The sequence below is a fragment of the Xiphophorus hellerii genome, chromosome 4 (assembly GCF_003331165.1).
Source record: "Xiphophorus hellerii strain 12219 chromosome 4, Xiphophorus_hellerii-4.1, whole genome shotgun sequence".
In the NCBI taxonomy this organism is placed as follows: Eukaryota; Metazoa; Chordata; class Actinopteri; order Cyprinodontiformes; family Poeciliidae; genus Xiphophorus; species Xiphophorus hellerii.
In genome coordinates, this window is record NC_045675.1 from 12,638,269 (window position 1) to 12,926,626 (window position 288,358).

General features: G+C 37.5%; 15 protein-coding genes and 2 long non-coding RNA genes across 19 annotated transcripts; 10 read left to right on the top strand and 7 right to left on the bottom strand.

Moving 5' to 3' along the window:
• The first annotated feature begins 9,501 nt into the window (after positions 1-9,501).
• LOC116718682 (potassium channel subfamily K member 2-like) lies at positions 9,502-21,728 on the top strand. The gene is made up of 9 exons (XM_032560874.1): positions 9,502-9,550; positions 11,646-11,752; positions 11,846-11,958; positions 13,013-13,103; positions 15,921-16,038; positions 16,592-16,752; positions 18,093-18,279; positions 18,368-18,507; positions 21,169-21,728. Exons 1-9 carry the CDS (start codon positions 9,502-9,504, stop codon positions 21,502-21,504), a joined length of 1,302 nt encoding a protein of 433 aa, XP_032416765.1. The 3' UTR covers positions 21,505-21,728.
• A 6,429-nt stretch (positions 21,729-28,157) lies between these two features.
• Positions 28,158-57,644, bottom strand: cenpf (centromere protein F). Its single transcript, XM_032560924.1, is given in 40 exon segments — positions 28,158-28,881; positions 29,797-29,906; positions 30,022-30,711; positions 31,117-31,246; positions 31,645-32,445; positions 32,447-32,542; positions 34,202-34,243; positions 34,653-34,750; positions 34,845-34,956; positions 34,958-35,035; positions 35,869-36,012; positions 36,160-36,378; positions 37,389-37,594; positions 38,273-38,381; positions 38,464-38,693; positions 39,992-40,088; positions 40,176-40,278; positions 40,361-40,484; positions 40,560-40,771; positions 41,648-42,552; positions 43,759-43,890; positions 44,707-45,294; positions 45,862-46,140; positions 46,457-46,586; positions 47,342-47,550; positions 49,517-49,723; positions 49,793-50,072; positions 50,643-50,772; positions 50,848-50,983; positions 51,071-51,193; positions 51,288-51,416; positions 52,607-52,732; positions 52,807-53,009; positions 53,106-53,373; positions 54,069-54,160; positions 54,236-54,372; positions 54,457-54,527; positions 54,723-54,848; positions 54,926-55,097; positions 57,603-57,644. Coding segments are annotated over 39 exon segments (8,217 nt in total). The 5' UTR covers positions 55,088-55,097; positions 57,603-57,644; the 3' UTR covers positions 28,158-28,698.
• Positions 57,645-58,401: 757 nt separating this feature from the next.
• smyd2a (SET and MYND domain containing 2a) lies at positions 58,402-72,290 on the bottom strand. Its single transcript, XM_032560956.1, has 12 exons — positions 72,008-72,290; positions 70,089-70,152; positions 69,248-69,358; positions 68,747-68,807; positions 67,018-67,145; positions 65,710-65,777; positions 64,858-64,960; positions 64,665-64,775; positions 63,173-63,293; positions 62,902-63,076; positions 62,134-62,242; positions 58,402-61,233 (listed from the first exon to the last, which is right to left on the bottom strand). The coding sequence occupies exons 1-12, from the start codon at positions 72,178-72,180 to the stop codon at positions 61,150-61,152; spliced, it is 1,308 nt and encodes a 435-aa protein (XP_032416847.1). The 5' UTR covers positions 72,181-72,290; the 3' UTR covers positions 58,402-61,149.
• Positions 72,291-78,374: 6,084 nt separating this feature from the next.
• galnt2 (UDP-N-acetyl-alpha-D-galactosamine:polypeptide N-acetylgalactosaminyltransferase 2) lies at positions 78,375-152,228 on the bottom strand. The gene is made up of 16 exons (XM_032560950.1): positions 151,753-152,228; positions 113,257-113,344; positions 102,306-102,459; positions 95,566-95,664; positions 95,416-95,483; positions 95,263-95,328; positions 95,048-95,169; positions 90,850-90,937; positions 90,671-90,758; positions 90,474-90,577; positions 87,599-87,725; positions 84,198-84,290; positions 81,927-82,010; positions 80,782-80,908; positions 79,957-80,076; positions 78,375-79,440 (listed from the first exon to the last, which is right to left on the bottom strand). Exons 1-16 carry the CDS (start codon positions 151,846-151,848, stop codon positions 79,285-79,287), a joined length of 1,680 nt encoding a protein of 559 aa, XP_032416841.1. The 5' UTR covers positions 151,849-152,228; the 3' UTR covers positions 78,375-79,284.
• A 3,833-nt stretch (positions 152,229-156,061) lies between these two features.
• urb2 (URB2 ribosome biogenesis homolog) lies at positions 156,062-186,634 on the bottom strand. The gene is given in 15 exon segments (XM_032561009.1): positions 156,062-156,466; positions 156,468-156,641; positions 162,651-162,784; positions 164,845-164,941; positions 168,690-168,932; positions 174,262-174,263; positions 174,577-174,685; positions 175,678-175,838; positions 177,063-179,373; positions 180,438-180,576; positions 182,162-182,925; positions 182,927-183,199; positions 184,395-184,571; positions 186,072-186,199; positions 186,538-186,634. Coding segments are annotated over 14 exon segments (4,734 nt in total). The 5' UTR covers positions 186,198-186,199; positions 186,538-186,634; the 3' UTR covers positions 156,062-156,442.
• Positions 163,072-176,772, top strand: LOC116718793 (uncharacterized). Its single transcript, XR_004338990.1, has 3 exons — positions 163,072-164,348; positions 173,477-173,482; positions 176,515-176,772. It is a non-coding gene; the product is annotated as an uncharacterized LOC116718793 (long non-coding RNA).
• Positions 186,635-187,235: 601 nt separating the features above from the next.
• Positions 187,236-201,060, top strand: abcb10 (ATP-binding cassette, sub-family B (MDR/TAP), member 10). Its single transcript, XM_032560939.1, is given in 16 exon segments — positions 187,236-188,252; positions 189,343-189,549; positions 190,880-191,082; positions 192,982-193,116; positions 193,358-193,477; positions 193,480-193,506; positions 194,506-194,641; positions 194,717-194,812; positions 196,791-196,891; positions 196,893-197,001; positions 198,113-198,192; positions 198,296-198,476; positions 199,449-199,492; positions 199,735-199,769; positions 199,898-199,956; positions 200,511-201,060. Coding segments are annotated over 16 exon segments (2,175 nt in total). The 5' UTR covers positions 187,236-187,858; the 3' UTR covers positions 200,759-201,060.
• A 6,598-nt stretch (positions 201,061-207,658) lies between these two features.
• On the top strand, positions 207,659-211,474 carry acta1b (actin alpha 1, skeletal muscle b). The gene is made up of 7 exons (XM_032560960.1): positions 207,659-207,791; positions 208,549-208,685; positions 209,023-209,347; positions 210,186-210,347; positions 210,435-210,626; positions 210,712-210,893; positions 210,993-211,474. The coding sequence occupies exons 2-7, from the start codon at positions 208,557-208,559 to the stop codon at positions 211,134-211,136; spliced, it is 1,134 nt and encodes a 377-aa protein (XP_032416851.1). The 5' UTR covers positions 207,659-207,791; positions 208,549-208,556; the 3' UTR covers positions 211,137-211,474.
• A 2,417-nt stretch (positions 211,475-213,891) lies between these two features.
• On the top strand, positions 213,892-220,792 carry ccsapb (centriole, cilia and spindle-associated protein b). Of its 3 annotated transcripts, none has more exons than XM_032560965.1 (5): positions 213,892-213,990; positions 216,248-216,615; positions 216,697-216,780; positions 219,182-219,396; positions 219,464-220,792. In XM_032560965.1, the coding sequence occupies exons 2-5, from the start codon at positions 216,264-216,266 to the stop codon at positions 219,644-219,646; spliced, it is 834 nt and encodes a 277-aa protein (XP_032416856.1). In that variant the 5' UTR covers positions 213,892-213,990; positions 216,248-216,263; the 3' UTR covers positions 219,647-220,792. The 3 variants fall into 3 exon arrangements, with proteins under 3 accessions (XP_032416856.1, XP_032416857.1, XP_032416855.1); XM_032560966.1 differs by lacking the exon at positions 213,892-213,990 and adding an exon at positions 214,068-214,171; XM_032560964.1 differs by lacking the exon at positions 213,892-213,990 and adding an exon at positions 215,897-216,154.
• A 488-nt stretch (positions 220,793-221,280) lies between these two features.
• LOC116718786 (uncharacterized) lies at positions 221,281-224,806 on the top strand. Its single transcript, XR_004338982.1, has 2 exons — positions 221,281-221,585; positions 223,147-224,806. It is a non-coding gene; the product is annotated as an uncharacterized LOC116718786 (long non-coding RNA).
• Positions 224,807-225,665: 859 nt separating this feature from the next.
• On the bottom strand, positions 225,666-233,227 carry rab4a (RAB4a, member RAS oncogene family). The gene is made up of 8 exons (XM_032561000.1): positions 233,054-233,227; positions 231,651-231,731; positions 231,368-231,482; positions 229,815-229,877; positions 229,585-229,739; positions 228,648-228,743; positions 227,764-227,907; positions 225,666-226,706 (listed from the first exon to the last, which is right to left on the bottom strand). Exons 1-7 carry the CDS (start codon positions 233,067-233,069, stop codon positions 227,792-227,794), a joined length of 642 nt encoding a protein of 213 aa, XP_032416891.1. The 5' UTR covers positions 233,070-233,227; the 3' UTR covers positions 225,666-226,706; positions 227,764-227,791.
• Positions 233,228-235,016: 1,789 nt separating this feature from the next.
• phf10 (PHD finger protein 10) lies at positions 235,017-250,308 on the top strand. Its single transcript, XM_032560953.1, has 12 exons — positions 235,017-235,173; positions 236,011-236,120; positions 236,245-236,375; positions 237,188-237,271; positions 237,348-237,472; positions 237,570-237,719; positions 239,068-239,177; positions 239,323-239,470; positions 240,425-240,565; positions 246,606-246,714; positions 247,845-248,033; positions 249,395-250,308. Exons 1-12 carry the CDS (start codon positions 235,102-235,104, stop codon positions 249,487-249,489), a joined length of 1,464 nt encoding a protein of 487 aa, XP_032416844.1. The 5' UTR covers positions 235,017-235,101; the 3' UTR covers positions 249,490-250,308.
• A 1,236-nt stretch (positions 250,309-251,544) lies between these two features.
• On the top strand, positions 251,545-254,742 carry psmb1 (proteasome 20S subunit beta 1). The gene is made up of 6 exons (XM_032560980.1): positions 251,545-251,753; positions 252,078-252,185; positions 252,598-252,679; positions 253,057-253,186; positions 254,069-254,175; positions 254,257-254,742. Exons 1-6 carry the CDS (start codon positions 251,653-251,655, stop codon positions 254,440-254,442), a joined length of 714 nt encoding a protein of 237 aa, XP_032416871.1. The 5' UTR covers positions 251,545-251,652; the 3' UTR covers positions 254,443-254,742.
• A 930-nt stretch (positions 254,743-255,672) lies between these two features.
• On the bottom strand, positions 255,673-258,709 carry psmc3 (proteasome 26S subunit, ATPase 3). Its single transcript, XM_032560958.1, is given in 3 exon segments — positions 255,673-256,115; positions 257,725-258,444; positions 258,447-258,709. Coding segments are annotated over 3 exon segments (1,284 nt in total). The 5' UTR covers positions 258,672-258,709; the 3' UTR covers positions 255,673-255,776.
• A 2-nt stretch (positions 258,710-258,711) lies between these two features.
• Positions 258,712-264,513, top strand: tbp (TATA box binding protein). The gene is made up of 9 exons (XM_032560963.1): positions 258,712-258,822; positions 259,194-259,394; positions 260,076-260,229; positions 260,986-261,163; positions 261,352-261,439; positions 261,615-261,706; positions 261,824-261,991; positions 262,077-262,171; positions 263,322-264,513. Exons 2-9 carry the CDS (start codon positions 259,344-259,346, stop codon positions 263,399-263,401), a joined length of 906 nt encoding a protein of 301 aa, XP_032416854.1. The 5' UTR covers positions 258,712-258,822; positions 259,194-259,343; the 3' UTR covers positions 263,402-264,513.
• A 206-nt stretch (positions 264,514-264,719) lies between these two features.
• pdcd2 (programmed cell death 2) lies at positions 264,720-271,012 on the bottom strand. The gene is made up of 8 exons (XM_032560961.1): positions 270,599-271,012; positions 269,820-269,928; positions 269,605-269,661; positions 268,374-268,562; positions 268,142-268,291; positions 266,644-266,744; positions 266,453-266,566; positions 264,720-265,482 (listed from the first exon to the last, which is right to left on the bottom strand). The coding sequence occupies exons 1-8, from the start codon at positions 270,776-270,778 to the stop codon at positions 265,303-265,305; spliced, it is 1,080 nt and encodes a 359-aa protein (XP_032416852.1). The 5' UTR covers positions 270,779-271,012; the 3' UTR covers positions 264,720-265,302.
• A 1,937-nt stretch (positions 271,013-272,949) lies between these two features.
• rhoua (ras homolog family member Ua) lies at positions 272,950-279,621 on the top strand. The gene is made up of 4 exons (XM_032560969.1): positions 272,950-273,502; positions 274,267-274,325; positions 276,608-276,796; positions 278,120-279,621. The coding sequence occupies exons 1-4, from the start codon at positions 273,247-273,249 to the stop codon at positions 278,402-278,404; spliced, it is 789 nt and encodes a 262-aa protein (XP_032416860.1). The 5' UTR covers positions 272,950-273,246; the 3' UTR covers positions 278,405-279,621.
• The last annotated feature ends 8,737 nt before the right edge of the window (positions 279,622-288,358 follow it).

A 288,358-nucleotide genomic window follows, 5' to 3' on the forward strand; every position in this document is an offset into this window, starting at 1 on the left:
ACTGTTTAGTGACATTGACCTTTCTGCACAGTGTCACACAACTGCACGTCTTTGTTTTCTTAAGCGTGCTCACACAGCCGTGACGCTCACACATGTCCCAAACTGAGGACATCCCTCCATTACATAACAGGGATTAGGCTCCTCTGTTTGGTGGCCCCTAACAGTGAAAACTGTGTGAGTCTATTTTTGACCTCTCGACCTCGGTGTCATTTCAGTGTATGCTCACTGCAGTAATTGGTACATGCCGTCCCAATCTGCATTCAGTGTGTGGGCCTCAAACTCTTCGAACGGACGCAACTCAAAGATCTGGCTGTCTGAAAACGGTCTTCGTGATTATTCTTCTTACAAAATGTAATAGTTTAGATTTATGTGAAATGGGTTTAGGAGCAGGTTTGGTGATCAGTTGGTAAAATGCAAACTGCAAAAATACAAAATTGGTTGAGTTTCTAATAAAATATACAAACATCACTATTTAATATATTTGTCAAACTCATCAGTTAAATAGTTAATAATTTAATTTCCTTGATGCTTCTGCACTGCAAAAATACAAAATCTCACCAAGCATTTCTGTCTATTTTCTAGTGAAAATAACTTAGTACATTTGAAATTAGACAAAACTAACTTAGAAGTAACTTTTCAGCAACATACAGGAGCTTGTTTTAGTCAATAATTCCTTAATTTTGATGAAAACGTACTTGCTCTATTGGCAGGTAAATTAATCTACCAATAATCTAGCATTTTTTTCATCCATATTAAGGAATTGTTTACTTAATTTACAAGCTGTTATATCTTGCTGCAAAGTCACTTCTGAGGTAGTTTTGTCTGATTTCAAGTGTACTAAGTTATTTGCACTAGAAACTAGACCAAAATATTTTTGTATTTTTTCAGTGCAGAAACAGCAAGAAGGTTAAATTAAATGATGAGTTTGAAAAATATGATGTGATGACATTTGCATATTTTATTTTGTCTTTAAAATATGAACCTGCATTTTATATCTGACTATTGTGTTGTGTAGTAATTTGCAAAATGTGTAAAACATTCCACATGTGAAACGTTTTCTTATGTGAAAATCCTGTTATAAAACGCGAAGGTGTGTTTTACTTTTGTAGGAAATCTTTCCTACGTGTCACATGTAGAAATTGTACTCAATTCTTGGTGAGATTCACACAAGGAGGATATTTTTCTGTACATACTAGTCTAAACACACTCAGGTCTAAACACAGACAGAGGGCAGTTTTACGTCATCAGCGCCTAATTGGAGACTTGTGTCAGAAAATGTTCTCAGGACATGCAGGGTTCAAACAGTCAGGGCAAATTAACTGGAAGATTTCTTAATTGCAGCCACACATGAACATGACTTTTACGTGCGTAAATGACGTGTGGACTAAATGTTTTGAACTGGATAAAAAGTTCTGTTTCCATGAAGTCAGTGGGCAGCTGTAAACTGCAACATAGTCACATTCCCATACATAAACGTATGGAAAGGTCAACTAGAAAGATTTGCACAAAAATACCGACATGGTCACATGCTTGTAAAATATGCTTCAGACAGTCTGGAAGTAATTTAGCGGCTTACAAGCCTATATGGGGCTACAAAAGTGTCAAAAAGTTTTCATGCGTGTTATTAAATATATACAGGTAGGAAGAGATTTCTTCCTACCTGGAATTGATCAAGTTTAAAAAACACATATGATCTTTTGTTTTGGAAATCCCATTTGTTTTAGGAAATAACAGCTGCTTTTTGGCAGGAATGTAACCCGAATGTATGTCTGGATCCCCATGTGTTTATTTTGACTCCTAAATGTAAAACTCTGACAGTTTCAAATAAATACGACTCAGCTTCCATGTATAGTGCATGTCTAGACATTTGCAAATAATTTTGGCACATTTAATGTATGTGCTATGACATTCAAAAAGAGCCTAAAATTAGCCTTGTAAAGAAAATGTTAATTTTCCCAAACCTTTGAGCATTTCTAAAAGGAAAGTCCTTATGTTCTTAAAGGGGTTCTTTTTATTTATCTATTTGGGTCTGAACTGCTTCTAAAAACAAACCAAGCATTTTTTTTAAAAAACTACTCAGATGTTTTTTGCCAATAAATAATTTTGTTTTGGTATCTGGAAAATGAGCTGTTTCAAAAACCTCCAGAAAGTAAAGTCACGATCAACGAGTACTGGGCCGTTACTTGGCAACCACAGCAAAATTCCAGCACATTTGGTCAGCTGGTTTTACTGCTGTTTCCGCTGTACAATGGCTGCTGGAAGAGACAAATGTCATGTTGACTTTCCATCCAGAAACTATTCTAGCTGGTTGGGCAGGAGGTTCTACTTCTGCTTTTCAAAGATGTGTGGTTGTATAACTGTGCATCTGTTTCTGCATCAATTTTCATGTTTTCAAACTGCACATTAGGATGAAGCAGCAAGAATCTGGCACCTTTGAAAATATAACTGAAAATAGTAAATATTTAATGACGTTAGTAATTTTCATAGGGAGTGTAGTATTCAAAGGTACTTTTATCGCCATTGATAATTACATCCAAAAATGTTAACTCGTATATAGAATGCATGTATGCACACATGCACATATTTTTGGCACATTTAGCACCCCATATATTTTTTATATTTTACATAAAATGCAAAATGTGTGATGTTCTTAATCTCTTACTGCATATTTATTTCTGTTCACTTTTTCATAATTCCAAAAATACTAAAAAACACAGTAATGTATTTTTTATTATTGATTTTTTTTTAAATTCTCACAGTTTGTATCTGAACACAGGGATATTTTTTTATTGTTGTTAATCTCTGACAGAACAATGATCTGTAAATTATTCCAGAGAACTAAAGGAGAATCTCAGCACATCTGTCTGTGAACTGAACCACAAAACAAAGTGAGTCAAGCAGCAAGACAACAAGCTGATAACACAAAGCATCCTAACGCAAAATGAGTAAAGAAGAATCAACTTAACGTTTTGGAAAGGAATAGTCAAAGTCTTGACCTTAATCCAGCATACATGTTGTGGAGAGAAAGCGAGACGTTTGGGTGATAAAACCAGCAAACAAAATGCAGAACAAAATGTTCTGTACTCACCATTAAAGTCTGAAAATATTTATATCCATATACAGCTTTGGAAAAAATGAAGAGTCCACTGCACTGAATCCCATTGAAAACCTCCTGGTTATTCCACCAAATATTGATTTCTGTTCTCTTCCTGAGTTAAAACATTAGTATTGTTGTTTCTAAATGAATATCAACTTGTTTTATTTGCATAATTTGAGGTCTGAAAGCTCTGCGTCGTTTTGTTATTCTGACCATTTCTCATTTCTGCAAATAAATACTAAATTTTTGCTTCTAATTTCAGAGACACGTCGTCAATTTTTCATAGAATAAAAGAATAATATTCATTTTATTCAAATATATACATATAAACACTAAAACCAGAGAAACTGATCATCTTAAGTGGTCTATTAATTTTTTCCAGAGCAATGCCAAAAAAAACTCTTACTGGAAACTAATTTAGTAGAACATTTGGCTTCAGTTTAATTTTAGAATAGCTGGGAAAAGAGCTTCAATTTGGTACAAACTTGACAAAAATGTTTGATGAATGAACATAAATAAAGCTGCACATGATTAAAAATTGTGTGCTTTTGGTTTTTCTATTAACATTATAATTAAAAGTTCCTTTATTAGCTCAGATTCTGTGACTTACAAATTGCTAAGCTAACAAACGCCCCATATAGTGGAGACATTCAGAAGCACTTCTATAGTGGAGACACTTCATTGAATAGCAGGAAAATATTTGCTCCGTGTATTTTTTTTACCCTTCAGACAGACTACCTATCACTGATAACAAATTGCAGAAAAACAAGTTAAATGAGAGTTCTATCTTTAGTACCTGCAGCATAAATTGACCATAACTAAGAATCAGCATCACTGATTATTGCTCTGCAGACAAACTGCGGTCATTAAGCAGCCCGTTTGTAAAGGATGTGCTGCAGCTCACAGATATGCAGACACACAGGCATGTTAATCCCAACTGCAATAACATTTCTTCAGACTGGTCAACAGTTCTCAGAAAAAGAAACACTGGAAACATTTCCATGGTGCATTTGTTAAAGAGCTCGCAAAATTGTTTTTAATGAATCCAAGAAATAATTTAAATGTGATTGGTTAGAGATTAAGTGCGAATGATGTGGAGCTGAATCAATGGAACAGCAACACAAAGAGAGAAAGAAACGGAGGGTAAGAAATGGACATCATAAATAAAACCGTAAAGGAATAAATGGATCAGCAGAAGCATGGTGGGGGTGACGAGTGTTTCCTGTGTAAACATGGAGGCTAATAAATGAACTAAACAAAGCTCAGCAGACTGAGAGATCAGGGGCAGAAACGCATCACAGACAGAGGATTTATGAGGCAGAAACACAAACTAATGATTATGTAAGATCAATCTGGCCTTTCTGTTATGAATTTATAAGTTTTGAGACATTTTAAGAAATACAGTTTTTTAAAACTGCCATGTTACGCTCTGTATTTTATGATGACTTCCTGTCATGGACTAAGAAAAAGTAGTGAGCAAAAGAAAATGATAAAAGGCTTTCACACTGAAAAGTGTGGTGGGCATTTATGTTCCGCCCATTATGATCCACATAAACTGCATTTCACATCGCACCAGTTTTTATACAGCACAAAAACTGGAACGGTTTCTTAATGGTTGCGTCTATAAGCAGGAACGGAGCAGACTGGGTAAGCTAAGATCCTTCAAGGTTTGCAGTAAGATGATGCAGTTAAATATAAGAACTTATAAGTATAAGTCTGTTGTTGAGAGTGTCGTCTCTTCTCCCCTTATCTGTTGGGCAGCAGCATCAGAACCAGAACCAGAACCAGGAACCCAAAAAGGCTCAACCTGATAATTTGATTCATTTTATTGATTCATTCAAGAAATGTCTCAATCATTGTGTCGAACAAATATACACCTGGATGAATGCATTCATACATGTAAACACTCACCCAAAACAGAGCGTCTTCAGTCAGAGGCTTCTTCAGATTCGCTGTAATACAGACTGCTACAGGAGGTCTTTCCTGCCAACAGCCATCACCATCTTCAATAACTCTGAAGAATTTGAATTAATGAGCTACAACCTTTAATTTTCCTTTGGGATCAATAAAGTATTTTTGAGATTTGAATTAATTATCTTTAGAAGGAACCTAAAAAGAGTGTAATTTAATTTAGGTATAGATCAGATCCTCTGAAGGCCTCAGTGAACAAATCTCATGAATACCTAGAAATGGACACTTTAGGGGGAAAGTTAAGTTCAAAGTTTGTTTGGGGTTTAAATCATCATCCCAAACTTTGATAGTTTGATTATATATATATATATTAAATGGAAAAATTACCCCTGCAAATTGGTGTTTGCTAATGTACATTCAACAAATTGATCAAATTAACATTTGAGCTGAAACATGAATTAGGCTCATTCCACAAACTGCATGTTTATTTACAGCTTGCATTCAGATCTGTAAGTCAGAATGGATGTTACAGCGAGCGAGCGAGCCAGGAATCCACACATTTAAAGTCACACAGGCAGCTTCTATGTTTAGCAAAAGGAGTGGGCACATAATTAACCTTTAATTGTCAGGGTTCTGAGGTGGAAACACCAACAATTAAGCAGCTATTAATTTCTCATTTGGATCTGGGAGAAGAAGGAGGAGGAGTGAGAGAAGAAGAAAGATGGAAAAACAAATGGGGCCAGAGGCATGAATGTTTAAGTCTTTGGAGGCTGAGGAACATTTTGAACATGGATGTTTTAAGGATGAACCACAAACAGCACCAGAAAATACTTAATACTTTAAGTAACAGCACATTTAAAACACAGTTTTCAGCCCTTTTCAGTGTCAATTAGCTTGTGAAGTAAAGCCTAACCTGTGCAATCAACCTAAGAAAAGTTTCAGATTTGACTGCAGACTTATGCAGAGCAGCAAGGAAGGTTTTCCATTAAAATATGGTCAATCAACATATTCCTTACAGTTTTTCACTCACATTCCTCATATTAGGGATGCAAGTTATCAATTAAACAGTTCATTTAAAGTTGACTGATCTTATCGATCGACAGACGCTGCGATTTTCTTAAAAACATTAATCTTGTACCTAGAAAACTGACTGTTTTTCTATAACATGAAGGGCTACATTTTTCAGAATATAGTAAATATATTTAAATTTTAACAAATTTTGTGCTAGCTGTATTGAATACTGACTGAATACACAGAAAGGTGTGGTTTTCTCACATTGGTAAACTTAAGACATGTAAAATATAACAGGAACCTCTTAGGTGAACAGAAAAATAAAAGATGGAAAGAATAAAATATGTGAAACACTTGATCAGAGGGGTGATGTACAGTAGTACTGTTTGTGCTCTTGAAGGAGTTTAATTAAAAATTTGCTCTATGAAGCACTTTAACTCACGACATCTCCCAAAATAAATCCAAAATAAATAAATAGTTTTCCCAAAATAAATAGTTTTTGCATTTTTTTTCCTCCGTTATCCTTCGCTTTACTGTCATCTCATCATGTAGCATTAGCTCATCAGTCATTTTTGGTTGGTCATTTTTAAAGCGATAACTACTCCCTTAATTATCGTGAAGATACGGAGTTTGTCCAGTGTTTAAATATCTAAACAGAACCGAATAAAGTGCATTTTGTATCCCACACCGGTCTGTATTTTGACCGTTACTCTTCCGTTCAAAGATGGCCGACAGTTCTGGCCGGCCATCTTTGCTTCTGTGTCAACGGCTCTACGGTCACCGTGAAGCGGACGGCTCCGCTTCAGGATGACCAGCGGCGCCCTCTGCTGGTTGGCGGCCAAACTACAACACTGAACGCAGATCTAAGAGGATGTTGAATGTTAATCTGCTGGAATTAAGTTTAATTTAATAAACAATTAATTGACAATTAATCAAAAGTGTGCTGTAAACTAGTGAAGAATTTCTTTCGTTTCTCTTCTCCCATCATTCATGAGAAGTCTGTAAAGAAAGTCAGGACTGACAGTGTGACCATAGTGATATGAGTAAATATCCTGAAGCAAATAGGATGTGTCAGGTTGAGTGTGATAATAACGTAGCTGTGCTTTCACCAGCAGCTGGTTTACTGCACCTGCTCTGGTTAAACATGAGAGACTCTAACCTCTGCTGTCCCTATGTACATTAAATACACTCTTGTTTTGATGTTGACAAATTATATCTGATGTTTAAAATAAACTAAACTTTACCAGACTCAGACACACACCTGCAGTTTTTGTTAAAGTTTTATATTGAAAGAAATTAATTTGAAAAACAATTATTTTTGCCTGATTTTATTTTTTCTTACTTATATAACTTATTGTCATTTTTATCCTTAAAATTCCGAAATTTCCACTTAATTTTATATTTTGGTCTGTCTGATTATGTATTTTATAAATATTAAATGATTGATCATTTGATCAGTTACTGAGTACTTGGGTACTTTTTTTACTTGAGTAATTTCTTGGATGGCTACTTGAGTAAAAATGTGTTGAAGTAGTGCTACTCTTGAGTACAATATTTGGTTACTCTACCCACCTCTGATTACAGCCCTAGTCCTAGCCCTCTGGCACAAACAGAAATCATTTTGGCGCCCCCTCTAAGGCGGCGCCCCTATAGTTCATACACACTTTTTGCTCCACGGTCGGAAACTAATGGGTGTTGAGGGCCTGTCCACGTTTGGGGACCACCTCTCCATACCGCGGACCTCCTCTCCTCTTCCTCCTCCTCTCGGTAACAAGTCACCGGTGCGCTCAAAACCCTGAGCGCACACGGAGCGCATCTCCAACTGGAGAGCTGGCAGAAACCACAAGAGACAGAGAGACCCGAGAAACTGTCTACTGAAAAATACCCCAAACAGCACCGACCAGTGTCCGATCAGCGCTGACAGCCACGAAGGGCAGCAGAGGGAAGACGGAGCGCCGGTCCGTCCGCCCTCCTCAGCACCGCGCAGAGGAGACACGCAGCGGAGGAAAGATTCCCCGCAACGCATTGAAAGCTTCTGGTGAGGAGAAGAGGAGAGCGGAGGGCATCGGATAGCCAACCACGACAAGTGAGTGGGGATTTTATTTTATCCTGACTGAGGGTTTGAGCTCCAGGAAACATTTTATATTGACGTGAAGTGATGCGTTCAGTTAGAAACGTTGTTTCACCTCAAAACGCTCACCTGAAACTTTACTTAAACATTTTTAGAGGATAACTTAGTGCTGCGGGTTTCTTTAACAATTTAAGTATAGAAAAAATATATTTCAGTCATTTATTTCCTAAGTCAGGTAAGTTTTTAAATGTGATTTGTTTATTAGCATAAAAAAGTCAAAAGTAATACATTTCAGCAAATACAATATTTTATCTTTTTTTAACCAAATTAATGTGGAAGGTATCAGTTTGTTATATATTTTTTTTACGTGATCACAAATGCAAAAACTTTAAAGGGTTTTCCCAGAATATAAAAGTGTCTTTAAATTTTGTTCTAAAGAAGCTCAAATACCTGTTATATTTTATACCATGTTCATACTAAATGTTACGATTAATCCAGTGCATTTAGGTTTATTTAGCATATTAAAATGCACAAAAGGACAAAAAATGGCTGATAGGTTAAAGTGATGAAGTAGACAGCTCAAACGGTAAATACATTGCATCCAATTGAGAGTAAATGTAATTGTAGTAAATGGCAGTTATAAAGACAAAGTTCTGAAATGTATCTCAATGTTACACCAAGTTTAGAAAACATTGTTTTATATGTCAATAACCCAAAAATTATTGAAAAGCAGTTTCAGCTCAGAGATTAGATAATCGTTTGGTAAAATTCCTCAAATGAATAATTCTTACCTGCAACCTACAGCATAAAATTCTTCTCTACTTGTGAGAAACTGCTTTAAAAAACTTATGAGTTGCATAAGAACTATTTCTTTCTTTTGCTCATATAAGTTCATGTTGAAACGACCTTGACCTTTGAAATAGATGCAGAAAGTGTTTCTGAAGAACTAAAAGTTTATGAAGAGCTGAAAGAAAAGTGCAAGTCCAAACCAGATCACAATGTGAACAAGGATAAACTAAACTAATTCATAAAACAAAGTTAAGACAAGAAGGTTTTTAGTAACAAGAGAATGATACTCCTCTTATAATAGTAAAATATATATATATATATAAATTTATTGCTAATAAAAATGTATTTTCTCCAGCTCAGATTCTCATCAGCAATAAAAACTCCTGAAGTTCCACCTAAATCAGTGAAATGCTAAGATAAATCTCTGGAGTGTAACTTTTCCCACTGAAGATAATAAAACTGGATTTTTTTCATATTTAGTAAAAATATGTTCAGTTTAAACCATGATAAGCTGTGCAAGTTCACACACTCTAAATCAATGCAATCGTATTGATTAAATAGTAACATGACAGACCTAAGAGCATAAAGAAATTATTTTTTAATGAATATATATTTCTCAACCATGTTGGTGTGCTCTCGCAGGAAAGTGTTTGTAAATTTACCAATGAACAGTAAGTAGTCCTAGCATGGATCCCTGTAGAATCCCAAAGTAGAAAGTAATACTCTGCCTTTAGCTTTGATTACAGCATGCCAGTAATTTCACCTTTGACCTTTCTTAAACAGACTGACATCTTTTCCAGGACCACAGGATGTGACTGTCGCCAAGGTTGTTTTAGAAATGAGACTCATTGCATCAGTTAAATGGGTTAAATATCTTGTTAGCAGCTGAAAGATTGTCGCCCATTTAGTAATTATCCAATAGGAAGCTTCTGTTAGCTTGGCTAAAACAGGAAACGCTTCATGTGATCGGCTGCAAGTCAAATAGCCAAGAAACTTGATAGTTTTGTTATTAAGTTCTCTATTAGTGATAACCAAGAAAGATTACCTGGTGGTAAATATGTACAAAAGTAATCAGAGGTGGATAGAGTATCTAATAATTGTACTCCAGTAAGAGTCGCACTACTTCAGTTTATTTTTACTCAAGTAAAAGTAAAAATAAATTACTCAAATAAGAGTACAAAAAATTAAAAAGGTGATTCAAGTTCTGAGTAACTGATTAAAACATCAATTATTTAATATTTAAAATTACATCATCAGATGGATAAAATGTAAAGTTGTGTGGAAATTTTGGCATTTTAAAGACCAAAACGAAAATAATTCTTATAAATAACTTGACTGCAATATGACAAAAGCAGGCAAAATAAAAAAAAATTCCAAATTAATTTCTTTCAATCTGAAACATATAAAACTTTAAGAAAACCTGCTAGTGTGTGACTGTGTCTGGTGAATTTCTGGTTAAAACAAAACGTTCTTCATTCAGTGGGCAGAAAATCCAGAGATTTTATTCAAGTAAGAGTAAAAATACTTCTTAATAAAGTTACTGAAGCAAAAGTAACAAGCATAACATAGTGAAAAATACTCCTAAAATGACATTTTTACCAAAACGTTACTCAAGTAAATGTAACTAGTTACTACTGAACTCTGGGAGTAATAACATAAAAGGCATAACATTTAAATGAAAGTGTTTTGCTTCAGTCTTTTTTTTTTCTTCAAATATGCAACTTTGGATTTTCCTAAATCGCATCCTCTCTCTTCATGTTGGTGGACGTTAACAGGACATTTTTTAGCATTAACTTACTGCCACAAAAACAGCTGTGTGTTTTTAAACTGTTGAGATTTTGAACCTGAATGTGTGAATTTGTGAAAGATAAACTTACAGCAGTAAGTTGTGTTAACTTTATATTAAGAGTTGAATAAATTAGAGTTTTTAGGTTAACACTTCAAAAAACTGAAAGAAGAAAAAGACAGGAGTGGGAACTATTTCCCAGAATGCTTAGCGGCATGGTTTTGTATCCTGAGATTATTATTTATTTATTAAGATAAATGTTTGTTTTAAAGTTTGAGGATAATGTCTTGTTCACACTAAATGTTTCTGAACATAATTCATTCTGATGTTTAATAAAATTAATTATCAGAGCAGAAATTTTGTTCATGCAATTTGAAACAAGAATTTAAATTATTCTTAAGTAAAATAACTAGTTATTTTATCTTGATATTGTGAGTAAAATAATAGAGAAATGTGGCTCTTTAACCAGGTGAAGGCAGTTTTTTTCTTGCATATTGTGAAATAATTTGGTTTAAATTGCAGCATTAAGTTAAAAGTCACAATTCAATATTAATGAACGTATAAAACAATGTTCAGACAACTTGTCTCTTGCTTTTAAATCAACTTCATGAACTTTAATTTCTGAGTTAAAACCAAAACAATTTTCTTGCTGACTTTAGTTACATTGTCAAGGCAGCAGGTGGACTTTCAGTTTCAAGTTAAAACGTTCAGTTTAACTTGAAACTTCACTGTTTTACAGTGTAGTGAAACTACTGACTTTTCCTGAACTCCAATCTTTATATTTTTAATCAACAACTTTCCTTCCTGGACGCATTTATTCACATAACAATTAGACAATGTCAACTCAATACGGTCGATATCTATAAATGAATTTTATCAAGGCAAATAAACCAATATTTGTGAGTAAGAGAGGAAATGGATGGTGTAAACTGAGGGGGAAAATGTAAAGAATTTAAATAATAATCCAGTTTTTTCCACAGTGGCAGCTCCAGACTTATTGGACCCAAAATCAGCCACTCACAACACGAAGCCCCGCCTCTCCTTCTCCACCAAGCCAATCACACTGACTCCTCGGGAGGAAAGTGAGGTGAGAAATCAACCGAAAGAAAGCAAAAACAATCCAGATTGAAGTCATTTTAACGAGTTGCTGAGGTCTGACTGACCAGCCGAAGTGTTGCAGGTTGTGGCCACAGTGATGAAGTGGAAGACGGTGACTGCCATCTTTCTTTTGGTGGTTCTGTACCTGGTGATAGGAGCCGCCGTCTTCAGATGGCTGGAGCAGCCCCATGAGAGGTGGGCGTCTGTTTTCATTTCACTACTACTTCATTATTTTATCGCTGAGCCTGAAAAACTCAGGACCGCTTCAAATCAAGAACCCTCACCACTTCTATGATTTAGTTTTGTTCTACTAGCTTTGGGAGTCTAGGGAGGGAATTCTTCACAACCTCAAATATTTTGCAGCGTCTAACAGGTTTTTAGCTTCCTCCATTTTATATGGAAGGAAAGCATTCCCACAGCATAATGCTGCCAGCACCATGTTTCCCTGAACTCCAAAGTGACCGAATGCCGATTGGCTGTTTCTCAGATAATTGGCTTCAATAAGAATAAAAAACACACAGGTGGACTTTACTTAGCCATAAAGTGACTTGTTTTTACTTATTTATTCTTATTTCGTGGTACCAGAGGGACGGGAGATGAAGGCAAATGTGTGACACACTTTTCAGATTTTTAATTGTGAAATATTTCATTTCATTTTTTTAAATTTAGTTATTTATTTCAAATAGAAAACAACCAAACAGTAGAATAAGATGAAACACATGGATACATAAACAAGAACAACATAATTTACAACTACTGTTCTGTGAATACTTATTTAATTCAGCACCTTATCTCAGTTTGACTAAATATACTACATATTAACTCAATAACTATCAGAAATTTATAACTAAAGCCATTTTATGGTATTCACATGCATGTTCAGTATTCTGTGCTAAAGAACATACAAATAAATTATATAAGCAAAATTATTTCAAGATAAGAAAATCTACAGATTTGTAATAATAATAATAATAATAATAATAGCAGCATTTAAAGCCTGTGTCATTTTGTTTCCACTTCACTACTTTTTGTCCTTCAATCACATCACATGGCTATGAAATGGTTTGAACTTTATGGTTTTATGATGTTTTAAAAGTCGTCAAGGTGTTGCATTGTAATTGCGATTCTCTCTTGAGCTAAATCTGGCTTTGGTCCATCTAACAAAGACTTGGTTATTCATTCATTTTCCGACAGAACAGGGTCTTCTTTCCAAAACAGGAAGAACAAACTCCGTCTCTCCCTCTTTCAGTGCCCAGCGTTTGGCCATCCTGTCCCAGAAGCTGGACTTCCTGTCCCAGCACTCCTGCGTCAACCAGAGCCAGCTGGAGGAGCTGGTCCAGGTGAGTCGTCACTGAGCCAAAACACACAAACACACACCTGAAATCCTGTCATGACACCATGATTTAGTGATCCATGATGACTATGACCTCATACCAAGATATTAAAGAATTTAATTGTTTATGTTTTCCAGATTTTAAATTGATTTTACCATTTTATAAGGTCACTGAGCTATTTTTGTTGGAATTAGAAAAACTCATTTGGTTTAAAGATGATATGCTTCTTTGAGCAGGTTAGGAGAGGTTAAACAAACATGTTCATCACATGTTTTGCACAAAATCAATCATAGATAAGATTTTTAGTCTGATCAGTTTCGCCTGTTTTGAGCTGCTTTAGGGTCTCTGTCACTTTAAATCCATATAAGCTGCTGCTGGCCACACCCCCAACTCAACGTTTTCACTCACATATGAAAATGGCTGCAAACAGATGTGAAAATACACAACCGTTTATCTTAGAAAAGCAGAAGTTGAGCCTCCTGCAGAATCAACAAGAATGCAGCAAGTGATTTCTGAATAGTAAGTCAACAACAAAACACTTGTCTTTTCCAGCGGCCATTGTACAGCGAATAGAGCACCTAATTCAGCTTCATCTCATAAATTATTTACACACAGATTTTTTTTTTTGATATACATATCTATAGCATATAAATTATTTTATTTATTTAATTTGTGTATTAAATTTCTTAATCTGAGTCCAAATTTTGTCCGACAAACAAGAAAAGGCGGTATGACAGAAATCTTTGAATCCTTGAAAACCAGCTGGAAAAATGTGCTTGAGCTATGCATGGGTTGCCAGGTAACGGGCTGGGCTTCCATGGTTACTAGGTAACGGCCAGCTCCTGCTGATTTGTGACGTTTTGAAATGGCAAATTTTCCAGACACCGAAACACATTAAATCAGCTGGGTGTTTTTTTTTTCTTAAGCACTTTGGCTGTTTATAAAAGCAGTAGAGACCCAAATGGAAGTACAAAAATGTGAAATTTGCATGAAAAGTCACCTTTAAAAAAGATACATGAAGATACAAAAAAGTTAACTACCATGAAGTAGGAACATTTCCTCCAACTGCGACTAATTTCTGTGTTTTTCTGACTTCTTCAATAGTGAATTTACTGACTTTTCTAGATCTCCAGCCTGTCTGTTTATAATCTACAACTTTCCTTCCTGAATTCATTCATTCACGCAACAATCAGACTCAAATGTTGATCTTTTGTGTTCAGTTGGACTGGAGTCTCTGTTTGATTGTGTTCCCTTGATTTGGATCGATTTCACTGACGGACTCATCTGGAGTTATGACATGAATAATAATCCTCCTGCTTCAAAGAGCAATTTTATTACATTAGTGACACACACATGGCAGACTAGCAACATAATCGAATGAACCGATGCTGTTATCAATCCTCCACCAAGTGTCAAACCTTAAGCTGCTTTTAGCTGAATGAAAAAAAAAACTCCTCTGGCTTCCTGAGACACTTTTAGAAGAAATCCAATGCATTTGTTCACACTTTGATATTTTTAATCTGATGCAACCAAAACTCAACATTATGTTTCCACAGGAACAATTGATTTAAAGGACGTGATATGATTTGCAATAATATTCACAAACTGTTAACGTTCCCCTCATTTTTTAAAAGGAGAAATTGGGATTTTTGCTCTAGATCAATGCAAATATAGTGACTAAGCATGAAGTTATACCAAAAAATAAGCATGATTCTTCTGTATGGGCTCAGCAAAAAATACTGATTTTTCAGTGCTAAATTTGACTTCTGAATTTAATAGATTTATTTTCTTCAAAAAATTGCAAATGGCAGAAAATATTTTTAAAAGTTGGCTTTTACTTCCATCATTTATTCTGAGTTGACCTGAATTCAAAATCAAAATAAATAGAAGAATAAAACATGGGTGTCAATTCAATTAAATTCAAATTAAAAAATACTTTACTGATTTAAAATAAAGATGGCAGCTATTTGGTGGGTTAGCATCACTCTGGAAACCCAAGAAGTGCTTTGGTAGAAAAAGAAAATCCAGATTTACCAAAAATTAAATCTCTAAAAGAGAAAATGTGTTTAATCAGTTAAATAAATTAATCACCCAGCTCTAGATTATTCTAACTTTTCATCAAAGAAATGCATGCAGAAACACTTTTTCCTACAAATACTGCAACAAGTTGTTTGGAGTCTCCAGAAGCTTTGATTATTTAGGGAATAAACCAGATGCATGCCACACTTTTCAGATTTTCAGCTGTGAGCCTTTTTGAAAATGCCTTTTTTCTCCCACTACACAATTATGGTATATGGTATATCATAATCACAATGGTCCTAATGTTGGGACTCACCATGTTGTGGTTTTCTGTGTTCATGAATTTAGGGGCAGATTTTAGTAGATTACTAAGCTGAAATATGAAAAATGATCAGAATGTGACATGTTGTTCTAGATTAAACATAATTTGGTCATTAAATCAGGGTATAAAAGCAGACTTTAGTTGAACTGATCCATATATTTTGAAGATTTGACATGCAGAGTTAAAGCGCTTTCAGGACCAGGGACAGCTCCAGACCCAGACATGGAGAAACAAAAACTGAGTCAAAGAAAGCGTCTCTGTTATCATCTCTACCTCGGCTGTGGATCCCAAACCATTTGTTTTCACGATCAGTCCCAGTTTCTGTCTCATGTCAAACTTCATTCTCAGTGTTTCCAATATTTTATGATTATGAACAGACAGACACAACCACAGCTTCTGTACACAAACATCAAATTATTTACACCAGAATAAAAGGTGCAAAGTTTATTTTTGGAGTCTGATGAAGCCTTTTTCCTCCCCAGCAAGTTGTGTCTGCTGTCCGATCCGGGGTGAATCCTGCAGGAACTTACACCAACCACAGCAGCCTGTGGGACCTGAGCTCCGCTTTCTTCTTTGCTGGAACTGTCATCACCACCATCGGTAGGAAATTAAACTTATTGATCATCGACGACGCCTTGTTAAAGTTTATATATCCTAACTTTTCCACATTTTCTAGAATGGTTATAGTCACAAATAAAGTATCTTATTGTGTGTTTATGTGAGTTACCAATGTAAAATGTATAAGTGCATTTATTGACACATTCAGAAATCTGAAAAGTGTGGCGTGTATTTGCATTCAATCTCTAAATTCTGACATATAAAAACAAATGGAGTCCACCTGTGTCGTTATTTCACATCTGATATGTAGCAAACTTAGAGGTTTGTTGTCGACCATACATGATCAAACACAACAATTAAGACAAAGGAACGCAGCAGACAGATCAGGATTCATGTTGTAGAAAAGTGTGATTTTTTAAAAAAAAGCTAAAACTCTAAAGGAGCTGCAGGATTATGACACCAGTGACTAAAGTTTCATATAAAAAGCCGCAAAGCAGTCGAATCTTGCGTTTAAGTCACAGCTTATGCATATAAGATGTTTGAAACTGAACCTGTGATGCCAGACTGGGACAGTTTCTGATTGTGCTCTCTGCAGGATTTGGGAACATCTCTCCCCACACCGAAGGAGGGAGAATATTCTGTATCATCTACGCTCTGCTGGGAATACCGTTGTTTGGTTTCCTCTTGGCAGGTGTGGGTGATCAGCTTGGCACCATCTTCGGGAAGGGAATCGCCAGGGTGGAGAAAATGTTTGTGGTGAGTCTGCAAACAGATGGGGACAGATCTTAAATCATATTTCCAAAACATATTGTTAAAAGTTCAAAACTGTATCAAACAATGTGCTATAAATCTATGAATAAGGTTTTATCACTGCCTCTGGATAACTGATGGGAAAAGCATCGATGGCCGCTAGCTGAGAAGTTAATGATTGTTTAAAAGGACAGAAATCCCTGCAGACTGAGCCTCGTTGTAGATCACGACATAGTTTATAACTCTCTAAAGACACAGCAGTAAATTTAGCATCTAGGCTGAATGTGAAGAAATGTATGTTTTAATCTTGTATCTCTACGGTCATTAACTACAGATGCTGTTAATTTGATTTGTGAGTTAATTGCTGGGTAAAAATTGTTTCTAAGAAGAGACAGAAATTCTGTTGCTCAGTTTGATTTACTGAAAGAACCGATCCTGGATCTCCAGAGGTTATCACACTGCAAAAACACAAAATCTTACCAAGTATTTTTGTCTAGTTTCTAGCAGAAATTTCTTATAACACTTGAAATAAGACAAAACTAACTCTGAAGTAACTTTTTAGCAAGATATGAGATTGTTTTAATATTGAGTAAAAAAAGAAATCCGTCTGTGGTCTAGTACCACCACCCATTTTATAAGTGAGATAATTTACCAGTGGAACTAGTACGTTTTTTTAATCAATATGAAGGAATTATTGACTTAAAACAAGTACTTATAGCTAACTAAAAAGTTACTTGTAAGTGAATTTTTTTTTTTACCCCTCCAGGGGGTCTTTTGTGGGCTCTAGTGTCCCTTATATGAAAGTAGGCTGACAGGAAAGGGGGAAGGAGAGGGGCAAATATCGTCGGGTCCAGGAGTCGAACTGGCCGCGTCGAGGACTCAAGGCCTAAAAACATGGGTCACGCTATCCGCCACGCGGAACTGCTAAAATCTGACGCTACTCCATTTTGTTTACTTTTGATAAAGAAGGAAGTTGCACTCATGTCTTCCTAGGTGAACAGATTTTTCAAAAGGTTTGTATCATTTGACACAGTGTGGAGTGAAAACGAACCGCACTAGCTGAAAATATAAGAAATGTTGCAACTTTGGTTCTTAATCAAAACGAGTCTACCGGACTAGATTATCAGGTATGAAAACACCCAACAAAAATGATCAAGTTTGGTTGACTAACCATCAAAGAAAAATCAAACACAGAGACAAAACAAGGGCAGAACTAAATATCCTTACCGAACAAACATGGATGTATTTTTTTAACAACTTCCCTCCTTATGACTGGTGATGTGACAGATCTCAGCCTGTAAATAATGAGAAGCTAAATAAGCCTCTGTGGTTCATTTCCCCTGCAGCACTGGGCCATCAGCCAGACCAAGATCCGAGTCATATCCACGCTGCTGTTTGTACTGTTCGGCTGCCTGCTGCTTGTGGCGCTGCCGGCGGCCATCTTTAAACACATCGAGGGCTGGTCTGCACTGGAGTCCCTCTACTTTGTGGTCATCACCTTGACCACCATCGGGTTTGGGGACTTTGTGGCAGGTGAATCAGACAAACTCTCTGTAAACTTGTTGGGGTTTTTTTCTCTGGGTCATGACAGCAGGTTTGATCGGTGTCTCTTTGTGTCCAGGTGGGTCAGACATAGAGTACCTGGACTATTACAAACCGCTGGTTTGGTTCTGGATTCTGGTGGGACTCGCCTACTTCGCTGCTATCCTCAGCATGATAGGAGACTGGCTCCGAGCCATCTCCAGGAGGACAAAAGAAGAGGTATTCAACTCTTATGTAAATACGCTTGCAAAAGCATTCAAACCCCATAAACCTTAATTTCCCCATTTTGTGACATTACAGACACAATATTCAGTGGATTTAATTACTATTTTAGGTGACAGACTAACACAAAGAAGGGCATCACAGTGGAACTATAATGATGCATGTTTTTAAAACATCTTTTACAAATTAAAAAGTGGCCTGCACATGTAAATATCCTCCTTTTCTCTAATTTTACTGAACAAAATTCAATACGAATGATCGTCTTTGGAGGCTACATGATTAGTAAACAGTGTGCCTGTGTCTGAACACTCTGAAACATTTGAAGGTGGTTTAACTTGGAAATGAAAATCCACCTGCTGCCTTGAAAGTGTAACTTAAGTCAACAAGAAAATTGTTTTGGTTTTGACTCAGAAATTAAAGTTCATAAAGTTGATTTAACAACAAGAAACAAGTTTTATAAACATTGTTTTTTAAGTTCATTAATATTGAATTGTGAGTTTGAATTTAATGCAATTTAAAGTGCAATTTAAACCAAATGCGAGAAAAACACTGTCCTCACCTGGTTAAAGAGCCACATTTCTATATTATTTTACTCACAATATGAAGTTAAAATAACTATTTATTTTACTTTAAAATAACTGAAATTCTTGTTTCAATTTGCATGAACAAAATTTCAGATCTGATAATTAATTTTATTAAACATCAGAATGAATTCTGCTCAAAAACATTTAGTGTGAACACAACATTATCCTCACGCTTTAAAGTAAACAGTTGTCTTAATGTAACGCACTTCCATCTCAGGATACAAAAACAAGCCGCTAAGCATTCTGGGAAATAGTTCCCACTCCTGTCTTTTTCTTCTTTCAGTTTTCTTAAGTGCTAATCTAAAAACTCAAGTTTATTAACTCTTAATGTAAAAGTTAACACAACTTACTGCTGTAAGTTTATCTTTCACAAACTCACACATTTGGTTCAAAATCTGAAACTTGCTAAATTTATTTGATTTAAAGAGCAGAAGACAGTAGACACACTTAAAAGTGGCTCAAATGTTTTACAGTGAGGTTGCAACATGATAAAATATGAATAAGTTTCGGGAGTATTAATACTTTTTTGGGCAACTGTGTCTGTTTACCTCCTGCTCTGCAGTGACAGATGAACTATAAAAGTGTCTGTGTTACAGTGCCATATCCCCACATCAACTTTTGCCCTCTGCTTAATTTCGTTTAAATGATGCGACTCTTTTCAAATCTAATCTGCTGTCTGCCAGCCAAATGCATGAACACAGATGATGGTAAGATCCTCTCCACAGGGACAGATGCACAATTTGGGTGTAATTTAGCAATGTTCCTGTTTAAGAAACTATTATAGAACTGCTTCAATGCTAAATATAGCAAATCTTATGGAAATCAATTTGACTTATGCGTGAAGAAACATCTGGAAGGTTTTAGCTCTTCATTAGCAAAACCCTGAGGTCCCTCTTGAGAAACATGGCGCTGTTCCCATTTAATAATTAGATTTCACTCCTGAGCATAAATGAAGATTGAGGGAAGCCTTTCACCTGCTCCTCACCAGACAAACATCTTCTGAAGAGTCAAGGCAGACGAGCACAGTGACTCGACCCACCGTTCCTGTTAGCTACAGGGGACCCATTAAGTAAAATTCACATTTTGGATGTTTTTATATTTCCATTTGGGTCTCTACTGCTTCTAAAATCAGTCCAAGCGCTGCAAAAAGACCCAGACGTTTTTTTGGCTATAAGTTGATGTCGTTTGGTGTCTGGAGAATGAGCCGTTTCAAAGACCCTCCCAATTGTTAAGTCACAATCCACAGGCACTGCGGTGTCAACCTAGCAACCCAAGCTAAGCCCTGCTTGTCACCTAGGAACCCAAGCAGAGCTCCAGCATGCGCTGCATAATGGCTGCTGGAAGAGACAAGTGTTTTGTAGTGGACTTACCATTCAGAAACCACTTGCTGCATTCTTGTTGGTTGAGCAGGAGGCTCCACTTGCGCTTTTCAAAGATGTACAGTTCTATAATTGTGGATCTGTGTGCAGCCAAACATTGAGTTGGGAGGCGAGGCCAGCAGCAGCTCATTTGGATTTAAAATGACAGAATGACTCTTAACACAACTCATTCTGAAAGGAGCTCACAATAGGCAGAACTGACCAGAATAAAAACTCATTATCTAAGAATAATTTTGTGCAAATAAAGTAATGAATATATTTTGTATATCCTAACCTGTTTGTGAATATACTTGACTGGCTAAATGAGTTTCATAGGATTTCCTCTGCAGCTGAGGTGATGTTTACTCCTGCTCCTAATGATCTTCCATGCTGAAGTCCTGCTGTGAGAAACATATTTCCTGTAGCTTCTAAATGTGCGTTTGCTCTCCTGCTTTAGTCAGAGTGAACATAGAGTTGTGCACGGGGTTTTTATTTGTGCAGATGATGTGGCAGCACTGAGTGAATGCATGGATAAACAGAAGACCTTTTTTGTAAAACAGTACAGAAAGGTTGTAAATGGGAGGACATATTTTCATATTGGAAATCTATAAAATCAATAAAAATATTTACAAAACAACAACCCCCCCTGAAAAACAGATCTCGTTGAGTTGAAACCTGTGAATCTCACTGTCCTGTCTCGGTCCGTCTCCACGCAGGTCGGAGAGATCCGAGCGCATGCTGCAGAGTGGACCGCCAACGTTTCTGCGGAGTTCAAAGAAACCCGTCGCCGCGTGAGCGTCGAGATCTACGACAAGTTCCAGCGAGCCGCATCCATCAAACGCAAACTGTCCACGGAGCTGGGATTCAGCTCGGCGCCTGAACTCACTCTTCCACGTCGGGCCACGTCAATCAATTTCAACGACGAAAGGGAGAGGAACGACAAGGAGGCCGGGCTAAAGGGTCTGACCACGCCGCTGACTAGAAACGGCTCTCTGGTGAACGGGCTGGACCTGGAGAGAGGAGACGTCTCGATTATCGAACACCTCAAGTAGAAGAGGATTCTTCCAGGGTTAAGAGTTTTGGCAACTTAGTCAAACAAAGAGCTGAGAGAACAAACAGAAGATGAGCTCATAGTAAACATTTCACTTCAGACAAATCTCTATTTTCTCCTGTTAAAAAAAGGTAGCTGCTGATTTGGGTTCAGTCATTTATGAGGTGCCGTTTGTAAAGTTACTAAGTAATAAATCAAAATAAAATGTATAATATTTATAATATAAATATTAAATTTATTTATTTAAAAAAATGTGGCATATTTATAAATGTTATGTTATATCATATTTTATAATAATGAATATTGATATATCAATATTTGGTTTATTTAGCCTATTAAAGAGAAAAATGGGTGTTTATTTATTAAAGTAATATTTTCACCATGTGATTCATACATTTTTAAATACCATAGTTCCAAATTAAATATTTAATCAGCAAGTTAGTTAAATAGCTTGCTGTTTAAAGCTAACTATTACAAGCTAGTATAGCTTGCAAATTAAACATTTATCTCAAATTTTGATAGTTTTAATAGTTTAACTAAATATTTAGGGTTGACTCTAAATTAATTATTTAGTTAAATATTTAGTTTTGAAATTAAATGTTTACAAAAGTAAATACTTAGTTTCCAAACCAAATATTTAGCTTCCTGGCTAAATTTTTATTCAAAAGCTAAATCTTTAGTTTGTAAACATTAATTAAATATTTAGTTTGGAACTGTGACATTTATAAATGTATGAATAACATATTGACTTTGACAAATGATCATCTATTTTTTTCCTCTGACAGGCAAAATAAACCAAATACTACTGTTTACTTTATCGTGTAACTTTTCAAACCTCACCTGATAGCCATTATCCACTGTTGAGGCCTACAGTCAATGTTTAACATTTGGAAATACTTGAATTTGTCACACAGTGCCTTTCTGTGACTGAAACACGTTACTTTGTATTTTTAGAAAACAAAAACGTCATGTGAGCTTTAACTTGAAGAACTAGCTTTTTGCACGGCGCCTCAAATGCCTCTTAGGACTGTAGATTTAGTCAAAGCAAGCTCATATCTCCACACACAATCTATCTTTGTCAAGTATTCTAACAATTAATTATGTTAAATACACAGTTTTACAACTTTGAATTGAGCTCCTGATACTATTTGCAGTTTTAAGCAAAAGACTTACAACTTCAGGCCTGCACAACATCAAATATAAAACTGAACTGCTTGATCTTAATTTTTTTTACCAAAATGTTTTAATAATTCAGCATGCATGTATAACACAGTAGCTCCTATAAATGTCTTATCTTAATGGCCAACTCTGATTCTGCACATGTTCTCTTCTGCATATTGCATTGGAGTTGTTATAGTTTATTATTACCACAAAAAACCTTTGTGATAATTAAAATCTGTTTTCTTATTTGACTGTTTTTATTGACTGAATGGTATGTTGTCGTTGTTTGATCTTTATCCTCACCGTTACTTTATCATGACGTAGAGCAACAAACACTTTACCGACTGCAAGTCTGTCAAATCAGCAGCTGGTCAGACACTGACAATAGAGATGAACTAAAGTCGTGTATTCTGAGGCAACGTTTCAGCCAACCATGATGCTTCTCCCTTTGTGCTGCTTTACAGTTAGTATGAGTTCTGCTGTCCAGATATTTCCGTATTAGACTCGTGTCTAAAACACGATATTACAGAACTACAGATCTACATTCACTCTGGCGAACTTTAGTCTTTTCTGTTTTATTTTAGCACAGGTTTCCTACCATGAAAGTTAAATTTGTATATTGTTTTTTCTGCCTGTAGAAGTGTAGGTTTTTACATCGGCAGTAGCAAAACCCTGCTGTAGATCCCATGATAACATTTAAGAGTTTTTGGACACATCTTACAGGCTGAACTTGCCATGTTGTCAGTTGTGTCAAACGTCCTCCACTCATCAGTGGACAGGCCTCGATTCTTTCATGCATGTTTGAGAAATACTTGAATCTCCCATGGCAACCATTCAGCTGTGAGAAACGCCCAAGTGTACTTGGCGCCGCTTCCAAGGTTTTCACTTCACAGAGCTGTCCACCCCTATGATTCCCCCACTCTGCTCCTTCAGACTAGCCAGCAGCAAATAGCAAACATCTGGTGGAACTGGGCATCCACTGAGCTCATTATATAAACTACTTCTCAGTTCAACACTAGTAAAAATGTTGTTAAAGGGTTAATAGAGGAGTGATGTTATAGTGACTTCCTGAAGGCAGAGTTTCAGAGCAGGAGTTTTTAAAGAGACAGATACCCAATTTCAAGGCGTTAAATTAGAAAGTAAAATTTATTTTTTATTAAAATTTATTAAAGATCTGCTGTTGTCATAGCAACCTTCCAGACCTCTCAGGTCTTCTGGTTCTGGTCTGCTCTGCATTCCCAGAACCAGAACCAAACATGGAGAAGCAGCATTCAGCATCTATGCACCATAAATCTGGAACAAACTACCTGAAAACCTCAAAACAGCTGAAACACTGACTTCCTTTAACTCTAGGCTAAAAACTCAGCTGTTCAGAGTTGCTGTTGATCAATGATAAATGAAACATTGATATTGGACGTGTTTTGATGATTTTGATGATGGCACTTGACAAAATGTAATGTTTGTTACTGGCTTCTTTATTGGTGACTATATGTTGTTTTTATGACTTTTTATTTTTGTTTTGATGATATAAAGCACTTTGAACTGTCTTGTTGCAGTAATGTGCTATTAAAATTAACTTAATTTATTGACTGACAGTTTCTGATATGCTTAATTTTGTATTAAGCAATCAATTGACTGAATTCTGACCTAAAAGTGAACCAAAAACTTTTGTTAAACTAACTGAGGTCCCTTTACAAAAGGTAAAGCTTTAGTTTCAATTTGAAATCAAGGTCCCAGAGAAACCTAGAGGAAGTGTGCAGAGCTTGAATGAACTGAATTATTAAAATAAAATAAGTTCTCAATGATATTCTAATTTATGGAGGTGCGGCTGACCTTTCTGTGTCACAGAGTTCACAGCCGCTGTTCCACTGAGAAACCATTAATGTTCAAACTTCCTGGGTGATGGACCAGTCCCATGGGTGGGACGGGACTGTAGCTAAAGGTCTTATGATGCGTGACAAAAAGTTATAAAAGCAGAAAGTACAGAACAGAATAAACACAGCTACGCAGATACAGTATGATGGATTACGAACATATTTCTGAACTGAAGCGGCCACGCAAGGTCAAGAGACCTGAGTGTGTTAATCCAATTAAACTTTTCCCAAAGTTTAATGAGTAAATTTAAGCACACTGGTTTTTAACTCACTACTCCCCCAACTCTCAGTAGGACTGTGTACATTTACATTTAATAAATGAAATTAAATAAATATCAATAAAAATTATTACTTCAACGAAGCGATATTAAAATGTCACAAACTAAAGTCAGAAAATAAATCTCTGGACATCACAGACAAGACGAAGAAAAGTTGAAGAATTTAAGTCTTTTAAAAAGACATTCTACTTCAAAAATGGATCAAAAGTTTTTCCATCCCTATTAACTTCAATTCAGAGACACCACTGGTTGTCAAGGCAACCTTTATTTGTTGTCATTTTGATGGCTTACAGATAATGAAAAGCCAAAACAAAGCATAATCAGACAATTGGAATATTGAGAAAAAGTTAAATATTTTAAAGTCATGATGTTCCACTAATCAGCTAAAAATAAATAGTGGTTAATTTATTCAGTAGGAAAGGTTGAAACTCTCCTACCAGCCCTCCTTGGTTTTAGGATTGGGAGAAGGGTTGCTAGGTAACGAGCAGTGTGACTCAACAATCAGGAAGTTTTTGAAACTGCTCATTTTCCAGACACCAAAAAAGTTCTTTGTGTTTCTTATAAGCACTTTGGTTGTGTTTAGAAGCAGCTGAGACCCAAATGGAAGCATAAAAAGTGGAAAATTTAGATTTCACATAAAAAACTGTTAACTTAAAAAAACACTCCTGAAACATGACAAACACTATATATATATTTAAAAACTACTCTAATCCTCACCTTAACTAGCCTGGTTAAAAACCAGCCCCTTCGCTACGCTTGGCTTCCTACAGAGTGTCTATTGAGAAACAATTGCTTCCTGGAAGCCTGGACTCTGTTGAAGTTTGAAACCTTACCCTATCGCCAACGTTTGGACATGACATATGTTATGCGCCAATTAGACAAGCTTAAGCTTAAGGGAAATTGCCTGTGCTGTAAATAAAACCATCCACTGCAAAGAGAGAAGTGCAGATTTCAATAAGATGGCTGTTAATGGTACTTAGCAGCTTCATTCACTTCTTCCGCTGCCATTGCTAAAATACAGACAAGTAAATTGTAAAAATTGGCTAGAAAATCGGCATCCTCCTTCACGGCTTCTCCTGCTGTTTTCTCTGATTGGTAGAAAATGTACTGATAGAATCCATGTGGATGGGAGAAATCCCAGACTGTGCTGTACGTGAGATTTGAATCAAGTGGATAGAAAGTAGGCTAACTAAATGTTTCCACCATCTTTCTTTCCCTCTGTCCTCTTCGTGGCCATCAGTGGGCACTTCCTGCCTGGTGGCTGTGTGAGCTGCTGCTTACACAGTGTTGCTGGGTAAAGAATGGGATAAATCATGCATACTGCAGGGGGATCGACAGTCAGTCGGTCTGTCAGGTCTACAGAAGGACGGACACACACATGGATAGACAAACACACACTCTTGAGCCAGAGTGCTAGTGAAAACACAGCTCAGCAGTCCCATCTCTTTATTTCCCGTGTCGCAGGCCAGAGTTGGTTCTGGCACTGCAGCTTCCGCTAGCAGCTCCGGCCAGAGACATCAGAACATGACTGTGTCCGTCCAGAGGTGTGTGGGACTGTGTCCACCCCTGGTCTGTTCCCATAACCTCACCGTGCCCCGCTGTCCCACACACAGGAGAAAATTACAACAGGTGAGTTTTTAAAGCAGCCTCCTCAGAGACGCTAATATTCAACAAGAAATGCAAAGATTCTTACTCTTCCTGTCGAAATCAGGTGGATCAGAAGAAGGCAGATATTTAAATAAAACCGAACAGACTCCCATAGAACAGCTTGGACTCATGTATCACATCATAATAATTACTTAATATTATTTAATAATTATTCTGAAGTATTTCTATTCTTACTTTAGTAACATTTCTGGATTTTCTACCCACTGAATTCAAAACAAACATGTTTTAACCAAAGATTCACCGGACACACACCTGCAGCGTTTGTTAAAGTTTCGTAGGTTTTTCAAAAATAGAAATAAACTAATTTGGAAAGATTTTCTTTTGCCTGATTTTATTTTTTCTTACTTATACAAATTGTCATTTTTGTCCTTAAAACACCAGCATTTTCACTTAACTTTATATTTTGTCCTGTCTGATTATGTAACTTTTAATTATTAAACGACTGACAATTTGATCAGTTACTCAGTACTTTTTAAGAAAAACTTTTTTACTTAGTAATTTCTGGGATGGCTACTTTTTACTTTAATGCGAGTAAAAATATTATGAATATGTTGAATTGGTGCTACTCTGACTTGAGTACAAGTTTTGGGTCATCTACACGTCCCTCATGCTAATATATGTAAATCAATAAAACTGTCTGGTTGCTTTATGATTAAAACACTGATATTAAAATAAGAATGATAAAATAATTGTAATAAGAAAATTCAAAATGTATAAAATTATGTATTATTTTTACACTATGTGTTTTCATTTGCTTTAAGTTAAGAAACTCCCATTTCTTCTTCTTTGGTATTATTCGTTTCCAAAGATGAAGCCATTTTTGTGTTTTATAGTTTTTGCTGTGCTGTGAAGTTTCACATTTCAGTAAAAGGGAAGATTAGTCCACTGATTCATACAAGCTAGAGTGAAATTAAAAGTGCATTTCAAACACAGGTATGAAACTGTAAAGAGTAAAAAGTCATTTGACACCCCTCAGTTTCTTTTATTAAATTTGATTAACTCAAATTGCAGTTCTCTAGATCTCCATAGGAGTGACTATTATCTACTGCTTAACTCTTTAGCCTTTTGTTGAGACCTAAAACAATCAAACATCAAGACCTAAGCACAATATATAATTACTTTATGACTTATTTTTTGAGGAATTAAATTTGAATTAACAATTATCCCTTTGAATTAAAGCGTTTGTTGACAGATTTGACACGTAGAGAATTTCTTGTGTCAGTGTAACATCCATAACTAAGGCCTTCCAACCAGTGCCAACATGGCTGCCACCACCAAGATGGCCGAGGTAGATTCACTTCTTCATCCACACCTAGTGGCCCCGCAAGCTGTGTTGGTGATAGATTGGTTACCCTGATCAAATAATGTCAGCATTTTAAATATTTATCGTCTCAAAGTTCATAATTTTCCATAATGTGATTTACTAAGCTCCTCTAAAAGGAGTTCCTCATAGCTCCATGTTTGGATCACTGCTCTTCAATCTCTATACATAAATTATCTTTAATCATAATTTACCAAATGCAGAATTCATTTTCATGCAGATGAAAATTATCCCTAATTTCTTTTAGTACGGTAATTGAAACTCCTGAATGTCTCTAATCTGCCTTTGAAGTCAGTTAAATTTAGCACAACTTAAGTAGCTACTCAAATTGTCAAAAAAAGAGTTGACAAAACCTGGTAAATTGCATATTTAATTAAACAAGTATACAAGTTGTTAAAATGGGTTTATTAAAAAACGCTAGACATCAATATAAAGCAGAAAAAGACGGAAATGTAAGAAAAGTCAGCTGCCGTCATTTACAGAAAACAAAATTAGCTAAAATGTATTTCTTACAGCAAGAGAGCGATAGTAAAATAAAGGCAGAAAAATGACAAACTACAGCAATTCATCTGGCTAATTTAGAGACACATAAAAGTGTTTTAAAAAATGTAGTAAAAAAAATATAGTAAAAAAATTAAACAACTGAACAAATAGCAATGCTAGGAAGAAAAAAAACATATATCTATTTCATTCTGATGACGCTGAGCTATATACAGAATAAACAGAACAGGTAATGCTTCTGTTTAAATCCAGGGGAAAAAATATAGAAGTGTTTTCTCCTCAAATAAAAAAAGTGAACATTTTAGGCCCTACATACCATTAGGTGAAATTTTAAACCACCTCGTGATCAAGCGAACATTTGTGCCTTGGTGAGTTTCTCTGTGTGACGTGATCTACTGAACATGACAGTTTTCTCCTTGTTTTGTTTTCTCCACTAAAACCTGTTTCTCTCTCTGCTCTGCTTCCTGATGGACATTCAGCGAAGGTTCCTGTTCGCCACTCAGAGGCTGGCGCGTCCTGTCGGAGCCGTCCGATGATGAACCAGAGGGACTCTGCAGATGGACGGACCCCAAAACCTGGGGGGCAGAAAGGTCAAAGGTCAGTTGTGTAGAAACTGAAAAAGAACATTAGATTTTTTTTTTCTTCTGTCCACTTTTAGAGCAAAATCATTACTTTTGATGATAATTTAGGGAGTTTAACCTCTTTATTGCATACTGGCTAAAGTACAGTGACTGTGAGGAATACAGAAGTTTTTTAATGTTTTTTTCAGAGTTGTCTCTAGTAAGGATGTACTTCAAGTTGGGCCATAAAAAAACAGTTTTAGACACTCTGCAGGTTTTATTACAAATCACAAACAGCATGGTGCCATGCACTGAAAGCAGCAGAGTCCGACCTACGGGCCACAAACGAGTCAGAAAAGAAATACTTAGTTTAACTGTTGAATTTTCTCTGAGGTTTGACAAGTTGTGTGTAAAGTTTCGAGGTTTTCCTCTCATATTTGATTAACAGCTAGGGTTGACATGCAAAAGCACAAACTAATTTTACTTCATCCTGTTTTAATTACATTTAATTTTGTAGATAAATTTAACATCTAAATGAGTTGTTAAACATTAATGAATGCTTTATTTACAAAACTGTCTATTTTACAAAACGTGTGTAATAGATTTTCCTTCTTTGAGCGAAGACCTTTTTTTTTTTCAGTTCAGTTTCCTCATGTCTGACATCCTGATATTTTTTGTTTGTCAATACATAAAATAAAAGTTTGATTTTCATATATTTTGTCATAAACATGAAAAGTATAAAACAATGTTTACATTTTACTTTGTTGGATGCAAAACAAAGAAGTTTTCTAAATAAATAAAATAGTTGCTTTTTTATTGAAGAAGAATCATTATTTATGAGAATCAGTTCTCACAGGGTTGAAACACTGCGATCTGATTGGCTCTGAGAGGAAAACAGCGCTGTGTGGGTGAGGAAGAGGAGCTGCTCACCTTGACGTCAGGCTTAGTCTGCCTTGCAGCCAGGCGAGGACTGCAGCGCCTCCCGGTGGTCCTCCGGATGATGTACGGACTGGCCTCCCCCAGTGGGATATCAGCGAACCCTGAGAGAAAAAGTTTAAAACAATGAAATAAAATATAAAAAGATGGACCTTTGCTGCATCCTGTGTAATGATCTACTGGTTTTTTCCCAGTAATCCACCAGATCCCCTCACTGACCTTTCTGCACCAGGTCAGGCAGGCCCTCTGGTCTGAACTCTTCGTCATCCTGTTCTCCTCTTCCTCTGGGCGTCGCGGTGTTGGCTTTTAGTTTCTTCGTCAGGTTGTGCAGAGCCTCCTGGGCGCTGTCTCTGTCACTGATTTCTTTATGACCCCGTTTCCCCGGAGACCCTCCCTGTGGAGAGCTCGGTGTTGTCGTGGGAACCAGATTCTCTGTGTTTTCACTCATTTTTTCTTCCTGGTGTTTGGAGGAAGACTTCCTCGCTGAACGCCGGCGGGTTTCAGGAGGGACCTTGGCTTCATTCACAGGCTGGCTGGCAGTGAGATGCTCCAGTCGGGTCTTCAGCGCGTCATTGCTCTCCTCCAGCTTGTGGACTTTGACCAGCAGGCTGCAGTATTTCTCTATGCTCTCATCGGCCTCGGTGCTTTTCTCCTCCAGAAGAACGTTAACCTCATCCAGTTCCTTCCTGATCTCCTCCAGCTCCCTTTCCTTCTCCGCTCTCACTCCCTCCAGAGCAGCCGCTCGCTCCTTCACCTCTTCCTCCTTTTGCCTCAATTCTTGTCGTCTTTCCTCAGCCTCTGTCGTTTTTTTCTCCAGGGCGGTTTTCAGTTCTTGCACTTCTTTCTTCCTGACCTCTGCCTGCGCCCTCAGCTGGGCCGCTTCAGCCTGAAACTCCTCACTGCTTCTTCCTTCTCCGAAACAAGAGATGGCAACATTTACACACAATGCATGAGACAAGTTTACATTAACTTCATTTTTAGCTGCTTTTCATTAAATTAGGGTTTCATTTAATAAGTTTCATTTAATGCAAAAAGTTAAACTTGTATAGATTGAGATGCTTAATGTGTATTTCAGTTCATTTTGATGTTGTGGCTTATAGCTGATGAAAACACAACATTCAGTTTTAGATTCACTGGAAAAATACTAAATCTTACCAAGTATTTTTTTTGTCCAGTTTCTAGCACAAATATCTTGAAAGAAGACAAAAATAACTTGCAACAAACTTTTAAGCAAGAAATATGAATTTGTTTTAAGTCAATAATTCTTTAATAAATTCTAGTTACAATTTGTAATAATCTGCCAGTGGATCATACCTGAGCTGTTTAGGATGTTCTGCTTCTCCTGCTCCAGCTGTTTGCAGGTCTTCATCCAAAGGTTCATTTTGCTCAGAGCAGAGTCTCTCTCTTTTGTCAGACGAGCTAAACTGGATGTTAATTCAGAAACCTGGATGGAGGGATACAGAGAAGAGAATATTGCTTATGAAGCACCATGTCGAGGTTTTTATTAGCATGTTATAGCAGAGTCTCTGTAGGTTTCACCTACTCACATGTAAGACTTTTTAAGGTCTTTATAAATAGAATTTAAGACCTATGAAAGAACTTTGTGCGAGTGCAACTCAAAATGTTGCCTTATGGAAAAGTTTCTCAAGACAAAAACATACATAGAATATATAAGATTAAATAGAACTGTCAAAACAAATAGACCTATGATTAACATATCGAAGGCAACTTAATTTAAAAAAATTAATGTAAGATATTTTGAGGCATTCATTTTAGACAGGTTTAGGACTTTAAAGATGTATAAATACAGGCCACTTGTTTCGGCCTGATGTTCCAGCATACCTGCTCACTGAGCTGGGTCATGGATCGTTTGTGTGTCTCCAGTTCTTCTTCCATGGAGGCGACTGTTTTCTGGAGAGCCTCATGTTCCAGTGTGAGCCTCTCTTTCTCCTCTGTTGCCTGCTGCTTCTCTTCTTCCAGCAGAGAAAGAGCTGAAGACAGGTTGTTCTTCTCCTCTTCCATCATCAACAGTGAAGACTGCAACTCCTCAGTTTCGGCCTCTGACCTCAGCTTTTCCTGCTCCAACAAGGAGACGGTTTGTTGGAGGTTCTGTTTCTCCGTTTCTACCAACGAGATCTTGGACTGAAGCTTTACTCTCCCTTCATCTAACTCTGTTTTCTCCTGATCTGCCTTTGCTTTCTCTTGGTTCACAGACACCAGAGCAGACTGAAGGTCGTCTCTCTCCTTTTCCAGCTGTTCATTTCTTTCCTCTAATCGTTTCTTCTCTGCTACGATTAATGAGATGGATTCTGCCTTATTCTCTTTGTCCTTCTCCAAAGCGAGGATTTCTTCCTCTTTAGCTTGAGCAAGTGTTTTAAGATCCTTTATTTCTTCTCCTAAAGACTCAATAGTTGTCCTAAGGTCGTTGTTTTCCCTTTCCGACTCCGTCAGCTGGCCCTGAAGGTCTCCGACTCGCACACTTTGTCTCTCTGCTTCCTCTCTCGTCCATTTCTCCAGCTCCTCTAGTCTTTGTCTCTGTCCGTCTTCTTCTTCTCTTCTGTCCACCTCTGCTTTCTCCAAACCCTGTTCCAGTTTGTCCTTAGCTGCCTTCAGCTCCTCTATCTCTACATTTTTCATGTCCAGCTTCTCTCTCTAAATGAGCTTTCTCAGATGTCAGAGTGTGCAGAGTGGCGGACAGCTCAGTCAGTTTCTCATTCAGCTCTTTCTTCTCTTCTTCCACCTAAAATAATAAACAGAGTGGAAAAACAACCAGGAGAAACGGTCACATTGTATAAACGTGTCTTAAATATTCTTTACAAGAAATCCAGACTGTATCATCACCGTCATATAATTCTTTAAACTTTGAAAATTAGATATTTTATGCAAACATTTGTTTAGTTTCTTTTTTTACATATTTGTTGAAACTGTCACCATGTCATGACAGTATGGAATGAGACAGATAACCCGTGGGAAAGAAAAAAAAAACAAAAAGAGCTCCACTGTCTTCTCCCAGTGCAATCTGAAAGCAACCAGAGCCAGGAGGAGGGTCTTAGCGCTGTCAATCATCCCCCCCATGTGGCGCTGCTACCACAGCCTGTCAAGTTGATTTATCTGCCAATAGAACAAGTACTGTTCATGAAAGCTCATGCTAGTTAGCATGGTCACCGATGATGGCGTTTAATTCATAAAATACTTTATTGATCCTAAAGGGAAATTAAACTGTAGCTCATATAATCCAAATTCTTCGAAGAGTTATTGTAGTTGGCGATTTCTAAAACAGCTTTCAGTTGTTTCTCCACCATTAGCAAATTTAGCACCAAATACATGAGATGATTGACAGCACTAAGACCAGATGACAGGTTCTGATTGGTTGTTTCTGGTCAATAGTAGATTTTTTCACAGATCATCTGTCTCATAAACTGTTACAACGTGGTGAAAGTTTTAACAAATATGTAAAAAAAGAAACATTTATTTTTATAAAAGTTACGTACTGCAGCTTTACGTTTCGTCTCTGTGATCAGAACCTCCAGAAGCGAGTGAAGCGTCCCAAAATGTAGGACTGGTTTTAATAAAACTGCCTTCTCCTTTGTCACAACAAATCATTGGAACATTTTGCTACACAGAAAAAATACAAACTCTTACTAAATTATTTTAGTTTTTAGTACAAATATCTTAGCAAACCTGAAATAAGACAAAACTAACTTGCAAGTAACTTCTTAGTAAGCTCTGGAGACTTGCTTTAAGTAAATAATTTTTAATATTGATGAAAAAGTACATGATTCACTGGCAGATTATTTAACTTATAACAAGACATTTTCCCAGTCAATTTAATAGAACAAGAACTGTTTCATCAAAACTAAGAAATTACTTAAAACAAGCATCTATAGCTCGATGGAAAGTTACTTTTAATTTAATTTTGTCTTATTTCAAGTTTGCTAAGATATTTGCACTAGAAACTGGAAAAAAAACACTTTTGATTTTGTATTTTTGCAGTACAAATGAGATTATAACATGTTCCAGTTAAAATAGGCTCTAAAATAAGTTTATTTGTACTCAGTAATGATGAAGCCTAAGAAATGGTTTTATGAACTGCCTGCTGGTTTGAATGGTTTTAATGAGATCTGAGTAATAAATCATCACACATGGATGTAATTCATTCTTATCCTGGCCTTTCTTCATTTAACAATTTCCTAAATCAAACTTTATTACATCAACCTGTCCAGGTGAAAATTAGCTTCTTTTTTTAATCTAACTTGGTGCCATGGATTTCTCCTTTTAGAAAGATAATGAAATGTACCGTTTCTGTTTCTGTGTAAACAAACAGCAAACAGTAAAAACAACAGCAGCTGTGATTCAACATTAGAGGGAAAAAACAAACGTGTTGGAGTGTTTCTGTTACCTTAGTCCTCTCCTCTTCCAGCTCAGCTTTTGCTACTTCAGCCTGTGAGAGACGATAAAGTTCAGCTTTTTAACAACGTCCACATTCTGTCACGTTTCAACCTCAAACTGAAATGGACTTCATTATGACTTGATGCGACAAACCAACACAAAAAGGGTGAAAAATAAACACATGGAAGGAAAATAATGTAACATTGTTAAATAAAAATCTGAAAAGTGTGGATTAGTGATTAGTTTATCAGATGCATGTTGATACTTAAATATTGACTAAATCTAATGAACACGAAAAAGAAAAAAAAAATTAAAACTATGCATCCTTTCCTTTTAGCTCTGATAAATTCCAGATAAAACACATTGAAGTTTGTGGTTTTTTTATGACAAAACAGAAACAAATGAATAAATATTCAACATAAATAGCTTTCAAGGCACTACATATTCGCCGTCATATGCACCTGCAGCACGGCCTCCTCTAGATTTTGCTCAAATTCGTCTTTCTCTCGCTCCAGCGCATCGATGCGATCCTGCAGCGAGTCAGACTTCCTCTGAGCAGCTGCAGACACACAAAGACACATTTAGACCAAAAACTCACATAAAAACAGCAGCTGGTCTTTTTCTTTTTTTTTTGCAAACACACTAATCGGTACCTTTGAGCAGCTCTCCCATCTTCTTCTTCTTCCTCTCGTCTGACTCGATGCGGACCTGCAGCTTCTCGATGCCCGTCCTCATCTGCCGGACTTCATCCTGAGTGGAGTTCAGGCCGAGACGCGATTTCTCCTTTCTCCAGCAGCGACGACTCCAGAGACTGGGAGAGGCGACACACTTCTCCCTCTAAAGCCTAAACAACAAACAAATCAGTAAGTTTGGACACTTTCCCCACAGTAAAGTTCAAGCAAGCGTTTTTAAGGTAAGTATTTTAACTTTTCCAGCACATTTTAGAGATAAAAACTATTCAAATAAATGTAAAAAATACAGTTTCAATTGATTATTATGTGATATTATTAATTACTGTTATTAATGTCTTAATAGATTCAACAGAAGGGATAAGGTAAATTAAAATATACAATTTTATGTTTTGAAATGTCTCTCTCACACGCCTTATACACCGGACTGAACAAAACACTAACTCACAAAAAAATCCCAAATTTTAATAATGATGTTTAACATATAAAATATAAGCTAACATTTATTTTAATTTACACAGATCAATAAGTCATTAGCAATAATAAATATTCATCACATTGAAACATTCCAACAAATCATCTGATGCTCAAATAAAATGTTTAAACACAATATGCAAAGTTACAAGAAAAACAGTTGGTGTTTTTTTGCATTTGTCAAATAGAAATAATTTTGGTAATTCTAATTGACCTAAAATAAGGTAAGTTAGTCTGATTTAACTCCAGACAGTGAGAAAAAAATAGTCTTTTTCTTAGATATGTGAAAATATCTGGTTTCAAATGTAAATAACAGTTTTCCATGTTTAAGATTTTAATCAAACATTAAAACCTGAACATTGAACTTTATTCAATATAATGTGCATTTTGAATATCAAGCATTTCAACAATTTTATACAGAAATCAAACACTTTCCGCACCTTGAAAACACCTGCAAAGCATGAATGTCAGATTTTCTCCCCACTGACGGAAAGGTTTGCTTTGAACTCCTCACCTGGATTTTGCCGGCCATGGACTCGGTGTTTTGGTTGGTAGACGTGTGATCTTCTTCCATCTCATGGAGGTGGTTGAGCAGCCCCTCCTTCTCCCTGTTATGTTTAGAAATGGCCTCTTCCAGAACCACAACCTGCTGCAAAAACTTGGCAAAAAAAGAGACAAAAATCAGATATAATAACTAAAGATACAAACAGTTCATTAAATTTTTAAAATTGAATAAACATCTCTATTTAATCACGATTTTAACATGGATCTTTAGAGAAATTGGATCCTAAAATGTGTTCATTACCTGCTCCCTCTCTGCCTTCACTCTCTCCATGCCGCTTTGCAGACCTTCGTACTCCTTCCTTCCGACCCGGATGTCTTCCTCCAGGATGGAGATTAAATTTCTGGTTTCCAGGTTTGTCTTCTCCAAACCGTGAACTTTGTCTCTCCACTGACCTAAAGACTGACTCAACTCATCTCGGTCTTCAGAGCACGACACGAGTTCAGCTCTCAGCTGGGTCGTCTGGAGAAAAACAAACACTGGGAACGATTAACCGCAGGAAACCTGATCAGGACGCTCACAACTCAAGAAGGGCTGAAACGATTAATTGGACTAAACGTGATTAATCGATTGGTGAAATAATAATCAACTAATTTAGTAATCGATTAATCGTTAACTGGATTACAGACTTTGAAGAAAAAAACTCTTCTTTTGTAAATGTGATTTATCCAGAACTCAAGTGGCATTTATAGCTTCACCTGGTTTATATTCTGTAAAAACAAACTCTCATATTAAACACATTTTGCTTTCCAACAATTAATCCCTTAATCAAAATAATAACCCCCACCCTGTATTGATGGTAAGCCAAGTTAGGCATCTGTTAAGTCAAGCTGCAGATGCTTCATTTGCTACAAATTATTAATATACACTAAATGAATGCTATGTTGTTGCATATCAAGCAGTAAATTGTTTCTTTTCTTATTTAAAAAGGATTTAATTATTTGCTTATTTGTATCTTTTAATATTGTATATAAAAAGACGTTAAAATTTTGCAGAATCTGCTCATTTTTGTCCTGGCAGAATAAATAATTACTAAAATAATTGTTATTTGCAGCTCTAAATTGATACCAGCCAACCTGCACTGCTAATAATTAGCAACACAAGGCTCCATCATCAGTGATGTTCCTGGGATCGATGGGTGTTTCCAGCTGACAAATGGATTAAAATGAAAATTATAAATAGATGGATGAGAGCATGGAGAAAATGGATGGCGAATAAATGGACAACTAGAAAATTTATGGAAAAAAAAGATGATCAGAGAAATGAAAAGTGGATGGATAATGAGAAGACGTTGGACAAAGAGAAAATATGAACGATGGACTAATGGATGATAAAATTAGAAAGAAATCTGGAGATAAAAACATTTTTCATTACATTTTTTTCTCTGTGGTTGTCCAGACCTGGAAGGACACCAGACTACTGAAACATCTGTTGATGCAGACTGGTGCATTTATTTAAATCAGGGCGCTGACCTCCGTAAGGAGAGTTTCTATCTGTTGTTCCCGTCCTGAACAAGTCTTCCTCTGGATCTCCAGCTCCTCCGTAAGCCTGGAGGTTTCTGCTTGCATGCTCTCCAGTTCAGACTCCATTCCCAGGATGTGCTGCTCCAGGTTAGCCTTTTCAGAGCGGACCCTCTTCAACTCACTCTCCTGCTGAAGGAACTTCTCATCCAACCCGCCTGCAGAACCAGAACAAACGTCTCCTCAATGCCATGAACGCATCGTCTAACCCGCTTCCTTGAACAGGTTAGGACAGGCCTACAAAACATTTTCATTACATTTTTTGCATATAATCATTCTTAGATAATGAAATTATAGTCTGGTCAATTATTTTCAGAATGAGCCGTTTTAGGGCTTCTGTCCCTTTAAATCCAAATAAGTTACTGCTGGCCACGCCCCCACCTCAACGTTTTACACTCCTCCATGAAAATGGCTGCAAACAGACACATGATTATACAACCATACATCTTTGAAAAGCAGAAGTGGAGCCTTCTGCTCAGCCATCAGGAATTCAGCAAATGGTTTCAGGATGGTAAAGTCGACAACGAAACTCTTGTCTTTCCCAGCAGCCATTGTACAGAACATACAGCGGTAAAACCAGCTGACCAAACGTGCTGGAGCTCAGCTTGGGTTGCTAGGTAACGGGACTGGGCTCGGTTGGGGTTGCTAGGTAACAGCGCAGTGCCTGTCTAATGTGACTTATTACGAGGTTTTTGAAACGGCTAATTTCCCAGACACCAACAACCATTAACTTACTGCTGAAAAAAAAACCAGCCGGGTGTGAAAAAATGTGAATTTTGCATAATAGGTTCCCTTTTAATATTTTTTAAAGATTGCTAGAAAGACAAAACAAAAACCTTTGGCCATCTCAAGTCCTTCCAACATCTCCATGAAGTCAGTGAGTTGACATTTAGACGTTTCCAGCTGCAGACTAAGTGACTCCCTCTCCTCCAGCAGCTGGGTCACCTGAACAGCAGACCAGACATGATCTTTACCTCCATCCCTAAAGTCACAATCCAGTTTAAATTAGATCATTTCTTCCTCCTACCTGATCAGAAAGACTCTTCTTCTCCTCCAAAGCGGTGCTCAGCTGCTCCTCTGCAGCCTGAACTTTCTCCTCCAACTTCTGAACTTGGACTTCCAGCTCTGAGGTCAGCTCTGCTCTCAGCTGCAGCTCAGAGGTCAGCAGGTCAAACTCTGACCGCAGCGTCTTCAGTTCACTCTGCTGCTCTGACATCATTTCTGTATCGACGTCTTTCACCGGCCAAGACTCGTCTCCTGATGGACACACGTGGATGTTTTTTAAGAGCTCAAGTTCATTTAGACTGAAATCAGACAGTTTAACATTGGTTTTCAAGTCTTTGACTAGGCCAATCTAACCCAGTTATCATTGTCCATGTCAGAGAATTTTGCTTTTAATTTATTTTACTTTTAAATGTGACCAACACTTTATGCGGCCTTAAAAGCAGAATTTGATTTAGGGGCCCTCTTCTTCCTGTTACGATCATCAGCGTTTTAATTCAGATTCAGTGAAATCTGAATTAAATATTCGTGAAAAAGAACTCCTTCCTTTGGCAGATTATTTCACTCATAACATGGGAAAAATGTCTTGCAATCAGTGAAATAATCTGCCAGTGGAATAAGTAGTTTTTTGTCAGTATTGAGGAATTATTGACTTAAGCTGAAAAGTTACTTGTAATTTAGTTTTGTCTTATTTCAAGTGTACTAAGATATTTGTAGTGGAAACTGGACTGAAAATAAATGGTAAGATTTTGTGTTTTTGCAGTGTAGCTATGGTAACACAAATAAACAAAGATTTATTCTTTGCACTTTTACCAAGAAAACTTCTTAAATCTTAAAATTAAATGTAAAACAATTTAAGGCTTGTAATTTATTTATGCTGAAACCATTAAATCAGATTTAAAAACAGTGTCATTCTCAGTAAATAAATGTTTTAGACCTATGGTCGGGTTAAAATGTTAGCAATACATGTAGCTGCTTAGTTTGCTTATGCTTTGGGCCAGCTCTGAATATGACCAACAGTACACTGTGAGTTAAGATCCACTGGATGGTTCCTTAATTAGGATTTAACTGAATTTTTAACCATTTCTTGTGTGTGTTTGCTTTTTTAAGACCATATTTGTGTCTAAATATTGTCAACAATGTCTTTCAATAATATAATTATTATTATATTAATTATAATTATCTAGTCTCTACTGGCGCCACTGGACAGAGCAAGTTTCCTGAGTGAAACTCTGCGTCTTCATGCTGCTGTTTGTTCACTAATCTTCTCTAAACCTCTGGAGCTTTTATAGAACATCTATATTCGTATTCAGATTTTTAGGTTTTTTCAAATAGTACTCAAAGAGACATGCACCTTCCTCTAATCTGGAGTATTTTTATAACTACTTTTCCCTTCCTCTACACTTTTTATCCTCCATTTTGTCTTTTGCATCTATCTTTATGTGAGTCCCTTTGCTGCTGTTGCACAGACATTTTTGGGACAATAAAGGACATTTCTATTCTATTCTGGTGAACATTTAGAAAACACAATGTTATGACCTCTAATCACCCACCAGAGAATTTCATGCCTCTTATCTCATGTTGGGAGGAAGATGCATCATACTTCTCGTTTTCAAGATCTCCACTACTGCTGCAGTTCTCCTCAGAGACCTTTAAAAAAAAAACATAGAATTAAAACCTGAAGACTCACAGCTATAAAAAGGTTAAGCAATATTTATTATGCATTTGGTTTTCTACCTGCTGGTGAAGTTGGATTTCCTGAGCATCATGTTTATGAGCCTCCTCGTCATTGATCATGTCCTGATCAGAGGCGTCCTCCCGAACGATCACCTCTGCCTCACTGTCGGAGAAAAGAGACGTTTTCTCTTGTAAATACAGGGAAAGAAAACATTACACAGTGATGTTTGCTGGAAACTCTGTACCTCGCAGCCTGATCAGGGCTCTTTTCAGACGCCTCTTCCTGTTCATTCAGTGGATCTGACTCTGCACTGGTAACAACGTTCGCACCAAGTTCTGGGTTTGGTTTGGTCTGTTCAGCTGCCTCTGCTGGACGAACCACAGCAGGTAGTTAGGAATAAATACTTGAACATTTCACATTTAAATCAACCAGTCCACACTCACCACCATCCTCAGCGTCTTTGGGTTCGAGGCGCGGGATGTTTCCAGTTGGATTCTGGTATTTCTGTGATTCTGTGAGCTGCTGAATGATGCGTTGCTGCTGGTCCACTTGCTGCAGAAGCAGATCGTACTGCTGCTGCAGCACAGCCAGCTCCGTCTGGAGGACGGACAGCTTCTGATGAAGTGCAGTCTGCTCCGCCTCAAACTGCTGGTTCCTGTCACACAAACAATTTCCTCATTGATAAACAGGTTATATATACATAAGTTCCTGTTGGAATCAAAACTATAATCTCTATGAAAAACAAGGAAATAGGCATATATACATATGGCCTGAGTCTTTTAAGTAAAACAAAAATAACTAAACAACTTCTAAAAATAGGTATTGGCAGGTCAATATACCAAACCCAATTTCTGATTTTAATCCATTTTTTTCAGTATTTTACTTACAAATGTCAGAACATGCAGCTCTGGAAAAAATTAAGAGACCTCTTAAAATGATCAGTTTCTTTGATTTTACTCTTTATAGATAAATGAGTAAAATGAACATTGTGTTTTTATTCTATAAACAACTGACATGTCTATGAAATTCAAGCAAAAATTTAGTATTTATTTGCAGAAAATGAGAAATTGTCAAAATGCAGAGCTTTCAGACCTCAAATAATGCAAAGAAAACAAGTTTATATTCATTTAGAAGCAACAATACTAATGTTTTAACTCAGGAAGAGTTCAGAAATCAATATTTGGTGGAAAAACCAGGAGATTTTCAATGCAGTGCTCTCAATCTTAATTTTTTCCAGAGCTGTATTTTCAAAAACAAGCTTTTATTTCAATCATCTCTTCTCTGAGTTGACCTGAATTCAAACTCCAAACAAGTAGAAGCTGTAAAACACGCTTGTCAAACAAGACGGCAGCCAAGGGCAAAGTGATATTACTTGAGCAAAGGAGCACAATGGTAAGAAAACCCAGTTTTTCATTCAATTAAATCTTCAAAACTGAAAAGTTTGATCTATCGATAAAATCGATGCATCGCCCAGCTGTAGTCAGACCTGATTGGTGCGTCTCTGAGTCAAAGAAACATGAAACAGACGTACCGCGCTCTGCTCTCCGTGTGGTTGGTCTCGTCCCTTGTGTTGAGCTGCTGCTGCAGCGTCTGTCGCTCCTCCTCAGCGGACAGCAGCGAGCTCTGGACACGCTCGCTCTCCTCCCGCAGAGACGCCATCTCCTCCTGCAGCCTCTCTGCGCTGCTCTGCAGCTGCTGCTTCTCTGCAGTCAGACGGTTCATGTCCGACTGCTGCTTGACGTTTTCCTCAGCGATTTGACTAAACTTAGACTCCAGCTGGAGTTTCTCCTCCTCCACCTGCTTCACTTTGCAGACCAGCTCCCCGTTCTCAGAGGTTAAAGTAGAAATCCTCTCCTGCAGCTCAACTTTTTCCTCGCTGACTGAACTCAGAGCAACGTCCAGCTGGGCTTTCTCCTCTGAGATCCGACGGAGCACGGACTCTGTCTGTTGTGTTTCTGCAGCCATCTGGTCAATCGTTGCCTCCGCTTCCTGTTTCTGTTCAGATAACTCTCTAACATCAGCATGGAGTTGCTGAATCTCCTTCGACAGGTTGCTCATTCTCTCCTCCAGCTCCGCCTTCACCGCTTTTACCTGAGTGATTTCAGATTCAGCTCGTTTCTGCTCATCCACCGACTGCGTTAAGGAAGCCTGGAGGCTGTTTTTCTCCTCGTTTACCTGCTCCAAATGGCTCTCTTTCTCCTGAATGATCTGCCTCAGCTCCGTCTCTGCCTTTGAGTTTTCCTCAGTAATCTGACTCAGTTTGGCCTCCAAGGCAGAGACGTTCTCCTCCAGCTGCTGCCGTCTGACGGCGTCCTCCTCCAGACGGGTTATCTCGCAGCTCCGCTCCAGCAGCTCGTCCTTCGCCGTCACGTATTTTGTCTCCAGCAGAGAGTTTTGGTACTGGACCTCATCCAAACGGGTCTCCAAAACAGAAACCTGAGAGTAAACATGGGAAAGCATTAGTTAAATATACTGTTACATCTCAATAAAATCAGGACTGACTGTTAATTGGATAAAAATTAGCAACATCGTGCAGATTTTTCCTTTAAGCTTTTTTTATACAATATTAGAAATACATTAAAAGATGCAAATACACAATTAAATTTCTTTTTTGAATAAGAAAGCAAACATTTTATGGGGTGCTGTGGTGGCGCAGGGGCAAAGCATGACCCACGTTGAGGCCTTAGTCCTTGTAGCGGTGGTCGTAGGTTCGATTCCCGGCCTGGCGACATTTGCCGCATGTCTTCCCCCTCTCTGATTACCCTGTTTCCTGTCAAACTACTTTCAAATAAAGGCCACTAGAGCCAACAAAACCTTAAAAAAATAAAAAAAAATAAGAAAGCAAACATTTTATTGCCTAAAATGCAACAACATAACATTCCTTTAGCGTACGGTTGACCATTTGTAGGAAAAGATGCATCTGCAGCTTAAAAATACTTCAGACATCAACATTTGATTGACTGATTTTTTTTGGATTAACCAAATATGAATTTGATAGATAAATATGATAATTTGAACCAGGTGAGGCTAAAACTGCCTCTTCAGGAGTTCTGGGTGAAACATATTTACCAAACCTTTTTTATTTATCCTTAAATGCAAAATGCATACAGTTTTTCTTCATTTCTGCTCTGATTATGTGGGTATTTCAAAAAAATGACCCTATTGGAGTTTGTCCATGACACTTAATGACTAATCAAGTCCAAATTGATTATGATTAATTGTTTCAACCCTAAATAATTCATATGATTATGGAAAAGTTAATTTACTTCGGTAATTCTAAAATAATCTTCAATATGCATCCTTTACACTCAGAGGAATATATTTAAGCATGTTTTCTCATTATTAAACTTCTATGCCTTGCGGTTGTTAATCTCAAAATATAATTTAACATAAAATTCAAATATTAAACAACCTAAAGGGACACAAATCACAGACTGCTGACTTGACAGTCATCGACAATGATAATCTATAAAAAGGGTATTGCTAAAGAAGCTGGTAGAAAAGCATCTAACAACAAAGAAAAAAAGAGTTTGAGGGCGTTTCATACGGTGTCGACTGCAGCTGAAGTCAGTCCTTCCAGAACCTGGACTATTCACCTCGAGAAAACTGCTTAAGAGTAATAAAAACAAAACGTAAACCAACCTGGGCTTTGCTTTCCTCCAGAATGGCCTCCAGTGACGCTATGGTTCCCTTCAGCTCCTCCACCTGACTGTCCACAGAGGTCATGGCCAACTCGTTGTCCTCCAGGTCCATCTGCAGCATCTCCAGCTGCACCTTTATTCAATAGATACATACTTTGAAAGTAACTGTTTACATACAAACAAGCTAGTAAATGTAAATCATTAACAAACCATTAATCTTTGATTAACTATTAATCAATTAGTCACTGATTAATGGTTTATTACATTTAGATTAGTTCGAATCGATTAACTCAATGCTAGACCTTCTTTTAGTGTTGTAGTTCGGCCGCCGTCCAGCAGAGGGCGCCGCTGGCCATCATTAAGAGGAGCCAGTTTTGATACAGAAACAAAGATGGCAGCTGTCCCAGCATGAGAAAGAGACAACGACCCAAACAGTTCGGTGTGGGGGGCAAAAGGAACTTAATGCGATTCAGTTTTGAAATATAAACTCTCGACAAACTCCTTACATTACGTAATCACATTAACAGCGCTCATTCAGCCGAACTGTAAGGCGGAGCAACGTCAACTTCTCAACTTTTATTTTTCTATTCAGCGACCTAAGAGATTCCTGTTTTGTTATATTTTATAAATATGCGAGAAAACCATAAATTTCTGTTTATTCAGTCAGTATGTAATGCAGCTGGTATAAAATAATCCTCCATTAGGTTTTTTCTTTTTTTTAAATCGGAATTCTAAATTTAGCCTTTCGTCTTATGGAATGACCTTCAACCCCCTTGATACAAGAGAAAATGGCCACTAATCAATTAATCCACTTTATATTAACAACAAAAGAGGCAAGACACATTACCACACAACTATCACATTACACAATGCTACTTTAAAAAGTAAACATAAAGAACCAGGGCTTGTTTTTTACGCCATTCTGGATTTGAAGACCTTCATAACTAACCTTGATTTTGCTCATGGCCACCGTCTTCTCCTTCAGGAGCTCAGAGGCTTTGGCCTGCTCTGCCTCTGCTTTGTTCAGCTTCTCTTTCAGACTCTTTATCGTGTTGTCTCTTTCTTCCAGGCCGCGGGACGCTGCAGACAGAGTCGTCTTCATTTCTCGGATATCCTCCCGTCTAGAGCTGGACTCTTCTTTGGCTGCAGCTACTGATTTCCTAGTGGCTTCCAGCTGCTCTTTGAGGCTCCTCTCCTTATTGATGAAGTCCCCAACCTCTGAGCTGTGGCTCTCAGACTCTTCCCTCAGCTTCTCAGTGAGATTATTGATCTGATCCTCCAAAGCAGTGATAAGTTTCACTTTCTCAGACAGGGTGACCTCCAGATCAGCTTTTATTTCATTTGCACAGCTGAGGCTCTTTTCTGAAGCTTCAAGAGATTTGTTAAGGTGAGCAAGAGACTGGTTGACCACGTCCAGTTTGTTTTTCAGGACAGGAACCTCCTCTGCTTCTTCCTGGTTTGCAGCAACCTGCTTTTCCAGACATACGATCTGTTCCTGGAGAGCGTTTATCCTTTCAGTGTGACTGAACTGCAGGATCTGAACAAAGATGCATAATTTAAGTCTCAACAACAAGAAAAAAAACACACAAACTTTTACTCAAAAAGTTTGAGTAAAACGTTGAGTCTCACTCACAATAACTAATTGTGCTGGACGATAGATTGTCCTAGAATCATTGTGACAAACGATAATATTGTTGTTTTAAGACCATTTCCAAATATAATGGTGATTATATTTGGAACATTCTCACGTTCATCCAATAAACTTTAAATTCTGATGAACATTTAACACTGAAATTTTAAATATCCAAAATAATTAAGCAAAACAACAAATAAAATGGATACTGAAGTCTCTATGAATCAAAGTATCCTTCAAAATAAAGGGATTAGTTGAGACTAAAGCACCAGATTGAAGACTTTTGTCATCCAGTTTTTGTTGGATAAATCATATAAATAGAAATGATTTAGTTTGTTTTAATTTATTATGCGATTAAATGAATTTTTGCGTATTGCGACAAGCCGACTGTAATCTTAAAGAAAACAAAAACAAACCTGGAAACCATTAAAAAAAAGGATTATGCAGCTTTTTTTTTCTTTTTTTTTTTACCTCTGCTTCTTTCTTCATCTCTTGAAGTCGATTTTCCAGCTCAGCCTTTTGATTTTCCACGGAGTGGATCTGAGCTTCAGCCGCTCTGAGCTGCTGCTCCGTCTCCTCGGTGCGGCTCCGCTGGTCCTTCAGCTCCTCCTCCAAGCGTTTCAGCTCCTCTGATTTCTCCTCGCACGTCTTCGTGAGCTCCTCCTCCTTATCGGACGTCGTCTTAATTTGTTTCTGCAGCTCGGCTCCCAGCTGTTCCTGGACCTTCAGGATCTGCTCCATGGAGGTGATCTGAAAAGGAGGAAGAAAAAAAAATCTAGTTTAGAAGTTACTTTCACAGATTTTATTTGGGGTTTAGGTGATAGACCAGGACAAAAATATATATATATATCTATATTAAAAAAAGCAAAAGTCAGAGGGATTAATATTAATACATTTTAAGACACTGTGTGAACTACTAAAATAATAGTTTGTAACTTTACAAATCTAAAAATGTTGGACTAAAAAATAAAAGCATATTCAGAATTTATAAAGCAATATGCTTGTAATTTCTGCTTAGAAATATCTGGTGAGATGAAGGTTTTTTAATGAGCTCTAAATAAAATACTTTGTGTCTGGAGAGCAGCAGCTCCTGCTGGACTTCCTCTGCCTGCAGCTTGACGCGCTCCGTCTCCTCAGCCTGCGCCGAAACGCTCTCCTCACACCGCTTCAGCAGGACGGCCTTCTGCTTCACAAAGCTGGAAAAACCAAATGCATCTGAATGATGGATCAGCTCCAACCAGGGCTGCAGCTCATAATTACCAAAGTAACTGATAATTCTATTGATTGTTTTGACAAACACTAAAAAATGCTGCAGATTTTTTATTTAAGTTTTAGAGATTCAATGAAAAGGTGCAAATAAACAAATAATAAACTTTTTTTTTTTTTAGGAAAATGAACATCTTCCTGGCTAAAATGCAACAACGTAGCATTCCTTTAGTGAAGGCTTGATCGTTTGCATCCACAGCCAAAAAAACACAAAAAAACTTCTTACTTGTGAAAATCTCAGTCATCTCTGCTTGATTTAACATCAATATACTTTAGGTATTAACTAATTAATAACTGCAAAGAAAAAGGTGATTAATAAAAGATTTTTTTGTAAATTAGAACCACTTGAGGAATTTTGAGTTTAACATAGTTATTTACAAGGTTTGTTTTTAAATCTTAAATGTATCGAAATGTTTTTTTGTAGTTTTGGCTTAATTTCTGCTCTGTGTGTTTTGAGTTAATTGATCACTAAATTAGTTGATAAGTGCATTAATAATCGATTCATCACGACTAATCATTTCAATAAATGCCTCAGTGAGGACAGATAATTTATTCCTCAGCATATTTAACCTCCACCTCATTATAGCTATGGAGCTTTATCTGTGTTAATAAAAATTCAAACTCATTGAGTTTCAAGCATATAAAAAACGGAAGATTTTAAGTTTCCAGAGAGTCCGTGTCCAACCTGTCGCTCTGCGCCTCCTGCTGTGCGGCGGACTGAGCGAGGCTGTCCTTCAGCTGGCTGACCTCGGCCCGGCCCAGCTCCAGCAGCTGGTCTTTGGAGCGCAGCAGGTCGCACGCGGCCTGGTGCTCCTCCTGCAGCTCGCAGCTGGTCTTTTCGGCCAGCTCTGCTCGAGACGCCTCCCTCTGCAGCCGGGACTCCAGCTCTTTCACCTGTTTAAAAGAAACGAGGAAAACGTTTCCTGTCACCTCAACGCAACGAGCTTCAAGGAGAGTCACATCCGGTTCTCAGATCCTAAAGGTTTCTGCTGCTAAAATCTCTTCTTGCTTACATTGTAAACTTTCCGCACAGTAAAATTCAAACACTTTTCAAGCATCAATGTTAGGCCTGTCAGGATAACAAATTTTGCTGGACAATAAATTGTCCCCGAAATTATTGCGATAAATGATTGTATTATTGTATTATGTAGTTTTCAAGTAATATAATGAAATGGCTTAATAATACAAGAACCCATCCTCAAAGATAAATAAACTTTAAATTTAACACTGGAACTGGAAGACATTTTAAATATCCAAAACCAAACAAACAAAAACGACAGAAAAAATAATGAATGATAAAGTCCCTGAACACCAGACTGAATAATTTTGTCCTCCAGTTTCTGGTAGAAAAAGGAAAACGATTATGTAAATAGAAATGATTGAGTTTGCTTTAATTTATCAGGCAATTAATTGATTTATTGTGACCGACCTAATCAAAGTAAGTTTTCAAACTTTTCCAGCACCACTAAAAACAACACAAATTAACTGTGATGGCCAAATCCATGGCCACACTCTGATGTCGGTAACTCTTTTTTTAATACACAGTTTATTTTTTCATATAAACACAACACTTTAGTTCCAATAAAAACATTTATTAGTTGATTTGAGTGCATTTGTTCTATTTGTTAGCGCGCACATTTAGTTAGCATATGTATTTATATCAACTTAAAGTAAATTTTGTTTGCTTAAGATTAACTCTGTTTGTTTTCCTGCCGGTACTTACCTGCCTTGGAGTTGCCAGACAAAGGATGGGGCCAGAGCTCAGCAGGCTTAAATGCTGATTGGACCGAACCACTAGTTCCTGCTGGCAGGGGGAATTTGTAGCTTCCTTGTTTAGATAAGTTTTGTATTTAAGTAAATTAGTATTTAAAGTTTAATATTTTTGATTTTCATTTTTAGGTCTTTAGTTTAGCCACACTTAGCTGTACTGTTGTTTGTTTTTGTGTTATTTGTAATTGTATTCTGTTTAGTTACCCCTATTGTGTCTTAATTGGTCTGATCAGCCAGTATATAAACCCCTGTGTGTCATTTCTTTGTTAGGTCAGTTATGTTTGTTTGTGCAGTCAGTTTGTTTACATTTTTTGCCTGAGTTCAGTTTATCTTTTGTTATTTATAATCTTTGGGTTAAAATAAAAAACCCTATTTTTCTAATATGTCCTGTGACTCCTCCTGTTTTTAACTCGGTCCATCACATTAACTAAAGAAGAACGTTTAATTCCCTAATAACATTTATTACTGTTATTAATTATTGTGATAGTATTCTACAGCAGAAACAAGGTAAAATAAAATATAGCCTTTATTTTTATGTTTTTGAAATATCTCTCACACACCCTATGAACCTGACTGAGAACAAAACAGTTGCAATAACCTTTAATATATAAAATATAAGCCAACATTTATTGCAGTTACACAGATCATTAAGTTATTAGGAATAATAAATATTTACTAAAATGAAACAATCCAAACAAATCATGTTAAATTCCCTTCCTGATCAAATTAAATTATTAAACACAAAATACAAAGAAAATCTCTAAAAAATGTTCTTCATTGGTTTTCTGGTATTTAGTAAGTAGAAATAATTTCCCTAATTCTAACTGACCTAAAACAAGAAAAGTTTAGTTTGATTTGACTTCAGACAGCGATTAAAAAATATATCTCTGACTTTTTATCAGGTGTACAAAAATATCTGGTTTCAATTGAAAATAATGTTTTCTAAACTTGCGCTTTTAATTAGACGCTAGCTTGTTTTATAAACGTCTCAGGGTTCATGAAGTATTTTTAGCACCTTTATGAACCCTGTTACTCCTAAAGGAGGACAGACCGAAGGTTTTTTAAGGCGGAACCAGAGTGTTGGTCTCACCTGTCCTTGGAGCTGCGCCAGCTGCTTCCCGGCGTTCTCCAGGTCTTTGCCGTGTTTCTGTGCCGCTTCAGAGACGTGGAGCTGAAGCTGCTGGTACTGATGCTCCTTCTCCTCCAGCTCCGTGCTCCTCATGAGGAGTTCTCCCTTCAGGGCGTCGATGTGGGCGGACAGACTGGCTTTGTCTGCCTCCGTGGATGAGATCTTGTCCTGCAGTGTAAAGCATACACATTTAATTTCTTCCTGAAAAGCAGCAGGATGTATATTGGTGAAACTCACCTGGAGTTCATTGTTGGCCTCATGCATCCGGCTCGCTTTGCCCTCCAAAGTGATAATCTTGTCAGTGAGCTCCTGCTGCGCGGCCTCGGTTTGGTTTATCAAGTTCTCCTTGTTTTTCTTCCACTCCAGCAGAGCCTGGTGCTCCTGTTTCACAGCCTGGCACTCGTCCCGACTCTGACGGAGGTTTGATTTCAGCTCTTCGCTCTCCTGCTCTACGACCGTCAGCTTGTTGCTCAGCTTCTCACTCTCCTGCTTCTGCTTTTGAAGCTCATTCTGAGATCTGCAAAGAAACAAATCTGTTGTAATGGACTGAATGTAAAGGAAAAACTGCAACAGGACGGGCAAAAGGCTTGATTACAGTCAAAATATAATTTATAGTGATAAATTATCAACTGTAGAGTATAAAAACAACTAGTCCATTGGTTTCCAAAGCAGGTAAGTAATTTTAAAAGCACACTTAATTTTTAAAAATTAAGTGTAATTAATATTTTAGTCCAACAAAACTGAAGAACCAACAGCACTGTAATTGTCGGGGCAGCGTTAATAGAAGAGGAAGATGGCAGAAATGTTGATCTAAAGGAAAAACAGATGAGCTTCGTCTAAAACTGAGGCTCGTTTTGTTTTATTTTCTCCACCTGGTCGCCATTTTCCTCTGAATTTGAACGCTAACTCAGAACTGCCCTCTAGTGTTCGCTTTGCCAAACAACACGGCTAAATTAGCACAACGCTCATTTCTTCCTTCATGCCTCTTCTTTTTTTTTTTTTTTTTTACATTTCTCAATTTCTGACATAGAAAACCATAATCTATCATAAGCAAAAAAAAAAATGTTACGACTTGTAAGATGTTTACTTGTCATTCCTGGCCTCTGCGTCAGAAAGCGTCTTCTTCACGTTGTCCAGCTCTCTTGCTGCCATCTGAGTCTGTTGCTCAAGTTTTGACTGGAGTCTCTTCAGCTCCTCGGCCTGTCCTTCAGATTTCGCTGAAGTACGAGAAAGAAACCCGGTGAGAAGACACGAGTAGGACCCATTGATATTTATTCCTGCTGTTTCTGTACCTTTCAGGTCCTCCAGCATCCCCTGCGTGCGTTTCAGCGACTGCTCTGAGATCCTCTTCTCCTCTTCCAGCTGAGTCAGCGACCTGCTGCAGCGGTCCAACTGGATGGTCACGCCGTTCTTCTCTTTCTGCAGCTCCTGAGGGGAAGAGGACATTTTGAAAATAGGCAAATCATCTTGCCAAAACAGAAAGTTATAGACAGGAATCTATGAGTTTGTGTGTACCTCCATCTTTTTGCGGAGGTCTTGCTCTTTGGTCTGAGTAGCCTGCAGGCCTTGTTCGGACCGCAGCAGCTTCTGCTTCTGCTCCTCCATTTCTCTCTCCATCTGACTCTTCTGCAAGCGCGTCTAAAACGCAGCAAGTTTCCACAAAAACCCAGTGAAACAGTAGAAGTTGTACCAGTTTCACATCGCTCAATAAAACATAGAAGTGAGACGCTACCTTCTCCATGTCCGCTTGAAGAACATTGTGGTCTTTTTTGGCCTGTTGGATCTCCTGTGTCAGCTTGGTTCTGGTCTGGTTGAGCTGCTGATCCAAAGCCTGATGGGAACTCTGAAGCTGAGCCAACTCCTACCAACCGAAAAACAAAATATAATCTGAGTAATAAGTCAGAATTTAATGTTTATGCATTTTCCCCACCGTAACATTCAAGAACCTTTCAAGCATTTTCAAGGTGAGTTTTCAAACTTTTCCAGCACCAAACTTTGGAGATTAAAAACACAAATGAAAAAAAGACAGTTTCATTATATTATACATTTTATTACAGTTATTAATAATATCTTGTGATAGTATTCTACATTCTTTTGAAATATATCTCACACTCTTCTAAACCTGACGAATCCTAGAACAAAACACTAATTTAACGAGAAACCCCCCCACAAATTTCAATAATGTTGTTTAATGTTTAAAATATAAGATCAATAGGAATAATAAATATCAAATATTGAAACAATGCAGTCAAGGTGAATTGAATTAAAATTAAATCCTTAAACACAATATGTAAAGAAAGTTACAAAAAAATTTCTAAAAAATTTCTTGCCAAGTTTTCTGTCATTTAGCAAAGAGAAATAATTGTGGCAATTATAACTGACCTAAAACAAGAAAAGTGTAGTATGATTTTAAAAAAGTGTCTGTCTTTTTATTAGGTGCATGAAAATGTCGGGTTCCATTTCATCCCTACTGACGGTGCTCTATCAGATTATCATACGCTGTCAGAATAGGATACGTGCAGCGAGTACTCATGCCTGCTCATGCGCATTAAGAAGTCCGACCGTCAGAGGAGTTGTCAGTTCAGCGTACGTGGCAAGTTATGACGAAAATAAGTCATTAAATTGTTTTCAGTGATAACTAGATAGATATACATGCATTGTCGTAGTTTCAACGTGTATTTAAAGCAGGGTCTAGCTGCAGCTGCAGTCAACTACAACACACGCCGTGTGAAACTCGCCTCCCTGTTGCTTGGTGATGGTCTGACTAGTTAACCACTAAGTCAGGATGTCATACAGCTGATAATAAAGTGTATGAGGATCTACGTCATGATTCTATGTTGCTGATTAAATAAAATCATATGGTAATGACAGCGTACACGTGTCTGACGGATATAGCCGTGAGTTCATGCTAAGCATGACGATCTGACAGCGTATGCTGATCTGACGGAACGCCGGCCGGTGGCGGTGCTGAGAGCACTGAATGCTCCCTTCGCGCCGTTCAGCAGTAACATCAACAGAGTCACACCTGCCACATATGTGACGTTGTTTTACCTTCTGACTGTTTCTTTCTTGGTCTTTGAGTTTCTGCTCCAGAGCTCGTCTGCAGCTTTCAGCGTTGTGCCTCTGGCAGCTCATCTCCTCAGAGACCTGCTTCAGCTTCTGCTCCACCAAGGAGCACTAACACAACAGAGATCATTTAGCGCCTCTATCCCAGTAGATGATGTCACCAAACAGAAACAAACCCCTGGTACCTTTGCCTCCAGCTGCTGGTGGCGGTCTGCAGCCTGGCTCAGCTCATGGCCGGCCTTGGCCAGCTCTCTGTCCCGCTCCGCCAGCTCTTTGCGGGTTTGGTTCAAGTGAGTTTGGAGTTCTTGCAGCTTCGACGTTTGGTTACGAATTTCCTTTTCCTGAGCGGCCAGATTCCTCTCCAGCTCTGACACACGTCCACGCAGCTCTGATCGTGAAAAAAAAAAGAGCCCAAACAGGTTTACAGGGCATTTCTCATGTATAACATATCAATTAATTAACTATGAAATCCATGAAAGCCCACCCTGGTTGAGGCTCTTCAGCTGCTCCATCTGCTGGGTCGATCCACTGGGACTCTGGACGGTTCTGGACGAACTCATCCGCTGGTTGGGTTTGATCGGCGTTTCCTCATGGGCGTCCCACAGAGAAGCACCGCGTCTCTTTAGTGGCGTTTCCATCGCATCCTGGCCCCGCAGGCTGTGGACCTGATCCTGCTGTTGCCATGGGAATATGGATGACCCAGCTTGGCGGGCGGCGATGTCCTTGTGGCTGACGGTTGACTGATTCAGCAACTGAAGGAGAACAGACACGATGAAGGCGACTTGTTGTGGCCCCTTAAATAGATCTACTGGTTATACAAAACATGTTTGGTACATTTTTTACACAAAAGTTTGATTTTAGTTTTGGTCAGTTTGGAGCTGCTTTAGGGCAGCTTGTCACTTTAAATCCCAATAAGCTTCTGCTGGCCACAATCCCAACTCAACATTTATGCTCACACAGGAAAACGGCTGCAAACAGATGCACAATTATACAACCATACATCTTTGAAAAGCACAAGTGGAGCCTCCTGCACAACCAACATGAATGTAGTAAGTGGTTTCTGGCTGGTAAGTCATCGACAAAACACTTCTCTTTTCCGGCAGCCATTGTGCAGCGAATACAGCAGTAAAACCAGGTGACCAAACATGCTGGAATCCTACTTGAGTCGCTAGGTAACGGGCTGGACTTGGCGATAGTTGCTAAGAAACGACACAGTGCCCATAGAATGTGACTTAATAATCAAGAGGATTTTGAAATGGCTCATTTTCTAAACACCAAAAAACATTAACTTATAGCCAAAAATAGCTTTTTAAGTGTTGGAGTTGTTTTTAGAAGCAGTTAAGTCCCAAATGGAAATACAAAAACATGCAAAATACGAATTTTGCATAATTGGTCCCTGTTAAAACTACGATTAAAGAAATCAGACATCAGGAAAAGTAAAACTCACCTTGACCTGCAACATTTTGAGCTCACTTTCCAGCTTTCTTCTTTCTTCCACTTCATGGTTGTACTTTTCCTGAAGCTCGTCCAGTTTGCTGTCTGCAAAGACACACGAGTGAGACCTGCAAATATGACCGCCCAAACGAAACACAAAGAACCTGCAAGCCAGGGTACCTGGCTGTCTGTGTGCAGCGACAGGCGCTGGCGTAGCAAAAGTCTTCTGTGGCGTGCTGAACGTCTGCAGGTCAGAGGAAGAGGTGGACAGCAAGGAAGATCCGGCAGGTTGAGAGCGATCGAGCTCAGTTTTGTACCTGAAGGAGGACCGACACGTTTGCTAAAAATAAAACAAACAATAATGGTCCTAATGAGGCAACAGGAACCAAAAGCAAACCCACTTCTTGAGTTCTTGCTCCAGACGATCTATTGTCTTCCTGCAGGAGTTAAGTTGACCCTCCAGGTAGCTCACCTGAGTTCAGGGGGGGTAAATCAGTTACAACCACACATTTTTACCATTTTCAGCCACAAAGTTCAATGTATTTTATTAAGATTTTGCATGTTAAAGCAACACAAACTATGACTTATTTTTCATGACAATAAATACAACAAAATGTTGCTAGAGAACCACAGCCTACATTTCCTTGGTTTCATGTGAGAAACGGACCTGCTGCTCTTTGACTCCAAGGTCATGAACCACCTTCTGACGAGTTTTCTCCAAAGCGTCACATGACTCAATCATCGACTGGTTTTCTCTTTTCAAAGCAGAGATCTCGGTGCGTTCACTGTCCACCTGAAGAGCGGCGTGTTCAAGTTACTCACGCAAACGTGTCAAAGTCACAAACCCACTCACTCCGTGTGAAAACTGACCTTCTGCTTCTGTTTCTGCAGGGCAGCTTCCAGAGAGTCCAGCTGAAACTGCTTCTGTGTCCTTTCCTTCTTCAGTTTGTCCAGTTGGACCTCCATCTCCTGGATCTTCTGCAGGGCTTTCCCTGGAAGTCCATCCTTCCACTCCTCCACCGCCCAGCTCATGGCCTAAAACCTCAACCAGAGACACAATCATTTACTCACACACGTAAGAGACAGAACAAAGCCAAAAAGCCGGACAAGCAGCTGGTTGAGCCAACAAAACTAGTTTTGGTTTTACCTTTAAATTCTGAATTGACCCACCAATTCAAAATTGGAATCTAGAACAAATTCAATGTTCTAGAATCTAGAAAGTTACTTGTCAATTTCAACCCATAAGCCAGGTGAAGTCAGTTCCACCTCAAACTGCCATCAGGTGACATTCAAGACCAAAAACCAAGGAGATCACGGCCCTCTGGGTCTTAACTCACCAGTTCTTCCAGTTAAAGGGAAACAGACCCAGGAAGAGACAACAAAAAACTAAGAGTTATAAATCATTTCTTTTTAGGCATGTTTTCTTCTTTAGTGGACTGTAATACACAGACTTCTAATTTATGCTACTGTTTGATATTATTATAGGCTTTGTGCCATTTTCTTGTATTGGATATAATGTGTTTTAATTTGCCTTTTCAGAACATCGGTGCCGAATGAACAAAATTAAATTAGTGTTTGAATTTATGCTGTCATGGCTAACACCGTTTGATCGCATAATAAATTCAAATGAGCTTGATCACTTTTGTTCTGATTAATATTTATTGAAGGGCAACTTTGTTTACAGAGACATCATAATCCAATGATTTTGGTTCAAGTGGTTTTTATTTACATCTCATTTATTTCAGTTGGTTGTTATGTTTTATTTTGGATATTTAAAATGTTTCATTTAAGTGCTCTCTACAAAATTAAAGTTTCTTGGTCTTTGATAGGGCAAGTTTGCGTTATTATGCCACTATTTATAAATTACGTGAAAACAGCCACAAAACAAAGTCATTTATCGCAATAATTACTGGGACAATTTACTGTACAGAAAAATGCGTCACTGTGACAAGACTAGTCATGACAAAAATATGTGTTACAAAGGTTTAGTAGCATATCATAGATCCACCCTGACCTACTTGGAGAAACGTTTATTAATTTTTATATAAAACATTTGGGAAATATTGTTACGTCTACATCAGGTTTTAAAGTTAAAAAATCCCGTATGACTCTCTTGTCAAAATAACAAAGAGTTCCCTTAAATAACTTAGAATATTTAAAATTTTCTGTATTGCACATCATGATAACAACAATGTGTATTTTATTAGAGCTGAACTTTAAACACAACCAACTAAGCTAATTTGACAAAGTTCTTAAGATCCTGATTATTCAAATAATGAAAAGTATTTCAAACAGGATTTTTGGCAAATTAAGGCCTAAAGTTATCAGGAAAACGTGCAGCTGCGACGCCTCGGCTAAAAATTGTGACGATGATGATAATGATGGTGATGATGATGGTACAGCGCCTTCATCTCTGTGAACTTTGCATCTGAGCCACTAAAACTTCCATCAGGTGTGATCATTAAGGTTAGACTCAATCCAACTGAAAATTATATTATTGATACGCACAACCTGAATGAAAAACATTTCAAAAGAAAAATAATCTTACCAATAAACAATTATTTTAGTAATCGATTATTCCATTGAATTTTCAGACAATTCAGAAAACAAATGGGCACATTCTGCAGATTTTTCATTTAACCACCCGAGCCTTTAAGACATCGTTAAAAGATTGAGAAAAACAAATAATTCATTTCATTTTTTTATTACCTAAAATGCAATAGCACAGCTTTCCTTTAGTGAATTTCCACCAAGTTAAACTAAAACTGACAGTTTTGAGTAAAACATATTTCCAGAAAATGGTGTGTTTAATCTAAAATATTATAATTTGTACAGTTCTGGCCTAATTACTATCCAGCTACTGAAAAAAATAATTATAAAAAATATATATAGGAATACTGCAATATTTATAAGCAGAAAATGAGTCTGAGTTTGTATGGGTTAATAACTTTAATTACTTTAAATCAAATGTTTTTGTTTTGATCGTATCACAGCATGCAGATTTTGTGGAAAAGCTTATTAAAACGGATTATATTTGAATAAAACAACGACAGAAATAGCAAAAAAATATATTTTTTTGTTTAAATTATATGACCATAACCTACAGATATGACAGAAAACGGTAACAAAGCAATGTGTAATCAGTACGTCTGTTTGTACTGCAATGAGGTCGGAAATAAGCTAGCAGAATTAGCACCATTAATCGACATCAGTGCAAAAATAAATAAAAACTGCAAACATGAATAAAAAATATATTTGAAGGATTCTGGGCCAACAAGCACACATTTGAAACATGAGGAGTGAAAACACCGTTAAACGTAAAGAAAAGCATTAAAAACGTTCAGCTACAGTTTCTATTGTCGTTTATCTTTAGGTTGATCGTGTTGAATTGTTTCAACAAAAATATAAAACCTAACTTTAACTTAGATCTTGACCGATCCACGGCTTGAAGATGGACAACTCTAATAAATACGGACTCATATTGTCTAAATAACTTCAGAGATGATTTTAACATATAAAGATATAAAGGATAAACTTGCCTACTTACTTTGGGCGCGACGCTCCTTGCTCGACTTTAGAAAATTCAAACTGTAGTTAAGGAAGCGTTCGTTTCCTTACCTAAACGTCCATTGGCCCAATCAAATTGACGTCACGACTCATACCGCACCTGATTGGCTTACTTGTTACTGTTTCCACACTGCCCCCCTGCGGTGTCAGTATGTCAACACACACTACAAACAGAAATGTCCCGTCTGTACTAACAGAAATAAAGTAGCTTGGTATCATCAAGACCCAGTCAAACTCAAAAATCTAATTTAATCTCGATAAATTAGAATATCCTTAAAAATGAGAAATATATTAGCAATAGTTTGATCATATGGATGCTTACATTATGGATGCTTACATATGGATGATTCCAGAATTGCACCGACCATGGTAACAGCATGTTGGGAGTTCTGATTTGTTCTGTTTGTAGACTTTTGTTCATAATATTTTTGTTTGGAGAATTTTTCACCCTGGTTTTGGATGCTGTGTAGTGGGAATTAACGTTTTTTTTCTTACAGATATGATGTGTAACCTTGGAAACAAGGTATTGTTTTTACAACTAGGTGCAGCTGATTAGTATGTCATCATAATCAACCAATATTATACTACGTGGGTTTTTTTGTTTCTAAAAAAAAAAAACTTCCACAAGCAATAATTTTAAAGCAGAATGTTTCACTTTTTCTGCTATGGGGTATTGAACAGCACGATTTAAGAGAAAAAGAAAAAAACAACATGGAAGAAAATAAAGTGCTGTGATTCAAAACATTTTCAGTTAAAAAATTTGAATCGATAAGAGTACAAATAGTTTAATCATCATTTATTAGTTTTCATTTAAAACATAATGAAAAATTATAGACTTACATTTTTTTTGCATTCCAACAGAATAACATTCATGCTTGGTAATTTATTCCAGAAACATGCAGAAAGGATTACAAAGAATTACAAAACAACAGATTCGTTTGAACATCCGAGGGGGAAAAAAAAAGTCTTACTAAATGCTGCGCTTAAGTTTGGACAGACAGTCCAGACAGTGTTTGGCTTGTGCAAAGCCTCTGTATCTTGTTCTCTTGCAGAAATCTACAAAAAATGATTATGTGGGCTGTACTGAGCTGCTGAAATGGTGCTTTTCACATTACAGCTATAAGGCAGGCACCTTGCAGATGCATCGTTTTTTTAATAGAGTTGACAGTCACATAAGAAGGTGATGCTACAAATACAACCACAGAAAACTCCTCGCAAGGTCATTAATGTCAGTCTGTAGGCCACATTGTTGTGGTGATTTGAATTCACTGAACAGTAAACAAAAGAGAAGCTACTGGTTTCTGATGACAATCCACTGACACCAAAACTGTCCACTTCATGTACAAACCATGTTTAAGTTTGTCTTTTGACATCATTTAGTCACATTGAGAATATAAAAGAAGAGTGCAAGGAAAACCCTTAGATAAGGCCCAGGTGATCTTTGCTTCAAAGCTTTCATTGCCTGTCAAATTAAGAGCTAAAACATCAAAAAAAAAGGGGGGGGGAAAAAGTATTTCTCAATGGTTTTAGGAGATTTATACTGCAAAATCAAAAAATGCTACCAAGTATTTTTGGTCTAGATTCAAGTGTTAATATCTAAGTTAACACTTAAAATAAGAAAAAACTAACATACAAGTAACTTTTCAGCAAGAAGCAGTAGTTTGTTTTAAATCAGTGATTCCTAAATATTGACTAAAACGTACTAGTTTCACTAGCAGTTTATTTCACTAATAAGCTGCTAGTCATTTTATAAGTGAAATAATATGCCAGGGAAACCTGTAGTTAAAAAAAAACTATATTAATGAATTATTTACTCAAAACAAACTACTATATCTTGCTGAAAAGCTACTTATAAGTTAGTTTTGTCCCATTTCAAGAGTACTGAGATATTTTCACTACATACTAGGCCAAAAAATACAAGGTACATTTTTTTGCAGTTAGTCTACAAAAAAGCTATAATTTTACAATCGGCACCTGCCTCACACTTTAGAGTGAGGGTTTGTATCTGCCTGAAAGTTATAAAATAGACTTGTCTTGCTAGTATTTAATAATTTCTGCTGTAACGGTTTTTCACAGGTTGGATTTTTCTGATGCGCTGTGGTGCAAATTAAGCAAAAAGCATCAAGTTTATAATTCAAACATGACAGTAAGCACTGAGAAATGTGAAGCAGGAACATTTTTCAAAATTACATAAAGAAATATTTCTTATAGAATGTAGATATGTAACCTTGTTAGTGCATGTTAACGTCAAACCCAGACTGATGAGAATATGCTTTTCTAGAAAACTGCAAAAAACAAAACATAATAAAAGACAAAATACAGAGTTTCTGCTTTTATGACAGAACTAGAGGCTCCGGTTTTGGCCGGATCCTTGGCAGAACCTCTCAGAACATTTGGTCAAATCTCAGTCCGCCGTTCATTCCCAGGCCCCGAGTGTTTCGCTTTGGGTCGGTTACTGGTATCCTGATCTGCCAAGGTCATACAATCAGTCAACTGCCGGTCAGCTGGCTGAATAAAACCTACACTCTGCTCATTTATTTGTAATAAAGAAAAACATCTATTTGGAAATATTTCCAGTTGTGAAAAGCACAAACACTGATTATGTAGAAACTAAAGCAGCATCAACATCACCCTTATGCTACTTCGCTGCAAACTGGACGTCTGTAATGCAGCCGACTGCAGGCTTGCTACTCGAGCAGATTGTCCGACTAATCGGCTAAAACACAGAATGACAAAAAAAGTACAGAATACTGTACTGTAATAATGTATATGCAATCATTTTTTTAGCAGTAAATAAAAAAATATACAGTGTTGTTTTCAGCTTTGATGTGATATCTTTCTTATTCTCTTCTTTTTTGAAAAGAGAACAGCCAAGACATGAACTGATCACTTCATTTGACAAAAGACAAAGAGAAATATAAACAAATGCATAATAAGTCAAGCATGCAACACTTCCTTTCAACAAACCAAAACGCGCTGAGAGACCTCTCTGTTGCTACAGAGTGTTTGATGCATGGTCAGTCTTAGTGTTAAAATCACAGTTTCACTGAGAGCATGTGCGACCATAAACTGTGCTCTGGTGGTAAACAGACAGGCTGTGACTCAGTAACTAATCTGGAAGGACACATGCAGCTCGCGATGCTGCAAAAACACAAACAGTCTGGAGACGAACCCACAAGACACTGAGTGGAAAAGCAGGACGAAGGTGGAAGCTACCAGACGAAAGCTTGACTTTCTTCAGAAGGCAGCTTTAAAAGGCGGGACTATGAGTTTAGTTTGAGGATGAAAAACAAAATACTACAGGTGTTTTTAAATTAATTCAAAAAAGCAAATCTAGTTAAAGTCCAGTATTTGAAGAAATCAGGGAAAGATAAGAAATATAATCCAATCAGAAGGCATGTGCATAAAGTGAGGCAGGAAAATAAGAAAGGTGTAAAAACAGAGGTAAAAGATGCATGCCATGCTTTGAAGAAGTGTGTTTTGTTGCTTTTTAAGGAGGTCCCAAGTTTGATTTTCTTTCTCCTCGTTTATTTCTGATCCAGGATTTCCCGTTTGACCTCTGCTACATAATGGTGGTCTTTCCCATGAGCCACCTCCATGATGGCCAACGCCTGAGGAGAAATAAAGAGATTATTGACACACAGACTTCTCAGAACAGACACTCAGAAGGCATCCAGTCAATACATTGATTTTATGGATTAATCAAATTTTAATTTTTTTAGGATTAAATCTTTGGTAAATCTGGATTTTTTTTCCACCAATAAACTCCTTGGGTTTCCATAGTTTAGAGCCGCCATCTAGTTTGACAAGCATTTTTTACAGTTTATATTTATGTGGACTTTGAATTCAGGTCAAGTCTACAGCAGAATAACAGGGCCGGGCTACAATCTCTTAATTTCTTAATTATGAGAATAAAGTCATAGTACAATAATGCAGTCCTAGTAAAACAAGAAGTTGTACGACAATAAAGTCAAAAATAGTCCAAAGTTCTTGAGAAAAGTTTTAAAAGGGATAATGGAGGATCATTATTATGACAATTTGCTGAAGGCTGAATCTTGGAAAGAGGAGGAGCTTCTTAAAGAGACAGAGGCCTAATTTAAAGGCGTTTAATTGTAAAGTATAATTTTTTTTAAAGTTATGTTTGATATAAACATTTTTATAATAACTACGTGCCAGGAAAATACATAATGCCTCCTTTAAGTGATTTTTTAAAGCTTGAAACATTTGCTCAGCACCAACATCAGCTACACTGGGCTTGACGTCAGTGTTTTGAATAGAATGGTACAGGGAGTGTTTAAAAATAAAAAACATGAGCACAAATATCTTTAATTTGGTTTCATCAGACACAACATTGCAAATCAAAGTTTCTCTACAATCTGTTTTTAGAGAGAAGATGTTTCCTGCTGGCAACTCTGCCAAAGAAGCCATATTTTCAGCTTCTAAAATAAACGTACAAACTTTAAAATTTAATACCTTGTTGTAAAAAATACACGAATAAAGACAAAAATTACCTTTTTCAAAGCTTTGACACCTTGGGATTTCTTTTCAAGCCCCAAGTAGAGACGGCCCAGCTTCAGGTACATGGACGCCACATTCAGAGAGTAGGTCGGGTAGTGAACACTGCGGAGAAAACGGCAATGCACCAACCCAAGAAGAGGATAATCATGGAGTTACTGAGACAAACGGTTTTGTTTTGATGTTTCAATAATTAAAAACACAGCTGCCTTCAATAGTAACAAAAGGAAACTCTGGGTTTAAAAACCACAGAGGTCAGGCGGGTTGAACATGAATAACAAGAGAACATTTAATATAAAGCAGCAAGTGGTTTCTGAATGGCAAGCAACAAACGTGCTGGAGTTCCGCTTCAGTTGCTAGGTGACGGGCTGGGCCTGACTGGGGTTGCTAGGTAACGGTGCAGTGGAAATTCCAGACATCAAAAAAAAAAACCATCAACTTATTGCCTTGTTGGACGGTTTTTATAAAGCAGGTTTTATTGTATTTAGAAACAGTTGGGACCCAAATGGAAGGATAAAAATGTGAATTTTTATATATATATTTTAACATAAATAAAAGGAAATGGTGGGTTTTAAATCACAGAAGTCAGATGAGTTGAGCATGGAAAAAAAAGAGCTCATTTAATATAACTGCTGAGGTAAATAGTTTCATTAAGACTAACTGGAATACAAGTGTTACTTGAGTCAAAAACCAACTCTGCTCTCAAACGTCTCTTCAAACCTCTGAATGGACCTTCTGGTTTAGGACGCATCACATCTGCTCACCTGTACGGCTGAACGATTTTCTCCCCGTAGCTCATGGCGCCGTCCCAGTCCTGCATGTAGAGACACACGCCCATGGCCTGATACATCATGTGCAGCATGTAGACGTTGGTGTCTGCAAAAATAGCTCCCATCTTCTCCAGGCTGAGCTCACACATCTCCAGCAGCTCGCTGGGATGTGCAACAGAGTCAAGGAGTAACGGCAAACAGCAGGAGGCAGAAAGAGACGAGACAGGAAAGCATCATAGGGAACGCTCTAATGAGAACAGGATATTTTTGTAGTGCTTGGCTCTTCTGAACTCTTCAATGACATTTTTGGCATAATGGACCATAGACTGGATTTCCTTTGGTTCTGGTGGAGAGCTCAGCTTCCTGACTTCCGTTTTTGCTTTATCCTGCACAACGAGAAAAGCAGTAAATAGTCGTAAAGCTTCCAGACGGAAACTATAACACAGAAAACACTGGTATGCATGTATTTTTGTGTTGCTTTTAATAGTAGTAACATACAATGCCTTACAAAAGCATCTACTTTACCTTTTATGCAACTTAAATGTGAGAGATTTCATGCGATGAGCAAACCAATTAATTTGGTAACACTTTATTTGAAGGAATTTTCATAAGACTCATAAACAAGACATGACACCTGTCATAAACATTAATGCTTATGACTCGTGTCACAAAGTGTCATTCTGTAAATAATGACACTTTTAATGGAAAGTTGCCTCTTAATAGACTTTTAGTGTAAGTTTTAATGCAACTTTGCATAAAAGTGTCACTATTTTCGTTGAATGGTGACTGTTTTTCTGTTCATCCTTAAAATTAGTCTACAGATTAACTAGTGTTTATATTTTCATTTCTGATTAAAATTATTTTCATTAGCTTGACGCTTTAGTTAGCTTTATCTCTCAGTTTGCTATATTTTTGACAGAGTGCTACACAGAAGCTGCTTTTCCTTATAAGGCTGGTAAACCAACTCAGCGGGTTGAACCACCAGGAAGGAGGGAAATTTGGTTAATACTTTAGTTTAATTTGACTATTTTTTTTAGTGTTTCTTTGTTTGGTAGTTAGTTCAGTTCTAATAATATTTCTTTAATTTAATTTAATAAAATTATTTAGTATAGTCCTGACCAGTATTTGCTTGTTAGTTAAGCTTTTGTGTGTTTATTTAATTACTCTTGTGTTGCCTGCAGTGGTCTGATCAGCCTCTATTTAAGTTCCCCTCATGTTTTGTTTGCGAGGTCAGTTTGTGCTCCAGCTGCAGTTTGTTGTGTTGACCTCTGCTTTGGGCTCAAATCATCATTTTAGCACCATTTTTTGACCATTTTGTAATAAATTAAGAATATTTTTGGAAACCATTTGGTCTGTGTAGATGCCTCACTTTTTCCAAATAATGCTACGTTAACATTTTTAATGTACTTTTAATGCAATTTTGCATTAAAGTGTCATTATTTACCAAATGACACTTCATGACAACATTCATGAACAATAACATCTGTCCTTCATGTTCGTGACAGATGTTATATCATTTATTTTCTTTTTTTAGTTATCTGTTTTGACTGTTTATAAATGCCCTAATAACAGCTGTACTACTAATTTCGTTTTACAGTTTACTGTACAGTAACGATAAATCAAACCCAATCAATCTATCAAAATATCATTTATAACATGATATGTCAAGCTTACTCACACCCCTTAACTACGCTGTCCTATCCTCATTTTGCTTTGGATAAAAAGAGTTTGAGAACTTCAGCGGCGATCTCTCATACCTTAGACCTGGTGGTGCACTCTGTGCACTGACACATGAAGAAGTAGGACTCTAATAGCCTCTCTCTCCGGTCCTCTGTTGGATATAGCAGGTCTATGTAACTGTCAAAGATCTGCAAACATGAAATCAATAAAGGATAAAGAGGATGACATTTTTATTTACATTTTGGCAAAAACAGAAGCTTTGTCTTTTACCTCTTCCCCTGGGTTTATCTCTTGAACGGCTCTGACCTCCGCCACTGTGCCTTTATAGGTCACGATAACATTTGGACTACAGCTGTGGTTCATCAGCGCTACACTGCAAGGAGAAGGCATAATTTAAATTAATCACATCTAAAAAGGAGATAAAGATGGGAAAATACCTGCATAACAGAGGAGAAGGTTATGTGTAGGGCTGGAACAATTAATTGGATTAATCATCACTAATCATGATTTATTGGAGTATAAAGACTCAAAAAAGGCAAACTGCTGAAAGAACAACACACTGAAAGCAATGATTTAGCCAAAACTCTACAAAAAATGTAAACATTTTGCATTTAAGATGAAAATATGTTCAACCCAGGACTTCTCAAGGTGCAGTTTTAGCTTCACCTGGTTCAAATTCTGTAAATAAAAACCAAAAGTGTCTTTTGCTGTCCAATTCTTAATTGGTTAACCCAAAAAATAATCAACAGGTCTGTCCTACACTGTCTTGATTTTAAGTCAAGAAGAAAAGCCTGAGCTTTTCCCATGTTGATGTTAAAAGTATAAATGCTAAGTTAGTCTTTTATGTGATAAAATGTTTATTTTGTGATTTATAAAGAGAGCTGAATGACTGGTTTATTTACATTGTTAAGTACTTTTAATAGTGTATAAAAATATTTAGGTGGTTAAATAAATTTTTTTTTTTTTTTTTTAAATCGGCAAAATGTGGCAGTTTCTTTACCCAATTAATTGTCAGAATAATCAATACAATAATCAATTACAAAAACAATAATTAGTTGCAGCCCTGGTTATACAGAGAGTATTTAATTGAGAGTTTTTTGTGATGATTTGCAAAGTATTTACTCAGGAAAAACAGCTGATCCTAGATGGGAGAGCTCTTCGTCCTCTATGGTGAAACCATTACAGTTGACCTGCAAACAGAAAAAAAAAAACAATAAAGAAACCAGAGTTCAGGTATATGATGACAAAGCAAGCATCGCAGACTAAAGTGCTGTGAAACGTCCGATAGGGTGGAGGACATCTTGCAGCGGAGATTAAATGTAGCCTTGAGATAAGAGGCTAAAGAGGTTGTTTCCATTAGTGCAGTGTGAAAGCAAAGAGGCCGCGGCTCTGCCAGACGGATCAAATTAAAGAGATAAGAGCTGCAGACCGGATCCAGTCGGCCAGCGATGAATAGCCTACAGCAACCAACATGAGCTCTACTCCTGCTGCTGACCAATATAAATAGAAACACTTCCATTTCCCATTTGTTCGCCATTTTATTTGCTAAAGCTGGAGGAGCAGAGTTCAGATATAATTTGAATGGCAACATCCGACACTAAAAAAACTAACTTTGTCAAGTTACAATCACAAACTCTGGAAAACACAAATGAGCAAATAGTGTAAGCACTTTTTAGTAAATACTCTTATAAATGTGTTATTAACTGTATTCAGACCCTTAACTATGATGCCACAAAATAAAAACATTTAAAACTCTTTTAGCAACATTTGTCTGGAGCCACAAAAGCAACATGACCCATTAAAAACAAAGAGCTCATCGATTTTTAAAATGCCATTTTTGTTTGGTTTATGGTTCAATTAAAGAACCGCATTTATTAAAATATTTATGCACCATTATTGTTATTGTGTTGTAGAGATTCTAAACCGTAATTACATCAAGAAAAATCCAGAAAGCTTTTTCATTACTATTTTTATTTAGAAACATTGCAAGAAGCATTTTTTTTTTATTATTTCTATGGATTAAGAGTTGCAGATCACAATTAGTAAAAAGTGTCCTCATGTGTGTAATATCATCTGAGCATAAATCCAGCTGCTGCATAAGAAACTTACTAGAGCAGGGGTTTCATAACCTTTCCTTTACATAGCTGCACCATATTTTATTTAGGTATTTCAGGGTAAAGGTGGCGATTTAGATGCACTTCATTTCGGTAAAATATGATAAAGTTTGTGGAATGTGAAAAAGTTGATTGGTACAAATCCTTCTGCAAAGTACAACACTTAGTATATTCAAATATTTATTTTAGAGTCAATACCGATGCCGTTTAAGCCCTATAAAGGAATGGCCGGTGTAACTCAGTGACCAAAATGAACCATCAGCTTCATTTAGTTTATTTTGTTAATGTTTCTGATCAAAACGTTCTCAGATTTTACCTGTGCAAAGAGCTCAGTGAGAGCCTGGTCGTCAGGGAGGTCACTGATGTGTTTGGAGTAGAAATGGTGCAGAGCCGCAATGTCAGCCTGGTTTAACTCCTCCTTCTCACTGTCCATCTTATCCAGATCTGTACGAGGCAAAAAACAGGAAATCAATGAGAGACAGCACATGGAGGTAAAGAGTATTGAACATCGCAACAGAACATTACAGTATATAAAGAAGAAGAGACTAGAGAAGTGATTTTAGACAGAAGTTTCAAACACTCTTCATTGTGAAACCATACTGATTAGAAACAGTTAATCTATAATTAATGGCTTATTAAATTAAAATGCGTTTCAATTGAGCAACTACCAGTGTCGCAGTTTGGTCGCCATCCAGAAGAGGGCGCCACCGGTTAGCCAATACGGGAATAAAAAATGGCGGTTAAGACGAAACGGCAAAGAGTAACGGTCGAAACAGAGTCCGGCGTGGGGCGCAAAATTCACTTTATGTGGTTCTGTTTTGACATCTACCGTAGTCTACAATCTCCTTAAGTTTCACGTTAACATCGATCATCCAGCCGAACGTCATGACGCAACAATTATTCATGTGTTACGAAGGCGATAACGTAATGAGAGAAAAGCGGAGCACTAAGCATTTTAATATGAGGAAAACGATGCCAATAATCACGGTCGATTTTGAGTTAAAGCTCTTCATTTAGCGAAGTTTTAATATTCCTTTAAGAGCAACCATCGACAGTATTACTGTATGAACTCGCTCTGCTCATGCGTAGTTAAGCGTTTCACATATTTTATTATTTTCATCTTTTATATTTGGTATGCAGCAACCTGTGATGTTCCTGTTTAGCTATATTTTATAAATATGTTTAAGTTGAATCATGTGAGAAAAGCATAACTTTCTTTTTATTTAGTCAGTATTAAATACAGCTGATACAAAATAATGACCAAATTTAATGTTTTTACGTGTATTAGGCATGTTCTGAAAAATGTGTGCTTTTATATTGAGAAAGATGGTCGGCCATTTTGATACAGGAGATTTTTTTTTTTAAAAACGGCTAGTCGATCGATAAGATGAATCAACTTTAGATTAACTTTTTGTTGCATTTTTTGTATTGATGTTACTTTTATGTATCTATAGTTATTGTCATTTTGAACTATTGTTTATATTTTTTTGTTGTACTGCAGCCTTGCCCCTACTTCCTAGACAAATTTCTTCTATGGGGGACCAATAAATTATCTTATTAATAGATAACTTGCTTCCCCAGTATCGATGCATGTGCATCAGTATCAGGAACCGACACCAACATGAAGCAGTGCAGGCAGCAGCTGGTCATACGTTTGGCTTTGAGTTCAGAGAAAGAGTCATGAGTGTTAGCGCTGACGATCCTGTGGTGAAGCAGTGGTTTGTTTGCAAGTCTGTCCCAGTACGATCTCTGAGAAGGTGCCTCGCTGAAGAAAAAACAGTGGCAGCAGTTAATGGGAACACAGAAAGAGAATAAAATTACAGCACCCTGTAACTTGGGATTTAAGTCCCACAGCTCTGCAGTCATACTGAGTGAAAGAGACAGAATCAGGACTGGAGGCTACAGCGGAGAATATTAATAGATTCTGCTAAAACTACAGCGAGATCACACACAGATGAGCAAATTAACACACCGTGTAACTAAAAGTGCAGGAATATGTAACCAAACACTTGTGCTTTAATTCACAGGCTCGGATGATGACTCACGTGCTTCGAACTCTTTGAGCAGCAGCAGCCGTTCTGAGGGGGTCCGATCCGTCGTTACTCTCTAACAGAACAGTTCAGACACAGGAGGATAGTTTAATCACAGCACATAAATATGCAAAAGACATACAGAAAGCTTTAATCAGGACTCACATTTTAAGACATAAACTGGTTTTTCAGATAATTTATAACTGACAAAGCTTTGCTGAAAATTATAGATTGATCATAAGAGTTTCTATGAAGGGTTCACTTTCTGAGTTTAGGTTTGCACTTTGCAAAATAGTTCAAAAAAAACTATTTTAGAGCCATAACACGTAAAAAATATTTCAAGTATAAACCAATCTAAATCGGACAATTAACATTTAAAAAGAAGTCCACTAAATACAATATCCTCTTTTGTTATGGTTTCTATATGTATACTGGATTAAAATGGTTTAGATCATAGACTGCGATGCCTCATAAGCTTCACACCTGAAACATTCTCCTACATCTGGTGACTGTTACCTGCTTCATGATGATTCTGGCCACCAGTCTGACCGTCTCTGATGGACACCAGTTCTCCCCATATGCACACATGGCGACACACTCCAGCTTATGCATGGGCCAGTCGCCTCTCTGAGCAGAGAAGAAGCACAAAGGACTCCAATCATAAATAAGGAGACCAGTAAACGCACTTAACAGGGAAATAAATAAGCAACAAATAAAGAAAATAACTGATTTTGGTTTTATTATTTAATTTATTTGTGCGAATTAAAAAAAACCATTCTGTTTAATATCTAACCAACTAACATCATGCTGTTACTTATGGCAACTTTTAGCTAACAACATAACAAAAACTCATTAAATACACACTTTATTAACTATTTGTGGATAAGAACAAGATAACAAAATGGCTTCAGCAAAAACTTGCTAATAGTAATAATATTTCTTTAATTTAATGGAAGAAATAGTGACTTAATTCATCTGTAATCCAATATGGATTTTTTTTTTTTACATAGTTATGACTTTTTAAAAGCTCAAAATTGAGAGTAATTAAATTATAATCTACAAAGACCCTACAAAAATATTATTTTATGTAAAAATGGAAATCCTGTCTGGTGTTGGCATGATGTGAGGTCCAAAAACTATCCTCTGTCATCAAAGATGAAACTGTAAAAAGACTTTGGCTCCATTTATTTCCAGGAATAAATAAGCCTGCATGTAAAATAGCTTAAATCTGCAAGAGCCCCACACAATTTCAAAACAAATTTGAAAATCTCTCAGTTCCTCTGATTCATTTTGGAAAAGGGAAGAAGAAATCAAACATTTCCAAAAGAGGAAAAAAGGGAGAAAAGGCTGCTCTTACCTGACAGTCAACATTGCAGTAGTAGGCCTGCTTACATTTACCGCATTTAAAAAGATCTTCTCTCCTACAAAAGTAAAAAAATATGATTTCATGATTAGAGCTGAACGCATAGCTGGTGATCCAACTCTGAAATTCACTCCAAATACAAACTTTAACAAAATAATCTTACAGCAAGTAAAGTTAATAATCAACAGGTTCTAAACTAAGGATTGTAAAAAATAAATCACTTTGATTTGTTAAATCTGAATTTGATCATCCCAGATTAAACACAGGATTCTTATGTCAGCGTTTTTCAGCCATAATACTTTTTTCATCCTAAAAATAAAGTAAAATGCACAAGTGTCAATGCTAAACATCAAAACATCAACATGCACAGCATGAGGTGCAATTATTAACACTACTGTCCTGCAGAAGGAGGGTTCTGCATTCCAGCATGGAGATGATTGCATCTTCTGCCCATCATGGATGCATGTTGTGAGGAAAATCCACAAAGAAAGCTTTTTCTTAAAGTTTATCAAATCTAATAGTTCCTCGGTTTTTCATCAGATTCAAACCTACCTCCACTATCAAAAACCCTGGAGCACATAACTGTTTAGTTCGGTTGTCCAAATAAATTAAAATCAGAACATGTCAGCCTGTCACAATAACAAATTTTGCTGGACGATAAATTGACCCAGAATTTATTGCGATGAATGAAAATATTGTTGTTTTGAGACAATATTCAAGTACCTTAACGGTATTCATGTAGTAATGCAAGTACGCCCTCTCAAATATCAATAAACACGGGAACTGGAAGATATTTGACATATCACAAGTAAATAACCAAAACAACAAATAAAATGGATACTTAAGACTCTGTAAACAAAAATGTTCTTCAACAAACGGGCTAGTTGGGACCAAAGCACCAGACTGAAGCTTGTGGTCATCCAGTCTTTGGAGGAAAAAAATCAATCAATGCAAATGGAAATTATTGAGTTTGTTTTAATTCATTCTGAGATTAGTTGACTTACTAGACACAGTTATATAAGCTGGTCAGATCTAAAGAAAACCAAAAATTGGTTTAAAAAAAAAACAACCTAATCAGTGCAACTCTAATTAAAATTACAATAATATTGTGTGAAACTATGGAGAGCCCGATTATAACAAGACTATAGAAAGCCATGATCTGCTTACAAATTAAACTTATTTAATTTTAAGAAGGTTTCACATAATTAAATAGGACTGAAACGATTAATCGCCACGACACAATTTCTGAAATAATTGTAAACTAAGTGATCAATTTTGATGAATGTTATATTATTTTATTTTCAAACAGGAATTGAATTTTAGCTTATTTGAATCTTGTAATATATATATATATTATATAGCCGATTAATCGGTTAATCGTCAGAATATTTGATAGTTGCAGCCCTATAATTAAATATATGTGCTTGCATTAAACCGGGTCTTTAACCGAACCATGCGCCGTGGCCTTTTCCTGTCCTGAGACACATGGACAGCTATATTTAGCCCCATAACCTTTTGGTGGTGCAATGGCAGCCTGCGTGGGACACATGTAGCCAAGTGAAAAACTGCTGCTGCTTCCATTAAGCTAACTATTAAAAAATGCTACATGATGCACCAGATGTTGCGGTGAACAAGGTTGATTAAGTTTCTAAATTAATCTTCCTTTCTGTTTTAAAAACTGGTGTGGTTGCACATCACCACTAACCCCCTACTCTGTTGCCCGTGGCAGCCCAGGTAAGTAAATCTGCCTCTGCTACCTCCATGACTGCAGCAGGAACCAGGTGACCTGCCTCACTGACCCATTTATTGGCGGCTGCTGCAGCTTCCCACGAACTGAGCAGCTGAGTCAAGCTGACCTTTGAACCCGTCAGTGTTTAAAGGCGGAGGTTCGCGGAGCTGAGGAGCAGGCTTACCTGGTGAAGCAGTGCTCGCAGTGAGCCCCCCTCTCATTCACCGTCAGCACGTAGGAGTAGGCAGGACAGGCGAACACCAGCTCCCCCACCGCGAAGTGCCTCACCGCCCGGAGGCCTCGGCCTCGGTCCGGGCTCAGGAACCGCTCCGTCCCGTCTATGCCTTCGTTCTTCATGGTTTGCTCGGGTCGCTGTTCTCCTCAGAACCTACAGACATCCACAGTCTGCTGAGTCCGCTAATCCGCTTCTGTCTGAGCCGTTTTCTTCCTCTGCGATCCTCGGCAGGGAAGACTGCAGTCTGACATCGCTCCCTGCTGGACATGAGCCGGAACTGCACCGGGGCGCAGTACATAAACAGAACATGCGGATCCTTTCTGAATCTAAATGTATTTTATTGGTATTTAATGGAATAAATTAATGCAAAGTACATGAAGTAATCTTAAAGTGGAAGGAAAATAAGTATTTAACCTTTTACAAATAATATATATACAAATGTATATATTGCTCCCTTTTATAGGATCCCATTTCCCAATCCCATTTCTATCCTGGATCTTAATGTATTTTAAGATGCATGTAATATGGAATAAATGTATGTTAAATAATTTTAATGTGGACGGAAAATTATATAAGTATTATATATATATATATATATATATATATATATATATATATATATATATATATATATATTCACCACTGATGAAAAAAACAGCTCCAAAGTGTGTTAGTCCGTTTCCACTACTCTTGATTTTAAACAATCTCTATGACTTAAGCCATAATTATGAGATAGTATGTCATAACATTTTGTCTGCGTTTAGGACTGAGGTTTTTCAGTAATCTCCAGAACAGAACCAGCCCTCTTTATCAGGTTGCTGAGTTGTGCAAAAACCAAAAACATATTCAATGGTACATTTATAACCACACTGAACACCATTTAATTTATATATATAAATGCTTTTATTTAATTTAATCAGTTCTCCTCATTCAAAGGTGAATTTCTGCAGTGTCTATAAAACAGGGAACGGTTAGAAGCGCTGTACAGTCCAACAACAGAACTAGGAACTGCTGCTAAGTACACTGTGTATATATGTACATACTGTACACACACGGATGTGGTATATACAAAAATATACACTTTTACATGTGTGACCCCATGAGTCAAACGTTCCGCCTCCGTACTTTAACACCAGAATTAAAAAAGAACCACACTGTTCACACATTGCTGCTGATTCCTGGTAAATAAACCGTCAGCAGTGTTTTGTCTCATTCGCTGACTCACAAACACGGTTTTACCGACAGAAAATAAAAGCCAGTTGTGAGCTGAACGTCAAAGGTTTTTTTTTGGTTTTTTTACAACCTCTGGGGCTCAATTGTTAAACTTTAATTAAAGGTTTTGAAACTTAAACTTTTCACCCTTTTGAAAAGAAAAACTTCTTTAAAACAAAGTGGTGCTACTCTCTCCTGAAAGGCAAGAAGTAAAATGCTTGTCTGCGAGATTTCTTAGAGAGAAAAAAAATATTATTCAGCTCAGAGGATCTTCTGCAGATTTAGGGAGACAAACCAATTACATTTCAAATATTCACCCTCAAATTTGAAGTCTGATATTTTCTACTTTGCAGCTAACATCAGTCGACTAAAACCGGCGCAGAGCAAACCATCAAGCATCTACTAACACAAAAATCTAAAGAAGCTTTGGCACATTGTGCAAAAGATGTAAACATTTATTTATTTGATCAACTTCACTGTCATTTCTAATGTCCTCTTGGGAAAACATGATTACAAATAAAAAAGTATCAAGCATCTCATCCGGATGGAGAGAAAAGGCTTCACGTCACACGATGTTCCAGTCGATCAGATGTCCTAAACAAGCTGCAGCTTACAGCAGAGTGGCAACAGAGGACGCAATAAGCCATTAAAAATATTTGTACCTTTTAAAGTTCATTCTGTGTGAATAACAACAGGATTTACTGAAAAACAGCCGAGATGTGCAGGCGAAACTTCAGTTTAGGTTAGCGGAGAAAATGTGACTGAAAAGTCAGTAAATCCTGATCTTATCCAGGAAACAATATGCAATAATTACGTTTATTTGTGCTCAAAAGTAAAAAGATGAATTTTGTTTGTTAGAACAGGGCCGTTTTTTGTGTGTCCTAAAATAAAAAAAACAAAAAAGGTCCCAAAATGATAAATGTGATGTTTGTAGCAAACTTGATATAAAATTTGTTGCTTTTCTGCTCTTCTGATTTCAAACACAATCTTCAACCAAAGGAACCTTCATGCAGTGTATTTTTTGGAAATTAATATTATGTCCTAACCCTTTCATGTGCTTTTTAAAAGAATTAGAGCAACTTGAGTCCCTTTGGTAATTTTGTGCCACTGACGCACATTCAAAATGTGCTACTTCTTTAATCACACAATTTCTTGATTTATATTAATTTTCTGGCAGAAATCCTTTTAAAAAGTCACACTTAATTCTTTGACTGGACAAAAATCTTTTGTTTGTGTTCATTAAACCTACCAGTTTGAATGTTTGGGATAAAAAAGAAACTTTTTTGTGAGCGGTAAGTTGTTGCTGTGGCAGGGTCTGTTTTTGGATCCTCGCAAGCTTCAGAGAGGATCTCAAGCTAGAAAATTAACCGCTCTGAAAATTAAAGTTCACGACTAATTGCTAAAGATTTTAGAGATTTAAAGTTAGCAAAATGAAGAATTCATATAAAAAATGGGAGAATATGTTGATTTAAGATATTTCTATAGCAACCTTGAATAAAAGATTAAAAAAGTATTTCACCGTCTCAGGTGGGGAAATAAAACTGCTGCCAGTTTCCTCACTTCAAAGCTCAGCAATAAACCCCCTAAAAAAACACTAAAAATAATTTTTCTGCGCTTTTTCTTACAAATAGAAAGAAAAAATTTACATGATAGTATATATTTCTATGGGAATATTTAAAAGAGACCCAGGCGGAGTAAAAATGAAGGAACTTCTGAGGGTTAGGTAGAAAAAAAAATCAGCATTTTTCCATCAGATTTCCAAACTGTCCCCTATAAAGCACAAACCAACTAAAAACACATTAATGTACGTTTTAAAGTTTTGTCCTAAAAGGCCTCTAGCAGGTTTTATCCCATCTAATTTACCCATTGAATTATTTTTTTTAAATTTGTGATGCCACATCTGTATTCGGCGGCAGATCCTCCCGTCACACAAAGTTTAAACGGAAAGCCGAACACAACGCAGAGCGAAAACAAACACAAAAGGAGAGAGAAACAAAGATCAGGCGGGCACAGAGCAAAGTATCAGACAACACTCCAGATGTTGTCCTCGTCCGCTGGCTGCGTGGAACGGGAAATGTAAACAGGAACGTTTGATCAAAGTTGCAGAGAAAGAAATAATTTATGGTCTTAAGATCAGCGGTCAGGTCGAATTTCCAGTTTATCTCAGCCGAAGCCGAGCTGCTCGTTTTGAAAAGTGTCGAGTCATGAATAAATCGGACGGGGAAGACGACGGCATCATGAAGAAATCAGGGCTATGAAACAGTAAACAGGACTGACTGTCCACACACTACACACCATCTTCACAGTGAAACATGGTGGTGGCAGCATCATGCTGTGGGGATGCGTTTCTTCAGCAGGGATGGGAAAGCTGCTGATCGTTCCTCTCCATCTACGCTGACTGAAATTGGCACATTTTGCAAAAAAAAAAAAAAAAAAAAAAAAGGACATAAAAAAAGTTGGTTTCTAAATGTGCAAAGCTTCATTCATCTTCTCGTGACCTTTGACCCCTCACCCGGGCCATCCTGAAGTTAAACCTCCTCACAGCGTCATAATGCCGTCACCATTTCCCAGTGTCGAGTAGAACTCAACAGTGATCCAGAGACAATTAGAGCTTCAGATGTTTTAATAACACTGAAAAACACAAAACAAAGGATTCAGGTCCAATTTCTGGTGCAAATAATTTATATAAGAAAAAACTAACAAGCAACTTTTCAGCAAGATACAAGAGCTTGTTTTGAGTCAATAATTCATTAATACTGATTTTAAAAAGTACTAGATCCACTGGCAGAGTTTTTCACTTTTAACAAAACAATTTCCTATAAATGAAATAATCTCACATTGGATCCAGTAAAAAAAAAATTTAAATCAAAATTAGGAAATCATTTACTTAAAACAAGCTCCCATATCTAGCTGAAGTTTCTTGTTAGTTTTGTCTTAATTCAAGTGTACAAAGAAACTAGGCCAAAAATACTTGTTAGATTTTGTGTTTTTGCAGTGTAACCTAACCACTTTCATTTGTGAAATATTTGGAAAAAGCATGTACATTTCCTTTAAAACTTTTGCATTATCACATTAAATACTAAAACATGTTTTCAAATTTATGTAACTAAATGCATAAAAGTTCAAGGACTGCAAATACTTTTGCTTGATCCGATATAAGATGCAGTGAATTTCCAAATTAATGCGTCACTCCAAACGTATTCAGAGCTAATTCTCCCCAATCTGCATCACCAGTTTTTAAAAATATAGAACTGAAGAGAATAAACAACAAATATGATGCAATGAAGATGCTCAAAAAACACAGAGGGAGTCAGATTACTGATAGAAAGAGAAATGAACTAAAAATGGCTTCTGTAAAACTATCTAGTTGCTGCAGATGGGGGGGAAAAAACGCCACTGTGTTGATTTGTGACACCAAAATATTGTTGCTCTGGATCGTCTGTTGGAGTAAAATAAGAAGGGGCTTCCCATTTCAACCACGGTCAGCATGAACAGAGCAGCAATGCCTGAGTTATCAGAAAAATCTGCGAAGCTCACGCAGAAACTGAGAGGACAATCAGTAAAACCCTGTTAACTGCAAACGTATTACAGACGGTCCTTCTGACAGGCAGAAAACCAAAAGACTCAAACGACCCAGTGGTTCTGTGTGATGACAGGATGCTGATGGAGGCTACTCAGCGAAATGAACATCTCTGATGCTTTTGACAATAAGAAAGTAGAAAAACTGAAACTACACCTCAGTGATATTAGTGATCATCTGCCCTATCAGACTCAATGCTGACAGTAAACCTCAGAAACAGAAGCAGACATGGATCAGGAACTGAAAACAGAACCTGTGAGGAGGTTCTGTTTTCATAACTTAGTGTAGATTCTGAATCATTTAGGAAAGAGAAATCCACAGAGCTGAACTAAAACACATTAAAGGTGACCTACTATGCTTCTTTGCACAGGTTAGGACAGATTTATGGGCTTCACAAAACTTATCACATTTTTTTTTACATAAAATCATTCTTACATAATGAGATTTTATGTCTATTTTGAACTCCTTTCAGAATGAGCTGTTTTAGGGCGTCCTGTCACTTTAAATCCAAATAAGCTGCTGGCCACGCCCCCAAGTCAATGTTTACGCTCACAAATGAAAAGGGCTGCAAGCAGATGTGTCATTATACAACCGTACATCTTTGAAAGACATTAGTGGAGCATAAAGTGGGGAAACCAGTTGACCAGATGTGCCTGAGTTCTGCTTGGGTTGCTAGGTAATAGGGCTGTGCTCGGCTAGGGTTGCTAGGTAACGGCGCAGCTGCCCATTCCAGACACCAAAACACATTTACTACCTTTTATTTTTAAGCACTGGGATACTTTTAGAAGCAGTTGAGACCCAAATGGAGGTATAGAAACAGGCAGAATGTGAATTTTGCATCACAAGTCGCCTCTAACAGTGAAGCCTGAGTGATCAGAACTGAAGAAGAAGTGAAATGTATTCAAAAACAAAGGTTATGGGCTCAAAACTATTAGAACTAACATAAAATTGTCCCTGCTGCTTAAAGCTTTCCTTCAACGAGGCGTCAGAGAAAGTGCTAAACTGGAGAGTTTCAGATGTTCGCAGCGCTGCCTTCCCCTCACCTGTTGCTGCACACTGTTGGTCAGCTGGCTTAAGAAAAACAAAAAACAGATAGTTTCGAAACTTTCGTTTTTAACTTTCGCTTCTATCAAAGGGTAAATTCAGCTGTTTAAAAATACTTCCAGTAGTGAAAACCACCAGGCCGTCACAGAGCAAAAAAACTAAATACAAATATTCTGTATGTTTACTTGAAAGCTACAATTAAATTTACCAGGTGTCACCATTATTTTGTATTAAAATAAAATAAATATTTGTGAGTGCTAATTACTATTAAGTGTGTAATAATCATTGGATGTTATTTTATAAATAGAAATAATTTCTGCTCCTCTGTTTTTGGATAAAGCAGTGAAACAGTTTTAAATATTGTCAAAATATTTAGGATATAATTTAGTGAAGTTGATCATACCATCTCATATCTAAACCAGTAAATGTAAAGATGTGAAGACAGACCACCAGGAGCAGTCAGAGAACAGTCACAGTATGTAAGGAAAAACTGTTTTTAATTGCTCCTCTGGTCCTCCTGAAACTTAAAACAAACTTTTCTTTCAAATCTGGTGCCATATGTTGACAAGAGTAAACAAAACAAAGACTTATGATCTTTTTGTTTTTTTTCTGTGCAGTTTTTAAGAAACAACAAAGTGAAGAAGTAAGGATGCTGCAGCAGCCAGCGCTACATCCTGAAGACCTTAGAGACGGTCTTTCTGTTTCAGACACAACCCTCCTGTCAAGAAGTAAAGACGCTCCCAAGGACAACGGACTGGAATCAGACGCACAGAAAGTAAAATACAGAGTTCTCTTTTCTCCTCCTCCATCTTTTTTGTCAATTCTGTAAACTAGTGAGAGAACAAAAGAAGAACAGCTCGAAGAATCGAGTCCGTGTTCCTCCTCCCATCATCACTCGACACCCAAAACCCCCCATAGGAAACCTCCACCTGCCCCAACAAGAATCACTTAGGAACAGAACCAGCTCCAGCAGCTCTCAGCAGAGATTCAAGAATTAAAAAAAAAATATGCATAAGAAAAATAAAAATAATCCACCAAAGAGTTTAGTTTGTTTTCAACCAGCATTAAAGAAGAAAAAGGAAATCTCTCTGGAACCGTCAATGACAGAACGCCGAGGTATGTCGTTGGAAACTAAATCCTCTTCATCGCTTCCGTCCACCGCATGCAGTCAGTCTCCGGTTCGCTCCGACGCCGTCTACAAGCCCCTCCCCCACGGGGCGTGGCTCGACGTTTAAGGGAGGGGAGTGGTGGGGGAGAGGGGTGTAGAGAGAACTGGCTGCGTCTCTGCGGAGGACGAGGACTATTCCAGTCCATCCTGCTCCTCCAGTCTTTTGCTCGTATGTCTGTCTTTTTGTGTCTCAGTCAGATATCCAGGGCTCTGCAGCGCCCCCTATGATTGTAAATTCAGGGTGAACTTCCACTGTTGGTTAAGGTTCGGCCCACAGACCTCCACGGTTAGCCCACCCATCCTGGCGCTGCGGCTGTCCAGGCAGAGGTTGCTGCCCACGTGACGAAGCTTCGAGTTGGACTCGATCTGCTCCCATTTCTGTAAAAAATAAAAATTAAGAAAACATTACTTGTCAGCAGCTGTTATACAGAGCATACAGCGGAAAAACCAGCTGACCAAACGTGATTGGGTTGTTAGGTGACAGGATGGGCTCGGCTGGAGTTGCTAGGTAACGGCGCAGTGCCCGTTGAATACAACTTAACAATCGTGAAGTTATCGCGACAGCTCATTTTTCAGACCCCAAAAAACATTAACTTATTGCCAAAAAATGTCTGGGTGTTTATTTAAGTGTTTGGGTTGTTTTTGTAGAAGCAGTTGAGACCCAGATGGACGTATAAAAACGAGCTCGTTAGGGGAATTAAGCCAAATACTAAGGAAATCCAATTTGATGAAAGTGGTCAAACAAGTCATCCCTCCTTGTTCTGCATTTATTACACAGAAATTATTTTAGGGATCCTAGCTGACTTAAAACTAGAAACGTTTTGTCTGATGTAATGTCAAAGAATGAGAAATAAAAGCTTATTTGTTTTTTAATGCAGTGTGTTTCATCAGTACCTGTCTGCTGTCGTTCTCTCGACATCCTTGTAGTTTGATTAGGGAGCCCGCGGTCCGGTCCACCACCGTCAGACAAAGGTCCATGTGTTTCACCGACTTGTCTTTGGTTAGGGCCCATTCCTAAAATACATAAATAAATAAATGTACAAGATTAGTGGTTTGATACAGGACAATCACAACGGGAGGGATTTAATTTATATTATGGATCAACATGTCCTCAGCTTATCCCAGTGAAATATTCTTTATGACCTTTAACACCTTTGGAAAAAATCCCGTTTCATATATCGAACCAATACTGATAAGAAAAACATGACTACAATCGTCCGATACTGATGTTGGTGACTATCGTGCATCTGTAGACCAAACATCTTTAAAAACAGAATAAGCTCCATAGGAACAGATTCAGGAGTCAATAGTCTGAATAGTTCAACATCAGGAAAACTTCCTAAAAAGGCACAACCCAGATATAATGCGTTATCACAAAGACATTTTATCCTTAATTAGTTTTTAATTAATATAATGTGTTCATTAAATTGTCTGATGTGTTCAGATTGATGAAAACAAAATCATCTTTATTATTTTTATTTTATTTTAAAATGATAAACTAACAAAGTTGTACGCTTTTCAAAAAACTTTGGCTGAATTTGCACATTTCTGTACAAAAACCCTATAAATTTTCTTAGGAGATTTTCTTTACTTGGCACATTTGTGGAGATATCTACACATTATCCTTTTCAATCACCAGTTTTACTAACAGAATCCAACCACACTCCTTCAGTTCATGTCCTCCCAGGTTTCCTGTGTGTTTTCTTATTGAATCTCTACCTGATTCCCTCCAGCGTTGTGGCACTCGTAGACGCCTACCACTCCGTCTGCAAAATGCCCCAGAGTGTCCAGGCAGTTTCCTCCCTGCTGCAGCGCTCCGAAGGCGATGTCCTGATGATCTGGAACCCTGAAAACACCAGAACCAGGTGACGGACTCCTCCTGCTCTGACTTGGTGTTGATTGTTTACAAGATTTCATCATTTCATTGTGAGTCTGTGTTGGGGTCAAATGTCATTCTTACATTTTAAACGACTCTAAAGAACTTTGTGTTACACTTGACTAGGAATAGGAATTGATAAGAATTTATCGATACTGATTTCATTATCAATCTGGCTTATTGATTCTCATTGAGGTAGGAAATAAACTCTTTAATTCAAAACATGCACCATGTTTTATTCGATTCAAACAAAATTAAAACTTGTATAAACAATAAAAATCCTTCTGTCACATGAACATTTTAACATGAAATGCAACTTTCTGACAACAGTTTGTTTTTAGTATAATAAACGAGCTTCTCCGTTAAATATATTATAATTTACTGAATACGACTGTAAATGTTAACGTGAGATGGAGATTATTCATGCTGTATGGCGACAACATTAATACAATAACCAGTTTAACGTTACCTGGGACATTCATAGCAGGAGACACCGCGCTCAAAGCTCCGCCCTCGGTTGCTTAGCACCGCTATTGCTAAGCAACGTATTAACGCTTTACATTCACACAAATCGCTTGCATGCTCTGTGGCCAATTGTTTGAGGACGTTTCCTTCTTTTATTGTGATTAAAGTACTGAACATACTGCAACTGGCCCTCGTATCGTCTTTTTTTGTGAAATATAAACATATTTTGGATCGCTTCTGCCGCGACGCCATCTTGGATATTTTCTAAAGCAAAATACAGAGCGCGTGGTATAACGTCATCACGCAAATACGTCACGCTACGGGCACCGATAAGCAGATTCGTCAAGACGTTTGCTTTACGATTCTCAGTAGTTCAATTACTTGGAATCGTTAAGCAAGTACTGCATATTTGCGAGATAATGTATTGTACACGTTTCATAGGATTTCCATCCCAACACTTGACTAAAATATTCTATAAATACATTGATTGATTGATTGATTGATTGATTGATTAAGCTCTTACCTCAGTTCGGGGTAGACGTTCTCCAGGTACCATTTGAAAGGCTTACAGCCTAACCTCTTCTTCATCTCCAAGCGACTCTGGATACTGAGACACACAGACATCGCATACAATCAGACGATGGTAACTTGCGGTCTTCAATGTGTTTCTGGGGTTTGATTTGATCAAAGTAATAGTCGGTGAGGGCAGGAAGTGGCGGGTCGTCTGATTGGCTGCATTAGGGGAAAATAACCACTTAGCCTCACTGATACACCAGCTTTGTTCCCACAAGTCCAAATAACAACCATTTCCATGCTGTCGGTGTTGGAGGCACAAAGACAAGAGAGCTGTGTCAAACCTCTTTCAAATTTCATCAACCTTAAGAGCACGGGTGTCCAAAGTGCGGGTCGGGGGCCATTTCCGGCCTCTTTAGTGATTTAATACGGCCCACGACTCCAATTCAAGAAAATACAAATTCCTCTTGTGAGACTTTGATGCACTCAGACCTGATCTTAATGTATTTATTACACTTAGCCACAGACTTTTCAATGAAGGTGACCTAAATCTTGATTTTATTGCTCAAAAATTAACAGAAAATGTTTTATTACAATTCACAAAGTGGACGCTTTTCTTTTATGAGGCAAACCTGGAAAATCCTTTCATCATTTTGGATCTACAATGATTAACACATCCAACTTGAAAATGTACTATTTTACTCATTTAATTAAAGTATTGCAACTTGGTTTATTGTTGAGGAGGTAGGTTGTCCTTTCCCCCCTATTGTTTTGGCCCATGAGTCCTTTTAATAAAAAGTTTGAACATCCAAGGATTAACGGAAAAATGATTTATCAAATTTTAAAAGACTAATGCATGAAAATCTCGTATTTTGGATGAAACTGAAAACATTCATCTTTTGTTTCTTGGGCTTCAAAGCAATGAAAACCATAAAAACTTTACAACAAGGGGAAAACAAGCTAGTTCTTTTTCATATTTATGGAACAATTACAAACATTCAAACAAATTAAAATAACTAAATCAATAAACCTGTCTGTACCAATAAGTGTCATCTTTCTGTGGAAATTCCTTGCTATGAAAACACATAAAGGTCTGATAAAAGTATCTCCCTGCATACAAATATTGGTCATTTCAAACGATTTTGGTCGGAGGCAGGAAGGCCCAGAACGAGGAGCTAAACGAGCCACCTGTGGCTCTGGAACCACGGGTTGGAGACCCCCTGCATCGGGACAGACAGTCAGCAGACGGCGCCTTAAATCCTCCTGCAGGTTTTGATGCATTTTTAATGATGAATGGTCGTATTAGTAACCCAGACAGCTTTGCCTCATCATGAGCAACACAACACACTTTTTTTATAACTTTCCAAGCAGATTAGAAGTTTTATCCCATTTCTTTTATTTACTTTGGTATTTATTATCATAATCTTGCTTCTATCCTTTTAGATGAGAGGCTCTTCGGTTTTCAGCTTCTGACCCATAAAACACCAGCCTTGCAGCGCAGAAACATTGCTTATGTATGATCATCAAACTAACATCTCCAATAGCTTTTTAATTGTTTTCTCGCTATTTCTCCATTTATGAACAAAGTTTGGCTATGTCTGCTGCTAAAAATCAAAAGTTGTTCCTGTTCTTTAAGATTCAGGTCTGGGAACTAAAATGACCATAAAAAACGGTTCATTTAGTTCAATGAACCTTTTCTGTGTTGATAAGTTTGGATAATTTTCCTGCTTAAAGAACCAATAATTACAAAATAACAGTTTACTGGTAACATCCAGCAGCCTTTTATTTACAATCTCCTGCTATTTTAAGGAGTTCATGCTGCGTCCAGGGGCCTTTGGAAAAATGACCCGCAGCATCACACCTCCTTTGCCCTTTGCTGGGAAATCTCATTCCAAGCTTTGTTTATCTTTTTCCAGTTGTTTTAAACTTTAAACAACTGGAAAAAGACATTAAAAGAGCTTTTTCCTGCTGTCTTTTAATGGCTAATAAAGATCAGCACATGTCTCCTTTGTTTAAGTTGCAGATCTTAACCAGGTTCGTTCCTGCTGAACAAATGTTAAATGTGGGATTTCATATTTTCCAGTGCCAGATTATGCTGCTATAATAAAATGAATTCACTTTAAAGCTTTCCAAATGTGTTTCCCAACAGAAATTGAATGTGTAGGAGTTGAAATACTTGTTAGAAAAAGTTATTTTCCATTTACTTGTTCCTAATTGTTGTGGACTGATGTGATCTAGGAACCTTGTTTACTGCGTTTATTTAAAATCTGACTGGACTCACTTCCCGTAGGGAACGTTTCTCGCCGAGGGAACAGCAGCGTAGTAGAAGTTCTTATACTCGTCCATCCACACCTCTGCTGCTCGTCTTGTGTTCCTGAGGAAAAACGGCACAGCTCAACCATTTGAACAGAAATTAAAGACATTAAAAAGTTAAAAACAGAGAAACGTGAAAATGGCGACAAACAGATGCGCAATTAGACAATGTTACATCTTTAAAAAGCAGAAGTGGAGCCTCCTGCACAACCAACAAGAAAACAGCAAGTTGTCGACTTACCGTTTCTGGATGGTAAGTCGACAACAAAACTCTTATCTTTTCCAGCAGCCATTGTACAGTGCATGCAGCGGTAAAACCAGCTGACCAAATGTGTTGGAGCTCAGATTGGGTTGCTAGGTAACGGGGGGTACCTGCTCATTTGCGACATTACATTCCAGAGGTTTTTGAAACGGCTCATTTTTCAGACACCAAAAAAAATCAACTTATTTAAAAAATGTCTGGGTGAGTTTTTTAAGCACTTCGGCTGTTTTTAGAAACATTTGAAGCTCAAATGAAAATGTATAAATGTGAAAAATGTGAATTTTGCATAATTCGTCCGCTTTAAAGCAATTCTACCCACCGTGGAAAATCATTTTGTTGTTTTTCTTGTTCTTAATGTACCTCCAGATATTTCTAACGGGATTCAATTAGCTGATTACAAAAATGATCTATTCCAAGGTCCAAGAGTGCAAGTGGTTTCAGTCTGCAGTCAAGACGTTTTCTTAGAAATGCCCATCTGGAGGACAGCAACAGATAATGTTCATCTGAACTTTATTTAGGTGCTTTTCTTCACAGTCAGTGTGAGCTGGCCCAGCCTCAAAAAGCCCATTTTTGCTTGGCTGTGCTGGAAATGCTGCTCCCTCTGGGACAATTACAAACTCACCCAGGCTCACAAAACAATGTCTGTCCTGACGCTCCGGGACACTGTCTGGGACTATTTAAAGGGCGAGACGGGGAACCGCAGCCACCTACATGCAGTTGGCACTGCTATGCGCTGCACTGCTGCTCTCCGTTTGGACTCAAACACTTCAGCTGAGACGAAACGGGGAGTGAAACTGACAGGAGATGCTTAAACTCTGCTGCTGAAGCTCATCCATATCCACAGAGTTTATTTTCATCCTGCTCAAGAACCATCCAGAGCCACTCTTATCCATCACATCATGAGTAGCCAACTGCTGTGTGTTGTCTGACATTTAAAAACTTGCTAAGCGTCACAGATTTGAACTTTTTTTCCCCCACACTCATTACTGCACCTCCCCTCATTTAAACACAGACGTATTAAGTGTCCACAGAAATGTCAGACTCTTGGCTAGAAGCTGATGAAAAGCATTTGAGAATTTAAGTTTATGCCCAAGGGCAGGACAGACGTCAGTCATCATCAAAAAGACATTGTAGGGAGCTCTGGCACTGCCAAAAAAAAAAAGGATTTATTTTGGTGGTTTTAAACCAAATGTTATAAATTTGTTTTAATTTTTCTTTTTTACACTGGATTTTCAAATATTACAGTTGAGTGGGAGTCAAATATCAATTTCTTATTGTTCTATTATAACTAGATAAAAAAACAAAACATATGAGGATATTAAAGAAAAAATAAAAAACAAGCAATTTTAGACGTGTAAAATGAGTTTTAAAGCTTAAACACAATAAATCTCCAGTTTAGGAGATGTGTCAACCCACCCAAAAGCAAAACTCAGACCTCTGTAAATTTACTTTAGTTTAGTTGAGCTAGATCAAGTTTTACACAGCTAATATCCACAGATGGACTTTTGGTTTCCAAAAGTTTGTAGTCTTATTTATGGTATTTCTAAAAGGTTTATATAGTATATAATGTAAAAAAAGATGATTTTATATTTTATCCTCTTTTTCTCTGAAACTATAGTAGTTGCTGTGATACTGAGACTTCTGATTGAGTCATCCAAAGTGTTAGCTTTATTTTAAAACCGCGATCATTGAAACAGAGTTTGTAGCTCCTGAGAAAAACAAAATTAGATTTGGATACGTTATTTTAAGCCGATGGTTCAGAAGACTGGGGTTTATCAGCTCCATACTGTGCTGCTGGGGGAGCAACTTTTTCCTCGTTGAAGATTCTTCACTCGTTTCAAACTAAGATAGTAAAGATAATGATGATCGACTCTAAAAACATTCAGGTAAAGACAAGAGGGAGTCGCAGTAATGTCAACATTTTGTTATATTTGCTAGTTGATGTCCTCAAATATCCTTAATCATGACCATGATGCTTAATCTCAAAGTGAGAAGAATTCAACATTTAATTTTAGTTCATTTAATCACAGAGGGGGAAAAAATATCTCATGAGATGATTGTAAAAAAAAATAAGACCCTGAAATGACTGTGGGAAAAGAAAAGAGTTCATGATGCAAATGCACTATAACGCTCCAACTAACGATTACTTTAATAATCTATTATTCTGGTGATTAATTGGAAAAAGAAATTGGCACGTTCTGGTTAGTTTAGACCCCCTGCAAGAAATGTTTATGTTCTTTTTAAATGAGAAAATAAACATTTTATTGCCTGAAATGCAATAGCAGAGTGAATTAAAACCAGGCAAAGTTAAACCTAAACCACTTGAGGAGTTTTTGTTAATATATATTTACAGACATAGGTTTTGTTTTATCTTAGATGCAAAATGTATAACATATATTTTGTACAATTTTAGCTTACTTGCTGCTCCGAATATGTTAGGGTTTTTTCAGTTAGTGGGTTTTTTTGAGTTTGTATACTTCAGTTAACGATTAATAGGTTATTAAATTAGCTGATTTTTTTTCAATAACCGTTTCACCCCTAATTCAACGATGTTCTCAGGGCTTTTGAAAGTGAAACAGATCTTATTCTAATCTCACCAAAGCACACAGTAGCATTTTGAAAACTACACGTTTGTGATGATTAGACAGAAAAGGCTTTTCTCTGGCATCGCTCACTAACAACCAGCTGGCAGGTATGTGCCGCCTAATGGTTACTAATAAAATAAGAACGATGATAAAACCTTGGGGATCGTAAGAAAAGGTTGAATCATTTTTAGCCTTATTTGAGATATTTTAAAGTTCGGGTTGCAGATTGGTGGGGTTCTTAATGAATTTATTTTATGTTTTCTGAGAAAAGCCAAGATAAAAAAAAAATATCTTCTGTACCAACTAATTAACACGTTCACACACTGAGGGAGAGCTGAGAAAAGACTGTGGTTATTGTGTGTTCTGCATAAAACCATTTAATAGGTGGACTGGAGTAGTTTGGAAATGGTTCTTCTGTGGATTTTTGTTACTGCTGATTGCAGCCAAGATTTCGGTGTGACGTCAATAAAGGACACAAAACGTTGAGTTTTCAGTGTGCGTTTCTTTTTTGTGGTGCATTACCTCGCAAACACAGTCCCGCTGCCGCCAGGAAAGGTGTAGGGGTGTTGTTTCCTGAAGACGTGGCCAACCCGGCTGCAGGGGATGATCTCCAGGCTGCCGCCACACTGCCACACACGAAACGAGATCTCTAAAAAAAAACCAAACAAACGCCCATCACAGTCTGTTATTTATAACGGAGCCGCCAAGGGAACATGGAGGATTGTCTTTATTTTGCGTTACCTCGCAGTAATTTACTGGTCAGTTCATGCGGCATGATTGAATACTGAAAGTTTTTCTGCTATAATAAGGTTTTCGAAAGGTTTTTCCATGTAAGTTTTTGTCTCGTTTGTGAGAAGTCTGAAGTTTTATATTTCCTCAGTTAGGGTATAAATGCACTACAAACCTATTTGCAAAATACAAAAGCAAAACAGGTCAAACACGGACTTTCCATCCCTTCTAAGATACAAACAGAAACTTTCTGCAAGAAGGAAAGAAAGAAAAAACACATCCAAACTATTTGGAGTATTTCTGAGTTATTTTCACGGGGTAATAAGTCATCTAACAGTTTTGATTGTGTCTTTTTTGTGTTGTTAGTCTGAATGGCTAATAAAGAGCCATTTTCATGTGCAGCTTCATCTCAACCTTACACAAACATACAAACAAAAGGTGAATAAATAGATTTCGATCCGCTTTTTGCAGCAAAGAGTTAAGAATATAAAAACAAATTTTATTGAGGCTTTTCAAATGTGTGACATTTGTGACTGTATACAAAATACAGGGTGTATATAAATACAGGGTGTATTTGCTAATTTATTGTGAGGCAACACAAAAGAAAACTGTTTCCCCATTTCCCTGGAGGGGCTCTGTAATTTATAACAAAAAGTGTGTGAAAAGAACAACTAATTTAGTCTCCTGCACCTTCTAAATGTTTGAAATGTGTTTATAATTTGCAGTTAGCTTTGTGACATCCTCTGGGTTTGAATGAGTCTGGACTGTCAATCCAGCTCTGAGTCTCTGCCTGCACCTCCCAGGGAGCGCCGTGAATCGCTCTGTCAGCTCATCCCGCTTCCCAACTGAATCCAAAACAAAGGCAACAGGGAGACAAAGCTGCAATTATATCACTCCACAGTTTGCAAATGATCTCCACTGTGTAGACCAGTTATTTTTACGCAGTGTTTCAGTTGTGTTATTATCGAAGCACCGCTGTCATTTCTAAACTGAGAATATAATCACTGAATGGCTTTCTGCTCGTATTGCTTTTGGCATGGAAATGCAGACAATTTCCTGACGCGGCATGAAGAACAAGCAGAGAGCTTCATCAGTAAACATCGCACAGGAGAGTGGGAGTTTAATGAGTGGGAAGTAATCAGTGGGAGCCAAAAAAAAAGAACAGATTACAGCAGGGCGGCAGATTATGAAATAAACTTCCACTGAACATAACGTATAGCTCTCTGCTTGGGGTCAATGAAGCATTCTTGCATTAATTTACGATGCACTATAGAGAACAGCACTGAAATGAACTGAAATGAATCAAAATACATGAAACTGACAGAGTAGGAAAAATTCTACCTTGCTTATTGGCTTCATGACTTTTTCCATCATTGTACCATTTTTCTCCACTTTTCTGTCAGATTATTCTGGTCTTCGTATCTTAGCACATCAGAAATTTTTGACTACATTGACGCCGCTGCGCCATGCAGCTCGGCTGAATTATCAATATTTTATTATTTTTTTTCCTTTTTTTTTCTCCGAAGAGTTTTGCGGCGCTAGTGGCTTGTATTTTTTGTACAGTAGGCAGACAGGAAGGAGGGCTGAGGAGAGGGGGGAAGACATGCGGTAAGGGTCGTCGGGACAGGGAGTCGAACCCGCGACGTCCGCGTCGAGGACTAAGGCCTCCAAACGTGGGGCGTGCTAACCCCCTGCGCCACCACAGCACGCCCCAGAATTATCAATATTAAGGTCAAACTTTAAGAGTTTGTCAAGCGTTTATATTTCAAAACAGAACCTGCCCATAGAAGGTTCTGTTTTGTAAAACGGTCCACCATCTTGATTCCTGTATGAACGGCTCTGCTTAAGGATGAGGAGCGTCGCCCTCTGCTGGACGGCGGCCAAACTACAACAGTAAAAAAACTATCTAATCGGACATTATTAGTTAATCGATTGGAACTAATTTTAATCTAATAAGTTATTAATCGACAATTAATCACACACTAGGCTTATGTAATTGGGTATGTATTAATAGTTGTATAATTACACAAAATGTGTTTCTTTAATGCATTTGTCTGTTTCTACCTGACTGTTCCTGTGTTTCCTCACGTCTATCATTCGGGGTGTGGTCCTCCAGCTCCACCTAATTTTTTTCTTCTTTTGGACCATCATAAATACTAAGTTATTAATTTCTTCTTCCTTTTTGTCATTTATTCCACTGGGAAGAGGCAAGTTTTATAATCCACTGCAATCCTTTTATGTATATTGTTCAAATGGGTTTTTTTCATGTATTAATGATGGGTGTTTGAATATTTTCACTTTAGTTGTTATTACACCATCACAACATTTGTGGTCATAACGCTTGGTTATGACCAAAAGACCAAGCGTTTTCTGGTCATAACAAAACGCTTGGTTTTGTTATGACCACAATGTGCAATGCATGCTAACACTATTATTTTGTACAGAAGGGGATGAACATGCTATGTGCTAATGCTAATATATCAGGTTGAATAAACGGAAACCGCGTCTGAATCCAGACGCAGAAGTTCACTGGTCACACTTATCTAAAGCAACTATGTAAGAAATCAGATTAAATGTTGTTTTCTTTCTGGATTTCATATCCAAGTGAGGTCATTTGGTGTTTTTTTGACCCACAGTGGGGGTGTTGACCCTAACTCTGGGAACTCACCCAGATTTTCGCCTCCCCAGACGTCCATCATCATGTCGTACTTTCCTAGTCGCTCAAAATACTCCTTATCCATGACGAACAGACCGCCAGCAATCATCGGTGTCCTACAGGTGCAGGTGAACAGAGAGGTCAGGGGTTCACAACAAACACTTGGGTGAAAAACAGTCATTTTGTTTCAGGATGTGAGTGTAACTCACTTGATGGGGGCGATGGGGTTGCCTTGTCTTGCTCGTCTCTGCTCCAGAGTCATATAGTCCCATTTAAACACCAAATTCCAGTCAAAGCCTACCAACAGAACCAGAAACAAGACGACGGTTATCATCAGTCAGTAAGTTGTAACACAAGTCATAGTGAGAGACGTGAAAACTGAAATGACCTCCTTTCAGATCGGCCGAGGCGCCCACATACTGAAAGTTGTCCATGTTGATGACGTCAATGATTGGAGAAACTACCCTCGTCTTATCCTGAAACACAGGCGGAAAAATATTTATTTTCCTTCCACTGCAGCTAAACAATGACAGGAAATCTGGCGCATCAGTAAATATTTATCAGAAATCAAAGGACCTCATGATGAAGAAAGTTCAAGTAAATATTTCCACTCAAAATATTGATTCATGCGCTTATGTTTTGAATTTACTTTCTGTTTGAGTTTCAGAGCTGGAAAGCTGTGCAGCTTCGTTATTCCCAGCAGAGCTTCAGTGCAGTGAGACTCAGCTGGTTTAAAACGGATTCAGACAAAACACTGAACACATGGCCCAAAAACACAGAAACAAACCTCCAGGTATTAAAGGAGATCCTTTATTGTATTGTGATTTCACAACCACAAGGAATGCTGTTTCTATCCTCTTTTATTATTTAATGAACCAAATAAGCAAACAATAAAACAGTTTTAGCAAACTGCACACAAAAAACACACCACATTAAGCAGTAAAGTTAATTTCTTTTGGCTTTTTAGAGACTGAACAATTTCTCAGATTTAATCAGTTTAGTTAGCAGTTTGTTGAAGACAATTAACGCCTGTATTTGTTTGAAAACCTGTTTATTTAATTGTGTCTCTCTTTCACTTTTACCTATTAAGGAACAGATTTAAGTTTGATTTAGCTGTCTGGATTCATTTTAAGTTTTTTTGAATCTTTCATTTAACTTTAATTATCTGTGATTTATTGTAAGTAAATTTTAATCCTAAAAGATAAACAAACAACTTTTGATTTTTCTTACTGGAAAGGTCGAGTGTGATTGATTAATAAACATTTAAAAAAGTAAAAGCAACTTAATAGTACCAAATCTTCTATGATGAAGAACATTTTTAGAACCGTTTATGAACGTTTTTTTAAAATGTTACCTGGCAGCTCTTTGCATTTGATGGTGTTAAAAGTCTATACATTTGTTTCAGAGGAATAGTTTGTGAATGTAAAATAAGTTTTGGTTTTGAACAGTGAATGAAACATTTCTGTACTTTTTTGTTAAAGAGCCCCTGATCTTTATTTGTAGGAAAAGGGGGACGTAAACATCATTTTTTGTAAAAGCTATTTTTTAATAAAATGAAGGAAACAAAACAGGATCTCTACATTTTTCTCCTACATGAAACTACTTCAAAATCCATTCATAAACACATTTCACACATCAATAACAGTCTGAAGTATATGTGCTCTGTTGATGGAAAGAAATTGATTGAAAACAAAACATAAACCTTCATTGATTATTGTGAACTGAGAACAAAACTGTGCTAGATACACATGTAAATGTAATTTCAAGCTGTTCTCAGCAGAGAAACTGGATCACACAAACCTTCAAGCTGTCAAGCGGCTCTGGATGGGATGAGATTAGTATTTAGAGATTGTTTCATTTTAGTGCTGCTTTTTTATGAGGTTGTCGGAATCACAGCATAATGTAATTTTAGTTTGACAACTGATCTGCAAATATTGTAAGAAATATGTCTGTACAATATGAGGAAAGCATTTGATTTGAAAAATTATGTTAAATATTTGGATGTAATTAGACTGTGTGTTTTTTAACAGCTTATTGTCCAGTAGACTGGGTTTGATTAGGGATCAGAGTTGCAACATTTGTTGTTCATAAATATATGTAAAAAGTGCTAAAAATCTTTAAAAACTGTGCAATACGCCTTTAGTGATCGTTTTTAGTGATGGCTTAAACAACCAATAGCTGGCGCAGTCTGATTTCACATCAGCCAATAAGGTTGATTGTCCCGCCCCTTTGCTCAGATTGCATCAGACACGCCAGAGAGCTCAGAGCTGACGGTTGCTGCCGCTAATGGCCCGGATGTTCTTGTAAAATTCGATGAAGAATCTTGGAAATCGGTAAGAAAAGCAATGCTAAAACAGCTACACAAAATATATAATTCAAAATAGTAAACCCGTTAAATCCCAGAAAGCTTCCGTAGTGAGTGGCAGAAGCCCGGAAATCCCAGTGTAGCGTCGTGTAGCAAGTGAAGGCTGCAAACGTTGCTGTGCGGCGTTCACTTGTAGCGACCAATAATTACAAGCCACCATCTTCTTAAATCAGGATCGGTTGGAAATCCATGAAAACTTAAAAGCCCGTTATATCAGGAAGACAACAATGTTAATGGTATTGCTTTATTTGCTTCTGAAATACGACTTTGTCTTTCCTAGCTGTCATCGTAACTCAAAGCAAACAAGAAAGGCTCATTTCACTCATGCGGATATGACGTCAGAGCCGTACGTGCAAAGAGCCCATCCAGGATCTTCTGATCAGGTCCAACATCCCTTGTAAGTGTGTGGTGTTGGTTTTAGTCATTGAAGTAACTTAACTTACCTGCCATCTACTAACTATCAGAGGTATTTGAAGTAACCTTTCTTGTGGGTTACACATTTCTTTTTATTTTTACTAGAGTAACTTTATTATGAAGTATCACTACACTTCCTTGAGTAAAATTTTTGGATTCTCTATCCACTGAATGAAAAACAAACGTGTTTTAACCAAAAATTCACACACACACCTACAGTTTTTATTAAAGCTTTTTTTATTGAAAGAAACTGAATTGAAAAGAGCTTTTGCCTTATTTTGTTATTTTTTGTTACTTATAAAAATTGTCATTTTGGTCCTTAAAATACTTACATTTCCACTTAACTTTGTTTTGGTCCATCTGATTATGTAATTTTTAAATATTAAATGTTTGATCATTTGATCTTGGATGGGAACTTTTTACTTGAGTAAAAATATGTTGAAGTAATGCTCCTCTTACTTGAGTACAATGTTTGGGTACTCTACCACCCCTAGTTTTTGATAAAATGTTAGGTTGATTTACCCAGAATGCCCTTCAATAGACGGCTTCCTGCTTTTGGAGCCGACTTCGTTCTGCTTGGTGTTCACATATACATGCAAACTGAGTTCACTTCAACTGAACCGAGACCAAGGTTTTTAGGCAGATCAGAGTCCAATTGCACATTCACACCTCCACAAATGAACCGGACTTTCTAGATAATCAAACTAGAGTTGGTTAAAGCAAACCAAACAGGACTGGTGTGAATGCGCCCTGTGACATTTTGTCTCTGGAATCTACTGCAGTGAGACACCAACCAACGGGCCGACTATCATTTTCACATGCAGAATGTGCATCAAGGCTCTTAGCTAACAATTATGGCGTGCATAACAGTCTCTTAAAATATTAATATTAATCACACTGATATTGATATACTGTGGAGCACTTATGTAAGGTATTAACACTCCTTTAAGAGCTCAAAGACAAACAGTTAGTGCCATTAGTGCATAAAAGAGAAAGAGGCTAGAAGCAATATAACACAATATTAACATTTTGTTGAAAATTAAATGTTTCTGTTTCTTCAAACAACCACTGTTGGCTCACATGTTCAAAGTCCATATGCGGGTTTGAATCCGCATATTTTACTTTCTTCACAGTAAAATTCAAGAACCGTTCAAGCAATTTCAAGGCAAGTTTTCAAACTTCTCCAGCAGCACACTCTGGAGATAAAAATAACACAAATAAACTAAAGAAGACAGTTTGAATTCACTGTTATACAATATCATTTATCACTGTTATTAATAATATGTTGTGATAATATTTTATATTCTACAGCATGGACAAGGTAAACTAAAATATAGCAAAAATTTAAGTTTTGAAATGTCTGTCTTATACACCTGACTGGTTTAATAAAGGTACAAAAAACTCTAAATGTTCTTGAGACATTTTTTGTTATTTAGCACAATAATAAATCATTTAAAACAAAAAAAAGTTTGATCTGATTTAACTTCATACAGTGTGAAAAATGTGCCAGCGTTTTTCTTTATTATCTTTAAATACCTGGTAAATAACCGTTTCTAAATTTAAGCTTTCAATCAAATATTAGATTGCACTTTATCTCAAAGCTGTGCAGTTTGAATATCAAGCACTTTCAAGGACTTCATACAGAAATCAAGAACTTTCCAAATCTTGAAAACACCTAATTGGACTTCAAGCATTTCCAAGGATCCCAAGCACCCATAACGACATTATACATGGCAGTAAAATAATGCAAGTGGGAATTTAACTTTGATTAAAAGGTGGTTTTAGAGAAGAATGTGTTTGAGATTACCTCAGCCACTCTCTCCAGCAGCGGCTCCAGCCAATGATCGTTACATTCACAGTGAGAGTCCAAGAAGGTGAGAACTGGCGCTGTGGCAGCATCTGCACCGCAGACCCTCGAACGCATCAGTCCTGAGCGAATGAAGACGCTTTATCAGAACAAAACGGTTTCATCTTGTCGACCACAGAACGAGCAGCTGACGTTTTCTATTTATTTCTTTGTACCTTCTCTGCGGTTGTTCCTGAGGATGCGAACTTTCTCGATCTTCCCCAGCAGGGCTCCATCCTCCGCTGGAAAACACACATAAATTAAGAGTTTTTACTCACTTCTACGCTCTGATTTAAACAGAATGGTTAGTGACGGGGCAGATGACTCACGGTTGTCACTGTAGTCGTCAACCAAAATGATTTCTTTGACCAAGTGAGGAGGACTTTTCTTTAAGACGCTAAACGGAGAGAAACATGAAACAGATGAATAAATCTGAGTCAATAAATCAGAGAATAATAGCATAGAGAGCACAGCTCTACCTGATGACAGTCCGCAGCAGAGCAGAGCGAGCCTCATTATGGAAGGTGATGACAACACTGGAGGCTGGCAGGTCTGACCTCCACTGTTTACTTCTGCAGCTGAATGCAAAACCAAACAAGACAAAGATGAAAACACACCTCTTTTTTTTTTTTTTTTAAAATGCCCTAACCTGAATATTAGCTTCTACACACAAACATACTGCTGAATGTACAAGCCAGGCTGTTGAACAGATCCTTAAAGGTGACCAATTATGATTCCTTGCAAAGGCTAGCTTAGATCTATGGGCTATATGAAGCATGTTCATCAAACTCATTCTTAGATAATGAGATATTAGTCTGCTCTGTCCTGCCTGTTTTGAGCTCCTTTCAGAATGAGCTGCTTTAGGGCCTTTTGTCACTTTAAACCCAAATAACTGCTGCTGGCCGTGCCCCTAAGTCTACCTTTATGGTCGCACTGAAAATGTCTGAAAACAGATGCACAATTACACAACCGTACATTTTTGAAAAGCATTAGTAGAGCCTCCTGCACAACCAATAGTAATTTATCAGATGATGCTACTAATGTAAAACGGCTGGGTGTAGAAATAACACTTTGAACGTCTAGATATACTTTACTGTTCTTCTTTTGTATTTGTTTTAAATTTACCTAGTTTGTATATAACTTTGCTTTTTTTAACACTAAATAAAATCAAACCAACAAGAAACGTTTTCTGAACGGTAACTCAACAATAAAACTCTTCTCTTTTCCAGAAGTCATTGTGCAGCACATACAGCAGTAAAACCAGCTGACCAAATGTTCTGGGACTCAGCTCGAGTTACTAGATGACGACCTGGGTTTCACTGGGGTTGCTAGGTAACGGCACAGTGCCCATGGAATGTGACTTAATTTTAACAGTTTTTCAAACGGCTTCCAGATGTGATATGCCAAAAAAAATAGCAGGGTGTTTTTTAAGCACTTAGACTGTTTTAAGAAGGAGTTGAGATCCAAAATGGAGGCACAAAAAACCGTCCCCTTTAAATCCAGATGGATCTGATTCTGCCCATAAAGGCATGGAGACGAAGCATGAAAACACACAACATAAACGTGAAGACTGTTGCTCTGATGAAGAAATCCTGCCCAGTAACACCAGTGACACCATCCAGACTGGAAGCAGTGAGACCAGTAAACCCTGTGACAACACTGAATACTGTGCTGGACCCAGTTCAGATACAGGATGGTTTCCAGCAACCACACCTCATGATTAACTCCAGATGTGCAGCCAGTATAAAATGTGTAAACTGCTCCTAAATTTATTTTTTTAACAATTGTGCAACTTTATTTTCCTGCTGAAACAAATTGCTAGAACAAATGATTCAGTGTCTTGCAAAAGTATTCACACTCTGAACTCTTTCACGTTTTGTCATCAGCATATTTATATAATTTTATGTGACCATCCTTCCACTACTGTTCAGTGCAACTAATGATTATTTTGGTAATCAATTAATCCATGGATTATTCTGATGATTAATCAATTAATCAGACAGAAAAAAAATCAGTTAACTATGTAAGCCTTTTTATACAACATTAGAAATACATTGAAAAATGCAAATAAATGATTCAATCAATTTAAGTAAAATGAAAATTTCATTGTCTAAAATGCAATAAAGGAGAATTCCTTTTTAGTGAATACTTAATTTGTAGCTGAGGATGCATCTAAAAAAATACTGATAACATATAATGTATAATTTCGGTACAGTTTTGGCTTAATTGCTGCTTTGAATAGGTTGTTTTTTCAACAAATGCTTTTTGAGTCTGTAATCTACAGTTAATTAATAAACGATTATTTAAATAATTCATCACGATTAATCTGATTAATTGTTTCAGTCCTGATTAAAACTACTGACAGGTGATACAAGGACAATCAGAGGTTTGAGAGTATTAATGCTCCAACCTTTTGTCCCAAAAATACATTCAGAAGAGCTTTAGCATTTAAACCGCCTGTATTAATCTTGCAGAAAGCCGTTCCGGTTCCATTTATACTGGAATGGCATAAATACATAATCTCACTTTACCACAACCTTTGTCGAGACTAAAAGCACTTTCGATCTGGTCTTGAAAGTGCTGTGACCCTGGATTAAACCAACAATAAGGAAGCAATCAGAACTGATGCACATTGTGCAAATGACACATCAGTATTGGATCAATGGACTCGACCCAGCGCCGTCAGCGGGCTAATGGCCCAGACGGTCTGAGTCAGGTCAATATATGAGCAAGCATGTCTGTGTTCATAGAAACAACCCAAAAATCACAGAGCACATCTCAACAGAGGCTGCTGCCATAAAACCACTGAATGGATTTAATGACTTGCTCCATTAGGATGATAAATGCAGCGTTTACACGTCACTGTTTCAAAGGGAAGATGGTCCATACAGCCGATGAACGGTAAAGAAATGAACAAACACATTTCACTGGATTATTGATGAAAAGCTTTAAGCATTTCTCCAACAAAGACACAAATATTCTGCAGTATTTAAAGATCAATTCAAACCTTTGTACAAGAAAATGGTTGACACTAAATATGATAAACTGTCTTTGTTAGATAGCATTGTTAGCGTCAATGTCATAATTATTATTGTTGTTAATACTATTAGAGCTACTATTAACATATCATTGAATGTATTGCATTAGTCAAGAATCTGGAAGAGAAATACTTATAAATAGGGTGACATCATTTTGTATTGTTGCTGGAGAAGGCGTTGTTTTTAATAAGTTTATACTGCTACCCACTCGTTTTGTTTATTGTATTGCTATGATTTTATTTGTAATTTATAGCGTTCAATAAACTTCATAAACACCAAAAATATGTAAGTTTAGCAAGAGAATGATGCAAAAAGTCAATGAAGTTGGTCCAGATTTTAAAGCTAGCAATAAAAAAACCAGAGATAGAAATGATTGATTCAGAGTATTCTCATTCCCTGGGACATAAAATGTTCCCGTCTCTTCAGAGTGAAGCAGAATGTCATCATACTCAGCATGAACACAGAGTAAGAGCATCAAATAAAGCCAGAAAACTGTGACAGCTGAACCTGAAATCTTTGAGCATCACAGAAAAATGAAGATGGAAAAACAGTGTGAGAACATCTAATCACAAAGAATCAGCAACATAATCTGGTTTTTGTTCTGTTTTTCTACATCTGAGAAAGTTACAGACAGCAATATAACTGATACAGACATGAATGTTACATGAAACTAAAGTATCGTGGAAATATTGGAGGAAGGTAACATTGTCACAGAGCAGAGATGGCTATCTGACAAACAGTGGTGTTACTCCACAAACGTTCCTGTCAACAAAAATGAGCAGTATAAAGAACAGATTTCAAATTTTCTTCCTGAGAAATGTTCACAGACTGAAGTGGCTTTCTGGGTGAGTGGGGTCTCTTACATCCCCTCAATTCAGCTTGATCTAACAGCGTAAAAAAACAAAAACACAAACAGATCCCACCCTGAACCTTCAAGATGGAGGCAGAGAAGATGGAGAATGTATTTAATTGGATGGATTTTCTGAGCATTATCCATCCAGCCTTATATTTCAGCTGAACTTCTCTATAGCTCTTTTTTTTCTGGTAACTTTATCAGATTTTAAATACCAGATTTCGGCAGTATTTTGTTTTTTCCAGTTGTCTAAGGCAGTCTTTCTCAAACTGTGATCCGCGGGCGCCCCCTGGTGGCCCGCATGGTACTGCATGTAAAGGACCGTTTATTTGCCGTGACGTCAGCTCAAAGTGCGACGCCACAGCTAGCTTAGCAAAGGACTGCGTTTAAAAACAATAATGGATAAATGGCTTAAAACCGGTGTTCTGTCAGACACGTGTACGCTGTCATTGCCATATGATTTTATTTAATCAGCAACATAGAATCATGACGTAGATCCTCATACATTTTATTATCAGCTGTATGACATCCTGACTTAGTGGTTAACTAGTCAGACCATCACCAAGCAACAGGGAGGCGAGTTTCACACGGCGTGTGTTGTAGTTGACTGCAGCTGCAGCTAGACCCTGCTTTAAATACACGTTGAAACTACGACAATGCATGTATATCTATCTAGTTATCATTGAAAACAATTTGTTGACTTCCTTTCGTCATAACTTGTCGCGTATGCTGAACTGACAACTCCTCTATGCGCATGCGCAGGCATGCGTACTCACTGTATGTATCCTATTCTGACAGCGCATGATAATCAGATAGAGCACCGGGTCACTCAGATGAAAAACTGACAATACTGGTGGACAGAAAGCAATGCCAGGATTACTTATATGATCGGAGGAAGTCAGACCTGCTGAGTACTGATGAGTCATTCATGAGTGATTCGACTCTTTTGAACGGCTCTGTGCCCGAGACCGAGTCTCAGTTGGTGGGAACAGTTATTTGATTTACGAGTTTGCTTGCTTATAATGCTCTGCTTACACGTCAACAGCTATTGTTATTTTTATTTAATCAGCCAATAAATACAATTAATAAAAAGTGGTGGATAATTTTTATATTTAATAGCGGAGGATTTTTATTTCTGCCAAAGCAACTGAAGTCTATTCTTTTCTTTTATTATGCTTCTAAATTACAAACGGCCTTAAAATGTTATTAATGTGCACAACACTTCGAAGCAAAGAACTTATTTTTTGATTTCCATGTGTTTGACGTCCACATTTTCATAATCTATAAATAACTAAAAAAAGCCCCAATTGTTTATGGTTTTGTTGTGGCCAGTCACATTTACAAAATGGCGCCACCCTTCTTAAGACGAACAAAGGAGACAACAATAAGTGAGTTAAGAGACTAATATTTTAGTTTAAAGTTGCACATATTAAGATATTGTGTTATTGAAGGGGCAATATCAAGTTAGGTGATCTGTGAGTGTTTGTTAAATACGCTAATTGGTCCTCAGCCTGAAAAGGTTTGAGAAACTCTGCCCTAAGTTGTTATATTGAATCAAAAACAATGGGTATGTACATGAACCCGCCTACATTGTGTGTGTTAGTGCAGGGAAGTCGGTGTTTCCCCGGTTCGTTTTTGTCTTTTAACAGGAAGACGAGGCGATAACAGTCTGGTCTGATTTATCAGCGCTATGCTGGGAAGCAAAGAGTTATGAGCTGCCCTTGCAAAAACAGTTGCACTTGTGAAAATATTTTTACTGGCTTAAAGAAACCACTAATGTGAAATCTAATTATTTTTAGCAACCATAAAAATAGCAACAATGGGTTCCACTTTTTTGTTAAAAACATTTTAATCTGATGTGACTTACTGTGAAAATCTGGATAATGTCAAACTTCTATAGTAAAATATTTTACAAAACAATCTTATTTTGTTTTTAAAAAATCCTCAGCATTTTCATTCCATTTTTTTATATACAGAGAGAATTCAGACCTCTATTATTTTTAATTCTACAACCACACACTGTAATGTACTCAATAAGGATTTTATGCCAAAAACAAAGTAGTGAAAATTAAAAAATAAAAATAAAAAAACTATTGAAAATTGCATTTCATTTCAGTTGCATTTAATCCAATACCCATAAATAAAATTGTGCAACTAATAACCTTCACAAGTCACCTAATTAGTGAATAAAGTCCATCTTTGTGCAACTTTATGTCAGTATTTGCACAGTTATTCTGTGAAGAGTTTTGCTTGGGAGAATCAGTAAAGGTCAAAGAAAACATCGTAGTTCGGAGATAAATGTGAGGCGATTTAAACAGGATTAGACCAATGAAAATGATCAGTTTCTCTGGTTTTACTCTTTATAGGTATATGTTTGGTTAAATGAACATTGTTCTTTTATTCTATGAACTACTGACAACATGTCTATGAAATTCCAAGCAAAAATTTAGTTTGTATTATCAGAAAATGAGAAACTGTGAAAATAAGGAAAAAGATGCAAAGCTTTCAGACCTTAAATAATGAAAAGAAAACAAGTTAATGTTCATTTAGAAACAACAATACTAATGTTTTAACCCAGGAAGAGTTCAGTAATCAGTATTTGATGGAATCACCAGGAGGTTTTCAACGGGTCTCTTTATTTTTTCCAGATCTGTAAATCGTAATAAATTACTCTGATTGTTTGTGGTCGCAATGTGAAAAACGAGCAAAAGATCAAGAGTTTGCAAGTTCCTGTGTGGGCCTGCTAATGTCACTTATTTTATGTAAAGTGACTATTAGCTTCCCAAAGGGAGCCCATTTCGCAGTGGAATAATGTAATTGTTACACTTTGTGATTTCAAATTAAAGGTTAAGGGAAAGCGGTTGTGTAGAGGTCAGGCTAGTAAATGGGATTCAGCCCAAAAAGAGCTTAATACCAGTTTATCTGCATTCAAATGTTAAGGCTAAATGGGATGAGCGGGGCATGGCATTCTGGCTTAGTAAGAGATAATTTACTCTGATTAATTCAGTCAGCGGTATGTCAGTTCGTTTTTATCTCCTATAAACCAAACAATCTGCAGCCATCACTGGCGGAGGGAGGGGGGTTGTGTTGCTTTATGCCCTTGACATAAAACATCAGTGAGTCTGCTCAGCTGAGACTTCCTGGTTTTATCTCTCAGATAACAATGGAGGGAGTTCCCAGGAGATCGTATCCAGTCTGGTACCAATTAGTCAAGCTGACAGGCGACAAAGAGCAGCATGAAGAAACGCAGTCACACACGCAGCAGATGTCATTAACAGGAACAGCAGGGTGCCTTCACTGGCTCTCCTCTTATACAGCGGATGCTTACTGGTCGTGTCTGGTGTCGGGAACGGCTCGGTCCATTTGGAGCTTGTCGCTCTCCACCTGGTTGAACTTGTTCCTGGAGTAAGGATCCTGACCCGGTCGGACCAAGGTGGCGCCGATGTAAAGGTTCTGGTTGAAATCCTGCCAGCGCACCTTACCTGCACACAAAAATCACAGTAAAAATGGTAGCAGACCTTAAAGTTTTTAGTTCCCAGGTGAAGCAACGACTAAAACAAAAACAAAAATGTGTGAAACTGATGAAGACAAACCTGCAGAATTAGTGTTCTTTATACATTTTCATGTTATAGTCGCAGAAATTCAGTGTGTGTGAGACAGGAATCTTTCATTTTAATTTCTCTATCTTTGTTTGCAAATTATTATGCACAAAACGGTTAGTCTTGTAATGACTATTTGTCCAAAAACTCAAATTCAAAAATCAAAAAACTTAAGACTTAAACGTGATCAAAACAAAAAGTGAATTCAACTCAAATAGTCACTGATGCACCGTGGATTCTGGCTTACGCAGCCCAAACGGTCAAAAAGGGTCAAAACGCAGTTCTTTCTTTGTTTTATTTCACTCTTCAGACAAAACAGGTTACAGGATTCTGCTACTGCTCTTACTCTGGGCTGGCCAGCTGGCCGGCTGACTGACAGAAAACCATATGACCACCCACGTGCATAATGAGCTACCTATTTATACCGTGAAACACCCACGTCCCAAACTGAAATTAATTAACTAATGAAGTGAATCACTAGCCAAAAACCTATTCTAAATAACAAATTAAACAAAAATTCTACTTATAAATCAGCTAGAAAATAAGCAAAAAATACAAATAAACTAAATAATCTAAATTCTAAGATTTAACTGAAAATGGAGAAATAGCTCCTACAAGTCTGTTCTCAACACGTAACGTTGCTTAGAGTGCTGTCCTTGATTAAATAAATTTGAACTGAAAATGTCAAACTGTTTCAAAACTCACAAGTTATAAGTTTAAAAAAATCAATCTAAGACCAGAATAATTAAACAGATTTTCTTCTGTTTTGTGGTGTGTTGCCCTGCTTAAATGTTTCAAATATAACATTTAAACTTCAGTATTCAAACCCAGACTTGACTACTGCCTCAGCTCAAACAGAACCTGTGAGAAAACATTGGCACAAACGTACAGCTTTGAAAAGCATTAGCAGAGCCTCCTACACAACCCTCAAGAATGCAGCAAGTCGTTTCTGGATGGTAAATCAGCAACAAAACACTTGTCTTCTCCAGCAGCCATTGTACAGAGCATGCAGCGGTAAAACCAGCTGATCAAATGTGTGGGATCTCAGCTTGGGTTGCTAGGTAACGGTGCAACAAGATTAATTTATGGCCAAAAAACAGCTTGGTGGGGGTTTTTAAGAGCTTGGTCTGTTTTTAGAAGCAGTTGAGACCTAAATGGAAGAATAAAAACATAAGTGAATTTCACATAATAGGTCCCCTTTAAGATCAGTTTTCATGATTTAGGAAATGAAAAAGGGTTCCTCCTCACATGTGCCAGACATTTGGGAAGATGTTTTATTGACGGATGGATATTTTGGAAGGCGTCTAATCCACAAAGATCATACCACCATTCAAATACATTGAGGGTAGTGTAAGTACTTTACATTTAAAAGCTTTAACCATTTAACTTCAAAATACCAGTGGAGAACCTTTCAGATTAGTCAGTCCTTCATCCCACGTCGACAGCGTCCCTCAGCCTTTAAAACGCGAATGTCCCTAAAGTGTTAGCATGCTCAGAATCTTAATGTCAGTTTTTCAAAGTTCTGGGATTCTGTACTTATCTGTAGCTTCAGAAACACCACAATTTTTTAAACTCTAAATGTCGACTGACAAGAAAGAAAACCACACAATCATATTTAACAGCTAAAGAAGAAGTCAAACTAATTTAGGAGTGATAAACTGTCAGCAAACGTCCAAAGACTGTCACAAAGTCTGAAAACGTGTTTTTGTACTGAACAGTGGTGATACTTCACTGGGAGTAAGAACTGTGGGCAGCAGCCCGTCTGATGCAAGACTCCATCAAGTGAGGCAGTGAGAGCTGCAGCTCAACAAGGCGGCGCTCAGAGAGGCTGACGGGGAATTTATGCTGCATGTATGCATGAATATGCTGAGTAGGATTCATGGGAAAAGAGCGAGGACACATCATGAACCGCTGTGAGTCAGGGGGAAAAAAAAAAAAAAGCTTTGTGTTCGCACATTTGCTGCAGCTTTAAACAATATGCAAACCAACAAGTGCGGTTTATTTTTAAGAACAGATATTATTAGGGTGTCTTCAGATGCAGGGTGACCAGATTTCAGGGAGCGAACTGCGCTGCAAACTGAGTTGTCACATTTAATTTCACAGTTTAACGTGGATTAATGACGCGCAGAAAAACACAGATATTAATACGACCCATTAGTACAGTTCAGCTGTTGGTTACTTGAGGGAAACATGTGGAAATGTGAGATTACAGCGTCTCTCGGCGTAGATGAGCGTGTGTGCTGCAGACAAAGAAACAAGCCACTCTCAGAGGAGGGGAGAGCGAGTCATTCATGTGTCTGGCATGTTAATTAGAAGAATGATATACAACAGAACTGGAGACGCCGTAGCATGCGACTGCGATGTCCTTGCTGATATATGTCGGAAGGAGGAGTAATTAATCAGTGTGGAGAAATTTAAACAGCAATGATCTGCATGTGGGTTCCTCCCTGCAGCACTGGACTGTTGGTGGAAATGCAGAGGTTATAAACCTCAATCAAATGAAGAGCAAAAACGATTAATCGTGATGAATTGAAATAATTGTCAACTAATTTAGTAATCGATTAATCATTAACTGGAGTATGCAGACAAAAAAAAAAAAAACGAGCCATTTTCTGAAACAACATAGTCAGGGAAGTAATCAAGCCAAAATAAAAACTCTTTTTCTGCAATCAAAACTCTCCAAGTGACAGTTTTAGCTGAACCTGGTTCAATTCAGTAAAAAATATCTTCTGTTAATCACCTTTTGCTGTCCAATAACTAATCAATTGATCCAAAAATGAGTCCCAGATTATTCTTACACTGTACTGATGTTAAGTTCAGCAGAAATATGAGCTTTTCACTGTCTTGTATTTTTTTTTATCTGCAGATGGATTCTTTGCTACAAATGATCAAGCATTCAGTAAAGAAATGTTTATTTTCTTGTTTATTTGCATCTTTTAATATATATAAAAAGGTTTACGTAGTTAAATTAAAAATCTGCAGCATGTCGCAAATTTTTTTAATCTGATTAATTGACAGAATAATCAATTACAAGTTAATCTCAGTATATTAGTTGAGATAATATACTGCTGAGTTCATGACAGTAAAAACACGTTTGTCTTTTTTATGGGTTGCAAGGAGAAAGTCTCTTCTCTCCAGAGGGAACATTACAGCAACACTTAGTTTGTAAAGTTGCACCTGAATAAATGCATGAGACAGTAATAATAATAAAAAACAACACAGCCTTTCAGTAAATATGTCTCACACCTTAATCTTACAGTGTAGTGAAAAGTGAATATGCCAGGAACGATAAACGATTAATTGTTGCATAAATAGATGCAACAATTCATCTATTCATCTTTAATATGAATTTAAAGTTGTTAAACTCCACAAAGAACATCATATAAACATTCAAATACATTGAGGGTAGTGTAAGTACTTTACATTTAAAAGCTTTAACCATTTAACGTCAAAATACCAGTGGAGAACCTTTCAGATTAGTCAGTCCTTCATCCCACGTCGACAGCGTCCCTCAGCCTTTAAAACGTGAATGTCCCTGAAGTGTTAGCATGCTCAGAATCTTAATGTCACTTTTTCAAAGTTCTGGGATTCTGTACTTATCTGTAGCTTCAGAAACACCACAATTTTTTAAACTCTAAATGTCGACTGACAAGAAAGAAAACCACACAATCATATTTAACAGCTAAAGAAGAAGTCAAACTAATTTAGGAGTGATAAACTGTCAGCAAACGTCCAAAGACTGTCACAAAGTCTGAAAACGTGTTTTTGTACTGAACAGTGGTGATAAAGTTGTTAAACTTTAAATTCATATACTCTCCACTTCTCTCTTTCTCATCAGACATTAATCTGCTTCCAACTCTTCCTGTGACCTTTAGCCTCCTGGGAATCATCTGTGTTCAGTTGGTGGCTCCATCCAACAGGGGAAACATGCAGCGGAGGAGTTCTCCACACGTGGAATACAATCAGTGCACATGATGCTTTTGCTGCACTGCAAAAACACAAAATCTGACCAAGTATTTTTGGTCTAGTTTCTAATGTAAATATTAGTACACTTGAAATAAGACAAAGCAAACTTACAGGTCACTTTTAAGCAAGAAATAGGAGCTTGTTTTAAGTTGGCACATGGTTTCACTTATAACATGGAGAAAATGTCTTATAAGTAAAATAATCTGCCAATGGCACTAGAACTTTTTCATTAATATAAAAGAATCATTTACAAAAAATAAGCTCCTATATCTTGCTTAAAAGTTAGTTAGTTTTATTTCAAGTGTACAAAGATCTTTGAATTAGAAACTAGACCAAAATACTTGGTCAGAGGTTGTGGTTTTGCAGTGTGCAATAAAGATATCTATCAAAGTTAAAGCACATTTTCTTGACTATTATTCTTTTCCTTGATCAAAATGTCCCAGCCTCTCTTTAGCATCTTCATCAGCAGTGAAACTCCAAGCAGCAGGGCCAGTAAATTACTGGCATGCAGAATTTGCATGTGTAAAACTTGAAACTTAGCAGCAACATATTGTGCCGCTCTGCTGCAGTCCAAACATTACATTGCACATGCTGACACCATTAAGGTGATAAATGTGTAATAAATTGTGCAGCTCTGCTGAAACGCTGTAAACGTTCAGCTCTTAAGATTTCTTCAGTCTTATCAAACATTCTTATAAGATATGAAAGCTGCAGGTTTAGCATAAATGGGACTGAATTTACAAAGTGAGAAGGCAACAATAAGGGCATAGATTACATTTTTGTTTCAAATTAGCAAATAGAAAATGTCACCCACCTATAAATGTTGACTTTGTGCAGAAATAATGTTAAAAAAATAAAAAGCATTTTGTTCTCCAGTGGTTTCAGGACTTTGGTCTACTGTATCCTCCGATCTGCTTAAAGCTGATGTGTTCATGTTACAAACCCGACTTTTACTTCTTTCATACATAATTTAAAACATACTTAAAACATTATTAATATTTTCTAAATTATATTGTCTCATATGAATACTTCAGCAGAAAGCAAGCTGACCTGAATGCAGCTGATCTTACAGATTAATGCAAAACTCTGACATTTACTCTTCTGCTGCTTTATTTTTATTCACAAAGAAACAAAACTAGAAAAAAGTAATCTAATTGAAAGTTAGCTTTGTGTTTTGTCAAGTTTTTATCCCACTGAATCGAATCTGCATTATCTTAGTTCTGATTTTCATGATAAGATCCACTTAGTAAAGGATTTACGAGTTATGACGATTTATTTCTGTCTTTCTGAAAACTTTTCTTATTTTAATGGACCCTTTCTTGCTGGGAAAGTTTATTTATTTGACATTTTCCCTTCTCTGTAAAGTCCAAGGAGAAACATCCGTCTAGTTTAAGCCAGCAGTTTATTATCTCCGTCTTGTCTGCCTGCAGTGTGATCTGTGGAACCTCACAGATGTTTGAACACTTTCTCTTTCTTTTGCCTCTCTTCACTAAGATGCTCCAGACTGAAAACATTCAGGAAGTCATGCTACGCTGATGTGTTTCCAAGCAATAGATGAAGGATTTATGTTCAGAAATGCTGAACATAAATACACATCTGTCCTAAAGTGACACCACAAACACTGAACAATGGTGCATATTTAATTCAACTGGAGTTTTAAGTTCACTGTCCTTTATAAGCAGGGAAATATGAAAATGTTAAGATAGACTTGCAACCACTCAAAGTAATTAGGACGGAAATGATTAATCAAATTAATCGTGATGAATCGATCATTAAAATAATCGTCAACTAATTTTGTAATAAAGTTATCATTAACTGGAGTATCCAGACTCATAAAAGGCCATTTGTTGAAAGAACAACAAACTTGGAAGCAGTACAAAAATTTATATATGACAAGTTATACAGTTTTTTTAGATGCATTCTAGCTACAAATGATCAAACATTAACCGCAGGAATGCTGTTATTGTCTTTTAGGAAATAAAACGTTTATTCTCTTATTCTCTTGGCTTAAAACGTGGGAAAAAAGAAGCCGCTTATAGTCAGAAAAATACACACAAAGGTACACATTTTTGTCTAATACTGATTATACATAGCTAAATAAATACTGACAGATTAAAAACATGCACTCCATCGGAATAAATGAACAATAATGTTCAGCTTTTACATTTCTGGGGGAAAATATTGCCCTCTCACAAGTTAGACACATTTTAATGTGTCTAACTTGTTTTCAAGTGATAATTTAATTTATTAAGGGAAAAGCTGTCAAAACCAACATGGCTCTCTATGTGAAAACATTTTTCCATCCTTGGCAGCAACAACTGCCATCAAGTGTTTGTGCAAAATGTCGATGAATCTGACATCACTGGAACTGGAGTAACTCTGACTTACTCTGCTTTGCAAAACTGGGCATTTAAAGCAAAAACGACCTGATTAGGGTGATGGCACAGTATCTCAGTTTGGTGGAGGTCCAGACATTGACTAGGCCACTCTAAAACCTTCATTTTATCTTATTTTATCCAATCAGAGATGAACCTGCTGGAGTGCTGTATAATCTAAATGAGTTTAAAGGTCAGTGACTGATGGCTGGAGATTCTCATAGCATTATTTTTAGAAAAGATGTTCGTGTTATGCCTAACGGGATAAAAAAAACCTTTCACCTCATCAGTCCACAGAATATTTTCTCCAGAGTCTTGAGAATCATCCAGATAATGTTTTCTATAAATTACATTTTTACTAGAATCAGACCTGAGGATGGTAAGTGAAGCTAAAAATTAGCTTCCCAAAAATGTCAGGTCAGAACACTAAACTGATGTACCTCAAAATTTGTTTTACTGCTAAAATTCTATCCATTTGATGCTAACCTAAAATTTGCTTCTTTAATCAGAGGTTTCAGATCTGCACATGGCAGCACAACCAGTTTTAGAGCAAAACTAATTTTTCCTTGCCGACCATCTTGAAAAATGGTCATCATTTAGAGATTTTCAGTGGCTAACACTCTTTTTTTTTTTTCAAAAACATCTGTGCCAAAATTATGATAAAATATTGAATTATGGGTTGTACTACAAGTGTGAGGCTTCATTTAAACCTCTGAATTGGTCAAGTCCTGATCATCGATGAACAACTTGTTCCTAAAACACATTAAAAGATAACTTAAACTATTGTCTTCATATTTAATGTGTATATGATAAAATGTGATCTTTAAGGAGAACATTTATCATTCCACGCTCCATTAGAGGGACCAGATGTTGCATCACAGCTGCATCATTCCTTTTTGTGCAGGAATGTATTTGGAAACCTGGTTCATAAAGAACTTACTGACTAACATCTGGGCCAGAATCAGCTAAAAAACACAAATCAATGGAGCCTAGGAAGAAAACAGATGGTTTCTAATTTTATACATCATAATATTCATAGATGATTAACTTGTTGTAGCCCATCTTTCTAAAGTAAGAATTATTATTTACAAGTGGGAAACACTATGGCACCTTGCAGACATTTAGGGATACAAACATTTGATGATGTCATAACCAAGGACGAGTGTCAATTTGGGGTTGTTAAGAAATTAATATATATGAGCAGTATATTTCTTATTGGATAACTCACAATGCAAACACACAACAAAAAAGCTGAAAAAGAAAACAATGAACGTATAGAAGGGGTCAAAGTTCACCTCAATGAAATGAAGTAAAAGTTCAAATAAGTGAGAGATTGTAATAAAGAAGGTCAACAAACCATTGAAGTATGAAATGGGTTAAGTTTCCCTCATGTCTGCAGTACATTACACAAATATTGGTCTGGGTTTCAAAGAGCATGCACTAACCTTTAACTAAGCATTAACCTGAATCCCATTAAACATTTATGTGAAGTGTGTGAGAACCAAAACAGCTACTCAGCTTACACTGAATAAAGATGATCAGCCATTCAGGAAGCAGGCTTTCAAAAATTATGACATAGTAACTGCGCTGGTTTAGTTCATTTATCTGCTTTAAATATTTTAGTGTGAGGACTTTAAGTGCATTACGACTTCCAGAGCGACACATTTATTAATAGAATGAGGAAAATGCTCCATCTTTACATTTTTCACCTCCTAATCTTTTCATCTTTTAATCTTCAGACCTCATTTCCAGGCCCTTCTCTTCCTCCATTTCTCTCTTGCTTATCTCTGCTTTTTTAGGTGAGTTACTGTTGAAAGTTATACGTGAAACAAATTCAAGCGTGAAGTCTCCCTGAAGTTGAAACGTCCTGATTTCTACGGTTGGGTGAGATGAAAGTGTTCAGCAGATGCAGGTCTCAGTCGTGTGAGGGATACGAACAGGCTACTGTGGCGCTGAGTGTAAGTGGTAATGAGAGATAATCAATCAGCCATGTTCTCCAGCTGTTACTCTCAGTTCTACTATATGCCAAAATATCTGATATAATGTTTCCCAGGTCAGGCTGGATACGCAATACTTTCTGACATTATTACCCGTTTATCTAAAATAAGCATTTTAGCTAATTTTTGAAATAATACCTAAGTTTAGCATATCATGCTAGTCAGTATGATAGCGATAACTCACATGCTACTAACAGCATCTTTGCTAAATTTAGCTTATAATGTTTGTATGTTGATTGGCGTACGTTTATGTCAACATCATAGTGACATCCAAAACTATATCGGTAGCATTTAAGCTAACATTAGCATTTTAGCTAATTTTCATGTAAAAGTTAAGCTTCACATGCTGAATGGAGTAAGTCAATGTTAGTCAACATGCTAGTGATGCTATTGAAAGGCTTTTATCTAACCTTCACATTTTCACTAATTTAGCTTAGACAACAGTTTGCATATTAGATGAGGAAGTCAATGTCAGGCAACATCATCGCAATAGCCTACATACTTTCATTTAAGCTAACATTAACAATGTCAGGCAACATCATCGCAATAGCCTACATACTTTCATTTAAGCTAACATTAACATTTTAACTAAAATGTTAATGTCTAGCTTTAGCTTTACATGCTAAATGGAGTAATTGAATGTTAGTCAACATGCTGGAAATGGGCTGTATGCTGTTGAAAGCGTTTTATCTGACCTTTGCATTGAACCAATTTTAGCTTTTACACACTAAATGGAATAAGTTAATGATTGTCAACATGCTTGTGATTCCCCACATGTAATTAAAAAACATTTTAGTTAACCATAGCATTGTGGCCAATTGTGGCAGATTGTACACTATCTGGAGTAAGTCAATATTAGTCAACATCCCTGGTCATAGCCCACACGCTAACCTTAGCATTTTAGCTAATTTTAGCTTATCCAGTGTTTGCATACTACATGGAGAACGCTACTGGAGGGCATCATGTTAGTGATATCCCTCATGCTAATGATAGCATTTTAATCTAAAGTAGCATTTTAGCAAATTTTGATATAAATGCTATACTTAACTTTCTGAACGAACTAAGTAAATGTTAGTTGTCAATATCGTAGTGACAGCCAGGTGCTATTGACATCACTTTAACTAACTTTATTATTACTTGATTATTTTAGCCAATACACACCTGTGAGTTTGTTACTGACGATCAACATGCTACAGAGAACATTTTAGTTAACTACAGCCTTCTATTTAACCACACAGCTCACTGTGGTTAGCAATTAAATTCAGTCACTGCTAATAAAAATGATTTTCGGGGATGTTTTCTCCATTACAGAAGGACTGAAACTAATATTGATATGAGAAGTTTTATGCACCGAAATCTCTCATCTTGATGGAAGAAAAATCTGTAACCAATGAGGAAACATTCAAATGCAAGCATGATACCCTGGGGGTAGAACTGTGGTGAAATAGTCAGAAAAGCAGCAGAGGAAAAAAAAGAAACTAGCCTCATGATTCCCCTCATGCTGAAATTATGTTTTCCCAAATATGAATGCTATCCAGCAACAATTGCACAATTGTCCTGGAGATCACAGGGTGGTTTTAATTCTGTCTACACCGGTCTCATCACAAACTAGAGGCACTCTCACACTTAAAAAATAAATAACTATAACTTACATCCCGCAAATAAAAATAACTGGACATGAAAATGTTGAGAAATGTGGTGCAACATTGAGAGAACTGTATTTGTTTCTTTAAATAAACAACAAATATTCAACAATGTGTAGCAATTCCCAGTTGAAGTTTAACATCTTGGACATAAAAACCATGTTGATATATAAATGATATAAATCATGATGGATGCCAGCTACTGAACTGCATCCTGCCAACACGTCCTTTCAACTTGTGACACAATGTTTTGTTATTTAACTGTGTGGGGGGGAAAAAATTGCATTAAAATCTATCAAGACTTCAACTGAAGCTACAGCACTTCATTTAAACCGAGCCTTGCTTGAATAAAAACATGAAGGAAATGTAGGTGGAAACAAATGTTCTCATCAGCCTCGCCTTTATCAGATTGCACCAAAACCTGCAGGTAATCAAGATTGGTTTTACATAATAAGATGAGCACCGGAATTTCAAAGGGCAAGGACAAAGAGGTTTAGAAAAATTACAATTGGGCTGAACCAAGACTGTTACCTTCAACTGATGCTGAACATTAGATTTGTTTTCTTTTTTAATTCTAAGAAAGTAATAACCATTATGTAAACAGCTTGACACGTTTTTCTCTTGCTCAGTTTTTTTCGGTCTACAGATGATCTGTGAGCTCATTGAGGCGAGGTCGTTTGAGGAGGTGTGTCGTCCCACCTGGTGGCAGAGCGTCGATGGTGTGCGCCTTTTCATCGGCGCCGTGAGATTTTCCCCGGCTGGACGAGTAACTGGAGCTCCATTCATCCTGAAAGCAAACACAAAACAGACATTTCCACTTAGATATTTAACAGATTGCTATGAGAATCTGAGTAGACCAAAAAGGTTGATTTAAAACAGAATGTGAATGAAAAAGTACAGCGTCTGAAATATTCGTACTCCTTGAACATTCTACATTCAATCTCCAACTATGGTTTATTTTATGTGATTAGATCTTCACGATAACAAGTGATGCTGGATGATAAATTGTCCCAGACGTTATTGCAATAAACAATAATATTGTTGTTTTGAGACCATTTTTTTCATGCGATTAATTCATTTATTAAGACAGGTTTAACCATCACACAGTAGTTCAGCTGGTTTTATTTAAGGATTTCCCTGGATTTAGTTCCATTTATCTTCCCATCAACTCTGGGAAGCTGAAGAAAAACCTTCCCTACAGCATGATGCTGCCATCAACATGTTTCATGATGTGGACGTTGTTTTCACTGAGTTAGTTTTGCATGTAGGATAAAAATAAAAATAACGGATCTCAAGCTCCATCCATCCCTGCAGTTATTCTTTCATTCATCATCAGTCATCAGTAACACTCTGTTGAACATTATTAGCTTGAATAATTTCTTCCTTGAATATTTTACTCTTTCATTTGAGGTCTGACAAATTTCAGTTGAAACGTTCTCTTTTTAAACCACTTGATTCTCTCCTGTACTGTGAATCATTCGAGCATAAGTAACAGTGTTTTATTTTAACAACGTTATAGATGTGAGGTTTGCCAAAATGTGTTTACCCTGTGAATTTATTTTGTTTAGTCAACAAGTTGTTTCTCCAGACTTTAAGTTCTGTTAAGTTCTGTCTCTTGGCAGTTGGTGGTTACCATAGTAACTGGTACGTGACGGCTCCTCCCTCTTTTTTCTGTTGCTGTTTGTAACTGTGGTACGTATCAGAATCAACTCTGTTTTCTTTACAAGTATTATATTTTAACATATATTTTAGATAAATTTAATCATGTACAGTGTTTCACGAGCAATGTTGCCATGTTTTGTATATATTTTTAACCTGTTTTCATTATTAATGTTGTCCATTTTAGCTATGTTTAATTTGACAAACATTAACTGCTGCTAACTGCTCATCGGGAGATATTGCTCTGTAGTTTGTCATGAAGTCGACCTACTGAACTTGAGATGAACATAGGAGAGCTACACATAAACATACCCTGGACTATAGACTATAATTAAAAATAAATTATCCCATTCTGTCATCACTTCAGTTGTCTACCCCTTAGACAATAAATCTATCAGATTTCACCTCATTTATGGTGTAATACTGTCATGGATACGCGCTAAATCCTTAAAAATCCAGACATCTTTATGTTTCAGATAATCCTTCACTGAATTATACAACAGGACACCTTTGCCTTTGTCTTTACCATACACCGTTACAGACCCATCCATCTTTGCATCCACATTAAAATCCAGTGGATCAATAAGCAGAGAGGCAGAGCAATTAGTACCATTCATTCCCTGTTCAATCTTGATGCACTCAGTTTAATAAAACTGCTGCTCAACTTTTTTTTTTTTACCCACTAGTTCATTTTCACCTTCACCCTCTTTCCAAATGTCTTATTGATCCATTCTTTTACTTTTTACTGCTACAGGACAATTAAATGCCACCACTGCAGTGTTCAGCAGGTATTTACTTACACCTCTGAGAAATAATTTTCTTCTCTTTATTCAGTTTCATCATTTTTTAAGCCTTTTCAACACCAGCAAGAGAAAAAAAGAAGCGCTTCATCATTTGGATTCTGTGTCTGAGTTATTTTATTTCCCATTCTGTGGAAAGAGCCGGAGCCCACTCAGTCCAAAACCACCACATTTACAAAGTGTGGGAACATAATTCAAAACAACCATACACCAAAATGTTTACACAAACATAATGACTCTGAGAGTTTAGAAAAGATGAGTCAGACAGATGGTAAAGGCTCAGCGTGGGATGAAAATTAAAACTGTTAGTGTTTGTCAGATTCAGCCATTTTAAAAGGGGAAAAGAGGACAAACATTTAAAAAGCTGCAAATAAAAAGTTAACTTTTTACAAAAAGATCTTGCTTTAAAGTGTTACAGCTGGTGCTTAACGTTCATAGCTATGAGTATTAAACCAGTAAAACATCTCCACTCAACTACAGTTAAATAATAAATTTAACAAATTAAAATATCCTCTTCTCCATTATTGTAATTATTATGGGTTACACCAGTGGTGTCCAAAGATTTTTGCCCTGGGGGTCAAAACTGGGAAAATTAAACTACTGGTAGGCCAGAAAAATTATTAATTTTTTTTGTTTGTTTGTTTTACCTGCTCAACAACTCAATACAGTACATCTGAATTGGTTGAAGCTAAAAACTCCACTGGAGGAGTTTTGGGTAAAACATATTTGCAGACAAAGATGGTTTTTGTCGTAAAAGTAAAATGTATATGCTTTGTAAAATTTTGGCTTAATTACTGTTCTGAATATGTTGGGTTTTTTCACCAAAAGAACTTGTATATGCATCTAATGATTAGTTGATTACTAAATTAGTTGACAATTATTTCAATAACTGATTAATCACCAATAGTTTCAGCCCTGCTTAAGTTTCCCTTTGTCCGTTCAAAAGCCGATCCGTCTCTTTAAATCCCTGGGAGCTTCCCAGGCCACGGCTCAGCCAAACTACACAGGAAACTCCTCACTAAACCTCCGTTATAGAAACACAGCTTCTCATTAAAACATCCTTCAAGATGCATAAAATCTTTGCATCGAAGTGCAAAGCCAACATTCAGAAATGTCCGGGATGAAACAGCGCTGGTGTACGACTTTATAGGAGGCCTTTACCACCTCTAAGTTAGAAGAGAGAGAGGTAAAAACCTGCATGCATCACGTTTCCAGTTAAGAAGCACGAGTTACAAGCCTTTTCCCCATATATAGAAGGAAATGCCAAGCTGTGACTAACAACATTAACTCTGCTCTTGCTGATTGTCGGTAAATGATGACTGCGTGAAAACAAGCCTGCAGCATTAACACCTGCGACCCTGCGAGTGATGCAGCTAAATGGCATTCAGCCATTTCAAATTAATTATTTACTCCTCCTGCTGCGACGTACAGCCTGCCTTCAGTCAGACCTGCAATCCAGAAGCAAAACCGCCGCACATTAAAAACCTCAATCGACTCCAAGAGCGTCATGCTACCATCAGTGCCTCGTTTGACTGAGGAAGCGAAGCCTAATGGGACGAGGCGGCGGCGGCTCAGGAGTTACAGCAGTTTGACTCCTGTAATCACTGGATCCTTGGTACAGCCTGTTAACACAATGACACTAATAAAAAACATACAGCTAGAGAAAATCACTGCAATATAAAGCAGGTCGTGCTTTTTGTGAGCGCAGTTTGCGTGTCCGGGATTTGTGGGGAACTGTAGCTCAACACGGAGAACAACAGGACAGAACACATGAGGAGATGAAGAGAAAAAAAATCCAGTGCTTCACCAACATCTGGATGTAATAAATAATGCTGATTGAATCATGATTTAAAGGGGCAAAAACAAGGAGCAGATGCAAAAAGGTAATTTTTTATAACAGGCATCACATGAGCGGTCCAACCCTCAGCTGCCTCTGAAACAATAAGCCTGACTAACACGAAGCTCTGATAAAAAGACAAACAGTTAAACAGTAAAAGTTGTTTTATTTGGACTCATGGCACCCTGCTGTGGTTACTTCCAGTCAGAAGGGGGTCAGTAAGAGCTTAGATTCTCATCATTTTTGTCTCCTGGCGTTAAAAGCGAAAAAAACAAAAACTTGACTGTCTCCAAATTTATGTTTTTGATTATTTCTTAAAATAAATGTTTCCTCAGCTGTTGCTAATCTTAACAACCAATAATAATATATGATGCCATTTCTAATATTTTATTAGTGCTCAAATAATCAGAAACATGTGAGGTCCAAATGTTAACAGTTAGGGAAATTATGTAAATATTGGCTGTCACGCTCTAAACCTCGTCACATTTGTGATATTACCACTGCAAATCTCAATGGATTTTACTGGGACTTTATGGGAGAGACTAACAAAAAAAATGAAACACAAAACTTACATGTGTTTTAGGAACACCTATTACACAAAATACTTAATACATAAAATTTATTTTATGACTAAGTAAAAAATTGAAAAACATTTTTATATATTCTTTTAAGTGTTAGAACAAAGTAAACATAACATTTCTATTAAAAAAGTGAATACACTTCCATTCAGAAAGAATAGTTTGTAGCTATGTAAAGAATAAGAAGAATAGTCATATTCTTACTGTGTTGTACCATTTGTGTTATTTGATGTGAATATCCTCTAAAGATGTTGCATAAAAACTCAGGTAGATTACTAAAACCAACTTTTCTGGTACTTTTATATGTAAAACCTCTGCTCAGTTATATTATTTAATATTCAGTTTATAGAATATTCACTGAACTCTGATCCAGATGTATGCAAAGGAAAGACTTTAGCCGCTCAACTTCTCACGGCCTGCTAAGCTAGGTTGGTGGAATCAACGGACTCGCTCACTCTTTGGTTACCTAGCAACTCACTCATTCTTTGGTTACCTAGCAACAACCTGCTGAGTAACTCGCGCAAAAGCAGTTTAAGGTTTCTCCACTGTCCTCATAACTGCTTGAAAATAATTTTAAAAAAACAACAGCCTGAAGTGAAAACAGTGGATAAACAGGAACGATCTCGTTACCAGTTTGGCAGTACTTCAGATATTCAAAACAAAAAAACTGATCAACAATTATCAATATCAAATGCTATGAACACTTATATTGTGATACTGTTTTTAAGCTGTATCGTCCAGCCCTACTTTGGGAGCAACGTCTTGAAATTAACATTAACATTTGGTGATGGCAGCATGATGCTGTGGGGGATGCCTTTTTTCAGCTGTTCAGAGTTGAGGGAGTTTAAGACAGGATAAAGAAGATCTGCTGAAATCTGAAAAAAAAAAAACCTCTCTGTGCCGCTTCTCTGCAGTCCTGGCTGAGGAATCGCTGCTGCTACCCAGCTCACAATTAAGGTTGGTGTACTTTTAATCGTCATCTCTCTTTCATCCCACCATCTAGCAGTTACTGTTTGTCTTTTTCTACGTTTCTGCCCTCTGTTGTCTGGCTTCGCTATCTATGGTGGATCTGCAATCTCACAGATGGTCACGGCACATAAAGGCAAATAAAAAAAAACCCTTTCACTTCATTTAAATATTTTTGGACCTGATTTAAGATTTACACACACACACACACACACACCCACACACACATTGAAAATAAGGCTTAGTAATTGTGCAAGGACAAATCCAAATCCATGAAACCCTATTTGTACTAGAATTTTGCTGCCAAAGCAAATATAAAGAGAAGTAGAATTTTAGAGCTTGGGTGAAAAAGCAAACTGGGTAGATTAGAAAATAACTTTTGAAAGATTTATGTATGTCTGCATAAAAGTTAGTGAAGATTCAAATCATTGTTTGCTCATGTTTATTTGTGCCCTTAAACTGCAAAAATACAAAATTTTACCAAGTATTTTTTGTCTAGTTTCTAGTGGAAATAACTAAATATACCCCAATAAGACAAAACTAACTTACAACTAACTTTTCAGCAAGATATAGGAGCTTGTTTAAGGTAAATAATTATTTGATATTGAGGAAAAAATACTTGTCCCATTGACAGATTATTTCACTTATAACAGGACATTTTCCCATGTTATAAATGAAATAATCTGCCAATAGAGTAAGTACTTTGTCATCAATATTAAGGAAATATTGTCTTAAAACAAGCTCTTATATCTTGCAGAAAAGTTACTTGTAAGTTAGTTTTGTCTTATTTAAAGTGTATTGAGATATTTGCACAAGAAGCTAGACCAAAAATATTTGGTAAGATTTTGTGTTTTTGCAGTATACACCAGTGTGCAAGTATAAAATCAAATCTCTCCCAGTATTTTTAAAGTGAGCCTTTATAAAAACTGAACTTTAACCCCAGTGTTAACGTCTGTGGTCAAGAACTCTGACCCTCTTTTAAAGTGTTTTGCACATTTTTGGCCTTGAATCTCTGTTTTCCTACTTCTTTTTTCTCCTGTTGAGAGCCACTGGTTTGTTTTTCTGCCTGTTTTTTTATTCCTGTTTATCTCTGTGCTTTGGTGTTGGTTAGGACGCAAAAAGAAGAAGAAAATTTATGTAGGCCAAAAAAGAAAAAGCAGTTGTAGAGTTGTTCAAATTCATGTTTTAACTCAATGGGGTAGAAAATTGAAAGAAGTGAGAAGACAACTGACTTAATAAGAAATGTAATAGGAAATAATAACATTGAAAATGCGCTCATAAGTCAGACTTGAAACCAAATTAAATGTCTAAGCCTTTTTCTTTGCCAAGTGAATGAACGGCACAACACACACACAGATCCAGGAATTTTTTCTTTACAACTACATTTGCGCAGGTGAGGGTTCATACGCTCAACATCCCAGGTAACTGTCTGCAGGTTTGTTTGTCGACTTGTCTTATCTGAGCTCCTAATAATCAGAATAATCCACTCTAATCTGATCACATCCGCTGATAGATTACAGCAGATACGAGTCAAGAGTTCACCAGCGACAGACAGCGACTGCAGATAAAACATACTAGTGGCTATGATACATTTTGCTGGACAATAAATTGTCCCGATAATAACTGCGATAATAAACAATAATGTAAAAACAATAATGTTTTGAAACCATTTCCACGTTATAGATGGCATATATAAACTTTAATTTAAAACAAATACTACACACCGGAACTGGAAGACATTTTAAATATCCAAAAACAATAAACAAAACAGAAATAAAACACAACCAAAACCAAAAATAAAATGGATTGTGATGTCACCATGTACAAAATTGCCCATCAAAAAATATTAATGATCTGAATGGAAATTATCTATCATGCCATTAATTGATTAATTGCTTATGGTAATGGGCTTATTCACACCCAACAAAAAACAACTTAACTATAGAGCTACAGAGTGAAGAGAGAGTGAAAGAAACACACAAGAACCCCAGATTGTCCTAAAAAGAAATCATGCTATCAAACATGGTGGTGGTAGGATCATGCTGTGGGGACGGTTCATACTGTTGAAACCAGGTATTTCAAACTCAAATTCAAAAATACTTTTTTGATCTCAAAGGGAAATTAAATGTTATTGTAATTCATATCAATCCAAATTCCTCAGATAGCCATTATAGACAGTGATGATTGTTGGCAGGAAACATCTTCTGTAGAAATCTGTATTACAGCGGATTTGAAGAAGCCTCTGACTAAAGACTCTCTCTTTCACCCAACAACTGTTTTCTGACTAAACGTCTTCCGTTCAGTCAGATAAACTGTATATGGCTACTGAGCATTCCCATTCAACCAAAACAAATCGGATTAAATCAGATTACATCATGTGTGACAGGTCAAGTTGTGCCAATGATGGGATTTTCTCTGTAGATTAAATCCATCACAACAGCAGCAAAAGACAAACAGGCAGCAGATAAACTGTCAAGGTTGCAAAAACGACTTGATGGACACAAGTAGTCCAGTAATGCGAGAAAATAAAATTTGGACACATTTGCAAATGTCTAAACAGAGAAAAAAAAAAAAGGGAATTGCATTTTTTTTTCATTCAAGAACTAAAATTGTTCTGCAATATTACCCACCAAAAAGAAGAGAAATAAAGCAAAACAACCAAATTCATAAATGTATAACCCGTTTTTGAAATGTGAATATGAAAACATGAGAGTATTTGAACAAACAGACATTGTAATTTATTCTTTCTCTCTTAAATTTTGGCATAAAAAGCGGATTAGTGTCTAAAAAGAGGCTTTTTTTGTTTCCTTTATTCCTTTAGTTAGTGAATTGTGTACCTCACCCAGACTACTGAGAACCGGTTTTGCTTCACCTTCCTGTTAATGATTTGGTTTTCTCTGTTCCTTTTTATCCCCCATCACATTTTTCCTTCCACTAAACTTTCCATTGATATTCAGCATCCTGAACAACCAGCTTCTTTAAGGAATAACAATTTGTGAACTTGGGGAGGAGGTCTTTGCACTACAGTGATAGTGTAGGACATAACATGTCCTTAATGTGAATTATTTTTAAATCTAACTTTTCCATTAGTTTTATGTAATATTCAGATTTCCTGAAAAAGATTTTTTTTGTTTTCATTAGCTATAAAGCATAGTAGTCAGAGAAGCAGTCATAAATGCTTGAAATATAACTGAATAATTAGTTTATATAATCTATTATAAAAGTTTCCCTTTTTGAACTGAATTAGTGGAATACATGAACTTTTTAATTATATTCTGATTAGTTGTACGGCTTCATGCACCAATTCAAACAAACAAATTATTCTCTTCATCTGGAAAGAAAACTATTGTAGAGCTGTTTAATGAAAGAGCCGTGTAACCAGGTCTGAAACACTTCAGGGCAGTTCTGAAGCTTGAATTAATCAAATAAATTGTTTTTAGTCACTGTGCAAACATTAAAAATAGTCCATGACAACCAGCAAATGTGTACGCTTTAAATACCCTTCACCAACACATCGGCATTATTACATTTGCTGCAATATGCTGCATGAAGATGGTAGTCTAGGAGTCCTATTTATTGTGTCATATGTGTTAATAATGACTAAGCCCAAAGAGGGAAACGCCATCTGTGGAAGGCGTTCGCCTGGAGGCTGAGCGCCGGTTCTGATCCGGTTCTTTATCTCCTCCGCTGAGGTTCAAATCCTGACGACTTCCAGCATCTGTCCTGCTGAAGTCCCCATATGCAGACAGATATGATATCCAGCCTCAGGCCAACTTTGACTTCCCGGCGGAGTGAGAAGAGGGAAAATCTCACAGAGTCTCAAAGCACAGTCACAAATCTGTGAATCAAACCACAGCTTTCCAGAGAAAAGACTTCTTAAAGCAAGATGTGTCTGTTTTGTTTTTCTCTTACCACTTGAACTGAAAGGAGGATGTGTTTAACCAGCCTGCCTGCTGGGGTAAACATCAAAAACGCAGCAGAAATGACTTTCCACCACAGCAGAAACAGCCATCAACCACCTCCGGTAGCAGCGTGGAAAACGGATCCTTTTAACAGCCATCAACCCCCCGTAACCCGGCCAATTCAAGACGAATCGTACAGAAATCAAATGTTCTCTCCTGCTATTACCCAAACGTAATCATTAAATTCAGTTAACTCCTTACCTGACACTTCCTACCAAAACAGACCTATTCTGCAAATTCACATTTTGCCCAAGCATTAAACCCCCCGCCCCCAAAAAAACCCACCAGCCATATTTTGGCAATGAGTTGATGCTTTTTGGTATCTGGAATTAAATTGGAAAACTGTTGGTCAAAATGATTGAATTATGTCCAACATGTCAGATCTGATTTTGAGTAATTATCCAATTTCACAAATATAGTTTTTATTTTTTTTCCCCCACTGATGTTCCAATTAGTTTATTCAAGTTTATTTGTGATGTACAAAAACTAAATATAAATAAGAAATAAAGACAAAAAAATTATAGTCACATTCCATGGGCACTGTGCCGTTACCTAGCAACACCAGCCTAGCCCAGCCCCGTTGCCTAGCAACCCAAATGGAACTCCAGCACATTTGATCAGCTGATTTTACCTCTGTACAACAGCTCCTAGCAAGGACAAATGCTTTGTTGTTGAATTAAATTCAGAAAAGAGGTTTGTATAATGTGTGAGTGTAAACGTTGGGTTGGAGGGTGTTGCCAGCAGCAGCTTATTTTGATTTAAAGTGAAGAGACGCCCTAAAACAGCTCATTCTGAAAGGAGATCAAAATAGGCAAAATTGACCAGACAAAAATCTGGAATGATTTTGTGCACAAAATGTAGTAAACAGGTTTTAGGCCAAACCCTGTTCAAAGAAGCATAATTAGCCACAGAACATTCTCAAAGAGATTAACACACTTAAAGAAGTAATATTTGCACAATAATGTTTCTACCGCAAATCGAAAGAGTCTGCTGAAATGCAAGCATCGAGAAATCCTGAGCACATACATACACATAGGTAGACAACTATAACGAGGAAGATTTTTAAATATTTCCAGAGTCTGCAGGCCCTTTCTTCTTCTTCTCCCTCAGATAAGGCTTCTCCTAAACTTTTTATAACTCCGACTGAATAAATGATCAAATACTGGCGAATCGTTATGTTCTAGTAACTATTCTCTAACTTAACGATCACCACCAATCTGCCTTTCTTGGACAGAATGTTCTCTCGTGTTACCCATTTTAATGAGTAGCTATGGGAAAAATGCCCCTGTACTTTCATTGCATATAAAAAAAGATGCCATGTGTTAACAAGTACAGATGTCAAAACTCACATTACTTAAAGAAAATAAAAGTAGAAGTTACAAAAGAAACCTGCAAAATTATTTTGATGGAACTGCTGCAGCAACAAAAGCCGAGGATATTTCAAGGGGTTTTGCACATTTTTACGAGAGGTGCCAATAAGTCTGAAGGGCACTGCCGGCATAGATAAGAGGAAAAAATCACCAAACTCTGACTTATCAAATGCTGATCCTGACCTTCAGTCGGTGCCTTTATGCTAACTAAGGGTGTTTTCACATCTGATAGTCTGGAACGCTCAGTTCCACTGGGACCAAAATTCAAAATGCAACAATTGTTACATTTTCACACTGCATTGTCATCGAACCAGACTAACTGAAAAGCCTGTTCCCCTCCTCGCCTATGGGGGCGCTGCACCAAGAACCACTGAAGAAAACATGAAAATCTCTGAAGAAGACATGAGCACAACTTCCTTCTTCACGAAATGTAAACAAAAATTGAGCGGCGTCAGATTTTAGTGGAGGTTTTGTCGTTCGCCAAACACCACAAGCCATTTCTCCCTTCAGCACTAGAGTAGCGCGTTTCCTTTGGTTGCATTTACCCAGAATGCAATTAAGGTGAACTCGCAAGCGAGTTTAATTTAATCGAACAGAGCCCTAGGTTTTTCGGCAGACCAGATTTTGCTTTTTTGTTCTGCATCAGAGTTGGATTTCGAATTCACATCTCCACAAGCGAACTGGACTATCTAGTGAACAAACTAGAGTTCTGCTTAAGTGGACTACACTGGGCTGGTGTGAACGCACCCTTAATGTTCTCCAAAACGCAAGCGCAGGAACAACAGAGTTAGTGCAGGATTTATTTTCTGCAAAATGAAGCGACTGCTCTGTCTCCGCGAGTGAATCAGCTGCAAGAGTTCAGTGTGCCCTGGTTAATATCCATACCTCAGGCTCCCCGCTGTGATCTGATCGCCTCCAGCTCTTGCTGAAATTTGCTTGAACAAGAGACGAAAGAACCTGGGAACAAGTCATATTTTTTCCTCCTTTTTAATCACAGCTCTGTCTTCAGGCCCACAAACACGCAGAGAACACGCTATAAGAGCATCTTCTGGCAGCGGCTCAACTGGAGAGATGAAAGCAGAGAAAAGAAGCTTGTTGGAGGAAACAAGGCCTTGAAAACAGCCCTAAGTGGGGTGTCGTTACGCAGTGGGACAGCGAGGATATGTGACGGGGTGGAGGAGGCAGATTAAAGCTGCTGGCATTTGCCCTCATTTCACTCAATACGGTTCAAAACCTGCAAGCATCTAACTGACTTTTCCCCTTTTTGCAGTAAATTTAAAAGGGGAATAAAATGTCATCATAACATTTTTTGCAAAATTTTGCATTTTGTTATGCAAAATTCCCATTTTGTAAGTTTTTATACTTTCCTTTGGGTCCTTAAAAAAACAAAGTAAAAACATACTCATGTTTTTTGGTGTCTGGAAAATGAGTTGTTCAAAAATTTTTACATTTGCGGTACATTGAGCCATTAGCTGGCAACCCCAGTCCGTCACCTAGCAACCCAAGCAGAGCTCCAGCATGTTTAGTCAGCTGGTTTTACTGTTGTATGTGCTGTATAATGGCTGCCGGAAAAGACAAGAGTTTTGTTCTCAACTTCCCATCCAGAAACCACCTGCTGCACTCTTGTTGGTTATGCTGAAGGCTCCATTTACACTTTCAAAGATGTGCGGTTGTATAATTGTGCATGTTTGCAGCCATTTTCACATTTGAGCGTAAACGCTGAGTTGGGGGAACGTGGCCAGCAGCCGTTTATTTTGATTTAAAGTGACAAGAGACCTTATAACAGCTCATTCTGAAAGGAGCTTAAAACAGGCAGAACTGAGAGGAATAAAATCTTACCATCTAAGAATGATTTTTTTTTGCAAAAAATGTAGTGAACATGTTTTGTGTAGCCCATAGATCTATCCTAACCTATTCAAGGAAAGCTAATAGATCACCTTAAAGATTACTGACGTTTTCCTCCCTTCTTTCTGTGTCTTCTAACTTCATTTTCACACATCTCTTTTTCTCTCTCATCAATTCTCAACTTTCCTCCCTTTGCTCTCCCATCGCGTGCTTTTCACGATTCAGCTTTCATCGGGACGCTGCAGCACCCACTGCTACCTGATAAACAGCACAATGCTATCAAAAACGCATCAGCATCATATCCTCCTCGAGTGAGAGCGTAGCGCTTCTTTGTGAAGCACATTGTGCCAGATTTGACTTTATATAACTGCTCCCAGTTAAATATTGCTGCGGGGAAACACAGCAGAACAATGTGAACTTATTCACCTTTCGTGAGCAAAATGAGGATGAGAGTGACACAACAGAGCTGAGAAAAAGGAGGAAACACTCAAGTATTTCTAGGTTTATCATGTAGGTGTAAGAAGAACATATTGAACGAGTGGACTGTGTGTTATTACATAATTCCTCTTGTTGCATTAAAGAGTCTTCATCTACAATCTCTACCAGTGTAAAACAAAGTACATGAAGAAAAAGGAAGGTTTTACAATCTGACTGTACATATCAGAGCAAACAAAGGAGTGATGATGTACAAATACAGCTAAGCCCAGAATTTAGATTTTAAGTGATGTTTTTCAGATTTTTTTGTTTGTTTGTTTGTTTGGAAATGAAACAGCCATCTCTCAAAAGGAAAATAAGTTTGGAAAAATATATCTGTTTATTCAGATTTTCTTCAAAAGGGTTGGTGAAAAAAATCATACAAATAAATGTGAAATTCTTTACTGACATTTTAGCAATCAAACCCAGCTTATACATGCTGAGTGCTCTGACCATTTATTGTTACAAAGTCAGGATTACTTTGTGTTAGAAGAAAGAATGTTGGTAAAATTAAGATCATGTCAAGTCTAAATCTTTCAGGGGAATGAATCATTTGGGGATTAGCTGTATTTCCAAATCTAGTGCAGCTGATAAGAGACATTCCTCAGATTTATTTCTGCATAAAATAGCTGCTATGCTTTAAACATGTGTGCACCAATAGTACTTTTTGAGAGGAATAAATTATCTTTGCTTTTAAGTCTAGATATAAAAAAAACGTTAATGCACAAAAATGTGGAAAGAGCGGTTAGTAAAGTCCCTAAGAAATCCCTGAAGCCTTCATTTGGTTCAGAATTAAGATTGGACTGAGCAAACTGTGACAAGTCTCACCAGTGTGTGTGTGTGTGTGTGTGTGTTTGAGCTTTCTCATACTAGACTTCTCTCTCTCTCTCAAAGGAACAATTGTGCCTGCTGGACTCTGTCCCGAAACCCCATCTGCATCCTCCTCACACACCAACTCGTGCACAGAAAGGTACACACACACAGATCTGAAGACGAACTCCAACAAAGCATCAAATCTACTACATAAACATCAGTTCCTGTCCCTTTTTCTCAGCGTAACGCCGCTTAACGGAGTTGAAGTCTCAATCAAGTGAGCGACTTTAATTTGTCGGTCTGCCAAACATCCCAGTCACAGTTTCTGCACACGCAACTCTCACTATTTACTGACATATCTGATGCTTTACTGTCAATAAAACAAATGTTTCTGAATAGTTTTTATAAATATCATTTACAAAGCACTCACACGGTTGGAGGAAGGATTCTCTCTGGAGATTTGAGCTGTGTTTTTTAGTCACTGATTCTGCTCAGCTGCAGCTCAATGCCTGGACAGCTCCTGTTCCAGACAGACTTTTATTTCTGTCTCTCCAAAGCTGAACAAATCTGCGGCATCAGATTCAAAAAGCAAAAGAAAAAAAAACTTTGATAATTATCACTTTAATGCTTTACTGGAGTTAAAGTGTGTGTGTTTGATTTTTATGGTCTTATTAGAAAAAAGTGGAGAAGTATCTCCTACACACACCAGAGCCAACAGATGAACGACACTCTTCAGTGTGGAAGTTACTCAAAGTGAGCCATCTTCGGTTTCAATGAGGTTTTTAAATACAAAATCAGAGGAAAGATTAAGTTTGCTGAAAGGTTTTAGAGGAAAAAAAGCATTTTCTATAGAGATACGTTTTGTTCATTCAGGCTATTTTTTAAAAAAGGTGAGAGATTGTTGCAGGATAAACGCTTCACTTTGTTACAGTCACTGGATTTACAAACTTTTCCCCACAATAAAATACAAGCACTTTTCAAACTTTTCCAGCACAAAACTTTTAAGATAAAAACAATAGAAATAAACTAAAGAAGTCAGTTCCAATTCACTACTTTAAATCATTATTACTGTCATTAATAATGTCTTGTGAAACTAAATTTTATGTCTAGACAGCTCACGCACACAACTTATAGACCGGATTGGACTAAAAATCAAATTTAACAAAAAAAATCCCCCAATTTCAATAACATTGCTTAATGTAATTCAACTTTTAATTCAATTACAATAATGCATTTAACCATTAGGAATAATAAATATTAATTACAATGAAACAATCCAAACAAATCATGTTAAGGTAAATTACCTTCCTGCTCAAATTAAATACTTAAACACAAAATACAAAGAAAGTTACAAAATAATCTCTAAAAATTGTTTACCAGCAACTTTGTTTCACCAAGGTTTTTGGCATTTACTAACCTAAAGCAAGAAAAGTTTGGTCTGATTTACCTTCAGACAGTGACAAAAAAAAAGTGTTTGTCTTTTTATTAGGTTTATGAGAAGATCTGGTTTTAACTGTAAAAAATATTTTCCAAATTTAGGCTTTTAATCAAATGTTAGATTGCACTTTATTTCAAAGTTTGAATATTAAGCACTTTCAAGGATTTTATACAGAACTAAAAAACTTTCCAAACCTCAAAAACATCTAATTGAAATTCAAGCATTTTTATCACTTTTACAGTATTCACAACTCACTTAATAGTTGCTTTGAAGTGAGTTGTACTTACAATAAGTTAAAGAAGCAACTAAACTGAATCACTGGAGCTCCACAATGTGAAGCAAATGGAGGCATTTTGTTAATGTTGGCTGCATATCTACAACAAACAATCTCCAATATGGCTAACACTGACAATGCCAAGCAAAAATTAAAATATGCACCAATCGTTTCATACCCGCCTACAACTAAATGCAAATACAGGAGTGGGCTGAGGAGGAGGTGGGAGTTACCACTGATAGCAGCCACGCATTGCAAAGGGAGGAAAAACAAACTCACCGAGTCTTAAAACGGCCTGCTAGTCAAGTTTACCAAGCGCCACTGCCTGCTCATTTCTCGACAGTAAACAGCGCTGCTGACGCCACAGTGCCATTCACACATATTGCGGCGCCGCAAGCCTTCACAAGGCACGCAGAAAGGAACCGGCCTTTTCATGTTTCAGTGAGAAGAGCCACAGACAGCAGCCTCTGTGTTTCTGCCCAGCGGTGCAGCCGGACAATAACGCTGCAGAGCTTATTCACAGCGGCCGGCAGAACGCTGAGGAGTTCGATGAGAAACTGGAAATAAAAATAAACGAGCATTTGATTCTGGAATCTATGAGCTGTAAATGCAGGTTTTAGCCATCAGCCCTTCTTCAAGGTGTTTGGGTGCCAAATCTGTGAATCAACTGAAGAACAAAAGCTGAAAACTTTTTGAAGATGCTGACTAAAGCTCATTTTATTATTATTATTATTATCCCAAATGAAACAAGTCCAGAAACAATAAGCCACTTAGAGAGGAAGAAGCTATTTATTCCAAAAGCAGCACAAACAACAGTTTGCAAATTCACTCAGAGGCCAAAAATTCACTGCAAAAACAGAATTAGTTTCTGGAGCAAATATCTTAGTACACTTAGAAAACAGACAAAACTAGCTTACAAGTAACTTTTCTGCAATATATAGGAGCTTGTTTTAAGTCAATAATTGATGAAAAAGTTTTAGATCTCTAGCAGATTATTTCACTTATAATAAGACATATTTCCCCTGTCATAAGTGAAATAATCTGCCAGTGGATCTAGTACTTTTTCTTCAATATTAAGAGATTATTAACATAAAATAAGCTCCTATATCTTCCTGAAAAGTTACTTGTAAGTTAGTTTTGTCTTTTAGATGTACTAAGAAATTTGCACTAGAATCCAGACAAGAAAATACTTGGTAAGATTTTGTTTTTCTGTAGAGATACATCATGTAGTCTGACAAATCTGTGTCAAGATGGCAGCATCAGGATGTGGGGGCATTTATCTGCACCTCCCGAAAGAGATGGAAGGATGAAAATAGGAATGTGTGGAAAGCAACGTCTCAAAACATCAGCCAGGAAGTAAAAGCTTGTTCACAAATCGGTCCTCCAAATGGATGAAAACCTAAAACATCCGAACTAAATCCAACAAAAATAAAACTTTTACAAAGAAGAAAAACATCAGTCATTATTCTGGTATTTAGTAAATGAAAATTACTTTAGTAATCTTAACCGTCCTAAATTAGGAAAGTTTGAGAATATTTTAGTAATGGGCAGTGCAAAAAAATCAACTATAGAATAGAAACTAAAAAACAAAACAATAAAAAATAATAAAGAAAACATTAATGGGGCACAGATTCCAGAATTTCAAAGAAAAATAATAAAAGTCATCCAAAACACATAAGTTAGCAAAACTGAATGGCCAACTGCCTCAATAAAAACAAAAGTTATAGAAAAGTTAAGTCCGAAAAAATGTCCAGGAACAAAATAGACAAAAAAAAAAGTAAAGACATCCACCATGTGTTGAGTGACAAGCACTCGGAGTCATAACACCATCATCTGGTCGTGTACTCAATCCACTCAAAAACTGAATCACCACTTTGAAAAGAAATGTGGAGTCCAGTCTGTGCGATTTTCAAAATGCCAAATGTTGATATGATGGCGATTGTTCAGCGTTGTGAAAGCTGCTCATTCCTCTCCTGTTACATGGTGGGAGTCTGGGACAATCAATTCAAACAACCAGCTCTTGGCAGAGGCCAAGTTCACATCAAATCCTCAGAGAACCAGAGAACACCCAGCTGGAAACACAAAACCAGAAATAATTTACAAAACGACAAAGGACGCGGGGAGACGAGGAGGAACGGTGAGGCTGAAAGACGGAGCGGGGAGGGAGACGGGAGAAAAGCTGAATCATCTGAGTGCGTGTCAGCGGAGGAGGAAAGTAGGTCAGGGTGGTGGGGCGCAGCGGGTGAGGTTGTTGAAATCCTCAATTCAGTTGTACAAACTCTTTCATCAACCACTTGCTTCCTCTCCTTTCTTTTCCTTCAGCCGTCCTCCTCCTCCTCCTCCTCCTCCTCCTCCTCCTCCTCCTCGCTGCCAACAGTAATTGATAGTCCCTCCTCAGTCACCACTGATTACAGCCAATACTCACATTTCTACTACAGCTACAAGGAGAACTACATGTCATCATGAAGCTTATTACACACAAAGGTTTGTCGTTTGATCAAACTGCAGAGCCAGGTGTGTTAAAAGTGACCTATTAGGATGCCTTGACCAGGTTACGATAGGTCGATGGCCTATACAAATTATGTTCATTTTGAACAAAATAATTCCTTCTAAGTCATTTGGAGCTAATTTCAGAAGCCTCTTGTCACTTTAAATCCAAATATGCAACGCTTACACTCGCACGTGAAAATGGCTGCAAACAGAAGAGCAATTATACAACTGGACATCTTTGAAAAGCAGAAGTGGAGCCACCTGCACAACCGACAGGAATGCAGCAAGTAGTTTCTGGATGGTAAGTCAACAACAAAACACTTGTCTTTTCCAGCAGCCATTGTACACAGCATAGAGTGGTAAAACCAGCCAAGTTTTACCGCTGGAACTCTGACTGGGTTGCTAGGTGACAGGCTGGGCTTGGCTGGGGTTGCTAGGCAATGACGGAATATAACTTACCAGAAGGTTTTTGAAACGGCTCACTTTTCAATCACCAAAAAAAGCATTCACTTATTGCCAGAAAACAGCTTATCGGTTGTTTTTTTTAAATGGAAGCAATAAAATGTACACAAACTGAATTTTGCATAATAGGTCCCTTTAAAAAGGAGAATCTAATGAGGTACATCAGGCGAGGCAAGCAGATAAAAACGACGACACTGACATCATCCGATTTCAGATAAAGACTAAAAATCACACCAACCCTGATCTCAAAAACAGGAGTGTGTTGGTGTGTGTGCAGGGAACAAGAGGGAGCTTTAGGTCTATAAATGTTTTCTTTACCCTACAAGGAGAACAGCTTCCTGTAAATCAGCAGGGGAACGAGTGTTTTTCCTTGATGGGAATCACATATGGTTGTGAGGAAGCGAGGGTAATCTATGCGTTTGGGTTTAAGTCGGCTTACACAGCCGAGCTAAAAGCAAGAACTGGATCCTACACACAAACAATGAGAATATAAAAACAGAAAACGACTTCATTATCCACCAGACATTGATGTAAACTTAAACTTTAAATCTAACAATTAACTAAAAGATTGCAAAGGGATATCACAAATTGTAGGGGTAGATAACAGAGGTCACATTATTTTGTGGTACTAGTATAACAATAAAGACTATGATCAAAAAATCTATTTATTGCTTATTTTTATGCAACTTTATGGCTGTGATGGCCTGGTACAGCATCCACAGAACCACAAACACAAATACTGTTCTTGAAAATACATTCTCAGTTCTGCCTATTTTTTGCAACAAGCATCATGTACTGTAAGTTTGGATGCCACTTACTTTAAAAAGTGTAACTTATATCACTAAACTGCACAGCAGCTGTAACACAAAGCCTATGACATCACAAAAAAAATACTTTTCTGAATATTTTTCTACAAGGATGTTATTGTTAATATACTTTACATCTAATTATTTTATTTCTCCTCCACTTTAACCATTTATTAAGCTCAAACTCGTTTGTCATGGTCAGTAATGCTTTGAAAAATGAGCAAAAAACAAGTCAAAGTGCAAAGAAAATTCTCAGAAAGCCTGAAGAATTGCTGATTAAGAAATAATTAAAAACCTCTGCACATTAAAACCGCATGAATAATTAGAAGTCTGGCTTGAATCAAAGTTCAGGAAGAAAAATAAGCTTTACAAAACAGGGTTGTTAAAAGACGGGGTAAGAAAGGATTTAGAGGTCGCCACAAAACAAGACAAAAATATTTGTTATCAATTCATTTATGAATAATGTTTTAGAAACCACTATTTTAGTTTTTGACATTAACTGTGGGTCTATTCCGGAATGTTTCATGCAAAGCAGAAACTCAAACATCTATTCTGGACATCAACGCAACAAAAAACCCAACAAAAAACCCTCAGAGGAAACACGCCTGACAGATCCTCCAAAATCATTTTAGTACTTGACGTGCATTGAGCACAAAAATATAAAGTGCAAAGTTCTGGTTTCTCATCAAGAGGTTAAAAGTCCGTATACAGGGGGCGTCAGTGCAGAGGTCAAGGTTCGCATTTAGCTTTGAGGGTTGTAAACGGGTATCAGTTTGATTTTTCGGAGGCAGCAGAGTTAGTCAAAACCCATAGGGTAAGAAGAAGCAGAGGTGAAAACCGATTCTTATAATTATTTTTATTTCAATCAATAAAGTTAAGCATTTTGCTTCCTTCACTTTTACAAGCTTTTAAACCAAGGTTGTAAACAAGTAAACCTCTGTGGAGCCAAGTTTTATAGGGTTCAGTTAAAGGTGACCTATTACTCTTCCTTGAACAAGTTAGGATGGGAATATGTTCATTAAAGTTTGTGCTCAAAATCATTCTTAGATCATTAGATTTCTGTCTGGTCAGCTCTGACGATGTTGAGCTCCTTTCAGAAGGAGCTGTGTTAGTACTATGTGTTTATACTGCCATTTTATAGCACAATTTGTTAACTGTTACCTTCAGTGGTTATAAAAATGCTGTAAATATTTCAAATATGACTTAAAAGAAATTTTACTCCCTAATTTATTGCCTTGAAATTGGGTCTCTGTCTCCTTAAAAACTCCTGCTCTTTCTGAAACTTTGCCTTCAGGAAGTCATCACAACATGGCTCCTGTATTAACCCTTTAACAACGTTTTTACCAGCGTTTCACTGAGAAGTAGCTGGTATGATGTGTTTGCTAATTGCTGCTGCTGGTCTGAAGGAGCTGAGTGTTAAAGACAAGGGGAAAAGCTGCTCTGTTAGGTGGAAACACGGAAACTGCAGCTCCAAGGAGGAGCTGCGTCTCAAAGGCTCAATGGTTGCCATGGAGATTAAAGGATTTCTCAAACATGCATGAAAGAACGTAAGCAACACCCCAGGTATGTTTTTGATGAGGGAAAGACATTATAACGTGATATAAAGCTAAAAAAGTCCATTTTACATAACACTGCCCCTTTAAAATCCAAATGAGCTGCTCCTGGCCACGCCCTTCAAGTCAACCTTTACACTCAAACGTAAAGATGTCTGCAAACAGACGCACAAATTATACAACTGTACGTCTTTGAAAAGCAGATGTGGAGCCTCCTGCACAACTAACAAGAACGCAGCGAGTTGTTTCTGGATATTAAGTCAGCAACAAAACAGACGACTTGTCCAGCAGCCATTGTACAGAATAAACAGAGGTAAAACCAGCTGACCAAACGGGCTGGACCTAAGCTTGTGTTGCTAGGTAACGGGGATTAACTGGGGTTGCTAAGTAACGGGTTGGGATTGGCTGGGGTTGCTAGGTAACCCCCTTTGAATGTGACTAACATTTGGAAAGTTTAACAGGAACCAAAAAAACAGCAACTTACTGCCAGAAAAGCGCTTGGGATGTTTGTAGAAACAGATAGGATCCTGATAAAAGTATAAAAGCCAGCAAAGAGTGAATTTAGGTTCCATTTATTTAAGAATAAACCAAAAATAAAGCCGATAAAGGATTCCTCTCAAATCATTTTCTCTTGTCATGCTCGTTACTGGTAATTAATCCAAAGTTTATTACTGCTCCCTCCGTCATGCAGTAATAAATTTCAACACACTCCTGGCTGCAGTTTCCTGATCAGAGGACTTCCAGCAGCAGCAGCTCAGAGTTGGCTGCTACACGACTCTAAAATGACATTAATGTTTGGTGATGTGTTTAAAGAACCCACAGGGAGCTGGAATGTTTTCGTTCTCTGTTAAAACACTGGATTTTGTGTCATCACGATCCACGGCTTGTTTGTTATGTGTCATTCAGACGCCTGGTCCTGATGGGCCCTCCTCGATGCACGGATGCGTCACGTTGCTGCGCTGCTGCGTTCCCGAACACGCAGCCTGTCATTCCTGAGATGCATCACGGCCAAAAGTCGGCTCCGCATTAAACCTCACTGACGTGTTCAACAGGCTGCACTTACAGAAGCAGATGGAAGAGTTTTAATGAAGGCTGAGGAGCCACTTTGCTTCCTGCTCTGCAGCCCTTCAGGCACATAAAAGTTTACATTTTTAATGACGTACAGTCCCTTTGAAACAGACGCTCCCCCTAAAACTCATCTGTGAGAGAAGGAGAAAGCTTTCTTAGTAATGACCAAGAGTTTGAAGGAAGCAGGGTTGTACGTTGTAGAATAAAAAAATATATTTATGCAGTCATTAGTTTGTAGTGTGTTCAAACAATTTGTGTTTTTTCACACTAAAACAACAAACATCAATGCCATCATTTGGGATTTTATGTGGCAGACAAACAGGAAGTGATGAATAATAAGGAACTAAAATAAAAATCCTGTGTAATCATTTGTATTCAGTCCGCTTTACTCCCTAAATAAAATCAGCAACAAACAGGCCTTAAAATACTGAGTGAGTAAACAGAGTCCACTAGAGAGAATTTTGATTTGACATTGTTTCAATATACAGTATTTCAATTAAGGGTATTAATTAAACTGACATTATTGGAAATTTTATTTTTTACTATTTTCTCTCCTTATTTCTCTACCTCCAAAAAAGTCACTAAATTTGAAAATATTACTAATTGCAGTTACTGTGTGCAGTTTAGTGATATAATGTTTTTAGCAGGGTTAGGATGGAGCTAAATAAACACACAATGTTGAAAAAAAAAAAACATTGCAGAAAGCTGCAAAATATAGTGGAGTAGATTAAACTTTCCGCCAGGACGGGGCGTGCCGTGGTGGCGTAGGGCGTAGTGCGACCCGTATTTGGAGGCCTTGAGTCCTCGACGCGGCCGTCGCGGGTTCGACTCCCGGACCCGACGACATTTGCCGCATGTCTTCCCCCCTCTCCTTCCCTGTTTCCTGTCAGCCCACTATCACTTAAGGGACACTAGAGCCCACAAAAGACCCCCTGGAGGGGTAAAAAAAAACACCAAAAAAACCAAAACATTTCCGCCAGCACAACGACTCCATATATACAGGCAGAGATGGTAGGGAAATTTGATCATTTATATTCATGTGAGACGAGGCTAACGGTAATATGTGGCAAATATTTAACGTTTATGATCACAGATGCTCTCCATCGACGGAAGTTGGACTATTTTGCAACAGAACAGGCAAAAGTTTCAGAATTCTAGATATGCAAAGTTTAGGGGTTATGCAAAAAACAGCAGCTGCATGCCACACTTTTCAGCATTGCTCTTATTTATGAAAAGAAATTGACTGAAACTAATTTGTGCAAATTTAGACGACGAATGATGAATGAATTTTCTCATTGGCTCGCAAAAGTCTGTCACCAGAATATGTTGTCTCTAGTCCTGTCACAATAAACAATAAATCAATTAATCACATAATAAATTAAAAGAAACTCAATAGTTTCCATTTGCTTGATTTATTATTTTTCTCTCTTCTTCTCTTTTTACCAAAAACTGAATGATAAAAGTCGTCAGTCTGGTGCTTTGAGTTCAACTATCCCTTTTTTTGAAAGTTAATTTTGTTTACAGATACTTCATAATTCATTTTATTTGTCGTTTCCTTATTTATTTTGGATATTTAAAATGTCTTCCAGTTCCAGTGTTTAAAGGTTCATTACAATTTAAGCTCTCTCAGAACGTGTTCTTGCATTTTTATTTCATTATTACCTGAAAATGGCCTCAAAACAACAATATTATCGTTTATCGCAATAAGTTCTGGAACAATTTATCGTCCAGCCAGGTTTGTTATCGTGACAGACCTAGTTCCCTCATGTTTCATCTCTTCAGTCCTCAGTGACACACAAGAATCATTAAATCATCGTGTGTGTCAGTAATCAAGCACACTCAGTATTAGAAATTAGATCTACTTCATGGGATTCAGCTTAAACATATCAAATAATATTTGTCCGTCACATTTTACCGTTTCTGTTTGAGTAAAAGCTAATGAGAGCTCAGTAGTCAGACAACAAAGAGAGACTGAAAAGCCTCAGAGTGGAGTCACAGACCTGCCTGCTGTCACAGTTTGTCCGAGCCCTGCCACTGAACTTCTGACGGTGTAATTTCATTCTGGCCGTGTTCCTGCATTTTAATTAGCCGGCAGACAGGAGCAGCATCCTGACTTCACCAATTACCAGGACAAGGCTGCAGATATCCAGGCAGCTGCTCTGTTTACACACTGCTGAGTCAATCATTCACCGACAGGAGAACTCTGACCTGTAAGAGCATCGCCACAGTCTGCGGCTGCCATCTTGTTAGCGGGTGGCCGCGAGAAAGAGACGTAGAGAAGAGATGAAGGATGACAGGTGAGACAGCGCGCGTCAGGAGCAAACAAAGCTGACAGCCAGCAGCTTGTGATGATCTACACAAACAATCCACATATTCCACAGATAGACAGGAGGAAGCACCAACACAGCCTTGAATATCACAAGGGGGCCACAGATCCGACTGCTTCCCACAGCCTGGGCCCGTCCAGTGAAGCTTCGTCTGCAGCAGAGGGAGCAGCAGATTTGGCTGCGACTCAAACGTGACGTTGGACTCGGGTTCATTTAAACAGGCAACAGGGAAAGCGTGAAACGAGCCATTTCAAACCAATCCAAGGGACGGTGTTGGATGCCTTTAGCTATTTTTAGCTCATCTTGATGGGCTTGCTGCTCCACCCACACCAGGCTGAAAGCAAAGATAAATCAAACCAACCTTTTATAGCTGAAACACAGCAACAGAAGGGAGAAAAAAGCACAAGAAACCCAAGAGCTTTGGGTTTGTTACAACTTTTTTCATAAGTTTGGTTGCTGAAACTTTGGATTAACTGGGCAGAAAGTCAGTCACAGGCCTGTTTCTGTTGGGTCTGTAAAATCTGAGGGTAAAGTGTAGGCGAATGGGCTCCCACAGCGGTGGGAAAAGAACCAAATACATAAAAAAACTGGATTTATTTATGAATTTTAAAGGCCTGCATTTGTGCAAAGGCTGATAGGAGACTGTTACAGTATAGTATAGTTAAAATGCCACAGTTTACAGGGTATTTTTCAAAGTCAGTAAATGTAATCTAGTCCAATCCAGTTGCTTTTATTTGACAAAAAATAATCATATTCGAATCGAATCAGATTATTAAAATAATCATCAGCTAATTTAGTAATCAATTAACCGTTAACTGGAGTATACACTCAAAAAAGGCCATTTGCTGAAAAAAAAACATACTTACAGCAGTAATTAGGCCAAAACTGTACAAAAAGTATATATATTTTGCATTTAAGATTTTAAAAAAATCCCTTTTGTCTGTAAAATATTCTTCCGAAAACTCCTCAAGTGGCATAGTTTGAGCCTCACCTGGTTCAAATTTTGTAAAAAGTAAAAAAGAAAAATCTGATATTAATCAGTTAATCCAAAAAATAAACAAATAGAGTATCCCTACCCTGTATTGATGTTAAGTCCAGCAGAAAGTATTGATAGAAGTATTTTTATTAGCTGCAGATGTATCTTCAAATGATCAAGACACACTAAATTAATGCTGTTATTTCACTTTCAATAAAATATCTATTTCCTTATCTGAAAAAAGAATGTAATTACTTGCGTATTTTAATGTATTTCTAATATTGCATTTAAAAAATTTAAATAAATACCCTGTAAGCTTTGTCATTACTGCAGTACGAGGAGGAAACTTTCTCTTCTTCTCAAACCAGCTGTCCGTCTGACTTGATAAAAAAACAAAATCCTACAATCTGTTTAAGTAGAGTTACGACACTGCATGTGCACAGCCTGGCCCCGCTCCCAGAGCGCAGATTACATGTGTCTTTGGCACAGACAGAGGACTGTGAACCGGAAACTGATTCCAGCATACAGAAGAAACGCACATAAATCAATTTTTTAAAAAAGTCAGCCTATAAAATTCTATTGGTTCTTTTACAGGTTTAATGCAGGTATTTATTCGACTTTCTTCCTTCATAAGACCTAGAGCTAGTCAAAATCCTGCTGGGTTGGAGCCCTTCAGTTAGTGAACCTGTATGTATCGTAGATAAAACGAAAATAAACCCTTAGTTTCACCGTAAGAGCTGTATGTACACACACACACACACACACACACACCCCCACACACACACACACACACACACACACACACACACACACACACACACACACAAAACGCGGTGTAAGCTACAGGACCTAACGGTAACGTTGCTAACTCAAAAAATAAAGTTTACAACTAAAAATATCTAAAAACTATACTCTACTTATTTCATACAGTAAAAAAAAAAAAATCACAGTTTTAAAATAAATATTAAAAATATAATTATTTACAAAATAAACATACCTTGTGTGCCTCTATCGAGGGGGATGCTAATAAGTTACACTTCAACTCCGTTACAACTCGTCTTCCGTCCTTTGTCGTTAAACTGACGTTCGATAACACATAAAGCGGAAGTTATCCTATCAAAATAAAAGCACCAAACCAAAAACCGGAAGTTCATCATAAATTATACAAATACAACTAAGTAAAAGACGTAAGCGCTAGAAAGGGGATACAAAAATAAGGAGCTTAATTTAGGGTTATTTACGTGTATCATAGAGCATCGTTCAGACAAAATAAGAGCGATTACACAAAAAATGCTACATACAGCCTAAACTCACTCACTCAAATATTTTAAAGACAGCTTCAAATTTTAATTTCACTTATTACATCAAAGGGGACATATTATGCAAACTTGAAACTTGAGGTTTTTGAAAGCCGATTCAAAAACCTCCCAAATTTTTAAGTCACATTCACTGGTCACTGCGCTGTTACCTAGCAACCCCAGCCAAGCCAGCCCCATTACCTAGCAACCCAACCGGAGCTCCAGCACATTTGGTCAGCTGGTTTTATCGCTTTATATGCTGTACAATGGCTGCTGGAAAAGACAAATGTTTTGCTATTGACTTGCCATCCAGAAACCACTTGCTGCATTGGTACACATTCAAAGATCTAAAGTAGACGCCTAGCAAAGTGTACAGTATTCCTAATCAGCTCGATGTTATTTGTATAAAACATATCTGTATGTTAAAAAGCCTGATTGATATAAGTCGATTTCCTGAGCAAAGATTTTTAGTGTATTTTACAGTGTAAAGTCATTAACATCATTTTGATTTAAATTACAAAGGCAACACATCTGAAGAGTTACGTTAGTGAAATCAGAATCAGCAGGTTGCAGCTTTACAAAAACCTGAAAATGGCCGATCCAGAGGGTTTTCTCTGTGAATGCTCAACATATTTGTGTTAAAATTGAGGGTTTGGTTTAAAACCGAGCCAAATATAACAGACATTACATTAAATAGGTCTAATTATCCTACACCACTAACCAAGGTCTCCATCAGAACAGGGAGTCCTACACAACAGCAGAGTATCAGTGCCATCCAACGAGTCTTTTTATGCGCACCATTCATGCTTTTCTCATCAGAACTCCAGCAGCTTTAAAAGGAAACTCCACTTATGGATTTTTACATTATTTTTTAACATAAACTCAAAGGTCTAGGAAGAATCCGTCTTAAACCTAAAAGGTTAATTGTTGGACTTCTACGTGTATTTTTAAGCCTTCCCCTTCCATCTAAAGCAACAAACGTCACATATTTGTTCCAGTGGCTGTTATTCATCTAGGTTTCTTCCTCTTTTTTTAAAAAGGAGCAGTAAAGGCCAGTAGAACCGCATCAGCAACTTTGCTTCCTGAAACTCGTTTCACAATACAGTAAAAGGAAAACTTTACAGGCCTTTCCTTTAACTTGGACCATAACTTTAAAACTTTTACGCTTTTCTGTGAGTGTGTGTTCACTTCAGTCTGCCTCATCATCATACAAAGGATTTGAGATCACAGAAAACAGCTTGCTTGGAACAAGAAGGCTGTTTATCTTTCCAGTTTTAAAGATAAAAAAAAAAAAAAACCTTAACTGCATCTGTACAAAAATACAACCTGCTTTACGACCTGACCGCATTCTTCTGTGTCTGTTCCCAACGGTTGAACTGGTAATATCTGTCCTTCATGTCGCTTTCAAAACCCGAAAAAGTGACACAACAAGAAATGGCACATTGTTCATTCATTCAGTGCTGGCACAGAAAGGCTGGAGTCAGATAATGAAAGCTAAGAAATGGAGAAGGATGTGGCATTCACAGTGAATTACAGATGGGAGCTTCAAAGGATGGCATTTTAACACAAGAGAGCTAAAATGAACAAAGGTCAGATGGATGTGGAAATATTTCATGCCAGAAAAATCTTTAAATATCAACAGAAGAGAAGCTTTGCTCTGTTGTTAGAGACAACACGTAGAAACAAATCGATCTGGGCCTTGCACAGACTTATCTCTGTCACAAAATGTAAATATATAACACCAGCATACACACAGGATCGGTTTCAGAAAAGGTTTTCATCCAAATGAACCCGAACAAACATGCCAAACCAACAGGGGGCAGTGTAGCGTAAAGCTAAAACCTAAGTCAGCCAATTAGATTGCTTCAAAAACAACCACAACTTCCTAATTGGAATTAAAAATGGTGCCAGTTAGACATTATTATGGCTGAAAAACGTATCATGATACAAGCGTTTCATATTGGTCGATATCAATACAATTGATCAGTTTTTTGTTTCAAATATCTGATATACTGTGAAACTGCTGAGGCGACCTTTCCCGTTTTATCCACAGTTTTCACGTCACGCTGTTATTTCTCTTATTTTTAAGCAGTTGTGAAGCACAGTGGTGAAACATTAAACTGCGGCTGCGCCAGTTACTCAGTCGGTTGTTGCCAGGTAACCAAAGAATGAGTGAGATAGTTGTTGCTAGGTAACCAAAGAGTGAGTTAGTTAATTCCACCATCCTTGAGAGTTTAAGTGGCTAAAGTCTTTCTTCTGCCTACATCCCCCAGAATGCTGTGAGGTTCTGGATCGGAGTTCAGTGAAACTACAGAATATTAGACATTTTATCTATTGATATTGATCATGTGTCGATATGTTGCTATTAATTTATTGCCCAGCTTTAATTGGGAACAAACAAAAAAAGCATCCTGCATCTGCAGTGCTTTACAAACTATTTTAAAGCAACACTTTATGTTTAAATGTCTTCCTGCTTAGGCACAAAAACAGTGAATCTGAATTATCTGAATTCAAGGCAGAAGAACAAAGTCAGTCTCAGGATCCTGTGACCCAAATATGGCAGATCACACATTTATCTGCTTTGTCTACCAGGGAGAGAAGGAGGTGGGTGGACAGGATGCCTGTTTTTTATGCACCTTAATTTATTCTGACTATGTTTGCTATTTGATTTATCTGCAGGAACAAACAGATGAAGTGGGGCAGATGGAGCAGCTTAAAAAAAAGATGCCAAAGTGTAAAATGTAAATATCTGACACATATGCTGATGCAGTCTGTCTTTTATCTCCTTGGATTTGTAAGGATTGTTTGGTTGTTGTTTTTTTAAAAGCTGAAAACAAGAGGCAATATCTGTCGTCTAACCTGGACTTCTGTTAAAGGCTGAAACTTTACAGCTGTGAGGATTCATGCACCCAATAAAGCCTTATCACAGCAGCGCTGCTGGAGGGAGCGCTGCAGGTAATTCTCTCTATTTGAATGCCTCTGCTGTGGAAAGGTCACAGGCAAAACACCGTGACCACTCGTGCACCACATAAGCTGCAAATTTATAAATGTATCCCGATAGCACAGATTGCTGTCACCCCGACTGTGAAGCTGCGACGGCTACATTAATACGGCGCTCTGCAATAAGCTGAACAATAGAGGGCTGTTCTGTTTTCTCTTGATGTGATAATAAGAAGCATCTCTTTGAAAACTTTCCCTCTGCATGAGCTCAAAGAACAATAGATATCATCGCTCCTTTCAACTTTCCCATTAAAGTTTGTCATCTGGCAGAAAGAAAAAATAAAACAAATATGACATAAGAGGAAAGTAATCAGTTTAAAACTTAGACATGAATCCAACATGTTGCTGCGATTAAGCAGAAGGGCTTAAATGACAGAGGGGGTACAGTAGAAGAAAAGCAGACACAGAAAGGAGGTTTTATGTCAGGCATCAAGATTTCTTGGCCATTTTTCAGGCTCCATCTCCTTGTAGCGGTGCCATTAAATGGTAACTGGGTTTTAGAGATGCATACAAACTGCATACAGCTGCTAGAAATAAAGCCAGCCAAGGAGATATTACTATTTATTCTCCTGTTTGGGATCTACTGCAGTCCCATTATCAGTCCTTTTGTGCTATAGTTTCTTCCTCTCCATCTTAAAAGTTCCAGATTTAAGTAGTTTATAGTCAAGTAAACTCAACTTGAGGTTTAAAAGCAAAAAGCTCTGGAAAGGCCAATACAAATGTAGGACATTTGTGCTTCAACAACCTTTTATAAAAGCAGTCAAATTCATTTGGCAAACTTAAAATGATCAATTTTCTGTATTACAAAGCTTTCTGAAAATTTACAGGTCTACCAAATCAATTATCCTTCAAATATTAAGGAAGCACTTTCCTTGTTCTTGTAACAGGGAAAGTGGCAAGTAGTTCAACTATTCTGCATAATAAGCAATTAAAAGCAGCAATTAAGCGACAAAAAAGCGATAAATGACTATTGGATAACATTGTTATAGAAATGATAAGCATTATATCATCTTCTAATTTAAATAAAAGCAATTAGATCAAGTTGTACATCAGCTGATGTAAAATTTGAAACTGTTGTAGTTAAATGCATTCGACCTTTTTCCATCGCATTATGCTTGAAACGTCCAGAGAAAACGGATCATTTCTACACTTTTCTCGCATCTTATTACAAAGGAATTTAAATTATGTTTCATGGCAGATTTGATAAATTAGTACAATTCCATTTAGAAAGAAGAATGAGAAAATACCAGCATGACTTTTACCTTTACTTAGTCTTTTCCACATTGAAATAAAACTCAAAAAACTTAGAAAAACTAATTTTTATTTTCTGACTTCACCTTCATTTTAAAACAACTCAACAATGTGCAAGTTCACAAACATCGGAAGCCATTTTCCTTCATGTAAACTATAACAACTAAATCCTCTGTGTTAATTTCTCCTTTCTAGATCCAGATGCTGCACTGATAAGTTTCTCGCCTCCCAGATTTACCGACAGCCGTCCCCAGAGAAAAGAAGCTGTTGACCCTAAAACCACCCACACAGACTCGCACATCTGCGGCGCTGCTGCAGCACAGCAGCAACGTCTTTTCCCCGACACTCGCAGGCGTAAAGTTAACCAACTCTAATGAGAGTGTGAAGGAGATTATTGGCTAAAAAAAATTTTTTTTAAACTCCTTCTCCAGCTAAAAAAAACCAACCCAACTTTAATTAGCAATTATTTCTAAACTTCCAGACGGATTAGGTTGAACATCTCATATAAAAATGATTCAGAGATTCTCTGCTTAATTTGAGTCAGTGATTCTTGGGGTTGGCTCAATGAAACAGCACAGAGGGTGAGATTATATTATATTTTGGCAGCGTAAACTTATCGAGCTGCTGAAGCCTCGTCGGTGTTGAAGAGATGTGGCCCTGCTGTAGCAGGAACCCCTACATGTGCGATCAATATTATGAGTAAAGCAGCGTATGAACAGGTTTCAGGACAGAAATCACAGCAATAAAAGGTACAAGTCATAGATTTTGGTCCGATTATGGGTGAAAATGTGAACAATCTGGGAATTTCACACTCCAATGTAGAGCTGCAACTCACGATTGTTTTAGTAATCAATTAATGTATCGCTTTTTCTGACAATTAATCGATTTATGGGATAAAAAACTGGCACATTTTGCAGAATTTTCATTTAATGACTTGAGCAGGTTTGTAAAATATTAGAAATACATTAAAAGATGCAAATAAATAAATAATGCAATGAAAAATAAACATTTTGTTGCCTAAAATGCAATAACACAAGCATTCCTTTAGTGTACGCTGCATAAGTAGCAAACAATGCATCTGCAGCTAAAAAAAAAAAATACTTTACCAACATGTGAGAATCTCAGTACTTTCTGCTTGATTTAACATTAAAGTGTGGACTAATCTGTGATTTTTTTTTCTTTTTTGGATTAACCCAGTGGTTCCCAAAGTGGGAGGCGCAGTGCCATTGCAGGGAGAGAAGCGCTATGGATGAATGAAAAAAAACAAAAAACAGTCACACAAAAGTGTTTCACTGTAAAGATGGTTTGAAATGTGTTTTGTTGCAACCTGACGTGTGAAATAAACTTCAATGGAGTTTGAAAAAAAAAAAATGTGTGTATAGGTTTATGTGTGCCAGTTGATTTTTTTTTTCTTTTTTGGGGGAGATTTTATTGTAACCCATAGGGGGCCCAGAAAATCTTTGGGAACCACTGGATTAACCAATTAATTGGATGGAAAAGGTTCCAAATAGGAGATTTTGTTTACAGAATTTGAACCAGGTGAAACTAAAAATGCCACTTGAGGAGTTCTGTACGTTTTCTTAAAGCAAAATATACACATTTTTGCTCAATTTTTTTTCTAACCCTCCAGGGGGTCTTTTTGTGGGCTCTAGTGTCCCTTATATGACAGTAGGCTGACAGGAAACGGGGAAGGAGAGGGGGGAAGACATGCGGCAAATATCGTCGGGTCTGGGAGTCGAACCCGCGACGGCCGCGTCGAGGACTCAAGGCCTCCAAATATGGGTTGCGCTAACCACTACGCCACCACGGCACGCCACCATTTTTGCTCAGTTTTGGCTTCATTACTGCTCTGAGTGTGTTGTTCTTGCAGGTATTCTTAAAAATAAAACCAGAATATATTGTACGGCCGAAACGATTAATCAGATTAATCGTGATGAATCCATTATTAAAATAATGGATTTCTGCCACTTGAGCAGTTCAAGATAGAACTGATTCACAGAAAAATAAGTTTTTTGCATCTTAAATGGCCTTGTTTGACTTTGTATACTCTGGTTAACGATTAATCAGTTAGTAAATTAGTTGACAATTATTTCAATAATCAATTCATTGCGGTTAATCGATTCAGCCCTACTCCAATCTCCCATTTCTTCTGTAAACCACCAAACAGAAAACTCATCTACGCCCTTAACGAGGCAGCCTCACTTTCACTCCGACTTCTCCAAAAAAAAAAAAAAAAAGCTCCTACTTTAAAACCAGCCAGATGCAGAGTCAGAGAAGCCATGCTGTGTGTGATAAAAGATGGTGGTATCCACAAATCCAATCTTTGCTACCAGCAGAGACAGGTGGAGGCTGAAGGCCTAGAGCTGCAGATAGCTCACTGAACCAGCCTGACTCCCCACTGAGCTCGTCTCCCTGCTTCGGGTTTCTGAAAGAGGAAGAACTCGCAGAACTTCAGCTGCCACCTACAGACGACTAATGCAAACCTGAACAAAACCCACTCAGTCTCCCCTGATGCTTGAGGCTCGGCTTCCCCTTTGGGTGAGAGCAGGAGCGTGAATTCATGTGTGCACAATCACACCGTTTATCTTGAGGCAGATGTTACCCTGTGCACCTCATATCAAGAACCATCTTAGATGATTTTATGGTTGCAACTAGGGATTACTTTGGTCATCGATTATTCTGGCAATTAATTGGATAAAGAAATTGTTACATTATGCATGATTTTTCTGTAAAACTTGAGCTCATTTCATACCACTTTAGAAATTTGTTAAAAGATGCAAATAAACAAATGGTACAATTCATATTCAACAACACCTGTAACATCAACATGTGAAAAGCTCAACAATATAGTGCTGAGCTGACCGGTTGATTATATTTTGTACTAATAATAGCATAGCAAAAGGCGTTTAATGCACTTTTTTTTACTGAATTTGAAGCAGGTGAAGATGAAACTGCCACTTGAGCAGTTCAAGGTAGTTCAGATTCACAGAAAAATAACGTTTTTTTGCATCATAATGCAAAAAGCTTCTCTTTTTTTTATAGTTTTGGGTTAATTACTGCTCTGTGTGTTGTTCTTTCAGCAAATAGCCTTTTTTGAGTTTGTATACTCTTAACGATTAATCGATTACTAAATTAGTTACCAATTATTTTAGTAATCGCGATTAATCTGATTAATCGTTTCAGCCCTACAATATAATATAGTCTTATTTAGAAAAAAAAACAAAACATTTTTTTATTTTAAATGTACTTGACATTTTCGATAATGCATGTGTCAAAAATAAAGCAATGATTTTAGAAATTACAGGGGAACGATTACGCAAAAAGGTAAGATCTGGGCATTTTCAAAAATTTTATACCTTTTATCTAAAATTGATATGACAACTTTTAAGCCTTTTATAGACCTTGCAATAACCCAGCACTTTGTATTGGCCTTTATGCATAAAAACCCAATAAAATCGAATAACGTTTTCAGCTGCAATGTGACAAGATGTAACAAAGGTCAGGGATTTACTTTGCATTGGACAACCACATGAAATCCAGATAAAATACATTGAGGTTTGTGGTTGTAACACAAGGTTTAAATGTTTTATTTATTTTGCAAAGCAATAGGACATATTAAATCCCTCCTAATATTTTGTGATAGTTTATGAGATCTAAACAATTTTTTTTGTTTATTTATTTGTCGTTATAGCAGAAGAAACCCAATAAAGAACACACCGACTAACAGTTTAGTTTCAAAAAGCCTCATTAAATTGGTCTACACACTCTGAGGAGGAGTTCTCCCAAGCAGAGGAAGTTTCAGGCTTTGGAGTGTCACGCTTTGATCCGCGGAGCCGGAGCGTGAGCGGTGTGTGACAGAGACGAAGAAGCCAGCTGAACTAATTCTCTTCGCAGAGACAGGGCCGTTTGAGATTCCTTCAGAGGAGGCCGTTTGAGTCAGCTGCCGTGACCGAGCGCATCCCGAGTGATCGGGGCCAGCTATGACACGCCGGCATTCATCTTTGTCAGGCGGAATGGAAGCAGGCAGGCGCTCTGCGATTCCCTGACCAATAAGAGGTGAGTGGAGTTCAGGGCCGAGTGCAGATAGATGTTACAGGGGAACCATTATGCAAAATTCACATTTTGAATGTTTTCTAGCTTCCATTTGGGTCTCTACTGCTTCTAAAACCAGTTTAAAAGTTTTATACTTACTAATAGAATAAAACATGGAGAACCATCATTTAGCTTTATCAGGACAAGAATCCAGAGAAACACCCAATAGTTCATACATTATGGACTACTTATTCTTATTAAACATGGGGAACAAATATTTAGTTTAATACTTTTATCCTTTGGTCTTTCTTTTGGTTTGTTGTTTTGTTTGTATTTCCTTCTAACTCATGTAAAGCTCTTTGAACTGCCTTGTTGCTGAAAATGTGCTATACAAATAAAATTACCTTACTTTTGGTAATAAGCTAATGTTTTTTGGTGTCTGGAAAATGAGTCGTTTCAAAAACCTCATGAATGTAACGTCACAAATAAGCAGGCACTGCCCGTCATCAAGTAACCTCAGTGAAGCCCACCCCGTTACCTAGCAACCCCAGGAGAGTTCCACCCGTCACCTAGCAACCAAAGCAGCTCCAGCACATTTGGTCAGCTGGTTTTACTGCTGAACAATGGCTGCTGGAAAAGACTAGGGTCGAGGGGTATTACCATTCAGAAAACACTTGCTGCATGCTTGTTGATTGTGCAGGAGGCCCCACTTCTGCTTTTCAAAGATTAAGGCGCAGTCTGCCGTTACCTAGCAATCCAAGCAGACGTCCAACACATTTGATCAGCTGATTTTACCACTGAATGAGCTGTACAATGGCTGCTGGGAAACACAAATGTTTTCTTGTTGACTTAACATCCAGAAACCACTTGCTGCATTCTTCTTGGTTGTGCAGCAGGCCTCTACTTCTACTTTTCAATGAAGTACGGTTATATAATTGCACATCTGTCTGCAGCCATTTTCACGTGCGAGTGTAAACGTTGAGTTGGAGGGCGTGGCCGGCAGACGCTTATTTGGATTTAAAGTGGCATTTAAGAACCATTTATGAATCAATTTTAATTATTTAGGTAAATCACATCTACTAAAACGAGTTCCCCAAAACTCAGCTAACTTTAGGCTCATAAGATTTCTGTCAAATCTGCTTCATGGCAGCAGGAATATGTTATCAAACGCTACTGTCAGACTTAAGAAGAGAGTGACAGAAAGCGACACTCTACCCGAGCTGCAGCGGTGTTGTTTAAACTGATTAACTGTCCCGCTGGGTAAAGACACCTGCCGGGCGCATTCCTCATCCATATTAATGCTCCTGGAAATCTAACGCCTGGAGAAAGTTGCTTATCTGGGTGTGTCACTTTGACCCCTCTGAGAACCTCAACAACACACACAGCGAGCCGAGCTATCAGCCTAATGGAAAAGTAAAAAGGCTTGCTGTGGTTGACTGGAGCAGAGCAAACACAGAGAGACAGATAGGACAAGACGGGAGACAGGTGGAATACACACAGGATGTCCACACGGCCTCATCTAGTTTACTGAGCACACAACCTGGATACACACAGAGGAAACAGCCATCATGCATCGACACATTGCGTTTTATGACTTCTGCATGTACAGGCTGGGTGTAATGTGAACGGAAAACACTGTCATGTGAGGAAAACTGACTGACTTATTAGGTAAGTTTGGGCTAAAACTAATCCAGTCTGAGTCAGGGAGGTCAAACAGAGAGGGTCACTCCATCCGACTCACCTCAGGTGTTTGAAATAAGGTTTCAAATACCAATTACCACCATTATTGATTAATCTGCCAGGTGGGAACTCAGTTAATCTATGAAATGTCAGAACAAGTTGCAGCTTCAAGGTAATGTTCTCATTCATCAAAATGCAACGATCAGGACTTTCTTGGCCAACACCAATTTAGTGATTTAAAAAAGAAAATCTAATAAAGTGCTTTTGATGCATCTAATTCACAGGATGAAGAAAAAATTAGATTTTTAACATTTGACCTGCAGATCAGAGAAAGCCAAAGTAAAATTGGCCACTTCTGATTAATTTGTGCATCCTTACTATAAGCAGCAGGATACAGTAAATTAGGCAAGATAACAAATAAGTTTCACATTTATTAGCCTAAAATATTGAATAATCCCAATGGGGTTTTTTTTTCTTACTTAAAATCCAACTAAATATTCAGCCTTTTTTCCCTCAAACAATCAGTTAATCAATCATAGATTACCAAACTCCCTTCACTAGCTCTGATCGGTGACCAATAGTTCAAATACTGAAAAATCTAAAACATTTTCCTCATCAAAAAAAATCAAAATTGCAACATTTGTTATATTTTTTCAGCTGCGGTTCGCTTTCACACTCCACTGTGTCAAACGATCCAAAACGTTAAAAAAAACTTGTTCCTCCCTTCACCTGTGGTGGCGCTGCAGCAAGAACCACTAAATGAAGCAACACACAAACCTCTGAAGAAGGCATGAACACAACTTCATGAAATGTAAACAAAAATGGATAATTTAGTAATCGATTAATCGCTAACTGGAGAATACGATGGGGGAAAAAAGCCCATTTCCTGAAAGAACGACATACTCAGAGGAATAATTAAGCCAAAACTGTAAAGAAAATATATTAATTTTGTATTTAATATAAAAGAAAAACGAAGATATGTCCCAGAACTCCTCAAGTGACAAACACAGTTCACCCAGTTCAAATTCTTCAATAATAATAATACAAATAATAATAATAATAATAAACAAAATAAAATCTCCCACTAAACACCTTTTGCTAACCAATTATCAATCAATAATTCTGAAAATTAATCAACAGATAAATATTAAGTCAAGCAGAAAAGGCTGAGCTTTTCACATCTTGATGTCAGAACTATTTTTTAGCTGCAGATGAATTATTTGTTTCAAAAAATTATCACGCATTCACTAAATGAATGCTGTGTTACTACATTTTAGGCAATAAAATGTTTATATTCTTATTATGTATATTAAGAAACTGATTTATTTGGATATTTAATGTATTTCTAATATGGTATAAAAATGTTTTAAGTAGTTAAATGAAAACTGTGCTGTACATCTATTTTTAATTCGATTAATCAATTAATCATCTAATTGATTACTAAACTACATTCAGCTTAAACTTGTCATTTTTTCAGGATCAGCACCCTAGGATTTAAACTGTTTGTTATTTACATCTACAAAAGTTTTTCTAATATTGTATTTTAAAAATCCTTAATGTGTCAAATGAAAAATTCCAAGAATGTGCTCATTTTTATCTGATTAACCGTCAGAATAATCGATGTAGCATTGAAATATGTGGAACAGTGGTGTTAGAGATGTTTGTTTTCATTGAATTATATATAAAAAAGCCACTTTGTGAGAGCATGTGGCATGTCAGTGATTTGAAGCAGCGTTAATCTGCACACTTCCTGATCTTTGCTTATTGCTCTGGAGGCAGCAGCGGCAGCTTGTGCTGACGTGCTCTATAGGCTTAAACACCCCCGGTTCCGAAAGCCAGGCCGGGCACATTCATATTGATTACCGCTGCTCTGCATGCGTGCACACTTACTGTATTCAAAAAGACCAAAATAAAGAAAGTAGCAGAGAAAAGCTGCTGATGGGGGCAGCTTTTCTCCGGCAGCCGCTTGACGGCGACCACCGGCACCGGGTAGGGGGCTCCGTGCACGCCGGACCAGCCACCCTGTCCACACGCATCTCCACCAAATCAATGCCTGCCCACTGATAGTAGCAGGCCTTTTATCACACGGCTCACATCCACAGACAAAAACACAGGGAGAACAGCCACAAATCACGCCGTGGCTGCCGTGGCTTTGTCCCGGAGGGAACATCCACCCGGGCGCCGGCTGGGGCGGACCGTGCCGCCGGAAAAAGCAGTCGAGGAACGGAAACCCTACCTTCCGACTCATCGCTGTCCCCGAGTAGAAGTAGTAGGCTATTCCCAGCACCCACAGCACCGCAAAACACAGCAACACCCTGGATTTCCTCCGCATGGCTGAGAGCTTCGCGTCGCTGTTCTCTCTCCGGTTTGCGTGATCCGCGACACCCCGCTTGAAGCCGAGCACTGTGTCCGGTGCGGAGCGCGTCGCTTCGCCGTGCGGCTTCGCCAGCCTTCGTTCAGTCGGTGAGGGGGAGCGGAGAGAGCAGGAAGCAGCGAGCCAACATCGGCGGGGTTAGAGGGCAAAGGCTAAGCGACTCTAATCCAATCAAACACCGGCTCAGGCAGCGCTGGAGGAGGGCCGGGGGGTCGGCGGCGAGTCGAGCCGTGCGGTTCCGTGCCGGAGGGGGTGGAGGAAGTCCCGATTGGGAAGCGAATTGTTAGAAAGATTCAGATGTGGCTGAAGGAACAGAGGGGGGAAATATATCACTGTTTCAGTTTCCATGTGCGGCCGATAGGGGCACTAGACACACTTTAAACCGGGTTAAAAGCAGCGAACAAAAGATGAGAGCAAAGAAGAACCTCAGATGAACCTAAAACAGCTTATCATTGATTATTGATGATTATAATTATTAGTGATGACAATAATATATTTTTTATATTTTATAATCATTAATCTAAATAATTAAAACTAATAATTTTAATAATCATAAATTTATAATAAAAATAAATATTACTATTATTATAATTATGTAATAATAAATGTAATAAAATAATTGGTATTATATTATAATTTTATTAATTATTTAATCATAAATTGATTATTATAAATGTTATTATTATTATTATATACAATTTTACATTTCTTGAAATTAAAACATTTTAAGAAATGTACAGTTTTAAATAATAATAATAATAATAATAACAATTATTATTATAAAAGAAAGGGGCAATTATTGGAAGATAAAAAGACAAAATTCCTTTGTTGATCAGTTCTAGAGCTCCATGTCAGTAATTGTATTGAAAATATTTGTACATACATTAAATATTTATACAAATGTAAACATATAATACTGCGTTCCTTTAAATCAAGGCTAAAACCCACCTGTTTAGAGTTGCTGTCGACCCATAACCACTGGAACATTAACCCACATATTTGATGTGTATTGATGATTTTGATGATGCCACTCGTCAAAATGTAATGTCTGTTATTGATTTTTCAATTAGTGACTGTATGTTGTTCTTATGACTTTTTATTTGTGTGTTTTTATGATTTAAAGTACTATTAACTGCCTTGTTGCTGAAATGTGTACCTTGATGTCACCTACTTTTCCGCTCTGTGGGACAATAAAGGCTATTTCTTTTCTTTGTAGAAGTATGACCAAATGTGTGACATCAGTATTGGAGAACTTTTTTTAAAAAACACTGAATAATCAGTGAGAAATTCTCCGCTTTGTCAATCTGTCAGTGTTGAATCTTTCAAACCTCAATTGTTTTTCCAGAAAGGTGTCAAAATATGACACTTTTCCCATATAGTCATATTCTAAAATAACCTGAATTTACTAAATAATGTTCAAAATATTAATACAAATACACTATATATTAGTGAATGTAGTTGTAATTGTATGCATATATCAAATGATAAATGGTTGTAATAACTGTTTATATTGAAATAAGAGCAAAATATTAGTTCAGTAATAGATTGTGTGTCACAAATACTTCAGTCAAGATGCAGGAAAACAAAACTTTGGTTTGTTGGTGTTCAAACATCTGAGAGATGGATCGTAAAACCTCCTGTTCCTTGTAAAAAGGAGGAATTTCTCTTTGTACTGTGGGCCAATCTCAGGACGTGATTAGTCAGTGAATGAGTCAAAGGTTGGAAATTTTCAGTTCAGCGGCTCATTGCCGGGTTCAAGGCAAATGTGACCTGCAGATGAACTTTGTAATCAGCCTGTTAAACTTTACAGAAATTAAGAAATGCATTTCTGTAAAGGGCATGAGTCAGCTACTTTTATTGTATCCAAGTCTAAAGGTTAAATCAGAAAACAAGTACAAATCAGTTAAAAACCCATTTAACAGAAATATTTCTGTGTGATGTAAAGACATGTTTGATACGGTAACCTCAGTATATTGCCTACAGAGGGTTTTTTAAAAAAAATTTAAAATATGGCTCACTCTCCAGAGTGCTTTGTCTGGGGGTTTCCATGACAACTATTCCTAATCACAGATTACAATCAACAGGAAGTGGATTTCCCTCTTTATTCTGCAGAGTGTAAACACTAACCTGTTAGCTAACTGAGCTAGCATCGTATTCAAGATTTCTTTTATTTTAGTCTTTACTGAGTTTGATCAGTTCTGGTTCAAAATCTAATTTAAACTGGATTATTCTATGCTAAATATAGGCTCCTCAAAACACTTACAGAGTAAAGCCCTTGTTCCTTAAAACACACACACAAAGAATGTATAGAAATATATTTGAGAGGCTTCATGGATGCAAAGCAGGACCAAATAGTAGAGAGAGAAAGAGGAAGTTCATATTATATCTTCCATCAATCATATTCATTTTAAAGGGGAGTGGCCAAAGCAAATGAGGTGGATTAGCAGTGCTTGCCAACAACTGATGGTGTCATCCAGAACTTGAATATCATCCCCGCTGCCTGGAAATCTGAGCTGCTGGCTGCTTATGACAGTCTTCAGTCAGAGGATCTCTTCAGATTTGTTGCTACACTGACTGCTACAGGAGATCCTTTCGGAGAAATCAAGTGTTTTTGAAATGGCTAAAATATTTTGGTCTGATTAAAGAGTCCTGCTGTTACGGCCCTGGGCCTTGTGGGCTGGGTTGCAGGTGCTTTTGTCTGTCTTTGTGCTCCTCCCCTTTGCAGGTGCTGTTGGCCCGTTGATTTGGAGCACAGAGTATTTAAGCCTGGCTGCTTCCACCTTCTGGGTCGCCTTCGGCGTCCACTCTGCCGCTTGTGGTGCTCTGCTGTCGGCCTCGGTCCCCCCCTCCTGTTGCACATTTGAGTTTGTCTTTGTTTTTGCACTTCCATATGTAGTCATACAACACATCCAAGCATTTGCTTATACACCACTGACTTTGACTTCCCCAATCCATTATAGTTTTTGTTAATAAATATTCCTTTTTCTGCACTTTAACCACTGCATGGTCTCCTCCAATTTTTATGACCTTGAGTCAGTCGTAACACCTACCAACAGTTTAATTTGAAAACCTTTTTGAAGACATAGATTCTTAGTTCTTTTGTTTTATTTTGAAAGGCCGCATCGTGAACCCAGTACTTTGAATAGTAAATCAAATTAGGAGAGGCTCATCAAGGGCAGCATTCAAACAAGAACTGCAATCCGTCAGTCTACTGCTGGGTTGCCATAGCAAAAAAAAAAAACAAACAAAAAAAAACATGCACTCCTTTTCCAGAAAATAGATAAATCAGGAACTGCAGATGCTGAAAATGACTTGTGATAATGAAACAACTGTCAATTTAAATCATGATGTGCAATGATTGATTCAAAGCGTATAAAAACTCCTGTAGCAACAGCTGATAAGAGTCTCAGTAGCAGTACGACAATCTTAAAAAGTCTGAAATCCCTAAAATGTTCTACATTTAGTAAATGAATAGTTTCTTATTAAACAGCCACACCACTGTGTCTCTAATTTAATTATTTTTGTGTCATGAGTCTCTAAACAATTTATTACTTCCAGTAATTCATTTGCCACCCTAAGAAAAAAAAGCCTTAATCGTCTTAAATAAAATACAGTAATCTTTGCATAATTTAAGATATTATTATACAACGCTGCCAGAAAGTATATTTCAAATATGTCACTTCAACATTCCAGATTATTAAGCAAATTTTAATTGTGCAAAGTTAAGCTGTGGAGATGCATAAAGAAATGTTCAAATGATTTTACTTAAAAGTGTTAAATCAGGTAGTAAGATTAAATCTTTGTTTTTGTAAAGAAATTACCGTCAGATTCAAGAAGTCACTTGAACAGAACTTGTCCGACAACATGAAGTAGGACAAATTATTTTAAAATTAACACATAAACCTGCACAAGATTGAAGGAGGATGTTCTGCCGTCAGTTTATGACTTCAGGAATATTTCATTTATTCAAGAGCAAAGGGAGTCAAAGCACGCCAGTAAGTTCACATGTGAATGGCTTTAGAAAAGGTTTTGGACTGGCCTAGTCAAAGTCCAGACTTAAATCTGATTGAGATGCTTACGTTAATGATTGAATACCCTCCACTGTGGATGAATTAAAATAATTCTGCAAAAAAAGTCAAAAGTGATGTGAATATCAAACACAACCAAGGTGTCAAAACCAATTATTAAAGTTTAAAGTTAAATTATTTCTCTGTATAAATTATTTGGTCACCTGAAAATTGAGTTTTATAGTTAATCAGATTATTCTTGTCTAATATTAACATTTGTTTGATAATCTGAGAGATTTGAGTGTGATTAAACAAACAAACAAAAAAATCACAAACAGAAGAAAGCTTTATGGTGCAGAAAGCAAAACATCTCAGAAATGTATTCATAAATTTATTTTGCATTGGATATAAAACCTTATAAACAAGATAAGCACACAGATTTATAAAACTCATGATAGGAAATAAAACGTAAGCAGTTAATTTTCAGCTCTACTAAAGTCTTCAGTGACTTTGATCATGATCACTTTGGATCCGGTTGTTTCGGGTCAGACGGTGTACTTGTCCTCTCCCTTGCCTCTGTGTTTTGTGGTAGTGGGTGTAGTCGCTGTAAAGCTCGTTGAACACCTCTCTGACTCCGGCGTTCAGCCCGGCTCTCAGCAGCTTGATGTCCGACTCCAGGCACAGGTCCAGGACGCAGTAGACGCCCTCAGTCAGGTGGAGCTTCACGTCTGGCCGCAGGGTGACCTGCAGAGGCAGAAAATATGCAGATTAAAGGAAAAGAAGAGACGGAGGAGGAGATAATGAGGCAGAGAGAGGTTTCCGCTTCATAAATCACAGATTCTTCACTTTATGAAGTTTAATTTTGGTTATAATAAAAATTATTACTCCAAGCTTTCACATTTCCTTACAGAAACACTTTAATAGCCTCTTATTTTCACGGTCATGCTGATAAAGTATTCATTCATGTTTCCTCAATATTTTGAGATTACATCAAACTTTACATAATCTATGACAGATAAACATAAAGTGGTTAATTAATGTTACTTTGTACTTATTCTGCAACTAAGCCTTACCTTAGGAACCGATATTCAATCAATTATTCTGACAATTGATTAATCAGGTAAAATAATAAGCATATTCTACATGTTTTTCATTGAACCACTTGAGCCTTTTTTATAAAGTATTAGAAATATATCAAGAGATGCAAATGAACAAATAATTAAATATTTTTTTAAATAAGAAACTAAATATTCTATTCCTAAAATGCAATAACTATAGCATTATATTACTGAATTTGAAGCAGGTGAAGATAAAACCACGCCACTTGAGGAGGCATGGGTAAACATATTTACAGACAAAAGTGATTTTAACTTAAAAGTATATATATATGTTTGTTTAAAATAAATGTCATTTAATCAAATGTTAAATTAGTTGACCATTATCTAAATATTTGATTAATCACGATTAATCGTTTCAGCTCTAATTCCCTTCACATTTCAAACAATCAATGAAGTTAATTTGCATAGCACATTTCAGCAGCAAGATGTTTTACATAAGAAAATAAAAAAATTAGTTATAAAGTTATAAAGAAAACATAATGCAGTCAGCAACTGAACAAACAGTTTGATGAGAGCCGTCACCAAAATCATTCACATCAAATAAGTTGGCCAATGTTTGTTTTATTATGGTTCTCTAGAGTAACTCTAGACTGGTGGGTTTTTAGTCTAGATTTAAAGTAACTCAGTGTTTCGGCTGTTTTGCAGTTTTCTGGAAGTTTGTTCCAGATTTTGTGGTGCATAGAAGCTGAATGCTGCTTCTCCTCATTTGGTTCTGGTTCTGGGGATGCAGAGCACATTGCAAAAATACAAAATCTTACCAGGTAATTCTGGTCTAGTTTCTAGTGTAAATATCTTGGTACGCTTAAAATAAGACAAATTGACTTACAAGTATGTTTTCAACAAGATACAGGAGCTTGTTTTGAGTAAACGACTCCTTAATATTGATGAAAAATTATTAGCTCAGTTGGTAACAAGGGGAAAATGTGTTATAAGTGAAACAATCTGCCAACTGAAGCAGTATTTTCCATTAATGTTAAGGGATTATTGACTTAAAATAAGCTCCAATATCTTGCTGAATATTTACTTGCAAGTTAGTTTTTCTCATTTCCAGTGTATTAAGATATTTGCACTAAAAACTAGATCAGAAATATTTGGTAAGATTTTGTGTTTTTGCAGTGCAAACCAGAACAATACCGAACCTGTACTATTACATTTACAAACCTGCAGCACTGACGCTGGACCTTTGTTTAGAGACACATTTTGTTTATTAAAGTGAATATTTTGATCCACACGAGGCTGAGCTGCAGCTCAACATGTGAGACAAAGGCAAGACAAGCAGACAGAGCGAGCTTTTCTTTCTGCAACGACAGGTAAACACATTCCGGTCGAACAACAATCATCGTGATCGGTGAACCCTAACCAGCGAGGCAGCAGGACATTTAATAGCTTCTGCTTATTCATCTCAGATACATTACACTCATCGAGGGTTCAGGTGGCGTCCGCCGTGACGCGGTCCGCGCCACAGACATTTGTTAGACACGGCAGTCGCTCGGAGCCGCCCATGCTAAGTGATTTAAACAGCAAGGCTCCCATTATGAGGAACCAACCTGTTATGTGTCACCACAAGCACCAGCTGATGAAATGTGATGAGGAGTTCAGGGAATCTCCAAATGCATCATTATGTTATTACTCCAGGTGACAGCTTCTCACCCGTGTGACTCACTAATGTGTTTCCTGGTGTTTCTGCATTTATGTTTTATGATAACTGAGCTTTCTAAGTGATAAGAAAATTGCATAATATTGAACAGCATTTCATTTCTTCCTGTCTTGGAATACAAAATAAGCTAATACTAGACTAAATATGCAAACAGCATCGTTTGAAGACTGGTTTTATTAAAGAAGGCAGGTTAATGTTAATAACTACAATAAATCAACATTAAAGAGGTTAAAATCAGGACCTTTCAGTAAAAAAATGTATAAGTGTATTTCTTCAGTAACACTTTATTTGACGGGTTGTGAATAAGACTGTCATGACACCGTCATAAACATGTCATGACACCGTCATAAACATGACATAACACCGTCATGAACATGACATGACACCGTCATAAACATGACATAACACCGTCATGAACATGACATGACACCGTCATAAACATGACATAACACCGTCATAAACATGACATGACACCGTCATAAACATGACATAACACCGTCATAAACATGACATGACACCGTCATAAACATGACATGACACCGTCATAAACATGACATGACACCGTCATAAACATGACATGACACCGTCATAAACATGACATAACACCGTCATAAACATGACATGACACCGTCATAAACATGACATAACAGTCATAAACATGACATGACACCGTCATAAACATGACATAACACAGTTATAAACATGACATGACACCGTCATAAACATGACATAACACAGTCATAAACATGACATGACACCTGTCATGAACATGACATGACACCGTCATAAACATGACATAACACCGTCATAAACATGACATGACACCTGTCATGAACATGACATGACACCGTCATAAACATGACATAACACAGTCATAAACATGACATAACACCGTCATAAACATGACATGACACCGTCATAAACATGACATAACACAGTCATAAACATGACATGACATCGTCATAAACATGACATGACACCTGTCATAAACATGACATGACACCGTCATAAACATGACATAACACCGTCATGAACATGACATGACACCTGTCATAAACATGACATGACACCGTCATAAACATGACATAACACCGTCATAAACATGACATGACACCTGTCATGAACATGACATGACACCGTCATAAACATGACATGACACCGTCATAAACATGACATAACACCGTCATAAACATGACATAACACCGTCATAAACATGACATGACACCGTCATAAACATGACATAACACCGTCATAAACATGACATAACACCGTCATAAACATGACATGACACCGTCATAAACATGACATGACACCTGTCATGAACATGACATGACACCGTCATAAACATGACATAACACCGTCATAAACATGACATGACACCGTCATAAACATGACATGACACCGTCATAAACATGACATGACACCGTCATAAACATGACATAACACCGTCATAAACATGACATGACACCGTCATAAACATGACATAACACCGTCATGAACATGACATAACACCTGTCATAAACATGAGTTAGTCTTCATGAATATTTATGACTATTGTCATAAAGTGTCATTTGGTAAATCATGACACTTTAAATATAAAGTTGACATTATTCAAAATGTCTTTGTTATGACAACTTGATATTAACCAAGAAATCATGATCTGACATAAATTTGTTATAAAAGTATTACTGATTAAACTTTAAAAATTATGTAGCTTTATGTTATTAAAGCTAACGTTTAATCAGTAATACTTTTATAACAAATTTATGTCAGACTTATTCATGTTTATGACGGTGTCATGACAGCCTTATTCACAACCCATCAAATAAATTGTTACCAATTTCTTCTAAGTAAAAATTTAAAATAAAATCTGCTGCAAACATTAGGTGACAAGAAGACTATTAATCTGTCAACATTTGAAAATAATTGGTTGCTCTGGATTTTATTTATATCAGAGTAAAGTTGGCATTTATGTGTAACAGAAAAAAAGAAAAACTATGCTTAGTTTTTGTTTTGTTTCAGTTTTGCGGATACTTTGTGTCGAGCTATCAAATAAAATATATTCCATATGGTTGTAATGCGACAAATTGTGAAAAGTTAAAGTGGATATAAATACATCGCTACTCTTTGCAGTTTATTTTCATTTCTTGTACAGACCTTGTTTTTTTCATTTTGTGCATTTTTTCCTTTAAATCATCCTATTCAGTTGCACATTTCTTCTTTTAATAACTGTACATGTTGTAAATTTGCCTTTGCTGTACACTTTCTTATTCCTATTTTCCAGTTTTTATGTCCTATATATGTATTTTTTACCTTCGTATGAATTCACAGGCTTCGACATAATGCTGAATTTTCCCACTGTGGGAAAATACAGAACTTTTGATTAACATAAAGACTATAGAATGACTCCTGGCTGCTATATTGGGATTTGATTTTAAAAACAGATGATTAAATTACCTCTAACTTACATAGAGAATATTATGTTTTAATGCACTAGCTAAATTTTTTCCTACTTATTGAAACAAATTGGTTAAAGACTCCCCAACACCTTCATGTTCCAGTTTTCTCCTGTCCTGACAGAAACTCCTCATAATGCGTTGATGTGCTTCTGGGATGGAAACTGCTGATTCAGGCGTCGCGTTAAAAGCAGCCTGGCAGCAGACGGCAGCCGCACTCAGAGGCCAGACGTGACTCACCGGACTGAGGGAACATCCAGCCTCAAGCTTCATTCCTGCACATAATGTAGCAGTAATCCTGGGCCCGCTCAGTGGCTTGTGTCAACATCTACAATTTTGGCTACTGGGAATATTTCCCTTCTCTTCCTCAGAGCGTCAGCGTCTCAGTTATTCAGCTCAGAGGGAACAGATCAGCTGAGATCCTGGTGCCTAGACTCCAACATCTGTTAAAACTTATAACGGATGAGACGGCGCTGGCTTGGTACTGTATTATTAAAGGGGATCTATTATACAAAATTCACATTTTTCATGTTTTTGTGCTTCAATTTGGGTCTCAGCTGCTTCTGAAAACATTTTAAAAACACCCAGCTGTTATTTGGCCGTAGGTTCATGTTCTTTTGTGTCTGAAAAAAAGACCCATATAAGAAAATTGAATGTAACGTCAGAGTTTAGCAGGCACTGCCGTTCACCAAGTAACCCCATCAAAGCCCCGCCTGTTACCTAGCAACCCCAGTGGAGTTCCGCCTGTTGCCTAGCAACCAAAGCAGCTCCAGCACGTTTGGTTATATGGTTTTACCGCTGAATGTGCTGTATAATGGCTACTGGAAAAGACAACGATTCAATCAGAAACCACTTGCTACATTCTTGTTGGTTGTGCAGGAGACCCCACTTCTGCTTTTCAAAGATCAAGGGGCACTCTGCTGTTACCTAGTAATCCAAGAGGAGCTCCAGTAAAACTAACTGACATTCGGTCAGTTAGATTTACTGCTGTAGTCGCTGTACAATGGCTGCTGTGGAAGACAAGTGTTTTGTTGTCGACTTAGGAATCAGAAACCACTTCCTGCATTCTTGTTGGTTGTGCAGGAGGCTCCACTTCTGCTTTTCAAAGATATTACGTTGTACAATTGCGCATCCGTTTGCAGCTACTTTCACAAAACGTTGAGGTGGGGTGTGTGGCCAGCAGCAGCTCCCTTGGATTTAAAGGATATTTAGTTTTTTCTTCTATTCTATGACTCAGATGTTGACAGAAGTTTAAAGTATTTGCTCTATTGTTACAGGTTACAGTTAAAACATCTCATTCTGAAAGGAGCTCAAAATAGGCAGAACAAAATCTCATTACCTAAGAAGAATTTTGTGATTTGTTTCAGACGTTAGACGTATTCTAACCTGTTCAGAGATCACCAGTTGTATGCATGTAGCTACTGAACTGTTACTACATCATGAAAATAGAGATATATATCAAGTAAATCCTGTTTAGAGGCAGAGAAGATGTTATTCTGTGTTCGGCTGGTTGAGTGAATACCTTCTGCAGCTCCGTGACGTACTGAGCCACCATGAAGGCTGGCAATGCAGTGAAGCTTTCAGGTGTGGCAGCAATGTGAGAGAACATCCTTTCCGTCAGCCTGGAGCACTGCAGATACACGTCACCGTCCGCACCTGCAGAAAGAAACATGTTTATTTTCTAACTGGGTTGAGTGAAATGAAACGTGTATTTTTAGCTAAAGCAACTGAGAAATCAGGTTTCAGAGGATTCCTCTTCTTAAAGTCAAAGTCACTTTTCACACAGCAAAATTCAAGCACTTTTGAAGCATTTTCAAGGTAAGTTTTAAAACTTCTCCAGCACCAAACTTTATAAAAAAATAATACAAGTGGACAAAAAATACCTAATATATACCTAATAAGCTACAACAGCAAAAAATTAATCTGATTTCATTTTAGGCAGTGAGAAAAAGTATTCTGTTCTTTTAATTAAATGTAAATGTTTCCAGATTTAGGCTTTTAATCAAGAGTTTGAATGCAGTTTATTATAAAACTGAGCATTTTGAATATGCAGAAATCAAACACTTTTCAAACCTTGAGAACACCTGATTGAAATTCAAGCATTTTCAAGGATTTTAAGCATCTGAATTGTACCAATCTTGTAAAATAGGTCCTTTAATGTTTAAAATCACAGTGAAAGACTCAAACACAGCTGGTTAAGTCATGCAATTTTCAGAAATAGAAGATTAGAAAATACTTTCTCAGTATGTTTCATACGTACTCCGACTTGTGCGTATAAAAAACGTTATGTCTGCGACTAACAAGAGATTTCTCTTAAAATAAAGAGGCAGCAGCCCAGCGGTAAGTGCATGAACAGAAAACCACAGGCCAGACCAGGACTGTGTGAGTAATTCACTGGCAGCTCACTTGCTTCAAATCAAAAGAAACAATTTCACCTTGAAGTCTTGAGGACATGATTTACCTCAGCAGCTAGCAGCTTTTCATCAAACTCTCAAGTGAAAACGCCTGAATTAGTGGTTGGATAAATCATGTTCAAGCAGCAGCTGAACATTAGTCTGTGATGCTGTGCAGGAAGAACATCACATCATTTCACAGTAATCAGTTACAGAATTGCGCACATAAATTCATTTATGAACTTTAATTGATGAAATAGGACCAGAAAATGCATGGATGGATAATCTGAAAAGTGTGGCCTTTAAGTTATTTCTCTGACTATTCTTCTTCTTGCCTGGCTTGTCAGTCAGTACTACTGGTGGTCTGTAAGGCACTGCATGTAAAAAGCCATTTATTTGCCGTGACGTTAGCTCAAAGTGCTACGCTGCAGCTAGCTTACCAAAGGACTGTGTTTAAAAATAATAATGTATAAATGGCTTAAAACCAGATCACAAAAATGAAAGCCTGAAGATACAGGAGGAAAGTTTCTCAGGGTGAGTTGAAGAACTTTTATTTTTGAACATTATTACAATATGTAGCAGATTTCTGTGCTGAGTACCATCTAAAGAGGGGGTGAGCAGCGCTGCGCCCCATCCTGACTAACTGCATCTAAACACCTAAAATAAAATTCACATTTTCCACATTTTTATACTTCCATTTGGGTTTTTACTGCTTCAAAAAATAGCCTAAGCACTTTAAAACAAAACAAAACACCCAGATGTTTCTTGGCAGCAAATTAATGACTTTTGGTGTCTAGAAAACGAGCCATTTCAAAAACCTCCCGAATGTTAAGTCACAATCAATGGGGACTCCACTGCTACCTAGCAACACAAGCAGCGCTCCAGCACGTTTAATGTACAATGGCTGCTGGAAAAGACAAGTGTTTTGATGTTGACTTAACATTCAGAAACCACTTGCTGCATTGTTGTTGGTTGAGCAGGAAACTCCATTTATGCTTTTCAAAAATGTACGGTTGTGTGCTACGCATGTGTTGGCAGCCATTTTCCCAGGAGTGTAAATGTTGAGTCGGGGGTCATGGCTCCCGCAGCAGCTTGTTTAGATTTAGAGTGATGAGAGGCCCTAAAACAGCTCAAAATGGGAAAAACTGATCAGACTAAAATCTCATTACCTAAGAATGATTTTGCGCAAAAAATGTACTGAACATGTTTTGTTTAAGCTATAGACCTTAAACAACTGTAACTTGTTCAAGGAAGTGCAATAGGTCGCCTCTAATGTGTCCTGCGTTTGAAAGGCGATGTGTGAATAACATCGGGTTCAGGTACCTGGATCAGTGTCTCCTCTCTGCCGACCTTCCTGCATGATCGACGACACCAGCCGATAGAAGACATTCAGGAAGGATGGAGCGGCCCTGGAAATCACCTGGAGACACACAAGTGCAATAATTGACTGCATCTAGGCCTGTCCCAATAAATCAATTAATCACCTCATAAATTAAAACAAGCTCAATAATTCCAATTTGCATGATTTATTGTTTCCTTCTTCATACCCAAAACTGGATGACAAAAGTCATCAGTCTTGTGCTTCGGTCTCAATTATCACTTTTTTTGAAGGATAATTTTGTTTACACAAATTTCATAATTCACTTTTATTTGTTGTTTCTGTTGTTTTATTTTTATATTTAAAATGTCTCCCAGTTCCACTGATAAGTTTTCATGAAAATTGAAAGTTTATTGATCTTTGAGAATGTGTTATTACGCTGTTAACTTTACATTATTTGAAAATGGTCTCAAAACAACAACAGGTTTTACCCCAGAAAACCCCGGATGCTCGGGGCGCTAGGACATTCATCCAGCGGCCCGTCGTGTTTTTGAGTTAAAAAATGTTTAAAGTTGACAGGAAATTTGAAAATATCACGTGATAGTTATGCCTTATTGGAAGACTGGAGGATGAATACCTTAACACCAACAATAAAGTCTTTAAAAAAGGCAATGATAAAAATAACAAAACCTGAAATAAATAAACAATGTTAAGCCTGGTGGGAGCACAAGTAAAGCTTGGAGGCCCGCCAGGCTTATAATTCACTGTGGGAAACCCTAAGCAATATTACTGTTTATCCCAATAACCTCCGGGATAATTTATCGTCCAGTACAACGTGTTATCGTGACAAGTCAAAGTGCACTGTTCTTTGTTAGTGGTAATGTTTTTCTCCTCTTTAGTTAAAAACTATAACAATTTAACAAAGAGCTAAACAGATATCGCTAATATTTGCAGGATTTTGTAGAAGTGGTGGGAAAATATTCAATTGAACAAATCCTCGTTAGCTTTTAAACCAGGACTAAACACAAAAAAATAGACGACGAAATACTTTGACACAGTGAAACAGTTGGTATTTTCTACTTAAAAGTTATGATGCGAGAGTGTCCTGCTGGCCCAAACCGAGCTGTAAGCTCGTTCCTGCTGTGACAGATGGAGGTAAAGAGCAACAGGAAGAATATAAACGAGGCCAGGATGAAGTCACCGGCCCAGGTTGGAGCTCAGCACTGGTTTCCATTGACTTAAACATGCTTCATGCCAACCCACTACAGTCTCCTCTCTCTACAACACGCCCATACTTTGCATTTTGGACCAGACCCTGTTCTGTGTCCTGATCCAATCAAGCACTTTAACCCTTCATCTCCGGCTTCCTTCCTCATTTCCACATCTCTTCCTCTTTAAAAATTATTCCGCTTTCTTTCTTCTCCTCTCCTTTTCTGGTGTATTTTCTCTTCGCAAACATCTGACAACACTTAACTGGTTCCTGGCCCATTTAATTCATAGCAGCTGCATAGTTTCAATTCTGCTCAGTTCTTGTTTTTGAAAAACAATTTATAGAGTTTTAAAAAAAAGAAATCCTATCAGCACAAAGGCAACAAAAGCTATTGTGTGAGGTTATAATCTAAATGTTTCAGTTTCAGGAGAAAATGTTCTTTTTAACTGAGCCTTTGGGGCAAAATGCAAACTTGTAGAGGAGCTGAAAATGTGAACATCACAAGGTTTCCATGCTGGTGAAGTGCAACTGTAGTGAGCTGCAATATCCTCTGGTTGGAAGTGAAATTCCTGAGTGGAGTGTCCTGAGGGCTCAGCGGCAACACATAGCACATTTTCATCATATTATAGATTCAAAGCACCTAAATTCACTTCCAACACATGAGAGCAAACGACTGGTTTCTTATGCAGAATGCAGCAATATGTACGGAGTCTTAACATCAAGAACACAAACACAGACATTTTTAAGCTTACGTTAACAATTAATCTCTAAAAAGAGAGATTTGTGAATCTGACCAGGTTCTGTCTCTAAGGAGAGGATAACGCCTCAGGGTTCGTAAACTTCAAGCATTTTCAAGGTACTTTTCCAGCACCACTACAAAAAAAACAATATTAATGAACAAAAAACAGAGTTTTAATTCACAGTTTTAATTCTTTTCTCCAACCTTTATGCCCTGCTGTAAGAGGAAGATGCTCAGCCTTGTTTCCTGGCAACAACTTCATTAATGTTTGGAGGAAAGTCCAGCGCTGTGGAAACTCATTTTGGAGGTGAGCCTCATGTGTCCGTCTTGTTTATCTTTGTCACACAAAGTTACTCGCACAGGTCTGTACTACCTGCAGCATTTCTTCATCTGAAATTCTCTCCACATCCAAAATAAACGGGTTGCTTATTGTTTCAGATAGTGCTCATAGTGCAGCGGGTTCAGTTTAACAGCAGAATATGTAGTTAGGAACAAAGCGGGCCTAACTTGACTTGTGACTACTTGGAAACGCGGAAATTACCACAAGTTTCTGAGCACAGCTCATTACAGAACATGTGGTGTTGGGCTGAAATGATTAATTGTATTAATCGTGATTAATCGATTATTCAAACAACCAATTTAGTAATGATTGTTAACTTGACTATATAGATTCAAAAAAAGCCATTTGCTGAAAGAACAACACAAACACAACAGTAATTACTCTAAAATTGTATCTAAGATAAAATAACCTTCTTTGTCTGTAAATATGTTTTGCTCAGAGTTCCTCAAGTGACAGATTTGGCTTCACCTGATTTAACTCTGCACAAAAAAATCTATTAAGCATCCAATTATTAGTTGGTTAATTAAAAAATAGTCAACAGATCAGCCCTGCTTTGTATTGATGTTCAGGTTGCTAGGCGATGGCCTGAGCTCTACTGTGGTTGCTAGGTAACGGGCACTGCCTGCTGATTTCTGATGCTTCATTCAAGAGCACAGGTGTCAAACTCCAGTCCTCAAGGGCCGCTGTCCTGCGGTTTTTAGATGTGCCACAGGTATACAAAACACTGGAATGAAATGGCTTAATTACCTCCTTCCTTGTGTAGATCAGTTCTCCAGAGCCTTAATGACCTAATTATATTATATTCAGGTGGTGCAGCAGAGGCACAACTAAAAGTTGCAGGACATCGGCACTTGAGGACTGGAGTTTGACATCCCTGTTCGAGAGTTTTTCTAAATTTTCTAGACACCAAAGAACAGACTGGATGTTTTTTCTTTCTTTTTTTTTTTTTTTAAGTGCTTGGGCTTTTTTTTTTAAGAAGCAATTGAGACCCAAAGGAAGTATACAAATGAGCAAAATGTGAATTTAATAGCGCAAACAACTGTTTATTTCAAAGAAAGAACCACGTGACCTGAGATGGTAACTTCAGATCTGTTTTCTCATTAAAATAAAATTTTCTTGTAATTTTTCTGCTATTATGATGACTGCATTCTTGTAATTAAACAAAAATTCTCATAGTTTGGCCCTCATATTCAGTCCGTAGAACAGAAGGGATGAATGAAATAAAAGCCACCAATTAAAATGAACAAAAAGAAGAAGAAAAAGAAATCAGTTAAAATTAAAATCAGGTTTTTTGGTTCAGTTTTTCTTCTTTCTTTAACCCACATCTCACCATGTCCTTACAGACTCAGACAGGAGAAACTGCCCTGTAGTGTAAACATTTATGTGACGTAGCTTTAATAGTGTGTGAAATCAGCCATCTGATTCTCAGCCTTGAGTAACATTTTTTTTTTTCAGATCTGGTAAGAAAGATATTTTACTATTAAGCCATATTGTCTAGATCTACCTGATAACTAGTTTTATTCCTTAAAGCCAATAAACACAGAGTTTTGTGTCCATCTACCTGGGGATGACATTTGATGATGGCGAACAGCGCCTCGTGGACGGCCAGGAAGGCAGAGTGGTAAACGTTTGGGTTCCGGTGGTCGAGAGGCAGCGACTGCAGCGCTCCAAGAACCAGAATCACATGTTGAGGGTTGGCAATGCGTCCCTCGCCTTGGCGCAACAGTGACGTCAGCGCCGTCACCGTGGGAACGGTAAAACGAAGGGTCAGAGCGAGGTCCTGGCTGGCCGATCTCGCCAAGAACTGCAACACAGAACGAGACAAGAACTGTAAAAAAATAAATATAAGACAAATATCCAGCAGTCAAGGCTTCCTCCTTACTTTATTTACACAGCTTAAAAGGATTACACGATCCAAAAGCATCAAAAAGCATAATCTACATGATTTGTGTCTGTATTTCAGTAGAAAAGGTCAATGAGTACACACACACACACTCACAAAAATGTTTAGGTCATTAAGTTGCCTGTGTCATTTAAAATAGTTTCTGCGTTTCCAGTACACAGACAGTAAAGCTGCTGATCTGAGAGTCCTGTCACTTATTTCCGTGGTGTCATACAAAGCCTTTCTGTGTGGTTTTACTTCTGTCTAACCCAAAAAAAACCCTCAGGCAGCAAGATTTTTAATCATTTTTTCAGATTTCACCTTAAAAAAGTTCTTAATAAAGCCTCATTTTACTGATTTTACGCCAGATTTCTGAACTCATGACTGCATATTCCTGAGTGAAACAGAAGTTTGAATAACTTCCTTCTAGTCCCATTAGAACGACAGAATTTATTAATGAAACTGTCACAACCACAGACACAGAAGAAAAGATGGAAAAGTTTTATATTTATGTTGTATTAAATACATACAACATTCAAAAAATTATTTTTTTCTTCTTCAGAAAGAAATTATATATCAGCCTGGAAATATAGGACAGACCAAGAGTTTGGACACACCTTTCTAATTCAATGGGTTCTCTTTATTTTCATGACTATTTATAAGGCAAGAAATCCCACTTATGAACCTGACAGGGCACAGCTATGAAGTGAAAACCATTTCAGGTGACTACCTCTTGAAACTCATCAAGAAAATGCAGAGTGTGTGCAAAGCAGTAATCACAGCAAAAGGTTGCTACTTTGAAGAAACTAGAATATAAGGGGTATTTTCAGTTGTTTTACACTTTTTTGTTTAGTGCATATTTCCACATGTGTTATTCATAGTTTTGATGCCTTCAGTGTGAATCTACAATGTCAATAGTCATGAAAATAAAGGAAACTCATTGAATTAAAAGTGTGTCCAAACTTTTGGTCTGTATATATATATATATATATATAATATATATATATATATATATATATATATATATATATATATATATATATATATATATATATGTGTGTGTGTGTGTGTGTTGTGTGTGTGTGTGTGTAAAGCAGTGCATAAATGTTCCAAAAGGGGGTGCTGTTGTTTTCTGTAATTGCTGGCACTTGCACAATTCTGACATGTTTGTCCTGCCGGAGACGCCGTAGCGCAGGGGATTTTTGCGCGCGAACTGCCGTACTCTTTACAGTGTGTTTACTGCCTGTAAGGTAAGCAGCAGCTCTGCTAGCTCGGTGTAAAATATACAGTGCATTAATATACCGATCCATTTCTGTTTGTTCAGTTTGCCTGTTAAGTATAAATTGCATTTTGTTTTGGTGATGTTTGATTATTTTATAAAAAAGAAAAAAACGATTGAATGCTGACAGTGTTTACTGCCTGTAAGGTGAACGAAATAAACGCGCCAAAGTCTCCCCACAACGAGGAGCCGCCTGTCTGATTCCTCTCCTGCACGGAACACATCCCACCCTCACACAAACACAACGCAGAGTCCATTGGGTGTCTTCCAGCAGCTGCAGGGTTAAAGAGGGAAAGCCTGGGTTTATTTACACAGCTTAAAAGGATTACAAGATCCAAAAGCATATATATATCTACATATATATATATATATATATGTAGAGAAAACCATAAATATATCGCAACACTTGACTTTACTGTTTCAATGAGGTACACCAAAGAACAAATGACTTGGGAAAAGAACTGCATGACGCAAACCTCAAGCTAGAAAAATGCAGGTTTAATGAAAATGACATTGGCGTATGCAGTGAGGCAAAAAAAGGATCAAATGCCAGTGAAGACATCCTATCCTCTGAGCTCCTCGTGGAAAACAAAACCCTCCAACATCAGCTAAGATCTTCTCAAGAAAAAGAGGCACTTTTACAGAGAGAGATGCAGGAAAGTACGGCCTTATATCAAGAAGTCCTTGCTAAGCTTGAAACTGATATGATTAATCTGTCAGAACAGGTGGCAACGTTACAAGAAGAGCTGGAAATAGAAAGAACAGCTAACTCTCAAACAAATACGAACAAGAAGTTTTTTAAGATGATAAAAGGTGAAAACACAGCTCAGTGTACAGAAATGAAGAAGGCCATGGCACTGCTGAGAAAGACGTCTGCAGAGAAGGAGAGGCATCTACAGGAAGAGCTGAAGAAGATGACAGTCATACCAGGAACTATACAGCAATTATCAAACTTCTGTTAAAGTCCTGGTACAACAAGCAGAGTCGTTAAAGAAGAAGCTAAGTGACAACGAAGAAGCTCATGCTGAAGTATTGAAGATGAACCAGACACTTTATGCAGGTCTAGCAGCTGAGAAAAAGGGGTTCTTCGTCAACAACTGTCATCCCTGCAAAACGCCACCAGAGAGGCAGAGACATGTCTCCAGAGCGAGCTGGACCAAGTCAAAGAGGCAAACCTGGAAATGACCAAGAAATTCGAAACAGATGTTTTAACCCTTAAGAAACGGGTTAAAACATCTGGAGTGGGAGCTGAAAGACGACAAAGAATCTCATGCTGAGATGGCGAAAATCAACAAAATGCTTTACTGCAGAGCTACAAGCTGAGAATGAAACTTTTTGTCAAAAAATGGCTTCGATGCAAGACGCTTCCAGAGAGGCAGAGAGATGCATCCAGCAAGCCAAAGACGCAAGTCTGGAAATAGTTCAGAAGTATGAAGTCGATATTTTAGCCCTTAGAGAACAAATGCAAACAATGGAGCAGGAACACAGGGATGAGAGATATCGACATGCGGAGGTTGAGATACGTAATGGCTAAAAGAGCCAAATTCCTCCACGCCCAGAAGAACCTGCTACAGAAGGAACTGGATGAAGTTAAATGCAAGCTCTTTTTAAATGAAGTGAGATATAAAAAAGAGCTGGATGCATCGACAGCTGAAACTGAATGCCAACCTGCACTCAATCATAAGGTCTCTGAGGAGCTAAAACAGAAGGACCAGGAGATTGCCGAAGCAAAGGCTGACAATCGGAGCATTGCCAAACAGAAATTATGACAACACTCTTAACAGACCATAAAGCAATTGTACTAACCGAAAATTGATCACCAAAGCAAATAAAAGAGGTGAATATGATTTCATAGCTAACCTAACAACCTCTTCCTCCATTTTGCAGAGAGCTTTATGGTGTTTTTCAGGAAACTCAACATGATTTTATGGTTGGAAGCCATATAATTCATAGTATAATACTTGTCTTACTACTCAGATTTAATATCAGAAAATAGTTTTATTCTCTTTCTTGACTTCCATGACGTTTTTCATTCACTTGATCAGTGAATTAAGTGAATGATTCATTGATCATTCACTTGATTGATCAAGTGAATGATCCCACTCAAAGAGCAGAACATTCAATCAGTAGCGTGGTTTTAGGTTTAATGTTTATTTTACTATTATTAATAAGTGATTGCTGTGGTAGGAGGAGAAAACCATAAATATATCGCAACACTTGGTTTTACTGTGTGGCTAGCTCGCTGTTACTGTCTCTTACGCTGCAGTTGTGGAGTCACAATGTCTGGGATCATGAGCGCCCCCTGCCATGAGGCAAGAGAACTGCCTGCCTCACCTCGAATCTGATCTCTGCCATTTCTGATCGCTCCTCAGCACACAAAACACGTTACACACACAGTTGGTGACAAAAAACACTGTACATTATGTACAAAAGCTAAATTATGGAAAATCCATTTATATATTAAGTGTTTTTAACCATTTTATTGGCGACGAACAGACAGGAGGAACATGCTCCCATAGAGTGGCAGCCAGTGCAGTTAGCCAGAGGTTGATCAATCCCAGGTGAAGCTCAGCTCGCTGCTGCCTCACCGGCTGCGCTTCCGAGCATTTGAATGGGAAAATGCGAAAATTCAGCGATTTAGAAGAAAAAATAATCAAAATTAGTTAAGCTAAATGAAAAATAAATACTTCATAGTACAAACTACAGGCTGAAAAAAGCAATATAAATTATTTTATCATTATATATTATTTTTCCATAATGAGACCTGCGTCACTGGTATGCATGTACGCAACAGTAACTCATTCAATACACACTATAGCAAAGGAAAGAACATGTTTGTGGCTCATTTATTGAATTGTTCCCCTTGTCAGGACTTTTACATTTGGAGGCATTGCCATAATTTGAACCCAGGCTTTTCTGTTTACCAGAGTATGGTGGTGGCACTGGCAGCATCACATTGTGGGGCTGTTTGGCTGCACATGGGTCTTCTAAGTGGACCCTAGACAAAATTAAACTTACTGTAGCTTACAGAAACTTTTGATTATTTGATTTCATTTAATTATTTGTATAAAATATGATTTATCACATTCAGGTTCATTATAGCTCCAGTTGGTGGTTAACATCAGTCCAGCAGCTTCTGCCCCACAGTTACAAACAGCAGCAGAAAAAAAGGGGGAGGAGCCGTCAGTTACTGGTTGCTATGGTAACCACCAACTGCCAAGAGCAGCGTAACAGCAACGCCAATAAATATCTGAAGAAACAACTTGTTGACTAAACAAAGTAAATTCAAAGAATAAATAAGCACATTTTGACAAACTTCTCATTTATAATGTTAAAATAAAACCCTGTTACATATATATTTATATTCTTATTTTGAATGTGTAACCTTCTTAGGAAACAGCATCTCTAAGAACATTAACTACCTTTAAGTCTTAATTCCTCATTAACATCATCCGCAATGCAGAGTGTTTCGTCAACATGACCTGGTCATGTTTACATGTTGATTATCATGTTGGCCGGCCACTGGATCAGGTTCAGTCCTTTAAATACCTCAGCAAAGACCTGGAGAAGATTCTCTTTTGCTTTTCTCAGCATGTGAACCAGATCAACAAAAAGACTCAAAGTACTCATCTTCTGAGGAAACTAAATGCTTTTGACTTCAGGTAAAAGATTTTAAAACAGCTCATGTATGAAATCCATCCTCATATGTAACATCTCTTCCTAGTGCAGTTTCACTTCTTCTAGCTTCTAGTTACTCACCTACCTATGAAAAACTTTTAATTATTTATTATATGTCATGTATGGGAAACCATCTGCAAATTAACCACAATTTTCAATATAGTCTACATGTACAGAAGGCACAGAAGAAATAAAAATATATATAAAAGTCACAGCAAGTTCATATTTTTGTGTCGTTTTGGGATTGCTTATATTATTACTTTTACTTCCTCTTCTTCTTCTCTAAAATAAGACCACTCTTTTACTTTGCAACCTGATTATGCACAGAACCGTGATTTCAGGGTATTGTCACAGCCTTACTGTCTAATGTGACACCAAAGACAGTTTCATTTAAAAGTTTTGTATAAAGTTTGCTTTTCTAGCTTTTTGTGCACCAACGTTAAGATTTAATTTACACGTTTATAAAGTTTCTCATCTTCTTTGTCTTTGGTCACAACCTTCAGGTTTGGTTTTGGATGCTGTGGTTTTCTCACATGTCTAATGTATTATTCCTTCAGATTTAGCTTTTTCTACGGAGCCAGATTTGATGTGTTTTTTTTTTCCTACCACCATTCGCAGAAATGATCTGCGGCGCAAAGAGCCACAGCGCTTTGGAGCAGGTCTCTGGCAGCTGACAGCTGGACAGCAGCTCAACGGTGATCACTGCTGACAGCACCTCCTGCAAAACAGGAAAAAAAAAAAAACTTCGAATAACTTGAGTTTTTGAATATTTGAGGAAAGTTTTAGTGCATGGCATCTTCTACTCAAAATATGCTTTTGCATTCAAATACATAAAAATAAACACTCCAACAGAGATCTTCAGGTTGAAAAGTCTGAAACATTATGATTGCAAAGATTTCAAAGAAACTGTCAATTCTGAAATAATAGAGTAAGATTGAAGCGATTAATTCGGATTTACGGCTGACCCATTTATTGGAGTATATTAACTCAAAAAAGACCAATTACTAAAAGAACTGGCACATTCAGAGCAGTAATTACGTCAAAAACATACGTATATCTTGAATTTAAGATAAAAAACTAACTACTTTGTAAATTTTTCCCAGAACTCCTCAAGTGGGAAAGTTTTAGCTTCACCTGGTTCAAATGCTGCTAATAAAATCTCTTGTAACCTTTTGCTATCTAATTATCAATCGCTTAATCAGCTCAACATGCTTGACTGATAAGTCAAGCAGAAATAAGCTTTTCACATGTTGAATCTTATAAGTATATTTTTTAGCTGCAAATGATTAAGCTTCAGATAATATCATTATTTTCTTATTTAAAAGGAATTGAATTATATCCATTTTTAATGGCACGAAAAAAGGCTTACATGAAAAACTGCCATTTTGTAACTGATTAATCAATAATGAATTATTAAAACTATCATTAGCTGCAGTCATACTTCTGTATTCAGATCAAGTGTTAGCCAATCACACAAAATCTCGATTTATGACAATAGACAGTTAAAGTGGATTAAATGCAAAATAGAAAAATAAAACCTATCTAATTTATACCAGGGATATTTACAGTTAAATTAGCTCAGGTGGAAAACCCACTCTGTCTAACATCAATGAGAAAACATTACATTTAAGAAGCTGCAATGTGCAATAATGACAACAAGACTAATTTAAACCACCAATGTGTGGTATCTCTCTTTCTGCTCAGTTTCACCTTCCAGTTTCCAGCCCTCAGCTTGTGAACATCCAGCCCTTCTCTGATCATCAGCAGAAGCATGTTGAACTGACTTGTGGTATTTTTCTCCACCAGGTGGCGCAACAGGTCCTGCACTTCTGGCTGCAGCTTAGCAGCGTCAGTGGATGACAACCACGGAGCTGAAAACAAGTAAAAAGTCAATTATTTTCTACTTTTTTATAACCTAGACATTTGAGTGGAATAAACTAACCTTGAAACTGATTGAATAGCTGTTGGGTCTGATTATCTATAGGTTCCACTTAAAATAAGATACAAGGCTAAAACTGGCTTCTGTATTGTGTTAAAAAACAGAACCAGTTCTCTAGATTGAATGAAGATTATATTTAATTTGGTTGAAAATGTTAATCAAATTAGGAGTTTTAGGGCTTTGTTTGGCTCATTAGACCCAGTTTAGGAAGCACAGGTTCTAAAGGGTCGTATGTTCCCGGATGGGTCTGCCTTCAGCCAGTAATTTAAAACCCAAAAACAGTAATCGGAAAATGCTACAATCAAGGTATCATTTGGTATAAAGCATGTCAATTTGAATTAAAATAAATGTAAAAACCTCTGCGTTTGTAAGCGGTAGTAGAAGTTCCTCCTTTAGAAAACACATTTTGTCATAATTTTTTGTTTGCCATATTATCCTAATCTCTTTTGGCACAGAAACCCATTTATTAGGCCACATTCATTAAATACATTTTAAAAAATAAATAAAAGTTACTAATGTTGAGTAGCTTTAACATTTTTGTACTTCCATTTGTGTCTCAACTGCTTCTAAAATCAGCTCAAGCGCTTAAAAAAAACTTTCGTGTAAAGTCACAAATCAGCAGGCACTGACCTTTCACCTACTAACCCCAGAGAAGCCAGCCTGTTACCTAGCAACCCCAGCTGAACTCCGTCCTTATCTAGCAACCCAAACAGAACTCCAGCTAAAATCACATGATCTAAGAATTATATTATATTATATATATATTATATTATTACATAATTATATTATGAACAAAATGTATTGAGCATGTTTTGTACAGTCCACAGATCTATCCTAACCTGTTCAAGAAAGAATAATAAGTCATCTTTAGTGACTTATTTAGTATGATGACAAACTTACATTTTTTAAAATAAATTTTATATCACTTATGGTTAATTTTTTAATACTTTGGATGGATTAGTTTGTCAACAAATAAGCAATTTTCTGTTGGGGATCAATAAAGTACATCTCATTCTAAAGTATTACCATGAGATGAGAGTTTGTTAGCTGTAATAAAAAAAAAATTAGCCTTCAGTCGTTAACTTTTGTTATTCGACACAATTCTATGCATTTGAATTTACATTTGATACAAGATTTGACTGTTTGTTCCATTTACTTTTCAGGAGGTGGTCCACATTCTGGATGATCTGAACGTAGAGCTCCTCCATCGCCTCTCCTTGCTCTCTCATCTTCTCCATCGCTTTATAAAACGCTGACAGGAAACGGAGCGAGCACACCAGGAAGTCCATGGGCCTCGGAGCCGAGCTCATTTCTCTCAGGATCTGCTGGCAGATGGCTTCATAAAGGTTACCGTGTGTCAGCGTACCGTTGTTCTCCAGTGATGCCACTTCACTCCGCAGCATCACCGTCACAACTTCTACAACAAAGGCTTGACCGAGGGCGCTGGCTGGCTGGGCTACTGCCTCGGAAAAGACACTTTGGGGCTTCAGAGCAGACTCCACAGTTGGTCCCAGCAAAGAAGTGACCCTAGTGAGTATTTCTGTTAAAGTCCGATCTATTGCTTTGTTTCTTCCCAAATTAGACATCATTGCTTGGGAGAAGGAAGTCAGAGAAGCCAGGAAAAGATGGACAAACATGGACGCTCCAGAACTGGGCTGCTCGTTTAAGATTTCTTTACTGGTCAAGTAGGAACCAACCTGGTCCAGGTTGAGTCTAACGCTGCTATTTCTGGTTATAATCAGCTGAACTAATGATTTTATGAAGCCCTGCGCCGCGCTGACTAAATCCAGCCAATCAGAGGTGATTATGACTGCAGGTGTTCTGCAGCGCCGCAGGAGAGAAGCCAGAGCGGTCTGTAGAAGAGTCCCGCCGTGGACGAGCCTCAAAACACTCGGGAAGCCGATTCCCTCCAGCAGGCGAGTCAGAGTTCGGAGCAGCTTCCCGAAGAACAGAGCGTCCCCTCCAGATTCAGGAGGCTCTGGACGCACGGAGGTGGAGGTAAACGTGAAGAAGAGGAGGAGGAAGATGGAGGAGAGATCCTCAGAGTTCATCCCATCTGGGTTGAGGTTGAATAAGATCTGGATCAAGTCGAGGAGCTCCTTGGTTTGCGTGTCTGTCAGCAGAACAAAAACCTCTCCAGCTTTAAAAGACGCAGAGATATCCTGAACTACGGCCTCGGCGACCAGCGGCGAGAACACAGGATCTGATCCAGAAGGAACCGACCCGGTTTCTTTCTCATAAACCATCACAAATGAAGGTCTACGTTTGGGTGTAAGTCCCACTCTGAGAACGTCAATGATCCTCCGAACGATGGAGCGAACTGTAGCAGAGAAGACCGACGGTAGCTCTGGAAAAACTTTGCTCAACGCAAGCTGCGAGGAAACGGAGGAAAAACTCAGACTTCCAGGAAGCTGATCTCCGGACCGTTCCACGTCTCTGTGCATCAACGAGCCCACCAACACGTCTGCTACGTCTCTGACATCTTCCTCGCTCATGTGGAGAACAAGTAGAGGCAAGTTTGACACAACAACAAACCAGTGAGCAGCAGGGTAAGTGCTGACATTCACACTGCCTATCTGACCGTCCCACACATCATCTCCAATGGGTTCCTCCTCAAACTCCGACTTGGCCACGATAAACCGGACCGCCGTCTTTAGCAGGGCGGTGGTGCTGCTTTCACCCAGTAAGGCTCTGTCCAGTAAAACCTTCTTCATCTGCTGCAGGGTGAGGAGTTTGAGCAGCAAGCAGCTCACGGGGCTGCAGGACGGAGTCGGATGGAGACGAGTTGGTAGGAACGCACCTGATATCAGTGCCTCCAGGTGGGTTAGCAGCGGAGACCCTTCAGTCCCGTCCACAGCAGTCAGGAATGAATCCACTGACATGTATTTGCTGCAGTGGATGTGGAAGAGAGCGTCCACTTCCACCCAGGTGTATCTGAGCAGAAGAATGGCCTCCTGGGTATTCTGTTCCCATTTTAGTACTTTCTTTTTAAGTTTTTTTGGAGCGGATTTTAAAGACATATTTAGCAGATCTTTCATCATCTCCTGCATCTCCTCCATGAAGGCTTTGCTCCGCCTGACTAGAAGAAGTGGAGACGAGTTATCGAGAGTTTTCAGGTTGATCAAAACGACATGAAGCAGCTGACAGAGGCAGCGCAGCTTCAGAGACGCAGCTTCTTTCTTCTGGTGTCCGTCTATCTCCATTTCCTCTTCGGCTAACTCCTCATTGACCAAGTCGGGCAGTAAATGGGTCCTGACGTTCTGTAACACTAACGAGCAAATCTCCAGCACCTGAGAAGGCGACGAGTCCAGGAGACAAAACCTGAGAGAAGCAGACACGCCTTCGGAGAGCAGAGGGGGGCGGCGCTGGTCCGGAGCTGGCTGGCAGATCACAGAGAGCAGCGAAGAGAAGAGATGAGGCAGCTGCCGCAGCTTAGCGTAGGTCTGGAGGAGAGCGCTCACCATCAGCTGGACAGACACAAACACATTCTGTTATTCTGAGTAAAAACAAGTAGTTTAACTTCAACATTTTAGATGTAGCATAGGATGAGGATAAATCAAATTTACACTGCAAAAAACACCCAATCTTACAAAGTGTTTTTGGTCTAGTTTCTAGTGCAAATATCTTAGTACAGCTGAAGACAAAACTACCTTACAAGTAACTTTTCAGCAAGATATAGGAGCTTGTTTGGAGTCAATAATTCCTTACTATTGATTTAAAAAGTACTAGTTCCACAGACAGATTATTTCACTTATAACAACATTTTTCCCATAGTTATGAGTGAAATAATCTGCTAGTGGATCTAGAACGTTTTCATCAATATTAAATAATTATTGACTTAAAACAAGCTCACTTGTAAGTTAGTTTCGTCTTATTTCAAGACGTCTAAGACTGGATGACATGACTGGAAAACGTATCACGATATAAGCTTCTCATATGGGTCAATATCGACAAGTATTGATTCGTTTTTTGTTTTAAATATCTGAGATACTACCAAACTGTGTGACGTTTCCTGTTTTATCCACAGTTTTCATTCCAAGTCGTTCTAAGGTTGAAACCTTAAACTGCAGCTATGCCAGTTACTCAGCAGGTTGTTGCTAGGTAACCAAAGAATGAGTGAGCTAGTTGTTGCTAGGTAACCAAAGAGTGAGAGAGCTACTCGATTCCACTAGCTTTACTGAGCTGGCCGTGAGATGTTGAGAAGCTTAAGCCTTTCCCCTGCCTGCATCTCCCAGAATTCTGTGCGGTTCAATGATAGATATTGATCACGTTTCTATCATGTTATTTATTGATATTGATTGATTCTTCTCCCCTATTTGCACTACAAGTAGACAAAAAAATACTGGGTAAGATTTTGTGCTTTCGTTGTGAAAATACCTACGGGTAAAAAGTTATCAACCTGTGATTTGGCAGATTAAAGACAAACCACGTCAGATTTGTCTAAATCAATCTAAAAATACCATTGATTGGGTGTTTTTAGATGTTTATCCAGGAATGGGAAGAGGGAAAACGGCCTGTAAAAAGCTCTAACCTGTCTGGCGCGTTGAACTTGTGCTTCCATGTTCTCAGCGTTTACCCAGGCCGAGGACAGCAGATGCTCCAAGTCAGGCTCCAGAATCAGATGGTTGAGATTCAGCAGCACCTTTAGACACCGGTACCACGACGGTACGCTGACATTCAAAACAGCAAAAGCAGTTAACCTGATATAAACATGAAAACTAAAGATGCAAAAAGAAAACCTGACACAGAAAATCCTTATTTGCCTTGTTCATATTTTCGCCTGCATCATCTGCTGAGTGTTTTTTTCCAACAGATTCAGTTTTTTAACTTTCATCCTGTTTTAATGTCACTTCCTGTCTGGACTCCTTCCTGCTTCAGGTCTCCAGCAGAGTTCAGACATAGAGCAGAAAAGTGGCTCTTTGTTCTCGTTAACAAACAGAAGGTAAACAGGCAAGTTTATTCTGTTACACACTGTCTCGCCAAAATAAAACGGCACCACAATATAAAGTGGTGGCGTTTACCACTTTATATTGTGGTAAACGCACGATTATATTGTCGTGTTGGACAATTATATTGTCCAACACGATTATATTGTTGGACCACCTTTAGCTCTGAACACACAACAAATGTAAAATGTTTCATTATTACAAAAGGAAGTGAATCAGCTTATTATTTGCATATTTTAATATATTATTGTATAAAAAGGCTTAAGTCAGTGGTGTCCAAACGTTTTGTGATCAAGCTGAGATCATTCAAGAACTACAATTTTTGTTTCTTAATAGAAACTGAAAGAACAAAAACATCAGTTGTTTTAATCTCTTCAATAATGTACTAAACAATATTTTATACAGCAAATCAGTCTAATTTTTGTAGAAAATGAATCTTTAAATCATTGTTGATTCAAAATATAATCAGGGTTTAGAACAGCGGCCGTAGTAAATAATACTGATAATTTCCAAAACCTTTTCGGGTTCTTGTCCTCATTTTTTCTCTCCTATTTTTTTCTGATTTGCAAAATAAGTTGGGCAGGACTTTCTGTTTTTAGCCAGGTGTAATTAGACCTGTTGCAATAAACAATAAATCAATTAATTGTACGATAAATTAAAACGAGCTCAATAATTTTCATTTTCATGATTTATTGTTTTTCTCTTTTCTCTCTTTCTACCAGAAACTAGACAACAAAAGCTTTGAGTCTGGTCCTTTTGAAGGACATTTATGTTTACAGCGACTTCATAGTTCATTTTATTTGTTGTTTTTGGTTTTCTTTATAGATATATTTAATGTGTCTTGCAGTTTGAATGTGTTCTTGCATTACTATGCCATTACTATTATATTACTTGAAATTTTTCTCAAAACAACAATATTATCGTTCATCACAAAAACTTCTGGGACAATTTATTGCCCAGTAAAACTTATCGTGACAGACCTAAGTGTAATCAATGAAAACAGAAACATTGTCAATAAAAAAAATATTTTCTCTTGTACCTAAAAAATTGTTTGAAAACATTTTATTTTTCTGTAAGAAATTCCTCCTGGGGCCAAACAAGACCATTCATAGGGCCGCAAATGGCCCCCATTCCACACTTTGGACATCCCTGGATTAAGTGGTTAACTTCAATTTTTCCCCATTAGTCATCAGAATAGGCAATAAATGAATCAATCACTAAAATAATCGTTAGTTGGAGCCATACACCTGTATTACAAATAAATGAAAAAACCCCAACAACTTCATAAACTATTAAAATGAGATGTTACCTCGGTTGAGCTTCATTCAGGAGTGTTTGGGCCACGGTTCTATAGAACCTGAGCTGGACTTCCCCGTGTCGTATCCTGTCTGCAGCTATGTTGTAGATGTCTGCGGACAGAGCCTGGCTCAGTAGCGACTCGGCGGCCTGCAGGGCCTGGCTCCAGCTCTGTGGGGAACCTGGAGGACATTTCTGCTCAGCGGAGCCTCCATGAAGCTGAAGTTCTAACATCGGGACCAGTCTCGCTAAAAAATAGAAACACAACATCCTCCGCTCCTCGTCGCTTTCTCCTTTTCCTTTCCCGTAGCTTTCCAGAAAGAACCTGAACATCAGAGACGAGGCGTCGGACTTCACGGAGTAGCGCAGAGTCGGCTCGCAGTAATCCTGAGCGTCCAGTTTGGAAAGCAGAGCGCCAACAGGCTTAAGAGGACCCTTCGTCCCACCTGAGCCACGTTTCCCAGAATCCTCTTTGGCTGGGAGGAGCTCTGCCTTGTAGGACGCCATTTGCTCGGAGGGGAACAGAGCCAACTGGAGGATGGAGTCGATCTTGAGGCGGACATCTTTGCGCAGCTGCTGCCGGACGTGACGGTGTGTGTAAGGAGCAAAATCCTGAGAAGTCAGCAAGAATCTGAGCAAAACTAAAGGTTGGACCAGCTGGTTGGTGACCAGAGTGAAGACTCTGTTTGGGTTGGCTTGTTGTCGCTGCACTGATAAATAACAAACCAGCACCTGAAGCAAGACTTCAAACAGATTAGAAGAGGGTTTGTCTGTCTTAGGACTCATCAGTGATCATCAGATTGGCGTCAGGTTCCACCTGTAGATGCTCAGTTTCAGCATCTTTCTGTCGTTCTGTGTGCGACTGCGTCTGAATCTCATAGCAGGCCAACAGGCAGGACTTGGCCAGCAGGCTGACCATCAGTTCATACTTTGTGGTAAATACAGATGAAAGGGCAGAAGAAGACAGAATCCCCCGACACACGCTCAGTATGGTGGGCAGAGACACCGGTGGGCGGCCGTGTGTGCAGTCCTGCAGGAGGTCGAGCAGCAGCTGAAGGAAACATAGAAAAACTTAGCATTAATGCTGCAATATGTACCTTTTGTAAAATATACTGTATATATATTTTTACATATTTGTTGAAACTGTAACTTTGTCATAATAATCTATAAAAAAAATAAATAATTGAGTTCCTCTGTCTTCTCCCAGTGCTAACTAGAAACAACCAATCAGAGCCAGGTCCTGTCGCTGTCAATCATGTCCATGTGCGCGCCACAACATTCTCTGTATCTAACAGAGAATGTTGTGAATGCTAAAGCTAGTTAGCCACCGATATAGGCGAATAAACAGTTTACCTGTAACAGTGAGTCATTTCTCCACCGTTAGCACATTTAGCAGCGCATTTACGAGCTTGATTGGCAGCACTAAGACCCTCCTCCTGGCTCTGATTGGTTGTTTTTGACTGGGAGCGGTGCATTTCTTCACACAGCTATAGTAGCTCAGGGAGGAGGTGAAGGAGCTCGATGTTTTCACAGATTATCTGTTGGGTCTATTTTAGTTCCTAACCTGCAAGGAATCAACCAAAAACACAAATTGCTTTTCTGCAGAAGAGGGGAGCAGAGCCAGACGCGGAGAACCGCCGTCAAACACTGTCTGGGGTCAACTCCGCCAGCTCTTAGTCCCCAACTGCCTTTTATTACGTTTACAAGAAAAGAGGTTGGGCTTTTTCACACAGTCACACAAAGAATTAATCAAAAACCTTTACTACAGGATGTTCTGGAACCTTCTGTGGACATGCCCTTCCAAGGGACATGTCCACAGATTGACCGATTGACCGTTACCAATCAGTTTCACAGGAAGCTGACAACACAGGCAGCTAATGACCAAAGCAGCTGATAACACAGGAATGTATAAACGTTTCTAACCCCCAAGCAAACACCCAAGAAACAGTTAATAATGTACCACAAGAGAAAAGAAGTCAAGTAAACAACACACAAAATAATAATATGAAAACATAACCTCTCAAATAAACTTATAAGTAAATGAACTTAGATAATTTTTCTAACATTATCTGTCTCATAACATACAGTCACAACATGGTGAAAGTTAATAAACATATATATATATATATGAAAAACAGATTTATTAAAGTTTTGATGCTCTAATGCATCAAAATTCAAATGTAAATTGCTAAATGCTGACAGTAAATGCAGTAAGCCTTGGTGTTTGAACTGAACCGCTTACACACCTGCGCCATGTTGAGCCTCAGAGTTACTGTCTTCCCCTCCTTGATGAAGGAATGCAGCTTCCTGCTGTGAACTACTTCATCCAAGTAGCACCACAAGCCTTCCAGGACGTCCTGGGAGAACTCCACCTTCTTACTGTGCCAGATTGTCAGGGCGTGGGTGCACCAGTCCAACAAAACCTGCATGCAAAACAAGTCCAGATGAAGAAACATGAGAAAACATGAGAATGTTGTGGATGCTAAAGCTAGTTAGCTTGTGATCTAAGCTAAAGCTACATCCTGGAGCACCCAGTAATATGTCAGTGACCTGGCCTAAAGGTTTGTGCTTTAACTACATATGAATATTAAGAAATCAGAGTTTTATCAGGGTTCATACGTTTTTCCCCAGTTTAAATTCAAACATTTTCAAGGTAAGTTCTTAAACTTTGGAGATAAAAACAATACAAATTATCTAAAAAGTGTTTATTTTCACTATTATCATATTTATTACTGTTATTAATAATTTTATGGTCATATCTAATATTCTATAGCAGAGACAAGATAAACTAAAATATAATATAATTTTATGTTTTGAAATGTCTTTCTCCTATACACCTGACTGATCCGAGAACAAAACATTAATTTAACAAAAAAAAATCCACAATTTCATTAACTTTAACGTATACAGTACAATCAGTAAGTGAGACACTGAGAACAATAATATTCATTACATTGAAACAATCCAAATTGTGCTAAGCTAAATTACATTTCTGCTTGAATTAAATGCTAAAATACATTTTTTTTCTTTAGAGATTAAAAAATCTCTCTCTAAAAAAAGTACTCACTAAAGTTTCTGGTGTTTAGGAAATAGAAATAATTTAGGTAATTTTAGCGGACCTAAAACAGGAAAGGTTTAGGGAGTCTGATTTAACTTCAAACTGTAATTAAACATGATCACGTTGATTCAACTGATTAAAAATGACCACATTTTTAATCAGTTTAAAACAAAAGTTTTTGTTTTAATCAAAACTTCCAGGTTTTAATCAAAACCTGTGTTTTGATTAAAACAAAGGTTATTTTACCTTTGTTTACCTTTGCTGTGGCGCATTACAGCCGCTGTAGTTTCTAAACGTTGGACTAATTACCTCGTTGGTTTGTGAGTTTATGTCATTCACAACAAACATCAAACAGAACAAATATATTTCATTAAATTTTAACAAACAAATGGCTTCTACCGCGGTAATTATGTGAAATTAAATGAATTATATCCCAACTTCAGAAGATTTGCCTTTACCTTTACAGAGCTCTTTGCTTCCTCCTATCAGTCTGTAGTTTCTCAGTATTGAGGTCATCAAACCAAATTTCAGATCTACCATAACTGACTGACACCTGCTGGCCTCAGGTTTGCAACCAGCTTGTGACTGAGAAACCAGTAACCTCCTCCCAGATGATGACATGACCTTGTTAGTTCCTCTGTCCATTGTAGTAGCTGATATATTGTGAAAATCCGGTAGAAATGATGCACTAATCAAGTCATGTTTACATAGAAACAACACAATGCGAGGCTTTGTTTGTGAGACTCGCGATCACGTGGGTCGGTTGTTTGCGGAGTTTGGTAAGGTCCATTATATTCTAATTTATTGATTGTGACTGATTGAATCGTGCCCCACAGCAACCCTGTTAACATTCATGTGTTCATACCTGCTCTTTGTTCGGCAGCAGACACTGGGAGGAGATCCACGCAAACCGGGCCAGCTTTAGCCTGTCCTCCCACGGAGTCTGTGGACTCTTCAGCTTCAGGTGGATTCCTGAGTATATGGCCGCCATGGCTGCAGCGGGACACAACAGAGACAAGGCACCAATAAGCGAAAAGATATGAAAATAAAGTGCAAAAAAACTGACGCTCTGCTAAAATCATCAGAGAATCTTGTAAGATATTTATTAAGTAAACATAAACGTGAATGGCCACGAATATATTTTGTATGAAAAGGAAAGCTACATCTGTAGGAGTCAGTATTTCAGCTCACTCACTCACCTCCAGCTTCCTTTAAGTGACAAATATAAAACCTCTCTCGATATTCGTCAACTGCGTGAATAGATGTTCAATATTTTTTATTTAACTTATTTATTGCAGTCTATAAACAGACATAACAGCAGAGTTCAGTACCTGCACGTGTCTTCCGCCTGTTCCGATTTCCCCATGAGACAGACCCAGCCAGTCGAGAGTCGATGTAATCGATCGGACAAGATTTAATCGTAAATAATGAACATTAATAACATGCACAATGAAAAAACAAAATGAACATTAATCGTTGCATATCTTTTGACGAATTCTGTACATTATTTGCTGACTAAAATTTAATATATTTTCACGGCCTGTTAATAGGCTGATAAAATTTATATTTATTTTTTTATGTATTTGTATTATTCAAATTTTCATGTAACTTATGTGTTATTATTATTATTATTATTATTATTATTATTATTATTATTATTATTATTATTATTATGTGTTGGGCTTCCAGAGATCCTTTTTTTTTTTTTTAAAGATTGTTGATTGCATTTTCTTTTATTTGACCAAATTGAAAAAAGAGATACTTACTCTGCGCTTTTTATTAAGAAATATTTAACTTGCACCAAGAAAAAACAAACAAACAAACAAATAATAATAATAATAATAATCAATCAATCAATAAATAATAAATAAATAAATATGTTTATTCTTCATTTTGTGAAGTTAGTCAAAGTGGGTAATAGTGGCCAAAAATTTTACTCAGATAGTATTACTTCGTCATAATAATTTTACTCAAGTAAAAGTAAATCTACTTGTTTTAAAACCCCACCTTGCCCAACTGGCTTCCATAACACTCCATCCCAGTTGGTGGCGGTAATGCGCACTAAAACGATGCTTGGCAACCACTATTTTAAAAAGGAATAAGAAGAACCGTTTTTGTGTTCAAGCTTGTTCGCTCTGGGTTCGTTTAGTTCGGCCTGGGAAAGTTTTCTTACATCATCAACCTCACCGAGGCGGATGTATCGTGAGTTGCTGTTACCTGCGAGCCGAAGAGGGTCACCTTTAATGTTTATGTGATTCCAGCTCATTCCAGGTGGATTTAGGTTGAATGTCGCGGGGCTTTCCCGGATGTTACGGCGGTTTTCGGTCGCTGCTGTTTGCGCTCCAGGTGGCCGCCGGCGCAGATGATAGTGACGGGCAGCAGCAGGGTGTTGGGAGCTGGTTAGTGATAAGAGATAAACTGGGTGAAAGGCGCCTGTCAGGGGCTGATAAAGTCTGCAATAACGGTCTAAAAGACCCCGCAATGTAGCGACGACAAGCGTCCCTGCTGAGGATATGGAGTGCTGAGGGACTCTGCTTCGAGTGGACCGAATCAGAACCACGTCGACGCTGTCAGTTAGTCAGTGGTTCTGAATGTCTCTGTGAGACATCAATATAATCAGATTTGTTAAATTACTGTCTCACCGCTGGGACAATGAGGCTTTTAATTCGCATGAACAGGATGCACTTAAATAAATTAAAGCTGGCCCAGTCCAGGTTGCTGTGCCTGGAGCACCGGGCGATCCTTTCAGCTTCCCACCGGAGGAGGAGGCAGTCCGCCGGGCTGAAGACCTCCGCATGTCCACCACCCAGTCCCGTCCTCTCTGTCCTGTCCTGCAGCGCGTTCACCAGCGGACTCTCTTCCCTCCGTGGACGGACTGTCGCACACACACCTGTTGCTTTTGCCAGCTCGTCGGCGGCCTCCACACCTGCTGAGTCCGGGAAGAGCCAGGCGGACGCGGAGAGCCAGCGGACTCCGACCACCGTCCCTCTGGATGATGTTAAACGGATTCTGGATCTCGCTCACCCGGAGAGATGGAGACTGGCAGGTAACCTGCAGATAACAGGCTAAAAACAATGACTCGGATTATAGATTAATCACTTCATATTTTACCTTGACTAAAAGCAGCATATTAGTTACTATTACGGTGATTTGCAGGGCCGGATTCTCAACGATTCTGGCACCTGGGCTGGAAACTGATTTGGTGTCCTATCCACTAAAGGAAAAAAATTAACTAATGTAAACTACAGTGCATTAATCTGTAAAATTGAGTATGAACTAATCATGGTGGGTTGTTTCCATCCCTTGGCCAGAAGCTCCATGTTGTTCCCAAAAAATGCTATAAATTCATAATTTTCCAATCCTGGAGTACTGTTTATATTCATAAACATCCCAAAATATTATTACAACTCATCTGATAAAGGCCTCTGACACTTATATGAAGAACAATGTCTGAAAAAAAATGCATTCATAAATAAATAAATTCATTTCCTGGTCTCCTCTTAAAACGTGCCATTTCTAAGGTCTGGCCCGGGAGACTTGCTCCATTTTTCCATGAAGTAATATCTTACTAAACATTATAGCCTTGAAGTGTTGTCCGCATACATTTTCGCCTTAAAATGAATATAGTTGAACAAAAACATATGAAATGAACATGTATCTAAATGTTTAAAGAGGTTTGTCAAGGAAAAATATCTGTTTTGTCCTGTAAAAGTTAAACGATGAATTCACTCAAAGTTATTTACATCCAGCTTATGCTATCATAATTTTCAATTCATTATGGTTTCCTATATAAAGTGCATGTGTCAGCCTGTGTTAGAGGCAGGCGGAAGGCCTTTAGCACTGGTCTGCCCTCATCTGCTTGACGATAAAAAAATGTTGTTTCTCTTTGTTGAAGTTAATAGGAGGCTGGCATTTTTATTTCAGGAAGCCCTTATTTTCTACAACTTCTACAAAGTTAATCAAGTTGTGTAATTTTCAGCAGTTATTTCTGTACATTTTGCATGCTCAGTTGCCCAAACGCATAGAAAATGTAACCTGTGTTCACTGCTTGGCAATCATTCCCTGGAAAAACACTAGACTCTTTAGATTTTAATCCAGATTTCTTCCTGCATGTGTTTGGCTTCTTGCTCCTCCAGCCGGCGTTGGCTTCCTCACCGTCTCCAGCGCCGTGACCATGTCGGCTCCCTTCTTCCTGGGCCGAGTCATAGACACCATCTACGCGTCCGGCGCAGACACGGAGACGATGACGGCCTCTCTGACGTCCCTCTGCCTCATGCTGACCGGGGTTTTCCTGTGCGGCGGCGCGGCGAACGCTGCCAGAGTTTACCTCATGCAAGCGTCAGGTGAGTCGAGCGGCACATGAAGGATTCACTTGAAGACGTCGTGCATTACTTAGAAATGGACAAACCTCTTAGGTACACAGCATTGTTTTACGTCGAGCAAGGCTGAAACAATTAATCGGATAAATTGATTATTGAAATAATCGTTAAGTAATTTAGATAACTAAAGAACAACACACTCAGAGCAGTAATTAAAACAAAACTGAACGAAAAATAAATACATTTTGCATTTAAAAACAAAAAACTTGTGTCTGTAAATATGTTCAAATCCTCAAGTGGCATGGATCCGACGTGTGATCGTTGTAAACAATCTCCAGCCACACTTTTACACACATTCTGGTCTTGTCCAAAGTTACACAGATATTGGCAAGGCATTTTTGACAATTTTTCAGGAATATTTGGACAAACTGTCTGTCCATCACCACTCATCTCTCTCTTTGGGGTGGCTCCAGCAGAGTCCTCCTTCAGCAAACATCAGAGGACTGTGTTAGCTTTCTGCTCTCTACTGGCTAGAAGACTCATTCTTCTTCAATGGAAGGATCCACATCCTCCAATATATGGGCATTGGTTAAGAGAAGTTATGTCTTACATTCATTTAGAGAAGATCAGATATACTGTTAGGGGATCTGTAAACAAATTCTTTGACATCTGGCAGCCATTTATATCTTATGTCGGGAATATTTCGGCAGATAACTTTGTGTAAAGGTCAAATATTGGTTCTTTGTGTGCAAACCTGTGCTCTGTATCAGCTGATGTATGAATAAAAGGTGTATTCTTGTTGGGGTAGTAGATCCGGTATAGGAGGGGGGGTTGGGAGGGATTTTTGTTGTATATTTCGTCAGTCTTTTTTTTTTTTTTTTTTTTTTGTGTGTGTGGTGTATGTAAAAAAATAATAAAAAGACCTTGATCAAAAAATCCTCAAGTGGCAGTTTTAGCTTCACTTGGTTCAACTTCTGTAAATAAAATCTCCTGTTAGCACCATTTTCTATCCAATTATTAATCAGTTAATCCAAATAATATCAATAGATCAGCTGAAACTGTATTGTTGTTAAGTCGATCAGGAAGAGCTGAGCTTTTCTCTTGTTGATGTTAATGAATCCTTTGCTACAAATAATCAAGTGTTCACTAAAGGAATGTTATTCTATTTCATTTTAGGGAATAAGGTGTTTATTTGCATTTCTAAAAATAATTGTATTATCTGTTTATTTCGATGTTTTAATGTATTTCTAATATTGTATAAAATAAGGCTCATATTAAAAACCTGCAGAATGTTTTTAAAAATCAGTTTAATCAATAAATCGTCAAAATAATCTTTCCTCTCCTCTCACCTCAGGCCAGCAGATAGTCCGTAATCTCCGAGCCGCAGTTTTCTCCGCCGTCCTCAGGCAGGAAGTGGGGTTTTTTGACAAGAACAGGACCGGAGAGCTCATCAACAGATTGTCGTCTGACACGTCGGTGGTGGGCCACTCGATCACGGACAACCTGTCAGACGGGCTGAGAGCCGTCGCTCAGGCAGTGGCCGGCGTCAGCATGATGGTAAAACCCGTCTCAGTCTGAACAAACAAGCTGCAGCCACTTCGGGGCAGGAAGGAGAGCAGTTTTAAGAATCTGAAAGAAAGCTGTTAATTCCACAGAAGAGTTTTTAAAATGTTGAAGCAGGGGACCAATTATCCAAAATTCATACTTTTTTTGTATTTCCATTTTAGTCTGAACTGATTTTAAAAACCCAAGCACTTAAAAAAAAAACATCCAGCCACTTTTTGGCAGGTTAATGTTTTTGGTGTCTGGAAAATGAGCTGTTTTGAAACCTCCGGATTGTTGAGTCAAATTCAACGGGTACTGTGTCATTACCTACCAACCCCGACTGAGTCCAGCCCGTTACCTACCAACCCCGGCTGAGCCCAGCCCGTTACCTACCAACCCCGACTGAGCCCAGCCCGTTACCTACCAACCCCGACTGAGCCCAGCCCGTTACCTACCAACCCCGACTGAGCCCAGCCCGTTACCTACCAACCCCGACTGAGCCCAGCCCGTTACCTACCAACCCCGACTGAGCCCAGCCCGTTACCTACCAACCCCGACTGAGCCCAGCCCGTTACCAACCAACTCCGACTGAGTTCCATCATGTTTGGTTTGCTGGTCTTACTATTGCATGCGCTGTACAATGGCTGCTGGAAAAGACAAGTGTTTTGCTGTTGACTTATCATCCAGGAACTACTTGCTGGATTCTTGTTGGTTGTGCAGGATGCTCCACTTCTGCTTTTCCCCAGTGTATTAGAAGCCCGGCAGGTCGCCAGACCTCAAAATCGACAGAACTGATCAAACTGAAATCTCTTTATGTGAGAATGATTTTGTAATGAAAATGTAATGAACATGTTTTGTGTGGCCCGTAGACGTGTCCTAACCTGACCTGTTCAAGGAGGAACAGGTTTCTCAAAGAGAAACTTGCCTTGGTGTTATTTTGGATGGTAAACTGAGCGTATTAATCGCTCCGTATCCAGAATAGTTTTCATTGTCTTGACATCTTCTTGTCCTCTTCATTATGTCCTTCCTGTATAAGTGAAGCGAGTTTCAGTCAAGTTACTAAAAAAAGACTCTGGCACGGTAAAGTGATTCACAGGAAAACTAATTATACCTAAAAGGAAACGGATCCCTTCTGGTTATTTCCTTTTCCTTCCTGCTAGGCCTGCTTTATATTTCTTAGATTTCTTTAATTCATTCCTTAAAAAAACGTATTAAAACTTGTTCTACTTTATTCAATTATTTTCTTTCTCTTTTTCCACCTAAAAGAAAGTAAGTCATTAAATACAAGGTTTGCTCTCATGTTTTTCAATGATGAGGAAGTGAAAGGATTCCCTGAAACTACTTATCAGTTCCTGCAGCCGGAATGAGGAGATCACTGATCTTTTTATTATTATTAGACTATTATTAGATTATTATTATTAGACTGTGAGCTTTCTACATTCACAACACAGCAACAGCTCTGTTGCTTCAATCCAGTTCAGTTTATTTATATCCCACCAATTCACAACTAATTTTCATAGTGTGACTCAATCTAACTGGCATTAATAATATGTCGTTGGATTTATTTACACCTGAAACACGAGGAGTCGCTGGTCTGGTTTAGTAACTAGAGAGTTTTCTTTCTTTCAGGAAGTTATGCCTTGTCTGTGAGGACAAATGCATTTTTAATGATCAGTTTATTGCATTTAGCTTGAGTAAAAGAAACTAGTTTGGGTTGGGCACTGAAACCGACTCAATACAATATAAATATGAAAAATGAAGAAATATACAATATCTATACAGAATCTATCTTTGTGTGTTCCTTATGAAAATCTTACCACAGTATGCATTTAATTAGTCTGTTGATGTCTTTATACTGCTGTTTTTGTTTGTTTTTCCACTAATTGCAGCTTTCTTGTTGTTTTCTTCCAGTCCTATGTCTCTCCCAGTCTTGCGAGTTTTGTTTTGATGATCGTTCCTCCCATCACCGTTCTTGCTATCATCTATGGCCGATACCTTCGCTCCATCTCCAAACGAACACAAGATGCACTTGCACAAGCGACACAGGTACGCAGGCCGGCAGCAGAAGGTGGTTTCAGGTTATTTTTTAAACTTTATATTACGGTAATTTGCTTTTATGCTCAGTGTTACGTCTATCTTCTCTCTTATTTTAAAGTGACCCTTTTCAAACCAGTGTTTGCTCAGCCCTCAGTTTGTATCGGTGTGATTTAAAGCCCGCTCTGCCTGTTGCAACTTAATTACAACTGGAGATAAAGTTTAATAAGCCCAAATAAAACTGTGCATGCAGCTGGCGGAGGAGCGGATCGGCAACATCCGGACGGTTCGGGCCTTTGGTAAGGAGCTGTCAGAGGTCGACAAGTACACACAGAAGACGGACTACGTCCTGAGCCTGGCCAGGAAGGAAGGCCAGTCATCCGAGCCGGGTTCTTTGGCGTGGTAAGTGTGGCAACAGTCGTGACGCAAATCCACAGTTATAGCAGGAGGTATTGCACATAGGATTCTGCTGTGTGTTTGTTTTTTTTTACAACACTGAACCACTAAATAATACTCTTCCATTTCAGGGGTATTGTAAAGTAAAATTCAAATTTTGTAAATTTTTATAGCGTCCATTTGGGTTTCTGCTGCTTCTATAAGCAAACCAAATACTTAAAAAAAAAAAACAAAACATCCAGCCACTTTTTGGCAGGTTCATGTTTTTGGTGTCTGGAAAATGAGCCGTTTTTGAAACCTCCTGATTGTTGAGTCATATTCAATGGGCTTTGTGCCGTTGTCTAGCAACCCCGGCTGAGCACAGGCCGTTACCTAGCAACCCAATCTGAGTTCCACCACATTTGGTCAGCTGGTTTTACTGCTTTATGCGCTATACAATGGCTCCTGGAAAAAGACAAGTGTTTTGTTGTTGACTTTACCATCCATAAACCAGCTGCATTGGTTGTGCATGAGGCCCCACTTCTGCTTTTCAAAGATATCCAGCTGTATAACTGCACATCTGTTTTTTTTGTCTCAGGGTAAACATTGAGTTAGGGGCTGTGGCCAGCAGCAGCTTACTTGGATTTAGAGTTTAAAGGCCCTAGAAAAGCTCAAAATAGGCAGAACTGAGTAACTAAAATCGTATTATCTAAGAATGATGTTGTTAAAAATGTTTTGTAAAGACCATAGATCTATCCTAACCTGTTCAAAGCATAATAGATCACCCTTTAAAACAAAAACAAAAAAACCCCCCAAAATTTACAAGTTAGACAACAACCCATTCTCCAGCTGGATTTTATCTCTAGGTGTGTATGTGTTTTTTATTTTGTAAACTTTTATTAGTCGGTCGTATCAAGGGGAAGTTTTGTCATGGAGACTTTTAGCAAGTTCTCTTTGTGTAATCACTGTGAGTTGCACCAGATGCTGTTGTAATTAAGTAAAACAATGCATCTGTTTATGTCCCAGACTGGTCTGAGCGGTAACCTCATGATCCTGTCGGTGCTCTACAAAGGAGGCCTCCTGACAGCCAGTCAGCACATGACGGTGGGAGAGCTCTCCTCCTTCCTCATGTACACCTTCTGGGTGGGCATCAGCATTGCAGGTAACTCCATGACTGCTCTCTGATGCACTATGTATGACCCACAGTGTTTGTGACTGATGGGGTGTGTGTGTGCAGGTCTAAGTTCGTTCTATTCAGAGCTGATGAAAGGTTTTGGAGCCGGAGCCAGACTCTGGGAGCTGCTGGACAGGAAGCCTGAGTTTCCTCTAAATGGTTTGTAAACACAGATTTTTCTTCTCATATTTATCTCTCTTATCCATTAGCTGAGGTGGGCAGAGTAGCAAAGTAACAGTAGCACTACTTCAACATATTTTACTCAAGTAGAAGTAAACAGTAGCCATCCAAGAAATTACTCAAGTAACAGTAAAAAAGTATTTGATAAAAAGTTTAAAGTACTGAGTAACTGATTAAATTATTAATCATTTCATATCTAAAAATTACATCATCAGACCAAAATATAAAGTTAAGTTCAAATTTCTGTATTTTAAAGAACCAGAATGACAATAATTTATACATGTAACAAAAATAACTAGATCAGGTAAAAAAAAAATCTGTTTCTTTCAATAAAAAAAACTTATGAAACTTCAACAAAAACTGCAGGTGTGTGTCTGTGTCTGGTGAGTTTTTGATTAAAACAAGTTTGTTTTTAATTCTGTGGATAGAAAATCCAGAAATTTACTCAACTAAGAGTAAAAATATTTCATAGTAAAATTACAGAGCCATAGTACAGCATAGCAAAAATACTCCTAAAAGTACTTTTTTTCATTTTAAAAAAAAAAAACGTTACTCAGGTAAATGTATTTGAGTAAATATAACTAGTTACTACCCAACTCTGTCCATTAGTGATTTTTATGTCTGTTTTGGCTCCTAAAATTAGCAACTTGAATGCTAAAAATTAGACTATAACATGACGTGTCTTGAAAAAGTATCTAAACCCCTTCAACTACACTAAACTACATGCCACATTAAAAAGAAAAGTGTAAACTTTTTATGTTCATCTCAGGTTCCGTAGGTTGACTTCACGACAGACACATTCAGTTTCACTATATTTATTTTAACAAGAGAGTTGTTAACATCAGTCCAGCAGCTTCTGCCCCTATACATGGAATAAAATACAATAAATAACATTAAACAAACTACAGAGCAAAGGCTACTAATGAACAGTTAGCAGCAGTTAACAGTTGTAAGATTAAACATTGCTGAAAAGCACAACATTTATTATAACCACACTTAAAAACAAGTATAAAACACAGGCAAAATTACACATGAAACCCTGTATATGAGTACATTTGTCTAGAATATATGTTAAAATATAGTAGTTATAAAGAAAACACAGAGCTGATCCCAATATATACCATAGTTACAAGCAGCAACAGAAAAAGGGGGAGGAGCCGTCAGTTACCGGTTGCTACGGTAACCACCAACTGCCAAGAGCAGAACTTAAAACACCAATAAATGTCTGAGGAAACAATTGGAAGAATAAATAAACCAATTTTAACAAACTTCACAGCTATAATATTGTTAAAATAAAACTGTTTTTTAAGTTTTAATGCGTTAGGACCAGTTGACTGCAAACTTTACAAACCAAAGGGCCGTTTATGCCCTCGGTCCAGCTAAATAAAACTTGTTTAAAGCAGCAAATGTTACTTAACTGTTTGTTATGTAGGTATACAGATAACCTATAGTAGGTATTTATTTACTTTTTTTTTTAAATAAATACCTACTATAGGTTACCTGTGGTCATTTTTAAATATCCACCATTTTTATTTTTGTTTTTAGGATTTAATACTAAGAAAACAAAAGGAGGATTTATACATTTTCTTCAATGGGACGTTGATGTTTATGGAAATTAATTTAAACAATAAAAAAAACAAGGTCCAAATAACTAATTTTCCTTTTTTTTCCTAACTTCTACTTCACCTGACTTTGTGTTTGTCCATAGCAAAACAAACTCTGTAAAAGTTATTGAAGGTATTTTTTGTACTGTGAAAAATTTTTAAAGAATTAAAAAAGTATGAATACTTCTTGAAGGTATAAGGTAATCATGTTACTAGGATTATACCATACTGTTTGTTTTTTTTTAGTTGGCCCATTGTGCTTTTTGGCTAAAAACAATGTCTTCTCCATTACTTTGCTTTTCTTTTAACAATATTTCAGATTATCTATTTTTATTTACTCCACTCATTTACAGAGGGACGGATCCTTTCTCCAGATCACCTGAAAGGCCAGCTGGAGTTCTCCAACGTCTCCTTTTCCTACCCGACACGGAAGGACGCTCCTATTTTCCAGAATCCTGAACCTTCTGGTCCCGGCGGGAACCATCATGGCCGTGGTGGGGCCCAGTGGCTCGGGGAAGTCCTCCCTGGTGTCTCTGCTTCTCAGGCTGTATGACCCAGATGCTGGTAAGAGTAAATAAATGTCCATCTGTTGTCTTTTCCAGGAAAAGATCTGTTTTCTTTTCCTGCTCATCTTTCAAGGTTGGCGACAAAGCAGCATGACTTAAGAATCATTTAGCGAGCTCAGTTAATCTAGCAGTTATGTTTCTGGACTTTGGCGAACATGTATGCTCACGAAGAACATGCTAGAAAGACTCCAGGTTGATTTTAAACCAATTACCTTAATGCCACTAGGCAAAAGTGCGAACTACAGCTTTACTGTTCAGCTTAGGGCTGTGCGACATGACTTAAAAATAAAAACTGATATATTTCATACCAGATCAATTTTTTTTATTATTTAAATGGGTTTTTTTTTCGCTTTCTCTTTTTAGAAAAAAATTATAAATGACTTGTAAAAACGGTTAATATTTCAATCATCCCTTCGTTGAGCTGTACGAGAATTCTTGTTAAATTACGAGACTACAATCATAATATTGGCACAGTAAAGATGTAATTTTACCAGAAAGAAACATCTTAAAATTACGAGAAAAATGTTGTTTCAAGTGAAAAAAATTTTTTTTGATAAAATTAACAAAATATGAAGTAATCTGCTCAGTCCGTATGACTCTTTCTTCATAATAGACTCAGTTGGTTGCATGATCGTTTCAAATCCTGCTACTGATAATGATGCTGATGTTTTAAAAGATTAAATATTTCTATACTTAAGTTATACTTTGGCAAAAAAATAAAACCAAAGTATAACTTCACATTTTCATTTTAGAGTTCTCATAAAATGACTTCTTCATTCTCCTAAATTTACGACCGTACATTTGTAATGTTATGACTTTATTCTCGTAATAAAATAAACCTAGCCTTACCACGGTCGTAATATTCCGTCATAGAGTTGACCTGAATTCAAAGTCCAAATGAATAAAAGCTGTAAAAAACGCTTGTCAGAGATGGTAGACATTGAGCCTACAATCAAATCCACATTTTCCAAAAATTAAATGATCACAAGCCAAACATTTGATTAATTGATCAAATCGATTTAGCAGCACTAATGCAGCCTGTGAATGAATGTGCTGCTGCCAAGTTAATGGACATTTCTGCATCTTTATGAAACATCTCTCTTCTCCAGGTACCATTACTATAGATGGTCATGACATCAGGGATCTGAATCCCTACTGGCTCAGGAATCACATTGGGACTGTCAACCAGGTAATTAAAGACCCGTTGAAACCCAACACCAGACCGGAAAGCAGCTTAAAGGATTCAGGCTTTAAAGAAGAATACAGTAGTCACTGTGTTTTGTCTCTTCCAGGAGCCAGTTTTGTTTTCCTGCTCCATCAGCGAAAACATTGCATACGGCGCCGTCGACCCGGACGCTGTGACCATTCAGGACATCCACAGCGCCGCCAGAGTGGCCAACGCCTATGACTTCATCCAGAGCTTTCCCAAAGGCTTTGACACTGTGGTGGGGGAGAAAGGAGTGCTGCTGTCAGGTGAGGAACTGGAGCAGCAACAGGATGGATTAAGAGCCACGCTTTAAAGGGGACCTATTAGGCAAAATTCACATTTTGCACATTTTTGTGCTTCCAATTGGGTCTCAACTGCTTCTAAAAACAGACCAAGTGCTTAAAAATCCATCCAGCCATTTTTTGGCAATAGGTTAATGGTTTTTTGGTGTCTGGAAAATGAGCCATTTCAAAACCTCCAGATTGTTAAAGGGACAGTATTGCGTATCTTCCAGCTATATAGTGCCATTTTATAGCACAATCAAGTAACAGTGTTATCTTAAGTTGTTATAAAAATGCTATATTTCAAATATGACTTAAAAGAAATTTACGTTTGTAATTTAGCGCCTTGAAATTGGGCCACTGTCTCTTTAAAAAGTCTTGATTTTGTGAAACTCCACCTTCAGGAAGTGATCACAAATTCGCTCTCAGTTAACCCTTTAACATTTTGCTAGCATTGCACTGAGAAGTGGCTCATATATTGGGCTCAGCTGAATGGTTGCCACTGCAGATTAAAGTATTTAATCTCCATGCATTAATGAATCAAGGCAACACTCCAGGTATGCTTTTGATCAATCAATCAATCAAATTTTATTTGTATGGCACATTTCAGCAAAAAGGCATTTCGAAGTGCTTTACATCATAAAAATAATGGAATAACATTATAACATGATGTAAAGCTCAAAAAAGTCACTTTCACATAATACCGCCACATTCCACAGCGCTGCATCGTTACCTAGCAACCCCAGCCTAGCCCAGGCCCGTTACCTAGCAACCCCGAGCGGAACTCCTGCATGTGTGGTCATGGTTTTACCTCTGTATGCGCTGTAAAATGGCTACTGGAAAAGATAAGCGTAAATGAGTCTGGGGATATTTCTCTGGTGGAAATAAAAGTGACATTAAAGCTGCCACTGCTAGCATGCAGCTTTTACTCACGATTGATCTGTGTCTGGATGTCAGGTGGTCAGAAGCAGAGGATAGCCATCGCCAGAGCTCTGCTCAAGGTAACCACAGCCACATGTTTTCTGTTGTTTTCAATGCATAAGAGGAAAGCACGGCTATATTTACCTTTTTGTTTCTGCACATAGTAATGAATAGAGGTGTAAGGAAGATTAAAGTTGGGTTACATTAAGAAACAGTACTAAAGTATCTAATTGATCACTGTAAATGGGCATAAATTACAAATTGGTAGAGAAATTCTTCCTAAAAAACACGAATTTGTCATTTTAATGTTTCTTTATTTCAGAACCCAAAGATCCTGCTGTTAGACGAGGCCACCAGGTGAGACTGACTGACTGAGTTTGTTTTCAGTATTTTGACTGTGGTGGCTTTTACCTGACACCTTCTGGTTAAAAACACTTCCTGTTTCATTCTGTTCACGAAAACGTTTGATTTCTTCTTTACTTCAGTGCACTGGATGCTGAGAACGAGTTCCTTGTTCAGGAGGCTTTGGAGCGCCTCATGGAAGGTAGACCATTCATTTAGTCGTTACAGCTTTACAAGCAACGACTGTTAATGACAAGCCAGTCATTAACTGGATATTCAGACTCTAAAACTTGCAATTTGCTGAAAGAACAACATACTCAGAGCAGTAATTGAGCCAAATTTGATTAATCGATTAAGCATCAGAATAATCAATATGTTGATTAATATGATGATTAGTAAGGTATTAATCGTTAATTGATTCTAAAACGTGCCATTTGCTTAAATGGCAAATTTTAGAGATTAATTTAGAGAATAATCAATTATCAAAATATTGTAATCATTTTAGAGTAATTGATTGTCAGAATAACTGACTAATTGTCAGAATATACAAATAATGTTAGAGTAATTGATTAATCAGTCAGAATAACCGATTAATTGTCAGAATAATCATCAGAATATGCTAATAACGTTAGCGTAATTGATTGTCAGAATAATCAATTAATCGTGAAGAATAATTGATTATTTGTCAGAATAATTGATTAATTGATAACTAAAATAATCGTTAGTTGCAGCCCTAATCCCTTTCTTGATGAACAGGGAGGACAGGTGATGATCATCGCTCACCGCCTGTCCACCATCAAGAACGCCGACTCCGTCGCCGTCCTGGACCAGCAGCGGGTGGCCGAGTGCGGCCAGCCCACGGAGCTGCTGGGAAACAGGCAGGGACTGTTCAGGAAGCTGATGGAGAAGCAGGCGTTTCTCCAGGAAGAACAGCAGCGATGCGCTTCTCTGAGGAGAGGAAGAGGAGGAGGGGAGAATCAAATATGAGGGAAACTGCAGTTTGAGAACAGATTTCCTGAGAGCGGATCACATTTGTACTGAAGCCAGGATTCACTTATTCCTGGACACCGATTTAATCTGAGTAAGATCTGAGGACAAACTTTTTACTCGCTGGATGTTTGATTTCTAAACCAAACCCTCCCACTGTGCTATGAAACACTTTGTGTAATCACTTTATACAAATCAGCCAAAAACACTGCTAAATGTATATTTATGTACTGGTGTCTGAACTTGAAAACTTGAAGCTTTTTACTGCTCTTTTTAGGGCCTAAATAAATACAAGCAGCTATATGTGGTTTTTACACTGTACTGAAGACGATTATTGACCAACGTGTGCTCATTGGAAAGGTTTGGTCTATGAATTGTTTTCTATGTAAAACTGTCTTTCTTCAACATCTGCATTTACAGTTATTTACATTTGGTTTGAAGTGGCTGCTATAAAGCTGCTCAACTTGACCGTTTTTGCGAAAGCGGGTCGAGTCTCCAAACCATCGTCAGAATCAGACATCGACCGACTTAAAGCTGCAGTATGTAACTTTTATAAAAAATATTTTTCTTAACATATCTGTTGAAACTGTCGCTATTCAACAGTTTAATATGAGACAGATAATCTGTGAAAAAATGTTTACTCTCTGCCTTCTCCCAGTGATAAGTAGAAACAACCAATCAGAGCCAGGAGGCGGGTCTTAGCGCTGTCAATCACCCTATGTGTGGCGCTAGCATAGCCTGTCAATCAATCAATCAATCAAATTTTATTTCTATAGCACATTTCAGCAGCAAGGCATTTCAAAGTGCTTTACATCATATCAAACACAGAAACACAAAGCAACATAGAATCAACAATCAAAACACGACATTAAGTCAGGTTCCATCAATAAATTTGTAATTGATTATGTTTCAATTGTCATGAATAATCGGGCTAGTTAGCATGACCACTGATGATGGCAGATAAACAGCTTTTCGTGCAACAGTGAGTTGTTTATTTTCCATTAGCACATTTAGCAGCGATTACATGAGGTTGATTGACAGCACTAAAACCTGTCTTCTGCCTCTGATTGGTTGTTTTTGGTGGGGGAGCAGTGCCTTTCTTCAGACAGCAATGGTATCTCAGGGAGATTATCTGACTTATTTTTTTTAATAAAAGTTGGATACTGTAGCTTAAATGTTTTCTGTTGCAAATTAGAGAGTAGATGCATAACAACTGTATGTCTCTCAGAGATGTAAATATCTAATCATGAAAGCCTTTAATTCTTTATAAACATGTCAAAAACCACTGAACTGTTCATTGCGAACTAAATATTACAGCTGGTAAAGAAATCCAGACTAAGAAGGAATAATTCTCTCCATGAAACATTTAAAAAGTCTGGATTAAATCCCTTCTTTTTTGTAATATCTGACTTTTAAATGAAGCACCAAACATTATTATTGCTTTCCCTCCCCAAATGCCATAAGGTTGTGCCCCCTGTGAAGAACTATAAAAATATAACTCCTAGTATATATATTTTGCTTACTGTGTGTTATCTTTGTTTTTTGCCTGGGAGCTGCTGGTAACTTCAATTTCCTGAGGGAGTCTTCCCAAAGGATCAATAAAGTACAAGTCTAAGTCTAAGTCTATTTATAGTTGATTTACAAAGAAGGGCAAAAAAATTGTGCACCTTTAATACAAGTACTGCCATCACAGAACCGCTCTGATCATTTGTTACTGAATGACATCCTTTTAATATAAAAGTTTTTTTTTTGTTTGAGTTCATAAGAGAGATTGACGTGGAAACTGAGAACAAATCCAGCGCTGAACTTTCACTAAATCTTAATTTTGTGTCTGTTAGTTTGTGGTTTTGTAAATGTGTAGTCATTAAATATTTATTGATTTAAGTTTGTAGATTGTATGGCTGCAGAAAATGAGTCCAGTTTATGTTTTTTGTTTTTTATTAATCATTCTGTAGTTTGTTTTACCCTGTTTCAATTTAAAAGTGTCTTGTTTTAGCCTCTATTCAGGTTACGGTATTCCATTGTGTTTATTAATCTTTTCACTTTATGTTTTTAGTTTCCTGTTCGATCTTTTTTGCGTTTAGTGAATGTTTAAAAAGAAGGAAATGAATTCGAGTTTATCTGATTCACTTCAGGTTAGAATAAATTATCAGATTGATTTGTTTGTCAATGTAGGATCAATGTCTGTCACAGGAAGTACAAATGTGTTCATCTTTTTTAATTTTAAAGGTTTTAATAGTGAAGCTGTATAAATATAACCTAAATTTTATCCATATTTTATAAAGTATTATTTCCAAAAATAAATAAAGTGGAATATTAATTTCTAGTTCTTTGCTTTGCGTGTTTTATATTTGTTTTTTTAGGCCCAGTATGTTAAAAATAGTTGCCTACCTTCTGCTCTTTTAATTTTTACTGAACAAAAACAGAAAACCAAGAGGAGTTTGCGGAATTTCTCAGACTGCCACCAGGTGGCGCCATTTTCAGCCAGGAGCTGCTGTCTGAAAATAAAACTCACAGAGATGAGATGCATAATGTGAACTCAGCTCTGAACAGACTTTGTTGACAGATCTGAAATATTCTCTACAAATGTATTTTGGATGTTGTTGTCCCATCTGGAACTGAACCAAAGTTTGTTGAAGACCCAACATGTTTTTGCAAAATCTAGTGATTGTAATAATTTTTTGTTTAGTTTTTAATTTTATTTATTTATTTTTTAAACATTTTGTCAGGTTACGACCACAACATTATTATTATTATTATTATCATTATTATTATTATTATAATAATGATAATAATAATAATAATCTCTTGCAAAGTAATTGTGAAGAAGAAGGACATAGTTTTTATAGTTTTCTACATATAAAGATCATAAAATGAGAACCACTATCAGTAACAACCGGCATTTCTTAATATGTACAGCTTTTTCTTATGGAGGAGTGGAAAGATTAAGGGAGTTTTCTGTTTACAACAAATCATGTTGTTATGGCTCTCAGTAAACAAAGTGCCAGATGAAACTAAAATTTAACTTTCTGATTGAAAACCTACTCTAAACCTAACTATTTGGTTATTCCACCAAATATTAATATTTCTGAACTCTTCCTGAGTTAAACCATTAGTATTGTTGTTTTTAACTTGTTTTCCTTGCATTATTTTAGGTCTGAAAGCTCTGCATCTTTTTTGTTATCTTTACAATTTCTCATTTTTTGGAAATAAATACTAAATTTTTGCTTGGAATTTCAGAGACATGTTGTCAGTAGTTCATAGAATAAAAGAACAATGTTCATTTTACTCAAACATAAACCTATAAAAACTAAAACCAGACACACTGATCAGTTTAAGTGGTCTCTTAATTGTTCCAGAGCTGCATATAAATATAAACCCACTTTATGGGTAAATTGTCACAGTTTCTGATTCTAAATTTATAAAATGAAAGCAGATATTTAGCATGTCGATAACATAATCACCACAAATTTGGAAACAAACTTCCAGAAAACTGTAAAACAGCTGAAACACTGACTTTCTTTAAATCTCGACTAAAAACCCACCTGTTTAGGATTGTATTTGAAATGTAATCAATTACAAATTTATTAATGGTGAAATGTGCTATACAAATAAAATTTGATTTGATTTTGATAATCAGGGAGTCATTCAGGCAAATTCCAGAAGATATTCCCTCTGTTATAAAAGTCAAAGATTTACGCCTCAAAAAATACATTTCTCTTTAAAAAAAAAAAGGGAAAGAAATCAGAAGAGTCCACTGAAGCTGCTATGCTGCACAGAGATGGGATTCTGTAGGAGAACCGGTTTGATCTTTCTAATCTCTCTCTCCAGGGTCCGTCCGGAAACCTTGAGTCGAGTTAAACCTGTGAGGACATGAACAGGAAGTCAGTAACCAAACATGCTTTTAAAAAAATCACTTTGCATCAGCGATCCTGGAAATCTCTCCCCCGTCCTGCTTAAATCGACATAAATCTGCTGCTCTCCGTCGCTCAGACTGAACTCATGCTCTCCGCCACCTGCTGCACACACTCCTCCACCTTCCTCTGCCTCCGCAGAGCGCCTCGCTCTCCTCCTCCCCCACCGCGGCCCCTGTGACCTCCGCCCTCCCCATCCGCCGTCACTCCTTCCCCGACAACTGCCAGCCCCTTTACATTTTAGGCGTTTCTCTGGCCCTCGGGTTCAGAACGGCTCCACAACAAGTGCATAAAAGTAGCTCAGCCTGGCTCTGGCTCTGCAGCCCCCCCACGCGCAAACACACATTTCCTAATCCATGTAGTGCAAAGGAGGCCTCACCCACTTAGCTCCCATCCACCAGCATTTAGAGAGTTTATCGCCTGCTCCCGGGATTAGAAACCTTACACTGCAAAAACACAAAATATCACCAAGTATTGGCAAATATCTTTGTACGCTTGAAATAACACAAAATTAGCTCATAAGTAACTTCTCATCAAGCTTAATTTAACTAATAATTGTTGAATACAGGTAAAATGCACTACTTTCACTCTCAGGGAAACATTATTCCTGTTTAAGTGAGAAATTTGTTAGTGGAACTGATACTTTTTTATTTTTACCCCTCCAGGGGGTCTTTTGTGGGCTCTAGTGTCCCTTATATGATAGTTAGGCTGACAAGAAATGAGGAAGGAGAGGGGGGAAGACATGCGGCAAATATCGTCGGGTCCGGGAGTCGAACCCGCGACGGCCGCGTCGAGAACTGAAGGCCTCCAAATATGGGTCGCGCTAACCACTACGCCACCACGACACGCCCCGGAACTGATACTTTTTATAAATGAATCCAGGATTTACTGACTTAAAGCAACCTGATTTATTGTACTGAGTTGTTTTTTGTCTTAATTCAAGTGCACTGAAATATTTGCTCTAGAAACATCTGGAAAATATTTTGTTTGGTTTGTTTTTTGCAGTGTAGATACAGTATTTCTCCTGTTTGTGCTTCTTTGTCACTCTTTGACTTTATGGATCAAAGTTAACATCAGACCAAGGCAACCTGCTCTTCTTAAATCATGAATTATGTTTGTTTAATTACTTTTTTTTTAAATTAACCTCAATTTCACAAGCCAGAAGCAGAACAGAACCTGCCTGACAGCATGAAGTAGGCCGAGAGATCTTAGAGAAATTCAAGAACATTCCTGAAAAGGATCACAATGTTATTTACTTTAACTTAACTTGTATGAATAGTTCTGATTTATTGTGTTTTTTTATTTCAGTGGTACTTCCTGGTTATGAAGAGGTACCATAATAAAAATCCACAAATGGAGAAAGCACAGAGCAGTAATAAAACTTTCCAACCAAAATTACTCCAAGAGCCAATTGACGCAACGTCCACTGAGTCCCAAAAGAGCAAAGGTCAAAGTTTAACTTGAACCTCCCTAAAGGTCAACATTTAGGATTTAATAATAGGAAAGAAACATCCAGGGCAAAAATCACAGGGAAACAATGCCTCATCTTATAAACACACAAAAAGTGTCTTGATTATCCCAAAGACTCATGGGAAATATTTTGTTGATCTGATGAGAAACCAGTGGAAACTTCTGGAAGGTTTCTGTCCTCGTTTTGTCGACATAAAACGGGAGACCAAGAGCACAGGGGAGATAACATGAGCATCCCTGGATTGTAACATGAACGAGAATGAAGATTTTTTTGAGTGGTCTAGTCAAAGTACAACCCTAAATCTAAGTTAAAGGCATACGCAATCCAAGAATTTTAAAAGTAAAGATCGATTGATGAGTTTATCTGTCTTTAGATTTTCCAGTTGAGTTTCCCAAATAACATCCGTCCTATGAATAGTTTAGCTTTTGTGTAAAGGTTGAAACTGAGCTGATTTACTTTCCTCTGGATTGTGTCAATGTAGATTCATGCGCTCTGTCCTAATCCAATGACTTAAATTAAATTAAAATGAAGCATTATTCTGTCCTTCCCTTCCTCCTCCTCTATGAACACTGAGCCATCTTTGCACTTCAACACACTAACAAGCATGTGCGCACATGAACACAGTCTCCACATTTGTCTTTCTCCCCCCCCCCACCCCACCCCCGCCCCACACACACACACACACACACACACACACACACACACACACACACACCACCACCACCACCACCTCCAGCAGAGTTATAATTATTCCGGCTGCTGCTGCAGTGACAGAGCAGAGTACAGGCTCTGCAGGAGGATCAGGTTTCAGCTGGCGGCCGGTCCAGCTCACACTGAGCCATGTGCTCTGCAAAAAGGTTTAAAAAGTGAAGCGCTGAATTAATTGAGAGGATAAAATGCATGTGAATGCAGGTGGGATGTGTGTGATTCGCTTTGCAGAAGGAAATCAGTGCATGGTGAGTGAGTGAGTGAGTGAGTGAGTGAGTGAGTGAGTGAGTGAGTGAGTGAGTGAGTGAGTGAGTGAGTGAGAGGCTTGAATTGTCTTATAAAACCTGACGGAGTTTAATTTCTTACATTTCATGATTAGAAATGTAAGAAAATCCCTAAAAGTTTCCATCCAGTTGATTTCCATGAGTCCATCCGCCTCAGCGGGACCATCCCGGCTCTGCTCTCTGCGGCCTAAATCGGTTCACATGAGGGAAGCGTTTTCCCATTTTAAGGCCGGATGAGGCCTACTAGCAGCAAATCTATAACCCTGCTTGGCAGCAACTGGCATCTCCCATAGAAACCCCCCGGCGGCCCGCGGCGGCTCCTTATACGGCCGTCTAGGTGGGTCTGCGGGGCTCGAAGGGAGGTCAGAGCGACAGGCCCATACATGGAGCGCCCGCTCTGCTCGCTGGGGGCGCACAGCGTCACTCTGGATCCCCATCAATGAGGGCCACCCCACCAGAACCCCTCTGCCCCCGCGAACACACCCACCCACTCCCGCCGCCGGTGCCTGGCAGCATCCTAATATGGCCGAGGGCCGGGATGGGGGCCAGTGCTGAGCTTTGTGAATGGTGGACGGCCGCTATAAAAGGCGGACGGGCAGCGGCCAGGACTCCAGCTGGTTCAGCAGCAGCACTGGTTGGGTCGTTCTCTCCGAGCCGCAGACAAACACCTAAGGTAAGACTCCTGCGAGGATCGGCCGCTTTCCGAAGCTTCTCGTCCCGGTTGGAGCCGCAGACTGTAGGCCTTAGAGAACCGGCGGAGCGTCCGGGGAAGATGTAGGACCAGATAGTTTGTAAAAAAATACACACGATCCGGAGGAAATATTTACAGTCTAAGAATCTGAAACTGTAAGACTAAACCTAAATAATAATTGGCATTAATTAAGCGCAAAATTACTGTTGGCCTTACCTGTTTCCTCGCTGTATTTGCCTTTAGTTTTGATTTGAAATGAAGCCAAAATCAAAATTTTGGCTTCATTTTTGGCCAAATTTTACATACAGCGCACTTTGTTGTATGTTTCCTCAGGGAACAACGAGGGAACAGGTAAGCCATATTTTGATTTAAAAATTCCTCCAAATTAAAGGTAAAATTGCAAAAATTATGTCCAGTTACATAATAAAACAGCCACAATTTTTTTTGTCTAAAATCAAAGTCAAATTTACAATTCAGCTTTTGTTCATTAAATCCAATCAAAGAGTGTTTTAACTTTCCATTTAAAGCCTATTATGAATCCATAACGGCATCAAGCTCTCAATTTTCGTAATCCTTAGAGTAATTTTTAATAATTTAGACGTGGAGTTAACGCAGTCGTTTTAATCTGAAGGAAAACTGCGGGTTCCTTAAAGGCTGCGTGTGGATTTAATCCATATATTCCCACACGGTGAGGTGACTCGGTGCGCTCTGATCTTCCTGTTTCTCTCCTGGGTGACAGAAGCCAACATGTGTGACGACGATGAGACTACCGCCCTTGTGTGCGACAACGGCTCCGGCCTGGTGAAGGCCGGCTTCGCCGGAGACGACGCCCCCAGGGCCGTCTTCCCCTCCATCGTCGGCCGCCCCCGTCACCAGGTAACCAACGAAGAAGAAAAGCCTCCAAATTATGAGACTTTAATACAAACTAGTGGTAGCAATTGTGACACCTGAGCCTGTTATCTACCTGAAAAGCAGAGATATTAGTAAATATTTTAATGCATAGCATCAGGTTTAAGTTTAGTTTCTCAGAGTGAGCCGTGTAACTGCGGCTCGGTCACTGAGACTAAATTTGTCACTTGTGCCATCTTTGTGACGCACGCCGTTATTTGGCACATTTACGCAATGATCGCTATGCGAAGCCAGTCTGGCTGCACAAAGGTCGTTTCTCTGCGCCCACCCGCATGGATAACCTTCTCCTTCCCTCCTCCTCCAGGGTGTCATGGTCGGTATGGGTCAGAAGGACTCCTACGTCGGCGACGAGGCCCAGAGCAAGAGGGGTATCCTGACTCTGAAGTACCCCATCGAGCACGGCATCATCACCAACTGGGACGACATGGAGAAGATCTGGCACCACACCTTCTACAACGAGCTGAGAGTGGCCCCCGAGGAGCACCCAACCCTGCTCACTGAGGCCCCCTTGAACCCCAAGGCCAACAGGGAGAAGATGACCCAGATCATGTTTGAGACCTTCAACGTCCCCGCCATGTATGTGGCCATCCAGGCTGTGCTGTCCCTGTACGCTTCCGGCCGTACCACTGGTGAGAACCACAACTAAAAACAAAGACCCACACAAATTACCTGAAGAGTTTTCAGATGGGAAAACTTTACGCACAACATTTCTTGGAATGTTTACGCACATACTTTAGTCACATCACGATTCTTTTCAGGAGGACTCGGGATTTTTTCCGCAGCGACTCCTCACAAAGATCCATACAATTTACCTGGATGTTTTTCCCAAATTGGATAACTTTACGCACCTTTCTTTGAATATTATGCACACACTTTAGTCGCATCCCGTCACATCGTGTTTAATTGCTTTAATATTATTTTTGAAGTCTTAACTAAATTCATCTTCTTGCAACAACTCAGAAGCGACTACTCACAAAGGTCCGCTGAATTTACTTGAGTATTTTTTCAGATTAGATAACTTTACGCACATACTTTAGTCGCATCCCTTCTACAATTTTAAGATTTTTTTAAGATCACTGGGGATTTTCTCCGCTGCGACTCCTCGAAAAGATACTCACAATTTTCCTGATTTTTCAGATTGGATCATTTTACGCACAACATTTCTTTGAATATTTACGCACCTACATTAGTCGCAACACGTCACATTATGTTTAATAGTTTAAAGATTTTTTTTTAGGATCATTCAAGATTTTCTCCGCTGCAACTCCTCACAAAGATGCACACAAATTACCTGAGTATTTTTTTCAGATTAGCCAATTTTACGCACAGCCTTTACACACAGAATTTCTTTTAAAATTTATGAACATACCGTCACATCATGTTATGTAGTTTTGAGAAGTTTTGTTTTGTTTTGTTTTTAAAGAATCACTCGAGCTTTACTAAGCTCACCCTCTTGCCTCCTCTCAGGTATTGTGCTGGATGCTGGTGATGGTGTGACCCACAACGTCCCAGTCTATGAGGGTTACGCCCTGCCCCACGCCATCATGCGTCTGGACCTGGCTGGTCGCGATCTGACCGACTACCTGATGAAGATCCTGACTGAGCGTGGCTACTCTTTCGTGACCACCGGTGAGAGACTCACTTTGGCGCACGTTTATTGACAGCCGCCGCTCTTTTGCTCTCTGAATAATAACTTATGGATCTTCCTCCCTGCAGCTGAGCGTGAGATCGTGCGCGACATCAAGGAGAAGCTGTGCTACGTGGCCCTGGACTTCGAGAACGAGATGGCCACCGCTGCCTCCTCCTCCTCCCTGGAGAAGAGCTACGAGCTTCCCGACGGTCAGGTCATCACCATCGGTAACGAGAGGTTCCGTTGCCCCGAGACCCTCTTCCAGCCTTCCTTCATCGGTACTCCAGATATTCTTCTTTGTCTTAAAATGGCAACCACGACTCCACGCTAGTCCTCCTAACACTTGCGTTCTCACCTGACCAGGAATGGAGTCTGCTGGCATCCATGAGACTGCCTACAACAGCATCATGAAGTGCGATATTGACATCCGTAAGGATCTGTACGCCAACAATGTGCTCTCCGGCGGTACCACCATGTACCCTGGTATTGCTGACCGTATGCAGAAGGAGATCACTGCCCTGGCCCCCAGCACCATGAAGATCAAGGTAAACAAACCAGATCACAACTTTTTTTACGCACAAATTTCAGCTTCTTGACTGATTTTTTTTTTTTTTACTAAACTCCCGCCACCTTCCTCTCTCTAGATCATCGCTCCTCCCGAGAGGAAGTACTCCGTCTGGATCGGTGGCTCCATCCTGGCTTCCCTGTCCACCTTCCAGCAGATGTGGATCTCCAAGCAGGAGTACGACGAGGCCGGCCCCAGCATTGTCCACAGGAAGTGCTTCTAAATCCTCCATCTTCTTCTTCTCCACCACCACCGGCAGCCTGGAGAACGAGCGAGGAGGAAGGAAGAGCTCTGCGGCACAGCAACACTCTGCTGTCAATGGACTGGCTGTCTGCGCCGTTGACATCCAAATGCAATTTATATTGGTTTAAAATCTGCATATTTCATAGCTGTTTGTTGTCTGTGTTGCACGGAGAAAGGCTGTGAAAACAACCACTGAACCATGCATACACCAAAAAAACTTTAATAAAAAAAAAAGAAATAACAACGACATGTTGCCCAACACATGTGAATGTAAGTGTATATACATATTGATAATTTATTAAAGTCCATTATTTGGTATTTTTGCGCCTGGCCTTGGTTTTCTCTTAAAGGGGAGGGTGGAAAAAACTAAAAATGCAGTAAAAACGAATCAAAGCTCAGGGTTTCCTTTAACAACGACCTAAATTAAACCAAGAGCTGAACATTTGAAGCATTTGTGATCCATCTGGACAAAATTTTAAAGACTGCCACAAAATGTGACTTTTCCTTTTTTTAAAAAAAGAAAGCCTGAGCTTAAATTCAGTTCTTAACATGCGAAACATATTATCATAAATTGTTTGATACTATAACTCATAAATTGTCAGTTCCCTCTCTCAAAAAAGTACAAATTTTCTTAATTTTTCACCTCTTAAATGCCAGTTTTAGCGATCAAAAGCTCACTTTCTCTTTTTTCCTATCTGATATATTTGTAAATTTGATTTTCTTTCCTGTGGCGGAAGTGAGTTTTATCTGAACCTGAGAGAATCAAACATCAACACTGAATCTGATCAATAACTAAGTGAATCAATTCCTCCACATGACCCTTGAACACAAAAATAACTACATTAGCGACATGCAGCATAAAAAATTAAAAAGTCTTCCAATAAAATCCATCACTGACTTCAATTCTCCCCAGAACCAATATCAATGAATTTGCTGAGTGTTTCTTTATTTTATGACATTGTATGTGTTGTTTTTAAAGGGGTTTATATTGATTATTGCCTGAATTTTACAACTGTCAAAAATTAGCAACAACACAAATGATCATTGTTTAAATAAACTGCTGCACCTACAACCCTGGAACACACACAATCTCCTTTTAAAGACTGCAATTGAATTTTTTGTAGCCTTTAAACATAAATGTTCATTTTTGTTGATGACTTATGAGTATTCTCAATTTTAATCTCATACAAATAAGAAATTACATATTTTTTTTCCTCAAAAATAACAATATCTGTCCTCATAAGTGTCCAAATAGCGCTGGAAAATATTAAGAGACCATTTAAAATAATATATTTCTCAATTTTTACTCTTTATAGCTCTATGTTTGAGTAAAATGAACTATATTCAAAGCAAAAATTTAGTTTTTATTTGCAGAAAATGAGAAATGGTGAAATTTAAAACGACGCAGAGCTTTCAGACCTCAAATAATATAAAGAAAACAAGTTCATATTTATTTAGAAACAACAACAATACCAATGTTTTAACTCAGGAATAATTCAGAAATCAATACTTGGTGGAAAAACCAGGAGGTTTTCAATGGGGCTCAGTGCAGCGGGCTCTTCATTTATTCCAGAGCTGCACATGTTTAAATTTCTTCATGAATGTCGAAAACATTCATAAAAAGAAAGAATAATTAACACCAAACTACACAACCTGACCAAATGTTGTAGCATTTGCGATACGACTGCCAAACATACATGCCGCATGTCAGATAGAGAGACGGATATGTGGGATGAAGGTGCGTCACGTCATCATCGGTTCTGCTTGGCGGCTGCTCGGCCACAAAAGTGGGAACATCTTCAACACGCACATTCAGAATAGCACTTGGCAGGAATGCGCAAAGGCAACAGGCGCAACAGGAGCGGCTCTGCTGTTATAGCTGACCCGGATCAGTAGCGCTGGGACACCGGACACCCGCTCCGGAATCCCGTTGAGCTGCCACATGCACCGCCCTGGACCCCGGACCATTTTTAGTCGAAAGCATACTGGGTTCAGAGGGACCCTCTCCGCAAGCTCTGCCTTATATGAATATGAGCTCACCAGGTAATCCGAGAGGGGGAGAGTACCCAGAAAATTACTCAAGTAAGAGTAAAACAGTATCAATAACTTAATGTTTAAAAATTACCCGGAGCAAAATATAAAGTTATGCGGGAATTTGGGTATTTTAAAGACCAAATTTATTCATATAAATAACATAATTACAAAATATCAAAATCCATATTTTTTCCAATATTTTTTTTTTTTTCAATACAAAACTTCTAAAGATGTTAAAAACTGCAGGCGTGTGTCCGTATCTGGTGAATTTTTGGTTAAAACGTGTTTGTTTTTCATTCAGTGGGTAGAAAATAGAAGTTTTACTCAAGTAAGAGTAAAAATACTTCATAATAAAATTACTCAGGTAAAAGTACAAAAGTACAGCGCAGTAAAAATACTCCTAAAAGTACATTTTATCCAAAATGTTACTCAAGTAAATGTAACCGAGTAAATGTAACTAGTTACCACCAGGCTCTGGAGTCTAAGATTAAACAACAACATGAGGTTCATCATCTCTACGTCGCGCTGACAGATGCAGCTAATATAAAACGACTTTCTTAAACTCACAGGAGACAAAAAAAAAAAAGAGGGAAAAAAGGCAACATTATTATTCAAAGCATCAGCCACCTAACACTTAAATATTTCAAGCTCAAACGGACAAAACTGTGCAGGGATAAAGCACCTGTTGCGGGGTGCGTTTGGCTTTTTAAAAGCGTCCTCGCCGGTGGGCGGAGCTAAATCCTGTGTCGTTACAGCAGAGCCATCCGCTCTGGGCCGCTACCGTGACATCCGAGCTCGCAGTAAGTATGTGTACTGTATACAAAATTAGATCTGTGCAGGCAAGAGTCGCTCCCGTCGAGCGGGTCAACTGTTGTGGACTGGACGGAGTGTTTGACGGATTTACTGAGCTGGTACCGGAGCTGCCGCCGACAGGCGATTACAGCGCTCCCGTGGTGCCACGATTAATCTGACGTGCAGACTGTACGTAACAGCGATATATTTGTTATTAAAAGGTTGCGCTGAACAACATGCAGGCTATTTTAATGACAGCAAACTGTGCATACTTTAAAAGGAGAACATAGACGCGCTGCACTGAGTCCATGTGTGTCGTGTGGAAAACATGTTTAATGGTTCCTGGTGGATGTGTTAAAAATAGTCGCGCTACATGATTTCTTTTAAACTCCGGTCGTTTCGTACCCGGGCTGGTCGTCTGGCGTCAACTGAGTCGACACTTGCATGTAAAGTCAAGCCAGATCTCTCTTAAAGATCATCATCGCGCATATATGGTGCATTACGGTAATAGATCAGCAGGGGGAGCCTTTGTTGGAGATAAAAATAGAAACGAAGCACAACTATAAAAAATGCATGACATCTACACATACTTCCACATCCACATTCTGTGTCCAGAATGAATTTTTAATAATTTTATTGCACATTTTTGGAGATAAACTCGGTCAAAGTACCTCATAATGCCACTTTTGCGTCATCTTCGCGAATTTATTTCTTCCAAATCTTCAGAGGTGACAGCAAAAGTTCTTGGGAATCTATTAAATGAACATCTGTATCCAGAATAGATATTTTATAATCTTACTATACTCTTTGGAGATGGTCTCGGGTGCTTGGTTTGTTATCAATTATCCAAATAACCTCTGCATGTCGATGCGTACAGATAAGAAAATATATTTTGTGGTATTATCAGAGATATCAGAGAAATCCTACCTTCACAAAAAGCATTTTCTTTATTCTACAAAGTGTTTCAAATGAATAACTTACCCAGAGGTCTGTTTTACAAGATGGAATGAATGAAAATATACTATAAAACCAGATTAACAGACATCAAACAAATAAATCTACTTCACTTCTAAATAATTATGCACAAACTTCTTAAACTTGAACTTTTAAGCAAATCTAACATGGACACACAAGATAGTCACACTCTTTTCTCTGTGTACAATCATCTGCAGGCAGTGCAAATACAAGCTACTGTCACATTATGTAAATATTCCCCACAAACGTAAAATCAATCAATGTTATCAATGGTAATAGTCTATATTTTTCTCAAAAGTTTGATTTCATATATTTGAAAGAAGCTCAGATTTATTTGTTAAATGCCTGTTAATCTGTTTTTAAATATTTGTTCATTTATTCTATCTTGTGAAAAGATTTCTTCAAAGGCTATTTTATATTTTAAAGATTGATTAAATATTTATTGTGTATATTTGTGGAAAGTGTGCCATCATGCGTATAAATCTCTTATGGTTGTGCTTCTCCTTTTCTCTTTTTCTTTTACTAATTATGTAGCTTTTGTTTTGTGCCCAACGTCTTTGGGTTACGATGTCGAGTTCTCTTTTATGACTCAGAGGGAGTTTTGTGTTGACCATGTATTCATTATTTGCTGCCTTGAAAAAGTTTTGCATTTTAGACCGTATTCTGACTATCCTTGGTGTAAAAAATATCTGGCTGCCGTAAATAATATAGAAATAATAAATAAAGATTTTCAGAAACTACGTAATTTTACTATAATTGATTAAAAATATTCACCTGCCGTGACTGACAAATTGTTGCTCAAGTGTTTGTTTACAGTTACTAAATTGAAATGGGTTTGGGCGAATTACGGTAGCAAACCTCTTCGAATCTGTTGTCAAGGTAATCTTGGCAGCCAATCAGAGGAAGAGCTGAGAGTTACGTCACCGCGTTCAGGAAATTTCTGGTAATCACGTAGTTATGGCGGACAGACTCCTCGCTGTTCTTGTAGCCGATATTTTGACAGATTTAGAAAGCAGATGTCATTCTTCACAGTTTCATTCGGACCGAACCCTGGTTCTGTTTTTGTTGCTCGAAAGGCGAGCTGTAAACCCATTAGTTAGAAAGTAGGCGGGTCCTTGAACGGCTTCCTGTGCTGCTATTGGTTTAAACTGTTGTTGGCCTGGTTTAAATGTCTGGCGGTGATAAACAAAGAGCTTGGTATGAGGAGTTTTAGCTGTTACAACACTGTTGTCACTGTTGCTATAGACTTATTGTGATAAAGTCTTTGGTTTATTTTTGCTCTATTTTTAGTTTAAATCGGGACAAGATGGTGACTAAAAGGATCCGCTCAGAGTACATGAAGAAGTTCAAAGACCCCAAATGGGAGACTTACACCAAGTGTTATGAAGAGATGCTGGCCTACAGGCTGACCCGGAGGCTGCTGGAGCACACACACAACCCCTGGTTCTGGAACGGCTCGGACAGCGACTCGGACTCAGGGGGAAGGAGCCCTCCTCACCTCAGTAAGAACCAGGTTGAAGCCGGCGGAGCTGAGACAGAGGAGCCTGAGGGGGTCAAGACGGACAGACAGCAGGAAACCAGAACCACCGGAGCTGGACCTAGACCTACTGTCCAGAATGAGGAGCAGATCAGGCCTGACCCACAGTCTTCAGCACACAGTAAGTGCTAAATTGAAAGAGTAATGTATCATCATGCTGTGATGTTTGCATGTTATGGTTATGATATGATTCACTGTTTAGGTTCGCAGTGTGACGATACCAGGGAGTCAAACAAAGCAGTTCAGGGAGAGGAAGAGGAGTTCTCTGCTCCACTCCGAGACAAAGGTAAACTATCATCAAATATCATTTTAAAATGCTGAGGACCTAAAGTATCACACAATTTAAGCTTTATGACTTTATCGTGTTTATGTATAGTGTAGTATATTTTTGATAGGGGTGCACCGATTTATCAATGCCATTTTCCTTAATTTTGGGAGATCAGTGATCGGCCATTACTTGCATATTAAGCTGATCTACCTCAGCAAAGGTCTGAAAATCAACCGCTGTCCTCTTCTTGTCTCCTGTGACAGAGGTTTGACTGACAGAGCGGCCCACCAGGTCATGTTTTTCATGTTTGGAGTTAACAACAGTCACTCCACTGTTATAAACTCTGTGACTTTCCTGCTTTATTTAGCAGCATTTCAGACAAAAAGAGATTGGTATTGGCCAAAACTGGAACCCGCAAGTCAGGCTTTTTAAAGACCTGAAATCAGAAATCGGCCAGAAAACTGCAATTAGTGCGCCCCGAATTTAAAAAAAATCTTTTAGGAACAGAAATATCTCTCTGAATTAACATTGAATTAATCAGATAATTTAAAATTTCTGCTGATAACAGTACTTTATGTTATTGTCAACAAGCTTCTTTTCAGGGAAAATGTTTCAGGTTTCTACCTTTTTCTTTTAGCAATAATGTTTACAGTCATTCTGGTTGTAACAAAAAACTTGTGTTGTCTTTCACTGAAGACCAGAAAACAAATAATTACCTTAAAATTGTTTCAGAATAGCCCTTAGGTTTGCTATAGTCACACTGAAAAAATAAGAGAAATGAATACATTTTCCTGCATGTAGATGTTGACTTGAACAAGTGACTTATAATTTGAATTTTCTGCATAACACTCCATGGAAAGGATTAAGATATTTGACTGCCTGTAGTCAGAACCTCTCGCCACTGGAAACATTTTCTGCTTTTTGAGCAAAAAAACCCAAAACCAAGATGGGAAACGGATCAGACTGAGAATCTCATCAGCTCCTCAACACCTACACAATGTTAGGAGGAGGAAAGATGATGCAACTGTAAATGTTTGTTTTTTGAGACAGAAAAATCAGCTTCAAAACTGCCTGTTGTTTTTCCTCTGTACTCAGAGATTGTTTGCATAATTTTGTATTCATCGTATGCCCCATTTTAAAATCTGAATCTTACAGTAAATATAATAAAATTTCTGTTACAAATTAATGAGTTTTTTCATTTTAATTAGTTTTTTAATATTTTATTATAAAATAACTTTCTTAATATAAAATATAAAATAACTTTTTTATTTATTCACGAGAGAAATAATCACAAAAAACAAAGGGAATTTAAATAAATATTTTTTAAAAATCCATATTTAACTCAAATGATTATTGAAAGTAAATCTATGTTAAACTAAAAGTACAACAAAACTGTATAAAATTTCTTTGAAATTATTAAATGGATTAATCATGATGGATTGATTAGTGAAATTACTGTCAACTAATTTAGTCATCAATTAATTGATAACTGGAGTATACAGACCCAAAAAGGCCAGTTGCTATAAAAAACAACTCTTTCAGAGAACTAATTAAGCCAAAATTTTTAATATAATTTACACAAAACTCCTCAATTGGCATAGTTTTCCCTTCACCTGGTTCAAATCCACTACTTTTTAAAATAGCTTTTTAGACAATAACGTGTTTATTTTTTATTTAAAAAAGGAATTTAGTTATTTATTTATTTCCATCTTTGAATGTATTTTTAATATTGCATAAAAAATGGCTTAAGCTATTCAATGACAAATCTGCAGAATATGCCAAAATGTTCTCAGATTAATCATCAGAGTAATTGTTAATTGCTACCCTAAAATTAATTGAAAAGAAGATCAAAATTATAAATAAATTGCTCTAATAACTAAATGTCAGGCTAAGATGAAGCTGGACGATATGGCTGAAAAATTGTCACAATATAAGCGTTTCATATCAGTCGATATTGACAATTATTGATGAGTTTTTTGTTTTAATTATCTGAAACACGGCCAATCTAGTGGTGTGATCTTTCCTGTTTAATTCTCAGTTTTCATTTCATGCTGTTGTGTTTTTTTATTATTATTTTTGAGCAGTTATGAGGCACAGTGGAGAAAATGTAAACTGCTGCTGTGGCTGTTACTCAACAAGTTGTTGCTAGGTAACCAAAGAATGAGAGAGTTGCTAGGCAACCAAAGAGAGTGAGTGAGTGAGTTGATTCCACCAACCTTTAGTTTGAGCAGCTAAAGTCTTTCCTCAGCCTACATCTCCCAGAATGCCATACGAATCTGGATCAGAATTCAATGAAATTATTGATGATTCTATCGAACGTGTTGGTATTGAACACATGTCCATTGCGATATATACTGTTATCGATTTATTGTCCAGCCCCAGGTTACGATTTGTGAAAGTTTTTCTTTTCATTTTCCAGAAAAAGAGACGAGAGCAGCCCGACCTCACCAAAGAAAACCCTCCAAATCAACGAGACCAGCCTGGCGCTCCCAGCGCGTGAGGCCTGTACGGCAGCTCAAAGAGGACACAAAGGAGAAACGACATCCTTTCGCACTGTATGGCTCAGGAGAAAAGGATGCAGACATCGCAGATAGGAAGACTCACAACGTCGGTCCTGCAGCTTCTACTGCTGAGGTGACGTAAGGCCTGGTGTACCTGTCATTCTCTAAACATGAAGTTTAACCGTTTGTCTCACGGACAGATTCATGAATCGGCTCTGCGTGCTAAGACCAGGCGGCAGGTTGAGCGGCAGATCCAGTCCCGGCAACCTGAGCGGCGTCGGGCCAAATCAGCGGACCCAAATAAAACCGGGATGGCGGTTCAGCCCGAGTTCAACCCCTGGCTCACCGAGTACATGCGCTGCTTCTCCGCTCGCTCCCGATAGGACAGCGGCAGTACATCAGCACCAACAAAACCATTCCTGCCTCTAGAAACAGCGGAAGTTCAGACACACGGCACATTTTACGTGCTCTGAGTCTCACTGCGACTTGTCTTCATGGAAAACATCTCAAACTCAGGGATTTTATACAAGATGGAGGACAATCATGGAAGAAAGGTTTTGGTAATTTTACGACGAACTGAAGTTTTGTCACATAAAGACATTTGGTAACACTTGAATTTGAAGGGCTGTGCATAACGGTGCGTTCACACCCAACGAGTTGCGCGCGTCAAAAACGCGTCGACGCTTCAAGTTCGACGCATGTGCACTTTGAAGTCAGACGCTTGACATTTTGCTCTAGATGTCAGTTGCGTCAAAACCGCTCTAGTCGTACGTTGAGAGGAGCCTCCTTGGTCCCTCAAACTCTTCCACCGTCTCCTGCATGTTTCGTCTAAATAAATACGTTTATTTAACGTGTTTCCACGTTTTTGCTGGACGGATTTGGATAGTTCAAATGCGGGAAAATATTTTCCAATAGTTATAACTTACTCAACATTCCAACTTTGTCGCTGATCCTCTCCCAAGTCAGGTCCTTTCTGTTCCTGTCTCTGTAGTCATAGCTCGATCGGTCGTAGATTACAGCACCTCACCAGAGAGGTCCTGTAATCAGCTAGAATTAGTTTATTCTCCATAGTTTTATTTTTCTGAGATCACGAAAATGCAAAACTGCGAGCGGCAAAAGTTCAGATTTTCCAGCTCCAGCGTTGGATGCATCAAACGCTCAAGACGCTCAAAACGCTTCAAATCGCGCAGCACCTGACGCGCTTCGATGCGCCTCCACGTAGAAAACCAGCCGCGCCTGGCGCTCTAAACGCGTTTGGTGTGAACCTGAGGGAGACTTAATGAGTGTTTATGACTGTTGTAATGAAGTTTCATTTGGTAAATAATGACTTTTAATGAATGTCTTAATTGAACTTTGCATTAAAAATGTAATTATTTAACAAACGAAACTTTTTGACAACATTCAGTCTTATGCACATGCCTTCAAATGAAGCGTTACCAGACATTTAAATTAGTTCACATTGAATCTTAGAGCCATACTTTGACGCAAATCCTTTAAGACATCCAGTAAAAGGACGACTTTGTTATGGAGATGATAATCTACAGGGGAGCGACTGGTGGGTAAAACAATCAGATGAAGATTCTTGTTCTTGAAGAAACCTTTGAACTTATATGAACAATAGTTCAAGGATTCAATGTTGGCCAGAAGTTTACATACTCATCGTTTTGTTAGGGTGGAATGGTGAGGCAATACACCGTGTTCCAAATTATTATGCAAATTGGATTTAGGTGTCATAAAGATAACATTTTTTGTTGTGCTATTACATTTATAGATGGTATTGTGTGTCAGGGCTCTTTGAATCACTATAATTACTTTCAGAGAGCTGGTTGATTAGTTTGTCTGGTGAGCTCAATTAAAGGAAATCTACTTAAGAAGGATGTTCCACATTATTAAGCAGGCCACAGGTTTTAAGCCATATGGGAAAGAGAAAGGATCTCTGCTGACGAAAATAATCAGATAGTGTAGTACCGTATGACAAGGTATGAAAGCATTAGATATTTAACAAAAACTGAAGCACTATCATCGTACTGTGAAGAGATTTGTGGCAGTTAAAGGCAAAATGAGGAAGGTTTCTGTTAGACAAATTCATCGGATTAAGAGAGCAGCTGTTAAAATGCCTTTGCAAAGCAAAATGCCCTTTTCTCCAAAATCTGAGAAAATATCATTTGCATAATAATTTGGAACATGGTGCATACAACAAGAATAAGGTGAACAGGTTTGAATTAGTTTAGGATTTTAATTCTTATTCCCAAGAAGAGAGAAGGAGGAGGACCAGCAGGAGGCGCTGCAGTCCCCAACCTGCAGACTCACCCTGACGTCAAGGTGAGCAGCTCTTCATCCATCTGCCTCTTCCTCACCCACACAGCCCTGTTTTCCTCTCAGAACCAATCAGATCTGTGTTTTAATCTGATCAAAGATGATTCAAATATTGATTTCCCTCCATCAATCTATAAACTAATTTTCTAATAACTTTTTCTAAAGCGATCATTTTTCTTCCCCAAAGAAGTCCCAATTTTTATTTTTGAAAAAACCTTCTTTATTTTCCATCCAACAAAATAAAACTTGTATTAACAAAAAAAATAAGCAGCCAAAATGTCAAATAAAAATACGTCTCAACTCAAAGGGAAACAAACAATTACACATTTTTGATCAACTGCAATAACAGACTGTCTCTTTAAAATGATTAATATTCACTAACTGAATGTATTTTTAATAAATTTGACTCATTTAGATATTCTCATTATTTACATGTCAAACTGGAATCCAGCCGCTGTTACTTTTTTATGTGGCCGTCCAAACTCTAGAAAATCTTCAAAATAACATTAAAATATGAATTTATCAATCAAATTAAAGCAGTTTTTATATGCATTCTGCAAGATTTACATCAGGGTCAAAAGATATTCCACATTATTGATCTGTTAGGAAGTACTTATCCAATCTAGAGACGGATATTTATTCATATTTTAAGTTTAATGGGTTTTATCGATACATTCTGCCACAACCAGCACCTTGAAGGCATTCACGAACTTGATAATGTTTGAAAACAAGTTTGAGCCTTGATCAACACAATTAAATGCAATTAAAATGAAATTAAGTAAGATTAGTTTGTGTGGAAAACCTGAAAACGTAGCCAAGGTGGGCAGAGTACCCAGAAACTGTATTCAGCTAAGAGCAGCTGCCAGAAATTATTTAAATAAAAGTAAAAAAGTATTTGGTTAAATGTCTGCTCACGTACTGAGTAACTGATCAAATTATCAATAAGTTAATATACAGAAACTACATGATCAGACGGACCAAAATAGAAAGTTAAGCAGAAATGTGGTTATTTTAAAGACAAAAATTACAATAATTCATATAAGTAACAAAAATAACAAAATTAGGCAAAATAATTTTTTTTCAAATCAGTGTTTTTCAGTAAACAAAACTGCAGGTGTCTTTGTCTGGTGAATTTTACGTTAAAACATGTTTGTTCTTCATTCACTGGGTAGAAAATCCAGAAATTTTACTCAAGTAAGAGTAAAAATACTTTGTAATAGAATTACTGAAGTAAAAGTAAAAAGTACAGCGTAGTAAAAATACTCCCAAAAGTACCTTATTTTTTTCCAAAACGTAACTCAAGTAAATGTAACTAGTTACTATTAAACTCTGAATGTTGCACACAACTTATCAAACCTCAGAAATCTTTCAACAGCTAAACTAACTTAACTTTAGCATCATGCCTGTGATGTTTCTGATTTGTAATAAAACCTGCAGAGCGTCTAAATCTGTTTATTGCGGTTTAACTTGGATTATGATAAAGAAAATATAAACAGTTTGGATTTTGTTTTCCTGTAAACCATTCACTAATTTCCCTTCTTTTCTCTCTCTCTCTGTTTCGCTCCAGGATTTTCTCAAAGCGTCAGAATTACAACTTGTGACGATGTTGGTCCTGGACGTGGTGAGAAAAGAGACAGAAGGTTTCCTCCGTCTGCAGGAGAAATACCCAGAATGCATCAGGAACACCTGGTTTTATTTAAACATGTTCTCACAAATTATTGAGACTCAGACCTGCTTCCTTGAAATTGTGAAACATTTCCTGTCGTCACCATCTTTGATTTGACCTTTAAGGGATTTTATTCTTTTTTCCGACTCTTTTTTTTTTGTTGTCTTTCTTCATCTGGTTGGTTGCGTCCTTTTAAATCTAAAATACACTAAAAGATTGTAAAACGTTTTCTACTCTGTCAACTAGGTGTTAATCAGGGTCACTGTAGATCTTCTTCCACATGTGTGACATTTTTTTTTACCAGAAAAAAACAAAACAATCAGTGTGGTATGTGAGATACGGTTAGCTTAGATCCAGTCCAAAGTATAACAGAGATTATAGTCTGAGATTTCTGTCACTGAATGCTTTGAAGCCAAAAAGAAAACTGAAAAAAAAAACATGTAAATATTCATAGTTTACTTCTGTTAATATGAAATGTTGTAATTATTTTTAATATTTTATATTGGTGGTTGCTGTTAACTTAAGCTAGTTTGTATTGTCACATTAAGTGTTTAATCATGATTACACATGAAACCTATCATAAATATAAACTATATTTTGCTTTTGATCAAATATTTTACAGAAGTTAAACATTAGAAAGGCGGGAAGACGGTTTTATTCTCTTTTTCTTTATTTTTGTGTCATCATGTTCATTATTAGTTTGTAATTATTATGTGCAGCATTTCACTTTAAAAACAATCAGCTGATTTTCCATGTTCTCGGATAAATGCAGAGAAACAGGAAATGTTTATCGTTTAGGTTTCCACTGTAACACTTTCACAATTTGTTCTGTTTTTCACACAATTTTACAAACATTTAAATGACTTAAAGATGAACGTCGGGTCAAGTGAGGTGAAGCTTTTAGTGAAACATTTTTCTAGCAACTTGTTGAGTTTGTGACTGGCAGCATCAAAATATACCAACCTCTTCATATAATCACACTTTACAAAACGGCTAAGATTTTAAATCTGATCATTTTTACCCTTTTAAATCTTTAAATTTAACATCTGTGACCGAGCCTGTAATGAGCAGAGCGAAGGAAATAAATAGTTTGTCTTTTTTTTTTAATGTTGTAAGCTTTTGAAAACATGTTTTTTCTGTTCAGGTTCATCTAAATAAAACAGTTTGATTTTAAAAAATATCAGTATTGACTATTTTAATAATCCAAATAAAGAAAGAGGTGGAAGTGAGATTTATTACACAGAATTTAAACCCGGATTGATTGTTTCCATTAGCCAGAATTGGCAATAGGAACTACTTGAGGAACTTTTAGGAGTATTTTTACTACAATGTGTTTTTTACTTTATTATAAAGTATCAGATATCCAGGGTGAGTAACTTCACTGAATGATGAAAGTGAAAAAAATAATTTGGAAAATGTCTTCCTTTGCCTGATTTTATTTTGTAATCATGTTAATATGAATTATTTTCATTTTGGTCTATAAAATACTAAAAATTTAACATAGCTTAATATTCTGGTCCAGCTAATGATGTAATTATTAACTATTAAAGCATTATTTTGATCAGTTAGTAATTGAGTTACCTTTTTACCAAATACTTTTTTATTCTTGAGTAATTTCTTAGACGGTTACTTTTTACTTCAGTAAAATATGTCGAAGTAGTTCTACTCTTACTTGAGTAGTTTTTGGATCCTCTGCTTACAGCTTATGAAAACCTAAAATATACAAAAATATGTGCAAAATTTGAATATCATATAAAAGCATTAAAAAAAAGCATTTTTTAATCCTAAAATTAAATGTCATGACTCAGAAATAAGGAAAAACTGATGGCCTGACAGCTTCATGAAGAGGCTGAGCTGCTAAAAACTGTCTGTTTCCAAGGATATTTATAGAAAGCTTAGTGGAAGGATAAAATGTGGATCTCCCACTGAGATCTAGTGGGAAGTTTTTAGTTTGTGATGATTTGATCATAAAAATAACCAAACATTATTGCTTGAAATATAGCAGGGTATGTCATAAATCTATCAGAATATATCAATTTCACTTTTTGAATCAAATTACAGACAAAACTGAACTTTTGGATGATTTTCAAATTAGAATATGAAGGATTCAAATAAATAAATCTTTGACTTTGACTCTAAATATTGAAGCGTTTCCTTCACTGAGAGCTGACGGGAAGCCGTAGAGGAATAAAAAACCAAAAACAAATATCCGGTGATGTATTTGTTTTATTTCAAAAACATATGCCAATTATCATAAATTAATAAATTAAAAATCTATGATATTCATGACAAAACAGACACACATGGAAACGAAAGAATCTGGTGACAAAAACAAACAAAACACAAAATGACGACATCCAGACGTGAAACAGCGAAAGCCGCCGTCGTATTTCACAGACTAGATCTGAAAAGCTGCTCTAGTTTGAACCGTGATGGAAAAGTTTAGAGTTCTGTCGCTTATCATGGCTTTAATTAAGCTACTTAGGAAGATGATAACTAAAGCAAAGTGACATGTTAGCCTTAAAAGGTTAAAATAAATAAAGCACACAACAGATAAGATCCAGACTGCAGCTGTGATTGGTTAGCATCAGTCAGACTTTCATGTAAACAAGCAACAATTAGTGAGAGATCTGCCACTTCACTGGCTGCAGGACAAACGTGTTACACAGCCGTTAAAATGGTGACCCGTCCTTCACACACGGAGCACGAGGAGCCAGTGTTTTTAAATATACAGTGGAGCATGAAAATGATGCTGAATATGATTTCTAATGTAACACAGATGGAATATCAGCTATAATAAAAGACTCCATCTGGGAAAACATGCGTCGGTCTCTATTTACAGAAACTCTGTACAGCGAAAAAAGGGAAATCAGGGGGATTTAATGCAAGAAAGGCAGCAGGAAGGGAGGGTGTGTTAGCTGAGGGTGTGTTAATGAGGGCAACGTTTAGTGGAGTGTTTAAACCAGAGAGGGAAACAAAGAGAGAACAGTAGTTCAGGGGGGTTAAAGTTTGGTTTCCATGCCACAGAGTCGATGATAAAGTCAGTCTGGTTTGCATTAATTCATCCACATCCAAGCTGGAGCAAAACGCCAACCTATTTTACTAACAAATTATCCAGTCAAATCTTGTTTAGTCATGTTAAATGGAGTAAAGGTGGAGTCCAGGCTGCATCAGAGGGAATACAGTGTGACCGTGAGGAGAGAATCATGCAAACGTTTAGCATCCTGGGTGGGATGGTCGGGGGCCATTTTGGTCCAGTAAAGCAGCGGACTGCTGGGAAGATGGCCGATCTGAGGGAGGGGAGAGGGCCAGGAGGACTTCTCAGCTCTCTGCACATGCAGAAATGAAAATAAAGACTCTGAAGGGTCCGTGCAAAGGTCATGGGAGGGGTCACCAGCCAGCAACCTGAACCCAACACTGTTAGGTCCTCCATGGCTCTTCTTCTTCTGGTCTTTATAAACCTGCCCCAAACAGAAACACTGGGTGAATAAGCAAACATTTTCAACCAACAATGCAATTTAAAAAACATAAAGGATGAATTATGAGGCAGTCATGGTTAACAAAAAGGTGAGAAATAAATTAGAGCTGAAACGATTAATTGTGATTAATCACATATGAAGTATCGTGTACTCAAAATGTATCATAGTATTCAAATCTCCAGGTTGTAATATCTGAAACATTATGACTGTAAATGCCAACATTAGGATTTCAAAGTAAATCTAAATTCTGTAATAATAGATTAGAGCTGAAACGATTAATCAGATTAATTGATTATCAAGTTATTTTGGCATCTTGTACTCAAAATGTACATTTGTATTCAAATCTCCAGGTTGAAATATCTGAAACGTTATGATTATAAATGCACTGATAAACATCTCAAAGTGTAAATTCTGTTATAATAAATTAGAACTGAATCGATTAATCAGATTAATCGATTAACAAAGTTATGGTCAACTAATTTACTAATCGATTAATTGTTAACTAGTGTAGAGACCCCAAAAAGGATATTTTACTGAAAGAATGAGATATTCAGACTATTAATTAAAACAAAACCGTACAAAAACTAAATACATTTTGAGCTTAAGATGAAAAACAAATATTTTTCTGTAAATACTCAAAACTCCTCAAGTGGCATTTTAGCCTCACCTGTTCAAATTCTTAAATGTAGATGTATCCTGTGCTAAAAGTAAATGCTGTGCTGTTGCACTTTAAGCAATAAAATGTTTATTTTCTTACTTAAAAACAGAAACGTATTTGTTTATTTGCATTTTAATGTATTTTTAATATTGCGTAAAATAGGCTCAAGTGGTTAAATTAAAAAATATGCAGTATGTGTCAATTTTTTAAAACTGATTAATCAATTACTTGTCAAAATAACAGATAGAATAAAATAATTAAATATACCCATAATTACATTATTGCATCACTAAATCTGAACTCCTGTTTTAATGAAGGAGTAATTAATGACTTCATGTACTGATTTCCTTTGGAAACCTCTGGTTCTCTAAACTTCTTCACCTTCATGTAGTGAATTGCACGAAGTCCACTAGCAGCCACAGTCCTGGGAGCCCGGCGGCTGAGCGCGGCGCGGAGAGCGCAGCTGTCGCAACGCCGCGTCGCCGTACTGGATGCCTGAACCCATCCGCTCTGGATCCAACTCCCCTAGAGCCAGAGAGGCGACCAGACAGCAGAGGAAACGTTAGACGGCCGAGAAGAACCGAGGCAAGTTGATTTTACATAACAAAGAAGAAACAAAACGAGGCCATTTCAGCTGCTGATGAATACATGTAGACTGAAACATGTACTCAAGAGTAGCACTACTTTAACATATTTTTACTCAAGTAAAAGTTAAAAGTGACCAAGAAATTATTCAAGTAAGAGTGAAAAAGTATTTGGTAAAGAGTCCACTGAAGCACTGAGTAACTGATCAAATTATCAGTCATTTAATTTGTAAAACTTACATCATCAGATGGAAAAAAATATATAAAGTTAAGTGAGAAATGTTGGTATTTAATGAACCAAAATGACAATAATTTATATAAGTAGCAAACAAATAACAAAATCAGACAAAAGAACATTTTTCCAAATCAGTTTTTTTCAATATGAAACTTTAACAAAAACTGCAGGTGTGTGTCTGAGTCTGATTAACTTTTTATTGAAACATTGTTTGTTCTTCATTCAGGGGGCAGAAAATCCACTGAAATGTCATTAAAGTAAGAGTAGAAATACTTCATAATAAAGTTACTCAAGTAAAAGCAAAACGTACAGCACAGTAAAAACACTCCTAAAAGTAATTTTGTTCAAAAAAAGTTACTCACATAAATGTAACTGAGTAAATGTAACTCTGACTAGGATGAAATAATATTTGCGGTCTGTGTTGGGGGAACGGGTCGGACTCCTACCGGACTCGATCTTGTTGAGGATTTTCCGAGCGCACTGGACGAAGGCCTCTTCGACGTTCTCCCCCGTTAGCGCGCTGGTCTCCAGGAACATCAGCTCTGAGACACAAACACTCACAGATTAGAGCCTCTGGTTTTCTGCACACAGCATGACGAGTGAGTCAGACATGATCTGCTCACATTCAGTTCCTCCAACTGTAACATAAAACCACGGAGAGCAGGGCTGACCAACCTGAGGCCCGGGGGCCAGAAATGGCCCCCACATGCATTCAAGAATGACACAAATTTGTTCATTAAGCTTCTTATGTTTAATCAGCGTAACATTATTGCTGACATAGCAATGGAAAATGTTAAGTAAGTCGTATTTTTATAATAAGTAGAACTACAGTACATCTATCCAGAAGCTTTTACTGAAAAGCTAACATTACTGCACCCAAATCAGCTTGTAGTTAGTTTATTAACTTTTATACATATAGCAAGAGTTTTCACAGAAAGAGACCCAAATCCTGCTGAGAATAAATCAGTTCAATCAAATCCTAAACAATTTGAAAACTACACAACCTTCTTCTAATAGAACAAATGTGCTAAATTATTTTAACTGTTTGGATCTATAACAAATTACTTCCCTTTCCTACAAAAAACTAAACAAAGCAAAAAAGAATCGGTGTAGTATGTGAGATACGGTTAAAAATCAAGTCTACTTTATTTGCCTGATTTTTTAAATTTTCTTTTCTCGCGAGTAATTTTGACTTGACAATTTTGGTCCATATCCAAAACGTCTGGACGCCCCTGATGTTCAGATGTTGACTATATGATGCGTTTATGACGTTTTTCTGATGTGAAACACTTTGAACTGCAGCTGAACTTAAGACTTGTGGATTGATTTATTGACGCAGATTGCTTTTAATTCGGTCAGAAAGCTTTCTGAATCAGCCACTACCGTTTTCCTGAGCGAACCGCGACGCCTCCAGGAACGTGACCTCTCTGTCGGCGTCCAGGTCCTTCTTGTTCCCGCAGAGGATGATGACGATGTTTTGACTGGCCAGCATCCTGGCGTCGCTCAGCCACGTGGTCAAAGCGTTGTACGTTTCCCGACTGCAGAGACGGACACGAGTAAACAGGAGAAGCTGCAGAAACGGACCTCCGACTGGGTTCGGTCGGTTCTGGTACCTGGTGATGTCGTAGACGAGCAGCGCTCCTGCGGCTCCTCTGTAATAACTTCTGGTCACAGACCTGACGGACGCAGACACACGGTCAGTAAGCAGGCGGTGGGCAAACACCGTCACCAGTCATAGGAAAACGATCAAAGACTGATTCTGGATATCAGTTTGTCATTGGATCACTTCAAAATGCTGCTGCTGCCAGACCCAAAACAACACCACTCTTCACATCCTGAACAAGCTGAAGTCAAAAACGAATAATCAGATTTCAGAAAGTTTAGAAATAATCCAGGATTAGTTCTGACTCTTAATATTGATGGTGTTAAAATATCAAATGTCCTTTATTTCATATGAAACCCTGAAAATGATAAGAACTTTAAAAAGAGGTTAATATGTCTGGAGTAATAGATTAATAACAGAATAGATTATTCTTTATTGATCCCCAAAGTTGTTTTCGTTTTGGGACAAATCCGGACCCTGAATGCTCTTAAAGGGCCGGTTGTGCCAGAATATAATGATAAAACCTGTGCACAAACTGTTAAAATATCAATGAATTCTTAAAATTAAATATTATTGAACATCTTTTCAGACCCTCCAGGACTTTGTGATTCGTTTTGTGATTTTTTTACAGTAAAAATCAAAGTGTCTGTGGTACTAATTTGGAAATATTTGCATTTATTCATGACGGCTAATGCGACTTTTTATTACTCGCTGTATAGATCGTGAGCTATAATCTGACATCAATTAAGGCTGAGGCAGCTGTTTAGTACAAGTAAGAAAGATTTTGACAATTTTTGAGAAAAATCTGCAATAAACTCCCAATTATTAGCGCAAAAAAGTTTGGGGATTTGTTGATTTTCTGTGAATTTCCACGATAATTCTAAAGAAACTGGAGGAACTGATTGATAGAAACTGCATTAATTTGATGGATAACATAACATTTAAGCACACTTGGTGTTTAGTCTAGAATCTAGAGGGCCTCATAAAAAGCTATGGTGGACTGGATTTGGCCCACGGGCCTCGAGTTTGACACGTGTGTCCTAAAGAAAATTGCTTCCATTTTTAAGCTTCATAGCCTTTTTGATCTCCTGAAGTCTAAAGAATATAGTTTAAGTTAAAGTATTCAGTCTGTTTTTATTATTGGTTGTCTACGGTAACATCTCACTTTTTTCACTCCATCTCTGCTTCTGATTGGCTGGTCAGCGCTGCTCGACGACTCCGCTTCTGGAAGCTCTGATTTCTGGTGAGTTTAAGGTTTGTGAAGGTAAAACAAAAACATTTTACCCAACCAGATTAAACTCAGGATGGATTACCATGCTGGATTAAAAAAGGTTTTATGTATTTATCCTAAGTCAGTTCCAAACCTAAAGCGAGGGACAAATGAACGTACAAACACAAGTGACGAGAGCAACATCATTTATTGCTTCAGACATTTTCTAATGCACTGTGTTATTTTTCCTTCTTAAACGTTATCTTCCAGATGTGTTGCTCATGGTCGTTACTGGTTGGTCTGATGTAATAACTGGATGGAGGCTTAACCTCCGTGTTAATGATGTGATTCACCTGAAGCGTTCTTGTCCTGCGGTGTCCCAGATCTGCAGTTTGACCGTTTTGTTGACGACACTGATGATCTTTGAGCCAAACTCCACACCAATGGTGTGGTTAGATTCATCCTTAACTGGAAGAAAAAGAACATGAAATTAATTTACATGCAGGTCCTGTTGTCATTAAACTATTTGAAACTATCTCAGTTAATAGACCATAGAAACTGAACAAAACAGCTTGAAATCTGAGAACAGAGTAAACCGTAAGAGTAGCTGAACGCTTCCACGTGTTTCTGACTTACATCTCTTCTCTATGAACTGGTGCAGCAGACAGGATTTGCCTGTCCCAGCATTCCCAATCACCAGGAATTTAAAGAGGAAATCTGCAGATGGAAGATAGAAAAGAAAAACCTTAAGAAAATGTTTTTATGTTCTGCAATGTTTTGCATTTGAGAGTACTGTTGCCTTGGAGCAAGAATGTTGGCCTGGGAAACAAAAGCAAAAACAAAGAATCATCTGTTTGTTTGTCATGTTTGGTTTTACATTTCTGTAAATAGATTTGGGAGGTTAATGAATGTTCTGTATGCTGTGAAGTAAAGGCTAGCAGTTATCATGCAATACCATCTGAGAGGCCTTACAGATTAAATAAAACCCTGATAAAAGACGCTTTGTAATCATTTCCCACACTAAAGTTTGACATAATAAACATTCAGTGTTAACCATACATTAATTACCGGTAACTCCACAGTACTTTAATTGAAAGGGACCTTAAACAGGCTCCTGCTTTGGACTGTTGAGGCAAAGCAGCTGAAAGTAACTTTATAAACAGCAGCCATGTCAGCAATATTATGAGTAACTAATTCAATGCTCTGAATTCAACATCTCTAATGCTAATCTAATCTCCAATGCTCTAATTCAACATCTCATCTAGACTAAGAGTTCATTTGTTCTAATCTATCAAGCAAACTGCAGGAAAGCAAGATTCTCCTAAATGTTTTGGAGTCTTGATCTTAACATCAACCTGTCTGTCTGGGATTGCCTGGAGGTCCAGAAGGATCTGAGGGATCTCACATCAGATCTGTGGCCTGATCTCCTATGACCAACAGGGCCACATCAAAAACCACAGGCACGAAACAAACTGGTTTCGTTTCATTTGGGTTTTCCTTCGCTACGATTTGTTATTAACATTTTCATTTTTGAAAGTAAAGTTTTCCCATTTCTGCCTAAAAGTTTTGCAGATATAACACAAAAAGTTTAACACCAGATCCGTTAGGACGCAGCATTTAGTTAATCATTAAATAAATATATGGATGAGCATTAACTGAATAAAATAAAGCAATAAAGCAACACAAAGCGTAATTTTTAAAAGAAGACGTCACAGATTTCTAGAGGCTCTATTGTGTCCCTGTGCCATCATCCATCCAAATAGGACATTCTTGTGTTTTTTGTTCACCTCTAAGCAGGTAAAGCCTAAAAGGTCAGTTTGATCCATAAGAACCGCCACGGTAAACTCGACCGTATGATCTATTTAGACTGACAGCTTTGTTTAGAGACTTGAGTCGCTTTGTAAGTGGCTCGGTTAGCCTGGAAGCTATGTGTGTTTTCGTTGGGAAAAAGCCCTGTCGACACACCTGCCTCCTTCTCCTCCCTGCAGCTAAAGAAACAAGCTAGCAGCGGCCCCTCCGCAACAACGCCGCCCGCTTACCGTAGGACTCCGACATCGCCAAGGTGGCGGTTTAACAGCAAACCGATGGGAGCGAAAAACAGCAGCTGACAAATAAACTGCTAGCTAAGTAAAGAAATATAGTCCCGTCGAGGATTTCCGTGGATTCCAGCTGATTTTCCCTTCCGATTTCCCGTGTGTTGTTTCAAAATAAAAGCTTTTTGTGGCGAATCCGTAACATTTTCCATGTAATGACTCAAAATGACCACGAGGTGGTGCTGTTACTGCTCAATGATTCAAACCAGATTCAAACTGTTTGACGGTTGTTTCAGTAAAAACTGGGACTCGTACATATTCACAACAAATGTATCAAGTCCTTTATTGTTTAATTAGTTTATCCACACAATTTTCTATATAAAACTAATAAAGACTATTAGTAATGTTGAATTGTTATGTTATGGTCTCACAATCATGAGGTAGACTGGAGGCTTGACACCCTCCACAAAAATGAAACGTCACAATGTTCATTGCTGAAGAAGCTTTATCAGAGTGCTTTATCAAGGTTTATTCATGGAAAGTTAAGTGAAGGGGAAAAAAGCGTTGTAGAAAATGACACTGCAAAACCACAAAATGTTATTTTTAGTCTAGTTTCTAATACAAATACCTGAAATAGGACAAAAGTAACTTACAAGTAACTTTTCAGCACAATATAAGAGCTAGTTTATAGTAAGCAATTCCTTAATATTGATGAAAAACTACTAGTTTAGAGACTTGAGTGTCTCAATAAATACTTTCCTCATGTTATAAATGAAATAATCTGCCAATGGAACAAGTATTTTTTTTTCCCATCAAGATTAAGGAATTACAGACTCTAAACAAAAAGTTACTTATAAGTTAGTTTGTTTTATTTCTAGTGTACTAAGATATTTGCACTAGAAACAAAGGCAAAATTACTTCAGTCTTTTTGCAGTGGATGCACAAGTAGCAGGAATAACCATTGCTATTTGGTTTGAATGGGTAAGGCAAAACCCTTTCAAGAGTTTGGGGTCTGTGATTTTGTCACCATACAAAGATGGATCCAGCACCTGGTGTAAAACTGTCACACTTCTAGTTAATCCACCAATAAACCGGAGGCGTTAGGAGCATCTTACACCAGATAAGGAGAAAAGGGACTGGACAAAATGCCTGTTAATCTGAAGTTCTGTTTTCAGATTAAAGTAAAGTTTGATCTGTCAAACTTTACGTTGAGAGAAAAAGTAAAGTTTTCTCTCAAACTTTACTTTTGTTTGAGAGAAAACAAAAGTAAAGTTTTTAGTCTTTAAGACTAAAGAGTCTTTAGTCTCTTTAGTCTTAAAGAGTCCTAAAAGGCTCTTTAGGACTCTTTTGGACTTCCTCCAAAGTCCTAAAGAGTTTGGAGGAAGAGTGGAGAGGAACAGACTCTACCTGATCAAACTGCTAAAAGTATCAATACCTGGATCAATGACCATGGTATTTTGGTACTTGATAAACCAACAAATTGGTCTGACCTAACCCTCAAATAATTTATGGGGCATTATCATGAGGAGGATGAGTGACACCCAGTGATGCAGACATGCTAACGGTATTAAAGCAACCAAAACTTCCTTAAAACCTCCATTGTAACATTACACTGATGCAGCAATACACTGATGTATGCAAAGGGAGCCATACAGAATCCTATCCTGAAAATAAATATTTAAATGTAATATTCTAACTTACTAGGAATTGATTTTGGGGGTTTCATCAGATGTAAGCCGTTATAATCAAAATTATGAGATTCAGATACTTGAAAAATATTTCTCTGTGTCCATTGGAATAGGTTTTTCAATTATATTTTAATTTACTTGGATACATGTTTTAAAATTCTTTTTAAAACAGTGTATCTGAATTCGTATATTTCCCTTTGGTATCAAAACATTTTTTTGAAAGCACAAAAATAATTCCCGATTAATCCTCCGAGCCACCAGGGGTCACTGCTCTAACTTTGAAAATCGTCCGAAAGCTTTATCGAAGAAGAAGAAACAGCCACGGCTAGTGAGCTAGCTTAGCTACTTTCATTATTTTACTGAAATATGGCAGCTGTACTCCCCATCAGACCGCCATGCGATAGCAACCCCGCCACTCCAGGAGCACAATCACTAAAGGTGACATTTTTGCTTCATTTAATTTCATAAATAAGTGAAATTTGAAATTCTGCGTTACCTCAATGTCAGCTAACGGCTAGCTCCTTACATCCCTATGGATGGTTGTGTTGGCGACATTAGTGTCCCTCCTTTGTTTTCAAATGATAATTTTATATTTCTTGCTCATATTTGATGGTCACAAAACAGTTACGTGTCAGTAAACTTATGCAAATAACAAACGGGACTTCAAATGTGTGTCTCATAAAGCTTAAACAGAGCACAACATACACAAAATTAATTTACTTTAATAAGTAAATTCTTTTAAGACTGTCATACAATACCTAAGTCAGGGCTTGACAGTCTTGCATTGACTAATGATGTTTTACATTTTCTCTTTCATTACTTTCTTCCACTGTGTATTCAAATGAAACAAAAACTCTTTAATTAAAAATATCGAAAAGTCCTATGCATAACATGATCTAATTGTTGTTATTTTAAACAGTAAAGCAACAATTATTCCTACCACATATAGATTATTACAATTATAACCATCTTTATTTACTAGTGTTTGGTTTCCACATCACTATATTTCATTTTTGTCTCAGACAAAAAATTTTGTGAAACTGTCAAACTGTGGCTTGTCAATAAAAGGACTTTAAACTGTTGAAATAGTGTGGATGTTTTCAGCAGTCCTGTAACTTTTCACACTTTGGTAACCTGTTCATTAAATGAATAAACATTTGAATGAAACAAAAGTTTATTTAGGTCAGTCTGACTATGCCATTTAAAAATTCTTAAGCATTTGTGATCTGAATTCTTGATGCCATTAATGGTTTGTATTTTTATTTTTGTCTGCAGGAAGATGTAATAGATGAGGTTTCCAACGACGGCAGTCAGCCTCCCAAAAGAAGGAGAATGGGTTCAGGAGACAGTTCCCGAAGCTGTGACACCTTCAGCCAAGAGCTCGGGTAAACTGCACAGAGGACACAATAAATAGCTATTGTCTTCGTCTGACTTGGCCTCACTTATTTTTACCTGTTTCCTCTGGTTTTCCCTCCTAAATTCACAAACCTCCAACACATCCCTGTTCAGAGCGACATATTTTCCAGCGGAGAACCTGACAGAGTATAAGTGGCCACCTGATGACACAGGAGAGTATTACATGCTGCAGGAGCAGGTCAGCGAGTATCTGGGAGTGACATCATTCAAGAGGAAGTATCCTGGTAAGAATTAGATTCTCATAAAGTTTGAATCTCATTCCTCACTTGTAAGTTAACTGGGTAATCTTATTTTTTTAAAGACTTAGTATAGATGAGAGCAGGAGTAAAATGTTAAAAGCATCCAAAAATTATACAGCAGTAGCACGTCTTCAACATATTTTTACTCAAGTAAAAGCAAAAAGTAGCCGGCCAAGAAATTACTCAAGTAAGAGTAAAAAAGTATTTAACAAAAAGTCTATTGAGTAACTGTTGAAAACATCAATCTAATATTTAAAAGTTACATTATCACATAGACCAAATATAAAGTTACGTGGAAATGTGGAAACACCAAAAATGCAAATGATTAATATAAATAATCACAAAATAAGGCAACAGCAAATATTTTCCAGATCAGTTTCCTTCAATATAAAACTTATGAAACTTTAATAGAAACTGTAGATGAGTGTTTATGGCTGGTGAACTTTTGGTTAAAACAAACTGGTTCTTCCTTTGTTGACATTACTCATAGTGGGTAGAGAATCCAGAAATGTTACTCTAGTAAGAATAGTGATAATTGTTAATAAAGTTATTCAAGTAAAAGTAGAATAGGCATAGTAAAATTCCTTTAAGAATAATTTTTTTCCAAAAAGTTACTCAAGTAAATATAAATACTGTAGTTACTACCCAGCTCTGCCCGACATGTGGTTATATTACAGAGAGGTTAGCCTGAACTCATGTTCTTCCTGGTGTTAAATTAAACTTCTGTCATGCTGTGAAGAATTATTTCAAGCTGTTGTTCTGAGTTAGTTTCCTTTTTCTCTTTTATCTCTGTGCAGATATGGAGAGGCGAGATTTGTCCCACAAAGAGAAGCTCTATCTTCGAGAACAAAATGTCATTACGGAGACACAGTGCACTCTGGGTAAAAATTATAACCCTTAAATAATTTACAAAAGGATTGACGCATTTCCTGACGCCAGTGTTTGTGATGCCTTCAGGTCTCACAGCTCTGCGAAGCGACGAAGTGATAGATCTGATGATCAAGGAGTATCCTTCCAAACATGCCGAGTATTCTGTCATACTGCAAGAAAGGGAGCGACAGAGAATAGCGAAAGAGTACTCTGTGAGCACAAACAGCAGAAATATCACGCCAGAAGTCTGCTTTGAGAAAGTGCTTCTTCATAATTGATTCTGTCTTGATGTGATTTATTTTACTGTAGCAAATGCAGCAGCAGAACCCTCAGAAGGTCGAGGCCAGCAAGGTTCCTGAGTACATAAAGGAGGCTGCGAAAAAAGCCGCAGAGTTTAACAGCAACTTCAACAGGGAGCGGATGGAAGAGAGGAGAGCTTATTTTGACCTTCAGACCCACGTAAGACCGGTTTTACAACACTGGCAGGATTTACTGCACATTCTGGAGACGTTTTCCAGATCTGAGCATGGAAATAGAAAATGGAATATGAAAAAAAAGTTAATTTCTATTTATTAATGCGATAAATCAAAGGTGTTCAAAGTGAGGCCTGATAGGGCTGGACAATAAATCAATAACAACATATATCTCAATAGACACGTGATCAGTATCAATAGATAATACATCTAATAGAATATTCAATGTATAGAATAATCGCTGAACTACAATCCAGAACCGCATGGCATTCTGGGAGAAGAAAGACTGTAGCCGCTCAACCTCTCCTGGCCAGCTAAGCTAGGCTGGTGGAATCAACTGACTCACTCATTCTATGGTTACCTAGCAACAACATATTAAGTAACTTGTGGAGTCATAACTGCTTAAAAATAAAAAGCAACTGTGTGAATAAAACAGGAGATCACGCCAGCAGTTCTGAAGTATTTCAGATATTTAAAACAAGAGAATTAATCAATAATTATCAATGTGAACTGATATGACACTAGTTATGTTTTTCAGCCATATCATACCACATCTACTCATTGACTTATCATCTAAAGTAAATCTTAGTGCACCAAAATCTGCTCTTACTTATTTTTTAATTTTTTTGCTGTATTAAAACTTGGCTAAACATAAAAAGTGATTTTAAATGAAGAGTATTATACATCCTGTTTTTATTGCTGAGAATAGACAACATATTTTTTCAGTTTTCTTCCACTAAGCCCAAAATAATAGGCAAACTGGATTCCTTACACTTAACCAGGAAAACGTGGAAATACCAGTTGAAGTTTTGGATCTATGATCCCGTTCCTACAAAAAAAAAAAAAAAAATGAACACTTTATTTGTTTGCTTAAAATAGCTCATGTTTAGATTATTGTTGAGTAGTTTAAGAAAAATCACAACAATATTTTTGGCAATTTTAGTTTTAAACGTGTATTTTTCTGGCCTGCGAGTGCTATTGAAGTGACGACGTTTGGTTATCCTCATCCATCTCTGAGGCTCTAAGGTTCATATTTATGTCCTCTCAATTGCATGAATGTATTTAAGTATTCCAGTGTAGAAATTGGTGTCAAAGATTAAGATATCTGTAAGAACTAGTCGTGCACCAATTAAATCAACCACAATTTCCTTAACTTTGGGGGATCAAAAAAATGGAAATTGGACAAATTTGGAATCGGCACGTCAGGCTTTTTAGTGATTGGCCAGAAAACTGCAGTCGGTGCACTTTAGTAAAAACCCTTAGTTGAGTGTTGAATGAACACATATAACTTTGTTTTAAGATCAGTTTCTGAATGTGTGTCTTTATGTTTCCAGGTTATCCAGGTACCACAGGGCAGATTCAAGGTACTTGCTCCAGAGTTAACCAAAACCGGGCCTTACCCTGTGGCTCTCATACCAGGACAGTTCCAAGATTACTACAAAAGGTACATTTAGCTCTAAAGAACAACATCCATGTTCTGTTTCACTTGTATATTACCGTTAGGTGAACATGACACCCTAGCCATCCTAATATTTTCTTGTTTTATCATCTTTTCCCCTCCTGATGTATCATCGTTTTCTACATGTCAGGTACTCGCCCAATGAGTTGCGCTACTTGCCGCTGAACACCGCTCTGTATGAGCCTCCACTGGATCCAGAGCTTCCTGCTCTAGATTCAGAGCCCGACTCGGACGATGCAGATGAGGCCAAGGACAACAAGAACAACAAGAATTCATCAGTAAGGCAATAGCTTGTTGATGGAGACGTAGAAATGTATGATCTCTGCCTGATGTGGCTAAAACAGGGTGTCTATTCTATTCTATTGTAATCTCACCAACTTATCTTTCTCAGTTTTTTTTGATGATGATGATGATGATGATGAATACTTTATTAATCCCTAAGGGGAAATTCAAAACCAGTTGAACCAGTTGTTTTTATTTATAACCCAGCAGTCTCTGCCCCTATACATTGAATAAAATATAATAAATAACCCTAAACAAATTCCAGATTTGTTTAGCTAACTGCTCCTAATGAGGAGTTAGCAGCAGTTACAAACAGCAACAGAAGAAAAGGGGGAGGAGCTGTCAGTTACCGGTTGCTATGGTAACCACCAACTGCCAAGAGCAGCCTAACAGAACTTAAAGCACCAATAAATGTCTGGAGAAACATACATGTGTGTGATTTTTCTATTGTACATTTCTGTTGCGATACTTAAATTAAATTCGTAATGTTCTTAAACGGTCTTATATTTGAGTTGCGCATCATCAAAAAAGCACGGATCGCTCCCTAGGGGTGCACTGATTTATCGGCACAGATTTCCTTAATTTTGTTAGAACGGTGATTGGTTGATACTTGCACGTGAAGCCAATCTTATCTACTTCAGCAAAGGTCTAAAAATCAACCGCTGCCTCTTCTGTGAGAGAGATTTGACTGATGGACGGGCCCACCAGATCATGTCTGCATGTTTGGAGTTAACAATAGTCCACCATTGTTACCAACTCAGTGACTTTCTTGCTATATTTAGTGACATTTCAGACAGAAAACATAGAAAAGGCCAGAAAACTGCAGTTGGTGCATCCCTCCGTAGCAGCAGCTCTGTGCTGTCTTTATGCCAAGTCCAACGTTTTCTTTCATAAAGGATAATTTTCTGGCTTGTTTTCTTAAATTTGTTACCACCTCTGTTTCTCCGTAGGACAGCTCTTCAGGAAACACCTCTGACGTGGAGAGCCAGGAGGACGGAGGAGGACATCGTCAGAAGTCCAAAGCCAAAGACAGGACGTCAACGCCGGGAAAAGACCAGCGCCACTCTCACAAAGCCACTCCAGGGTACAAGGTAGAGGACAAATCCACCTGAAAACTCTTCTCCAACAACAGCAGCAGCACTTTCTGCCCCTTCTCCTCTTTCTACTGTCACCACCTCCTTACTCCATCCATTCCTGACCCCCTACCTAGCTCTCTTCAGCATCTACAGTTGGTCAGCCTGTCTCCCAGCTGGAATGTCCCGGTCCACCCCGCCTCACACACACAGTCACACACCAGGGGGTCCTGACCTTTGACTTTTTTTGGTTTTATGATCGACCCCCTCCAAACCCTGACCCCCTGCCCGCTTTTTTTTTTTTTTTACCCAACTGTGAGCAATAAGAACATTTTAAAGGAACAGTTCACGTTTCTTTTTCACTGCACTTTTACTTTTTTCTTCAGTGAAGACAAATTTGAACTTTTTTTTTCTTCTGATTGCCCTTCATATACCTCTTATCTGTCCTCACTTGTCAAAAAAATATTCTAAGACAAGTATGTGGATTTTTTGGCTGCTAATTTTCTCTTCTTGGAAAAGAAACTTTGTTAAAGATATAAAGAAAAAATAAGCCGCATACATTTTGTGGTGGTTTTATAAAGTATATCACTGTAGGTAATATTATTATCTGTCTCTGAAGTGTGCCACGCACACTAATCCTTACTGATTAAATGAAACCCCGACTACCTCGACCTGCAGGCTTATTATTATTATTCCATATTTGGTAAAATCACATTCAATAAATCAGTGATATGTTATTTTAAACCACCGTTTTAGAAATACTTCACTTATAAAATGCATTACGGCTTGAAGACAAGGTAAAAATCCCACTAACTGGTTACTGAATCAGAATGGAGTGAGCTTTTCCCAGCAGATGGACGTATTATTTACTGATTGGTTCCATGTTCGGTTATTGATTGATGCCAAGAAGCAGTGAGAATTTCTACTTCAAAACCGACTTCAGAAAAGTGCAGATCCGTGTTTTTTATGGCCACAAGTTGCATAGCCAACCTGGTCCTTGCATTACATAGGAGTCTGTTAATCATTTGTGTTTTCCAATAAAGTGAAAAAATACATTTACAATGTAATTACAAATACAATCTAGTGATCGGAAATGCACGTCAACATTAACAAATGTCTTCCCAAACACAAACTGTTACTGGAAACAAGATTTTTAACTTCAGTTATGGATATGTTGATGTGTTTTTGTAGGAAAACAAGCCAAATATAATAACCTGGTAGACATCTGTCTCCCTGTGTTATGATCTTCTGCAGAAATTATATAGATCAGAGGAAAAATCATAAAACTAACCGAATATGAGTTTAAATCCTTTCTTTTTATTCATTTTTAGACCAAGCTTAGAACTGCAAAAACAAAAAATCTTATTTCTGGTCTAGTTTCTAGTGCAAATATCTTGGTGCACTTGAAATAAGACAGAACTAACATAGAAGTGACTTTCAAGCAAAATATAAGAGCTTGTTTTAAGTCAGTAATTCCTTAATATTGATAAAATAGTTCTAGTTCCACTGGTGCCGTTACCTAGCAACCCCAGCCAACCGTAGCCCGTCACCTAGCAACCCAGTTCTAGTTCCACTGGCAGATTATTTCACTTGTAACAAGACATTTTCTCCATTTTGTAATTGGCCAGTGGAACTAGTACTTTTTTTTTTTCAAAATTAAGGAATTATTTACTTAAACTTTTATATCTTGCTGAAAAGTAACTTATAAGTTAGTTTTGTTTTATTTCAAGTATACCAAGATATTTGTACTAAAACCTAGACCAAAATGACTTGGTAAGATGTTGTGTTTTTACGGTGTAGCTAGTCCTGGTTTAGCCTTGGAAAATCTTCCACCTGATCCATTTTAACTCTGCCAAAGCTTTTCACCTTAGCAGTCCAAAAAGATAAAACGACTCCAGAGCAGTTTTAATTTAAGTGATTCGTTAATATTTCCAGTCCGCAGCGTCCCAATCGATATGATGGCATAGAGGAGCTTCATTTAATTGCGTTGAAAAACAGACGGCACAAACTCAGCCTGAATTATAAGTTACATGTTTCCCCAGGAGGTCAAATCATAAAGATTTTCACTTTAAGCTGGATAACGCAATACAAAAAACAGCAATATGGAGTAAAAATATTATTTATTTTTCAAAGAAAGATATTTTAAGTCGTTTTAATTACTGCCTATTTCCATTGTTAATCTAATAAGCCATGAAAGTCGTTCTAGTCGGAGTTACGTTTAACTGCATTAGCAACATAGCACACTTTCTTTCTAGACTGTTAATGAGTGTGAGACAGCGGTTCGGTTTGGACGTTATTTGTCCTCTTGAAGTGTTTCAGACCGTTTTCACACTGTCGCTGAGCTGAGCTGCAGTTGCTGATTGACGGAGCCAAAAATGTGCTTCTCTTTTTCCAACACTCATAAATGCAACATCTTTGGTCGAGCTTAGGTAATGTGTTCCCTTGCAGGTCATTGTGTTTTATTTTTTTAGATTAAATTAAAAGAGAACATGTAAAACGTGTGCATAAATCAGCGCTCAGGTGAGTATAAAGGACGTGAAAGCGTCCTTTTGACTTAAGCTCAGCTTTGTAGTGTGGGGATGGTCGTTTTCTGGCTGGTTGTTGCAGCGTTCAGTGCGTCAAAGTTTCTCAAAGTAAGGTCACTACAACACCATCCTTTTCCTCTTGAAGGGAGGTAGATGTAATAGTAGTATTATTTCTATATTTTAAGACTATATAGTGTTTTAAGAAGTAAATATATTTAGATTTTTTGTAACTCTGGTAGCGTTGACAAACGTAAAAGCAGGTGGAGTTGGGTTATACCAGAAACATGTTCATGTTGGAGAGTTTAGTAGATTTAAATAATATTCTGACTCAAAATTGACTTTATTTTTCTTTCTTCTAGCAGTGTTCAGCAATACGTGGGGGAGAGGCTGCATACAACCAGAGAAAACTGGGCGGTTTTAAAGCCTTTGTTTACCTTGTTGCTGATTTCTCCCTGCTAATGATAGGAACTGGTTTAATAACTCTACGGCAGTTTTGTATAGATGTGAATTTAAATGTCTAAACTACATCATAACTTTTCAACCAGCTGTGACACCAGCAGTATATAAATGTTTCTATTTAACCAGTACAACTGTTCACTTGTTTGCCTCTGCAGCTGCATGTCAGAGCAACGTGGCTCTATCTAGAAAACTTACAGTTTTTAAAAAAGAAAAAAAATAAGCATTTAGCGTTTTGAGAAAGTTGGTATTATTTCTTACGTGTGCATGACATGCAATATTTCCTGTTCAAATCCAGTGAATTTAGAATAAAGGATATTTACACGAGCTGGATGCAGTTTCATGGATTGTTCCTTTTCCAGTTTCACTGCAAAAGATCTCCATACAGTTTGGGTCAAATAGAGAATAGTCTGAGTGCTGCGTGGGATTTATTTATTATTTTATTTTTATTTATTTATTTTTTTAATTATTCGTTTTGTGTCTTCACAAGCAGAGAAAATAGAAAATTGTACACTGTGCTGCCTGTCACCTTACATAAGTGATAAGGAAGAGAAAAAAAAGTAAACAAACATTAAAAAAAAATAAAGAAAAGAAAAACAAAATAAAAAAAAAATAAAAGGAAGCCGCCGTACAATGTCACATTCACGTTAAATCATGTCTTCAATGGTCGGCAAACATTTACAGACATATTTAAAGCCTAACATCAACACAATCATATCTAGCCGGGTGATCAGAGAAAGAAGAAAGATGCATAGCAATACAAAAGGAGGATGTTTTATTCTATTCTATTTTATTCTATTCTATTCTATGTTCTTTAGTTAAGATCTGGTGAGATCTTCCATTTTACAGGATTCTGACCCCTCATCACAAGTCTTGTCAGCTCTTTAGGTAAATAGTTTAGCACAGGAGACAACATATCAATGAAATGTTTCTCATTACCCTTAAGGACTGCACTAATCCTTTCATGAGGGAGGACCCTGAATACTTCTCTATACCATTGTGTGATAGTTGATGGTTTATTCTTAATCCAGTTAATTAAAATGCATTTTCTAGTGAAAAAGCAATAATTTGTCACAAAGTTTGAAATGCGATTGTGTCAGGATTTATTTTGATAATCATGAAGAATAGATTCATAAATGCTTAATGAACTACAGCCCACTGCACTGAACCCCATTGAAAACCTCCTGGTTATTCCTCCAAATATTGATTTCTGAACCTGAGTTAAAACGTTAGTTTTGTTGTTTCTAAATGAACATAAACTTGTTTTCTTTGCATTATTTGAGGTTTGAAAGCTCTGCATCTTTTTAGTTATTTTGACCATTTCTCATTTTCTACAAATAAAATTTTTTTTGTACACATGTCGTCAGTAATTTATAGAATAAAAGAACAATGTACATTTTACTCAAACATATACATGTAAAAACTGAAATCAGAGAAACTGAGCATTTTAAGTGGTCTCTCAATTTTTGCCAGAGCTGTGTAAAAAAGTTTTTTATTATCTGTAGACTAATCCATATAGACTAACTTAATAAACGTAATCACTTGAAATGAGAATAATGTTTATTTATTTAATGTTTATTTAATTTGGCATTATTTTTGAATTTGAAAGATATTTAGCTTTTCTGTCTAATTCAAATTCATTTTTATTGATTCAAATTTTTGGTTTTTATCTTTACCAAATCTTACACTTTTTCCAGTTAAAAAAAAAAAAAAAGTAAATCTAATCAGTTTATATTTTTCTGATTATTGCCACATAATGTGTTGGTACAAATGATGCCTTGCAAAACCGTGAATCTTTCCACATTTTATTACATTAAAACAAAAAAGAAATCATGTTATACAGAATTTATGTGATAGATCAACACAAATTAATGCATAATTGTGACGATATATTAACTAATGCTCTATGTTGTTGTCCTTTTCACTGTTATTCATTAATATCATATAAATTACCAATAAAATGCTTTAAGGTTTATGGCGACGTGACAAAAGGTGGAAAAGTTCACAGCGTTTTTCTTTTCCGAAGCAGTTTATAGTTCATGTTGTTTCACAATCCTCCATATTTGGAGTTTATTGTAACTTTTTAAATAGTGTTTTAACAACAAAGTGGTTTTAAATGATCTGTAACTAAAACTGTGAAGCAGGTTTATGAGGTGAAGAACAAAACGCATCTCAGCGTTTCTGTTTCTGGTCAGTTTCAGTTTCTCCCTGGATAGTTTTGTTCAATTTACTGCTTTTTTCTTGAGTGTTTTAAATGTTCCAACATTTCAAGAATATTTCATGCAGGAGATTTAGCCAAAAGCTTTTTGAAAGTTGTCATTTTGGTACTGAAGTACTTTTGTTTTACAGCAAACTGTGCTTTCCCGTCTAGGTGCAAATCTTTTAGAAGTCTCACCCAGTTTTGCCAAGTTAACAACAAACTGCTTATTATTCATTTTAAATCATTTTGAATAAGTTCCTAGTTTGTGTTTTGTGAGAATAGAAGCCTTTAATTTGCTACGGTAATTTAATTTTTTGGGTTAAAGTACTTTGGTGCATCAACATATTGTTAAAAAATGTAAATATAAAGAAAAAGTTCACTTTGTTTCTTATTTCAGTGGAGGAAGGCACTTTGCTGTTTTGGTTTTTGTGTGTTTATAACAATGTTTATAGTAGATTATATTGATTTGATTTCTGAAAAAAGGTGGAAAGCTTCTTGTTACCTGTGAGATTATTGATGAATAAGTTTTCTGTTTTTTTGGGCTCTTTAAAAATTAGGCTGCAAGTTTTACCAGAACTTTTTCTTTTAGCATTTATGACAACGATAATTTGTCACATCTGCAATTATCACCGATCATTTCTATATTATAGCAAAAAGGAAATACTGATGTGGTCAGAGAGGAGTTTTTGTGTTGACATGGATATTTTATTGCATTAATTGATTCCTAAAATGAAATTTCAAACTGACTTTTAATGCAGCAGGTAATTATATTTTAGAGTAGAAAAAAAAGTATATTTTTTTTCCTCTTCTGCTTTATATCCATGACTACAAAATTCAAATGTTTGATTGGTTTTATAGCGTTATTCTGCCCTTGCAGCCTAAAGTCATTCCAAATGCTATTTGTGGCATTTGCCAGAAGGGTAAAGAGGCCAACAGGAGAGGCAGGCCGGAGGCTCTCATTCACTGCTCCCAGTGTGATAACAGCGGTGAGTCTGCAAGCTGCCATTTAACGCCACCTTTCCTGCTCTTTGTGTTATTACTCTGTTCTGCTTTGACTCTGAAATTATTAGTTTTATGTGTTTATTTACAACAGTCCACGTGTTATTGCTCTAAAATCTAATTTGTTTCAATTCTTTTTCTATTTTTAGTAGTAATCCTCGCCTGATATGAGGCTATTGTAGACATTTGTTAGACATTTTTTAGAATTAGACATTTTTGCTCGGCAGGAATCGTAACTAAAGAGTTGAAGGATATTTTGGTATTACAGCTGCAGTAAAACTCCAAATGAATATGCTCATTTAAAGGGGACCTATTATACAAATTCATATTTTGTACCTTTTTATATTTCCATTTGTATCTAATCTGCTTCTAAAACCAGATCAAGTGCTTCATAAAAAAAAATTAAAAAACTTCCAGCGTTTTTTGGTGCAAGTTAATCTCTTTGGTGTTTGGAAAATGAGATGTTTAAAAAAACCCGCCAGAGTCACAAAGGACACTGTGTCGTTACCTAGCAACCCCAGCCTAGCTCGGCCCGTCACCTAGCAACCCACGCTGAGTTCCAGCATGTTTGGTCAGCTGGTTTTACTGATGTACAATGGCTGCTGGAAAAGACAAGTGTTTTGTTGTTGACTTACCATCCAGAAACCATTTGCTGCATGCTTGTTGGTTGTGCAGGAGGCTCCACTTCTGCTTTTCAAAGATGTACAGTTGTATAACAGTTTGCGGCCATTTTAAACAAGTTAAAACAACATTTAATTTCCCTTGGGGCTCAATAACATCTTTTAATGTGTGAATGTAAGCGTTGAGGATTAAAGGTCGTGGCCAGCAGGAGCTGATTTGTCTTTAAAGTGACATGAAGCCATAAAGCATCTCAATCTGGAAGGAGGATAATGAAACTAAACTCTCGTTACCTAAGAATGATTTTTGTGCAATAGATATATGGGCCATAGACCTGTCCTAACCCTTTCCAGGAACCATAATAGGTCACCTTTAAAACAGCAGAGCTGCACCTTTAATTGGATGTACAAGAGTCTGTTCACACCCGTCTTTTTTCTGTTCTGTTTGTGTCCTCCACCGTTCTGCCCTGCATACTCGTATGTGTGTCTGTGAACCTCAGGCCATCCGTCCTGCTTGGACATGAGCGAGGAGCTGGTGAGCGTGATCCAGACGTACCGCTGGCAGTGCATGGAGTGTAAGACGTGCACCGTGTGCCGCCAGCCGCACCATGAGGACGAGATGATGTTCTGTGACAAGTGTGACCGCGGCTACCACACCTTCTGCGTGGGCATGGATGAAATACCTACAGGTGAGGAGAAACGGCTTTGTGTGGGGGGGTTTCAGTCATGTTTTGTTTTTCTTCATCAGTTTAATTTGATTATCTTTGATATTTGTTGTGCGAAATAAAATGGCTGCGTCAGATTAAATATAAATGTTTTTACATAACCAGTACAACTGTTCACCGGTTTGCCTCTGCAGCTGCATGTTAGAGCAATGTGGCTCTACCTAGAAAAATGAGAGTTCAAAAAAAGCATTTAGCGTTTTGAGAAAGTAGATATTATTTCTTACATGCCATGCAATAGTTCCTGTTCAAATCCAGTGAATTTAGAATAAAGGATTTTTAGACAAGCTGAATTTCTACTTTTCCAGTTTCACTGCAAAGATTTCCAGATAGTTTGGGTTAGACAGAGAATAGTCTGTGTGCTAATTGGGATTTATTTTCATAATTATGAAGAATTGACTCATAAAAGGATGTTTTTGTTATCACTAATAAACCTCAACACTTGAAATGAGAGTAAGCAGGAAAATGTTTATTGAAAGATATTTAGATTTTCTTTCAGACTTTTGGTAGCTGTGTGACCTGAATGCAGAATCGTTGCCAGTCTTTAAAAAAAACAATTTAATTCAGAAATGGCAGAGGTTGATTATTTTAATCCATATAGTGTAATAAATTTAAAGTTTATTAAAAAAAAACAAAAACATCCTGTTCAAGGTTTCCCTCAGAAAACTTGCTAAGCCTGGTGGTTAGGTGCTCGGCAGTCATTCATCCAGCGGCCCGTTGTGTTTTTGAGTTAAAAAACATTTAAATTTGACAGGAAATTTGAAAATATCACTTGATAATTATGTGTTATTAAAAGATTAATACCAGAACACCAACTATAAAATCTTAAAAAATGCAAACATTTTAAAAAGACTTATTAAGTAGTGCTTAGCCTGGTGGGGGCACAACTAAAGCCTGGTGGCCCGCCAGGCTTATAAAACACTGGGGGAAACCCTGCTGTTGATCAGATTGAGAGGGGATCTCTTCAAATCACCCTACAGTTTCTGGGTTCAGTTCAAAATATTCATCTTCTGATAAAACTATTTTTTGTTGATTTGGATGCACATAAATATGATTTTCTCTCCAACATTTATCTGCATATTGAATGTTTCATAATTTCCTCCACTTTCTCTAAGACTTTAGGTTCAGCTAAATTGAACAAAGAGGTTTTATGTTTGCGTTTTTCCATAAAGTTTAAACAACCTGGTGACTCGTCTCAAAGTTTTTTGATGATCCCTTAGGAATTTTACTGAATATGAAATTTTTAATGTTTTCTATCATTCTCTTTAACCATTTTATGCTTGTTTTTTGTCTTTATTTGTGCTCAACAATTCATCCTGTCTTCTCAGGTCTTTGGGTGTGTGAGGTTTGTGACAAAGACTTCGCAACACCCAAAAAGAAAGGAGTAAAAACACCGAAGAAGTCTAAATCGGCTCAGAAATGACCAACGTAAAAATTTAGTTAATTTGTCCACAAATCCTCTGTCAACATTTCTGGAAAATGTAAATTGTTTTTTCTATTTCTTAAATAAAGCTTTGTTTGGACATTGTGTTCTTTAAAATGCTGTATTTAATTAAGAAAAGCAAAATAAAAAATTAAATGAACGCTTAACGTGCTGTTGCTTGGTAATGAAGAGCTAAGTTTATTTTTTACAAAACTTTGAATTAATTTCTATGACTGGAAAATGTTATGGTTCCCAGTGAACTATGCTTTTTCTCTCCGTACATTTCTGTTGTTATATAAATCTGGTGCTGAAACTCATTTAAACTCATTCAATGCAGGGTTTTAAAGGACTTACTGACGTCATTCACATTTTAAAAATCAATTTGAGTGTTTTACGTCTTATTACCTGTGGTTTGTGCTTTTAATGACTCCTTGACTGAGAAAGCAGTCTGGGTCAATATTTTTTTAAATAAGTGGTGCTGTTCTTCCTGTGTGTTTACGGACACTGGAGTTTTAAGTTTTATTTTAACTATATTTCAGATTTAAGTTTCTCCAACATTCACTGTTCTCAGAATCGTAAGATGCAATTGTAACCACTTGTAATTACACTAAAGGTAATTACTCTAACATTTGTTTACATTGACTTGATGATTTTGGAATCCGCCTAAATGTAGTGTTTTGAAGTTTTTATTATTATTTTATGTTTGCATTATATTGTCCTCTAAACTGGTTGTTAAATAGTTATTTGTTGCCTCTAATGTCAGTGAATAAATTGTATTTTTTTTTTTTTTTTACAATAAAATCCACTTTAAAGGGCTAATTGTTCCCTTTTCATGTGTATCATGTTGGAAACCTTATAATCTCTTTCTGCTAATTCTACCGCTTTGATACTAATATGTTTTTGTAAATAATTATTCAAATCTCACATTTTTGTGTCTTTTTCCTATACAAGATGGCTGACGAGGTTCTTTGTGTTAAATGTTTTGGATTTGAAAGGAATTTAACGTAACAAAGTGAAAGCTAAGTTAGCAGTCAACATGTTATATTAGTAAATGATATGTGTGTTTATGTTTAGAAAATAAACATTGATGTTCAATAATAAGGTAAAAGTGGCCAACAACTGAAAAATAATTGCACATTGAGAGGTTGGGATTTAAATACATAAAACCTTTTTTTTTTTTTGCTTACTTGTCCCATAATCTTGTTTTGAATTTATAAGAAGTTAATCTGAAGTATACACTTATATTCTACATATTTGTTTGAACTGATCTGCACAATGTTTAAGTTTGATCACCAGGTAAGTTATGCAATAATAGGAAAAATATAAACTTTTCTACATCGTTTATGTTGCCAGGTGATGTTACTTTTGTGTGAGCATTACAGAAAAAAAAGTAACAGTGTGGCCATAATTTTTTTTTTCATAATCTAGTGTTTACTTGGTCTTTTAATTTTCTATAATCCACAAATGTTGGGCTAAAATTGAAAATATTTGGAAATCCTACCCACTGTCATGATGTCGAGTTTTTGAGACGGAGTCATTTTTTACATCAACGTTAAGCTATAATGTTTATGTTGGCGATTTGCACAAAATCTAAGATGCAATTAATTGCAAAATTAATTAAAGTTTTTGAAATTCACAAATATCTTTTGCTCATTAATAAAATGAGTAGTGTTAATGTTACACCGTTCTTTTCATTGAATAAGAAGAGCAGAAGAGTCCCTTATAAACAATGGTGATTACCTCCAAAAAATTAAGTCCTATCATCATTTTACATTAAATAGTAGTAGAAAGGGCATGCCTACTCTGCTATATATGTATATTCATATTATGGAAGAACTGATGGTTTGTATAAGTTTTAGATATTTCTCAATAAAACTTTTTTGAAACTTATAACGGGTTCATTATTGAGCTTAGCTATACCAGAAAACTTCTGACAATCAGATCTGGTAGCGCTAATGAAGTAATTGTGAAAAACAAATGTCCGTAATCCAGAAGTAGCTGAATTGCATGTCGTACCTCAATCACCCTGTAGGGGCGCTGGTCAGCTGTGAGCCTCACCAGACGGGCGGTTGGTGAGTGCAGAGGAAGAGACTGCCATACTGCAGTGATACAGCGAGTTTAGCCGAGGGAAGCTGAGTTTTCCCCCTTTGCTTTGTTTCCGTGATGCTTTCAGCTCAAGGTTTTGGAGGCCCTGGCAAGATGAAGGAGTATCATTATGCCGGCGCTGTAGAGAACAGATTTTCACCTTACGCTTTCAACGGAGGGTCCGTGGAAATTTTCTGTTAATGTCAGATTAGCCTTGAAGCTAGCTCATAATACTTATGCTATCCGGTTAATTTTAGCAAACCAGTTCTATAGCTAATAAATCAGGTTTTTGTATAAACTTTACATTTGTGATGTCACACGATGTAGTGATGTATTTATTTGATTCATGATGTTAGGTCATAAAAAGGAAAAAAGGAGTCAACGCAACACTTTCAGTTTCGAATCTGTTCTGTTAGCATCCTTTAGCTAGGCTATAGTAGTTTGTGTTCACTCTTGATGTTTTAGGGATATTGGTGCTAACCGGTTTCTCCTCTTCTTCTCAGAACCGTACTAGCTGTTGCTGGAGAAGATTTTGCCATCGTAGCGTCAGACACCAGGCTCAGTGAAGGCTACTCCATCCACAGCCGCGACTCCCCGAAGTGCTACAAGCTGTAAGTCATTCCTCTGATCACGGATGTTATGAAGACTGACCGCAATAAAAAGCTTCACGTCTCGGCTGATATGTTGTCTTTATGTCCCGAGACTCATTAGAAGATGGCATTTAATATTTCCAGCAAGAATAAAGATGGACTTAAATCCAACCAAATGCTGTTTTCTCCCGCTGCAGTACTGTCCTTTAACGATAATGGGTGAAAATGACTTGAAAGTTTAACATAATATTTTGTGGTATTTATTGAAATAAAAGTAAAAGTTATAACAACAAGCTTTTAAAACCCATCACATTATCTTTTTGGTGCTAAATGGACATGTATATAGCTAAATGTATATTTCATTTTTTTTTATATTAAAGATGTTAATATTTAAATGACTAATTCCAGTCTTTGTGTTTTCACACGCTTACAGGACAGACACAACTGTCATTGGCTGCAGTGGTTTCCATGGCGACTGTCTGACTCTGACAAAAATCATTGACGCCAGGCTAAAGGTGAGCTGTTTTTGGTTTCACTGTGGTTTTAAATTACCCTGCTTTATAAACAACTTGTTGCATTTGCTTGAATTCACCAAATTCACTAAATGCTGTCTGATACGGTGGAGGAGGAGAAAAAAAAATCAGACACCTGTTTTGTTTTAGGCACCAAAGTAAAAACACATAAAATAAACCGGAAATATTGGATATTTTTTCTTTTAAACATTTTTAGTGTAAGTCATTAGTTTTTCATTTTTGCGTGTTTATGTGTCCTTTGCAACTTTGTGCAAGTAGAAATTACAATCAATTTTGGATGAAGAAGGAATATAAATCATAATACCACAGTGATTTAAACATTACATTCAGTTATAAAATAATATTTCTCTTCTTCTCAGATGTACAAACACTCAAACAACAAAACTATGACCAGTGGAGCCATTGCAGCCATGTTGTCCACCATCTTGTACAGTCGGAGGTTCTTCCCTTACTACGTCTACAACATCATTGGGGGTCTGGATGAAGAAGGTGGGCTCTTATGTTCTAGCGTACAAACCGTTCAACTATTCTGCTGTTAGAAATACATATTACAGTAAACATAGCTGGCTTCATTGTTGTATTTTATACACTTCAGAGCAAGAATTGTATGAAATGGGTCAAACATCACATCTTACTGCCATATCTTTAAGCAAATAAAGCTCTGGCTAAGATGATTCATCAAATTAATCATTAAGAATTTTTTATTAAAATGATTTTCAATTAACATAGACTTAATAAAAGCCCATTTGCTGATATACCACACACTGATGGCAGTAATTAAGCTGAAGGAAAAAAAAAAAAATGTTAAATGTTAATGTGTTTTTCTTAAAGCTGCAGATCCATTCTTAGCTACAAATGATCAAGCATACACTAGAGGAATGCTGCATTATTTCATTTTAGGCAATAAAATGTTAATTTTCTTGTGGAAGCCTTCATTAATTTGCATATTTTGATTCCTTTGTAATATTGTATAAAAAGTGATTAACTGAAATTTTTTCTATCCAATTAGTTAATTAATTAATAGATTACTAAAACAATTGCAGCCCTGTTATTATTTTGTAGTTATAAAAGTTTTTCCTTCATAATTTGTAGAGTTTGGTCAAAAATTATTTCGACGGTATTTCACGCTGTCCCTTTAACAGTTATCCTTCATCAAATAGCGTCATTAAATACGACAATAATTTTCAAACTCTTCCAAAAACAACTCAGACTTGTTCTCAAGTGGATCAGTATCAGTAGAAATATTTTGTGTCTCCAGCAGTAATCAGGGTATTTATTATTACGTACATTATTTTGTTTTATTAACGCTTAAAGTTTGTCTTATGGTCTTATTTTTTTTTCTGTGTACAACCTGGAATATGTGCAACGTAGGCAAAGGAGCGGTGTACAGCTTCGACCCGGTCGGCTCCTACCAGAGAGACACCTACAAGGCCGGAGGGTCCGCCAGCGCCATGCTGCAGCCGTTGCTAGACAACCAGGTCGATAAAAACACACACAGACCATTTTATTCATCCTCATTATGAACACAGTCTGACTCTTTCCAAAATGCTGCTTCACAGATCGGGTTTAAGAACATGGAGGGTGTGCAGCACCTTCCCTTGACTCAGGAGAAAGCGGTGCAGCTGGTCAAAGACGTCTTCATCTCGGCCGCAGAGAGAGACGTCTACACCGGAGACGCCCTTCGCGTCTGCGTCATCACGAAGGACGGCATCAACGAGCAGACGATACCGCTGAGGAAGGACTAGAGAGGACACAGTGTTTCTGTCTGCCTTCAGTTTCCTCTCTGTCTTCAGCATTTTACATAAATTGATCCGCAGGTTGATAAAGTTGCCATGTAGGTTTGGCTCCAAACTGAAGGGAGGATTTCTGTCAATTCTTTGGTCCCAAATATTCTGCTTATTTAGTCGCCGGCCTTCTTTTGGATCAGCATTCCTGTTTTTCCCGCCTGGCCTAAACTCTTCCTCTGGATGATTTCTTATGTTTTGGAAGGAAACATGCTCAGCTGTTCTTTTTACATTCTTAATAAATATAAACAGTTCAGGAACTCTCCTCGTCTGCTGCTTATTTTTGCACTCAAGATTCACTTCTGAATCTCTAAGAAATGACCGGAAACAGACAAGATGGAGATAAATATCGGTTGTTAATATCGGCCCAGTTTTATTTACATGACAGATGCCGCTTTGTTAAAATATGACTAATATCGACCGATACCATAAAATTATATAGCATATAATTTTATAGTTTTAAATTTATATAATTTTCTTCATCAATAAAGTTACGGACAAGCCTGACTTACTATTGAGGTCAAACTTTCCATCGGCAGAGCTTTGGTTTCTAAGTAACGTTTAAATGGATTTAAAAAGAAACAAAGACGGTCAAATGAAGGCGTCAAATGTCTGAATGTCAATGAAAATATTTTTTTATTAGACTGTTGAGGATACAGTGTATCTTCAGTCAGAAGCTTCTTCAGATTTGCTGTAATACAGACTGCTACAGGAGACCTTTCCTCATCTATAACTCTTTAAAGAATCTGAATTAATGAGCTGCAATATAATTTCCATTTGGGATCAATAAATTATTTTTGAACTTGAATACCGATGTATAACCCCACTAATGGTGATATGAATCCAACTATTAAATGTCCAAACACTATAAAGATCGAAGGGAATTGAACTGATCGTATTAAAAATATTTCAGGTTTATTTCACCTGAGGGTGTTGTGAATTATATTTTTATTTCTGATGTGCCAATTTTTTCTGCTGCATCTGATAAGAAAACCAGTTTGTGCTCAGGTAAAGAAAACAGACCACTCACTTCCTTCATGTAACAAACCCTGGAGCTTTTTAAAGAGCTCTGCTTATTTTACTATATAAAGTGTTATAATTGTACATTTATGACTCAACATGTTATATTAATTAATGTTATATTAAGTATGTTTGACTGTGGAAACCAGAAGGAACAAACAAACCAGCCAGTTAGTCTTTCCCTCTTTTTATTAACCCAAGAAAATCAGTTAAATGTTTAACAATTATTTCAACAATCAGAAAATAATAACTCTCTCACACAAACAGAGACGCGGTTAGGCGTAGTACTGCAGGTTGGCCTTCTTCTTGGCCTGCACCTCCAGGATTCCCTCCATGTAATCCTCGTGGTTGAGCTCGGTGGCGCCGCGGCGCAGCGCGATCATGCCGGCCTCCACGCACACGGCCTTGCACTGCGCGCCGTTGAAGTCGTCGGTGCAGCGGGCCAGCTCCTCGTAGTTCACGTCCGGACTCACGTTCATCTTGCGCGAGTGGATCTGCATGATGCGCGCTCGGGCCTCTTCGTTTGGCATCGGGAACTCGATCTTCCTGTCCAGACGACCCGAACGCAGCAGAGCCGGGTCCAAGATGTCGACTCTGTTGGTGGCAGCAATCACCTAAAAAAAAAAAAAAAACACATAGGGGTAAAATCTGGGTGCATTGTCTTTTTAATCATCAGATTAAAATATATAATGACCATTTTTAGGTTGTTGGACAATAAAAATAAAACATTTTTGAAGTTTTGGTTTGATTAAACTGCTATATTTGATCTGCAGAAGTTTTAAAATCAATTTAAATGTCTTATTTACTCTTTACATATCACCACCTTCCTAAAATAATGGCATTTTTTGCAAAAAAAATGCAGAATATCATCACTTTTGATGAAGATATTTGAAATGATTTTTACCAAATAACACAAGGTCAAAACAATCAAAAAATCTGACAAATGTATTACCCTAATTGAGAATTTAACTGGTATTTTTAATTTATAATTTATGGGGAATAACTATTTCAAAGCAGGACTGTTTTTTTTTTTATTCCAACAAAATCAAACTTAACATGAATTAACCTTTACTAGTCAATTATCTGATTTACACCAAAAGTTAAAAAGGTAATTTGTTCAACATTTTATTGGCAATATTTATATTATTCCATAATTTTCATTCCTAAAATGCCTCAACTGAGTCGGAGCCAATGACTGAGGAATTTATTGGCATTAGAAAAAGGCTTAAAAAGAGAAAAAATGGTTAAGTTTGTAATTTAATTTAAATTTACAAACATGTTAAAAGCATAGAATACAGACATGTGATTTTTTTTATGTATATGCTGGTATTTTCAGCTTCTTAATTTAGATTTTATTGTACGTTTTTTTCTCCCAGTAGTTGGATAGATGTCTGGAGAATAGACACAATAATACTTTTTGATTACTCATTTATAATCCCTGTCATGATAACAAATTTTTCTGGGCAATAAACTGTCCTAGAAGTTATTTCAATAAACGATAATATTGTTGATTTGAGACCATCTTCAAATAATATAATGATAAAGGCATAACAATGCAAGAACACGTTCTCAAAGATCAATAAACTTTAAATTCAAATCAATATTTAACACTGGAACTGGAAGACATTTTAAATATCCAAAATAAATAAACAAAACAATCAAATGAATTATGTAAACAAAACAAAAAGTGATAGTTGAGACCAAAAAGACCAGAATGAAGACTTTCATCATCCAGTTTTTTGTGGAAATAGAGACAAAAGAGAAAAATAATAAATCATACAAATGATTTAAAATTTTAATTATTGAGCTTGTTTTAATTTATCATGCAATTAATTGATTTATTATTTATTGTGACAGACCTACATACGTATACAGGACGTCAAAATGTTTTCCTTAGGGCTGCACCCATTGCACTTTTCTGGCTGACTGCCGATCTTTAAAACACCTGACCTGCTGATTTTTGTCTGAAATGTCGTTAAATATAGCAAATAAAGCCAATGAGTTGGCAGTGGAGTGACTGTTGTTGCCTGCCTGGTGGACCGGTCTGTCAGTCTCTCAAAGTGGAACAAAAGAGGACAGAGGTTGATGTATAGACTTTTGCTGAAGTAGATAAGATTTGATTATAGGTATTGGTGGATCACCGATCTCCTAAAATGAATAAAATCGGGCCGATTCATGGGTGTTTTCCTGTTGACTGTGTTGTGTGGTTGGCAGCTCGTTTACCTTGACCTGCATGTTGGGCTGGAATCCATCCAGCTGGTTGAGCAGCTCCAGCATGGTCCTCTGGACCTCCCTGTCTCCAGCCTTCTCGCTGTCGAACCTCTTCGTCCCGATGGCGTCCAGCTCGTCGATGAAGATGATGGACGGGGCTTTCTCCTTGGCCAAGGCGAAGGCATCCCTCACCAGCTTGGCTCCGTCTCCAATGAACATCTGGACCAGCTGTGGACCTGCGAGCTTCAGGAAGGTGGCCTTGGTCTGAGCGGCGCAGGCTCTGGCCAGGAGGGTCTTCCCGGTGCCAGGTGGGCCGTACATCAGGACCCCTTTAGGCGGCTGGATGCCCAGGTTCTCAAACTTCTCCTTGTGGTTCATCGGCAGCACTATGGCCTCCACCAGCTCCTGGATCTGCTTATCCAGCCCTCCTATGTCGCTGTACTGCTCCGTGGGACGCTCATCCACCTCCATGGCTTTCACCCGGGAGTCGTACTCGGTGGGCAGGGTCTCCAGGATCAGGTAGGAGTCTTTATTGACCCCAACCAGGTCGCCGGGCTTCAGCTTCTCGGCATCCACCAGCCCGATCACCGGCAGGAAGTAGGTCTGCCGAGTGGAGGTTTTAATGACGGCGCACTTTCCTTTTCTCTGGGAGTCCAGATCCACGTTGGCCCCGTCCTCCTCCTGGTCGTTGGGGTCCACGTCCAGCAACTCGATCACGTTGGAGACCAGGATACGGGCAGCGTTTTGTTCACCTTTATCTTCTCCGTGTTTTCCTTGATTTTGTCCTTCATGGCCTGGAGCTCGTGGGTCACCCGCAGCACTTCGCTCTTCATGATCTTTATCTCGCTGTCCAGGAGTCGGGTCCGCTGGACTATTTCCTCTGTGGACATTTTTAACACTTCTTCCCCGATTCCGTCTTCCACTTCATCCCAAACTGATTTGTCACTCAGCGACGCCATCTTTGCTGTGTCTGCGCTCAACTGTGACTCGCCGGAAGTTAAAGCTTCTTCTTCCGGTTAGCGCCGACGAGCAGCCCGGGGGACGACACGGAGCTAAAGCTAACTTAATTTCGGCTCCAGACTGCGGTCAAATGCAAAGAACGACCAGTGTGTAAGTCGACTTAATAATGTGGTTATTTTAAACGTCATTAAATAATAAAACCAACGTTTTCACTGTGACTTAAAGCGATTAGTTACTGCGGCTTCGCGTTGGCTGATGTTAGCTTTGCGGCTAACGTTAGCTAGCTGGTGAGTTTCACAGGGTTAACGCTTTAAACTCACCCTGCTGGGAAGCCGTTAGCATCGACACGCCATATAATCTTAATTATGGCGATAAACGTTTAGAAAAGTGTTGCAAAACATTTAAGACTGTAAACATGACCAATAAGAAACTCTCACTGTGGTGCCACTGCTATATGATTGTTTCGTAATTTTCGTGTAAAGAGTCTGAAAGAAAAATTGTGTCTCTGATTGGATTTTCAGATGAGGGTTAAGGAAGTAAAGGACGAGGCGCTGGGATTGGGTGTTTTAGTGGTTTTTGTTGCATTGATATCCTGCTGCTTGGAGACACCTGCTGCGTGAAGAGCTTCAGATTAGCTTGACTGCCTGCTCTCGGGTGGCAGTGTCACAGAAATGGACCAGAACAACAGCATACCGCCCTTCCAGGGGCTGGCCTCCCCTCAGGTAAGAGCTCAGATTTATCTCGATAAATTAGAATATAATAATAATTTTAAAAAAAAGACTGATTACAGTCACATGTCATTTTGATGACTGTTGATTACAGAAAAAATGCAATAAATTCAGTTTCTCTGACTATTAGAATATTGTATAAGACCAGTAAAGATTCTAACTTGGTCTTTTTTTGTTTAATTATTTTGTATATTTCAAATATCTTCCAGTTCGAGTTTTAAATGTTCATTGAAATTTAAAGTTTATCGATCTTTGGGAATGTGCTCTTGTGTAATTTTGACATTGTATTACCTGAAAATTGTCTCAAAACAACAATATTATCGCTTTTCGGAATAACTTGCCCAGCAAAGTGTGATATCATGACAGGCCTATATGACATATGGATAAACTTTCCTTTTTCTTGACATTTCTGTTTTTTATTTGGTTGCTGTAAAACAGGTGTTTAGGTTTTAAATTCAGTTGTGTAAACTCACTGTTTCAGCTGGTGCTAAAAACAAAATTTAACTTGAAACATACAAAGTATCAGCGTGTGATTTTGTCTAATTGCTTTGTGCATCTACAGTTTAATACTCAATTACAGAAATGTATATTTCAATAGAATCTACCCCAGAATTGATTTCTGTAACATTCAGGCACTAATGTCCCGTCTGTGTGATGACGTGTGTCCTCGTTCAGGGTGCCATGACCCCCGGCATGCCGATGTTCAGTCCCATGATGCCTTATGGCTCGGGCCTGACGCCGCAGCCTGTGCAGAACACAAACAGCTTGTCCATCCTGGAGGAGCAGCAGCGGCAGCAGCAGCAGCAACAGCAGCAGCAGCCCAGTGCAGGTAACTGTGATCACTCAGATAAAATTAATCAGTTCAGGGCTCACATGGGTGGCTGAAGTCCTTGACTATGCTTTGAAATCATTGAGGGGTTTTCAAGGTTTGGAAAATGTTTGATTTCTGTACAAAGTCCCTGAAAGTGCTTAATATTTAAACTGTAGTTTAAATAAATAATAAAGTGCAATCTAACACCTAAGTAAAAGCTTAAATTTATTTACAGTTGAAAGCAGATATTTTTATACATCTAATAAAAACTCAGACACATTTATAGCAAAATTATTTCTATTTATCAAATGCCAGAAAACTTAGAACATTGTTAGAGATTTTTTTTTTTGTAACTTTGTTTTTTGTGTTTAATTTGAGCAGTTTGGTCATAAACCTTAACATGACTCATTCAGATTATTTCATTGTTATGAATATTTACTGATGGCTCAATAACTTATTGATCTGTGTGGTTGAAATAGAGGTTGGCTTGTATCTTAAATATGAAACAATATTGTTTAAATTGGCGGACTTTTTTGTTAAATTAGTATTTTGTTCATGTAAGGGAGACATTCAAGAACACAAAATGTTAGATTTTGTTTATCTTGTGATACTGTAGATCATCACAAATCATTATTATTGAAACTGTCTCTTTTTTAGCTTTTATCTCCAGTGTGGTGCTGGAAAAGTTTGAAAACTTACCTTGAAAATGCTTGAAAACTTTATAAACCCTGCAGTTTGGTTTATTATTAAAGCCTTAAATCCTTGAAACTTCAGGCCTTCCAGGAACATCGGGGCAGACGCCTCAGCTGTATCATTCCCAGACGGCGGCGGGTTCGACCACCACGGCGCTGCCAGGAGGCACCGGGCTCTACAGCACTTCGATCGGTCCCATGACCCCGCTGACCCCTGCTACTCCTGCCTCGGAGAGCTCAGGCATTGTGCCGACGCTGCAGTACGGCTCGTATTTACATGATTTACATGATCAGATCTTGAATTTCTGGTCTTCCTGCTAAATGCTACCTTGGTTTTATTCATATCTGTTGGTGTGAACTGTTATCTCTCTAAGCTCAGTTAGTGTTTGTTTCTGTTTTCATTTTCTGAGTTCATTTATTTCAGCTTTTTTTTCCTGTTTGTGATTAGAAACATCGTATCTACTGTAAATCTGGGCTGTAAACTGGATCTGAAGACGATTGCCCTGAGAGCCAGGAATGCAGAGTACAACCCCAAAGTAAACAAACCCAAAGTTTAAACATTCAATATGACTTTCTTTATCATCAGCATATTGAACATCTTCACTGAATCTGTTTAACCCTTTCCACAAGAATAACCAAATGATGTGAAACCCTTAAATAAAACCCAACCACTGTTATCCTTGTAAACAAGCTAAATTGTTAATTTTCCAGCGTTTTGCTGCCGTCATCATGAGAATAAGGGAGCCCAGGACTACAGCGCTCATCTTCAGCTCTGGGAAGATGGTCTGCACCGGAGCTAAAAGGTCAGAATCCAATTTATTTTTCAACACTTTAGTGGTGACGTCTGTTCAGCAAAACAGTCCGCTCACATTTCTCTTCTATTTAAATGTTTGTGTTGCTTTCTGTGTCCCTCTCTCCAGTGAGGAGGAGTCGCGGTTAGCAGCCAGGAAGTACGCTCGCGTTGTGCAGAAACTGGGGTTTCCTGCCAAGTTCCTGGACTTTAAGATTCAGAACATGGTGGGCAGCTGCGACGTGAAGTTCCCCATCCGGCTGGAGGGATTGGTGCTCACACACCAGCAGTTCAGCAGGTTGACTGGAGTTCGTTTGAATCAACACCCATTTATAAAGTTTCCACCCGTTTTAAATGAACTAAAACCGCCTTCTGCTTTGCAGCTATGAGCCGGAGTTGTTTCCAGGGTTGATTTACAGGATGATCAAACCCCGAATTGTCCTGCTAATCTTTGTTTCTGGGAAGGTCGTTCTCACAGGTAAGGACTCTGATAGCTGTAAGGATGGAGAAACACAGTTCATACTTGCATCATTGTCTCTAGTCCTACTTTTTTAAACAATATATTTGAGTTTTGAATATATGAAACATAGAAAATGTAAACTCAGACAAACATTGACACTTCCCAGCCACAATGAACACTCAGGGTATAAAATAAAATTCAACTAAAAAAAAAAAAGAAACGGGGGGGAAAGTATCAATGCTTAAAGTATATTTACACATAAATACAATAAAGTTTCAATCATTCAACTCTAATGCCTAGTTAAAGTGTTGCTTTCTCATTAGATTAGTTATTTGAATTAATATTAATCTTATTAGGTTCTGGTCTTTTATTTTATTCCATTTCGCTCAGTCATTTCAGTTTGGTTACTTTCCAAGGATTACATGAAAGATTTTCCATATTTTCTTAAATTTACTGGTTCAAGAGGTAAACAGCCATTTCTTTGCCACGACTTGAGCTCACAGTGCGACGCCACAGCCAGATTACCAAAGGACAGTGTTTAAAAATAATAATGAATAAGTGGCTTAAGACAGGGGCAGTAAAAAGATACCGGTGGAAAGTCTCAGGGTGAGTTGCAGAACAGAGGCGGTGAGCAGCGCTGCGCCCCACGCTGACTAACCGCATCTCAACACCTAAAATAAAATTATTCATGTTGGGCTCTACTGGTGGAAACAAAAATGTTTGTTTTTGCCAATGCAACTTCTTTTATTATGACTCTCCATTACAAATATCCCTGAAATGTTATTAATGCACCTTTGATTTCCATGTGTTTTCCATCATTGGAAAACTTAAGAATTAAAAACGTTCAGAATCTGTAAATAACTCAAAACGTCCCCTGTAGATGTGTTAATTATTTTATTTTGGCCGGTCAAATGTACCCTTCACATTCGGAGGAACAAAGACAAAGAGTTAACTAATACTTTAATTTCAGGTTGTATATATTAAGATGTTGTGTTGTTGCGGGGGGAATTTAAAACTAGATGGTCCGTGAGTTTATTAAATTGATTTAGTGGTCCTCGGTTTGAGTAACGCTGATCTAGTCCTATTTTTATTTATGTTTTATGAGTCATGTGCCTCAAACATGGAGAAATTAATTATTAATTTGTGGTTTTTGTTCTTGTTTTTAAAGGAGCCAAGGTGAGAGCAGAGATCTACGAAGCGTTTGAAAACATTTACCCCATCCTGAAAGGTTTTCGTAAAACTACGTAGAACCTGGAGTTATTTTATTTCCAGTCTCCCCAACCTGGTTTCTTTTTATTTTTTAAGCTGCATCAAAGTGACTCATTGATGTTGAACTCTTTACATGGACTAAACGGGATGCTGTACACTGAGATCTCATCTGATTTTTATTTTTTTGTTTCGTTTTTCATCCCCAAGGAATTTTTAAACAAGATTTTAAGGGCCGTCTTCCTACGTCTTGGTTAAAATCATTTCCATGTTTCCTGTAGTTTCAGGTTTTCAGTGCATCCTCACATCCCTGATTTGTATATAGCATTGTAAGAAAATGTAAGATATTGTTGATGAATGGAGAAGCACTCAGAAGAGGACTGTTCCTGGTTTCATTTTAAAATGTTTTAACTACTTTTCCATGCTGCGTTTTTAGCTCTTTCTTTGCTCACGTCTGAATTTTTGATACTTTGTGTTGAAATCGGCCAGCCTGATGTTTAAGTCTCCATCTTTGAATCCTGATTTATGTTTTTAGGTTTGATCCAACCAAATGCTGAAGTCGGATTCTGTAGTTGCAGTAAAAGTGATTTAAACCAAGTTGTTGGTCCTGCAGCTTCTGGTCCTCTTCAGGTCAAATAGAGGGAATCGTTGTATTTACATAGAAATTTTTAATGGGTAAACTGGAGCAAAGCATATTTTTTTATATTCTAAATATAGAGAATTGAGTGGAATCTTAAGGGGGGTGCAGATAATTCCTGTTTGAGCAAATAAGGACAACTTGGGACTCAAGGTTTAAATGTGAAGGAAAAATGCTGCCTAGCATAAATATGGTGGCAAAATGTTACATATTTAGTATATAAATGTCTATTTTTGCCCATGTGAAAGTTTAGTTTGAGGATTTCCCCAATGTTGAAGACATTCAAGTGAAATTTTGAGTTGTTTTCCTGCTTCATGTCTGTTTTAAACAGTTTAACTCTGCAGCCATCTAAACGTTTTCCTGTCAACAAGCTCAGTGTTTGCTTCATAGTTTGAATCAAAGTCCCTGAATCAGATTTATGTATCGACTCGTTTTGCAGAATAGATCAGGAAATGTTTTCAAATCGTCTAAAGTTGTCAATGTTCTGCAACAATAAAATCTGTACATACCGCCTCCAGTTAAAGCTGCGTCTTCCTTTACAGTAACACTCTATTTTTATTAAGTCACATTCTTATTAAAATAACTTAAGTGAATGAAACAATTGTTCATTTAATTATGGAAAACATGTTAAAGTTTGTGGAGGGGTTCACTAACCACATCTGAGCCTGATTAGCATGAACTAGGCTAAAATATTTCAAAAAGCAAAACATGTCCTGATCTAAATGAATTCAAACTGGGAGAGAAAAGTTTTATTTTGTACGTCTAGCAGTTAGAAAATTGTTACAAATCGATCAGAGCCATTATCCAAAACTGAAGGCAGAAAATCCTGAAGAACATCAGATTTTACAGCAACTTATATTTCCAATTTTAGTCTCTACCGCTTACTTTTTTTCCTTTAAAAAAAAAATAAAAATCTTAAAAAAAAAACTCTTACTTCAATCATTCTTTGAGTTGACCTGAATTTAATTTTGAAATAAATAGCTGTAAAGCACATTTGTCAAACAAGATGGCAGTTATTATTCTGAAATATTGAGACCCAAAGCGTATATTAGATTAAGATTAAACAGAAAATTAATTTTGATAAGATCGATTTATCAGCCAGCTCTACCTGCATACCTAAATTATCACAACATATCAATTTGAAGCAAAGTTTTCAATAAAATTTTATAATTATTTGCTTCATGGCTCCGTTAAATACTAGCTTATTTTATTTTTAAATTGAAATAAAAAAAAATCTCAAAGGACTTGAAACTTAATCTGAGCACTCTATCTTCTGTTTTCTGCAACTATAACCAACATATCTATACTACGTGTTTCTATGCTGAGTCAGTTGATCTGCGCTGACGTCCTGTTTCCAGACGAACTCCGAGCGGTACTGGTCTCCATGGTTACAGCTAGCGGAGCAGGTGTAGACCGTAACGGTTCCCCAGTCGATGCTGGCTCCGGTCGAGTCCACGCAGAGGTTGTTTAACAGCTGAGGCATCACCTGGACAAACAAACGGACTGAGAACCGAGCCGGCTAGCTCTTTACCCGACCGCTAGCGTCTGTCCGGGTACGTTCGTGGTGCGTTTAAAGACTGCTCGGAAAATAACCTTACCGCAGCTGTAACGGCTGAAATAAAGTGCCGAGGACGAAACGAAAACGAAAGGTGTTATATCTATAATTTCAATATGATTCAGCGAGTTTTATAAACGCATTATGTAGTTCCGGTTAGTTATAGTTTTTCCCTATTTATTACCGCTTTTATTTATTTCAGTAAACAAAAAAATGTTTTCTCAATTTCAGTCCTAGTTGTTTTCATCCGCTATAATCTACACTACCGCGGAAAGGATTATCTAGATTATTCATGATTAATTGATTATTGTAAACTAATTTAGCAATATATTAATGTTTACTTGAGTGTAGAGACTCACAAAACTCAGAGCAGTAATTAAGGGAAAGTTGTACAAAAAATATATTCCTTTTTTTAGATAAAAAATATACATATTTGTCAACATGTTCGATTCAAAATTTGTCGAGTGGCGTAGTTTAGCTGTCAAAAAAAAAAAAAAAAAATACTAATCACTATTTGCTATCGAATTATTAATCCGTTAATCCAAAAAATAGTCAACAGATCAGCAATGTGTCAAAAACAGAAAGGGCTGAGAATTTCATGTCAGAAGTATTTTTTAGCTGCAGATACATTCTTTGCAACAAATAATCAAGCGTTCACTGAAGAAATGCTGTTATTGCACAAATGCTTGTTTTCTGATTGTTTCTTTGATTTATTTCTAATATTGTATGAAAAAGACAAAATGAAAAATCTGCGGAATGTGCCAGTTTTAAAAAAATTCAATTAATCGTCAAAAATAATTAATAGATTAACTGATAACTAAAATAATCATTATCTGCCGTTCTAAACTACATAGAAAATGCATGTAGAGATCTCATGAGGGGTTTCAACACCAGGACCCACCTGAAACTCAAAGGTCCTGTTGGCGCCGCAGGTGCATGGTGGGATCTCCTCCTCTGCAGGGACGTGACTAGATGAGACCCAGAGGGGTCGGCCCCCTCGACTGTAACGAATCACCTGGATGTGAGAGACTGTCAGCGTCAGGCGTACACAGAGGGAAACAGAGGAAAAGAGTCTCCTGGCTGATTTAGCACCTGGTGCGGCTCTGAGGCGATCTTCTTCTTGAACCGCTGGAACACTTTGTTGTCTTCAGTCTCGTGCAACGCCATCTCCTCCAGATCTGCTTCTGCCAGAGCTAACAGGACAGCAGCAGGCAATTATTCACATCCGTAGTGTCATATATGAAATGATCTGCTTTTTGTTGCTTCAGACAGAGCTGCAACTAACAATTATTTTAGTTATCGACTGCAGATTTTTCATTTAACCACTTAATCCATTTTTATACAATATTAGAAATACATTGAAAAGATGTAAATAAACAATGCAATTCTTTTATTGCCAAAAATGCTATAACCTTTAATGTACTCTTGATCATTTGTTAATTAATTGCCTATTTTTTGCATTACCAATTAATAATTGGATAACAAAAGGTGAATAATAGGACAAAATCTGAGTTATGTGAAGCTAAACACTATGCCAGTAGAGGAGATCTGTGTGGAATATATTTACAGATTAAGATTTTTTTTTTTTTTTTTTTTTTTATTACATTTGAATGCAACATTTATATATTTTTGGCTTAATTAGTGCTTTACTTGCATTGTTCTTTCAGCAAATGGTCTTTTGAATAAGAAAATACAGTTTTTTTGCCTAAAGTGCAATAATGTTTAGTGAATGCTCGCTCATTTGTAGCAAAGGATGAATTTACAGATAAAAAAATACTTATAACATCAACATGTGAAAAGCTCTCCATGCCTGACTTAACATGAATACAGTGTAGAGCTAATCTGGTGATTTTAAAAAAAATCACCAATTAATTATTGGATAGCAAAAGGTGCTTAATAAGAGATTTTTGTGGGGCTGGTCGGATTATTAATATTTGTACAAATAATTTGAATTAAGTGAAGTTAAAACTGCCATGTGAGAAGTTCTGGGTTGAACAAACAGCTGTGGAAAATATTAAGTCCACTTAAAATGATCTGTTTCTCTGATCTTACTCTTTAGGTTTATGTTTGAGTAAAATGAACATTGTTCTTTTGTTCTTTGAACTACTGACAACATGTTTCTGAAATTCCAACCAAAAATTTCGTTTTTATTATCAGAAAATGAGAAATGGGTAAAATAACAAAAACGATGCAGAGCTTTCAGACCTCAAATAATGCAAAGAAAATAAGATAATATTCATTTAGAAACAACAATACTAATGTTTTAACTCAGGAAGAGTTCAGAAATCAATATTTGGTGGAATAACCAGGAGGTTTTCAGTGGGTTCAGTGGGATCTTCATTTTTTACAGAGCTGTATTTATAGAAAACAAAGTTGTTTTTTTATTTAAAATGCAAAACGTATATATATATTTTTTGTACAGTTTGGGCTCAATTACTCCTCTGCATATGATGTTCTTCAGCAAACAGCCTTTTTTGAGCCTGTATACTCCAGTTAGTGATTAAGCACTTACTAAATTAGTTGATTATTTCAATAATTAATTAATTACTATTAACCCGGTTAATTGTTTCAAACACGGTTGAAAACTTACTGTCAGATAAGGAAGGACCTTCAGTACTTTTCTGTTCTTCTTCTCCTCCTCCTCTCTGTGCGTCGTCTCCTTCCGCCCCTCCCTCTTCAGGCTCAGTCACGAGCTCAGACTCGGGGAACAGGAAGGGAGAGGCAGAAGCCGAGGGCAGCGCTACACTCAGAGAGACACAGCAGCAGAGCGGGTCAGTCCTCCAGGCTGGGGGTCGGTTCTGGCCTGCTGGGTGGACCTGTACCTGCGCTGAGGCACTCCTTCTTGTGGGAGTGTTTCCAGTGGACAGTCTGGTGGTGTTTACCACAGTAGGTCACAGTGTGGCAGCGGGAGCAGGCCTTGTTTCCAGGGCAACCACACACCCAGCACAGCTTGACTCCCGAGAGGGATAAAATGTTGTTGTCCTCTTTAGAGACGGTCTGTGGTTCATCATCTGGACACAATGGAGACAAATATTCCAGATGATGAAAATTTATTTGGGTGGGATTATTTTGTTATCTAAGGTACTGAAAAAATGTTAGTGCCTGAACTTTTGACCCTTAGTCAAAGATGATGTTTTACAATTCCTTGAACCTTGAACTGTAAAATTCGCTGTAATACAAAACACTATAAAAGATCTTTCCTGCCAAAAGCCATCACCATCTTCAATAACTCTGAAGAATCTGAATTAATGGGCTACAGCAACGTGTAATTTCCCTTTGGGATTAATAAAGTATTTCTTGAATTTAATTGAATTTAAATAAGAGGTCTAAGCGTCCGTTTCATGAGACTTTTAGAAAAACATAATGTCTTTAGTCAGAGGCTTCTTCAAATACACTGTAATACAGACTGTTACAGGAGATCTTTTTGCCCACAGCCATCACCATCTGTGATAATGTTTTGAAGAATTTTAAATTAATATAAGTTACAACAATGTTTAATTTTCCTTTGGGGAAATTAAATAAAGTATTTCTGAATTTGAATGGGCTGTAAAAAACACATTCATTCCATTTTTTTAAATCACAAAATCACTCTTAGATAATAAGAGTTTGGTCTGCTAAGTTCTGCCTATTTGAGCTCCTTTCAGAATGAGCTGTCACTTTAAATCCAAATAAGCTGCTGCTGTTGTCCACAGCCCCCAAATCAACATTTACACTTGCTCATGAAAATGGCGGCACACAAAATGTGCAATGGTACAACCACCTTTGAAGTAAGTCAACAAGGAAACTTTTCTCTTTTCCAGCAGCAAATCGTAACAGCGCTTAGAGCGGTAAAACCAGCTGACAAAACCTACTGGAGCTCCCTTTGAGTTGCTAGGTAACGGGCTAGCGCCGACTGGGGTTGCTAGGTAATGGCGAAATGTCAATAGAATGACTCAGCATTGGAAAGGCAATTAAAACGGCTCATTTTCATTCCAAAATACGCAAAAAGGCCCTAATTTTCCAATGTAGTTTCCTAACAACACCATAAAAACTCAAAGAATCTTTCAAACAAACCTGGAGGAGGGTCGTAGGAGTAGAACTCATTCTTCCTGGGTAGCTGACTTCTGAAAACTGACGTGGAGGAGAAATCATTCAAAAAAAAGCTTGGAATGGCACTGAATAAACCAACAGTGACACGAAGAGAAATTCAGCAAGAAGCGCCGGCTTGTTGAAAGCGGAGAAAGTGAGAAGTGGTAAAATAGAAACGTTGTAATAACAGCAGCAGGCACCTTTCAAGCAGCGGCTGTCGTTGTGGGAGTAACACTCAGGAGTTTTACAGCAGAACAGGAAAAGCGTTCTGTGGAAACTTCTGTCCTGACCCGAAATGGGTGCGTACACCTGCAGAAAGATCACATGGTACAATTCAACACTGAAGAGAAAATGACATGTTCGTCTCAGGAAAGCAAGAAGCCCTCTAAAGTTTTCAGGACACATTTTGCACTTTATTCTATTGAGCCCAAACTGTTTTTTATTTTATTAAAGTCTTTGTAGTAAGCTTCTTAAATTGTTTCTGGTTTGGAAGTGGATTTCTATCAGAGGTGACAGTCTTAGCCCTTGTCTTGGATACATCTGTACACTGTGAATCTTCCGGAAACTTAATAATCTCTCAATCCTGCACTTTTTCCTTCCACTTAACTACAACATGCTGTGATACACTTCTTTAGCAATGACATGTTGTGTGTTAATCACCAAAATGAACAGAAACACTTGAAATCTGTCACTGTGTATCAAATCTATAAAATAAAGAGTTTATCGTGACCATTTTCTCTGTTTAGATTAATCACAATGTTTCTTTATGTCTAAATTAAATTCTTTGTTTTATTGTTATTAGTATTAGTAATTCACCAATTACTGCATAGAATACAAACATTACAGACTGACAAACATAGGTACTGAACTACAAAATAAACAACCAAACAACAACAAAAAATAAAAACTAACAGCTTCTTTCTCTAAAAATGACAATAATTAACGAGTCTTGGAAGGTTTTACTCCTCCAGGTACCGACCTGCAACAGGAAGACCATGGGCAGCCCGCATTTCTCACACTCCAGATCCGATTGGAGGGGCAGGCCTGTCTGGCTGAGCCACGCCGGCTTCCCTCCGACCTTGCTGGGGAACTGCGGAGACTGAAGCCGCCACGGTTCTGCTTCTTCAAGGAAACCCAGAACCACCTCGGGAGATGACATACTTTTCAGTTCTAAAAACTAACTTAACCAAAACAACCCACTGACAACGAGAAGGCAAAAATTCCTTGTCAGAAATTCTCACAACACATGCCGATGCAACTGCAAAGGTTCTCCGTGAGGAAACATTAGCAGCGGTTTAGTTCCGCGGTGAACGGTTAAATTAGCATCGTCCACTAGATGGCGCCATTGCTTCTCTTTATTTAGTGAAGATTTTAACAATCAAAATTAATCCGTACATCAAAAACAATACTAATTTTATCACAGAAGAAGTATTAATTAACCAAATTTGCTTAAATGTTGTATTTTTGCAAAAAAAACCCCCAAAAAACAACTGCTGGAAGTATTTGTGAAACAAAAAAACTGACTGAATTGTAAACAAAATTTAATCAAAGTTAACTTAAGTTTGATCTTAATGTTTCTGGATTTTGTAATTACAGTGTTTATAGTGTGTACGTTTTGTATAAACATCCGGCAAGTAAACACACGAGTGAAAGCCATTTTAAGTGAAATTTTGAGGGGAAAGTGAAGTGTTGGATGAAACAAACAAGCAAATAAACAAATATTAGATAAAACACACACAAAAAAACACATAGTCTTGAAAATTAAGAAAGCTGTGTGGTTGGAAATATGTTTACAAAAGACAATGGAAAAATCTTCAGATAATTATGAGCCAAAGCGGCCAAAGTCCAAACAAAAACGTTGGGTAATTATACAAAATGTCTCTATTTAGTTCCAGGAACCCACTGTTCTCAAACTTTCTAATGTTTATGACAGGTGAAAAACAAAAATAAGAAACATCACAGTTATACAGCAAAACTGCATGAATCTTTTTGTAAAATTAAAGCATCTTTAGCAAAACAAACATAGTAAATGAATAATAAGAAAAAATTTAAAGAAATTTAAATCAAAACAAACTACTTAAACTATTTACAATCTAAGCACACATATAAACTTACTAGCTTAAATTTTGAGTAAGAATTAATTTCATACTGCAAGAAAATTGGGTTAAAATCCACACAATTAAACAAAAAAAGTTATATCTTTCTTTTAGCAAGGCAAAAAAGCAAAACCCATTTTGTGTTATGAATCTTCAGTTGCTTAGAATGAATGACAGATTCTTGTTACTACTATACTCTTACATTGAAAAAAATTTTTTTAAGTAGGTATTATTAAAATAAAACACATGATGTATTTTGTGTGTGTACCGTATCTAATTAAATATTTGACTTTTGTTTGTTTCACAAATACTTCCAGTTCAAAAGTTTTGCTTTGCACAGATGCTATGGAAATAAAGTTACACATTTTTTTGTTTAACTTACAACTTTTCACACTCAGCAAAACCACTTAGGCTCAGAACTAGCAGAATCTGTCCAGTACTTTCTGTCTTTTTTGTTGTTGTTGTTGTAAGATAATATTCTGGTCACAATTATGAGTCTGTTGTATAAAAATCAAACCAATCTTCAGCCGGCCTTAATTTAATCAGTAATTATTATTCATTTCTGGTGATGAGATAGAAAATAATTAGTCAAATAATGAGATGGTTTTTGTGGTAAACGTTCAATAATAATATATTTAATAAATAGTGACTGAATGATTCATATTTAAATTAATTAAGAACATTTTTAGAGATAGATTTAGATTAATGAGTTAGGGAACTCCTAGCAGAACGATACATTTTCCAGAAGTCATTGCGATAAATGATAATATTGTTGTTTTGAGACCATTTTGAATATCAATCAACTTTAATTTAGGAAAGAACACTTAACTCTGGAAGATATTTTAAATATTCAAAATAAACAAACAAAACGACCAAAAACAATAAAAACCACAAACAACCAAAACCATATATGAAACGGATTATGACGTCATACATTCAAAATATATTACCGTAATCATCAAAATGGAAATGATCAGAATGACCAAAATCATTTTGATTTATCATGCGATTAATTTAAATATACTGCTTTTTGCAACAGGCTTATTCACAACCAGAGTAAATGGGAGCACACACACACACACACACACCCACCCACCCACACACACACACACACACACACACACCCACACACACACACACACACACACACACACACACACGCGCGCACACACACACACGCGCACCCACCCCCACACACACACACACACACACACAGCACAGCACAACATAGTGATGTCACGGAGGGGGAGTTTGATTTGGGACGGGTCTGTGCGCCGGACGCCTGGACGGACACTCACTGCAACTGAATGATAGTTAAATCTCCTCTTTTAAATCGGGATTTTGTGGTTAATAATCACCGAACTGTGTAACTCCAGTACTTCAGGTCCCCAGAGAGAAAAGTTCAGGCTGCTTTTTGGTTCTGAACCATGGAAGCCCAGAGGAAGCGGACAGCTTATCGCCACTAGACCCCGTGGAGGAAAAGAATGGACCGAGTGAAAACTGACCCGACCGAGGTGGACTGATCCCCGCCATGTCGCCCTCCTCTCCCTGCCAGGAGGGCTACAAGCCGGCGCCGGCGGCCCCCGCGCCGCCCGTCCCGCCGCGCAGGGTCCGGAGCAGGGACGAGGGCTCCGGAGGGAGGACGCGGCGGGCGGCCGCTCCGGAGAGGCGGGTGAAGTGTGTGCTGGTTGGGGACGGAGCGGTGGGGAAAACCAGCCTGGTGGTCAGCTACACCACCAACGGATACCCCACCGAGTACGTCCCGACGGCGTTTGACAACTTCTCAGGTAAAGGAGCAGAGCTGGGCAGAAAGCCCGAAAACTGGAAGAGTAGCGATGCTTCAACATATTTCTACTCAAGTTAAAGCAAAAAGTAGCCATCCAAGAAATTACTCAAGTAAGAGTGAAAAAGTATTTGGGGGAAAAAAGCTACTCGAGTAACCGATTAATCATTTAATATTTACAAATTACAACATCAGACAGACCAAAATATAAAGTTATGTGGAAATGTTGGTATTTTAAAGACCAAAAATTATTAATCTAAATAAAATAACAAAATCCAAAAGAAAAAAAAAATCTAAATCAGCTTCTTTTAATATAAAACTTAACAAAATCTGTAGGTGTGTCTGTGTCTGGTGAATGTTTGGTTAAAACATCTCTGTTCTTCATTCAGTGGGTAGAAAATCCCAACATTTTACTCAAGAGTAGATATACTTTATAATAACGTTACTCAAGTAAAAGTAAAAAGTACTTTAGTACTACAAGCACTAAAGTAAATGTAACTTGTGGATCGAGGACAAACTTTATGAAGAATAATCTATAAGATAATCTGTTTTTATTTTACATTTAGCTGTAATTATTTAACAAATACTCCAAACACCTCAGTGTCTCTGTAAACATAAATGTGAATTTAAACACATATCATAACTCTATGTTAATAATTATGGTATATTATTTTTTTTATCTTATGATATTTGGATTTAAAGTTCATTTCTTTAATAAAACTTCTCTATTTTTGGCTTCATTTGAATGATTTCTGTGTTTCTGCTCAGCCGTGGTGTCAGTGGACGGACAGCCGGTGAAACTGCAGCTGTGTGACACAGCAGGACAGGTGAGTGAAAACACACACACACACACACACACACACTGCCTTACAGAAGTATTCAGCTTCTTCACAGTCGTCTCATTATAACCACAAACTCTAACATTTCTAATTCATCGCTCTAAAACGAACGTAGACGAAGTTTTCAGATGAAGATCTTAAAAGTGTGGCATGTGTTTAACATCTGTATGTATTTTAAGCACTTTAGCTTATCACCCAGTGAGAATAGGTTCTCACTTGGATTTAGGTTTGGACTTTGACTAGGCCGTTCTAACACATAAAAGCCTTAAGTCTTTTGCAGCTTCTAACAGGTTTTCTTACAGAATTGCGCCAGCCATGTTTAATCTCATCCATCTCACCTTCAACTCTGACCAGAGGCAGAAAAGCAACCCCTCAGCATGATGCTGCCACCACCATGTTTTGTGGTAGCGTCTTCCACACAGTATCAGTGTCTGCTGTGGCTTTTTTTTTTTTGTTTGTTTGCTTTTCTCTGACTGAGACTAAATTACTCAAAGGTGGATTGTTTATTAATTAGGATTGTCAGTTGTTCGCATTGGATTTTATTTTGGGGCTTTAGAGTAAAGGGGGCTGAATACAAAGACATTTCACATTTAGCCGGCAGCTATAAATTAATTAATCGCATAATAAATTTAACTGAGCTCAATAATTAATATTTCTTTGAACAGGAAGTTTGTCTACAGAGATTTGGTTTCGTTTATTGTTTTGATTGTGTGTGGTTTTTATTTTATTTATTGTTTTTGATAATTGTGTTTATCTATTTTGGATACTTAAACATCTTCTAGCTCCATAATTAAGTGTTCTTTACAAAAGCTTATTGATATTTGAAAGGGCAAACTTGCATTATTTTACCATTATCATTATATTACTTGTAAATGTTCTCAAAACAACAATTTTATCATTTATCGCGATACGTTGTGGGAAAATGTATTGTCCAGCAGAATTTGTTATTGTCACAGTCCAGTCACTTTTTTAGGATTTATCAATCATGTTAATAAGGATGTTTGATTTTCCTTTCACTACTAAAGAATCTAATCAAATCTCAATAAAACAAGTTAAACTTTAGTGTCTTAATGTGACAAAATTCTAAAACAAATTCAAGATTTTATAACTGTGCTGGATTTATTGTGTTGTTGGGTGGTTATTGTGTTGTTAGAGCTTACATGGCACCCATTTATGTTTTTTTTCCATTTTAAAGTTTTTAAGGTTTGGTGCTATGAAACAACACAGGATGCTGTGTGACCTGTAAGGGAAGGGATTTTTTAAAAAAAAGTCTGGAGCTGAAATAGGACACTGTGAGGTTGTGCTTTCGGATGGTTTTCCCCGTCTCGTCCACCGGGACGTTTTCACACAGTGGCAGATGAGTTTTCCTCTAGTTTTACTGCTAGAGAGCAAACAGAGCTGATCATTGAAACAAAGTGAAGTGGAATTATAAAATGTGTTAAGTGAGGTCAGTCCTTGTCCAGGAAGCTGTGTTTGATGGGTCTTTCCCTGGAAAGAAAACAATCCCTCGTAGGCAGGAAGTGATGTCATTTTGTCCACAGCTGCAGCAGATTGTCTTTAGAAGATAGTAGAAGATCCATATCATGTGGGACAAGCAGCTTCTGGTTGAAGCCGCTGTTCTCGGCTGAAAGAAACTCAGATATGCCCGGCATGCCGAGCTTCACGTGTTTGATAAGAGAAACAAATACTTTAAAACTCACAGGGGGAAATGAAGAGCTTTAGAAATGAAAATAAATCCTTCCTAGTCGATGATGGTACAAGAGTTTAATCTATCAACATGTAAATACAAGATGTATGCACAGAAATAAAGGGAATGAACAATATTATTATCGCAAATATGACCACAGATGAATAAAGGATGAGCAGGAAGAGTTTTTGAGAGACCGCAAGGAGAAATAATCAAATTTAATCATCTATCAATAAAAACTATCATGTTGTGGCTATCAATTAAATCTTTACATTTCTCTTACTTCACACCATTTGACGGTTTGAGATAAATCTAAATTTCCCTGGTTTTTCATTTAGCACAAATTTATATCAGTTACATCTCTTTTTGCGCCTCTAAGCATTTTATTTTGTAGCAACGGGGAAAATTGAATTGAAAAGGCTGTTCTATTACATGCAGTTTCAATTAAATACATTGAAAGGTGTGATTTTAATTTCACAAAACTGCAGATCTAGAAGATGCATGCTGACCTTTTTGCCTGAATTTCTGTCATTGAACCAAAGTTTGCCTGATGTGGTTTGGTTTCGTCCCTTCTGTCGTCCAGGATGAGTTTGACAGGCTCCGTCCGCTGTGCTACACCAGTGCAGACGTCTTCATGCTGTGCTTCAGCGTCGTCAGTCCCGCCTCCTTCCAGAATGTTCCAGAAAAATGGGTCCCAGAGATCCATAAACATGCCCCCTTCGCTCCCCTCGTCCTGGTGGGGACACAGTGTGACCTCAGAGAAGACGTCAAGGTACGCAGTTTTACTCAAACGATAACACAACAAGCAAAATACTGCTTCTAATGGTATTATAGTTAAAATATAAACACATCCGGATGAGAACTGGAAGCCTCTCTAGAGTTGCAAAAGCCTGGAAAATAGATTTTTGGGTAGCCTGGTAAAAAACAGCCCTTGTCCAATGCTTTGCTGAGTACAGAAATAGTTGTTTTTTGGAGATGTGAACTACAGGGACGTATGAGGCTCATTGTAAATAGCAAAAAAAAATCAAATAAAATTGAAGTCAAAAATTGCTAGAAAACAAACTGAAGTTTTGAGATTAATCTCAGAAATGTAGAAAAAAACTGGAACTTTGAGTTTGAAAAGTAAAAATTTGCTAGAAAATAACTCAGACATTTTGACATTAATCTCAGAATTTGTTTTCAGAAAAAAACTTGAAAAATTTCTCAGTTTTTTCCTAGAAAATTTCAGAATTTTTTGCCAGAAAGTTACTTTTTTTTAAACTTATCTAAGACGCTGTCATAGTGATCTCTGTTGAAGTTTTAAATTTTACCCAATTGCTAACATTTGTCCGTGACGTCTTTAATGCTCCAGATCAACGCCAAGAAGCTTAATGGATATTCCCTGAGCTGTAAACAACTGACCTCCACTGCGAAGAGAGAAGTGTCCATCCAAACATTGTTAATTCAACATTTGGAAACAAAGTCAACACTGCCACTGGTTAAACTACAGGCAAACTACAATTCTAAGTCAGCGCAGAAAATCAAAGTCATTGTTCACAACTTCTCCTTCTGTTCGCTGATTGGTTGAATTCTACTGGAGAAATCAGTTTCAGTGGGAGAAAGTCCAGACGGAGTAGTGAAGCCAGTTTTCAGGCAAAGTTTTTTTTTTAGTATGTAGGCAGAGGAAAGGCTTTAGCTGCTCAACTAACTCACTCACTCTCTGGTTACCTAGCAACTCGCTCACTCTCTGGTTACCTAGCAACTCACTCATTCTTTGGTTACCTAGCAACAGCCTGTTGAGTAACTGGTTCCACCACTCTGCCTTATAACTGCTTAAAAATAAAAAATAAAAACTGTAAAACTGGCAGTATCTCAGATATTTAAAACAAAAAAACTAATCAATAATTATCAATTTAGGCAATGCTTATATTATGTGAGTCATGTCGTCCATTGGAATTTGCATTGTCAGTTTTTAGCCACATTTAGCATTTTGACTAAAAGGTTGTTCCTTCCTCATGGCTTGTCACAAACTGTTGTGGTTCTAATGTGACGAAATGTGGAACAGTTTGTGGAGTGGGGATAATTCTCCAAGGTAACTGCTGTCGACTCCTTCCAGGTGCTCATCGACCTGGCGAAGTACCGGGAGCGGCCCGTGGACCCTTCGGATGCCCGGGACTGTGCCATGGAGATCGGAGCCGTGGCCTACATGGAGTGCTCCTCTCTGACCCAGAAGAACCTAAAGGAGGTGTTCGACACGGCCATCCTGGCCAGCCTGCAGAAATACGGCTCACGGAAACGCTCGAGAGGCAAACAGAAGCACCGAAAAAAGGCGAGGCAGACCCCGGACAAGATGAAGAGTCTGTCTAAGTCCTGGTGGAAACGGTACTGCTGCGTGGCGTAGAGCAGACCTGGGACTGGATCCGGCTCTGATTCTGGGCTGGAGTTTTAAAGAAAACTATATAAAACCCTGACTGGAACGTGGAATATTGTGGATGAGATTTACTACTGAGCTTTGAGTCGCCTGGAGGATTCTCTGGTGTTTATTCACTTAGACTGGTTAAACACCAGTTCTGTTCTGGGACCAGTAAAAGATGTGACAGAGTCATATCCAGGTTTCATTTCTCTGGATTTCTGGTCCAAAAATACCAAGGAAAAAATAAACAAACAGACAAAACAACCTGCCTTTTTATGCATCCCAGAGGAAAACTGGAATCTTTGTTGGATGTAATTATTATAAACGATGATCTAAGCCAAACAAAACACTGTCAGCTGACTGTAAATTGTTCCCAATTCTGGACTGGTTTAAAATAAGATCAGAAAGAGCTGCTGAGAGAAAGAGAGTCGCTCTCAGACCAGACTTTGTCACGGAGGATTTTACGACCCAGACAAGATCGCCAGACTCACATGAAGTCAAAACAAGTCCGTCCTGACTTTAATCCAGAGCCATTGTTACTCTGATGAGAGGACTCGTTGAGCAACCACATCCTGATTTTACACGTTCAGTTTTGATTATGAATCAGCTTTTTGTTTGGTCGTAAACAGAACAATTTGTACCAAATTCAGGCTTTATTTTTTTATGCAAGCGCTCAAATCATATCTAATCTTGATACGAACTCATGCACATTTTTGTCCTATCAGAAGACACAAACTGTTCCCGCTTTGATCAAAACTGAGATTTCCAAACAACCCCACATTCTTTATGTCTTTTTTTTTCTGTAGCAGCAAACAAACTATTTCATGTCTCTACGTTGGAAGGTAATTTATCATCTTTTCCTCTGAAACTCATCAGGACTGACAGTGAAAACAGAGCGATGCCGGTTCAGGTTGGTTAGCTGTGAAAACGGGATCATTTCTTCTACACGTGTTTGACTTGTAACTTAAACAAAGTGGTTTCAAACATTTCCACTGCTATATGTGATTTATCCTTTCAGACTTGACTGTGAGCGTTTGCTGAATCAGATCCTCCATGGTTAAATCTAAAATTAGCTATAATTAATTCATAATGCATTTGGCTATCTTTGTTTCTTAAGAAAAATCTATTTTCTCTGTTATATTACTGGATTTTATTGTTAGTTACTGACACTCTGTCTATAACGCATAAATAATCTATAAACCTGGTGTTTTTCTCTTTCTAATATTTCATCAACTTTCTAATATTTCATCAAATGAAAACCACAAACTTTAATGTTTTCTATTTTTTGCGACAAACCAAGATACAGTGATGCATCGATATGAAGAACAAAAGTAAATCATCGTTTCAGTTTGTTTCAACAGATGAAAAGCTAAAAAGTGCGGTGGGCATTTGTGCCCAGCTCCTCTAAGTCAATAGAGGGGATAACAATGCATCAAAAGATGCAAATAAACAGTTTGTTTTTAAATAAAAAGGCAAACATTTTATTGCCTGAAATGCGGTAATAGCATTATTTTACTTGTAGCAAAGGATGCATCTGCAACTAAGAAAATACAAGCATGTGAAAAGCTCAGCCTTTTTAAATCAACTTAATATCAATAAAATGTAACTGATCTATTGACTATTTTTTAAATTAATAATTGGACAGCAAAAAGTGATTAATATGAGATTTTGTTTTACAGAATTTGAACCAGGTGAAGCTAAACCTTTGAATAGTTCTGGGTAAAACATATTTACAAATAAAAGTTGTTTTTTTACAAAATCTTAAATGCCAAATGTATATATTTTCGTACAGTTTTGGCTTAATTACTGCTGTTTCTGATGCAACTCAATGGGTTCACTGTGTCGATGTTTAACTGCTGATAGCAAATGCTTTGTGTGTTGCAGGGAGAAAAGGCATAATAGGTTATTTGTCTTGTGGAGCTAAGTGGGCCAAAGGTCACACACTCTTATGATAGCTGGCATTTCCTGTGTCAAGTTTAACAAGTTAGTTTTGTATTTAATTCACTCCGGTTTAAACGTCTTAGCAGAACAGTGGCGTTAATCATGTTGTTCTGTCTTGTCTTTCCGTGTCAATCAGCAGAAAACGCCCGACTTGTATTTTAAAATGACCTTAAGATGAGATGCTCACGTTTTAAACTTTTAAATACTGTGATCCTGTAGATTCTGCTTTATTTAATCACCACAGAAGCTACTCTGACCCCAACTGATAATAGTTAAGCAATGCAACGCGCTACAACACTGGCACAAATTCATTTGTGATGCCAACTTTTGAGGCTATGAGAGGTTAGAGGGTTTCCCTCGTTTTGACTTCTCAGGTGGTTGCTGCAGCGCTGGAGCAGGATGACAGACGAAGGGCTTCGTAACGTAGAGCAGATGGCTATCCGCACGTGGAGACAGAAAACAGATGTGATGAATGTTGGGGTTTTTCTGTTTTGTTGAAAGTAAAGCATGATTATTCTTTGTTGCTGTTGTTGAGGTTTGTAGAACTGTGTGAGAGCTAAAACTTCATAAATCTGTGATTTTGATTTACTGGGTGTTGTTGTGACGGGCCGCCGCTGTACGTATGTTTAATACGTGACTCAGAGACGCGGCGTCAGCCAGCTGGTGTTTTGGTCTCATTGGATGTGAAGCAAAGAAACACAAAAATACACATAAATACGTCTGATTTAGGGCACAAAATGAAACTGGTCATTGTATTCATCTATGTCCAGGGCCGAATTTAGAAGGATAAGGGCCCAGGGCTAGAGCCGGTTTTGGTACCCTATCCAAAAAACACACACACAAAAAAACAAGCATCTTATACATGGAAATTACAGGTGATAAACGGTTAGGCCTATACATCAACAGGTTCAAAACCTCCCATGTGAGATGGCCCCAAGTTTGTCCCAAATAGATGCGCTATAAGTTCAGAATTTTCAAATATTTGAGTTTTGTATACATTAACATTAATATCAATCAAAAAAAATACCAAAACAACACATTTCAGATGGGCTTATGAGTTTTATATAAGCTGCAATGTAAAACATTAATTCATTACAAAAATCTTTGGGGCGCCCAAAACATGGAGCCCTGGGCTACCGCCACTGTAAGCCCATTCTGAGTCCGTCCCAGTCTACGTCCTGTGACTGTGAGTTCAAACAAAAACAGATACCTAATCTGAGGACTTACAGATCTTACAGGGGCCACCAGCTCAGAGCCTCATTCAGAAAACCAGCCGACCGCGGCCTGTGTGAACCACCACTCCTGTTTTCACTGGTTAAAAAACAAAAACAGACAATACTCTGCTGCAATCGGCTCATCTCAAGCTTGTCGTCAACCTGAAAATATCAGTAAAAGGAGGATGTGTTTGTACAGATCTGTTATACTCTGAGAAATAAAGAATATTTGTAATAAAGACGTGTGGTATGTTGGTACCGAGAGCTGAAACCTGTTGAGGAGGTTGATTTGTAGCACCAATGATATAGAAGGTAATAAAAGGCAAAAAATATATAATAAAATTAAGAAATAAAAAAATGATTAAAATGAACACAGAAAGTAAGATTAAAATACAAATTTAAAACACATTAATAGGTGAGATGGTTAATGTTTTAAATGATTTAAAGGAACTAACTGCACATCTCAGTTTCTTTAATTCTAGTCCTGGGAACACTACATCAACAAGTCTGTTAAAAACTAGAAAACTAAATGGTTCATGTCTGCGAAGCAACTCTGAAATATATTTACACTCAAGACATACAGTCATTTAATAACTGCTGTAATTGGATACATTTTCTTGGTTTTGGTCAGGAATGTTTACTGGTTTATGGTGATTAGCTAAATGCTCTCTAACCTTAAATCTGCAACTTTTGCCTTTTTGGAATCAAAAGTTTTAATACACTTTAAGCTGGGAGAAGTTATAGCTGTTGAATAAAAGTGGTCCAAGCTTAGAGCCTCCCACATGTGATCTTTATTTGCTAACATTCAAAATGACACGCTGGGGCTCTAGTTTACCAAATGAAATCTGAACCAGTTTGGCATCAAACAATCTGGACCCAATTTTCCAGTAGCCACATTGGTGTCCAAACTTTAATCAGGTGTGGGCGAAAGCCAGCTTGGAAAGTACTGAATATATTTTTCTTATGAAAAAGGAGTAAATTTGTAGATAAGCTGTCTTTGCTGAACAATGATCTTTGCCAAAGTGTGAGTGTTCAGAGCTCAGAGTAACCTTGTACCACCATGTAGCGAAAGCTACAAAATGTTACTGAGATAAGATGAACAAGTTTACAGTACGTGTTATTTCTCTACCAAAATGACTTAATCATTTCTCAACAAAAAAAAAAAAAAAAAACTAATCTAAAGGAAATTATCCTGTAAAAAGTTTCTAAAGAAAACACCTTCACTGCAAAAACACAAGTATTTTAGGTCTGGTTTCTAGCGCAAACATCTTAATACATTTGAAATAAGTTTCAGCAAGATATAGGAGCATTCAATCAATCAATAATTTGTTAATATTGATCAAAAAGTTTTAGTTCCACTGGCTGATAAGTTCACTTATAAAAAGATGTTTTTCCTTGTTATAGGTTAATTAATCTGCCAGTGGAACTAAAACTTTTTGATCAATATTAACAAATTATTGATTGAAAACACGCCCCTATATCTTGCTTATAGATTATCTATGAGTTAGTTTGGTCTTATTTCAAATATATTAAGATGTTTGTGCTAGAAACTAGGCCAAAGATACTTGGTAAGATTTTGTGTTTTTGCTGTATTTTGATTGTTTCCTTTCATTCTTAGCTCAAACATGGCTTCTTCTGACTTGTTTTGGTGCTGCGGAGCTTGCTTTTTAAAGTCAAACAACCATGCTGCGCTCAGCTGAACATCAGGAGAGATGCAAGCCACGCTTGAGGACGTAAAGACACAAACACAAGTGTACACACCAAACACACACAGAAAGTCACCAGACTGCAGTCTGGATCACTGTGAGGAGACTCCCTGCTTCTAGGCCTCCGTCGTTACACAAGAGCTTTATTTTGAAGGCTGTCAAGTGGTGTTTGGTGAGGGGTCTGTCTTTCCTCTGGGACGCAGTGTGTATGTGATTCACTGCGTTATCAGACAGCAGTGAATCATGAGAAGACCGACTTTGTTCTGGTTACATCAGCCGTCCTTCGAGCTCCAGTCAAATCTCCCTGGTACAAATTAAGAACAAGGAGAGGACTTTTTCTTACACGTTTTTAAATCTGCTACAAATCAATGACACATTCTCACTTAAAATGTCCAAAAAAAATAATATCTCCACATAACAAAGCTAAAGGGCCTTTAAAGGCAGCACAATGATGCTGCAGTTTTTCTAAAGCAGCAAAATCGCTAAAATAAATCTTTTCATAACAATTGGTTTCCAACATCATGCTTTGCAGATATTTTATCTACCTTTAGTTTAATAAAATATATGATTACTCAAACCAAACTCAAAAATACATAAATATGTATCCAGAAAGTTTAACTTTTACTTTTTTAATTTAATTTTTCCATGTACAGGAAGGCAGGGAAAAAAAACACACAAAATAAATTTTATAATTTATTCTGAAAAGGAAAACATAGAGTGTAAACACACATATTTGAATCGCGCAAAAGCTAGCATTCAAATCACAGTTTAGAGATTCAGTTCTGGCCGATTGTATAACTTTATAGCCTCTGTGTGTGTGTGGGCGTGTGGGGGTGAAGGGGTGTGTGTGTGTGTGTGTGGGGGGGCGTGTGTGTGTTGTTACGTAATATAAAAAAGAGGTTTAGTGACATCAGTGCTTTCAAGCAAAGCTGAAATACAACCCTCTGTTTTCTAACAAGCTGTAAATTCAATCGACGTGTGTGTGTGCGTGTGGGTGTGCGTGTGTGTGTGGGGGTGTGTGTGTGTGGGGGTGTGTGTGTGTGTGTGTGTGTGTGTGTGTGTGGGGGTGTGTGTGTGTGTGTGGGGGGTGTGTGTGTGCGTGTGTGCAGGCAGCTGCTGTGTGGGAGCCGATGTGTGTATCGACTTAAAGTAACGAAAGAAAGTTGGAGTGGAGACAGCAACACATAGGGGAGAAAACGAAATGAAGGATACAAAAAAAACTCAACCAAATTAACAGAAAGTAGCAACAGTTACTAAAACATGGTTAACCAAAGGGAACTGAGTTTTCATGTAAACATAGCGAACATTTTCTTCAATAATCAGTCGATACAGCGGGAGCCAAATTTCTCATTTTGAGGTGTGACTGTTTACAAAACAGCAAATCGTTCAACCGTTTCTGTGATACTACAGCTGACGATTTACACAGCTTCCACTAAGTGGCTTTAGCTTCTGCTAATTCAACATTATGAATGAAGAAAGCAACAAGTGGTTTCTGGATGGTAAGTCAACAACAAAAAACTTGTCTTTACTAGGAGCCAACACGCACGCAGCGGTAAAACCAGCTGACCTACGTGCTGGAGTTCAGCTTGGGTTGCTAGGTGACGGGGAAGACTTCATGAGGGTTGCTAGGTAACGAGTTGGGTTTCACTGAGGTTACTAGGTGAGGGGCAGTATCTGCTGATTTGTTACATCCATGAGATTTTTGAAAAGCCTAATTTCCAGACACCAAAAAACATCAACTTATTGCCAAAAACCAGAGTTGTATTTTACTTGTTACATTTACTCAGTTACATTTATTTTAGTAACTTTTTTTCTTAAATGTTCTATTAGGAGTATTTTTACTACGCTGTATGTTTTACTTTTACTTTAGTAATTTTATTATGAAGTATCACTACTCTTACTTGAGTAAAATTTCTACCCATTGAAGGAAGAACAAACATGTTTTGATCAAAAATTCACCAGACTTAGACAAACAGATTTGGAAACATTTTCTTTTGCCTGATTTTATTATTTTTGTTATTTACATAAACTATTGTCATCTTTGTCCTTAAAATACAAAATTTTTTAACTTCATATTTTGGTCTGTCTGATTATGTAATTTTTAAATATTAAATTACTGATAATTTAATCAGTTACTCAGTACTTGAGTAGAATTTTTACCAAATACTTTTTTACTCTTACTTGAGTAATTTCGTGGATGGTTGCTTCTTATTTTTACTTTAGTAAAAATATGTTGAAGTAGAGCTAGTATTGCTTGAGTATAATTTTTGGGTACTCTGCCCATTGTTTACATCATCCCCAAAACAAAAGTAAAAGACCTGGTGATGGTCCTGCTGTAGCTGGTAAAAGTCAATCCAAAGTTTTTCACCTATACAACCATGAGCTGAAAGGAAGAAGCAATTACCCGAAAAGTCACATAAAAACAGATTACAGTTTAAAAGCCCTCAGGGACAAAGAGCTCAGTTTTTGAAGACATGTCTGGTGTCCTGATGAAATTAACTGTTATAGTTAGAGGAACAATGGAGGAACCTCATTTCCTCAGTTTTTATTTAAAGTTTTTAAACATTATAGTATTTTAACTTAGTGTCATTCACAGCTTTATAGGGGTAGAAATGGTCATGTTTCAGTTCACTGTGACCTTTTGTTAAGTGAAAATGATTCCAACATATGTTTTTAATCTAATAAAGCACTCTGATGGGTTAGTAACCTATTATCTTGAAGGACTGCGCTTGATTAATATTTCTGTAACTCTCTTACCTAATTTACACATAAGAAGTTACCGTTTTTCATTATTTTTGATTAACGAGCTGCGTCACGTCCTCAAGCAGTCAATCTTTGGCCAAGACGCAGCCCAAGAGTTTAAATCAGCCGCTGTAAATGAAAACATCTGCACAGGAAGCTAATTCTGCTCTATGCTGTTAATCGCTTCATATTGAGAGAACCAATGAGTTTTTTTGGGGGGGGTTTTCACATCAATGGTAAATGTTTGAAATGAATTTAGGTGTATTGTTCCTACCATATAAAACGAGTAATTTGAGGCCTCGTCAGGTTTCAGCTATGGTGTTATTTTGAGAGTCTGGAGCTTTTCTGTAAATCAGCTGCGGTGACAGCTGCACTTTCAGCAGGGTTAGATCCTCTAGAGCAGTCTTTCTCAAACTGGGCCACAGGCGGCCCGCCGGCGGCCCATAGTGGTCCGCAAAGTATTGCATGTAAATATCAGTTTATTTGCCATGATGTTGGCTCAGTTAGCGCATCAACTTATTGTGTTTAAAAATAATAACAATAGATAAATGGCTTAAAACAAGGTCACTAAAAAGAAAAACTGAAGATACTGCTGGACAGTTTCTCAAGGTGAGTTGCAGAACTTTTGTTTTTGAACATTACGATATGTAGCAGATCTCGGGCTGTGGCTGTGCTGAATGAGATATGACTGTAACGAGGCAGTGAGCAGCACTGCACCCCACGCTGACTAACTGCATCTTAACACCTAAAATTTAATTATTTATGTTGGCTGTCTAATGGCTGAAAGAACACTTCTGTTTTCGCCAACACAACTTAAGTCTGTTTTTCTTTTCTTGTCTTCTAAATCACAAATAGTCCTAAAATGTTATTAATGCACACAACACTTGTAGTGAGGAACGTTTTTGATTTCCATGTGTTTTTGATCATTTGAAAGCTAAGAATACAAACTTTCATCATCTGTAATTAACTCAAAACGTCCCTAGCTGACGTGTTCATGGCTTTATTGTGGCGAGTCACATTTATAAAACATAAGCAATATTTCTTAAAATGAACAAAGGAAACAACAATAAGTGAGTAAAGAGACTAATATTTTAATTTCAGGCTGTATATATGAAGATGTTGTGTTACTGGGCAATTTCAAGTTAAGTGTTTGTTAAATGGACTAAATGGTCATTGGGTGGCAAAAGTTTGAGAGATTGATCTAGAGCTTCCTGGCTTTCCAGTCAATACATTCTGACTAATCAATAAAAGCAGTTATGATCCAGAAAACAATTCTCACTCAGCTTGTTTTTATGTTGAAGCAAACGCGTAGGAGAGGGGGTTGTGTCCCCAGCTGTAATGTAAACACAGCAGTCAGCTGTTGTTAAATAGTTGCTTCGCTCTGCATGCGTCCCAAGCTGTTGCAGCCAGACAAGTCCGTATGTGAACTCTGAACACGCATCCTAAAGCAAACACAAGGCAACGCGAAAGGGAGCGGTGAGGACGGGGTTTCATGAGGAAACGCAAAAAGAGAGGCGAGAAGATTTGGAAGGACTCAGAGGATAAAGTGTGTTTGAATGACTGAACTGAGATAAAGCACTTAGGCAGCGGTTTCTCTTGCTCAGTCAAGATTCCTGAAGGGTTTGTCAGCCTGAATCTGTTCAGTTTAAAGATAAGAGTTAATGTTACAGGAATCTGCCTCAAAGCAGTGTTCACTTTCAATTAAAGCAAACTATGTAAAATCGACAAAATAAAACTCAATAGGCAGACATCCGTAACGGAAAGAAAAAAATAACAGAAGTGAAACGTTTATGAAAGTATGTTAGATGTTGGTAACATGGTAAAACAAGAAATACCTACAAGACAAAGGAAAAAGATACTTCAGCATCACCAAAAAATACATTTGCTGAAAATTTGTCATAAATTAGCTAATCAGCTCTCATAACTTTCCAACAAAGTTCATTTTCAAATATACGTAATTGATCCCAAAGGGACATTAAATATTGTTGTAATGTCTTCATTCAAATTCTTCAAATAGTTATTGTAGATGTTGATGGCTGTTGGCAGAAAAGTTGTCCTGTAGCAGTCTGTATTGCAGTGAATTTGAAGAAACCTCTGACTGAAGACTCTGTTTTTCTAAGGCAGTCTCATGAAGATGGAGGTCATGATTTCCAGTGATATTCAGATATCTGACAACTTCTTTTGATCGTCTCTTTTTCTTTTCAAATCTGTTTACACGTTGCTTAGACAGAAAGCAAAGCTGTATTTTGATGGACATTTTTGCCCCCATGGTCAGACCGGTAATGAAAACAAGAAGACTTACAGAAAAAAGACAAAGGGAATAAACCACCAACTTAAAA

What these genes read in the sequence shown, in the direction of transcription:
- LOC116718682 (XM_032560874.1), top strand. Translation starts at nt 9,502, where the DNA reads ATGTTGGTGTGCTCTCGCAGGAAAGTGTTTGTAAATTTACCAATGAAC. An exon ending in TGTAAATTTACCAATGAACA is followed by an intron (nt 9,551 to 11,645) that starts GTAAGTAGTCCT and finishes TTTTTTCCACAG; the next exon opens with TGGCAGCTCCAGACTTATTG. An exon ending in CTGGAGCAGCCCCATGAGAG is followed by an intron (nt 11,959 to 13,012) that starts GTGGGCGTCTGT and finishes TCCCTCTTTCAG; the next exon opens with TGCCCAGCGTTTGGCCATCC.
- smyd2a (XM_032560956.1), bottom strand. Translation starts at nt 72,180, where the DNA reads ATGAAGAACGAAGGCATAGACGGGACGGAGCGGTTCCTGAGCCCGGAC. An exon ending in AGTGCACCACCAGGTCTAAG is followed by an intron (nt 63,294 to 64,664) that starts GTATGAGAGATC and finishes CTCGTTGTGCAG; the next exon opens with GATAAAGCAAAAACGGAAGT. An exon ending in AAAATCGTTCAGCCGTACAG is followed by an intron (nt 62,243 to 62,901) that starts GTGAGCAGATGT and finishes TTTTCTCCGCAG; the next exon opens with TGTTCACTACCCGACCTACT.
- galnt2 (XM_032560950.1), bottom strand. Translation starts at nt 151,848, where the DNA reads ATGCGGAGGAAATCCAGGGTGTTGCTGTGTTTTGCGGTGCTGTGGGTG. An exon ending in GGACAGCGATGAGTCGGAAG is followed by an intron (nt 113,345 to 151,752) that starts GTAGGGTTTCCG and finishes GTTTGCTTTCAG; the next exon opens with GATGAATGGAGCTCCAGTTA. An exon ending in CTCGGCCGATCTGAAAGGAG is followed by an intron (nt 90,759 to 90,849) that starts GTCATTTCAGTT and finishes TTCTGTTGGTAG; the next exon opens with GCTTTGACTGGAATTTGGTG.
- acta1b (XM_032560960.1), top strand. Translation starts at nt 208,557, where the DNA reads ATGTGTGACGACGATGAGACTACCGCCCTTGTGTGCGACAACGGCTCC. An exon ending in CGCTTCCGGCCGTACCACTG is followed by an intron (nt 209,348 to 210,185) that starts GTGAGAACCACA and finishes GCCTCCTCTCAG; the next exon opens with GTATTGTGCTGGATGCTGGT. An exon ending in CTTCCAGCCTTCCTTCATCG is followed by an intron (nt 210,627 to 210,711) that starts GTACTCCAGATA and finishes TCACCTGACCAG; the next exon opens with GAATGGAGTCTGCTGGCATC.
- ccsapb (XM_032560964.1), top strand. Translation starts at nt 216,126, where the DNA reads ATGTCTGGCGGTGATAAACAAAGAGCTTG. An exon ending in GGTGATAAACAAAGAGCTTG is followed by an intron (nt 216,155 to 216,247) that starts GTATGAGGAGTT and finishes CTCTATTTTTAG; the next exon opens with TTTAAATCGGGACAAGATGG. An exon ending in TGCTCCACTCCGAGACAAAG is followed by an intron (nt 216,781 to 219,181) that starts GTAAACTATCAT and finishes TTCATTTTCCAG; the next exon opens with AAAAAGAGACGAGAGCAGCC.
- rab4a (XM_032561000.1), bottom strand. An exon ending in CCAGTTCATAGAGAAGAGAT is followed by an intron (nt 231,483 to 231,650) that starts GTAAGTCAGAAA and finishes TTTTTCTTCCAG; the next exon opens with TTAAGGATGAATCTAACCAC. An exon ending in CTCGTCTACGACATCACCAG is followed by an intron (nt 229,740 to 229,814) that starts GTACCAGAACCG and finishes CCGTCTCTGCAG; the next exon opens with TCGGGAAACGTACAACGCTT.
- phf10 (XM_032560953.1), top strand. Translation starts at nt 235,102, where the DNA reads ATGGCAGCTGTACTCCCCATCAGACCGCCATGCGATAGCAACCCCGCC. An exon ending in TTCCAAGATTACTACAAAAG is followed by an intron (nt 239,178 to 239,322) that starts GTACATTTAGCT and finishes TCTACATGTCAG; the next exon opens with GTACTCGCCCAATGAGTTGC. An exon ending in AGAACAACAAGAATTCATCA is followed by an intron (nt 239,471 to 240,424) that starts GTAAGGCAATAG and finishes GTTTCTCCGTAG; the next exon opens with GACAGCTCTTCAGGAAACAC.
- psmb1 (XM_032560980.1), top strand. Translation starts at nt 251,653, where the DNA reads ATGCTTTCAGCTCAAGGTTTTGGAGGCCCTGGCAAGATGAAGGAGTAT. An exon ending in TCATTGACGCCAGGCTAAAG is followed by an intron (nt 252,680 to 253,056) that starts GTGAGCTGTTTT and finishes TCTTCTTCTCAG; the next exon opens with ATGTACAAACACTCAAACAA. An exon ending in TGGGGGTCTGGATGAAGAAG is followed by an intron (nt 253,187 to 254,068) that starts GTGGGCTCTTAT and finishes TGTGCAACGTAG; the next exon opens with GCAAAGGAGCGGTGTACAGC.
- tbp (XM_032560963.1), top strand. Translation starts at nt 259,344, where the DNA reads ATGGACCAGAACAACAGCATACCGCCCTTCCAGGGGCTGGCCTCCCCT. An exon ending in GGCATTGTGCCGACGCTGCA is followed by an intron (nt 261,164 to 261,351) that starts GTACGGCTCGTA and finishes GTTTGTGATTAG; the next exon opens with AAACATCGTATCTACTGTAA. An exon ending in ATGCAGAGTACAACCCCAAA is followed by an intron (nt 261,440 to 261,614) that starts GTAAACAAACCC and finishes TTAATTTTCCAG; the next exon opens with CGTTTTGCTGCCGTCATCAT.
- pdcd2 (XM_032560961.1), bottom strand. Translation starts at nt 270,778, where the DNA reads ATGTCATCTCCCGAGGTGGTTCTGGGTTTCCTTGAAGAAGCAGAACCG. An exon ending in CCATGGTCTTCCTGTTGCAG is followed by an intron (nt 269,929 to 270,598) that starts GTCGGTACCTGG and finishes ATCTTTCTGCAG; the next exon opens with GTGTACGCACCCATTTCGGG. An exon ending in GAAGGAGTGCCTCAGCGCAG is followed by an intron (nt 268,292 to 268,373) that starts GTACAGGTCCAC and finishes CTCTGAGTGTAG; the next exon opens with CGCTGCCCTCGGCTTCTGCC.
- rhoua (XM_032560969.1), top strand. Translation starts at nt 273,247, where the DNA reads ATGTCGCCCTCCTCTCCCTGCCAGGAGGGCTACAAGCCGGCGCCGGCG. An exon ending in GGCGTTTGACAACTTCTCAG is followed by an intron (nt 273,503 to 274,266) that starts GTAAAGGAGCAG and finishes GTTTCTGCTCAG; the next exon opens with CCGTGGTGTCAGTGGACGGA. An exon ending in TGTGTGACACAGCAGGACAG is followed by an intron (nt 274,326 to 276,607) that starts GTGAGTGAAAAC and finishes TCTGTCGTCCAG; the next exon opens with GATGAGTTTGACAGGCTCCG.